The sequence below is a fragment of the Rhineura floridana genome, chromosome 4, assembly GCF_030035675.1.
Source record: "Rhineura floridana isolate rRhiFlo1 chromosome 4, rRhiFlo1.hap2, whole genome shotgun sequence".
NCBI classification, from domain to species: domain Eukaryota; kingdom Metazoa; phylum Chordata; class Lepidosauria; order Squamata; family Rhineuridae; genus Rhineura; species Rhineura floridana.
In genome coordinates, this window is record NC_084483.1 from 189,293,552 (window position 1) to 189,581,909 (window position 288,358).

General features: G+C 41.7%; 8 protein-coding genes across 29 annotated transcripts in view; 4 read left to right on the forward strand and 4 right to left on the reverse strand.

Moving 5' to 3' along the window:
- Positions 1-9,669, forward strand: part of SOS1 (SOS Ras/Rac guanine nucleotide exchange factor 1) — a 97,693-nt gene extending 88,024 nt beyond the window's left edge. Inside the window, exons 21-22 of the mRNA XM_061625577.1 lie at positions 2,593-2,711; positions 4,089-9,669. Coding sequence (XP_061481561.1) covers positions 2,593-2,711; positions 4,089-4,583 — 614 coding nt within the window. The 3' untranslated portion in view covers positions 4,584-9,669. The remainder of the gene's footprint in view (positions 1-2,592; positions 2,712-4,088) is intronic.
- A 5,765-nt stretch (positions 9,670-15,434) lies between these two features.
- ARHGEF33 (Rho guanine nucleotide exchange factor 33) lies at positions 15,435-90,351 on the reverse strand. Of its 13 annotated transcripts, none has more exons than XM_061625585.1 (17): positions 90,142-90,208; positions 85,972-86,099; positions 80,818-80,989; positions 73,801-73,850; positions 65,985-66,149; positions 64,181-64,302; positions 63,004-63,146; positions 61,089-61,133; positions 59,749-59,973; positions 56,501-56,630; positions 52,625-52,757; positions 40,018-40,101; positions 37,141-37,227; positions 36,099-36,247; positions 34,829-34,978; positions 25,344-26,097; positions 15,435-17,802 (listed from the first exon to the last, which is right to left on the reverse strand). In XM_061625585.1, exons 3-17 carry the CDS (start codon positions 80,837-80,839, stop codon positions 17,665-17,667), a joined length of 2,397 nt encoding a protein of 798 aa, XP_061481569.1. In that variant the 5' UTR covers positions 80,840-80,989; positions 85,972-86,099; positions 90,142-90,208; the 3' UTR covers positions 15,435-17,664. The 13 variants fall into 13 exon arrangements, with proteins under 13 accessions (XP_061481569.1, XP_061481571.1, XP_061481568.1 ...); XM_061625587.1 differs by lacking the exon at positions 90,142-90,208 and adding an exon at positions 87,963-88,075; XM_061625584.1 differs by lacking the exon at positions 90,142-90,208 and adding an exon at positions 87,822-88,075.
- Positions 90,352-90,682: 331 nt separating this feature from the next.
- DHX57 (DExH-box helicase 57) lies at positions 90,683-156,643 on the forward strand. Of its 4 annotated transcripts, none has more exons than XM_061625580.1 (24): positions 90,683-90,835; positions 108,928-109,155; positions 110,341-110,487; positions 115,258-115,431; positions 116,578-117,395; positions 120,869-121,047; positions 123,033-123,154; positions 125,398-125,593; positions 128,395-128,519; positions 130,395-130,528; positions 132,359-132,413; positions 134,219-134,418; positions 135,140-135,256; positions 135,669-135,765; positions 137,433-137,606; positions 139,409-139,609; positions 141,701-141,977; positions 142,294-142,389; positions 142,502-142,585; positions 144,361-144,498; positions 148,202-148,276; positions 150,018-150,152; positions 150,666-150,866; positions 155,309-156,643. In XM_061625580.1, the coding sequence occupies exons 2-24, from the start codon at positions 108,941-108,943 to the stop codon at positions 155,450-155,452; spliced, it is 4,104 nt and encodes a 1,367-aa protein (XP_061481564.1). In that variant the 5' UTR covers positions 90,683-90,835; positions 108,928-108,940; the 3' UTR covers positions 155,453-156,643. The 4 variants fall into 4 exon arrangements, with proteins under 4 accessions (XP_061481564.1, XP_061481562.1, XP_061481563.1 ...); XM_061625578.1 differs by lacking the exon at positions 90,683-90,835 and adding an exon at positions 105,019-105,118; XM_061625579.1 differs by lacking the exon at positions 90,683-90,835 and adding an exon at positions 105,118-105,190.
- On the reverse strand, positions 91,366-105,093 carry MORN2 (MORN repeat containing 2). 2 transcript variants are annotated; one of them, XM_061625606.1, is made up of 5 exons: positions 105,017-105,093; positions 103,344-103,394; positions 101,085-101,191; positions 92,444-92,580; positions 91,366-91,848 (listed from the first exon to the last, which is right to left on the reverse strand). In XM_061625606.1, the coding sequence occupies exons 1-5, from the start codon at positions 105,021-105,023 to the stop codon at positions 91,746-91,748; spliced, it is 405 nt and encodes a 134-aa protein (XP_061481590.1). In that variant the 5' UTR covers positions 105,024-105,093; the 3' UTR covers positions 91,366-91,745. The 2 variants fall into 2 exon arrangements, with proteins under 2 accessions (XP_061481590.1, XP_061481589.1); XM_061625605.1 differs by lacking the exon at positions 105,017-105,093 and adding an exon at positions 104,917-105,005.
- A 268-nt stretch (positions 156,644-156,911) lies between the features above and the next one.
- GEMIN6 (gem nuclear organelle associated protein 6) lies at positions 156,912-186,030 on the reverse strand. 3 transcript variants are annotated; one of them, XM_061625602.1, is made up of 4 exons: positions 184,379-184,637; positions 183,763-183,910; positions 160,636-160,781; positions 156,912-158,563 (listed from the first exon to the last, which is right to left on the reverse strand). In XM_061625602.1, the coding sequence occupies exons 3-4, from the start codon at positions 160,761-160,763 to the stop codon at positions 158,188-158,190; spliced, it is 504 nt and encodes a 167-aa protein (XP_061481586.1). In that variant the 5' UTR covers positions 160,764-160,781; positions 183,763-183,910; positions 184,379-184,637; the 3' UTR covers positions 156,912-158,187. The 3 variants fall into 3 exon arrangements, with proteins under 3 accessions (XP_061481586.1, XP_061481587.1, XP_061481585.1); XM_061625603.1 differs by lacking the exons at positions 183,763-183,910; positions 184,379-184,637 and adding an exon at positions 185,274-186,030; XM_061625601.1 differs by lacking the exon at positions 183,763-183,910 and having other exon boundaries at positions 184,379-184,634.
- Positions 186,031-186,107: 77 nt separating this feature from the next.
- Positions 186,108-192,723, forward strand: SRSF7 (serine and arginine rich splicing factor 7). Of its 4 annotated transcripts, none has more exons than XM_061625597.1 (9): positions 186,108-186,215; positions 187,895-188,075; positions 188,181-188,357; positions 189,214-189,288; positions 189,367-189,468; positions 190,762-190,809; positions 191,356-191,391; positions 192,053-192,094; positions 192,412-192,723. In XM_061625597.1, the coding sequence occupies exons 1-9, from the start codon at positions 186,188-186,190 to the stop codon at positions 192,464-192,466; spliced, it is 744 nt and encodes a 247-aa protein (XP_061481581.1). In that variant the 5' UTR covers positions 186,108-186,187; the 3' UTR covers positions 192,467-192,723. The 4 variants fall into 4 exon arrangements, with proteins under 4 accessions (XP_061481581.1, XP_061481582.1, XP_061481583.1 ...); XM_061625598.1 differs by having other exon boundaries at positions 190,774-190,809; XM_061625599.1 differs by lacking the exon at positions 192,053-192,094.
- Positions 192,724-195,119: 2,396 nt separating this feature from the next.
- GALM (galactose mutarotase) lies at positions 195,120-220,024 on the reverse strand. The gene is made up of 7 exons (XM_061625596.1): positions 219,655-220,024; positions 210,169-210,323; positions 202,498-202,704; positions 199,931-200,012; positions 198,215-198,356; positions 196,197-196,371; positions 195,120-195,475 (listed from the first exon to the last, which is right to left on the reverse strand). The coding sequence occupies exons 1-7, from the start codon at positions 219,842-219,844 to the stop codon at positions 195,398-195,400; spliced, it is 1,029 nt and encodes a 342-aa protein (XP_061481580.1). The 5' UTR covers positions 219,845-220,024; the 3' UTR covers positions 195,120-195,397.
- Positions 220,025-256,938: 36,914 nt separating this feature from the next.
- HNRNPLL (heterogeneous nuclear ribonucleoprotein L like) lies at positions 256,939-287,645 on the forward strand. Its single transcript, XM_061625607.1, has 13 exons — positions 256,939-257,395; positions 269,651-269,769; positions 270,257-270,494; positions 272,613-272,698; positions 275,082-275,178; positions 275,264-275,336; positions 279,555-279,626; positions 280,681-280,898; positions 281,052-281,173; positions 281,536-281,737; positions 283,866-283,923; positions 284,016-284,114; positions 286,907-287,645. The coding sequence occupies exons 1-13, from the start codon at positions 257,216-257,218 to the stop codon at positions 286,960-286,962; spliced, it is 1,620 nt and encodes a 539-aa protein (XP_061481591.1). The 5' UTR covers positions 256,939-257,215; the 3' UTR covers positions 286,963-287,645.
- Positions 287,646-288,358: the final 713 nt, after the last annotated feature.

Below are 288,358 nucleotides of genomic sequence, written 5' to 3' on the forward strand. Positions count from 1 at the left end.
TCACCCACTACAAGGATCCCTCCACCCCCTGGAGATATATCCTGGGCACGAGAGGATAGCTGCTCATCCCCCAAGGAATGGGTCCCTTCTAAGGGATCGTTTCCCTCTTCCTCAGCTGGATGCTCTTCTTCCCCGAGACCATCGTTGTCCATAATAGCAGAAGAGCTATCATCGTTGGAGTGGGACACAGCTGTAACGTCCCTGAAGGCCTCCTCCACACACCTCTCTGCCTCTCTCAGCTTTTCCAGGTCCACCACCTTGGCCTCAAGGAAATGAAGTCGTTCCCGGAGAGCCAGGAGCTCATTGCACCGAGAGCACACCCACGACTTCTGTCCAACAGGCAGATAGTCGTACATGCTGCAGGCGGTGCAAAACACTGGAAAGCCCCCACACCCCTGCTGGCTTCTTACCTGCATAGTTTTGTTTAAGGTTTATTACGTCAGTGGGTTGGAAACTGTGGTTTAGTTGAGGTCAGGGAACAGACGGGCATAGTGGGGGCCCTGCTGCCGAACTCGCTCTGCTGCTTAACTCGCCTTGACGCTTCATCAGCTGGGGCTCCCTCTAGCTCGTGGAGCAGGCTCCCTCGCTAGGGTGCTCTGACTTTATATGTGTGGCTGGTTCCTCCCAGCTACTGCTGCCAGCCAATGATGTGTTACTTGAGGCTGATGGCTATCAGCTGGGGCTTAACTCTTTAGTATTCTCTCAGGCTTCCTTCCTGAGCGAGGGGCGGGGCTGTTTAAGCTTTTGGCTGCTTTTAATCTCAGCAAGGGGCTGGACCATGCAATGTTCATTGGAACATGCAAGCCCACTCATCACTACAAGGTGATGATTCAGCAAGGGGATTTCCAACTTGACACTTGCAGCACTAAAATTGCAGCACTAAAATTGCAGCACTAAAAGCTGTATATTACATATATATAGGGCTTTATATATTAACATTAACACCTTAAATTGGTCTCAGTAGCATATAGGTAACCAGTGTAGATTCTTCCACATTGGAATCATGTGATTTCTGATGTCTATTTTCTGCACATTATAGCTTCTGAACCGTCTTCAAGTATAGCTCCATACAGAGCACATAACAATAATCCAGATGGGATGTTACCACAGCATCAGCTGCTCTTCTGGAACAGTCATAGCTGATGCACTAGCTGTAGCAAGGAATAGGCATTCCATGCCACTGAAGCAAGTTGGGTCCCCATTGACAAAAGTTAGCTTTCAGGAATAGCAAAGTACTTCCTTTTACATGTTCTGACCATTGCATCTTTGCACTAGTGGCTAGCTCTTCATGGTACAGGATAAGGCAGCAGTAGGTTTCATTGTAGTCAAAGCCATTTACCTAGGGAAGTAATGGCTTGATTTTATAAGTAGGGGAGTAGAAACTGTGTGATGCCAATCATGCTACTACAGATAATGATTAGTTTACTGAGGTGACCTAGTAGCTACAGTCACAGCTATTGTGATGCCATCGTTAAAAGCACAATAATCTGCCATTGTTGCTTCTCTGGCATCTTTCCATTTCTCCTGCTCCTATTCAGCAATCACTGAAGTAAAATTTAATCAGTTCTTGCCAGTCCATGAATATGAGGTTGCTTTGTTGAAGCATGTATTGAAATAACTATCTGTTTTATTTCATTGCCTAAGATTGTACTAAGTGCTGTTTAAAAAAAAACTTACAATTTTTGTGCAATGTCTATTAGATCAGAGGTTCCCAAATTCTGGTCTGTGAGCTTTATTCAGGTGGTCCGCAGCATGTATGTGCATTTGTGATTGAAGACGGGAGACAGCTCATCCATCACATTAAATATTCATATTAATTTTTAATTGCTTCTCTTATTTCTTATACTGTATTTATTATATTACATTTTGAATTCTATTGAGTACAATAAAATAGATAAGAAATAAAAGAAGGAATAAAAATTAATATGAATATTTAATGTGAATATTTAAAAATCATAAGAGTATCTGGCACAGTGCATGGCCATTACTACAACTGGCAGAAAAATCATTAAGTGGTCCACCAAGAACCCCATCCATTTTCAGGTGGTCTGTGGGGAAAAAAGTTTGGGAACCATTGTATTAGATAGTAAGCGATAGCAAAGGAAACACAAAATCATGCAAATTCATAGATCAGGTCTGATTACTTACAAATGACCAAGGAGAATAGACAATAATAGTCTACCCATGTTTTTTGCTCTGAGCTAGAAGCGCAGATGTTATAGTCTTAATGTGAATTTTTACCCTACACCTACGTTTGAATGTATGTAAAAGAAGCCAGCATCCAAGTGCAAATAAGGCAGGTGAATATAGCCCTCATTATTTCCATGTTTTCTGTGTGTTTTCCCAGCCGTTCAAGTCTTTTTGTGTGTTGAAGAAATGGCACTCCTGTTTTGTTGTCTTTGTGTAAAAAAAAATTGTTTTATGATTTCACAGGACCTTAGCTGGGGGGAATGTTATATTAAGTGACAAACTTTTTAAAGCAATATTTTATATGCTACATTTACTTGGTGTGTTTAGAATTTATCATTAAAGTATGAGAAAAGAAGAAAAATCCATACGAGATAGATAATGCAGGTTTCCATATATTCTCAGGGTCTGCTTCTGTGTCTTCCATAAGTTTTCCCAAAAGCTCAGATGATATTGCTGTTCCCCCTCCTATTCCTCCCCGAAGACGTCCAGAATCTGCTCCTACTGAATCCTCTCCTTCAAAGGTAGGAGGCTCCTGCTGGAAGGAAGGGCGGGATATAAATCAAATAATAAATAAATAATAAAATAAAAGGTAATTTCCCCCATTTCTCTCTGCAAGAACAGTGGGGTGAAAATATCCCATTTGTGCTTTGCCTATGGTAGAATGGAATTAAAGCAAACTCATTTATCAAGATTATAAATGTTTTTTTCCCCAGTGAGGACCTCATATAAGAATTAAAGGAAGCTAGGTTGTGAATGTGAATCTGCATTTCATTGGGTTGAGCCAGTTCTTCTGGTTTGGGGGGGGGCACACTAGTGGGGGTTCTCTTTTTCTGTTAACTGTTTAAAGCCTGTGAGGGTGGCAGTGACAACAGACTCTCAACCCAATTTTCTTTTTGTGGGGGGGGCAGAGGGGAAGGTTAGTAATTCTAGAGACTTCCACTGCCGGTCACTTGGGATTAAATATATGATTGCACTGGTGACCCAATTTGCCTCCTCCCTTCTTATTCATTTCTGCAGCTGATAGCAACGTTAGTGTAACTCGTCTTTATTCTTTAAAGGGCTCCCACCTCTTGTGCTGGAACGCCTACCTATCCAGCCAGTCTCGTTCCCTCCCCATCTCTTGCTTCTGGAAGGGTTGTGGGCAGTGATGCAGTGAAGCAATGGAGAAGAGACTGAAAATCACCTCATGCTTTTTTCTCACCTTCTCCTGTATATGGGGCCCTGGTGGAGGAGGTGAGCTTCTGTGAGGGGTCTGGCACATGAAAGACTTTAGGCCAGGGTGGCTAACCTTTTATTGGCTGAGGGTCATGATCACCCTTGACCCAAGCCTCCAGGGGCTTCATCCCAGCAGTCGATTGGCTACCCCACACTCTCTTGTGCACACCCTTACAGGCAGACAGATACACAGACCCTCAGCCCTTTCTCCTCAGCTGAGCCATGCCGATCAGCTGAGGAGGGAGAGTTGTTGCCCCCTCTCACTCAAATGATCATTCCAGTGATGGGGAGGGAGCAGTTGTGTCCTCATCAAGGCACTGGGCTCTCCACACCCCTGCACTACATTGAATTTTTTTCTTTTTGCTGCTGCCAAAATTGGTGGGTCTTTTTTTTTGGGGGGGGGGAGATTAGTTCCCAAACTGGGGATTAGCCAACCCTGCTTTAAGCTTTCTCTAATTCATATTTGAGTGGCAAACTTAAAATGAAGGAATTTTGGTCTTCTCGTGGAGGCTCCTTCTCAGAAAGATGGCAACCTGTATTAGGGAACTCTTCCACCCTTCTCTGCAGGTAGAATTTGTCAAAGCTCTTTCAACTTCTGTTGGGAAGTTCTGTCTTGGCATATTTCTTCCACAGAGTGACCCTGAAGTCTTTGAACTATGTGTTAACAATTCTTTGTATTTCAGATCTCTTCTGCACATCTGGATAGTCCACCAGCAATCCCTCCTCGGCAGCCGACATCAAAAATCTATTCACCGAGGTACTCGGTGCCAGACAGGACCTCTATCTCTGAGCCCCCAGAAAGTCCACCTGTATTGCCACCTCGAGAACCTGTGCGAACTCCTGATGTTTTCTCTAGTTCACCTCTCCATCTCCAGCCACCACCGTTAGGCAGAAAAAGTGAACTTGGCAACACTTTCTTTCCCAACAGTCCATCCCCATTTACTCCCCCTCCCCCTCAGACGCCCTCTCCTCATGTAGCACGGAGGCATTTGCCATCACCTCCTTTGATACCCCAAGATACGGACCTCCATTCTGTTGCTGGGCCACCTGTTCCTCCACGGCAAAGCACTTCTCAACCTATCCCAAAGCTTCCTCCAAAAACTTACAAAAGGGAGCCCACACATCCATCAATGCATCGCGATGGACCCCCTTTGCTGGAGAATGCCCACTCCACCTGAAGACTCCCTCCTACTAGAGAGAATGCTTTCCCTGGTGCCATGTCTGTTGCTGGCAATAGATGCACTGTACTTTGTTGGCACCAAGGAGTTGAGCTGTGTTGCTTCTAACACTAAAGACTCTACAATATGTTTGATATATGGTGTACAAAAAAATGAATCTTAATAACAGCCCCCTTATCGTGAATAAACTGTTGCTGTTTGTTAGTGTAGTATGCAGGGCACTGTTCTAAAGTCAGTGGACATCTGAATGTACCAGAAAACAGATTTGCAGATCTCTTTGGGCCAATAAACAGACATTGTGCTTTGTGTAATGTCCTGTGAAGGATTAAAAAACATAGTCCCATATTCATCTGTCCACCATGATGTAAGTACTGGGAGTGAAAATATTATGCACTTTTTAAAAAAAAGATCTCAAGCAGGGAACTTGATAGTCTTCTTCCCTTTTGTTTTGTTCCCTACTTTCAAATCATGAACTGGACTGTGAGGAAGATCTGTGGTACTGACAGCTAATGTAGAGCTAGGACATAACACCATACTGCAGGCCTGTTTACAAACTGTTAACAGTTACTAGAAATACATGGGTACCTAGGCTTCACCAAAGAGGTACTTTCCTCCTTTATGAATATTATGGTGCCAGTTCAAAAATAAATTTTTGCCAGTAAACAGAATGCCTAACTTTTTTCACCTTTAAACAAATGAGATTTAAATCTTACATGAATGACACCAGTGACACAAACTGCAAAACAGAGCTATTGTCAGAGCATAATCTGTTCCTACATTTAGAATACTGTTAAATCTAGACTCGGTTAGGTCTTCTTCATTTTAAGGTTTACTGATAACCCTCTTAATGGCTGGTAGTGCAACATCTTTGAGATTATGCCATGGAAATGCAAAAGATGATCTGCTGGCCATATTCCCTAGTTATCACCATGTTTTAACTAGTAGTAGGTAGATGAATAATCAGCACCCATAGAATTGCCTTGTAGATGCATAAATAAATCATATGTATATAGTGAATGTTGCATAAATATACTTGCAAATTGTTTTTAATTTAATTGAAATAAAAATACAGATATTTTGTCTGGCTGACATATATTAAATTATTGCATTGCTAAATGTACATTTCAGTTCAAAGCACTGAGAAGGAGACAAATGCTGTGGTACACACCTCTCTCTATCTCGTTGTTTTAGTCTTTAAATAATAAATTTAGAAGAAGTCCAAGGTTTGGCTTGTGAAAAAGGTGTGTTAGGGTGATTCAAAGTGAACATCTGTGTACTTAACATGGATCTCAAGCATGTAATACAGTACAGAATTTCAAACTCTGTTTAACCTCTTAAACTTTGGTGTCAGAAATGTTTGAAAGAAACTATGTGAATATTCTACCTTGGATTATCCATAAACCTGTGAACTGCGCTTCTGATTCTAGTACTGTGCTAGTAATGCATGCCACTTATTGAAGATATTTTAATCATTTCTACTACACTAGGATTTGTGAATAGTGCAGTATTGTATCCTTAGTTGCTAAGACTCTTATAGGATGTTTTCTCCTTGGCAAAACCAATATACATTTCGGTAATCTAGAAAGCCATGTCACTTGAACAGTGTTGGTAGAAGACTGTATCACCATGAAAGCTACTGTTCTAAGACGTTTCTATAGCACTATACAGTGCGGTCTTTTCATTTCAGGAAAAGTTCATTTAATCTACATTAAATGTATCCTTTTTAACTTTCAATACGCAGAAACAAAATAAGGGCATTCTGGGATAAAAATTTTATAATGCTAGACTGTAACAAGTGTTAAGCTGAGCCCAGTTGAGGGTTAGAAATACTTTAAAAATAGTTGAACTTAAAGGAAAGTTGGGAAACTGCCCCCTACTTAAATGCAATTGTTTTCTTTTAACACTAAAGGTAATGGCAACAGTCCTGTCCAAAAGGGCTTTAAATTACTGCAGATGATATTGCTCCCACCTGAGCCTACTAGGGGGGGAAATTCTACTAAACCTTTTGTCATTTCTCTAGGCTCTGCCTACAGATTGAAAGTTCCCTAATCAAACCACCTTTATTTTAGAAAGGAGTGGGAAGGGAAATAGAGTATGGATTTCACACTTGCTAAATCAATTTAGCATTTTTGCAAGCCACAGCATCTTGTACAGATCTATCTTTCTCTTATCTTGAATGAGGAAAAAAGTTCACTTTAATATTTCCACCAACCCCCATAGTTGCTGAGATCATCATGCTTGATGTAATCCAGATGCTTTGGTAATTAAGCTATAATATAAATAGCTTAAATAAATAAAATACTTAATCCCAGATGCCAGATTATTAAATGAATTGGTTTAAGGAACTGAGATACTAAGCCACTTGTTCCATTAGAGTCGGTTTGTAAGCTTCAGGGTCTCTTATGATGGCTGAGGTAAAATAATTAGGTCAGCAGGACTTTTAAAAAGTGCAAAATCTCTGTCTCCTGGGTGTGGTAGATTCCCAGGAATCCACTGAAGTGGACGTTATGCATGAGCAAAGTATGCATAGTTCTTCAAGCCTCTTATTTAATATAATCAACTCCCATTATGTTAAAAAGAGCTCTGTTTTTCGTTTTGAAAATGCTCTATTTTAATTAAAATTACTTTGTGCTCACCCCAAACGTCAGTTATGTAGTTCGTTGTTACTATGTGAAGGATTCTTGACATGGAATTTGATAGTCTACAAAAAGTGCCGTGCTTTGACAGAAGTAATCTTTACTGCTTGTTTCAAAATCCATCCCAAGGTGTTGCAAGAGTATTACTGATTTAAAAAATACTTTGTGACTTGGTTGGAATTCTTGGTTGAGGTTGAGGTACTAAAATTATACAAAATAGGTAATTTCTTTATTAGAACAAATATTGGTGTATGCAGGCTTCTTACACAGAGCTCTTCACCAGACAAAACAATACAAAAAAAATCCTATTTTTCATGGGACCAATATATGTTAGTGCAGGAGCACACATCCTATATTTTCCTCTAGCAAGTTTGGTATTAGAGAGGGAGAATAAGCTAACTTTTCACTCTCTGGATCTAGTGTGCCAGCAGTAGTATAATTTGAAGTAGGGGGGAAATCTGAGTCTGTCAGCAGAGTGTTGATGGCTGTGTTTTGACCTTACCAAAACTTTCATCTTAAGTGTGGCGGTTTTTGCTTAAATTGAACTCTTATGGTTATTTTTTTTCCATTTAAAATTCTGCCTTAGAATTCAGTAGGTTTTCAAATTGGTCTTCTGCGTTAAACTTAAAATTGACTGAGATCCAAACTGCTGTACACAGTGTTCTGCATGCACACACTAGGGCAGCCTTTCCCAAGTAGTGGGCCACCAGACGTTGTTGGACCACAACTCCCATCAGCCTCAGCCAGCATTGCCAATGGTCAGGAAAGATGGGAATTGTGGTCCAACAACATCTGGTGGCCCACTAGTTGGGAAACGCTGCGCTAGGGCTTTTCTAATCCTCCCCGCCCCCAGTACCACTGCAGCCCCTCCCCACTCCCTGGAAAGCTTCTCTGCAGGGTAAGTCATGGAATCAGTATCTGTGGAAAGGTTCTGCTAATGCATGGAGGACTTTTTGGTTTCCTGCTATCTTTTCTTAAAAAATAGTATATTAATAAATTCATAAAGTGTTCTCCAAATACAAATTGGCCTCACTGCTATGACAGTGACAGGTGGTAGTTAAAAGACTAACAACATCTGTTGAAGATCACCTGTGTTCAATACAGATGTAGCTGTTTAGGGTAATCTTGATTGGAACTTGGCTAAGTTCCCAAATGGTTTCTGTTGGAATGTGCCAGCTTGTTGTCTGAATGTTTTCCTGTCAGTGTGTCTTGACTATTTGCTGTTCTGTGTACAATTTTTTGTTGTTGTTATGTGCCTTCAAGTCAATGACGACTTATGGCGACCCTATGAATCGGTGACCTCCAATAGCATCTGTCAGGAACCACCCTGTTCAGATCTTGTAAGTTCAGATCTGTGGCTTCCTTTGTGAAATCAATCCATCTCTTGTTTGGCCTTCCTCTTTTTCTACTGTTTTTCCCAGCATTATTGTTGTTTCTAGTGAATCAAATCCTTGCAATTCCTGTATTTTTGGAGGTTGGAAGGGAGCCTGCTGTGATGTAAAACCTGTTTTTTATTTAACCAGGGGAAAAGATAAATAAGGCAGCTTCTTTGGATGTTTTCCCTCACAAGGCCTGATCTAGATGATGGGCTGGTGCAAGAGCTAACTCATGTACAGCTGTTTTAAATTGTGCTCTTAAACTGATCAGCGATCACTTCCATATTTCTTTCTGGGCTGTTATTTTTCACTGCTAATGAAAAGTAAATGTAGGCCTATTGCTGATGACAGGTATTAAGCCAAAAGCACTTGGGTTTTTTTGGTGAATGTTCACCATGTTTGACATTTCTTTTGTTTTTTAAAAACAAAAACCTTAAAGTGCATTTTTTCTGTCAACTGTGAGCAAATCCCCCTTTTGCCTTTAATAGTGACCTAAAATAGTGCATTAAGCAGACAATTGCTGCAAAATTGCAAATGGAGTGACCTTCATAAAACAGTCACATACCCAGGTGAAGGGGGGGGATAAATCTTGTGCCAGATGTATGCAACTTTCAGTAGCTGCCAAATGTGCCTTTAAAAAATAAAATCGGAGTTCTTTTTTTCTGAAACATGGTAGATTCTCTTGCTGGATGGTGTCTTATTTCAGGTAACATTTCTTATTTGGCCAATTTAGAAATCAAACTTTCTGTTTCTCTATGTACAGGTTTTTGATGAATTCTGATAATTTGTATATTTAAAACATACTGCCTTTTGTTTAATGGAGTGGATACTTTGCTAAATGGTTAAGAAGCTAAGGGAGTCCAATCCAGCTGTTTAAGGTTGAAGTGGCGACATCTAAACTGGCAAATCTTATGGGCCTAAGTGTGTACCTAATCATGTCTGTAGGTGAGCTTTGTATGCTATGTCTGCAATGGTATTCAGATTGCATTTAAAGTGAAAATTAATAGTGGCTGTTACTTTTTGGCATTCAAGAGATCTGTTCTTATGAAATAAATAAAAATGCCTTACATATCCTGTAAGTGTATGTGATAACTTAGGTCTGTGAGCCTACTGCATTATTTTTATTTGGTTTAATATAGTGTACTTTAGCAATCAGGGTTAGAGGTGAGCTCTTAACACAGGAAGCAAATACATATGCAGAATGAAGGGGGTGGGATTGGCTAACGTTACACCAGCCGATGCAGATCTTGACAGTATAGTTACATTCTTTAGTACATTCTTTCTCCATTTGACCTCCAACATTCTGGTAAGTAACAATGAGGTTAAACAGGTCTGCAGCAAAATTTGCCTCAGGAAAATATAAGTAATTCAGTAAAAAAAGATGCAATTAAATAATTCACAGTCTTAGCTCTGCCCTACTATTACCTGCCTTATTTTGATTACAGCAATCCTGGTTTTTCCCCAAGTAGCATGCCATTGAAAAATGCTGGTATAGCACAGTGGGGAGGAGAGCCTGGCTGGGAGTCCAGAGTCTGCGAGTTCAAATCCCCACTTTTGTCTCCTGGGCATCAAGGGCCAGCTAAAGATCACCCCCACAGTGAGTGGCTCAGGGGTTATATGCCCTGCCACCTGTGCAGCCGTGGGCAAGCTGCATAGTCCCAAGGAACCCAGTTGCCCCCCAGCTGGCAGTTGTGGACAAGGAAGGGACTGGTTTGTGCAGCTGTGACAAGCTGAGCAGGCCGTAGCCAGCTGGGGAGGACTAGCCTCAGAGGGAGGTATGACGATCCCACCTTTGGCTCCACCTGTCAGGTTCCCACCTGCTTGTGGCTACTGCCTTTCAGTAGGCACCACCTCAGGACACCACCAGTCAGGATCATCGTTTTTATTTTTTCTCACTCCGCTCTAGCACAGATCTCTCAAGATTCCACTGCTAGGCAGCACCACCAGCCACTCCCTGTAAACAATACTGCTAGAGACTTTGCCTTAGTCTCCCTATGGCTTGTTACTTTGTGTCTGGGTGCTCTTGCTGTCCACAACCCCCCTGTATCTTTATCTATAAAGCATACAATCCTGGTTGCTCTGGATACCTGACGATGTTACAATTTCTTCCTTCACCGCTGCCACCATTAGATACAGTTTCCCTTCAGTAATTACCCTGCCCTCCCTTCTGGTCTGTATATCCCCAGCCAAGGATCAGGCTTCTGGTAAACCAATAAAAGTATTTATTTGATAACACCAGGAAATAACAAGATTACTTTAGGAATGTTTAACAAGCGTATGGTTTCATATAGTGTCACTCTTATGTTTCCAGTTATATTCTGTCTAAATATCAGCCTAATAAAATCCAAACCTCCCACAGAACTCTGTCAACTCAATCCCAACTGCCTCCCACTTCAACTCCTTTCCAATCACTCTCCTCTCAACTCCCCCCTACTCAACTGTCATCCTCTCATTTATACCTTCAGCCATTCAAACCCTCAGCCAATCATCATCCAACATTCTCCCGCATTCTAGCCCATGTACTCCCCCCTCTTACTCAATTCACTTACCATATATCCCTACATAAACCCGCACTTACCATATTTACCGTTTTTAACATATAAGGACATCACATTTGCCCCCCCTTTAAATAAAAGCAAAGTATTACTCCTGTTCCCAGGAATAATACGAGTTATATAAATGTCTGTCACTCAGGGGTAGTGTCCTTTCAGTCTCTCATTTTGTTCACATGACTGCAGTATCAGCAACCTGCCTTGAATGTTCATCCGCCAGCACATTGTCGTTCCCTGTGATGAAAACGAAGTCCAATTGATATTCCTGCAGTGCCCAGGACCACCTTTGCAGCATGGTGTTGTTGTTTCTCATTGTGTTCAGCCATAGCAACACGCGATGATCTGTGATGACCGTGCGCTTCCTTCCCCACACGTAGGGACACAGCTTTCCCAGGCCCCACATGACTGCCAAACACTCTTTCTGAACCGATGAGTAGTTCCGTTCTCTCGCTGACAGTTTTCGACTCAGATATGCAATGGGATGCTTGATGCCTTCCCTCTCTTGCATCAGCACAACTCCAAGAGCCAGATCAGATGCATCTGTTGCCACTATAAACGGTTGTTCAAAGTCCAGAGCTATCAATATCGGACCCTGACACAGCGCTTGCTTCAGTTGGTCAAAAGCTTTTTGACACCTTTCATCCCATCTCACGCACTCAGCACACTTTTTCTGCGTTAACTTATGCAGTGGGGTTGCTATTTCTCCAAACCCTTTTATAAACTTTCTATAAAATCCAGCCATACCTAAAAATGCTCTCACTTGTTTCCTGATTTCCTCAAGCACTCTTCCATTCTGACTCACTCGTTTGTGTAATGAGAAAGAAATAATCAGGCTTGGCTCCTTGAAACTGCTGGGATGCTTAGGGTAAGGTACATGTTATGTCTGCACCAGGAGGCTTTTTAACCTCAGGATCTAGAGTCATTAGGATTTCTACTTCTGTAGACAGACTAGTGAAAAAATCCTTCAAGAAAAACAGGGCATCCTGATCAATATTGAGACAAAGTGGCATTAATAACACTCGTAAACAACACTCTTGTGATCTGCCCGACTCAGGACGCACATGCAACGCTTTGACTGTCAACATATTAGAATGTGCCTTTCTAAGCATTTCCTTACTACAGTAAAGGTAGAGAAATTTTTTCATCTGAGATGTAGCCAAGCGATCTCTGATCTCAAGATCTTGAACCACAAACACTTGACGAGAAACTGGTTGCTCTAACAAGTTGACCTCACACTCTGATTCGCCAGATGGATATACCTCAGGCTGGAATTTCACCCTGCTTAATTGTATTTCCATCAAGACATCTGGGTTCCTTCCTCTTCCCCCACAGACTGTATTACTCCCATGCCTCGTTGGTGTGTGAGAAGAACTCTGAGGACTAATGTAGTTTTTAGCTGAAGATGTAGGTGGTGCATTTCCAAAGTCCTTCCCCCCATAAAGGTGCCAAATGTGTGAGGTTTCTTTCACAACACAGCGCACCAATGGAATAGGAAATCTCAGTGGAGCTTTTGTTTTTACCCCACTTTTCCCCACTTTTTGGCATATGATACATGATGAACAATATTGTTTGACATCTTTAGAAATGTTTGGCCAATAATAATGTGCAGCCAGCCTTTTCTTGGTCTTTTTTATTCCAAGATTCCCTGAACAAGGAACATTATGTGCTACCTCTAGCAATCTGGATCTAAATTTGCTAGGTACAACCAATTGTTTAACTGGTTCACAGTAGTTCTCTCTCTCTCATTAGGTAACCACAGCCTATACAGTACACCATTCTCCCACACAGTTTGATCCCTCAGTTTCTGTAAAGGGGATTCTTTGTGGAAGGGCATTTTCCTTTATTATTTTCAAACTGCTATCATTTTCCAGCTCATCCCTGAACTGTTGTGTTTCTGCAGTAGAAAACATTCGTAACAAAGTTTCATTAACTCTAGGCACACTAGGGGTTGCTATGGCAACCTCAGGCTTGATTACAGGTTCCACCCTGTTTTGGTCAGCGTCAGATAAAATGGCTTCTGCTGCTTTGCCAAGTTGTCTGGTCACCACATAAATTTTTCCTTGTGCCCCCATAACATCTCTGCCCAGAATTACAGGTTCTTGTTGCTGGGCATTGATACCCACTTTATAAGTCTCCTCTTTTCCTCTCCATTTCAGTTTTATTAGGGCCATGGGAATGCTTTCTGGCTCACCTCTCACACCTTGGATTACCAACTTTTCTTGAGGTAAAATTTCTTCAGATCTTATCAAATCTGGCCTCAGTAAGGTCTGAGCAGCACCAGTGTCTAGCAAAGCCCAATATTTTGCCCCTTGCACACATACTTCTCTCAAGCTTGAGTCAAAATCTTGAACATTTGACCAGCTTATTTGACAGAATTGTATTTTCTTCGTTTCTCCCTCTCTGTTTACTTTTCACTGTTCTTCCTTGAACAGGATTACTGATGGGGTTTATATTCTTACATTGAAAACAGAGATGGCCTGCCTTACAACATTTGTAGCAGAGTTTCTCCTCCATTTTAGGAAACACAGACCCAAACTGAGGTGTCCTGTGCCCTTCTGATTTTATTGGAGGGTTTACTCTCTGTGGTGCCACATCTTTTCTGCCATTGTTATTTGGTCTTGGTTTAAAATCTCTTTGTGGTTTTCCCATCCAACCAGTTCGGTTTGAGGTAAAATGATCTGCCAGCTCTGCTGCTTCCTGCACAGATTTAGGGGAACGATCTTTCACGAGCAATTTAATTTCAGGCGGCAATTGATGGTACAACTGATCTAATATCATGAGGTTTTTCACCTCTTCCACAGACTGAGCTTTAGCACTTGTCAGCCATTTTCCAAATATGTCCATCAGTTTTGCCCCCAGCTCCACGAAAGACCTCCCTAGTCTGTATCTGGCAGTTTCTGAACAGTTTTCTAAAATAATCAGGCCCCAGTCTAAATCTTTTAAACACTGCTTCTTTGAATTCAGCATATGTCACTGGCCTGTCTGAGGGGAAATACTGATACACCTCAGCCAATTCCCCTTTAATTAAAATTGATAAATACTGCATGTATTTATCTTCAGGTAGCCCCCACATCTGAGCTGCCTTTTCAAATGTTGTGAGGTAAATTTGTGGAACTTGACCAGGCTCATACACAGCAAAGTCTTTTGGAGTGACTTTTATTTTTGTTTCATCTCTTTCTTTCCTTGTTTCATCAGAATGAAACGTCTCTTTCTAATTTTAACCTTTCCACTTGTATCTCAGCCTCCATTCTCACTCTTTCAGTATCCATTCTCATCCTTTCAGTCTCCAACATTTGCTGCTTTTCCTTCTCCTCAGCCTCCATTCTCGATCTCTGTTTCCAACACACGTTGCTTTTCCTTCTCCTCCGCCTCCATTCTCACTTTCACCATTGCAATCTCTCTATCCTTATCTTTTTCCTCAGTTCCCATCTTAACTTCTCTCTTAAAGACTCCACATAGGCAGGATTACTTAAGCACCCTTCTGGGGTCTCTTCTCTTACAGGTTCTTTGGTTTGGATTGACGTATACGTTATTAATGCCACCCTCAATTCATCCACCCCTTTACCCTCATAAGGTAAATGAAATGCTATACATTTTTCCACCAGCTCCTCTCTCTTCATCTTCATGAACTCAGCCATGCTTCTCGGAGCTCACACACTCTTTGCCATACACTCTTTGCCACACACTCACAAGTAATCTTTATTTGTTATTCCTTACAGTCACACCACTTTTTAGGGACTCTCTTTTGTTTGTATCCCACCGCTACAGCCACCACATGTGATGATCCCACCTTTGGCTCCCCCTGTCAGGTTCCCACCTGCTTGTGGCTACCGCCTTTCACTAGGCACCACCTCAGGACACCACCAGTCAGGATCATCGTTTTTATTTTTTCTCACTCCGCTCTAGCACAGATCTCTCAAGATCCCACTGCTAGGCAGCACCACCAGCCACTCCCTGTAAACAATAATGCTAGAGACTTTGCCTTAGTCTCCCTATGGCTTGTTACTTTGTGTCTGGGTGCCCTTGCTGTCCACAACCCCCCTGTATCTTTGTCTATAAAGCATACAATCCTGGGTTGCTCTGGATACTTGTCGATGTTACAATTTCTTTCTTCACCGCTGCCACCATTAGATTGTTTTCCTTCAGCCTTGGAATTACTCTGCCCTCCCTTCTGGTCCGTATATCCCCAGCCAAGGATCAGGCTTTTTGTAAACCAATAAAAGTATTTATTTGATAACACTAGGAAATAACAAGATTACTTTAGGAATGTTTAACAAGCGTATGGTTTCATATAGTGTCACTCTTATATTTCCAGTTATATATATTCTGTCCAAATATCATCAGCCTAATAAAATCCAAACCTCCCTCAGAACTCTGTCAACTCAATCCCAACTGCCTCCCACTTCAACTCCTTTCCAATCACTCTCCTCTCAACTCCCCCCAACCAACCTCTCCAACTCAACTGTCATCCTCTCATTTATACCTTCAGCCATTCAAACCCTCAGCCAATAATCATCCAACATTCCCCCACATTCTAGCCCATGTACTCCCCCCTCTTACTCAATTCACTTACCATATATCCCTATATAAACCCGCACTTACCATATTTACAGTTTTTAACATATAAGGACATCACTGGAGGCAATGGTAAACCCCCTCTGAATACCGCTTACCATGAAAACCCTATTCATAGAGTCGCCATGAGTTGGGATCGACTTGAAGGCAGTCCATTTCCATTTCCGCATGCCATTGGGTGGGCTGTAGTGCCGCCTGGCATCTGAAGGCAGTAATTAATAGGAGCCAAGACTTACCTGAAATATTTTAATACTGTACTTAACAATCTCTATGTGGAAATCCCCCCCCCCCAAGTCATGCTTTAGTTTCTTGGAGATCACAGCAGAGAATAACCATGCCTTCTAGTGGTTTCTGATATTACTTGGCAGCAGGGTAATCTAAAAGAAAAGAAGTGTTCTTGTTTCAGCCAACCATTTCCTCATACCAGGCATTCCACTCTTCCTTGCTGCCCTCTCCCCCCCCCCATGTTCACTTTTTCTTTTCAGATGGTCACTTTACATTCCCTGGCTATTAAGCATGCTCAGGCCTCACTGCATTGTGCAAATGCTTTCTCTCTCCCTACCACCACCACCCCTGCACTGCAGACCTCAGAGTTCCTAGGTGCAGGCTAATGCATGCTGACACCTCCCTCTTGTTTCTTGGTGGCCCTATATCGGCTACAATCCTATTGTGATCACATATTAACTTGGTACTTGTCAGATAGTTTTACAAACTACATTCCTAAACATCTGCATTGGATAGGAAGCCCATGGATTGTTTCCTATGTTGTTTCCTACACCCATAGACACATATACCTGTGATATACAACTGAACATTAACAGAACTATGGTTTCCTTCCAATTATATGTTTATCTGGCTGCAAACTGGAGTATAACCAAAGAAATTGAAACATGAGAAGCAGCTTTTAGGCACAAGTTCCTGGATGCTCTGTAGCATTTGTTCAAGGTAGTTGTATTCTCAAGCAATATGCTTTGTCTATTACAGCCAAGTTTTTTGAAACAAGAAATGTTTCTTGAGATACGTGCCTAGACTCTTAAGAAACCACTAAACTACTGGCATTCCTCTCCTGAATAGTCTCCACTGTTTTTAAAATAGAACTGATTCCACTGTGACACCTGCTTAAAATTTCAGATTCTAGTGTAGCACTGTTTTACATTTTTGGGAGAAAACATGGAAGATTTGAGCTTTTGGCATTCATACAATTGTATTTTTTCAAAATAACATTGCATCATTGAAACAGACTAAGTTGTAAATCAATTATTGCATGAACCATAAAGTGCCACACATACTTCCTAGGCTACTCTTAAATCTGAGCTGTCCTAGAGATGGCAGCCAGATCCATCTAAAACCATGCAACAGGTTTCCCACATGTTGCTAACTAATTACAAGTCATTAGAGGGGTGGGTACAATGGTGATCTAGGACTTGTTTGTAGGTCAAGGTTTCCCACTGCTGGACTAGATGGTTCACACACTATTCACAGCTCCATGGTGTCTACCAGAGATGGTCATCTGGTGGCCCACAAGGCATCAGTACACAGCGCCTAAAGTCTGCCCAGTTTTAATAAACATGGCAAAAGCTGTGCAATCCCACATCTCTGTGGGTTTTGTATGCAGAATGTCCTGATAACAATTTGGAAAAACTGGGGCATCATGTACATCAATCTCGTATCATGTTCTTCCAAAACTGTGAAGTGTTGCGTGAGTGGCAAAATAAGTGAAGATAAAATAACAGCTCTTGAAAACAGCAGCTGGCAATTTCTTCTTTTCTGGTGCCAAACGACTGGAATCTTTCATTGAAAAAATTTTTATACTACCAATCACCTGTCTGTGGTTTCAGCCCTTGAACTTAAACATGGCTTAAAGGAAAATCACTGGATTATATGGGGCTCAAAGCAGAGTCCAGGGGAGATGCTGAAACAGTAATCCTTTCCCTTGGAGGTGTCATTTCTTTTTGAAGAGCTTGCGGAAGGAACTACGGAAGCCCCCTCTCTGTTCTTGCCTGGGAACATGGTTGCTGAAAGATGTTTGCTCATTGTCATCCCTATGAGTGAATCTGGTGTTGTCTTCTAAATGCATCTCCTGAAATGGAAAACCAAGAGTTTTATACAGTTGTCCATGTGCCTCCCTCCCTTCCATAAATCTATGGATGACGTTTAACAAATGCAGACAGTGCATCAAGTCTTTAACTCTTATGCCTAAAAGTGGAATGACGGAGGCATCCCAGCCTGTCTATACACTTGTCCTTATTTTCACATTTGTTTTGTGGGTTTTTTAGAGTGCTTCCAAAACCTGTTTAACCAGCAGGGGCAACAGTGATGCAAAAGAAGTCTGCCTGAATTGCTTTCAGATGCTCCATTTCTTTTCCTGTTTCTCAATAAATGGAGGCTTAAACTTTCTGCTTTTCTATCATCCCCTGACCTATATATAGTACACACTCTAAACATCAGTCTCTCCAGTGGGTACTGGAGGATACCCCCCAAGTGGGCAATGTGTTCCTCCGATTGCTTGAGGCAGGAAAATGTTCTCCGTAGGAAGCACTCCAGTACCCTTCCCTCAGAGTGTCAATTTGTTTTCCTGCCTCACCTGAAGCAACCTTGCTCCTGAGCTCTTCATTGCTGTGTCTGGATTCAGTCTGCATTATGCTCAAGCATGGCCCAGAAACTGAATTAAACGGCAGGACTCCTAACAGAGCAGAGCAGAGGGAGCTACAGGGGAGATCAAGGGGAGGGCCCTAAAAATTTTTTTTTAATTACTAATTCTCCTTGTACAGCGCACCGCATACCAGTGGGACTCTCAAGTTTACCCTGAAGTAGGACAGGACAAAGCACAGGCCACTCCAAAACAAGTAGTTAGAAAGAAACAAAAGTAGAAGAGAGTATGAACAGGAAGGATACTCCAGTGGTTGTGACCTGCAAGGTGTGTGCCATGTTTTTTTCTTGCCTGAGAACAACATGGCTTACACGTGCAACAAGTGCAAGCTCGTGGCACTGTTGAAAGAAAGAGTGAGAGGCCTGGAACGGTGGGTGGCCACACTGAGGACTATAAGAGAAGATGAAGACTTCTTAGACAGAACGCTGGAACAGCAAAGAAAAGTGGAGGTGGAAGAGCAACAGCATGTGGTAGCAGAAGACGAGACTGTTTTGGAGAGGAACAATGAAGTGGAGGAAACTCCGTGGGAAAGGGTGACAGGAGCAGAAGACCTAGAAGACATCCTTCACCAGTGGAGCTATGGAACCGCTTTCAACCACTCGAGGATGAGACTGGAGGACAGCCTGTGGTGGAAGAATTACAGGAGACCCTGTGTGACAACAAGCAAGAGGCTGAAGCTCAATCAAGCAGGGACAATGAAACCATGCCCCACAACAAGATGAGAAGAGTACTAGTAGTGGGAGGCTCCCTACTACGTGGGATTGAAACCCAAGTATGCTGAGAAGATCCAAGGACTCGCCAGGTATGCTGTCTACCAGGAGGATGGATCAGAGATGTGACGGAAGGGTTGCCATCACTCATCAAGCCCACCGACAAGTATCCCTTTCTCATCCACGTAGGAACAAATGATACTGCCAAACAGAGCTATGAAGAAATCACATCAGACTTTGAAGCTCTGGGAAGGACTTTGGGGCCCAGATAGTTTTTTCATCCATCCTTCCAGTACTTAAAGAGGAGTAGAAAGGGAAAGAAAAATACTCCGTGTGAATGAATGGCTACGAAGGTGGTGCCGACATGAGAGATTTGGATTCTGGGACTACAGGCTATGGTTCCTGGAGGATGGACTGCTGGCAAGTGATGGATAGCCGCCTTCAGTTCCAGTTTGGAAAAAGGGTGGGGTATAAATAAAGATGATGATGATGATGATGATGATGATGATAATAATAATAATAATAATAATCTCACAAGGACTGGGAAGAATGTGTTTCGCCACAGCATGGAGAAGTGCATCAGGAGGGCATTAAACTGAATCCTACGGGGGAGAAAGTCTTAAACTTGATGGTAACGACTGATGAAGGCTTGTACACAGTAGCAGGAACAGAGAGATCGACTCTAATAGGGCCCAGTAACAGCTCTCAGAAAATGTAGTAAGGAAGCCAAGCCATAAATCACATGGTGTTCGATGTCTGTATACTAATGCACAGAGCATGGAAAACAAGCAGAACGAACTTGAATTCTTAATACCGGAGGGCAATTACAACTGAAACTTGGAGGGATGACTCCCATGACTGGAATACAGCAATTGAAGGATATAACTTGCAGGGGCATCACTACCAGGGTGCGGGGGGTGCGGATCGCACCCGGGTGACACCATGAGGTGGGTGACACCCAGAGCCGCACCCCCCTGCACTCCCGCTAGTGATGCCGCTGCCTACCCCTTCTGCAGAGCGCGGAGAAGGAAAGGCGGCTCCTCTCCTCGCCCGGCGTGCTTCTGCCCTCCCCCCGACTGTCAGCCCATCGGTCCGCGTCCCTCCCCTCTCCTCACAAACCACTCCACCCCCTTCTCCGCTTTCCACCCACCTCCCCTGGGTGAATTTCAGGCCTCTCCAGCTTGTTCTGTTTGTTTGTTGATCCTTTGGGGAGGGGGCCAAGAGAGGTGGAGCGCCGGGGGGAGGGAGGGAGAGGGCGGGGACTTGGGGCTTTGGAGACAGCGGTGGCTCCTCTCTTATTGCCACTGAGTTGCGCTTCTCCTCCTCAGGCTGCAGAGGCCCCCGGCACCCGGTCTGGTGCGCACCGAAAGCACGCCCCTGGGAGGCGTTAGTCACCCGCTAGTGACGCTGCTGATAACTTGTTCAAAAAGAACAGAAGGACAAAAGGGAGGTGGAGTTGAGCTATATGTTAAAAATATATATCCCTACACAGAAATACAGGAAGATGAGCTTGGTAGCTCCATCGAGAGTATCTGGATTAAAATTAATGGGGAAAGTAATAAAAGGAATGTGGTGCTTGGAGTCTACTACCAACCACCCAATCAAGGAGAAGATGGGAATGTAACTTTTGAAAAGCAAATTACCAATGTTTCCAGGAGGCGTGATGTAGTAGTAATGGGGGATTTTAACTATCCTGGGAACTCTGGGGGAAAGTGACCACACCATTCTTGAATTCTTGATTTTAACAGAAGCAAAAGCTGAGAGTAGCCATACGCACACCCTGGACTACAAGAAAGCTGATTTTAATGAACTCGGAACAATTGTAAGTATGGTTCCACGGCAAGCCACCCTAATGAGAAAAGGAATCCAAGATGGGTGGGAGTTTCTAAAAAAGGAAATTCTAAAAGCGCAGTGGCAAACAATTCCAACAAGGAAAAAAGGGGGGAAACAGCAGAAGAAGCCAATGTGACTTCACAAAAAGCTTAGAGATGACCTGAAAACAAAAAAGGACACATACAGGAAGTGGAGAGAAGGCCAGGCCACAAAGGAAGAGTACAGGCAGGTATCACAGAATTGCGGATCGTGTCAGGAAGGCTAAAGCTGAGAATGAGCTAAGGCTAGCGAGGGATGCTAAAAGCAACAAAAAAGCTTTCTTCAGGTATGTCCATAGTAAAAGACAGAGAAAAGAAATGTTGGCACAGCTACTCAATGAGGATGGCAAAATGATAACAGATGACAAACAAAAGGCAGAATGCTCACTTCCTACTTTGGCTCAGTCTTCTCCCAAAAAAGGGTCTATGACCGTCCCAGGAAACATGAAGTAGAAGGGGCAGGATTGGAACTTGAGATTGATAGACAAATGGTCAAGGAATACCTAATCACTTTGAACGAGTCCAAATCATCAGAAGGATCCGATAAACTGCACCCTAGAGTATTGAAGGAACTGGCTGTAGAACTCTCAGAACCTCTGTCTATTATCTTTGCGAAATCTTGGTGGGCTGGTGAAGTGCCAGATGACTGGAGAAGAGCTAATGTTGTCCCTAGAAATCCCTGGAACAACTGTGGAGCAGATTATAAAGCAGTCAATCCGTAAGCATCTTGAAAGCAATGCAGTGATTACTAGCAGCCAACATGGATTTATGAAGAACAAATCCTGCCAAACTAATCTTATCTCATTTTTTGATCGGGTAACATCCCTTGTAGACTGTGGGAATGCTGTGGACATAATATATCTCGACTTCAGCAAAGCTTTTGACAAAGTGCCCCATGATATCCTGATTAGCAAGCTAGCTAAATGTGGGCTGGATGGAACAACTATCAGGTGGATCCACAGTTGGCTCCAGAATCATACTCAAAGAGTGCTTATCAATGGTTCCTTCTCAAACTGGGCGGAAGTAACGAGTGGGGTACCACAGGGCTCAGTCCTGAGCCCAGCGCTCTTCAACATTTTTATTAACAACTTGGATGAGGAGATACAGAGCATGCTTATCAAATTTGCAGATGATACAGAATTGGGGGACATAGCTAATACCGTGGAAGACAGAAACAACATTCAAAGGGACCTTGATAGGCTGGAGCATTGGTCTGAAAACAACAGAATGAAATTCAACAGGGATAAATGCAAAGTTCTACACTTGGGAAAAAGAAACCAAATGCACAGTTATAAGATGGGGATACTTGGCTCAGCAATACGACATGTGAGAAGGATCTTGGAATTGTCACTGATCACAAGCTGAATATGAGCCAACAGTGCGATATGGCTGCAAAAAAGGCAAATGCTATATTAGGCTGCATTAACAGAAGTATAGTTTCCAAATCATGCGAAGTATTGTTTCCCCTCTATTCAGCACTGCTTAGGCCTCATCTTGAGTACTGTGTCCAGTTCTGGTCTCCGCACTTCAAGAAGGATGCAGACAAACTGGAACAGGTTCAGAGGAGGGCAACAAGGATGATCAGGGGACTGGAAACAACGCCCTATGAGGAGAGACTGAAAGAACTGGGCATGTTTAGCCTGGAGAAGAGAAGACTGAGGGGAGATATGATAGCACTCTTCAAATACATGAAAGGTTGCCACACAAAGGAGGGCCAGAATCTCTTCTCGATTGTTCCAGAGTGCAGGACACAGAATAATGGCCTTAAGTTGCAGGAAGCCAGATTTCAACTAAACATCAGAAAAAACTTCCTAGCTGTTAGAGCTATATGACAATGGAACCAATTACGTAGAGAGGTAGTGGGCTCTCCAACACTGGAGGCATTCAAGAGGCAGCTGGACAGCCATCTGTCGGGCATGCATTGGCTTGGATTCCTGCATTGTGCAGGGGGTTGGACTTGGTGGCCTTATGGGCCCCTTGCAACACTACTATTCTATGATTCTATGACTATGTAAATGAGGGCAGCTTTGCTCCACTTGGACTGTGGTTTCAAAGTAAGTAGGCTGCACTAGGGGTTCTTTTCTGGGAGTGGGGAGGGTTCCCGGTGCCCCCAGAGGCAGGGTAATCTAGCCATCTCCACCCCAACCAAATCCTTGGGTGCACCACTTTACTGTCTCCTGTGTAAGCAAATGGCTGTGCCTCACTCTCTATGAAAACAGGAATATGATGGGCCTAGTCTAACTTCCACTGTCAAGGCTCCTGTAGCGGTAAGTGCATGATGTGTGTCTGCTTGCAGAGCACATAACTGGCTAGGAATCCTTCCAACGCAGTGGATCCCTTCCAACGAAGAGGATCCCCATCAGCTATCAACCTATGATAATAATGGCCATTTTGCTTAGTAATATCTACCTCCATATGGGATAGAACTTGACCGATCACCAGGGAGTCAGTCAGTTGGGCTTAAACTCAAAGTGGCCTGTCCATATGCTGGACCCTGAAGCTGCTAGTCCTCAAGGCAGCCTGCTCAGAGATGGGATGACAGGATCCAGGAACCTCCACTACCCTTCCAAACTGGCAACATACAAAGCTAGACAGTTTAAAGTGTACCCCACAGGCCATGAAAGATGGAATGTTGATCTGATCCTGCCTTGTCACCTCTGTGCCCAAGTCACCAGTGCTATAGCAACTTACAACAGGCTTAATGAGATGAAGTTAGGGAAACTGTGGTGTAGGTGAGGCCCCCATCACTCTCCTGCCCCTTGTCACCATTAGGAAGACCTTTAAGTTGTCAGTGGAACAGACACATATTTCCATGAGCCTCCCCCGTCCATGACTACTCTTTCACGTGCAACTCATCAGGCAGCAGATGAAAAACATTTTAATTGGAAACAATGGCCCTGAAAAGTGAAAGGAGGCTATTTTGGACTCCAGTTGCCTCTTTGAGTGCCTCAGATGGCAGGACTGATGTGTCAGTTATGATGGGAGGTAGCAGCTCACAGATCAGCTCCAGCAAGGCAGGGTTTGCTAGACTCCAGCATTTGAACTGTACAGCAGCAACAGCTATGATTTCAATTTTGTTCCTTCTCAGTGTGCAGGAAGTTGTGTTGTTTTACACACACACACACACACACACACACACACACACAGTGGAACAACAAAGGCATTGATGGGTGAGAAAGTTAGCATTTCAAGCTGAATCTATCAAATTCACACCTTCCAAAACAAAGTGAGTACTGATAAACAGTCCTTCAAATTTTGTACTTATTTGAATTTTGCAATGCAGTTTGCCAACAAATGCTTACAAAAATGTATATGTTAGTGAAAAGTGTGCATAAAAATGAATATATGTGAAAACAATATACAAAAGAGCACTGTATTATGAGAAATTGCTTGCAAAAATGTGTATTAGTCTAAACCACCTACAAAAATGTGTTTGTTAGAGAAATGGGCACTAAAATGCTGGAGAATTTTCATGAGGATTTAAAAAAAATGCCAACTGCTGCTGAAATGTGCAGAACTGAATTTCAGATTGGAAAAAGGAGAAGCCGAGAGAACTGAAACTGACAGATCTTTCCATTCTTAGCCTGTGCTCATCCCACTGTCACATCTGTTTTGTAGCACTTCAAAAACTTGCGACACCTCTTTGCGCAGGGACAACAGAGGTGCAAGAAAAGGCGTGTGTGGCGTGGGGCCCAACGGTTATCCTACCCACTTAAAAAGCATGGCTTTGTAAGTTCTCCATAGTGTCCCTGTTAGGCAGGAAGGGAAGGGAGTTATCTCCCTTAGAGATCGGGGCAGATGCTCTTTATCATTCCACAGTAGAGCTTTTCACAGCAGACTGTGCTCTGTTCATGCTGTGCCCATAAGAAGATGGATTTCTTTTTTTGTTTTCTTCTCAGTCCATATTTCAAAACTTATGGGTTAAACAGAGCCTGCAATGAGAAACCCACCTGCGTGGAATAGGTATAATGAAAAGGAATTGAAGAAAAGGCTGAGACACAATCTTGGCGGACAAGCTGTGGGAGAGAGGAGGGGAGTGCCTTGGGTTCCTGCAGGACAAATGGCAGGATAGACCTTTTGAAAATAAATAAAACTGTGAAGTGCCCTTGCAGCTTAAGTGGCTCTGGCGCAGAGAGCAATCTAACAGCACACAGATGCCATCCACCTGCGAAAGCTCAGCAGATCCGGCCCTGCATGCTGTCAGGAGAGGAGATGACCTCAGCTGGAGCTCAAAAATGGGTACAGAAGTGCACTCAATGAATGGGGGCCTTTGGGGCACCAAGTGAGGGCACAGCCCTGACCCCCCCTCCCTTTTGCCTCCCAGATGGTGCCCCCCTTCCACATGCTTCAAACCCTGCTAGGAAGTGCCTTTGCCCTTTGCTCTCCTTACTTCCAGAAAGCTTTGCTTGTCCCCCACTCCTCTCTGGGGAGGAAAGTAGTTCCACTGGGAGCTCCTGGAGGTGGCAGAGACCCCATGGGACTGGAAACCCCGCTCAGGTTTGCTTGGCAGCCGGCTGCTGCTGCTGCTCCGGGTGCTGTACAGCCTGGTGCTGGTGATGCCTTCTGTCCCGCTGTGGGGAAACTCTTTCAATGACCGGCTCAGCTGTTTGCCTTTGCTCTGGAAAACCTCACGCTTGTAGGTGCTGCTGCTGCTGCCACCGCTGGCAGAAGCAGCACTCTTGGGGAGCGGCTGTACAGTCTGCTCTGTCCTTTCCAGCTCTGTTGTGAAATTCACAGGCCTCAAGAAGCAGATGTCAATGCTGGACTCAGAAGAAGCCAGAGAGCATGTCTCAAAGATGGTCTCCTCCTGGTAGGGGCCAGCCATGGTATATATCTCCCCTCTGTATTCAAAGTCTTCGTAATCAGGAGCAAAATTTGTGCGGTCCTGCAGAAGCTTTGTCGAGGCTCTCCGAGACTGCTCAAGGTTTCCTTTGAGGTCAGATGAGGAATCGTACTCCAAGGCTGGGAGAGCCTGCAGCGAAGCCACTAGGGCCTTCAAATCCTGTTCGCTGAACTGAGATGGAGCCAGGGAGTTCTCTGGCCTGTTGTGCCGCCTTCCATCAGTTTCCCACTCACAAGGTGGTGCTCCCTGGACACTCTCCAGCCGTTGTTGTTGGCTCTTTTCCATGTGCGACATCAAGTGCCTTAAAAGGGGGAAGGGGGAGGCAGAGGGCTAGATTACACATAACGGTAAGAAGCATTAGAGGCAAGCTGGTATGGCACCCTCCCCCCCCAGTATGTAAGTGAAGGGAGCCCCAATTTGGGGGCCAGAGCTTCCCAGATGTATTGGGAGCACCCTACTAATCAAGTAGACTTTATCTTCCCAAATGAAACCCTTGCTTATGAGGTGGATTTCGATCAATACTGAACAAGTCTGACTGCCATTTTCCCTAGACAGGGGGGTCACGTAGACAATAGAGAAAAGTGCTGTTGTAGTGAAAATGTGCCAAGGACACTGATATTGCAGGAATGAAGGGAGGATGGATGGAACAGGGGGCAGAGCATCATTGTAGCATTGTAACATAGAATAAAGCAATGTAACTGTTGCCATGATTGTGACGGAGGTAAAGGTATATAACTGTCTGTAACTAACCACCATTTTGAGGAAGAGAGTTGAGTCCTGTACTCTACTCTGGCTAAGCGCTTAGCTAAATAAACAACCTTAAAACAGGCTTTGGCTTCATTATTAAGTCTCCTCAAAAAGAACTCAGTCGTAATTCCACGACAATCTTGGTGCCAGTGGTGGGATGTGAGGATCTCCTGTCTGGGTCAACCCGAAGGGGGAAGGTCGGAGCGGCGGTTTGTGCACATTCTGAGAGGTAAGAGGACCTCATTTTGATCAAATCCTCCCGCTTAGCTCCCACCTCCAGCCCCGGGACTCCTGGACGGGCGGTAAGATTTCCAATAGTTATCGAAGCCCCTGCGTTAAGGTCCCTCCCTGGTTACATCCACACTCACAACAAAGGGTAATCAGTCCCACAGTCTCTGGTTTGAGTGTTAGGATTGGATTTTCCCCGGTTACATCCACACTCATGACAAAGGGTAAACAGTCCCACAGTCTCTGGTTTGGGTGTTAGGATAGGTTTGGAGGACGTCCTAATGAGCCATGAATGAAACTGATACTGTTCCAACTTTTTCTGTCTGCTGGGGACGCCTGGCCTTTCTAAACTGCCCTTCTCCACCGCTTGATCAGTTTCAGCTCCGGACAAAACATGGGTGGAGGTGTGTCTTGTCCTGATGAAAAAAACCCCTTGGGGTACATGTGCTGAAATTATGGTACCCGTTTGGGTCCAAAAAAACTGCTCAAATGCTGGTGAAGCTGACTCACTGGTGGAGTGAGTGCACCTCCAACCGGCCTGAGCTTCAATTCCCGGAAACGGCACTTTTGACATGGACAAGCTCACCTATTTATGGGGAAAACTGGAGAAAACAAAGCCTTGGCATATAGATTTCTGGGTTCTGTGGAAAGAGGAGGCAGAACACAGGAAACAGAAATCTATAGTAACAAGTCTTCAAGATTCTAACAAAAAGTTAAAAGCACAACTGGAGGAAAAGAAAAAGAAAACCGAGAAAGAAAAGGAACAAGAAAAAAATGCATGCCAACGCCCCTTGCTGCCTCTGTACCCAAGCTTGCTAGCCACCGCCCCTTTGCTGCCCTATAACGAGGTACCAGAAGATATTTTGGATATTTTGGGCCCCAATGGCTAGGAATGCTCAGCCTCAAGCTCGGGCAAATGCTATTTTACAGTCAGAGCAGACACCACCTCTCCCAGCTTGAGCGGGTGCCATTTTAAGCTCTGGAATACCCAAACGCTCTAAAGAGAAGAAACACCCCCCCACACCTGAACTCACTAGAGAAGAATGGCCACTGTCTCCTGAGGAATTAACATTTAAGGAGCAGTTTCCCCATCTTGTCGGTGCAAGAGTTACAAAAAGGGTTAAAAGCAAAGTTTGAAATTGTAGCTACATCCATAGACAGCCGCGCCTGCCCCATTTGCCAAATAAAGTTGAAAAAAGACAGTGATGGAGGATTTACCTCTATCCAGTTTAACCCGGAAAACTTCCCTGGGTGCTTTCCCCAAGTTCAGCCAACCGGCATGTATCTGCTTCGCCCATACCCCCCACTCCCCCATCGACTGCAGGCGGACAAATTATTTTTGTGCATGTTCCCTGGACAACTGCGGATCTCATGAACTGGTTCAGTATCTTCCCGAAACTCAGGGAGGCTCCCAATGAATTTAAAGAAAAGCTGGAAGCAATCATTAGTGTTTACAATCCAACTTGGGCTGACATGAACCAGCTGCTCTCTGGACTCCTGTCCCCAGAACAAAAAATCAGTCCTGATAGCCCAAATGGGAGTAGGAGAGGACAATGAGAGTCTTCCATGGAAGTCTGAGGATCCCAGACATACCACGCAAGCTGAGAGAATGCTCTTAGCCAATTTGCACACCCGCACCCAGCTAGTTAATAAAAGAAACAGCTAGAAGCCGAGAAATACTGCAAACCGAAAGTACAATTGCTCTGCCCTTCCCTGTTAACCCTTCCTTGGCTCCCCACTGCATTCTTGCAGCAGTAGCGTTCAAGAGGACGACCTTCAAGACAACTGGGCTCCCTATGCTCCATCACCCCTGCAGTTGTTTCCAAAGGAATAGTTTCAAAAAGGAAATTTTTTTAAGCATGCTCAACTTTTAACCTGATGTTGTCTCAATAAACTAATTTCTCCACCTCTGATGCTACCATTCCTCTTACAGTTGCTGGCCAGCCGCAGCATTTCTCTTAGACTCTTATGCTTCCAGGTCCACAGTTCATCAAGCTGACCTGTCTCATCCACCATCAGGAGAAATAGTGACTGAGTTTGAAGTAGGAGGTCAACTAGCAACCTTTTCAGCTGCTCCACTCACCTATGACCATATCTTTCTTTCCCTGGTACCAGTTCTGTCAATTTCTGTGTAAATTGCACAATACTGTTGTTGCAGCTCTGATGGGTACATTTGGATCTTCCCTTTTCTAATCCTCATGCTTGTTCCTTCTAAAGCTACAGAGGCCTTCCCTTGGAATGATGTGGGAAAGCTGCTAGCAGTGGAACCAATCGAGATTTGGTGTCCACCTGATAAACCTTACCCATCAGTAAAGCAATACACTCTCTCAGCTGAAGCAATTGAGGACATCCAGCCTGTGATTGCCTCACTGCTACAGCAAGGTATTCTTGTATGTAATGTGCTTCCCTGTAATAGGAAAAAGCTGCTTCGTAGGTTTTTGGGAGCGGCTAAATACTAGGCATTGGATCCCAAACTTTGCAGCCTATTGAATGAAAGGCAGAATGTGAGGCTTCCTTTGTGGATTTAAGAAAGGCTGTGGCCCAGACTTCTGTTATGTTAAACCTTTTTTCCTCTTTTGCCATGAGTCTCAGGGTTCTGCTGCAGAAGTACTCTGTCGACCTGGTGGCTAAAGGATACCCTCCTTGGAGTACAGCTTTGCTTGTCCAGAAGTCTGAGGACTTGGTGCAAGGACATTCCCTCACTGTGTTGGTTCCCCATTCTGTGCATTCTCTCCTGCTGCACAGAAAAACTCAGTTCCTTTCTTCTCAATGTCAACTTCCTATGGAACTGTTAGTGTTCATCTACCTCACAGCATTTCTTACCTCAGCTAGTTCACCTTGGGAGATGGATAGCTTTCCTTATTTACAAGGATATGACGACAATGGAACTATTCTGCTTACCCCACCTAACAACTCTGTGCCCCTCTCAACCCTGCTTCCCTTCCACCCTGCTTCCCTTCCACCCTGCTTCCCTTCCACCCTGCTTCCCTTCCACCCTGCTTCCCTTCCACCCCGCTTCCCTTCCACCCTGCTTCCCTTCCACCCCTTCCTTCTGATGGAGAACCTCATTCAATCTCTCCTCAAGATTGTTTGCAGGTCATTGAACATCTCTCCACCCCTCGCCCCGACCTTCGTGACGTTCCTCTGGATAACCTGATCTTATCCTTTTCACAGATGGCTCCTGCTTCAGAGATGACACAGGAGTTCTCAGAATTGGCTATGCTGTGTGCTCCCCACATGAAGTCCTAGAAACCTTTTCTCTGCCAACTCTCCAGTCTGCCCAAGCTGCAGAGCTCGTGGCTCTACAGAGAGCCTGCATTCTGGCATCCAGTTGCTTTGCTAATATCTATACAGACTCTTCTTATGCTTTCAAAACCTGTCATTTTGTGGGTCAAATTTGGTCACACAGAGGATTCTTGACTTCAGCTGGCACACAAATTTCTCATTCAGCTCTTATTTCTGCTTTACTGTCTGCTCTTCAACTTCCAAATTCTATTGCTCTCATGCACTGCTCTGCCCACACCACTGCTACTGATCCTGTTAGCGGTGGCAACCGCCTGGCGGATGCTGCTGCTCTTAGTGCACCTCCTTCTCCCCACCTTCCTTCTCAATTGATTCTCCTCCCCTCATCTGTTCCTGAACTACCAGAACTCGCTTTGCTTCAGAAAGCTGCCCCAGAGCATGAAAAAGATCTTTGGGTCCGCTTTGGCTGTCGCTTACATCCTGACTCTGTTTGGAGGGATGTCTCAGGTCGCTTTGTAGCCCCACAAGCGCTTCTTTTCCCTCTTGCTCAGGCGACTCATCACTCTTCTCACCTGAGCAAAGGGGGGATGCTATTGCAAATTTCGACTCTCTGGTTTGCTCCTAAGATTACACCTGTTCTGGCCCAAGTGGCATCCACTTGTTCAGTATGTTTAAAACACAATGCTGGCAAACCAGAACGTCCTCTTACTGGCACCACTCCATTGAGTGGCCTATGGACCATTTCAGCATGTTCAATTGGACTTCATAGAAATGCCAATATGCCAGAACTACAGATATGTATTGGTCATCATCTGTCATTTTTCTGGTTGGGTAGAAGCATTTCCATCATGACACACAGATGCTGCAGCTGTCTCCAGGGCACTGCTTAAACACATCATCCCCCGATTTGGTTACCTCTCTAATTGGATTCTGATCAAGGTACTCACTTTACAGCTAAAGTGGTACAACAGCTTTGCCATGCCTTAGACATTAACCCAGCCCAGCCCAATTACAGTATTTATTGGAGGTCACAAAAAACTTCTGGTCTACTGCACTAATCTTCCCAAAATGTTGAGAACTCTTTCCTCCCAGGTCCAGGAAGCCGCTCCTGTCCTGCTAGACGTGCCTGCTCATCGGTTCCAACCTGGCGATTGGATCCTGGTTCGTGAATTTTGGAGAAAAGATTGCCTTCAGCCTCAATGGTTGGGTCCTTTTCAGATACTCCTGACGACATTTACCTCAGTGCACATCGCTGAGAGGACAGCTTGGATACATGCATCCCATTGTCAAAAGGCCCAGCCGCCAGGCGAGAGTGAGAGAGGCCAGCTGGATCCTGACGGGACACCAGCAGGAAAGACCAAGGGAAAGGAGTCCCTTCCTAAGGACCACCATCCCTGCCATCTGAGGAGAGGCCCTCACGCTGCCAGAGGACTTCGTGAGTGACATCCTATCTATCTGGGAGAAGTTAGGACTATGAAACCGAAGAGTGTCTGAGAAGACAAGACAAATAACATCTATCCATTCTAGAGCCAATGAGGTGCAACCCCTTCGGCAGATCAGCTCCCCAGATAGACTTTGAGCTTATCGAAGTAGTACATAGCCCATTGGACTCTTTTGGACCTTCTCACACCGAGGTGGGGAGGCCAGTGACTTGCATTGCTATAGATAAGTTTGGCTTCATTGCTGTTTGCTTGCTATTTCTTATAATCACAATTATAATATGGCTCCTGCGGGAGTTAGGCTTGCTTTCCTAATATTGTATAGCCTCCTTTTTACAGGACATCCTGATTGGAGTAGGAGCATATACCTAAGGCTAATGATCGATCTCGCTAGAGGGATGAACAAGAGTACTTGCTGGATCTGTATGCATACCCCAACTTATGAAAAGGAAGGTATCCCACTGGTAGGAATACCTCTGAATGCAACTGGTCTTATCTCAGATGAGTGATGAGTCTGAAAAGTCTCGATACTACTCAGTATGTAGCCCTGTCCGGATGGACAAAAGGTGATCTTTGTTTAAAGTTCATGGGAGAAACATTCATTGGTAGCAGCCAATGTGAATGGGTCCTTCATCGAGCCAAAGGTAAATGGAGTCTCAGTAACTCCACTGGGCCAATTATGAGGAACAGGCGGAGGGTAATGGAACCATTGTGTATGGCTCTCGGGCACCAGTGGCTCTCATATTTCAATGAAACCTGTACTCAAGAAGAAGCCACCATAGCCATGCTTATGTATGCCGAGGAAGGGGTGAGACAAGATAGACTTGCTCACATCCTTCCTCCCTTAATGGGAACAACACATAGTTATTGGTGGATCTGTGGATATAAGGATTGGAAGAAATTACCCATTAACGCAAAAGGAACTTGTTATATTGGACTTCTAGCCCCTGGAATCAGGATTGTGGACACCTTTCCTAAGGGTCTGATACGAAATTATCGAAGGGTAGCCCCAAGTCATAAAATCCTGGAAGCTTATAAAGATCTTAAAGCTCCAGGTGAGTCCTGGCTACGAGGTATCTTCCCCTTTTATGGGGCAGGGGCAAACCATTTAGATATCTTAAGAATTTGTACTCTGCTGGAGAACTTCATGAATGAAACTGCTGATGCCCTTTCTATGATTAACACTGAACTTTAAAAAGTCCGACAGTTTGTCTTACAAAACCGCATAACGTTGGACTATCTTTTGACATCGCAAAGCAGAGTCTGAGGTCTTATTGGCCCAGAATGCTGCACCTACATTGTTGACAGCTCTGTAAATATCACCGGATCTATTGAGAATATTCACCTATTCGCATCTAAGGTGCATGAGGTTAAGACCTCTGGGTGGCAATGGAGTCTGGGGGATTGGTTCAGTGGCCTAAGAGGCTGGATAAAATCAATCCTCTTAGGACTATTGTTGGGTATGTTGTTCCTCTTTGCCATGTATATCTTGGTTAATTGTGTATTGTTTTGTTTAAAGAGTACCATGCAAAAGACCACCCAAATGTTAACACCGGCTGAAGTGAAACAAATGTACTTGGAATTTGATAGACAACGGATGGAGGAGAAAGAGAAGGTGTTATCTATCATGCAAATTGGGATGGGACTCGAAAGGAGTCCCATAGGGGGGAGTGAGGTGGATTTCAATCAATACTGAACAAGTCTGACTGCCATTTTCCCTAGACAGGGGGTCATGTAGACAATAGAGAATAGTGCTGTTGTAGTGAAAATGTGCCAAGGACACTGATATTGCAGGAATGAAGGGAGGACGGATGGAACAGGGGGCAGAGCATCATTGTAGCATTGTAACATAGAATAAAGCAATGTAACTGTTGCCATGATTGTGACGGAGGTAAAGGTATATAACTGTCTGTAACTAACCACCATTTTGAGGAAGAGAGTTGAGTCCTGTACTCTACTCTGGCTAAGCGCTTAGCTAAATAAACAACCTTAAAACAGGCTTTGGCTTCATTATTAAGTCTCCTCAAAAAGAACTCAGTCGTAATTCCATGACACTTACAAATAGCATGCAAACGCACTAATTTTGTTCTTAAATGTTATGGGTGATCTTCAAAGAGAGCCGTATGCTGAGTATAACTCTGAGTATCACTAACATGGGCAATCACCCTTGATCTCCAGCTCTGTCCTAAAGGCTTCTCCCTCCTGCCAAAGTCCACCTCCCTCGATGTCCCCAAGGCTCTTGGCCTTCTGCACCTCGCATCAGTCTTCCCCCCCCCAAAAAAATATTGTTAACTTGCCTTCTCTTTTAATGAATAGGTTTTCCTTGGTGCCTTTTTGGCTACCTCAGTCTGAGCTATGGCTATGAAGAGAAGTGGATACCACCATTGTTAATTATAGATTAGTCTATTTAAATGTTGTGAAGGAAATAAAAGAATAAAGAACAGAGCAATCCTAAAGCTGTCCAAAAGCTAATGGGGGAGGGGATTGTGCCACTCCCCTGTTGGAGAAGGAGGGCACTCATGCTGCTTCACCCACTGAAAGTGCCCCAAGAACAGAGCTTGGAAAAGTTACTTTTTTAAACTACAACTCCCATCAGCCCCAGCCAGCATGGCCACTGGATTGGGCTGATGGAAGTTGTAGTTCAAAAAAGTAACTTTTCCAAGCTCTGCCCAAGAAGTAGAATTCCCATCGGCAGCTGTCAAGGGCAGGATCTGCAGGGCCCGAAGTCATCGGAACACAAGAAGGTGCTTTATCCCAAGTCCATATAGCCTGTCCATCTAGCTCAGTATTGTCTACTCTGACTGACAGCAGTTCCCCTAGCATTACCTGGAGATGCTATTGGGGATCAAACCTGGGACCTTCTGCGTGCAAAGCAGATGCTCCACCACTGAGCTACAGCCCTTCCGCAGGCCCCTCTTTCCCCCACCGTCCCTATGAAATGGGTCCTCAACTACGCCAGCCCTGGAGCTGGAGTACTGAGTGCAACAGAAGAGAAGATAGAAAACAGAAGGAAGAAAGAAGGAAAGAAAAAGCTCTGCGTCTCTCGCTCACTCACTCACATACCACAACTAGCCACAGTAAACTGGCAGGACTTAGGAAGTGGGGGTAGCTCCGCCATCTGGCATAATACCTCTTACTGAAGTACAATAGGGCTCCGCTTTTCAGCGTTCCACTAATACGGCGGCTTTCAGTTAGAGTAAGGCCCCACTCATACGGTGCTTGTTCTGCTTTTATGGTGTTTTTCGGGCATCGGGCGCCATTTAATTGACAGAGTTCCGCTTTTCAGCAGGTTTCGCTTTTCAGCAGGGGTCTGGAACGTAACCTGCCGTATGAGTGGGGCCCTACTGCATTCTCTTAGGACAGCATTACACTCACATAGCTGTTGTTCCCGAAGGCGGCTGCATCGCCTCTCCAGCATAAATCCCGCTGTCACGGATGGAAGTAGCACTGAGGGTTGGAAACACGTCTTGGCTGATGCTCATGCACTGAGAGGCTAGACCTCTGTATAACTTTATGAAGGAAAATCTATTAAAATGGAGATGTAATACTACCCTAAGTTAAACAATCAAGAAGGCGCAGCTTGATCAGCTTTTAAAATAGCCTGCCTGTTATTCCTACACTAATTTCAGGAGCAGATCATTTTGTTTCAGTAATAGTTGCGCTATATCAGTTCTACAATTTTGTGCAAGCACAGCAAAAACTATGCATCAGTTTCTAACACAGAATTCAACTTGTGAGAAATTCAGCTTTCATTAAACTAGAAACAAGTTTTTAGCACTCATGACTATGAAGATACATTCAAAAGACAAAAATGTGAAGCGTTAGGGATAAGAATTAATTCAAGAAAATGTATACATAAATAAGAATAATTAAATCACAAGTTTGCTGATGAGGGCTCAGATTCTTAAGATAACAATAAAACTTTAACTGAAATTCAATATCTACTTTAAAAGAATGAAACAGCTGATTGATAGCTAGCTGGTCCCTCAATCCATTTCAAAAGGTCTTAACCATGAATCTAATTTCATACAACACTTCAGCAGTTCATATTATACTTCTTATACAGTATATGTTTCAAGCCTAAAAAAACATTCTGTCGCTTTCTAATGCTGGCATAAAAATTAATTTGCCCCATGGAAGTTAAGGCAAAGCAAGATTTGTGGTTAAACAGCTTTAAACCACTGAGAGATACAAGAGATGGATTCTTCAAGGAACCTACTCATTCTGGTGGCTGGAAGCTTGTTTACAGCCCCGACAGCAAAAAGCCACAACTTCCTCAAGGAACACACAGGCAGTGACAGGCAGTGTTAATCCCTGGTGAATCTCAGAGTGCAAGTAAACATCATGCAAAAAATAAAGCAATATAGGTTGGGGCACTTGCAAGGCAGGATGAGCAGAGGGGAGACCCACCAATTTGACCCACCCACCCAGGCCATTTCCAATTTATTTTCCTCCACTGCTGGTTTCAACATGAGAAGTAACTCCAGCTGAGGGGGAAATGGCCAGGGATGGCTGTTTGTTTACAGCAGGTAATTTATAGAGGACACAAACTCCAGCTTTTCTGAGAGCAGGACTTGGATCCCCCTACCTGCGCCTGATTAGAAATAAAAGGAAGATCAAAGCCACCCTTTGGCGCCAAACTCACGTTCTTAGCTTCTTTCGCTTCTGTATCAGTAGGTCTTCATTGCACTGGAAGAGAAGGCTATAGTGCGAGATGAAAACTCGCAGACGCTGGACACAGACAAGGAGAAGGTAGTAATCAGGGTGCTCTTGCTCTGTGTACTTCAGGATATTCTGGTGCAAAAGGAGGACAGCAGCACTGAATTGTGTTCTCTCCACCCATTGAGTAAAAGTGCGTGAAACATGGCATGTGCTTTACTCCAGGGGCCATGTCAGACTGAACAAAAGGGGTTGAAAAAGCAGCTTTGTAGCTTGGGGGTTCTCTCTCTGATTTATCTTTGTTACTAGGGGCACAAATGGCTAAGAGCAAGAACAGGTGCAAATTTAGTTTAGTTTGCATTTAAAGGCAAACCTACCAAATTTTCACTTCCCGAAAAAATATGCAAACTAAAATACAGCCATTCTTCAAAATTTGCACTTCTACAAATTTTACAAAGAATTGCAATTGCCAAGTAATGTGTGCAAAAATGCATATACTAAAGTGTGAAAATGATATATTAGTGAAGATGCACTGTATCAGGGGAAATTGCTTTGCAAAAAAATGTGTACAGTAGAAGAACTAAGTGTAACTAACATACAAAATGCATTATAGGGGAAATTGCTTGCAAAAACATGTATATTAGGCAAAAATGCATAAAAATTTGTATGAGAAATTCATGCTGAAATGCTGATTAACTTTCATGAAGACATTTTTTTAATGACAAACTGGTGTGGAAATGTGGAGAACTGAAATCAAGATAGGGAAAATAGGGGGGGGGGAAGAGAAACCAAAACTTCTCACTAGAATGCCTTCTAGCAGCTTCAGCTCATACACGAGCCAGAACCATTCCTGATAATCTGGCCACAATGGTCCATGCAAGCGTAACCTCAAGACTTGATTACTGCAATGCATTGGGTCTGCCTTTGAGATTGGTCTGAAGGCTGCAGTTAGTGCAAAATGCTTCTGTGAGTGTGCTCTCTGGAGATAGTCGTCATCAACATTTATGCTGATTATCAGCAGAGCTTACCTGTAAATGAAGCAGGTATTCAGGAATACGCTGGACAATATGAAAGAAGAATATGTAAATGTCAGCCTTAATCTCTTCCTCAATCTGCTGACAAAAGAAGAGAAAATAAAATGGGTTTTTATTGTTGTTGTTACTGCCTTCAAGTCAATTACGACTTATGGTGACCCTACGAATCAGCAACCTCCAATAGCATCTGTCATGAACCACCCTGTTCAGATCTTGTAAGTTCAGGTCTGTGGCTTCCTTTATGGAATCAATCCATCTCTTCTTTGGCCTTCCTCTTTTTCTACTCCCTTCTGTTTTTCCCACCATTATTGTCTTTTCTAGTGAAATGTCTTCTCATGATGTCTCCAAAGTATGATAACCGCAGTTTCATCATTTTAGCTTCTAGTGAGAGTTCTGGTTTAATTGGTTCTAACACCCAATTATTTGTCTTTTTCGCAGTCCATGGTATGTGCAAAGCTCTCCTCCAGCACCACATTTCAAATGAGTTTATTTTTCTCTTATCCACCTTTTTCACTGTCCAACTTTCACATCCATACATAGCGATCGGGAATACCATGGTCTGAATGATCCTGACTTTGGTGTACAGTGATATATCATTGCATTTGAGGACCTTTTCTAGTTCTCTCACAGCTGCCCTCCCCAGTCCTAGCCTTCTTCTGATTTCTTGACTATTGTCTCCATTTTGGTTAATGACTGTGCCGAGGTATTGATAATCGTTGACAAGTTCAATGTCCTCATTGTCAACTTTAAAGTTACATAAATCTTCTGTTGTCATTACTTTAGTCTTTTTGACATTCAGCTGTAGTCCTGCTTTTGTGCTTTCCTCTTTAACTTTCGTCAGCAGACATTTCAAATCTTATTATATTATTTATGGGAATTTTTATATACTGCCTTTTATGTGAATATCTCAAGGCAGTTTACAATAAAATCCATTAAAAATACAATGATAAAGATAGCAATAAACCCAGCAGCATAAAAATAGGCCACAGTCAAACAAAGTAAAGATGCTTAAGCCACTTAATTTCATTGAGCTTAAGCCCGCTTTACTCTATGACGGCTTGTGGCCCAAACGTTGGTATATTATAGGAAGTGTACACTGACATAGACTTTTGCTTATCTCAGAAGCATGACTTATAAACTGTACATCTTATTGTATATGCAAGAATGAGGGTATCAGTGCCTATTTACTGGTTCCAAATCTCTGCCCTTGAAATAACTGAAAACATATTGGGATGACATTAGACTGCTGTAATGTGTGCTGTATATGTGGTGCTGCCTGTCAAGTTGGTTCAGAATACTTCTGGTACTGGGCACTGTGATCACTTATGTAGCTCTGTTAATTGCTCTGACTCACAATTCATTCCTGGGCTCAATTCAAAGTGTTGACTCTGACCTTTTAAAGGCCAACATTGCTTGAGGCCACTGCAGAGCTTGGAAAAGTTACTTTTTTAAACTACAACTCCATCAGCCCCAGCCAGCATGGCCACTGGATTGGGCTGATGGGAGTTGTAGTTTAAAAAAATAACTTTTCCAAGCTCTGGAGACCAGGCTACCTGAAAGACTACTTATCTCCACATCTGCCTCCCTGGACACTATAGTAACTTCCAGACTGTCACTCTTTCGCAATTGCATAGGAATAAATTTAGGTTTATGCAATTAAAGTGGGTTAAAGCGCTCTGGTGCTCATGCACAACAAACACACTTCACAAAAAACCAGACTTTTTGCACTAAGAAAAGTGATGGGGAAACGCACTAGAAAGTGTGGAATAGCAGTTGATTGTCAGGAAGTCCTATAACCTCTGCACAAACCAATCAGAATGAATGTTCAATAAACAGCAAACACTGTATAACCTCCAGGCAAGCTTTGAGCAAGCAAATTAGTCTGAATGTTCCATATACAGGTCATCTGGAAGCAACCCAAGATCATCAACAGAAGGTTGCATCTGAGGTGTAGCAGGTGGTTATGAAGGAGAGGGTGTTTGTGGAATGCTCACCCCACTCTGCAACAATCCCGTCAATCCACATGCTTAACTAAGGGATTTTTTTAAGTAATAGTTCTGTGTCCAAATGGACACCCAGTCTTAGCTTTTGGACACCTAGTGAATGGATACATACCATTTAATCAATGAACCAAGACCACACATTCAGATTGGAAGCCACTGAAACACTGACTAGACGTATGAAATTTTTTTCGTGAAATTGGATAGAATCTGTAGAATATAGGGGCACATTACACAATAGCTCTTAGGGTTATTACAAACCACCAATCTTTCTGAAAAACTTAACAAAATCTCTCTCTGTGTTCACTGTGATGTCTGGTTCTCTGTATCTTCATACTTTTTTTTTTGCTACAGCAGGCTGTGGATTGTAAGCAGACGTTTTTAATTTTAATTTGCTTTTTAATTCATGTAGCTACTGGTAGGTGTATTCCCTCCCTGTTTGTTTGTGTGGTTTGTTTGGACCACTTTGACCTCAGTCAGGGCTTGTACATGGTACAGAGGCTTCCACATGAAAAGCCATTTGAATGAAAAAAACTGACACCCAATAACAATTCCTTTAAAAATGCTCTGTTCTTAACATGCCAGTTTGGTTATTGGAACTGGCTCCTAATCTTATTGCAATCATGTGCCCTGATTCAGCAATCCTTTGAGAGCTTCGGTGCCCACAGAACTTGTCTTCTTGCCAGGACTTCTTAACTTGCAGCTCTGTGCCCATGGAGCCCTTTGTGCATCTGGAGCTTCCCTTTCACTGAAGAAGGAAGCCCACCCATGCAAAAGGTTCATATGAGTCTGGATCAGAATCAACAGGACTGATATCTACACAGATAGCACAACTGGGTATGTCTATGGACTAAAACATGGCCACGCTCACCTCTTTCAGAATCACCACATGGATCAATGAGATGCACTCAGGCAAATCCCTCAAATAAGCAACGTAGTAGTCCAAAAAACTGTTCTGAAAAGCAAATAAAAATTGGTCCTTGAGAATTCTTATGTGTGTGACTGTCATGCTGGCCCACTGATTACAGTGACTGACAAATACAGACCACGGAGCAGTAATTTAAGAAAGAGATGAACTATGACAAAATTGGAACTTGACAGTCTATTTCTTTTGGAACAACAAGAATATATGGGATGAAGACTAGAGAACCTGTTCACACAAGTCATATTGTTATCTAATAGTATTATGGCATATTAGAGGTTTCACTGGCTGTGTTCAGACAACATGGTATGCCACAAACCATGGCTTACCATTAAAAAGTTGTATGCTGGTGCATGCTGCCAAATTGCTCCCATGGTGCAGTAGTGCATGGAATTCCTCCCCTAGCGTGACAGGAGCAACAAACCATGAGCCTTGCCATGATGTGATATCTCAACCAGCACTTGTGGTTCGTTATTCTCCCCAAAAAAACAATATGAAGCTGATCATGATTAATGGCTTACTGTGTAGTCTGAACATGGCCACTATCTAGCCAAGCTCTGTCATTTTGTGGACTCTGTGCTGATCATGCATGCAAGCTTTGTGCAGTGCCCACAATGTTCTCATCGGTTTTCCGGGAGAGGACACTGCAAATCGAGCTCTTAGATAAAACAGCTAAAACAGTAGGCCTTACTTTATCTGTATAGGGATTAAGGGTTCAATTAAACTGGCAACTTTCTTCACCACCCTATTGTAATTTTATTAGCGACTCCCTACCAGTGCTGGTATGTAAATTTGCTGATATTGGCTTATAAACATCGGCTGCAAGACTTTTAACAGCGTATCAGCTTAGCAGATGCCTCAGAGCTGTAAGAGAGAAGGAAACACAACTAACTTTTAGCAAGCCCCAACTAACAGATAAACTATACCAAGACTTGTTTTCCATCTGTGATTTTTGATATTTTAAGGCTTGGGCAAATAAAAGATTTAAGACATAACAGCTTGTGATTTAAAGGAGAAAACTTCACAACAGCCATAATGGTTCTAACAAGGCGGAAATGCAAAGACTTAGGTATTGTGTTGAATACCGAAGAATTGCTGTCTCATACCAGGAAGAAGCAAGCCAAAATAACGCATTATTTCAACTCTAACAAGAACGGAATTAAGATAGATGCGGTGACCGAGACAGAAGATATCTTGCAATATGACATTCCAGCAAATAGTTGGAGTATAAACAAATAGTTGGAGTACAACAATCATGCAGTGGTAAGTGCCTATACTAAGTTATACTCAGAGGCAATAAGGGCAGCAAAAAAGCAATATTTTGCTGCCACTATTAAAGCATCTATTTGCCGTCCAGCTGAGCTCTTTAAAGTTGTCCGTGGGCTATTGTCTTCTGGCCCTAGGGACTCGGTGGAATCATCTGAGGCCCGCTGTAATGAATTTGCTAGACACTTCCAGGATAAAATCTTTTGCATCCGTCGGGACTTAGACTCCAATGTTATAGCAGTTGAATCAAATGAGGTATCCAGAGCACGGCCTTGTCCTGATTCTTTGGATGAGCTTCAGTTGGTACAGCTTGAGGACGTTGACAAGGTGTTTGGATTGGTGCGTGCAACCACTTCTAAGTTGGACCCTTGCCCCTCTTGGCTAATAAAAGCTAGCAGGCATGGAACAGCCAGCTGGGCCAGGGAAGTGATATATGCCTCATTGCGAGAGGGAGTGGTCCCTAGCTGCCTGAAAGAGGCGGTGGTAAGACCACTTCTGAATAAACCGTCTTTGGACCCAGAAAATCTTAACAATTACAGGCCGGTAGCAAATGTCCCATTCCTGGGCAAGGTCCTCGAACGAGTGGTTGCCAGCCAGCTCCAGACACTCTTGGATGAAACCGATTATCTAGATCCATTTCAATCGGGTTTCAGGCCTGGTTTTGGTACAGAGACAGCCTTGGTCGCCCTGTATGATGACCTTTGTCGGGAGAAAGAGTGTGACTCTGTTGATTCTCCTTGATCTCTCAGCGGCTTTTGATACCATCGACCATGGTATCCTTCTGGGGAGACTCGCTGATTTGGGAGTTGGTGGCACTGCTTGGCAGTGGTTCCACTCCTACTTGGCGGGTCGTCTCCAGAAGGTAGTGCTTGGGGAGCACTGCTCGACACCCTGGGTACTCCAGTATGGGGTTCCACAGGGGTCAGTTTTGTCCCCCATGCTTTTTAACATCTATATGAAGCCCCTGGGTGCAGTCATCAGGAGTTTTGGAGTGCGTTGCCATCAGTATGCTGATGACACGCAGCTCTACTTCTCCTTTTCATCTTTTTCAGGTGAGGCTGTCAATGTACTGAACTGTTGCCTGGCTGCGACAATGGACTTGGATGAGAGCTAATAAACTGAGGCTTAATCCAGACAAGACCGAGATGCTGTTAGTGGGAGGTTCTCCCGACCGGATGGTGGATGTTCAACCTGTTCTGGACAGGGTTACACTCCCCCTGAAGGAGCAGGTTCGTAGTTTGGGAGTTCTTTTAGAACCTTCACTGTCACTTGGACTTCCGGGAAGGGTGACTTAGCCTGTGCCTGCTTTTGAGACGGGCTCCTGCCTCAAAAGAAGCTTATTCAGATATATCAGTCAGTTTTTTCTTTTTTTTTTGACTGATTAAACTTCTCCCGGGTAGGGAGAAACGAAGAGATTAACCTCAAAGCCTATTTTTGTTGGGACGACCAGATCTCATTAATTTATGGGACGAGGTCCAGCCGACGAAGGTGGGACGGATTTTTAACAGCAAGCTCTATCTGATAAAGCGAACGTTCACCTTATCTTCTAAGAGAGAACGCACTAACAGGCAAGCACCCTTCTTTCTATATTTTTCTTTTACTTGACTTAAATTGTTGCTGTTTAAAAGAGATTTGCCAGATTGATCAGTTTTTGACATCTCACTGGGGAGCCATAACTTCTCTCTGCTACGCACTAATTAATAGCTTATCTCTGTTTTTGTTGCAAAAAGCTGTCCTGGATTTGCATTCTAAAGATATACACAGAAGAGGGATTTCTATTCCAGATTTTTATTTTGAAAAATATTATACTGTTTTGAGACTACTCTCTTTTTGGTCTATTTTATTTTGACGAATCTGTTTCTTGACGATTGCCATTAATTGTTTCGATCCTGGGAACTGCATTTTGTTTACTTAACTATTGGAGAGATAAGGCTGTCTGCTCTGTTTATACTGTGATGTCACCAAGTTTGGAGTATTAACCCAATTGTTGCTGAAATAAGAAGTGGTTTTCCTATATTTTTCTTTTAAAATGGCAATTAAGAAAGTGGCTGAAAATCTGGAAATAACTATGTTTCAGAAAATAATGGATGAGATTGAGATAATGAAAATTGAATTGAGTAAAATGAAGCAGGAGATTAAAGATATAAGGGTCCCTGTGAGAGAGGTGACCCTGGAAGGGGTCCCTGTGAGAGAGGAGATCCCGGAGATTGGAACAGGGGTCCCTGTGAGAGAGGTGACCCTGGAGACTGGAATAGGGGTCCCTGTGAGAGAGGAGATCCCGGAGATTGGAACCAACGTGGAACAGGAACAAGATTTGGAGTCTATGGACTTTAGAAATAAAATCTATTGTTTGGAACTCAATGTTATCTCTGAAGAAATGAATGAAGATTCTAGAGATAAAGTTATCAATGGCATGGATAATCTTCTGGACTGGAATGATGTGATGGAGCCCAATATAGAGAAAATCTATGGAATTAACTGCAGCCATGTGACAATGGAAAAACTTTTAAGAGATGACCCAGTGTATTTTGAAAAAAAGAACAGAGATATGATTTTACAGCAGTATTTCAGCAACCTATTCAGAATGGATGGCAAGAAAATATTTGGGATAGAGGTAATCCCCATCAGACTCTTACTATATGACTATGGCTTTGACAGCAAGATTATTATGGAATACTGATAATGGAAGATTGGATATTGAAATTACTGGACTTAACAAGACTACTGAAGATGGAAGATGGAAAATGGAACTAATAGAGATAATAGAACAATGGCTACTGAAATTATTGAACCTAACAGATTCTGATGTGATGGATTAATTGAAATGTTTATTTTGACTATGGTTATGACAATAAGATTATCATAATTAGTAATGAGATGGATTAATCGATATGCTTATCTGGAAAAAAAATTGATAGATATATTTCTTAAAGAATTGAAACCTCTCTTTGACTTTTTGTGGAAAGAATAAAGTAATGTTTATGAGATTTGATGATTAAGTAAGATAACTACTGGAGGAAAGTGATTTTATAATATGACTTAAGAGACAGGATTGTTATATATTATAGACTTATAACTGATTTGATCTTTGACAAATGGGAAGTCAATATTTTACTCTTTATTTTTTATTTTTGTTTTTTTTTTCTTTTTTTCTTTTTGTTTAACTATTTTTGATTTTGTTTTTTGTCTTTGAATGTTTTATGATTTTGTCTTGTATGTTTTATGAAAATCTGAATAAAAATTATTGAAAAAAAAAAAAAAGAACCTTCACTGTCACTTGAAGATCAAGTAGCCTCGGTGGCATGGAGTGCCTTTTACCAACTTCGCCCCTATCTGGATAGGGATGACCTCGCTTCAGTTGTCCATGTTCTGGTAACCTCTAAACTAGATTACTGCAATGCGCTCTATGTGGGGCTGCCTTTGAAGACGGTTCGGAAACTGCAGCTCGTGCAAAATGCAGCGGCCAGATTGATAACGGGGACCAGGTGGTCCGAACATATAACACCGATTCTGGCCCGCTTGCATTGGCTGCCTATATGTTTCCGGACCCGGTTCAAGGTGCTGGTTTTAACCTATAAAGCCTTATACGGCACGGGACCACGATACCTGATGGAACGCCTCTCCCGATATGAACCTACCCGTACGCTACGCTCAGCATCGAAGGCCCTCCTCCGGGTGCCTACTCAGAGGGAGGCTCGGAGGGTGGCGACAAGAAAGAGGGCCTTCTCAGTGGCGACCCCTGAATTATGGAATAGTCTTCCTGACGAGGTACGCCTGGTGCCGACATTACTATCTTTTCGGCGCCAGGTTAAAACTTTCCTCTTTTCCCAGGCATTTTAGTATGTGGAAAAATGTTTATGTTTTTAAATTTAAATTTTAAGCTTTTAAAAAAACTGTTTTAAATATGTGTTTCATTGTATTTTATGCTGACTGTTGTGAACCGCCCAGGGAGCTTCGGCTATGGGCGGTATATAAATTTAATAAAATGAAATGAAAAATGAAATATAACTAACCTCCCTTTTTGCCCATTAAGCAATGCAGAGACTGGCTTACTAAGCATAGCCCAAGAACTTGCAGAGGCAGAGAAGGGAGGTGATTTATTGCGGTCTGTGCAAGAGATTAATCTATCTGCAATAAGCACAGATAGCTCAATGCCCCTACTTGAATAGTCAGATTGCTACGAATCCCCCATATATACAACTGTGACGAAAGACCCGGCAACTTATATGCCTAGGACAGCTATAATGAACGAAAGTTGGTGCCAGGCAGTGACTGACTCACTAACCCAAATCTCTAGATTTGTGGCTGAATCAAATATGTTGCTTACAACACTCGCTAATCTCATAGCAGAGAAGGGAACTTACTCCAGGACGGAGATAAAGAAATCAGATATAGCCACACAGACTTGCCAGAACCTATTGCTGTTAAAACACCCTTCACTGAACAATAAAAGGAAGAATAAATCTACATCCCAGCCTATTAAAAAGAGCAAAAATATTAAAACCATTAAATCCCATCGCAGATGTCACATGAGGTTTGATAAACTCTTCAGGCTGTTGGTTACTCAGAAAGTGACAGCTAAGAAAAAGAGCAGAAAGAAAAAGAAGAGTAACTTAAAATCTAAAAAACTCTCAGACCATGATCCTTACCATGTAATTCCATCTGAATCTATACAAGATCTAACAACTCTGGACGCGCAAATGGAAGAACATAACCCCCGTTCTCAAGACCCGGATACACTCCAAATGCGAAGATTAACAAAGAGTTTAAGCAATACAAGTCCTTCACCTCTTGTATAGAAGGAGACAGTTTGGAATTTAGCTTTATACAACAAAATGCTGGCTATAATAAATTACCCCAAACCGAAAGGACTATTAATGCAGAGAGAAAGGATACAACATTTTATAAATATCATAAACGAGATATCTCCTGGAGTAATTCGTCAAACAGATATTGTAAGCATTGATCATCTCTTTTATAATTACATCAAAGCAAGAGCCATGGTAACATTCCACGGAGAAGATAAGGCTAAACGTCTCTATAACAAGAGAGAATTATTTGCTGAATACAAATTAGGTATTACACGGCTTTTTGAAAACCAAGGCTCCCCTTTGAGATTAAGAGCATCTATTCCAAGCAGTATAAATGCCCAAGCTGCAGCACAACCTATATTTATTACAAGCAATGAAAAGAATGATATAATTACAGGATCCCAACAACCCACTTTGGAAGAGGGTGTTTCCCTGGTTACACAAACTATGGGGACACACCAGATACCAGCATTACATGGGATGTGATGCCCCCAGAAGCATTAGAACAGGGTTCGAGAACCCATCAGAAAGGGCGGGGAACTATTGACCTGTCAATTTTAAGTAAAAACTTCATTCCCGAGGAGCGAATGCTTTTGGAATCGTATGCCTCTCTGACACAAGAAGCCAAATCTTATATTATGAACAGCCTGGAAAATCTTATGACAGCCATAAAGAGTCTAAGTTCCACCGAGGGTCACCCTTTTTTTGATAATGACAGACCGATTATCGCGAATCAAGAAAAGAAAGAGATCATACTCACAAACACAAACTGACTAACTGCGTCAAAAGCTATCCATCAAGTAAAAATAATCTCTTGGAACATTGCTGGATGGTCCAACAAAGTCCAACTCCCGGCGTTTTTGAATAATCTTTCGCAATATGATGTCATCCTAATCCAAGAAACCTGGATGATAGAAGATCTATATTTTGATGGCTACTCAACGTTTAAATTGAATGCTGTATTAAGTAAGAGGGGAGGAAGACCCAAAGGGGGTGTTTGTATTTTTATTTCAACAAAAATTAAGGCTAGATTAACTAACTTGAAGCCTCTACATGATGTGGCTGCGGCAGTATTGTTAAACTTGCCACAAATCTCTATGCTGGTTATAAATGTTTATATCCCCCCTAGTCGTGAAAAAAGTACTATTATAAAAAAATTTAAAAAATTAGGAGCCTATTTAGATGAGTTAATAAAATGCCACCCGGAAGCCCTGCTAGTGTTAGCCGGGGATTTTAATGCCAGGATGGGTTCATCCAACCAGGCATTGTTTACCAAATTCCAATTGGAGGTTCCATTACTCGACGGCCATATTAACATCCCCATTAGACAATCTAAAGACAAGGGTATAAATCGAGCGGGGCTGAGTTTAATGGAACTCACTGAAACAAAACCTTGTGCTTTTAAATGGTCGTATGAGAGGTGATTTGGAGGGTGAGCTGACCTACTTAGCGACCAGGGGAGCCTCTATGATAGACTTGATGTTTGTCTCACAAGAGCTATTCCCTTTGGTCAATTGCTATAAGGTCAAGCTCCAACCCGAAAGTGATCATTCCCCGATAACCATGACACTTTCTTGGAATAGTGAACCCCTTTTCTTAACACAGCAAGCTTTTGACTCAAATGAGGTAATCATACATCCTGCCCGAGTAAAATGGGTACCTAAACTCGAGAAGGAGATACAAAACAGCTTAATCTTGCCTGAACTATTAGCCAAAAAAACTCAATTGCTGACAACATTTTATGACACTGAGGTATATAACTGTTTCCACCATATATTGAGCAAAATTCGGGAAGTGATGGTCAATAACAGAGCTTGGAAAAGTTACTTTTTTGAACTGCAATTCCCATCAGCCCCAGCCAGCATGGCCACTGGATTGGGCTGATGGGAGTTGTAGTTCAAAAAAGTAACTTTTCCAAGCTCTGGTAATCCCAATAAATTTAAGCCCAATCCAGGCAGTACAGTTCATAAAACAAAGCTATGGTTTGACCAGGAATGCCTAGTAAAGAAAAGACAACTTATGGCCAGTCACTTTACCTATAAAAACGCTAGGTCGCAGCAAAATTTGGACATATTCTGTGAAACAAGACGGCAATTCAAAAGCTGAATAAAAAAGAAAAAACATTTAGCTTTAAAACAATCGTGGCAAAGCCTGTTGCAGGCCTCCAAGTTAAAAAACTCGACGTTATTTTGGCAACAAATAGCTCAACAATGGCCTAACTTATCAAGAACTATTAGAAAATGTACATGGAGAATATATAATGAAAGTGAGAGAACAACTGATAAAGGAAGGATATAGTTCTCAATGGTTTGCCTATTTACAATTGTTAGAAAGATATAAAATGGACAAGAAAATGTATGGGTTTGAAATAAGTAAATCTGATTTTGAAATAGGTTTGTGTACAAATGATGAAAATACAATTGCGAAAATGTATAAACTCTTGCTGAAAATGGATGTGGAAGAAGAACAAGTAAAAGAGTGTATGGTAAAGTGGGCAAAAAATTTTGGTTATAACATACAAATGGATCAATGGGAAAATATGTGGACAAAAAGGCTTGAGATTTACATTATGCTATAATCTTAAAGAAAATTTCTATAAAATGATGTATCGTTGGTACATGACTCCAGAAAAGTTGTCAAAAATGTATAGTAATGTTTCTAACGTTTGTTGGAAATGTAAACAACAAGAAGGATCATTTTATCATATGTGGTGGCTGTGTAAAAAGGCAAAATCATTTTGGGCACAGATAGGTAGGATGATGCAAAAAATTCTAAAGATAAATATTCAGTCAAAACCAGAATTTTTTTTATTGGGTTTTATGGATAAACAAATAGAAAAGAAATATGGAAGAATAATATTATATATGATTACGGCAGCAAGATTATTATATGCACAAAAGTGGAAAATGGAATCAACACCAACAACGGAAGACTGGCTATTGAAATTAATGGACTTAGTAGAGATGGATAAATTGACATGTTTACTTAGAGAAAAATCGACAGACACATTTCTTAAGGAATGGAAGCCTCTCTTAGACTTTTTGTTGAAAGATCAAAATAAAATGATGATATTGGGATTTGACGATTAACTAAGATAGCCTATGGAGAAAAGTGATCCTGTATGTATATATTAAGGGACAGGTTTGATATATATTATATACTTATAGCTGATCTGCGACAAATCGGAAGTCAACTATTTTATTTTTTTTCTTTTGTTGTATTGTTATGTTTTTGTTGTTTGACTTTGTTTTGTTTGTCTTTTGAAAAATTTGAATAAAAATTATTAAAAAAAAAAAAATGGCCTAAACCAACGTTTAAGCTCGATTGTGCAATTGCACCCACTGAATGGGAAATTTATTATTCTAACTTATTTCAACAATCTATTATTAGTCTACTGAATTCACCTAACTTTCCAAAAGATATCCCAGTCTGGCCGCCTGTGACAATCAAAGAAGTTCTTGAACTTATAGCCAGCCTAAAACCTAATAAGGCCCCTGGCCCAGATTGTATACCTCCAGAAGTCTTCAAGACAAATGCCGAGTGGTGGGCCCCAATTCTTGCCGTACTGTTTACTACAATAAACACTACGATGCAAATCCCTGATGGTTGGGGATCCGCAATTATAATACCTATTTATAAGAAAGGTCCCCACTCAGACCCAGCCAATTATAGACCAATTAGTCTACTCAATATAATAAGTAAATTATATGCTGGTTATCTCTACGATAAACTATTAGATTGGACAAATCAAAAAGAAATACTAGCGCCAGAACAAGCAGGTTTTCGATCTGGACGCTCAACCCTCGAGCATGCGCTTGTCCTTCAGCATCTGGCATTTAAGTATAGTCGCAAAAAGGGTGGCGCCCTTTATGCTGCTTTCATAGATCTTAAATCAGCATTTGACCTAATATTAAGGACTAGACTTTGGTCTAAATTGACTGAATTAGGTACTGACAGTCGCCTATTAAGGCTGATACAGGGGCTTTATGAAAATACACATTTGCAAATTCGTTGCAATAACAAAGGGCATTTAACAAACCCAATACCAACGTTTAAAGGGGTGAAACAAGGTTGTATACTGTCGCCATTACTATTTAACATCTATATAAATACAGTAGTGGAAAGCTTGGCCCTCACTCATTCACATCCCCCTAAACTAGCTGGCTTTCCAAGACCTTGCCTCCTTTACGCGGATGATATAGTTCTTCTATCTCTAACACCTATTGGTATGAAAAGATTGCTGAGGTCATTTGCTTCCTTCTGTGAGAGGGAAGAATTAGTAATCAACTATCAAAAAACAAAGGTCCTGATCTTTACAAGGAAAAGATCCAACCATGTGTGGAGAATCAACAACTACTCCACAGAACAGGTAAAAGTTTTTAGATACCTAGGTATTCTTTTCCAAACATCTGGCTCTCAGCTAATGCATTTTAAACATTCTATTTTAAATGCTAAACGGACAACTAAGGCCCTATTAACATTTTTCTATAATAAGGGTGGTCAATCTGTCCCACCCATTATAAAAATATTTATAGCAAAGGTTATTCCCCAATTAATGTACGGAATCCAAATAAATACTGATGAGAATGTTTCAATTCTAGAATCTGTCCAAAATACGCACTTTGGGATTCTCCTTACCTCTTATTATACAGATGGGACCTGAATTAGCAGGGTCAGCAATTAAACAGCGCCTCAAGGACACTGATTTTCAGCACCACCTAATGCAAATTAAAAATCATAGATATAACCCAAAATTTTGTACTTTAATGCCATATCTTTCTATTCTAGAATTACCTAAATATAGAAGAGCGTTTTCTCTACTTAGGCTAAATATCTTGCCTTCCGCTCTCTTAGAGGGCAGATATAATAAGATCCCTTATGCTGAAAGGATGTGCCCCTGCGGAGTGGAGGAGACAGAAACTAACGACCATGTATTATTTTGATGCTCTTTTTACCGGGATCTAAGACAACAACTAATATTATCCATTTTAAAGACTATACCTGGCAGGACAGAAAGATTTTATGCAGACTATCTGCTAGGGGATTTTATACCCCAGGTTACCCTAGTTATGGCCAAATTTAATGCAGTGGCAATTTGCAGGAGAAAACTGAGTGTGCTTTGACTAGTTGTACCTTTAAAGATTTATCCATATATTTTAAATAGCTAGCTTGGGTGATCTCCATTTGTATTGTTGTTGTATGATGTTTTTATTATAACTGGTCATTGACTGTAATAAACTTCTATCTATCCCCACAACGTTCTCATCAAAATTCTGTTCCATATTATTTTTCCATTTAGCCTGGATTTACTATTTCCACAGAAAATCCAATACGTTAAAAAACAAAAACAAGTGGAAATAGCAAATATGGATTAAATTAAGGGGGAAAATATGGGATGGCATTTTGATGAGGACAATGTTGTGTGGGTGCTGCATAAAACATCTGCATGAGCAACACCAAGTCCACAATAATCACTATTGGGAAGAGCCCTTTGCCAGTCAGTCAGAGGAAGTAGCTAAAAACAGGTGGTGGCATGGTGCAGATGTTTTCAGGATTCATGGAGCTTTTCAACAAAAGATGGAAATGCGTCAAAATTAAACCTCCACCACCACCATCTCAAAAAAATCTTAAGAGCAACTGCATGAGATAATAAGGAATCCACATTTATTTGAATTAATAACCTCCACCTGTGGTATGTCTAAACATTAGCCTCTACAGTTAGAAACTTGTTTCTCTTAAAAAGTGGTTGACAAATAAGGATTGTAGTCAACTAAGTCCAACTCAAAGTAGATCCACTGAAATCAATGAACCTAAGTTAGTTAACTTCAATGGGTCTACTTTGAGTAGGACTAGCATTGAATGACCACCCTATATATATATATATATATAATTCAATACGGGATGGGAAACCTTTTTGGTTCGATGGGCCAGATCAGGATCAGCCTCGCAGTCCAAATTTGGCAGGTGGGTGGGGCCGCTCACCAGTCAGTCGCATAATGTAATTATGATGTCACATGATTGAAAGGTAGGTTATCCCACCCACCTGTCAAAATCCCTTGCATGGGATTCCCAGACAGCCAACTGGTTGTCGGCCAAGCACTTGGGAGCGGCAGCACTAGGGGCTTTGCTAGCTCTATGCTCGGCACTTCAGGGCATGCCAAGAACAGGGTTTGGGGAACGGAAAGAAGCCTGCATCTTACAGGCTTTCTCTGGCTGTGTGTGCCTATTCCCAACAGCGCAGCCAAACAGAGCAAGATTACAGCCTAAGCCTTCCCCTTCAGACATTTAAAATATACCTCACTTAGCTTAAGAAATGCTTGGCTGTGTGTACTTGAACACAGTTAATTAAATTTTTGAGCATGTTTGGGCAGGGATGGGGAACAAAGATACATATATCATTCAATCAGTTGGTACAAAATGGACCAATTACTTCAGAATAACATCTTCTCCCTCCCCCCGTATTTTTATCCCACAGGTACCTCATCATTGGTCAGCTTGAGGAAGATGTCTCCCACGATTCCCTGCTGGGGCCAGCTCAGCAGTCTTTCCTGCAGGGCCTGAAGTAAGTCGGCATGCTGCTGCACCAAGTACCGCAAAGAGTTGGGGACAAAACTGTGGCCAGAAAATAGCAAGAACAGATTCATTTTCACAGAGCCATTGGCAAACAGAAGAAAAGCACTTAAAAATACTATCCAACTGGGGAAGACCTGCTAAATATACAAAGCCTGAGGCATCAAGAAGAACTTCCGGGCACAATTGTTTGACTCAAGGATGAAGCCAGGTGGATGTGGGAGATCTGGGATCAGGTCTCCCAACTTTCAACTTCTCTTTGAAGTAGCTGGGCTGTGTCTCCAGTATTAATTGGAACAGTGGCATTGTGGGGAACATGGTATTTAATCTTGTTCCCATTCCCACACTACTTTCTCAATCTACATCCCCTCCTGAAGTGCTACTATACCTTCAGCAGAAAAAAAAAGAGTTGCAGAAAGCCTTGGGGCCATCTTGATCTGCTCGGTGCACAGATGGGTGAATTTCGGTTTCTACTTTTTCCAACTATAAATTCAGTTCTCCACATTTCCACCTCAGTATTTGATTTTTTTAAGTCCTCATGAAAATTCATCAGCATTTTAGTGCAGGTTTCTTCTAATGTACACATTTTTGCAAAACAATATCCCCTAATATAATACATTTTCAATAATGTATGCATTTTAATGCACATTTTACACTAATATATGCAGCGTTGTTCACATTACTTGGCTGGGAGAACTGCACTGCAAAATTCGAAGTGTAAATTTCAAAGGATGGCTGTGTTTTGGTTTACATAGTGTTTCAGAAAGGGCAATTTAGGTAGATTTTTCTCTAAATGCAGACTTCGTTGAATTTCTCCCCCTGCCCTAGCTCAGGGCAGGAAATCTGAGCTACAACATTCCCAACAGAGCGTTGTCCAACCTCTCCTTTAAAAGCTCCAGTGAGGAAGAGCTGACCACATCTCTAGGCAAATACCCCTTTTGGAGCAAGATACTCAACACCAATTTCAATTTCACCAATTTCAACACAAATTTCAAGCCTCCTTTCAGCACAGAGACAGCACTGGCCCTTCCAAGATTTGCACCGTCTGCCTATTTGCTACGGGGTCTAATTCAAGGTTTTGGTTCTGATTTATAGTCCTAAATAGTTTAGGAGCCGGTTGCTGGGTGAAGGGCCTTTCCCTATATTGTCCAGCCGCGTTGGAGATTGGCTGGGGAGGCCTCTTGGCAACTTGTCATTTTATGTGTGTGTGCATGTGTTAAAATTGTGGTCTGCCCTGAAATCCCTTGTGATGAAGGGCGCACTATTGTAATGAGGAATCAAAATATTGAGGATTTTTAATCTTTAATTCATCTCAGTGAACCAGAGTTTGGAAAGCTGGCAACAGCAAAGATTCCTGGGAGACAGTCCCTCTGTGACCTCTGAGTACATATCTTGCAACCCTGAAGGTATAGACTTCCTGACTCCTATGGAGATTTGGATTTGTCACCCAGTAAGAATAGGCGCTCCTTTCAAACAAAGGAAATGTTTATGATAATCTAGGCCTTCAGGAGGAAACAGAATAGCTCCTTTCAAACTAGGAGGTGTTATGCATTTCTAAGCCTTTGGAGGAGACAGGATTGCAGTCATTATCTAGGAATCCCTCAGGGAATGGTTTCTGGAAAAACAACATATTCCCTGACAGGATTATCCTAAATTCTTTCATTGTTCTTATTTATCACATCCACATCCTCCTGGAGACATTTACATTGGGTTTACTTTGGGGTCAGTTTAGTTAGGAAAAGGTATAAAACATGAGGAGTCAGAAGGGGAGGGCAGTTCCTCTTCTGGAGGGCTCCAACAACTGCTTTCCTTATCAATGCACGTTAGCATCTTTGGGACAATTTCAGAGCTATGGATTTGGGTGAGAACTTTCAAATCTGGCGCTGGTTACAAAGGGAGGAGCTTTTGCTCATTGGGTGAGATACGAAAGTCTCACTCTCTCAGCCTTAGTCTTGCAACAACTCTCCGGGAAAGGTATATGCAACTATCTGGGCCTTTTTCTTTCTTTTTTTTTCTTTCTGTGTGGGTGAGCTGAATGTAAAAGTGTTTATAGGGTTAGTCTCTTTGCTTTAGTCTATCCAGTGTTGCTGAATGAATGAATAATAGTTAGAAAGCTGCTCATTGTTAACTGTAATTGTAAACTGCAATATTTTTCCTTGTTTCTTCTCTTAATAAAACTACTCTTTATTTTACTTTCAGTGTGTGTCATTGGGTCAAGGGTAAATTTATACATGCTCTGGGGGTGACGTGTGGGTAACTCCAGCAAAAGATCCTGCTGCTCTTGCTTGATAGGGGAACTTGCATTTCTAGTGAGCTCTGCTCATGAGGAAGTTCAAGGTCCCTTCGTAACACTATTAATATAAACAAACAAACTGTTCCTTTGGTGAACTTGTGTTACCGTCAAGAGGTTTCTTCCAACGTTCAACCAAAATCTCATTTCCTGGAACTTCAGCCCATCAGATCTAGCTCTGTCCTCTCAGAAAACAGATAACAAGTGTTTGCCCTCTTCCATATGACATTATTTCAGGCAGTGGCAGCTGGTGGCTCCATGTCAGTGGGGCAGTTGAATCAGCTCCAGGTTTTAGTCCAAACTAAATCCACAATGGATTCCACTGTCCCACTGACATGGAGCCACCAGCCACCACTGCTTTCAGGTATTTAAAGAGTGCCATCTTGTCTTTGTCACCACCACCACCCATTCCGGCCCCTAGTTTTCTCTCCTCTAGGCCAAACAAACCCAGTTCCTTTACCCTTTCCTCATAGGAGTTGTTTTCCATACCCCTTCCCTGACCAACCTTTTTCCTCTGTGCCTCTTCCAAGTATGGCACCCAGAACTGGACACACCATTCCAGCTAAATTCCGACTAGAGATGGACTCCTCTGTCAGTTGTTGAAGTTTCTTATTTTTCCAGTCCTAAATTCATTTCTCAGCATTTCTGCAGCAATTTGCAAACATCATTTTCTCCTCCATCCCTAGATCTGATTAATATTAACTATTACTTCCCGTCAGGTACAGGTATCATGATCTGGGAGGGTCAGATTTGTCCATATCCGTCTCTCTCCGCTGCTAATTTTTCCTGTCTTAAGTATGGTTCTCAAAATTTTCTCATTACCTTCTGATTTTTTTTTTAAAATCCTCATGAAAATTTGTCAGCATTTTCGTATTTCTCTTAATATACACTGTTTGTATGCAACTTTACCTAATATGCATTCTTTGAGTAAATAATTTGTCCAGATACAATGCATTTTTATGTAATTTTCATAATATACACATCGATGCACACGTTTTCCTAATATATGCATTTTTTTACACATTATTTGGTTGGTGAATTGCACTGCAAAATTCAGAGAAGTCTGAATTTTGAAAGGTCGCTGTGTTTTGGTTCACATACTTTGGGGAAGTGTGAATTAGTTGAATTGCCTTTAAACGCAAACTGAAATTAATTTCTCCCCCAGGCAGGATTGATGGTTGTTTTCTCCCCAGGCTATGTGCCTCATAGTGGTCACAATGGACATGAGCAGAACATGTATAGTAGTATTGTTGAGCAGTTCCTAGGACAGGATGGGAGGCTGTTTCTGAGATGGTCTGTTTCTGAAGAAGGCAAAGAGTGCTCCTTCAACAAAAAGGGAACATGATCAGGCAAAGCAAAGGATGAGTGTATGACTTATGAAGGGAGCGGCAGAGTTGAATGGAGAGGGTAGGAAGGGCACTGGTGATCAAAAACAGGGGCTGGCACATTTAAAGGAAAACATTGCTTCATACAAGTAGGTACAATGAAAAAATACCTTCTCTCCTTGGTGTTCCTCTTCGCTTCTGGTCCTTGCAATGTGGCTTTAATTTTGAGGACGAGGGAGAGATTAACAACGTACTTCTTTTCCGACTCGAGTAAGTCCAAAGCAATATTCTGCCTTTTAGCTATGACAAAGTATAGCACAAATTATTGGTTGTTTTGAATAGGTGAATAATTATTGTGATAATTGTGCACTCATATTTGGACAAGTTGTTATTACAAGGAGAAAAATCCATGTCGCTCTGGGTTTCTGTGAGGAAGGGCGGGATATAAATAGAAAGAAAGAAAGAAAGAAAGAAAGAAAGAAAGAAAGAAAGAAAGAAAGAAAGAAAGAAAGAAAGAAAGAAAGAAAGAAAGAAAGAAAGAAAGAATTCCTTTATTATTGTAATTCTTCCAAAATAGGGAGATTTGGGTCCATTTTAACATTCAAGGCTTAGATCAGCTGTTGCCTAAACTTATCTGCAAAACAAAAGTAATGCCTACATTTGAAACAGGAATCCGGTTGATCAAGCACTGGCTTCCTGGTCTCTGCACAATTCTACTGGGAAGAAAAGAGATTTTCTAGGAGATGAACTATGATGCATCAACACATGTCAGAGAGGTGTCAAAACACTCACAAGACTCCAATTTCAAAAACTGGTAGCTTGTGATTTTACCATGTAAAGGTTATCGAGCCAATTACAATCTTGTAAAAAACACAAAAAACAATAAGAGAACAGAGAATAGATGCCTACGTAGATTTTAGCAAGAAATATAAAGGGTAAAAACTAAATGAAATGGGTACGAGATAAACACCAATCAATCTAAGAAAACTGGGACTGCCTCCAAGTCGATTCTAAATTATGGCAACCCTATGAATAGGATTTTCATGGTAAGTGGTATTCAGAGGGGGTTTACCATTGCCTTCCTCTGAGGCTGAGAGGCAGTGACTGGCCCAAGGTCACCCAGTGAACTTCATGGCTGTGTGGGGATTCGAACTCTGGTCTCCCAGGTCATAGTCCAATACTCAAACCACTACATAGGTTAAACCAATAGAATTTATGGCAGCATACACACCTTATATTTAAAGTACATTTAAAGCACATGACTTCCCAAAAAGAATACTGGGCATACTGGGTACTGTCATTTTTTAAGGGTACTGGGAATTGTAGATACGTGGGGGCTAAACTAGAGTTTCCAGGATTCTTTGGGGGACACTATGTGCTTTAAAATGCATGGTGTGTACACATTCTCAGTTTCTTCAAGAAAATATATGAATGAAGTTAGATTATTTTAAAGAGTATAAACATGAAAATAAATGGTATTGAACAGAAATGGATACTGAGTGAAACTGCATATTAAGAAATAAAAACAGAATGCTGCATACATCAATATATGCAAAAGGAGGAAGAACTCTCTAGAAACATTTTGGTTTCGGTCTACAAGACACATATTGTTATGTGCCTTCAAGTCGATTACGACTTATGGCGACCCTATGAATCAGCGACCTCCAATAACATCTGTCATGAACCACCCTGTTCAGATTTTGTAAGTTCAGCTCTGTGGCTTCCTTTATGGAATCAATCCATCTCTTGTTTGGCCTTCTTCTTTTTCTACTCCCTTCTGTTTTCCCCAGCATTATTGTATTTTCTAATGAATCATGTCTTCTCCTGATGTCTCCAAAGTATGATAACTTCAGTTTCATCATTTTAGCTTTTAGTGACAGTTCTGGTTTAATTTGTTCTAACACCCAATTATTGGTCTTTTTCGTAGTCCATGGTATGCGCAAAGCTCTCCTCCAACACCACATTTCAAATGAATTGATTTTTCTCTTATCCGCTTTTTTCACTCTCCAACTTTCACATCCATACATAGAGATTGGGAATACAATGGTCTGAATGATCCTGACTTTAGTGTTCAGTGATACATCTTTGCATTTGAGGACCTTTTCTAGTTCTTTCATAGCTACCCTCACTAGTCCTAGCCTTTTTCTGATTTCTTGACTATTGTCTCCAGTTTGGTTAATGACTGTGCCAAGGTATTGATAGTCCTTGATAAGTTCTATGTCCTTGTCACCTTTAAAGTTACATAAATCTTCTGTTGTCATTACTTTAGTCTTTTTGACATTCAGCTGTAGTCCTGCTTTTGTGCTTTCCTCTTTAACTTTCGTCAGCATTCATTTCAAATCATTACTGGTTTCTGCTAATAGTATTATATCGTCTGCATATCTTAAATTATTGATATTTCTCCCTCCAGTTTTCACACCTCCTTCATCTTGGTCCAATCCTGCTTTCCGTATGATATGTTCTGTGTATAGATTAAACAAATAGGGTGATAAAATACACCCTTGTCCCACACCCTTTCCGATTGGAAACCAATCAGTTTCTCCATATTCTGTCCTTACAGTAGCATCTTGTGCAGAGTATAGGTTGCGCATCAGGAGAATGAGATGCTGTGGCACCCCCATTTCTTTTAAAGCATTCCATAGTTTTTCATGATCTACACAGTCAAGACACAAGAAACATGAGGCTACCGCATTGCTAAAGCTAAGCAGGTCTGGCTCTGGTGAGTGCCTGGATGGAAGACCACCTAGCAACCACATGTATGCCGTCTTGGGTTCCTTGATGAAAGAAAGGCAGGATATGAATGTAGGAAAATAAATGAGTAAATAATTTTAAGAATTTATCAGTCAGGAGATCAATAGATGAGAACATTCAGAAAAGGAGAACCAGCTACTGTAAACCAGGGATGGGGAACCACAAATGCAGCCCTCCAGGGTGGGCTGGCTCTCCCCAGGCCACGCCCCTCACCAGCCCAGTTCTGCACCCTCATCCAGGGCTTTTGCCTGGCTGGAATATGCCTTTGAATTGTGATGACGTTCAGAAAGGGCAAATAATTCCAAAGGAATGTGACCACAAAATAACAGTTTCATTGCTTCTTGCACTGAAGTACAGCAGTTTGTTAGCACAAGCTAAAGACCTTAATCAGGCTGGATTTCATATGGACCCCAAGTTCAGAAGTGACTGTTAGGATTCGCAGTCTCAAGTCTTGCTTGATGATTTATTCAAATTCCTCAAGAATCTCTAGATCCAGGGGTAGCTAACCTGTGGCCCACCAGATATTGTTGGACTCCAACTCCCATCAGCCCCAGCCAGCGTGTCCAACGGTAAAGGTTGGTGGGAGTTGTAGTCTAGCCACAGCTGGAGGTCCTATGTTCCCTACCCTTGCTCTAATTTCTTTCTATCCACTATTTTTTATTCTCACCTGCAACAGAAGGGTCCTGCAGGATATTCTCCGTCGAGCGATATCTGCTTGGACCAACATCCTTCTGCCTGTCACACTGATCCTTTGAAATATGTTCATCACTCCACTCTTTCTTCTCCTTGGGCTGTTTCCACACTGTGGATGATGACTGGCCCTTTGACTGAGTATCAGCAGACGAGGAAGCTCTGAGGCTGTCTTCTGTCTCCAGGGTAGTACCTGTTAGCCCTAGGAATTAGAATAGGTTGGCAGCAGGACTGGTTATCCTTAAAGGCCATTTGGCCCATCAGGCTAGTCTCAAACCCATTGTGACAGACACCTGTGATACCAAACTGATGTGATGGGTGGAGGCTCTGAAACCAGTGTGCTCTACCTAAGCAAAATGGCTACTAGCCATGTTGGCTATGTTGTCCACCATTGGAGGCAGTACGCCTCTGTATGCAGTTGCTGGGACAGTGCTATTTTGCTCGTGTCATGCTAATGGGCTTCCCACAGGCATCTGGCTGGCCAATGGGGGAAACAGGTGTCACACCCACGCCCTTCATTTAGAGCACATGGCTTCCCCCAAGGAATCTTGGGAGCTGTAGTTTGTTAAGGGTGCTGGGAATTGTAGCTCTGTGAGGAGTAAACTACAGTTCTCAGGACTCTTTCAGGGAAGCCATGTGCTTTAAATGTATGGTGTAGATGTGACCTGGATGCTGGATTAGATAGGCCTTTCATCTGATCCAGCAGAGCTCTTCTTATGTTCTTAAAGTATATATGTGCCAGAACAGCTTTTTAAAAAAAAAAGCAAGAAAGAAAAAGGAGCAAACCTGAATGTGTCTAAGAGAAAGAGATCTGGCAGCCAAATTGTGGGAGTTTCTACTGTGCCATCTAAACTAATGGCCGCTGCCATATCTTGCCGTGGTGAATTTCACAAGTCAACGAAGGACCTTATGAAATTATCACAGCATTGTCATGATCTCCTGTTGGGAGGAAGGATGGGATATAAATCAATCAATCAATCAAATAATAGATAAATAAATAAATAAATAGGAACACAAGTGGAACATGAGGAGGGGGTGGAGTGGCAATGGTGCCTTCCTGGCAGTGAGGTGAAGGGAACTCTGGATTGGTGGTATTGGTGTCCTGCAGGTATTGCCAACCCGGAGCTCCTCCAAGTTCACCACCGCCCCGCCCTGCCCCCATCCTGGTGAATGTAGAGCTGCTGGAAGGGGGCCACTGCTGCTCTGACCCCGCCCTGCATGCACCACAGCTGATTAGGAATCTCTGCCAAACAGGGAATGTCTGCGAGCAGCACTTCATTTGGACAGAAGAAGCAAAGCTCCTCCCACTTCACCTACCTTTCAAGTTGCCTTTTCCTAGTGCCGTGGGTCTGCAGTCGGAGACTGAGCAAGAACGGGAGAGATTTTAGCTATAGTTAAAGAAAAGTCAGTCAAGCAAACTCTTCTAGAGACCTAAAATCAAAAGCCGAGGAAAGCGCTTCAAGGGTTTTTGTTTTTAAATTCAGAGCATTGGAAGAGAAAAGTAAAACAAACAAAAAACCCTAATTGATGCCATAATTGGTTGCCTCCAAATTAGACCTTTTTTAATCTGGATTTTTTGTTAACATAACGTGTTCACTCAGATTTTACAGAGAATCCAGTGTTGCTTCCAGACAGATTGCTCCTAGCGCTTACTAGCAGGGGAAGGGCCATAGCTCAGTGGCAGAGCACCTGCTTGGCATGCAGAAGGGCCCAGGTTCGGTCCCCAGCATCTCCAGGTAGGGCTGGGAGAGATTCTTGCATCAAATCCTGCAGAGCCACTGCCAGTCAGAGTAGACAACAGTGGGACTTCCACAGAAACATAAGAAGCTTCATTATACTGGCACAGAATAAGCTCAGTATTGTATGTAGCATACAATCCCCTCCCAGGCTTCAAACTGAGTTGCCCCGTCATATTTCCAACAATTATAGCACTTGCTCTATCTCTGTCTGTTCCTTTCCTTCCTTTCCCGCTCCCCAAAACCAGAGCAGCCACCACCATGCAGTGTTGTTGTTTCCTCAGTGCTCATTCTGTCTCGGGGACCGCCTCCACACTTAGCTATGAAATTGCCATTCTGTTATATTTCCTCAATAAAATTTCAGAAAAAAACTCCAATCTCATATCTGTTCCTCTTTGAGTAAGTTATGAGGGCAGTCTGCTGTATGGCTACCTAATCCAAAATTACACTGTGTTCTTGTGTATTTGGAAAATGTGCAGATTTCTAGACCAACTCTACTGGACAGTAATCCAGCAGACCCTGGGCTTCACTGGGAAATAGTTTCCATTTCAGATAAATTCCTTCTAGTCACATGTGTTCCAGAAGTCTTATTCTCTCTCATTGTGATCTGAGAGAACATCTTACCCCTTATATACCCAGTAGATCGCTGCAATTTGCTGGTGAGGGCCTCCTGCAGATACTATCTTATCAGGAGGTCCGTTCTGCATAGTAGAAAACGAACCTTTAGTGTTGTAGCACCTATGCTTTAGAAATCCCTCCTCTTAAATAGTAGACAGGCACCATCTCTGTTATCTTCTCAGCGCCTACTGAAGATCTTTCTCTTTCAACAAGCCTTCTAAGTAGAGACCTTATCCCAGTCTGGGTCTGCGCTAGAACTGTAATTTAAGATGTTTTTAAATCCGTTTTTTTCTTTTAAAGATTTTTAAAAGATGCTTTGTTTTAATATGCTTTTTAAGATGTTTTGTTTTAATGTGTTTGAAAGTCTTTTGCTTTTAAGATGTTTTAGAGTGCTTTTAGTGTTTTCTTTGCTGCCTTGGGCTCCTTCTGGGAGGAAGGGCAGGATACAAAATAAATAAATAAAGTTTGCAGGTGTGTTCAGAGCAAGCTTAGTGACAATCATTTACCTCTATGATGCACATCATTCTATTTCTAATGTAAAACACGTATTTCTCACGTTGAAATGAGGAGAGGCAGATTGGCAATCACTCAGGAGCCTAATGAACACGAACAATATTTCTTTATTGCCTCTAGACAGAAAATTAAAATGGCATCTCTTTCTCCCAGTGGTAATGCTATAATAATGAACTAAAAATTGTCAATTTGTTGCATTTTAATACTACTCTAACTGAGGTCACCTTACCTGCCCAATAGTAAAGCCAGTCCCCATGGAAGTGACAGGTTTGGAGTGGGGGGAGGAAGGAGGAGGAAGGGTTAAATGTTCTGATCTTCCCAAGCATACATGATAGAATGGGTAGAGAGTCAAATAAAATAAATACCTTTCTCATAAGTTGCATTATGCAACATCTTTACAAAATCTTCATTAATTAAAACTGGCTCTGGAAGGTTCACTGATCGAAAGGGACTTCCTTGTAGAGGTGTGGGCACTGTTTGTGACCCATGCTCCTCCTTCTGTATTCGTCTGAGGAGGAAAAAATAAAATAAAAGCAAGACAACCAGGAGCTTCCCTTGGGGGTACACCTTTGATTTAAGGTGTAAAAATACACAGAATTTAAATATAAAAACAAATAATGTCTCTCTTAGAATCATAGAGTTGGAAGGGACCTATAAGGCCACTGAGTCCAACCCCCTGCTCAATGCAGGAATCCAAATTAAAGCGTACCCAACAGCTGCCTCTTGAATGCCTCCAGTGTTGGAGAGCCCACCACCTCCCTAGGTAATTGGTTCCATTGTTGTATGGTTCTAACAGTTAGGAAGTTTTTCCTGATGTTCAGTTGAAATCTGGCTTCCTGTAACTTGAGCCCATTATTCTGTGTCCTGTACTCTGGGACTATCAAGAAGAGATCCTGGCCCTTGTTTCAAACATACAGTGGCAGTCTTATCTGGTGCATTAAAGCTAGAATTCTATCAGGAGGCCGTGAGGGGAAAACAGTGGTGTAGTCAGGGGAAAAGAACACAGGAGAGTGCAGCTTTTTCAGAGCAGGAGTGATGACACCATCTGCTAGAGCACCAGGGTAATTGCTATGGCAGTGGAATGAGGTGATCATGAGGCTTTCAGCTTGTTTGTGGCATAAAGGAGGTAAGAGAATGAGGGACATAATCAAGCAAAGGCTGGGTACTCCTTTCCTTTTTTTGGATGAGGTTCCTACTTCATGCTGACAGTTGAAATGGTAATGCTTCTTTCCAAGGCTGTTTGCATTTCTAACTAAAAGTTAAAGGTTGCATTTTGGCTGGCTGAAAATCTTTTGCTAAAGCTCAATGCATTTTACAAGCTGAATTTATTATATAAACACTATTCTGTCAGTTAACCTTAATAAATTGGACTCTTTGGGGGCATGACTGGGGGGGCTTCCATGATGAGCTCCTGCACTCCAAAATTTACCACTATCACACTGAGGGAGGGAAAAGAAAAGAAAATGTAGGCAGTGAATAGAAACCAATACTGCTATGAAGTTATCAAGGGCTTTAAATAATTTTCTGTCTTTAATCACTTACTTAGCTTTCAGCTTTCGAGATTCTTTCCGCTTCTCTTGCTGCAGCTGTTCAATCTTCTGTTGCATCTCTTCTTGCTTGGCACTGATTTCTTCAATCATGGACTTGGCATCATTGAGCTCCTCCTAATTAAAAAAAGAAATAGTAGCAACAGGAGTTGAGAAAAATATATCTTTTCCTGAAACATAGAATAGTAGAGTTGGAAGAGGCCTATGAGACCATCGAGTCCAACCCCCTGCGCAATGCAGGAATCCAAGCCAATGCATAGTCAACAGGTGGCTGTCCAGCTGCCTCTTGAAGGCCTCCAGTGTTGGAGAGCCCACCACCTCCCCAGGTAATTGGTTCCATTGTCATACTGCTCTAACAGGAAGTTGTTCCTAACGTTCAGTCAAAATCTGGCTTCCTGTAACTTGAGACATTATTCCATGTCCTGCACTCTGGGATGATCGAGAAGAGTTCCTAGCCCTCCTCTGTGTGGCAACATGCAAGTTCTTCCGCAGAGGAAATCTATAACAGAGACATGGCTAGCTGGTGACCCCCAATGAAGATAAACTTTGGGTGAGTAGTACAGAATGCAGATGCATGCAATGTTCTCAGCTATTGGTGCTGGGTGAAAAGGTGGAGCCTAAGTTAAGGTGGATCTCTCCAGATGCTGTCATCTTTTTGGCGCCAAGGAAAGACATTTTATACTTCCAGGTATTTGGGCAGTAATACTCTTCTGATTTGGGGATTACTTTAGACATTCACCTTATTGTTGGACAAGGGAGGATATTCTTGTTCTATAGTTGATCAATGTGAATGGATTATTATTATTATATTATTAATAATAATAATAATAGTTTTTTACAGTTGTCTCAAAGCGATGTACAAAGAAAGCAAAAAAAAGTTAAAAACAGAAAAGACAGCAGTTATATGTTAAAGAAAACAAAATTGACACCAATGGCAGACACTCATTTAATCAGCTGGGAAAGCCTTTTGGAACAAAAAAAGTTGTTTCCAGAAAGTGCAGATATGTTTGCTATGTATTGCATTTTTGTGTTTTACTTTTTTGTAAGCTGCTTCAAGACTCCCTTGGTTGGGGGAAGCAACAGACAAATTAAATAAATAAAGCTTCCACCAGCCGCAGCCAGCAGAGCTGTGTGGTGAGAGTTCTAGTCCATACCATCTGGAGGGCATCACGTTGGGGAAGGCTGATCTTGAACATGAGTGCCTACTATAAAAGGGGTTCTGTACGTGGGGTGTTGATTGGTTGGTTGACTGACTGATTGATTGATCAGTAGGTGCCAGTAGTGGCTGGAAAGGTGCTTTCGTTCTCTCTGAGGCTAATAACTGGTCAAACAGAAGAGTGAACCTCTGTGCAAAAGGAGGCATTTGCAAATATCTTGGAGTTCTTGCAACTCATAGACAATCCTATTAGACAGGATAGCTAGTATACACCACAGTTTGCTTCCTGTATATTTGCCCAGTCTTATGCGGGACGAAGGTTTAGGAGTCAAGGTGCTAAGGGATATATTTAGGATGACAGCAAAGCACAACACATCAGTAATAATAATCTGGAGTAACACAAAGGAGAACAAAATTGGACCAGATTGCTGCTGTTATGTTTTTATTGCTGATTACCTCTGAAGAAGAGCTTTGCATTGGCGCATCTGCTTAGCAAGAGAGCATGTATTGCTCCTAGTGTGTCTGTCTTTTACTTCTGCATGCTGTGTGAGGCAACTCACCCTCTGCTTCCAGTCCTCAAGAGGGCTTAATCGCCTCTCCTGAGCATGGGTGGTGGTGGTGGTGGTTGATGCATATTGCCTACCTTGAAACAATTTAGAGAGTTCTTCATCTCTGCCACTTTCTCTTCCATTGCACACCGGCAGCTTTGGACCTTCTCCTCGAGAGCATACTCCTCGTGCTGAATTCTCAAAAGTTCCTGCATTGCTTCAGTGAAACCAGTTTTAAGTTCAGAAGCCAGAGCCTGCAACTGAATAAGCCAGAATCAATATCAATGGCTCATGCCATAGAAAACAACATGGATTCTCCCATCCACTCACGTTACATAAGAATATATGAATCTGCTTTCATATATAGGTCCCAGTCTTCTACGTTAAACCTCAGGTTATGCTACCTGTATCTCTTGTCCCTTTGCAGTATTCTTACACTGGGATGCCCTTCTACCCTGACTTCCTTCATTGGTTTTTACATTCAAGCACCTCCTTAATTAAGACCCGCCTCTTCATCCTGGGCTCTTCCCAAACTACTCTTTTCCTTCTATTTCCCCCCCCTTTCCTTCTCTCTTCCTTTTCTTTCCTCCATAATGTGTCTTGCCTCTACCGTTAGATGTCAACCTGCATGCAGAACTATTTGAGCCTTTAATGTTTGTACACCATGGGTTAACGTTAAGTGCTTTAGAAAAAGCAATGGGTTGTATTCAGCGCAGTGTTAAGTCAGGGTCCCATCAGCCCCAGAATTACCACTAGCACAATAGGACTTCCCCCCCCTCCTCCCCTGCTCATCCCTCAAATTTCCCCAACTGTCCGGAGCAGATGCGAGGAGGGCGAGGGGCGCATGCAGGGGGAGGAGAGGGAGGGAAAGTCCCACTGCACCAGCAGTAATCTTTTTGCTGACAGGACAAGTTAACAGAATACTACCCAATTATTAAATATCCTCTTATTGCTTTTATTGGGTCCTTTTATTGGACAGAATCTTGCTTTTAAAAAAACCACTCAAAACTCTCAAGACTATAATCTGTTCATGATTAGGAGGTAAATAAAGAGTGAATGGTGTCCCCATTGAAGAAACCATGATCCTTGACAACTCATACCGTATTCCTTCCAGATGAACAGTTTAAGAAAGTGGCTGCATGTTTCCTGCTCTTTCTCTGTGACTGTGAGGACCAGAAAAACAATAGCTTTCTCCTGTATCCGCAAATCCTAATAGCAATCACTTTAGATTTCAATCAGGCCTATATCACTTGTGACCTACCAAGCCAGAGACAGCAGCCCGCCAACTACTTCCAGGATGGGGAACCTTTTTAGCCCAGTAGACCACCACCCCATGCAGGCCTAGTCTGACAGGTGGGTGGAGCCACCCACTTGTCAACCACCTGATACCACAGTGATGTCAGATGACCATTTTTGTCCACAGGGGTCTTCAGAAGCCCCTTTCAAAGTGCTACCTTGAGCAGCACTTTGAAAGAGGTTTCTGAAGATCTGACACTCGGGTTATTGTTGGTTTTCAGAAGGCCCTCTCAAAGCACTATTTTGCACAGGGTCTTCTGAAGGTCTTATATATTGTGGCCTGCCTGCATGCTTGATAACCCCCCTGTTTTGAAAGCCCCAAAGAGGCAGCAAAACAGTTTTGTTGAGTCCCTGGTTGACCAACATATATGTAGGGTTGCCATATTCCAGTTCCACAAATCCGGGCAGGCTAATTTGCATGTTATTTGCATATTATGCAAATTATTTGCATATTAATATTTGGATTGTCCAGTTGTTTTGCTTTTGTGCCTAGGAATTACCACCAAAAACTTGGGAAAGATGGGAGACATCTTTTTTTTAAAAGCAACATTTTCAGCCTTAAATGCCTAGACTCTAGTTTCCAACACTATGGAATATTTATTGATTGATTAAGAGGATTTATATCCTGCCCTTCTGCTGTTAAAAACAGAGCTCAGCACAGCTTACAAATATAATAAAAACAATAAAAATACACAATCAATATAAAAACATAATAAAAACACAAAATAGCAACAAACATAAAGTAAGCCAGGGCAGCAGTACGGTTAACCATTACATATACGATATATTTCAGAGATGTGGTGGGTGGAGAAAAACAAGAAGCCAAAATGTTAGGAAAAGGAGTCTTTCACACCACATGCTCAGTTCTAAATACTGTTGCAGCAAGTTTTACAAGTTCCTCCAGTATTCCACTGGTGCAGGCACTCAGACATTCAAAGTATCTGTATGTTTCTTAGGTTTTATAAAAGCAGAGTTTTGCTTAACTCAAAATTTCTTCTCCCTTTGATCAACCACATCTACACAGGTTCCACCTCCATACTCAAAATGAAACTGGGCCTGGAAGTGTGCAACAACCCCACACATACCTTGCTAATTAGATTACCAATGCCAGGATGTCTGTCTTATCGACTACTCTCCTGCTCCCCCGCCCCGGGCATCATGAAAGACCCAGTCCTGGGCTCAGAAAGAAAATAAATATCTGGTCCTCTTCAAAGTACTCATAAGCCTCTTGTTTTAATTAAAATAATAATTATAAATTCTTGCTCATCACAAATGGGAGTTAATTATCTTGCATATGCTGCTGTTGCTTCTATGGCTGTAACGGAGTGAGGAGGTTAAAGATAAGTGAAATGCAAATAGGAAAAAAAAACACAAAAGGCAGTAACACTTTCCTAAATGTAATACCATACCAACCACAACAAGATTCCTATGAGTAAGGCAGAAAACTCAGCATCCCACAACCAGTCAGGATTCATAACCAAAAACCCAAACTAAAAAAATCCTAGCAGCCAGTCAGCCAACGTCACAGAAATCCCCATGCAGCACAACCTGACCTGGGGACTGCAGTTAATGCAGAATGCTGCAGCACAATTGCTAACATGAGTGAGATCCTATCAGCACATTACACCTCTGCTCTGAAATCTGTATTGGTTGCTGATTTGCTACCAGGCCAAGTTCAAGCTGTGCTTTCCATGTTATGGGTGCCACACAGTACTTGTTTTGCTCTTGTAAGAAATCAGTCCTGTAAAGTGGCAGCACCTACGCTTTGGAACTCCTTGCCTATTGACATTAGGCAGATGCCTCTTTTCAGCACCTGCTAAAATCAATTTTCTTGAGGCAAGCCTCTCCAGGCATGTGGAAGGTATTGTGTTTTTAAATCTGTTTTTAACTCATTGTTGGTTTTATTATTTTGAATACTTTTAAGTATCTGTCCTTAACGCTTTTGCCAATAATTTTATTGTTTTAATTCTTTGTGTAAACTGCTTTGAGATTTTTTACAATAAAGCGGTATATAAATGTTGTAAATAAAAATACATACATGTTGGAGTCACTGTGGCCCTTGAGTCTCTTCCCACTTTTAGGAACCAAGGAAACTGCCTTATACTGATTCAGGCCATTTCGTACCATCATTTCTTAAATGCAGTACCATACCAACCACAACAAGATTCCTATGAGTAAGGCAGAAAACTAAGCATCTCACAACCAGTCAGGATTCCTAACCAAAAACCAAAAATATGATAAATGAAGAAATATTTATATAAGCATGACTATCAAATATATTTATTATTTACACAAACAGTAAAGATATTTATAGTGCAATCCTAGGTTTATTTATTCAGAAGCAAGTCCCAGTGTATTCAGTGGGGCTTACTCAAACAGGGACAGACATGCAACCTCAAGTGATAAGCAACTTAATTCACACAACCCAAAATTCTGAATCATGCCACTTTACGCTGTTTTGCAACTGTTTATACTTGTTTTTATGGTTATTGGATTTAAATGGCTTTATTTCTTGTTGTGAGCTGCCTTGGTTTCCAACCCTACCTCACAGGGTTGTTGGAAAGACTCCATACACGCACGCGCACACACTGCAGATGTATAAATACATACAGCTCATATAATAGTTTATTGTCAAACCAGTTGGTCATTGCAGAAAAATCAGTATTAGTTTAAAAAAATCAGTATTAGTTTCCTACAGAATAAAAACTGTAATACCTAAGTAAGCCCTGCCTACTTGCTTTAAAATAGGACTGGAGGGGAGCCAGAAAGAGTTAGAACACAAACACAATTCTTTTTTACATTCACTCCACAGTCCCATTGATTTTCAGCACATTCATAATCATGTCTACTCAAAAGTAAGTCCTATTGAATTCAATGGGATTTACTCTGGGCATATGGGATTGGCATTGCTTTTACAAAAGCAAATATTGGGAAAGTTTTCAAAACACTGCCCAGGATCTGACTCCTGCACACAAGAGGAAAAAACCCTGAAATGTATATACCCAATTTATGAGATTTTCAGATAAATGGGGGGGAAACCACCATTTTCTGGCATTGCAATGAGGTTTCCTAGACACTGCCTCAAACTGAAACACAACCCTGGCTTCACTGATTGGCTGCAATCCTGAACGGGCAGGGTTAAAGCTACGAAGTGCTATACAGTACTGTTTAAAGAAAGATTTAACAGTCGGGGGGGCAGCTGCCTTTTTTATGTATATCTCTAGAACTGGACCACCTAGAAACTTAATATTTTTTTAAAATTAAAGCTGAGAATCCGGGCCACCTAAGGGGCTAACCGGGCGCCAGGTGGCATACAAAGAATCTGGGTAAAACCCGGCTATCCGGGCAATATGGCAACCCTACATATATGGCTCATGGGCTGCGTTTGGTTTAACTGATTATACATTGTAAAGGCCTGGTCTGTACCATGTAATTTGTACTGTAGTTCTGTAGCCAATGGTTTCCTTGCAAGCAGGGCCAACCCTACCATTGGGGAGACTGAGACAACTGCCTTAGGTGGAGGGTGCTGGGGGGCAGCAGTGGCAGAGCTATGTGCACTGAAGGCCCATCATACACCCCCTAAGCTAGCCTGCTCCCATCAGCTGCACTAGAAGACACTGTCCTATTGCCATTGTTGAAGTAAGATTCAACTGCCAATCCAGTCAACTTCTGCACATGGAATTGCAGGGGGGGGATCTTGTTCTTTGTCTCAGGCAGCAAAATATCTTGTTCTGGCCCTGATTGCAAGGCAGGAAGCAAGACCAGAGCATTTTATATTACCATACACGTGGCCAGCCAGGGAATCTTAGCGATCTGCAGCTCTGGCAAAATGAGTCACTGAATTACAAGGGGACTAGTCCTATTACCTTTTGCAATAGCCACTTTAGCTATTGTTTTTAGAAGGTTATTGCGGATAGGCTATGGTGCCTGTTTGTAAAACTTTATGTGACAGCATGTGACAAGTGAATGAAAAAATAAAAACAAGGCAAGGGTAAAAAAACTCCGTGGTATGTAAACATTTAATGGTTACAATGGTGCTTCTATATTTTCTCTGTATTGCACTGAGGTGTTAAAGGTTAGCCAATGAAGTGCGCTACAAATGTTGTTGAATTCCAGTTCCCATTGGGCTCAGATAGTGGCCAATGGTCAGCAATGATGGGAGTTGTACTGTCACAAAATCTGGAGGGCACCATGTTGGCTATCCTTGCTCCACATTATAATTATTTTTTTCACCATTTATCAAGATCCTGGAGGTTTGATACACTCAAAGATCACACATCCCACTGCACTAAAATATGATCTTCCACAAATTAGCAAACATCTATACTCTATACACCCATCTCTATAATCTTGATGTTAGTTTGCCACATACAGAAAACAGATGCATGTAAAGTGCCACACACCCCAGATGCCTGCAGTTCAGGGTCATCTCAGTAAGCTCAAGCCAGGGAGTAAAGCCATATGATTTATTAGTGAAAAAATTAAAACACTAGTCTTAAACAAGGAGTAAAATTTTTCAATACAGGCACTGATTACATCACATTCGGGAAGCAAAATGTATTCACTTGGCCTTCCAGCATATTCCCTTCAGCAACTATCCTGTTTTTGGTAGGCAATTCAGCAGGCAAAGGCATGCCACAAGAGATTATTTTTAATTAAAAGCAGCTTTGAGAGACTACAATTTTGAGCAGAGAAATGACAGGATGGTGCTTAATCCTTTTCCTGCCATCAATGTTTCTGTCCAAAATTGGCCCTCCAATGCTCCCAGTAGCGTTTCAGTTGACATCCCTTTGGAAACCTGCAGGGGTTTACAGCTGGTGTACAAGGGGGATGATTTTTAGTGTGCACACATGCAGGACAGTTAAGCATTTCTCCCTGTCACTCCTTCACACGCACAAAAAATGCAGCCTCCCCCCTGAGTCTGCATTCCATGTGGGGCCAAAAGAAGCCCATATATATTCTTTCCTTCCTACTCAAAAATAACCTTTTCCAGGAAACCTTAGGAACAATACCTTAGACCAGTGTTCTTCAAGCTTGGGTCCCCAGATGCTGTGAGACTACAAGTCCCATCAACCCCAGCCAGCTTAGCCAATGGCCAAGGATGATGGGAGCTGAAGCCCAACAGCATCTGGGGACCCAAACCTGAAAAACAGTGCCCTAGATGAGTGGTGGCTGATCTCTGGATTCCAACTCCCATCAGCCCCAACCAGCATGGCCAACAGTCAGGGAAGATGGGAGTTGTAGTCCAGCAACATCTGGAGGTCTACAGACTCCCCAGCCCTAGACCTAATAGCCTACTGTAGCTAAGACAAAGTATGTTTAATTAAAATAACTACATATTCTTCTCCTATATAGCCTGATTCCATTTTCCTCCACTGTCACTACTGTTTCCCTGTGACTGTTTTTAGATTGTAAACCCTTTGGGATGGGGATCAGCCAAACCTGCTCTTGCAAATAGCCATTCACATAGATTGTGATGCTAAATATATGAACAATAGTGTGCTTGCATTGTGTAGTTTGACCCTCAAAGTTGTTTCACACTTCATCAGCATCTTCTGCCTTCATTGCACAAATGTAGTAATGTGAAGGGCCTTTACAGCTAATTGAAATTGACAGGATTTAAACACTTAATGGTTTCAGCAGAATTTATGTGTTCCAAACTTCTTTGGTAACACCTATACCTCCAAATCCAAGACCAATGCACACTGCAATGCAGACACAGATTCCTGCCTGTGTGATGGGAGAGCTCTGTGTAAATGTATCAGAATCCCTGCACACCTCTGAGACATTTCCGGATATCAGCAATTATGAGTCATAGATACACACGCCAAACATGCCCTGGGCTTCTTTGTGAGGAAGGGTGGGATACCAATTTAATAAATATAAAATAAAAATAAACTAATGTCAAGAGCTCATTCTCACTTACGCTAGACTCCATCAAAACAGAACCAGAATGTAATATTTATTCCAGATTATTTAACCCAAAATAAAGAGGGATTTGTTGGGCTGTTGACCCATAGGCATTACTGTCTCTAGTTGTTTTCCATAAAGCCTGCAAGTTTGGAGAAGTAACTGTTATCTCCTGGCCTGAGAGAGAGCAGACATCCAAGGCCAGCGGTTGTCATGGTAACGTGAGATAGCAACTGGGAAAGTTCTAACAGAGTCTGTAAGTTGTGTCTTCTGCATTTTGCCTCTGAACTGAGAGGTTGTCTTCTGTGTTTACCTTTGGAGAGAGATGTACCAGAAGGGGGGGGGGGTGACTGAAGAAACTCTACATGTATTTACTCTTAAGCCTGTTGGCCCTAATGTCTTAATAAAGACTCTTAACCTGATCTAATGTATCTGAGAAGTTTCTTGCTCAACTTAACTCCAAAGTAACGTATGCTGTGTCACGCAAGAACCGCCACCATCAACAGGGTTAACTATCAGAGTACTGCTGAAGTGCCTGTTCGGTATCAGACATATTTTCTGTCATTGTTAATTATTAATAGCATTAACATTTTAAACCAAGTTTCTATTTAGCTAGTCTGATTTGGGTTTTTAGCGAGAGTTATCAAAAGCCTCACGAATTCGTTAAGCACTTGGGATTATTCCAAGCATCTTGCTCATTTTTACCTGGGCAATCTGTGTTGCAGGGTTAATCACTGGCACACTTTCAGTTTCTCCTGTGGGAATAAAGAACTTCAGTCAATTAATGTGACTTATTAGGCTTGCTAAATATATAAAACGGGGGCATTGCGATTTGCAGTCCAGTTTAGGTGGAAATCTGTCTCTTTTCTGGAACACAGAATTATCATAATTCTGCACAAGCTACTGCACTGAAGTATATAAATTGTACAGTTTTGGGAAAGTGAACAGTGCCGCTATGGAAGGCTATAGCTAAACTAGTACATCATTGTAGAGCTGGCCTTGGTTTTATTAATTAGTAATCTTCTTACATTTATACCCTGCCTTTCTTTCATTAAGGAACTCAAGGCAGCATACCTGTACATGTGGTTCCCAAGTGATCTCCCATCCAGGTACTCACCAGGCCCAGACCTGCTTAGCTTCAGCAAGGTGGTGGCCTCGCAGCCTTCAGCCCATACCCTGGGATTATGTGTGGAAGCTCCAAATTGTGGTTGACATCTGGTCCAAATTATGTTTACATTTACAGACATTTCTAAATTTGCTTTATATTATTGTGTTTGGTTTATTAAGTCATAATACTCTTATAATCCATGCATTTATTTACATTTTGCTTTATATCAGATTTATTAGATCCATGAAATTCTAATGAAACCAAAGTAGGCAATCAGGTTTCACAGAGTTCCACTCTCACCCTGGTACTCTGTACCCTGTCTTATGCTTGCTTCTTGCCATTCTCTAGTCTGTTGTTTCTGCTTCAAAGAGCATATCTATTTCGCAGACTAAGGGTACAATCCTGTAACTACTTATTCAATAGCAAGTCCCATTGAGTTCAGTGGGGCTTACTTCCAGGTAATTTGGCATGCGATTGGAGCCTTAGGATTGTATCCAAGTCCTACTCAGAGTAGACCTAGTGACATTAATGAGCCTAAGTTAGTCATGTCTACTCTGACTAACATTGAATACCACCCATAATGGTTTAACAGGCATTCCCTCTGTCCAGGAGATCCAGGAAATTGTGGTTCTATGGGGTGAGGGGAGTTCTAAAAGAAGTCAGATTATCCTCACCAACCTACAATTCCCAGAATTATTGCAGAGAAGCTGTGGCAGTTAATAAAATATATGTGAGTTGAAATGTAGATCTGCCTTCCATGTGTCAGTACTTGCTTTAGGGAAAGTTGGGTAAGCATATTGGTGAGGCTTGGTAGTGATTATTATTGGGTTTGCCTTGAGTGTGCATGAAATATAATTGCATTTTACTTAGGACACTGAGACCCTGAAGTGATATAGCCTGACTTTCATTATCTTAAACCCCAGAAGGCCTGGGTTTCCTGAGGAAAACAGGGCACCTCTGTAACTGTTCGCTTATATGGTGATGCGCTCTTTCCGCCAAAGATGAAAGAGTTCCTGAGTGAGATGCAGAAGGAGGACGCAGGAAATACAGATCATTTGTTGCTCCTCTGTTGTTCTACAACATAAATTGGATTTACTGTAACCCTCAGTAGCTTTTGCTGTTTGGTCAGATCTTTCTTCCTCTCAGGGAAGGCCACCTCTGGATGGAGTTAAGATGCTAAAATTGGAAGAATATTTTCTTTAGGGGAGCCTTAGCACAGCGATGGGGAAACTCTGGCCCTCCAGATGTTGTTGGACACCAACTCTCATCTTCCCCAGCCAGCATGGCAGATAGTCAGGGATGACAGGAGTTGGAGTCTAACAACATTTGGAGGGCCGCAGGTCCTTTATCATTAGCTTGGCAGGTAGATACTGAATTTATACTCAGAACCTGAAATATCCTAAGATTTGTTTCCGAAGGAACATATTCCCATAATGCATGGCATCATACACAGATTTTACTCCAATACAAAGAGTTAATAGTTATAATTAATAATTTCCCATGTAGAGAATTTCAGAGCTGCAAACACCTTGGGAACAGAGTCTATTCATAACTGGCTACTTACAAATATACAACTGGTAAGTTTAAACAATAAATGGCTATGCCATGGAGCCCTCCAGATGTTGTTATTGGACTACAACTCCCATCAGCCCCAATCAGCATGGCCAATGGCCAGGGATGATGGGAACTGTAGTCCAATAACCTCTGGGGGGGACCATATTGGCTTCCCTTGGCCTAAGCTTTTATATTTATTATACAGCCAGAAGAGTGGCTGTACACTACAGCCAGCATGAATTTTTGACAGTCCACCATGTTGAATTGAAAATACCCCCACATGCCATTCGTCTGCTTCCCATAAGCTCATTTCAAAATAAAATATTCAAAACTTATAGTTCTGAACTCAGAAACGCTTGCTTCACAGCCCTCTGTTTTCATGGCGCTACACAAAACAGAGAAAATTCAGAGTTCAAAGTCTAAAACAAGAGGGGGGAAATTCAGACCCCTGGTGGACTTTTTTCTGTCAGTGGTCTCATAATTTGTTGAAATTAATTACAAATCAGCCATGTTCACAGAATACCTGTAATCCTGTTACTGACCTTGCCCCATACTCTGACCTTCATCTTCTGCAGTTTAAAAGTTAAAAAAGAATAACTTTTTTAAAGCTAAGGAAGTTTTCAATTCTCTGTATAAAACAGCAATAGATAACCGTGCTTCGTCATCACTTGTCCAATTCTGTTATTGCTATTGCTACTTGTTATTTATCTTCTCATTATTACAAAAAAAGTTAAGTTTTTTGTCTCCTTTCTCTCTTCTCTATTAAGAGCAATTGTAGTAGTTTCCCAGATGGGCCTCTCTTGAAACGTCATTCCACACTGGTGAGCTAGAAGCAAAAAGCTTCTTTGGGTTTTCACAGATCTACTTGTCCTTCCTAAGAGAATCTGGATCAGAAGCAGCCCTCTGAGAACACTGACCTATTTATTCATTCATTTATAACTTTTTTATACTACTTAATAACTCTCTAAGAGGTTTACATAAAGACAATAGGGTTAGGTTTTATTATTATTGTTGAGATTTGTAATGTTTTAATGTATTTGTATGTTTTTATTTTGTACGTCACCCAGAGTGGCTGGACAGCCAGCCAGATGGGCGACTAATAAATTTAATAAATAAATAAAATAAATAAAACAATAAGAATAAAGCAATATAATTTCCTAAAAAGAAGACAGAAACACAACTATGTATCAGATAAAACTGAAAAATGAACAATTTGGGTTTTTAAAAAAACAAAATCCAAAATCAGAGTCCAGAAAACTTGGATAAATATATTAGTGATTAAAAGCCATTACTTTATCTGTCTCATGGATTACCCAAGGGAGGGCATTCCAGAGGATGGCTGCTATTGCGGAGAAGGGCCACTTCCACATTGCTACTAAGTGACCATCTGTTGGTCATTCTAAGATCAGCAGAGTCTCCTGGAAATATCTTAAAGATCAGCTTTGTCTGTACTGTACTGTCTGTTAGGTACCCCTAGGTATCTAGCCTTGACGGCTCTGTCATTTCAGCGCTTCTGATCCCTGCAGTCCAGATCTGTGTCCAAGGAGCTCAGCTCACATTGGTCTTTGCTGGGCCAGAGTATTGACAAGGACCAGTTAGGACTGGGGAAGAAATTCAGTTTAAAGGTGAACCTACCTAATTTGCAAGCCGAAACATAATCATCCTTTGAAAAAATCGCACTTTCTGAATTTTGCAAAGCAGTTCTGCAGCCGGATAATGTGTACAAAAATGCATCTACTATGGTAAAGGGTGCATAAAAATGCATATATTCATGAAAATGACATATAAGAATGCATTATACCAGGAAAATTATTCTGCAAAAAATGTGAATATTAGGCAAAATTGCATACAAATATGTGTATATAAGGAAAGATTTGCTGATGAATTTTAATAACAACTTTAAAAAAATCACAAAGTGATGTGGAAATGTAGAAAACTGAATTTAAGATTGGAAAAATGTGAAAGAGAAAGAGAAATTGACAGATTCACCTATCTCTAGGAGCAGTGTAGGATTAGCAGGGGTTTAGCAATCCATACTGTTCCATTGACCCCTGGCTTTAGGTTTCCTGTTTTCTATAGGGGAAATTACCTGCCATTCCTCAAGAGACTTCCTATATTTCTGGTTGGGTGTTACAGATGGTATTTGCCCTCAGAGGACAAGACTGTGATGGGAGCAAAAGGTTAAGGCTCCTTCTACCCCCAGTCCCAATCTGGATATTCCTCACCCGCCTCTCCCATGGCTGCTATTTAAATGAGTGAACAAGATGCGAGACAAATGAGTGACTGCTGTATCACAAAAGCACAAGAAAGGCAGCATGTATTAAACTCCTGAAAAATTCCATCCTTCACTACTGATCTTATTTTTGTTTAAACACACACAAAGACAAACACACAACCCTGATAACAGAGCCGAGTAACTTCAAATGAGCACTTTCATTCCTTGGAGGACATCAATGAATTAAAAGCATCCTGAAATTAATTTCCACTTCAGATAGTACTAGGGAATAAGACTTGGGGGTGCAGAGCTATCATTTTATATAACCACTAAAAATAATATTAACACCTTCCTGCCCCCCAACCATTTCATGTGAAGCAGTTTCATTTAAATGTAGAAATAATGATCCTTTTCTGAAAGAGAAATTATACCTTCCAATGCTCTCACCTATACCAGGTGGTTAGCATTCCATCTGAAACTCTAGGTAAGACCAACAATTACAACTGTACATTGGGTATATTTTGACATTTCCACACATAGGGCTATAAAGAGCATACAGTTCTCTCTTCTGTCCCAAGATGGCGGCGCCCGTGTGGACGGCAATGGCGGCTCGGAGGCGCCTCGAGGCCTTTGTAGGGAGACTTGGCAATACTTCCTGGCATCTCTGTGCAAGGCGGGATTTCCGGACCAGTGTTGCCTACTGCAAGTAGTATCTGAGACAGGCTGACATACATTAAGAGTGAAGGAAGGAGGTGCCTCTGTGCAGCTGCTCAGCCTAGGAATTATCAGTACCAGAAACACCCCTTTCATACAGAAACCCGCTCCTGTTCCGCCTGCTCCCAGCGTTCTTTTCAGCAGTCTGATTTTTGGGGAAAACCTTTTTGTTGTTCTGGTTCAGTGACGTGAAATTGAAGACCCATGTTGAAGTGTTGCAGGTTACCCAGAGAACAGTGAGATTCTGTCCACCTCTGGTTTATTGTGTCTTGTGGCATTAGAGGGTTGAGTTGAGGGCAGGATCGTCTTCTACTATGTATTGTTTGTTATCATAATTTATATTGTTACACTGTATTTTATTGTATTGTATTTTGCTGTATTTATTGTATGTACGTCGCCTAGAGTGGCCACTGGCCAGATAGGCGACACATAAATTAAATTTATTATTATTATTATTATTCTCACAATTTTGTATCACTATTGAATATTGTCAAATAAAAGGTACTAATCTAGCCAACAGAAGTAGCACAAGGCAAATTATTTACCTCAGCTCTTCTCATTATTTTGGGACTCACCACAAATTCCCTAAACTTACTTGGGAAAAAAGACTGTCGGAGTCAAGTACAGTTGTTTTCTTCAAAATGAGGCCACAAATCCTAGGAGACATGATGGTATCACTATTTTGTGGTATGTAAAGTTATGGCCATTCTAGACATCCTCTTTACTGAATATTCATCATAACCTGCTCGTGATGGGTTGTATTCAACTAACATTTCCTCAGAATAGACCCACTGAAAATAATGGCTATGACTAACTTAGGTCTACTAATTTCAATGGGTCTACTCTGAGTGAAAGGTAATTGATATTGGGGCGGTTATATGCAATCATGTCTTCAGTACCACTTGCACCTGCAAACGCTTTGGGGTAGTTATACTGCTTCTTTTGCAACAGGCGTATGTCCCATAGTTTCCTGCTAAAATCCTGTAGCTTTTCATATCACAAATGTTCCAGGGTTGTTGTTGTTGTTATTATTATTAATCACTTGATCTCCAAGCACAACAAAACAAAACGTTTTGTTCTACTTTTGTTGCACTGCAATGAAAGAGTGGAAGGGCCATAGCTCAGTGGTAGAGCATCTGCCTTGCACGCAGAAGGCCCCAGGTTCAGACCCCGGCATCTCCTGGTAGGGCTCGGACAGACTCCCTGCCTGAAACCCTGGAGAGCTGCTGCCAATCAGTGTAGACAATACTGAGCTAGATGGGCCAGTGGGTCAGACTCTGTATAAGGCAGCTTCCTATCCTCCTAATGCAGTAGCAACATTGGGAATGCATCACAGAAGAACTACTAAAACAAAATGGGTTGCGAACAGCCCAGTATAAATTCACCACTATTTACATTGCATCAATGACAATGCAAAAAAAAAAAAAAAAAAAAGTCTGGAGGGGCCCTTATAGGATTTCAGCAGGAAGCTATGGGACATGCACCAAGTGGAAATGAAGCAACACATCTGCCCCAAAACTTCCTGCAGGCGTAAATGGTATTGGAAGTGGAATTGCGTATAAACACCCTGATACCGTCATGATCACGCAACATCACGAATGCACAATCAAAATGAAGTCTGGAGGGGCCCTTTGTGGATTTCACTGTTGAAATAGCTTCAGTGTCTAATGTATGAGGTATCTGCCTGTTTGAAGCACACCAGGGTGCTGTGTTTCTATGGGCTACACCGTGGAGCCACTGTTCCTCCTCCTCCTTCAGTGTACAGCCCTCAGTACTACTGCTTTTAAAACTAAGTTTTGTGTGCTCTCATTTGTTAGCAAGAACATTATGAATGGAATCCATCTGGTGCCTTTGTGCTTTTGATTCAGCGGAGATGTCCACTAATAGAAAAGGAGAAGCAATTCTCCCTTCCCTCTGCTCCTCCCCACATCACCTCCCACCATGTTCCAGAAGGTCCCCCAACTCTGGGGAAAAGATGCAGGTGAGAGAAACAAAAAAATCACCTCCTCTCCTCTTCTGTTAGTGGACCTTCACGGGATCAAAGGCCCTTGCATGAGTGCCATTGGATAGGGCACCAATTGGATCAACCCCTATGCCAAGATTTTAATCTCTCTTTCAAAATATATTTTACCTGCTTTTCTGTTTGAATCCATGCTTCTTAAGTAGGTTGGGTATTTTTTCCAAGTCCAGTCAAAACATCTTCAAAGACCTTATAGTGTTTGCAAAAAAACCCAAATAAAACTGTCCCATGGACTTGAAGAACTTAGCATGTGAGTTCTCTGATGAATCAGATGATCCAGCTCCTATTTTCAATTGAGGAAAAAAAGTATAATGGAGTCATTGTTCTACTTTTTGCCAGCACTGCCATGCCCTAGGATTCCCTCCCCCCCAAAAATTTATAACTTGCACTTCATTGAATATTTTGGTTTCATGGCTCCATCTATAGAACCGTTCTCCTACTATATGAAGGGCTTTTTCAAAAATAATTTTCTTGAGCTAGGTAAAGGGAACTGAACCTTTCCCAGTCAATTTGCTGATGGGGTCAGCTATCCCACCAGTTATATTATTGCCAAACGATGAGTAAAGGGGAGGCCTATGCAGCAGCAAAAGAAAAAGCAAAGTCACTTTTTGTACTCTGAACTTGGCAGAGTGCTGTACTGACCACAGAGTGGATTTGTTGGCTGCCAGCTGGCCATCCCTAGGATAGAACAGAGGTAGCTAATGTGGTGTCCCTCAAGATAGTTGGACTACAATTTCCATCATTCCAGAACCATTGGCCATGGTGGCTGGGACTGATGGGAGATGGAGTCCATCATCATCTGAAGGGTACCATGTTGGCTACGCCTGGGCCATTGCAAATAATTTGTTATTGCTATGTGCCTTCAATTCGATTACGACTTATGGCGACCCTATGAATCAGCCACCTCCAATAGCGTCTGTCGTGAACCACCCTGTTCAGATCTTGTAAGTTCAGGTCTGTGGCTTCCTTTATGGAATCAATCCATCTCTTGTTTGGCCTTCTTTTTCTACTCCCTTCTGTTTTCCCCGCATTACAGTCTTTTTTAGTGAATCATGTCCTCTAATTATGTGTCCAAAGTATGATAACTTCAGTTTCATCATTTTAGCTTCTAGTGATAGTTCTGGTTTAATTTGTTCTAACACCCAATTATTTGTCTTTTTCGCAGTTCATAGTATGTGCAAAGCTCTCCTTCAACACCACATTTCAAATGAGTTGATTTTACTCTTATTTTACGCTTTTTTCACTGTCCAACTTTCACACATACATACATAGAAATCGGGAATACCATGGTCTGAAAGATCCTGACTTTAGTGTGCAGTGATACATCTTTACATTTGAGGACCTTTTCTAGTTCTTTCATAGCTGCCCTCCCTAGTCCTAGCCTTCTTCTGATTTCTTCACTATTGTCTCCAGTTTAGTTAATGACTGTGCCAAGGTATTGATAATCCTTGACAAGTTCTATGTCCTTGTCAACTTTAAAGTTACATAAATCTTTTGTTGTCATTAGTCTTCTTGACATTCAGCTGTAGTCCTGCTTTTGTGCTTTCCTCTTTTAACTTTCATCAGCAACTGTTTCAAATAATTACTGGTTGTGCATCAGGACAATCAGATGCTGTGGCACCTCCATTTCTTTTAAAGCATTCCATAGTTTTTCATGATCTGCACAATCGAAGGCTTTGCTGTAATCTATAAAGTACACGGTGATTTTCTTCTGAAATTTCATTATTCTGTTCCATTATCCAACGTATGTTTGCGATATGATCTCTGGCACCTCTTCCCTTTCTAAATCCAGCTTGGACGTCTGGCATTTCTCGCTCCATATACGGTAAGAGCCTTTGTTGTAGAATCTTGAGCATTACTTTACTTGCATGGGATAGTAAGGCAATAGTTCGATAATTACTGCATTCCCTGGGATCCCCTTTCTTTGGAATTGAGATATATATTGAACGCTTCCAGTCTGTGGGCCATTGTTTAGTTTTCCATATTTGTTGACAATTTTTTGTCAAAATTTGGACAGATTCAGTCTCAGTAGGTTGTAGCAACTCTACTGGTATGCCATCTGTTCCTGGTGATTTGTTTCTTCCAAGTATTTTAAGAGCAGCTTTCACCTCACATAAAATTTGTTTCTTCGTAATACAGTCCCTCTGTGAATAATCTGTCATTCTTGCATTTCTTTTATAGAGTTCTTCAGTGTATTGCTTCCATCTTCCTTTCATTTTGGTCAGTCGGTGTGTTCCCATTGATTATTCAACATCCCTACCCTTGGTTTAAATTTCCCTTTCATTTCTCTAATCTTTTGGAATAGGGCTCTTGTTCTACCCTTTTTGTTGTCCTCTTCTATTTCTATACAATAACTATTGTAATAGTTATCTTTTCCCTATATACTAGTCGCTGTATTAAACATATTTCTGTCTCCTTTTGCTTTCCTCTCTTTAAGCATTTAAAGAGTTTTTCTCTCTTTTTAATGAGAGGTATTGTCTTTTTAAATTTTTCCCGATAATGTCTCTGACCTCACTCCATAGTTCTTCTGGTGTCAAGTAAGTTTAAAGCCTCAAATCTGTTCCTTATTTGATCTTTATATTCTTCTGGGATGTTATTTAAATTGTATTTTGGCATTATTATTGCTTTGTTATTCTTTTTTAGCTTTACTGTGATTTTTTATATGACCAGAGCCTGGCTGGGAGTCCAGAGTCTGTGAGTTCAAATCCCTCCTCGTGTCTCCTAGGTGTCAAGGGCCAGCTAAAGATCACCCCCACAGTGAGTGGCTCAGGGGTTACATGCCCTGTCACCTGTGCAGCCATGGGCAACCTGCGTAGTCCCAAGGAGCCCAGTCGCCCACCAGCTGGCAGTTGCATACAAGGAAGGGGCTGGCTTGTGCAGCTGTGGCAAGCTGAGCAGGCCCTAGCCAGCTGGGGAGGACTAGCCTCAGAGGGAGGCAATGGTAAACCCCCTCTGAATACCACTTACCATGAAATGCCTATTCATAGGGTCACCATAAGTCGGGATTGACTTGAAGGCAGTCCATTTCCATTTAATTTTTTCATATTCTTCTGGGATGTTATTTAAATTGTATTTTGGCATTATGATTGCTCTGTTGTTCTTCTTTAGCTTTACTCTGATTTTCGATATTACCAGTTCATTATCTGTATCGCAGTCTGCTCCTGGTCTTGTTTTCGCAGAAAGTATGGAACTTCTCCATCTTCTGCTACCAATTATATAATCCATTTGATTACTATATTGACCATTTGGTGATGTCCACGTGTACAGTTGTCTTTTTGGTTGTTCAAAAAATTTGTTTGCGAGAAACAAATTATTGGCTTCACAGAATTCGATGTTTTTCCTGTGCTTCATTTCTATCTTCTAAGCCCCATTTCCCCACAATTCCTAGTTCTTCTCTGTCTCCTAATTTTGCATTCCAGTCCCCCATGATTATCAGCACATCTTGTTTTGGTGTGTGATCAATTTCTTCCTGTACTTCTACATAAAATGTCTCCAATTCCTCCTCTTCTGCATTTGCCGTTGGAGCGTATTAATAGGTTTCCCATTAAATCTCATTGATATAACTCGCTCAGACCTTGCGTTATAGCTCTCAATTGTCCTTGAGTTATAATTGACCTTGCATTATAGCTCTTAATTGACCTTGCGTTATAGCTCTTAATGATCCTTCAACATCAACTTCGCTGGACTGGCCATGTTGTTCGAATACCTAATCACCGTCTTCCAAAGCAGCTGCTTTACTCCCAACTTAAGGATGGAAAATGGAACATCGGTGGACAGCAAAAGAGGTTTAAAGATGTTCTTAAAGCGAATCTAAAAAAATGTAACATGAACATCGACAACTGGGAAGTCTTGGCCCATGAATGTCCCAAATGGAGGTCGGCTATTATCAAAGGTGCTGTGGACTTTGAAGAAGCACGAATACAGGGCGAAAGGGACAAACAAGTGGAAGGCACATCAAACAAATCCTCATCATGACCATCTTCCATCTGGAAACCTATGTCCTCACTGTGGGAAGCTGTGTGGATCCAGAATTGGCCTCCACAGTCACTTATGGACCCACTGTTAAAGACCTTACCTTGGAAGACAATCTTACTCAGCCATGAGTGATCGCCAATGGAACTGTTTTTGCTACATCACTTCTCACTATTAAAGCAACTCTGTTTCTTCTTAATTTCTCATTCCCTGCATAAAATATTTTGTAGTTGCCCGACTAAAAATGTCCCATTCCCGTCTATTTTAATTCACTCGTGCCAAGTATTGTAATGTTGATACGTTCCATTTCTTGCTTGACAATTTCTAACTTTCCATGGTTCATGCTTCTCACATTCCATGTTCCTATTGTGTGTGTCATACATCTCCAGACTCTCCTTTCGCATCTGTGCGCATCAGCCTCTGGCCTTCCTTTTGGCTTTGACCCAGCTGCATCATTAGTCACAGTACTACTTGTCCTTTGTTCTTCCCCAGTAGCTCATTGAGTGCCTTCTGACCTGGGAGGTCTCATCTTCCAGCACTATCTCATGTTGCATTTTGGATACTCTGTTCATAGGGTTTTTGTGGTAAGAGGTATTCAGAGGTGGTGTACCATTGCCTTCCTCTGAGTTTGGTGTCTCACCTTGGACCATTACGCCTTGGGTGACCCTGCTAGGAGTCTAGCCTCTTGGTCTAGACTCCTGACAGCATTGCTGTCAGCTTCTTCAACACTCTCAAACCCCCTCACCATGTTAAGGTGTGCATCCTAGAGGGGGATTGCAAATAATATGGCACTGCAAATAAGCAGTTGCAATTAAACATCAGGATGTGTTGGTTTATATATGTAAATATTAGTAGTCAGCAAAACTTTCTAGGAGAACAAATAGACCTACATGACTTGTGACCCACTACAGCTTGACAGCTACAGTGACCTATTGCCAGATTTATTTTTTTGAGGTGTCCATGGCTACTAGGCACCTGGATTTCTGTATCTCTGTCAAATAGGACAACAAAGCAATGTCATGCTGTCCACTGTTGTCAAAAACCAATGCTGTTTTAAGTTGCATTTGGAGCAGCACGGTAAACAAATATGGGAAATAAGTCTGCATAACACTGGAGGGACTGGTTTTGAATTACTGCAATTCATTTGGAGCACCAACACTCAAGAAAGCTGACAAACTATAAACCATAGGGAGGTAGGAAAAATTCACAGAGGATGACATGGCACGTCAGACTTCAGCTTATGCTGCTTCAAACACACAGTTAAAAAGTACGAAGGATCCAGAGGAGGCTTACAAGGATCTAATTTTCTCCTTCCACTCTTCTTCCTTTGTATGCCTTATCTTTCTCATTTTGTAAGCTTGATGCAAGGGCCTCTCTCACTCTCTCTCTTAGTGTAAGCCACTTTGGGAGACAATAATTGTCTGAAAAGTGAGATAAACATACAGTAAGTAAATAAATAGCACAAATTGTGAGCTTCTAGAAGTCATTTGAGGGAAGGCTGAAGGAAATTAGTATCTTTAGCCTAGAGAAAAGATGCTTAAGGGGGAAAACACTGTCAGTTTTCAATTATTTAAAACAGGACTACATGGCTTGTGACCCACTGGGTCAAACACAGCCCGCACCAGTCATACACTGTGGCCTGCCAGGTGCTTGAAAGCTCCTCCCTGTTTATTTAGAGAGAGAAATTTGTATCCTGCCCTTCTATTGCTTAGGCACTACTCGAGGTAGCTTACAGCAATTTAAAATCACATCACAATATTCCAGTAAAAATACAACATCAAAATTACATAAAGAACATTAAAACTACAACTAAGGTAGAGACTGCAAATCAAATCAGATATAACTTTTACATCACATATGGCTCTCTCTCTCTCTCCAGATGTTGTTGGACTCCCAACTCCCATCAGCCCCAGCCATCATGGCCAATGGTCAGGGATGATGGGAGATGTTGTTCAGCAACATCTGGAGGGCCAGGGGTTCCCCATCCCTGCCTTATGCAACATAGGACATACGGAGCAGGCAAAAAGACAGTTAGAGAGGGGACTTCACGAGGGCAAGGTGTTCCTCAATATTGGTGCAGCCACAGAGAAGGCCTTCACTCTTGTCCCACCAGCCAGCTGTGCTTCCACACTAGATGCAACACAGAGAAGGGTCTCTCCTTCTGTTCTTAGGGAGCAGGGCAGGGTGGTATGGGAGGAGGCAACCCCTCAGGTATCGTGGACTAAAGCCATATAGGGCTTTAAAAGTAATCACCAACAGTTCTGGCAGCCTGAAGCAGGCAGCAGAAACAAGGAGGCTTTTGAGCCCTTGGCGTGCATAGGCTGCACTGGCGATAGGATAACAAAAAGAGAGAGAGCAATTGTATGGCATTTCCAGCTAAGGTAGGACATGAAACAAGGAGTTTTAACTTTAAAGAGGTATATTTAAATTAAAGATGGGGAAGGGGGACTGCCAAGAGCAGTAAACAAGCACAAGCTCCAGAAGAATATCAGCATCTCTTTCAATGACCTGTTGCCTCAGGTGACATGAGAATCCACTGCGGATAAACTTCCAGAAAAAAAAAAGATCCCTCTTCAGGCTGTCATGGTACATCCTATGGATTTTAACTATAGGTTGAAAGATGTTCATTGTGGCCCTAAAACTGCAAAGTCACTTAGAATTTCCGGTTCCGGTGGACGACGCAGGGTGAGCTTCTGCTCGCGTCCTTGGCTTTTATTTACCTTATGATTAATTGATTTTATCCTCATATTTTAAGACGAGTGATTTTGAGACAAACAAATGTTATACTAAGCTCACTAGCTTTCAGCTTACTGACCGGAGAATTTTCCAGTGGCTAAGTGCCAATTTTAGCCAGCGTCCTTGGAAACCCTGGAAACTATCAGTTAGTCTGATAGCTAAGAGACTTGCTGTAATTGTCCCTGAATGCTTTTAAGTTAGACAATGGTGCTAACAAGGAAGGAGAGGAAAGCCCTCGAATTCCCTCCTCCCTTAGAGAGCTTGCCTGAAAAGGGAAAGAAAAAGAGGAGACGGGGAGTGTTCCAGTTGGAATCGCCATCATCTTGGCAAGCTAAAAATCCACTTAAAGAGCCAAAGGGGCAGCTAAAAATAACGAACTTTTTTACAACTATATCACAGCAGCATACCGAAAGGGACAGCTGGCAAGCTGCAACTACCCCTTTGGACTGGTTCCTTCCTCTTAAGGCTTATTCACATAGCTCAAAGAGAGACCTTTTGGAGGTGGATTTGGCCGCCGAAATAGCACTGGCAGAAAGCCAAAACTTAACTAATTTAGGTTTTTCTGAACTTCCGATTGATAACCCTTCTCAGGAGACTACTGACTTGACGCCTGGATCCCACTTGGAGCAAAATGCCTGTATATCTAAATCTCCGATGGTAGACTCTATTCTATTAAAGGGACAGCAAAAAATTACAAAATCTTCTTTAGCTGTCCCCCGTATCCTCCCTGAAAACCTTCCTGAAAAGGTTAAAGGGCCTGAGTCACTACTTTCCACAGAATGGTCTATGCCGCTTAAAGGCTTCTCTTATAACTATAAAGGTGACTATTTAGCGAAGTCACTTAAGCCACACTATAAACTTTTGTGGTTGCATGGGGGCTAAATACATATTGAATATAATGCATGTAATGAACCCTTGTCAATGCCTTACAAAATGTAGAGAAATGGCAGGAGGAGGGGTTAATTAACTCCAAAGAAAAGGAGTAAGTAACTGCAGCAGCCTCTGACACATCTAGTTGGAAGAAACTGTGTTGATTTCTATGGCCCTTGCTTATATCATTACCATCAAAAATCTATTAAAGCACGCATTCGGAATTTAAGGGGTAGATTCTGTTCTTAGGGCATAATCCAGCCAAAGTAAATAATTGCAAGACCCACTTACTGTATTTTGGGACCCAGCAGATAGGGAAAACCTAAAGCTTCAGCATAGGAAAGGACCATAGCTCAGTGGTAAAGCAGGTACTTTGCATGTAAAGAGCCAGTGTGGCGTAGTGGTTAATGTTGGATTACAACCTGGGAGACCAGGGTTCGAATCCCTACACAACCATGAAGCTCACTGGGTGACCTTGGGCCAGTCTCTGCCTCTCAGCCTCAGAGGGAGGCAACAGTAAACCCCCTCTGAATACTGCTTACCATGAAAACCCTATTCATAGGGTCGCAATAAATTAGAATTGACTTGAAGGCAGTCCATTTCCATTTTGTATGGAAAAGGCTCAGGTTCAGATCCCAGCATCTCCAGGAAAGGTTGGGAAAGACCCCTGACTGCTATCCTGAAGATCCTCCGCCAGTCAATGTAAAATAGAGACAGGGAACCTGTGAACCTCCAGACGTTGTTGGACCACATTGCTGTTCTGGCTAGGGCTGATGGAACTGCATCTCAACAATATCTGGAGGGCCATAAGTTCCCCACCCCTGGTACAGATATTGAGCTAGATAGGCTAGTGGTCTGACCCACTCTAAAGGAATCTTCCTGTGCTTCCTGTGACTGAACACATGCGTACCTGATTTAAATTTGGATGAAAGATCATCTAGAAGCAATGTATATTATATGTTTAAAAGAGCCCATTAATTTCGATTGGAGCATTAAGCATCTGCACTCTCTCTTCCATTTAAATCAATGAGAGAAATGCTTGACTTTGGCTGAGTTGCATCTTCAGCATGCTGACCAAATAAAGAAAAAAAAAAGAAGAAAAAAAAAAGAAGACGACTGTGGAATTATTATTCAGAGGCATGAATGGTGCAATCCTATACATGTCTACTCAAAAGTAAGTCCCATTGAGTTAAATGTGACTTACTCCCGAGTATAAAACTCCAACCTAAACATGTGTGTGTGTGTGTGTGTATTTTTGTATACATTGCTAAATGTTCAAATAACAAAGGGAGATATTTTATTTCTTCCAGACTTGCCTAAATTCCTGTGTATATAAGATTTTAACAAACAAATTTACTCTTTTTGGGGAAACCTACAAGAGGCTTCCTTCTGGTTTAGTGAGAGAAAACACCAATTATATTGCACCTCTGAATAATTCTAGTTGATTTTGCAGAACGTTTTTTGTTTTTTAAATATCAAATAGGGAGTCTTTATGGATTTCTTTTCTCCAGTACCTACATTTATTATACTTTGTAACAAAACAATAAATAAAATGGCTATAAATATCACAAAGTATAGACAAAACACAGATACAGTGCAATCCTATGCATATCTACTCAGAAGTAAGCCCCACTAAGTTCAATGGGATTTACTTCCTGGTAAATGTGTATGTGACTGCAGTCTTAACGGCTTCCTAATGCATTAAAATGGATCTCTCGCTCTTAGAGAATATCATGCTGCATCGAAGTTTAGTGCTATTTCATTACCAAGAGGATGTTCACCCTTAACTTTATGTTAATATTAAAGCATACTTAAATAAGCTCTATAAAATGGCAGTACAATACATTTTTAACTTACCCCCCAGCTGTGCTAAAGCTCTTGCAGTTTCAGTACCTTCGGAATCGGGAACAATGACCATCAAAAGACAGCAGCTGGAGGAGCCTGGCGTTTTCGTTTTCGGAAGTAGGTCTATCTCATGCTAATCAGTAACTTCAAATCCAAGCATAGCTAATCTAAAGTTCTCTAATTATGCAGTCCTCAGGTCACATCCTTGCGTCCCTGTTGGTTAACACAGCTATGAATGTAATATGAAGATGACCTCTTAAAACAAAGGTGAAGTTTCTTTGGGATGCTGACTTTTTTAGGAACAATAGAAAACTTTGAGCTTAATGAAGCTTAAAGCATTGCTCTTGTAATTTTTTTTATAGGGAGCCAGCTGCAAAATGGAGAATCCATCCTGCACCAACATTTTATGCAGGGGGTCAAGGATATGACCCCAACTTAGATCAACCCTTTCAGTCAAAATCAAGGACAGTTCCATCCGATAGTGAGGCCAGGCACAGGCTGTCAAACTCAAATGGTTGGAGGCTAAATTCCAACAGCCACCAGATGCCTGGCAGGGGTAGGTGGGAGCTGCATAATTTTTCACCAAACCAAAGAAGGTGTCTTTCTCCCTTCACTTTGCATCTCTTATTTCCCCCTGGCAGACAAGGGGACTTTTGAGAAAGGTGGAACAGAGGCATTTGGTGGTTCCAAGACATCCTGCCAGAAGGTAAGTTTCCAAAGTGGAGCTATCTAGAAAAGAGAGATTGTAATTCCTTTGTTTCATTTAACACCGATAGTCTAGCATCTTTTCTGAAATAAAACCATCTGGAGTTGAAAGTGACTAGCAGGTGATAAATTGTGGAAAATCTGCAGCTGGGGCAGAATCAATTCTACTTACAGTGAAATGATGAAGAAATACTTTTTGAAAGCTTACTCTGAGTATAATTAAGGACACTGGAACTCTCTGAAGTTCCATTAGTAATTTTATTGAGTTGTTTTAAGAAACTCCCAGCTCCAGTTGCAATAGCAAACACATTATATATTTGTTAATGGCTACCAAGGCAGATCTTGCTGGTAAAAGGCATACTAATGAACCTTTAGCAGAGACTCAATGGGTAGCAAAGTCTGGAATATATTTTATGAAGAAGCTAATGCATCAGACATTGGGAATATTGTTCTAAATAAACAGTCTTTCACTGAAGTTGAGCTCCTGTTCATTAAATACATAAATATAAGCTCCACAAACTGTAAACATATAATTTATTGATTCAATTGCATTCTATGTTGGTTTCCGTGCTTTCTCTCTCTCTCTTTCAGAGTTAACCCTAATAATCTTGATCACTTCATAATTTCAATATTGGAACAGAGGACGTTGTTTACAAGTTTCTTTTTATAAAACTTTTAATTATTATTGTAACACTTGCAGTTACAGTTAAGTGAGGGGGGAAATCAAGCTAGGCAACATTCTGAAGCTTACATAAAACAAAAATCAAGTTCAATGCTTACTTATAAGCAGATATCTTTATTTTAACAAACAACAATATTCTCATCAATAAACTAAGAAATTATTTGCTGTGAAATAGCCTGGGCAAGGTAAAAACTCCATTAGACAAGCCTTTCTTCCAGAACAAAATGTCCTACATTTCCAGCTTTAGCTTCAGCCCTGGTGCTGCTGTATAATGAAATGTGCCATCCCATTCCAGGCCTTGTGTGTCTGTAAATTCTCCCTTCCCTTCTAGCCTGGAAAAAATCAAAAGCAGCACATAAAAATGAAAGCTGTAATCATTGTACTATGGTTTATGATGTGTAATCTAATGGCACTTTGAGATGTCAGTTTCCCAGTGGTGGCAATACCAAATTAGGCAGAGAAACAGGAAGTAGAGAGATACCTGTAAGATGTTTTGGAATGGCTAGTTTTGTGTAACGGAAACTATCCCACCAATCTGATTCTGTTAATTAATGTGTATTTTTTACATTTATATTATTTCTTCCCTCATAGAAATGTCACTGTAACCATATATTGCTAGTTTCAGCAAGGCTGCTTAATCATGTGCCTTTCTAACCATAGTCTTGGGATCAAGCATCGAGATCAATTGATGATTTACAGGTATGTGTCACAGGTGTCAGTCATGTTTAAAAGCACCATTATCATAAGAGTATGACAATGTCAAGAAGCAACCTCAAAATACATATTTGGAGAGAGACCACACTAAACTGCAGGGGTAGTAAGAAGCAAACTAACGTTCGCTTTTTGAACAAAGCCACGCTATGAATTAAGGATGAATATACTCCACATCAAGCCATCAAACTTGTGGTTATCGCCCTTTCAACTTACTTGTTTTCGTTGAACTGTCCACAGTACTTGGCTCCATTGGGAAATATGTAGGTTCCTATTCCATGCAACATGTTGTTCTTGAACTCACCTTCATAAACTGCACCTGAAGGATGTTCCAGCCTTCCTAAACCATTCATCTAATTTAACAAGAAGTGGAGTTGTCAGATTAGTATCCACTCCTAAAATAGTTATTCCATTTTTTAACTTTCCCTCAATTTAATGTCTTTTAAGGCTGCAATCCTATGCATACTACATTGAAAACAAGTTAAACTGGACACAGTGAGGCCTCCTTCCAAGTAATAATGTGTAAGACTGAGCTGCAAAAAAACAGCCCAATCTATGCACAGCTGGATGTGCCTAAGTCCATTTGCATGAATGGGTTCATCCTCTCCAAACTGATGTTTGTCCATTCCACATTTTTTCACCCTGTTATATCTTTGGAAAACATTTACATTGGTTTAAATATCATGGCATCTCTCAAAGAACTTTGGAACTATACTTTTATCTCATGGTGGGGAAGGCTAGCATATTGGAAGAGTGCTGCTGTGCTCAGGTCCTGCTTGTGGCTTCCCATCAACATTGGATCGGCCACTGTGAGAACAGGATGCTTGACTAGATGGACCTTTAGCCTGATCCAGCAGGCTGCTTTTATGTTCTTATACTGGAACATGCACCCCTTGTTCATCTTTGGCTTCTCAGCGCTTCTGGATGTGTGAGTATGCGTAAAACTGGGACACACCATGAGATCCCACCCCTTGTTCCTTATTGGAGCTTGTGCTTTGAGGTAAACAGAATGCCCTGTATTGAAACAGGACATCATCGACTTCCCAGGAGGATCCCTCCGCCTGTGCAGCCTCTGAGACGGGCTCCCGTCTTGGATGAAACTTTTTCAGTTTTAAATCCAGTCAGAAGGGTCTTTTTTTGACTGGGGATAATTTCTTCTGGATAAGGAAGAAACGTGAGATTTCCCACACAGCTTTGTTGTGATTGTTGGAGACTGGAATTCGTCAGAATTGTCTGTGAAAGAAGGTCTTCCAGCAGCTCGGACGGAGCGAGGATTTCTAGCTAGCTCAGCTGAATAAGTGACCCGCTTTTTTTTTAAAGAAAAACGGTCTAACAGGCAAGCATTCTCCTGTCTACGCTTATTACTTTCTTATCTATACAGCTAAAGAGATTTGTCAAAGAACCAGCAATTAAGAAAACCTGGGTGAGTCAAAACTTTCCTTCTCTTTTACTCACGGAACTAAGGGGGAAGAAAATAAAAATAGCCTATCTTTTTTATTGCAAAAAGCTGACATGGAAAATAGCATTATAAAGATTACAACGGATGAGGGTTTTCTTTTTGATTTATAAGACTTTCGTGTAATATATCTGGGACTATTTTTTCTGATCTACTTTTTTTTTGACAAATCTGCTCATTCTTTCTGCTACTAGTTATTTGGACGCTGTGAACTAAAGCTGTTTTTGCACTTCTGGGCATATAAGAGATAAGGGCTGTCTAGAGTGTGACGCCAGTTGGTTTGAAAGATTGACTCCTTTGTAACTGGATAAAGAAATAAACTGCTCTTTGCTTGGGACATTGAAAATTGAAGGAGTTTTGTTCCTTTGGCTTTAAGAATGACAATTAAGAAGATCATGGATGTACAAGAAGGGACTTTATCTTTAGACATGTTTCAGAAAATAATGAATGGGATTAACTCAATAAAACAAGAACTGAGAAATAATAGTCAAGCGTTGAGAATTGAATTTGACGAAATGAGACAGGAGCTGAAAGAAATTCAGGATTCTATGAGAAAGGAGAATAAAGATAGATCTGGAAAACCAAAAAAGGATGAAAGAGAAATTAAAGGCAAGGTTCAAACTATGGAGATTGGATTAAATATGGACATGGAAAAAGATTTGGATTTCCTGGCTGTGATGGATCCTGGAGACAAATATTACGGTTTGGAACTCAGCGCTGTCCCTGAAGGAATTGAAGAGATTGGAGATAAAGATATTATCTGTTCAAAAAAATTCCTGGACTGGAAGGATTTGATGGAACTTGAAATGGAGAAAGCTAACAGAATTAATCCCTGTTTTGTGTCAATGGAAAAATCTTCAAGAGATGTGCTAGTGTATCATGTAAAAAAGAGGAACAGAGATGCGGCTTTGCAACAATACTTCAGTGATACGTTCGGAATTGATGGCAAGAAAATATCTGTGAAAAAGGAAATTCCTATCAGACTCTTATTATATGACTATGACAGCAAGATTATTGTGCGCGTAAAGATGGAAGATGGAACCAATACGGATAATGGAAGAAGAGCGATTTGAAATTACTGGACTTAGTAGACTTGATGAGTTGGATTAATTGACATGTTTATCTAGAAAAAAAATTGATGGACTTATAGCTGAACTACGACAAATCGGAAGTCAATTTTTTATATATTTTTTCTTTTTATTGTATTAGTTATGGATTTGTGTTTTTTCTTTTTGTATTGTTTTGGTTTTGAAAATTTGAATAAAAATTAATTGAAAAGAAAAAAAAAAGGGAACAGGACATCATGGGCTAAGATTGGAGATGACACCAGAAAACCTCTAAAAGACGTAAAGCCATTCATGATGCATCAAATAAATAGTTTATCCACAAACAATAAAGGAGAATCCTTTCCAGGCCTCTGCCTTGCTACTAAACTTCCCCACAAAGCTGCTCCTGAAGGTGGTTGGAGGACCCTCCAGAGCAGAAGAGGGTATGTCACAAAGGGCTGCAATAGGTGGGGTAGGGGGGTGGGATCTGAAAACATCAGATGCCCCAACGTGTGCAAGTGTGAGTGCTTTCTGCTAAGGCAAAACCAGCATTGGATACAACCCAGGGTTTATTCTTCACTGTCATTTACAAAACACTCACATAATATAAGAACAGTGAGCAAAGTAGGCTTTACAAAAGCTGAGCTGTCAGTTCAAAACGGAATTCCATGCAAGAGCTTAGTGCTTCTGTGATCACAGTAACTCCTTATCACTACATAAAAATTAAAACAACCACTTGGGCTGCAATCCTATACATACTTACCTGGGAGTAAGCCTTATTGAACTCAGTGGAACTAGGAGTAAAGCTCAACAAAGTGAATGGAATTTATGCTCAGTAGATGTGCATAGGATTGCGCTGTTAATGTATTACTTCGAAGGATAACGCAGCTAAGCCAGAGCATGCCATTAATAAGCAATATCTTTTGTCTTTAACATATATTTAAGAATGCAATCCAAATCCAAATGTTACACATCTTGACATAATTGTATTGACCCTAGTTTCTTTAGGCAAGGAGTTTAAATTAAAGAGCTGTGGAGAAATGCTGTATATATTCACTAACAGGCAAAAAACCTTGCGGTTTAAAAACGTACCTATAGCCAACAGATATTTCTATCAAACTTTAAAAAGCAGGGATATTGGGCAGCTATAGTAAATGCACCAGGGGAGCAGGAGACCTGGCCTCCTCTCTGAGATATTGTACTGCCCTACAAATGTATCAAAATGCAAACACAATTTGGGTTGGTTTTTCACAGTCCAATCCACTTTCTGTATAGCTTGGAAGAATTTGGTGCCTGTGAGCGTATGGTGAGTGGTGGCAATACCTGCCATCTCCAAAGATGGAGAATTACATTTTGGTATGTTTGTTGGTGTTCTTACTTTGCCTCTTTTCTGTGTTACTACTGTTTCTATAGAGAATCTAACCCAGAAAATTATATTTCTCTCATTAGTCATCCTAGAAATGTGTCAAATTTATTTTTATTAATTTCAAAGCCTTTTTATTGGTCAATGCCATATGATGGTGAAGACAGCCTTTTGTGTTTCAAACTGGAGGTTATCATCTATTACTATTTTAGGCGCATTAACAGTTGAACCTGAAACTGCAGTTTGATGTAAAATCAGACTGATTACAAACTTGGCCTGCCCAAGATGCATGTTTTCAGCCTGCTATGCTTAAACTACTCCACTTAAGGAAAGGTGGGCATGGTCAATTAGAAACATACAGCACACCTAGAATTTTGCTAGAATATATTTCACCTCCCACTGTTTTATCTTGGTGCAAACTGAGACGCTCCTCATGTCCATTGGAAACTATTCTGCAGAACTGTCAGTGCCATTATCCCACAATTGTTTTTGGAGGGTTTTTTTTAGTGTTGCAAAGTGTTGCTGTACTTCACATATTCACAGAAACAGAAGCAAAAGAAAATGATTTACTATAGGAAACTTCACTAAAATTGCAAAGTAAATCAAACATATTTAAAATGACTTCTTGTTGTTATGTGCCTTCAAGTCAATTAAGACTTATGGCGACCCTATGAATCAATGACCTCCAAGAGCATCTGTCGTGAACCGCTCTGTTCAGATCTTGTAAGTTCAGGTCTGTGGCTTCCTTTATGGAATCAATCCATCTCTTGTTTGGCCTTCCCTTTTTCTACTCCCTTCTGTTTTCCCCAGCATTATTGTCTTATCTAGTGAACCAGGTCTTCTCATGATGTGTCCAAAGTATGATAACCTCGGTTTCATCATTTTAGTTTCTAGTGACAATTCTGGTTTAATTTGTTCTAACACCCAATTATTGGTCTTTTTCAGTCCATGGTATGCACAAAGCTCTCCTTCAACACCACATTTCAAATGAGTTGATTTTTCTCTTATCCGCTTTTTTCACTGTCCAACTCTCACATCCATACACAGAGATCGGGAATACCATGGTCTGAATGATCCTGACTTTGGTGTTCAGTGATACATCTTTGCATTTGAGGACCTTTTCTAGTTCTCTCATAGCTGCCCTCCCCTATCTGAACTATATAAACTGTTTTAATATTGTTGCTTTCTCCCTGCTAAAACAAGATCAGCACAGCACATCTTGTTTCTGTTCTTTGGGCTGATTGCAGGTGTTGCCACCACTCACCATATGCTCAGAGGCACATATTACCAAATTCTTCCAAGCTACACAGGAAGTGGATTGGACTGTGGAAGACCAACCCAAATTGTGTTTGCATGTTGACAAATTTGTAGAGCAGTACAATATCTCAGAGAAGTCAGGTCTCCTGCTCCCCTGGTGCATTCGCTATAGCTGCCCAATATCCCTGCTTTTTAAAGTTTGATAGAAATATCTGTTGGCTATAGGTACGTTCTTAAACCACAAGGTTTTTTTTTTGCCTATTAGTAAATTTCTCTGCTTTTTAATCCAGGAGGTAAGAAATGGGATCCTGTGCAAGTTTGCTGAGAAATGCTTATTGAGTTCAGTGGATTTGCTCCCCTGAAATCATGCTTAGGATAGGTGAAACTGACCATAGGGGATGGGAAGGGGAGGAGGGGGATGGAAGCAGGCAGGAGGGGGAGGAGGAGGGCAGGTTCGATCATTTGCATGTTTATTGAGTTCAGTGGGATTTACGCCCATGCAATCATGGCTAGGATAGGTAAAACTGACCATGGGGAGGGAGGCTTGGAGTGGGCAGGGGAGGAGGAAGAAAAAAGAGGGGAGGAGAGGAAGAAGAAGAAAGGCAGGTTTGATCATGTGCATGCTTATTGAGTTCAGTGGGATTTACTCCTGTGCAATCATGACTAGGATAGGTAAAACTAACCATGGGGGAGGAGGAGGGGAAGGGGAGAGTAGAGGGAAGGAGGAAGGGGGGAGAGAGGAGCACAAGGAGAGGGAGGGGGAAGGAGGGGATTGGAAGGGGAGGGGTGAAGGAAGGGGGAGGGAAAGGGGCAAATGGGAGGGAGGAGGAGGGGAGGGCAGGTTTGATCATTTGCATGCTTATTTTTATTTATTTATTTATATTTATTTGATTTATATCCCGCCCTTCCTCCCAGCAGGAGCCCAGGATGGCATTGAGTTATTGAGTTCAGTGGGAATTACTCCTGTGCAATCATGCTAAGGATAGGTAAAACTGAGCATGGGGGAGGAGGAGGGGAAGAAGGAGGAGGGGGAAGGAGAGGATTGGAAGGGGATGGGGGAGGGGAAGGGAGGGGTGAAGGGAGGGGAAAGAGTGATAGGAGGGGAGGGCAGGGTGGATCATTTGCATGCTTTTTAAATTCAGTGGGATTTACTCCTGTGCAATCATGCTTAGGATAGGTAAAACTGACCATGGTGGGGAGGGGGTGGGGAGAGTAGAGGGAAAGAGGAAGGAGGGGACAGGGAAGCAGGAGGAGGGGGAGGGGAAGGAGGGGATTGGAAGGGGAGGGGGAAGGGGCAAAAGGGAGGTGATGGGAGGAGGAGGGGAGGGCAGGTTTGATCATTTGAATGCTTATTGAGTTCAATGGGATTTACTCCTGTGCAATCATGGTTGAAAATGAAATGGACTGCCTTCAAGTAGATTCTGACTTATGGAGACCCTATGAATAGGGTTTTCATGGTAAGTGGTATTCCGAGGTGGTTTACCATTGCCTTCCTGTGAGGCTGAGACTGGCCCAAGGTCACCCAGTGAGCTTCATGGCTGTGTGGGGATTTGAACCCTGGTCTCCCAGGTTGTAGATCTAGGATAGGTAAAACTGACCATGGGGGAGGGGGGAGGAGGAGGGGGGGAAGGAGGGGATTGGAAGGGGATGGGGAAGGGGAAGAAAGGGCTCCTGCTGGAAGGGCAGGATATAAATTAAATAATAATAAATAAATAATAAGGAAGGGGCAAGAGGGAGGGGATAGGAATGAGGAGGAAGGGAGGGCAGGTTTGATCATTTGCATGCTTTTTGAGTTCAATGGGATTTACTCCTGTACAATTATGCTTAGGATAGGTTATACCTACCTGGGGGAGGGGCAGAGAGGGGAGGGGAGGAGATTGGATGGATGGGCACTGGGCAGAGGGGAAGCCCCTTTCCTTTCCAAAAGGAAAAGATTGTAAACAGTATCATTCTTTTTCAGTGTTTCTCTCACCTTTTTATTCTACAGCAGGCACATGTAGCCTCCCAACCAAATTTAAACCAAAGCTGTCCCTGGCCATATCCACACCAGACCTTTATTTCTCTTTAGATAGCCATGGCTTCTCCCAAAGAATCCTGAGGTGTAGTTAGTGAAGGGTGCTGAGAGTTGCTAGGAGAGGCCCTCTTTCCCTCACAGAGCTTCAATCAGAGCGGCTGACTGTTAAACCACTCTGGCCACTGAAGCTCTGCCAGGGGAATAGGAGTGTCCTCTCAGCACCCTTCACAAACTACACGTACCAGGATTCTTTGGGGGAAGCCATGACTGTCTAAAATGAAATAAAGATCTAGTGTGGGTGTGGCCCCAATTAGCCAAGCCAAGCAGCTATGAGTCTGGCTTTTAGAACACTGACAGTTGGTTCTTACTGAGCATGCCCGACATTTTCATTGAGTTCAATGTTAAATTTCTTAAATTAATTAAAAATCAGCCAGGCATTTTTTAAAACTTTTAAACTGCAGAAGATGAAGATCAGAGTATGGGGCAAGATCAGTAATAGGATTACAGGTACTCTGTGAACATGGTTGATTTTTAATTAATTTCAACAGGTTATGAGAACTCTGACAGAAAAAAGTCCAAAAGGGGTCTGGTTTTTTTCTCTATCTTTTTACTCTTTGAACTCTTGATTCTCTCTGTTTTGTGTATCACCATGAAAATTTAGAGGGTTGTTAAGCAAGCGTTTCTGAGTTCAGGACCATACGTTTTGTAAGGTTTTGTTTTGAAATGAGTTTATGGGAAGCATCAGAATGGCTTGGGGGGTATTTTCGATTTAATATTGCGGAATGCAAAAAATCCATGCTGACTATAGTATACAGCCACTCTCAAAATGCCTATTTGAGTTCTGAAGGAAAAAATATTCTATGTCCTCTGTGACTGTCAAAGTTTGGAGCCTTGTACTGTTACTATGTTGCAAGCCTATTTAGCAGTAGCAGCTTAGTGACAGATTCTGAGAGGGGAAAGAGAGGGATGAGGATTTTTTTATTGGTCTGGGTGACAGCAGACTGTGTCTTATTGGCTGGAGACTCTAGTCGGTTGGGTGTTAATTGTCAGTTAGGAAGGGTCAGTTGACATTTGACAGTTATAGAACAGGAGAAGGGAGTTGATGAGGGAGATGTGAGGAAATAAAAACTAGCAAAACAGTAAGACCAGAATATTAATACTTAGTGTGTTGTTAATATTTGCCTGGTGAAGATCAGGAAAGAACCAATGGCTGAGTTAGAGGCTGCCCTGTGTAAAGGTCTTACAGAGGAAGGTCAAACAAACAGGTTTTATAGTTGGCTAAACTGTCCAAGCAGCCAGAAGTACAACGATAAGAGCTTTGAGTTTCAGATGCAGACTGTCCCCTGTAGCTGGATTGGGTTGTGAGTGTATTTGGTTGGGGTGGAGGTTTAGGGAATTTGGCCTGAGATAAAAGCCACTTAGCGGCAGAAGCAGTGTCTCTTGAGTCTTCAGAAACTGTTATCAAGCATCTTTAAGACCCCAATGTAAGTATTCCCTTTAATAAACCAACAATCTTAGTTAAAAATTCATCCTGTCACTAGTATTTGTGTCCATCTCATGCATATGCATACTATACTAGCAACTAGGAGGTTTTGAATGAATTCTGGGTGAATTGGTGGCCGTGGAAAATTAAAATAACATGAATCCCTAAACTTGTGTTCATACAAACTGAGGCTCAAGGAACTGGTTTCCCCTACATTCGCTATGATATTTGCAGATACCTTATCATTTTTCCAGTTTCCTCGGTAAATAATTCCATCTGGAGTAGTATGAACTCCATATCCATTCCTCTCAAGAACTCCATCAGGTGTTCTTGTACAATCACCTTCTAATGAAGCAAAAGAAAAAGTAGAAGGGAAAACCCAATAAACATTAGACTAACTATTCTATTTTAATTAATATTAACCAGAAAAATTAAACATTTCCATAATCCTTCAGAATTTGGTGGCATATCATGTTATCATTTCACTAATTCCTGGCTTGCATTCAGGTTTTCCTCTCACAGCATATTCTTCCTCAAATCAAACTTACGTCTGTTTATAGGTTTTGCTAGTTTTCCTCCAACCCTCCAACAATTTAACAATTCCCAGACCACAATCATAGTATCTCTCAGAATCTGTGATAATACTATGCTACTTTCAGTGGACCCCACAGTAATTGTAATGAAACCAAAACCATCACACTTGATGTCACACAAGAAATTTCACACAATAGGGGAACACATTTAAGACACCACCATTGGCTGAATAGTCTCTCCAAAAGCACTTCTATTCTTTCCTCAAACAGAGCCTGATTACAGTTTACAGTTGAGGAGAGATCTTGGGCAAAAGCAACTTTAAAACTTCCCTGCTGTTGAGCAAGATCCTCCTCCCAATACCTAATGCTACAGAAATACATAGAAGAGTACTCACTCCAGCTGAAGGAAGCTTATTGTAGCTCCTCTTGTTTCTTTTTTATACTAGAATGCCAGTGCAGAAGTTCTTAAAATCCCCTTTTAATGATCTAGTGCAGACAGGAGCACTACACATATTTCTAAGCAATTTCTTACCTTAATTTAGGGATGAGGAACATGTAGCCCTCCAGACCAAAAACATCTGCGTGGCCACAGGTTTTCCCATCCCTAGCATAATTTTAAAAAAAACCTGACTGGATTGAAGTTTGTTTGAAGTGAATTGCTAATTGTCAGTAAGTGAAGCTACGGCTTGATTTCAGAAATCATTTAGGAAATGAGGGAAGAGTGGCCGCCAGGCTGAATTGATTATTTTAGTAGCCTGCTCAGTTATTCTAAAAGAGCACAAAAGTTGATTATCTGGTAATTCTCTTCCTGATTCAGACTGTACAGTCTATGAGCACCATGCTAATCTGCTTGGGAGAATCTGGGCCTTTTCCTACTAAATTACATAATCTAATCCTTCAACAACAACAACAAAGATTTCCCTTGACAATGTGTCTGAATTTTAACCCATTCTTAAAGACTGGCAGATTCAACCTTTTTTGAACCTGCCTGCTGATCCAGGGCTTCTTGCACATATAGGAAGGGTTGCCACCACAATTTTCTGGGCCCAGTACATAGTATATGGAGTGGGCCCCCTGCTGCACTCACCAAAGACATAAATTCCATAAAATTTGCATACACTTTGTCATATGCAAATATGTGCTCTCACTTTCAAGTGGAGGTGGAGGGCCCAAAAGTGAATCAGTGGCCAACTATGGAGATACGTGACTGACAGAATGCAAACAGGTGAGAGGAACTCTGATCCCCTTAGCAAGCTCCCCCTGTACTGTCCCAGGGCCACTCATTGCAATATTGGGGGTGGGGGAAGTCCTGGGTGCATAATTGACAGATCATGGTGCATGCCAACCTAGGAAAGACAGTGATTTTACTAGACATTCTAGGAACTTCACATCTTCCCTGTATCATAGTTTACAGCAGGGTTGGCTAACTCATGGGTTAGATACAGCTCACCAAGCCACAGGAAGTGGCCTGCCAGCTTCCACAGTTTTATTGCCCACTCTGATCTGTGCAAAGTAAGACACTGTTTCTAGCTACCTGACTTTACCGCATGCATCCTAATCCTATGCATGATTTTTTTTTTGTTATTATGTGCCTTCAAGTCGATTACGACTTATGGTGACCCTATGAATCAGTGACCTCCAAGAGCATCTGTCATGAACCACCCTGTTCAGATCTTGCAAGTTCAGGTCTGACGCTTCCTTCAATCCATCTCTTGTTTGGCCTTCCTCTTTTTCTACTCCCTTCTGTTTTTCCCAGCATTATTGTCTTTTCTAGTGAATTACGTCTTCTCATTATGTGTCCAAAGTATGATAACCTCAGTTTCATCATTTTAGTTTCTAGTGACAGTTCAGAAATAATAAACAGGTATATTCTTTGCCCTTCTGCTTTTATTGTTGATGTTATATTGTTATAGTTCAACAATAACTTAAATTAAGATGCATAAGTATATTTGACAATATTTTACCGTACTTATCTTGATTCGGAAATATAAATGATATCTTATAAACTTCAGAACCTGTTGAGAGAAAAACACTATTTTTATTGATCTTTAAAAGCAGCATTAGTTTAACAATCCAAGCCTATAAATATATTTAAAAAACTAAATGAATAACGGGCAAAGAATGAATAGCTCCAGCTATGATGACAATATATGAATGTTAAATATCCTGACATTTTAAAAAGTTGAGGTTCCCCCTCCCCTCTGCTTATGATGCTAGAACAAAGTTGTGAATCTTCTGGACTGAGGAATTCATACATTTTCTTCATTAAATTTATCTTTACATGTAGAAGGACTGACTTCTCTTTCCAGGCTTACGTTAAGGTTTTTGGAATAAGCCCTTTGCACCAAAAATGGTAAACAGGCACACACAAAATAATTAGTGCAGCCCACTCCATAGATCGGCTGAGCACACTCCACCTATTTATCTTGATAACAAAGACTTCTTTGTACCTTAAAGAACCGAACTCCTTGCTCTACCTGTTCCCTCCACTTCCCTTTCCTTGTTTATCATATTTTCTATTTTATTTTATCTGTAAGCCTGTTGGCAAGGTCTTTCTCTGGTTTTTTAGTTTTTGTTTTGTTACTTGATGCAAGCCATTTTGAGAGACAACTGTCTGAAAAGGATGATAGAAAGACCAGTGTCATCAGGCCTAGAGATGTGAAGGCCCAGAAAAAAACACAGAAAAATTGGGGGGAAATGGGGGAGTCCCCCCCAAAGTGAAACCAACCAACCAGTGGTTTCTTAATTTTCTCATTTTTTCCAGGCCTTCATATTTCTAATCAGGCCTCCTCCCCCTCAACTGTTACGTGGCAGTAGCCATTTCATCAGGCTGCCTTAGTGAGAGAGATGGGAAGCAGGGATCATTCCATCAACTTTGCTTAAAGACCAGCTCCATCAGGCACCCCCTACCCCGAAATGTTTCTATAACAACTGGTTATTATAAGACCTATTCTTTGGTGCCTGGGTGTGTTTTTCCCTCTTCACTCTGTGACCCTTTCCCCGTGTGTTGTGTTTTTTTAAGATTGGAAGCCTACAGGCAGGGGCTGTCTTATTTTAATTGATGGTATGTAAGCCACTTTGGGAGCCTTTTTGGCTAAAGAGTGGGGTGCAAATACTCCAAATAAATAAATAAGGCTGCAATCCTAACCCCGATTACCTGGGAGTAAGCCCCACTGAATTCAATGTGACTTACCTCGGAGTACACATAGCTAGGGCTGTGTTGTAAGGAGGCAAAATAAACAAATAAATCTGAGATTTTGTCTAGGTGCGTCCTATACATGTAAAGCACGCCTCTTCTCTTCTCCACCCCCCAATCGTGAGAAATGTAGTTTGTTAAGGGTGCTGGGAATTGTAGCTCTGTGAGGGGTAGAATACAGTTACCAGGATTCGTGTATGTGTGTGCTTTAAATGTATGGTGTGTAAGCAGCCAGAGAGAGAGAGAGGGAAAAACTGACGCGTTAAGGCATTGTGACCGGAGAGGGGCCCCTGAGTATATACAGAGAGGTTGGAGTCCACCTATTTTGAAACTGACAAAACCTTTTGGCGGTTTCCTCAGAAGTTCATTGATTTTTGAGGAGAAGTCCCTCTCCATCTAGGGCCACCAGTAAGGACAGTGCACGTACTAACCGCCACTCACCAGTCATGGCTTGAAAAAGGTGCGCCTGCGGTTGCTATGGTGACCGGATTCTTTCTGCCACCGGAAGCGAAAGGACACCCGAGTTTTACTTCCGGGTGGCTGGTGAGTGTTTGGTGAGGGTTGGGTTTTGTTGAAAGCTGGTTCTGACAGAGGACTGGAAGCGAATTAACCGGTGTGAGGAGGAGTTGGTTTTAATTTTTTGTTGACTTCTTTGTCAAGCGGGGGTTGTTTTTATTGTGGGGTGTCTTTAGGGGTTGTGGAGGCGTTGTGCGTATTGTGAAAGAAACAAGGAGAAACATAGGAAGCTGCCTTATACTGATTCTAGCCATTAGTCCATGTAGCTCATTATTGTCTACACTGACTGGCAGCGGCTGCCCTTCTGAGGAGGCATCATGAAGCTCGAGATGCCTTTTGAAGAAGACGTGGGACTGTGTGTGTGAAAGAGAGAGAGTGATGCGATGCGTCATAGGCTTATCTTTGAAGCTCTTTTTTAAAAAAAATATTTATTATTAACTTTATTTATTACCCGCCCTTCACCCTTAGACCCCGGACGAGTCACAGCTGTTTACACAGAGCTGGACCAATGGTCTGTCTTGCTCGATATTGTCTATATTTTTTTTTTCAATAATTTTTATTCAGATTTTCATAAAACATACAAGACAAAATCATAAAACATTCAAAGACAAAAAACAAAATCAAAAATAGTTAAACAAAAAGAAAAAAAGAAAAAGAAAAAAAAACAAAAATAAAAAATAAAGAGTAAAATATTGACTTCCCATTTGTCAAAGATCAAATCAGTTATAAGTCTATAATATATAACAATCCTGTCTCTTAAGTCATATTATAAAATCACTTTCCTCCAGTAGTTATCTTACTTAATCATCAAATCTCATAAACATTACTTTATTCTTTCCACAAAAAGTCAAAGAGAGGTTTCAATTCTTTAAGAAATATATCTATCAATTTTTTTTTCCAGATAAGCATATCGATTAATCCATCTCATTACTAATTATGATAATCTTATTGTCATAACCATAGTCAAAATAAACATTTCAATTAATCCATCACATCAGAATCTGTTAGGTTCAATAATTTCAGTAGCCATTGTTCTATTATCTCTATTAGTTCCATTTTCCATCTTCCATCTTCAGTAGTCTTGTTAAGTCCAGTAATTTCAATATCCAATCTTCCATTATCAGTATTCCATAATAATCTTGCTGTCAAAGCCATAGTCATATAGTAAGAGTCTGATGGGGATTACCTCTATCCCAAATATTTTCTTGCCATCCATTCTGAATAGGTTGCTGAAATACTGCTGTAAAATCATATCTCTGTTCTTTTTTTCAAAATACACTGGGTCATCTCTTAAAAGTTTTTCCATTGTCACATGGCTGCAGTTAATTCCATAGATTTTCTCTATATTGGGCTCCATCACATCATTCCAGTCCAGAAGATTATCCATGCCATTGATAACTTTATCTCTAGAATCTTCATTCATTTCTTCAGAGATAACATTGAGTTCCAAACAATAGATTTTATTTCTAAAGTCCATAGACTCCAAATCTTGTTCCTGTTCCACGTTGGTTCCAATCTCCGGGATCTCCTCTCTCACAGGGACCCCTATTCCAGTCTCCAGGGTCACCTCTCTCACAGGGACCCCTGTTCCAATCTCCGGGGTCTCCTCTCTCACAGGGACCCCTTCCAGGATCACCTCTCTCACAGGGACCCTTATATCTTTAATCTCCTGCTTCATTTTACTCAATTCAATTTTCATTATCTCAATCTCATCCATTATTTTCTGAAACATAGTTATTTCCAGATTTTCAGCCACTTTCTTAATTGCCATTTTAAAAGAAAAATATAGGAAAACCACTTCTTATTTCAGCAACAATTGGGTTAATACTCCAAACTTGGTGACATCACAGTATAAACAGAGCAGACAGCCTTATCTCTCCAATAGTTAAGTAAACAAAATGCAGTTCCCAGGATCGAAACAATTAATGGCAATCGTCAAGAAACAGATTCGTCAAAATAAAATAGACCAAAAAGAGAGTAGTCTCAAAACAGTATAATATTTTTCAAAATAAAAATCTGGAATAGAAATCCCTCTTCTGTGTATATCTTTAGAATGCAAATCCAGGACAGCTTTTTGCAACAAAAACAGAGATAAGCTATTAATTAGTGCGTAGCAGAGAGAAGTTATGGCTCCCCAGTGAGATGTCAAAAACTGATCAATCTGGCAAATCTCTTTTAAACAGCAACAATTTAAGTCAAGTAAAAGAAAAATATAGAAAGAAGGGTGCTTGCCTGTTAGTGCGTTCTCTCTTAGAAGATAAGGTGAACGTTCGCTTTATCAGATAGAGCTTGCTGTTAAAAATCCGTCCCACCTTCGTCGGCTGGACCTCGTCCCATAAATTAATGAGATCTGGTCGTCCCAACAAAAATAGGCTTTGAGGTTAATCTCTTCGTTTCTCCCTACCCGGGAGAAGTTTAATCAGTCAAAAAAAAAAGAAAAAACTGACTGATATATCTGAATAAGCTTCTTTTGAGGCAGGAGCCCGTCTCAAAAGCAGGCACAGGCTAAGTCACCCTTCCCGGAAGTCCGATATTGTCTATATTGACTGGCAGTGACTCTCTACGGTTTCAGGCAGAGGTGTCTCCTAGCCCTGAATGAAGATGTCGGGGAACCCGGGACTTTCTGCATGCAAGGCAGATGCTTTACCACTGAGCGATGTCCCTTCCCTTTAAAACAATAAAAACAGTTTAAAACAAATGACAATCGCAAGAGTAGGGTGGGTCCTAATACATATTTATTTATTTACTACATTTGTATACTGTCCCATAGCCAAAGCTCTCTGGGCGGTTTACAACATAAAAAATCAATATAAATTCTACATAATAAAAACAATAGTTCACATTTTAGGTAAACATAACTAAACAATAAATCTCTAAACAATATACATAACTGAACAAAATGAATCATGTACAAACCAAAAAGAAAGAATGTAACAATTATAAAATCTATCTATCAAGTGACAAAAGCCAGGGTGAAGCAATCATCTTCAGCATATGACAAAAACTGTGTACTGAAGGTGCCAGACACAACTCTTTGCGGAGCGAGTTCCCCAACTTAGGGGTTGCCACAGAGAATGCCCTCTCCTGAGCCACTGACACCCCCCCCCAGCTTTAGGGCCTAAATTGGGACCCAGACACCTGAAGGAGCACCTCTCCCTATACCAGCCTGCCCAGGTCTTAAGATCTTCAGAGGGAACTCTTTGTGTCTGGAAAATTCATTATGTGGCAACCAGCAATAGAGCCATCACTGTGATGGTGCCCTATCTATGGAATGCTGTCCCTGTGGGGGTATTCCAGTTACAATTATTTCAGTGCCGGTTCAAAGCCTATTTATTTGCCAGCCTATTTTAAATTTGATTAGTATTTTGCCTGTTGTTGTTTGTGATGAAGGGTTTTTAAAGAATTTTAACTGTATTATATTTTGATTTGATAGTTTTATTCTTTGTTTGCTCCTCTGGTATCTTTGAAGATGAAGAGCAGTTTTAAAAATTTTAATAAATAAAATGCTAGATAATAGCGGTGGATCATAGTTCTTAGGAAAAGACGTAGCTGAGTGGTAGAGTCCATGCCATGTTAAATTAATCTTTAAAGTGCCATAGATCTCCATGCTGTCTTGATTATAACATATGAAGGCTGCAATTCTATGTGCAGTTTTTTTGGGGTAAGTCTCATTAAAATTAATGGAGCTTACTTCCTATGGGTTGTGGGAGAGCGGAGATGATGCTGTGCCCCAATGTTATGTAAACAGAAGTAACAATTTCTACATGTTGATCCGGGTTGCTAAACTTCATTGCTGATAATGTGTTTTGCTGTTTGCTTGTGTTTTTCTCTTCCAGTGCAGAGGAAAAAATGAGTTCATCAGGGAAAAGAAGAGGAAGACCAAACAGAGGTGGAGGAAGAGGAGGAAAAGGAAGAGGAGGAGGAGGAGGAGGAGGAGGAGGTGGTGGCAGCAGTGGTAGACCTTCTAAAAAACACCAAGCCAGTGGCAGCAAAAAAGGATCAGACAAAATTTGGGATGATGAAGATGATTTCTGTGTGTTCAGTGGAGCAAAAGACATAGCCAGGTAAGCAAAGTGAATTTGCTGGAATCTTACATTTTGGGATATAGGGCATCTTTTAAATCTTCTTCTTGAAGTTCTTGAGGGTTAAAAAGCAAGTTTTGGGAAGGACTGTAGCTCCATGGCAGAGAACATCCTTTGCATTCAGAATGTCCCAGGCGCAATTCCTGGCATCTCCCGTTAAGAAGGATCAGGTAGCAGATAATGGGAAAGGCCACTCTCCACCGAAGACCTCAGTGAACCATTGCCAGTCAGAGTAGATAATACTGGGCTGTATGGGCAAATAGTCTGATATAGCATCAGGCAGCTTCCTGTACTCCTGTGATGAAGTGAAATGGCTTGACTAAGTGGTCAGTTATAACACTCTTGTATGTGTGTTAGAAATATTTTCACAAAGATATGCCACATGAGGCTGGCTAATAGTAAGTATAACACATTTGAGCCTCATCTACTTAGTCCTGGGTGCCACCTTCTACAGAGGGAGAGGTATGACAGAGGTACTAGTCAGAATAGCTGGAAATGCAACTCTGTTGTCAGAGACAGTATAATAACTGCCATCTTTGTGAACCAAAGGCTGCTTTCCGTAATTATTGTAGCACCAATTATCTCAAGGAAGAGACAGTATTTACCTCAGGGAGAGGGGGTGTTGTGCTAGTGCTATTGTTGCTTGTTTTGCATGGCACAACAAGATGGTTGCACCCAATTAGCTCAGATCAGAGAAGAGGGTTAAGTCAGATAATGAGTACAAATTGAATTTTTTAAGCAGATAAAGAACCTGATGTGTTTTTGGGGCGAGGGGGGTGATGATATTAAAAATCTGACTAAATAGCCCTGCACAAACATACTGTCACTTCGCACAACAGTTACTGTGCCATCTGCATTGTTTAGACTTACTGTGATCATTACAGGGCTTGTCACAGATCCTGGCTGTATTGTGAGAGTCAAACATGCTGAATCCCAATGGCTTGGCATGTCTGCTTATGAATTTCCTAGAAACGGAAGATGGGTCTTGCCAACATAACATGCTTGGGAACTTTCCTAATGCTCTTAGCTGGTCAGAAGACACAGTTACCCTATACAGCTGTCTTTGTGTTCAGCATAGCTTTAGTTAACTTACATTATGAATGCATGTGTTTATTTTCCATTACATGAATACATTTTAAAGTATTGTGCTTTTTTATTTTTGTTAAGCTCTGTTAGCAGAGATTGTGGACAAACCAGTCATGTACCCAAAACCAAGATGCCCCTGCAGACTCTGCACATGACTTCAGAGAATCAGAAGAGGGTGAAAGAACTTCTTCGTGACCTACAAGGACAAGAGCTGGCTGCTGGTTCAGAGTCAGTTTTCTAAACATAAATCATTTCTCTGTTAAGCAGATATCATGGCATGCTACAGAACTGAACATGAATACCCTTTAATTATTCTTAGATTTAATAGGCGTTAGATTTAAAGTTCAAAACTGTAACTTTATCTATAAAACAGATACATGATTTGATAGCCTTTCTGAAGAAAGAAACAAGGTGTTTACTTATCTCAGGGTGACTCAACAGTTTATATGGCAAACACAATTGTGATGGGTACACTGGTGTTTCCTACAGCAAACATGTAAATTATGGATGGCAAATGAGACCTGGGTTTCTGAAGTACCACCTGATCCATATGAGCCTGTCCTGTTGAATCCATGGAGGCCCTTCTCCAGATGCTAGAATCTGAGGTGAGGTGGGTGGGTGACAGAGCCATCTCTGTAGTGGCAGCACTGTATATGGAACCCGCTCCCTAGAAACATTTGCCTGATGGCCACTTTGGGTAGCAGACTAAAGCACTTGTTTTCACCCTTGCTTTTAATTAACAGTGAACAATGTTTTATGCTGCTGTTGAGTTTTACTAGTATAAGGTTTTATTGTTATCTCACCTGGTTTTATAATGTTTTATCATTGTGTTTTGTATTGTTTTGTTAGTTTATATTTTTTGATGTGTTAATTTTTGGAAGACACCTTGTGAGTTGTTTGCTAAGTTGAAAAGGGATATCTATATAAATACTGGTTTAGATAGAGAGTGAAGCATGTGCAATGGGAATGGTGGAAGCTGAGTTCCTTCCCACGGCAGTCCCCATCCTCCTAGAAATGTTCCACTGAGTGTTGGGGGACCCTTCTGAATCAGGTGGGCTGTAGCACAGGAACTGAGAAGGAAAGGAGGGCCCCTGAAAAATGGGCAGAGGCAACTTCAGTAAGCGGGAGCTCTAATTTTGCGGGGTCTCCCAACCCTCAGTTAGAGCATTTTGGGGAAACTACTGTGGGGAAGAATGAGTGGGGAAGTCTGCTTCTGCCTGCCCTGTTTGTTGGTCTGTGTGCGTTGTTGTGTGAAACAGCATACATTACGTTGGAGTTAAGTTGAGCAAGAAGCTTCTTCAGAGCATGTTAAGAGTCTTTATTGAAAGACATTAAGGCCAGAGGCTTAAGAGTAAATACATGTAGAGATTCTTCAGTCACCCCCCTTCTGGTACATCTCTCTCCATAGATAAACACAAAAGACAGCCTCTCAGCTCAGAGGCATAATTCAGAAGAAAAAAACAACACACAGACTCTGTTAGAACTTTCCCAGTCGCTATCAGATGGCTACCATAGCAACGGCCCTGGCAGTCCGTTCCCAGACAGGACATAGACATAACTCCCCCTTTACCACAGTTACGTCTTCACACTTGCAGGCTTCATGGAAAACTACTAGAGCCAGTAATGTCTACTGGTCACCAGCCCAACAGCTTCCCTTTTTTCCATTAAGACTGCAAAATACACAGGAAATACATCTCCATAATACATAGTCATACAGATACATTTCTACAATACCTCTTGCAATACATTTCAGTACAGTTCAGTACAGTTCAAACTTACATCTCAGTACATAGCAGTACATTTCAGAAACTCTCTGTACATTTAGCTAAAACGTTGTTCAATCAAACTTTGGTTCAACACATGTCAAATAAAGTGTCTCAGGATCCATGTCTACAACTTTATTCATGCCAGGACTTGTTATTAATCCCACAGTAAATCTGTCAGGCGGTTTGCCTAAATTCGCTCTCGTGGAGCGTCTTAAAGGAACCAGAGCCTCGGCTCTATCTGCCCCCCCATTTGTGCTTGTGCTTGGCACAACCTGCGCAGGAGCTTCCATTTCCTCAGCTTTTCGTTTCTTTGATCTGCGTTTTCCAGAAATGAGCTCATTCAAAGCATCTCTGAGAGGTATTTGTGTACCTTCCACTTTAATGTCAACATCTGGCTTAAATTGTGTTCGTGTGCCATTTGTTCCTGCAAGAAGGACTGTCTCCCTTTGATCCCAAGGCTTTTCTGAGACTTTAATGCTTCTGCTCAGAATTAACTGCTGTGTTTCTGGACACCAAACTTTGAAATATGCATTCTCTTGTGCTCTAGGTGCATGTTTGCCACGTCTCTTACCCTGTGGCTTGTAAACTCGGCTGCGATGCACTCTTTCAGGCATCAGCCTGACTGCATTACATGAATACTGTGGCTGTGTGCTTTTAACAGCTGTCTTCTTACAGCTCTGGCGGTCATTCCCTTTCCGCCCCATTAAACTCAAGGCATCAGCACACTTCACACCCATGGACATTTTAAACTGTGAATCATCAAGGCTTCCCTGCATGCACACTTGATCTCCCCTCATTACAAAACATTGGTATTTGTGGAACAAAATTGAATAATTACAACTCACCAGTTTTCTAACTGATAAAATATTATGAGCCAAGTCCGGAACGAACAAACAGTCTGTCATTATGCCAAGCTTGTCAAATTTCACCAGACCACGTGCTTTTACGGATTTCCGTGATCCATCAGCAAGTAAAACAAAGTCCTGCTCATCTGTAGACGTGTAAAACAGACTCCTGTCTTTAATTAATATATGGCTTGCTCCGCTGTCGACAATAAAGTTAATTTGTTCCAAGTCTTTAGACTTCTGTTTACAAACAAGGTTCACACTTCCCTGCTTCAAGCCTCCGTCCTTGGAGTTCCGCTTGACTGCACAATCTTTACGGAGATGCCCACGAGCCCCACTGGCAAAACAAGACTTCAGCCGCTGCTTTTCCCGCTTGTTTTCCTGTCTGCTTTCGGTAGCCTGCTCCGGTTCGGCACATTTCTCCTCCTTGCTTCTGACAGCTTCCACCGGCTGGGCTCTCTGCGCCTCCTGCCTCCGCTGCCATTCCTGGGACAAATCCTGCAACGCGTCCCAGATCTGTTTAGCCGACGGCTCATCTCTCACACGCATCAGTTGAGAATCCGATAGAGCCAAGATTATAAACGCCTGCGCCCTCTGGTCTCGACGCTTCCAGGCCGCGGTCGGTACCGCCGGGGTTTTTTCCTCAATCACGTCCCATAAATCCTCTGTTATCAGCAAAGCCCGCATCCTCGGCTTCCAGCTGCCAAAATTCTTTTCATTAAGTCGTTCCACCGGCAAGCCTCCCCCAGACAGGTTTACAGCCATGTTGCTCACCTCCGTCTGGTTCAATCAATCAAGCTGCCCTCTCTGGAACTGCGTCTGCAGTTCAGACCAGCAACTTACTCCCGTGTAATGCGCTGTGGAGAGTAACCATCCTCTGCTACCATTGTTGGTCTGTGTGCATTGTTGTGTGAAACAGCATACATTACGTTGGAGTTAAGTTGAGCAAGAAGCTTCTTCAGAGCATGTTAAGAGTCTTTATTGAAAGACATTAAGGCCAGAGGCTTAAGAGTAAATAAATGTAGAGATTCTTCGGTCACCCCCCTTCTGGTACATCTCTCTCCATAGATAAACACAAAAGACAGCCTCTCAGCTCAGAGGCATAATTCAGAAGAAAAAAACAACACACAGACTCTGTTAGAACTTTCCCAGTCGCTATCAGATGGCTACCATAGCAACGGCCCTGGCAGTCCGTTCCCAGACAGGACATAGACATAACTCCCCCTTTACCACAGTTACGTCTTCACACTTGCAGGCTTCATGGAAAACTACTAGAGACAGTAATACCTACTGGTCACCAGCCCAACACTGTTATGTGTGCATAATTCTGGATCCAACCCTTTGTAAAATATGTGCTCCTTTAAACATTCATGTGCATATGCCTGGGGTCTTGGATATACTCTCACGAACCAAAAACATGTCTGCTGCTCATACATTGTTTTTGCTGTGGGAAATGCTGGTGTACCTGCAACATTAATTTTTACTCCACAAAGTTAGAATCGCTCTAACAGAATTTTCCATCTTTATAGCACCTTTTAAGTAGGAAGAGGATCTTCTTGGTTGTGGAATTCTCTCTCCAGCAAGGTTTTGCTGGCACTTACCCTGTTATATTTACAATGCCAGGCAAAGAACATTTTGTATGCCCAGGCATTTAATCTGTGACTGGGTGGTTTAATTTGCTTCTGTGTCATCCTGTAGTTCATTTATTAGTATCTTGTTATTGTTTTTTGCTCTAGATTTTATTAGTTAAGCTGCCCTGGTAATGTTTTTGAAGGGAGAGGTACAGATTGATTAGATAAAATAATCAACAGGGGAGAGGAGCTGAACCATACCCTCCCTTACCTTTCCTTTTGCAGTCAGCCACTCGAAATCCTTCCCCCCCCCCAGTTCAGTTCCAGTACTAGTCAGCTTTGCTAGAAGAAAAGTGCCTGGGTTGATAGATTGTGGGAGGGGAAGGGTAGATCTTCCCTTAATCATGCATCCCTTTTTTATTTTAAAACCAGACCACCTTCCCCTTCTTTATACATGAATGGAGCAGGCACATGATTACACAAACATTGCTGCTGTTGTCATGTCTAATTTGATGCTAGAACAGGAATGGGGTACCTGTGGCCACACTCTCCAGATGTTGTTGGACTCTCATCAACCCTAGCAAGTATAGCCAATGATCAGGGAGCATGGGAGTTGTATTCCACCGACAACTAGAGGGTCACACCTCTAGAGGGTCCCCACACCTGCCTAAGTGGACTAAGGGTAGTGATCCTGGTTTTGTTCTGAATTATTAGACTGAATTGCCTGTGTAGTGATGCAGAATGGAGAGTCCCAGAAGTTTGCCTTATCCCTAAGACTACTACTTCCCAATAAAGTCTGTTGCTTTCTTTTTTCAGGATGCTTGCATCAGGCGAAGATGATGACGATGAACCAGATTACTTGGATGATGAGCACTCCTGGTCAGATGGCCAAGCGGTTTCTAAAACTAGCACAAATGCTTCTTCTCAACCACCTGTGAACCATATTGCAGAGACTGAAGTGTCTTCTTTTGCCGTGCACAAACTGTCCAGGTGATTACTTTCTCATAAATAAAATTGAAAATATTAATCAGTAAGTGTGATGCTGTAAACCTGCATCAATGCGGTTGCATGAAGGAGTGTGGAACATCACGTTTAATGTGGAATCCAAGAAGCTTGAGCATAATCTAGAGGATTTCAACTTTCATATATATTTTTCAAAAGAAAATTATTATGCCTGCAGACACGTTGCCAAAAAAGACAAACTTCTAGTTGAAAATTCTAACAGGTATGGTGTGAATGAGATTCTTCATTCAGTCCAACTGTCAGCCATCTCGATACTGCTCAGACCAATTTCCCTGCCCTTGCAAGTCTTTTGCCCTTCCAAATTGTTTTCCCAGGCAGTCCAACCTAGTTTCCTAGTTCCATCCTTCCATCTTCCAGCACACACTATGTAACATTATGTAAGGCAAGGAATGGGGATCCTTTTTCCACCTGAGGGCCATAATCCTGCATGGACACCCTTCCAGGGGCCACGTGCCATTGGTGGCTGTGGTCAGAGGCAAAAGTGGATGGTGCATGCAGAAACTGGAGGTTTCTACACCTAGGAAAAATAAGACGTTGCCTTGCACTGAGCCAGATCATTGGTCTATCTAGCTCAGTATTGTCTACACTGACCAGCAGCAGCTCTCCAGAGTTTTAGGCAGGATTCTCTCCCATGCTTACATGGAGACACTGTGGACTGAACCTGGAACCTTCTGCATGAAAGCAGATGCTCTACCCTACTTTCTCCACACATCTCCATCCAGGCAAGCGAAAGGCATTGTCATAGTTCAAGAGCACATTCCTGCTAGGCTCAAGCACTCAAGGAGGGTGCTAAGCAAGGCTAGCCATGGATGTGGCTGGGCTGGGGAGAGTACTGAGGATTGGACAGAGAGGCCTGGAGGACCACATTTGGCCCCCGAGCCTGAGGTTTCCTATCCCTGGTATAAAGCATACAAGAAGAGCAAATGTATACAAATGAGCCCAAGTTGTATACTTTATTCCAATTGCAGAAACCACACAGTGTACATATTTGTTTCTTGCCACAGGGTATCAGTAAGCATCCTTTAAAAGTAGTGGGGCTGTCTGCTTTTGTGCAAATGATCTTATATGTGCACCCACAATGCTTTATCCACCTCCCCTCCTTCTCCCTTCTAGGTATGGCTTTGATAGTGAGCGCTGCCGAGCTGTGTTGAAATCTTGCAATGGCAACATTGGAGCATCCCTGGAGCTCTTACTCTTGCAGTGCTTTTCAGAAAAATTTGGAGAGAGGATGCAGATCACAGAAACTGCTGCTCAGGCAAGTACCGAAGATTGTTTGGAACAAAGGCAAGAAGAGGCTTTTGCCCTCCATTCAATCTGTGGAGACAAATTTGTAGAAAGAATCCAAAACAGAGTGTGGACTTTTGCATTAAACTTGGCGTACCTGACAGAGATGCTCAGCAAGCCAAAAGAAGGGAATAGCAACACCAGTAATGCACTAAATCTAGCTTCTCTGGAAATCTGTAAACATTACCTCCGAGGAGACTGCAGGTTTGGATCAAGATGCAAGTTCAAGCATGAAACTCCAAGCAAGCAAAAAACACTTCCGAGCATTAGAGAAGATGCTCATCTTAGACTTAACGCTCCTGTGTATGAACTTGAAGTAAGATTTCCTGAGGATAACAAATACCCTTATCAGCCACCACTTGTGGCATTCTATACTACAAACGAGAAGTTGCCCTTGGCTTGTCGGTTGCACATTGCTGAATTCCTTTATGAAAAGGCCTTAATATCATCAGAGTCTAATGAACCAGTTGCTTATGCGTTTGTAACATGCTTAGAGGACGAAGCTGAAGTAACGAAATTGCTTAGTAAGACTTCTCACAGATACAGTGTTCCTCCTTTGCCTCTGACAACACCTTTGGCAAGAATGACAGATGCTGATAAACAAGAGCTTCCTGATAGCTCTCATGTTCCATATCAGATTTCAGAAGGTGCATAATATTTCATAAGTCCTTGTTGAGAGCGATATAATTGAAATGTTAGAGAGACCATGTGTGCAATTTTGAGAGCCTGGGTTCTGCTCCTAATTAATATATTTTTCTTTGTCTCCAGGTCAGAGCCCTGCATGTAACACAAGCAGGTATTCCCATTACAGTGCAGTTTGGGAATGTTTCATTATGAGAGGAGCTGGAAAGGAAAAAGGAAGACAGCTAAATACCATTTTATGCTGTGCAGTGATGGGCATGTACAGGGCCGGCCCCAGGCATGCCGGGGCCCTTGGGTACCAGCCTGCCCTGGGCCCCTCCGCTCCCTCTCTGCAGTCTGCAAAACAAGCATCTGCGGACCGCAAGACAGGAGCTTCCGCGCCCACCATCATCCCCTGCTATCCCTACGTTTCACCTACCTTTCCGTTGTTTTTTGCAGTGCGTGCAGGTTTGCCATCAATCAAGATGGCGGCCAAGGTTTCCCTAAGGGGCTGAAGCCTCTGCCACCATCTTTGTTGATGGCAGCAACACATGCGTGTAACATGCATGCGTGCCATTAGCCAAGATGGCGGCAGAGGCTTCAGCCCCTTAAGGAAACCTTGGCCGCCATCTTGATTGATGGCAAATCTGCACACCGCAAAAGACAACAGAAAAGTAGGTAAAGCGGGGGGATGGCGGTCCGCGGATGCTTCCGCTGATCGCGGAAGGAGAGTGGAGGACCCCCCATAGCTCCAGGGGCCCTTGGGCCAGTGACCCACCTGGCCACCCCTTAGAACCGGCCCTGGGCATGTATACACCTGTTTTCAGATCCTTGCCCAGTACATGGAAGACCTACCTCTTCGCCCAGGCATTTTAAAAATTTAAAAATTTGAATTTAAAATTGAAAATTTTTAATTATGTTTTATTGTGTATTGTATTTACATCCACTTGTATTTTAACCTGTTTTATTATGCTGTACACCGCCCTGGGAGCTTATTGCTATAGGGCGGTCTAAAAATGTAATAAAATAAATAAATAAATAGATAAATGTGGTTCATAGAAATACAGTTGATCCCAACAGCTCATTCTTCAGCAATAGAAATCCAGGATTTTCTCTTAGAATAGAAATATGATTGACTTGAGGTGGCCTCTTTTGCAGCCAGGAAGAAAGTGGCTTTTAAGGATGAGGGATGTCTAGACACTTTTAAAAAAAGTTTAAAACTATATCTCATGAGTTGGTGAATTGTTACAATAAAGATTACAATATTTAAAATATAAGCATTTTGATTCCAAAATACTTGACATATTTTTTTTCTCCAGTTGAGATACAGCACCAGGTTAAAATACTTTTAAGAGAATGATCTTTAGATAAATGAAAGCCTATCATATAATATACTAATAGCAAACACATCCAGGTGTTTATTCTTATGTAGTCAAAACATCACCATCCACAAAGAAGAGTAACCCTAAATCTTTAGGGAAGGAGGGTTTATTTTTCTTTATGTGTGAGCAAGTTTAAATTATTGGGGTAATCGGGGAATGAAGAATGTTGCAAGCCCAGACCAAACTGGCAACCAGTTTACATAGGTAGAGCTCGTCAGTTCTCAGATAATCTGAAGGTATACTGCAGTAGCAGATGGCATGGTGAGGCAGCAGCACTCGCCTGAACTCTGGTCAGTTGCGTTGCTGCTGCTTACTGGGAGGTTGAGAGGGAGGCAGTGGCGAGGTGAGTATGTTGCAAATGCACTGGCAGGAGCACCAGATTGGCTCTGCTGGTGCATGTGCCCCATGCTTACCTTGCCACTGCCTCCATCTCAACCTTCTAGTCAGAAGCAGCGATGCAACTGGCCAGAGTTCAGGTGAGCGCCTCCATCCCATCCTTGCTGTCCACTACATTGTATATTGGATTGCAAGCTACAAACAGTGGTATGAGCACTGAAATGCGCTCATTTGTGTGACATATTTCAGTCACACTGTTAATTCAATAGGTAATTAGAAACAGGGAAGAATAAAATACAATTAATTGGATTACTAAAATAGTTATGACATAGTTGCTATCACAAAAACAATCATACTTCCATAGAAGATAATAAGACTGGAGAAGACCAAAGACATCAAACCCATCCCCTGCTATAGTTTTCTAAAATATTTCTTATCAAGCTAGTATAGCTGTCTTCTGCCATGAGTTTTTCATTTGTATCTACATTGTGAAAGCTTGTGTGACAATAATGGCTGGCTGGTTTTTTTTAATGACGACATAGGAAGTTAGAATTAACTTCCTTACACAGGGGAAATTCTTCTAATAGAGCATTCAACAGTGTGATAGCGTTATCAGAGTTTGTGGGATTTATACCGCGCTTTTCCAATATGTGTCCTCAAGGTAGCTTACAAAATAAATCCATATAAAGCATAACAATACAGAAGAGAAAAACACCATTAAAAACATCAAAAGATGAAACACCCAATAAGCAGCAAGGTCAAAATAATAGAACAAGTAAAAAGGGTTTTATATGCCTCAGGATGTTCATGAGAACAGGAAGGATTTTGTCTGCCACCTAAAAATGCCTGCGTTAACAACAGCACTTGCCTAACTTTGTGTGGATTGTGACAGTTATCTAGTTTCCTGTTATAAGATACTAGTTCACAATGCTGTGTACAAGTGAAGCAAATTTTAAAACGGCATCATTAGGATGTTTGCAGAATGTGGGTGAATTCAAAAGGGAGTGGTTTAGACAGGTGCAGTACAAAATTATATGAGGGAAAGTGTGAGAATATTTTTGTGAGATATTTTGGTAAGGAAAAGGTCATAATTCAGTGCCAGAGAACATACGTTCCTTGGGCAAGGCCCCCAGGTACAATCTCTCATATTTCCTAGCAGAGCTGGGAAATACTCTTTGTCTGAAACCCTGGAGAGTTTCTCCTAGTCATTGTAGATAATTCTGAGCTTGATGGCCCATCAAAGGCAGCTTCCAAGGTTCCCAAAGGCAGCGTGTTACTGAACCAGTATATATGTTGCATCTAGAATTGGCACACCTGTGATGAGTGGCATACCTCATGGCTGTATCCTTCAGTATGACTCCTCATTTGAGTCTTTACAACACAGAGTCAATTTCTTCATCCCCAGACCATGTAAATGGTGCCCACTGGTAAGGGTAGGAGAACGCAATACATGATGGGCAGACGTCATGATGGGAGTTGTATCAAAGCATGCTGCCATGGGTGATGGAAAACTCACCATTGCCAAGGCATGCTGATCTCTGTGGTGAGAATCATGTGGTGGTGAAGAACTCTGGTCTTCAGATATTGTTGGGCTCTGACTCTCCTCAGACCCAGCCAGCATGGCCACTGGTCAGGGATGATGGGAGTTGTAGTACAGCAGCCTCTGGAGGGCCACAGGCTCCCATTCCTGATAATTACAAAGTTCCCTCGCCATTGCCACTTTGAAGATTGGTTGACCGATGTTTCAGAACAGTATGTTAATTTTTTTCTTTTGTTTTAAGCAACAAAGGAATGGGTGACTGAAGAGGAAGAAGACGATGTGGAAGAGCTGCAGACAGTTCATGTAGAGGAAGAGAGTTATGTGAACCTCAAAAAGAAGCTTTTGAAGAAGTACAACATGTCAGCAAAGCCGATTTGCAAAGAAAATGTTAAAATTTGCAGACAGTTCAGCATAAAGAAGGTACAGTTAGCTTTTATCATGTAAACCTTGGCAGATGGATGGAAAAGTAATTATATGTTTACTACTACTTGTTTTTTAAAAAATGATTTGCTATCTGTACATATAACAGCTGAAAAAAATTCTGATAGCAAAATCTGGAAGAGAATGTTAAACTTCTTGAAATGCAGCAGAGCTCCTACTTATCTACATTTTGCTTTTCTTGAATCCCCAGTTAGAGTTTAGAGCTTAGAGCTGTTTCCCATAATAGAATTTCATGTATCTTGGGAGAAGATCTGTACATTCACGTTCCCTATATAGTTAATGTGGAATCAATATCACATATGTCTGTTTCCCAGAGAAGACTTCTAATACAGCATAGAAAATTTACTGGAGACATTCTTAAGATTGTGTCCCTTCTGCGAGTGAGCTCTATCTAGTTAACAAGCAAACAAAAAAGTTTATATAATATCATGTGCCCCAAAATGTTCCTATAACATCCTATGGTTGGAATTCATAAAGTTAAAATGATTTGTTATATTTGTCAACATATATCTTCTTTAATATTCCCAGTTACTACTGGACCTGTTCAGATGCTGAAATTTCTTGTTTAAGTCTCCAAAGAAGGTGGTTGTAGCCCAGGCTTGTGGCTGGGCTGCAACCCAATTAAAGAAGTTTATCCTATGACTTTTAGTTGACTAATCCATTGGTGTAGATTTGCATAAATTTACATATGGGTGAAAATGATATTCCTGAGTGAAGAAGCAGAGTTTCTTTAGATAATATGCACACATGTTGAAGCAGGTATCCCTTTCAAAGAAGCATTTTTCCTATGTGAGAGAGAAGGGTGAATACCTCTTTGGAAGATGATGCTTGCCACCTATTGTTGTTGCTGTGTGCCTCCAAGTTGACTACGACTTATGGCGACCCTATGAATCAGTGACCTCCAAGAGCATCTATCATGAACCACCCTGTTCAGATCTTGTAAGTTCAGGTCTGTGGCTTCCTTTATGGAATCAATCCATCTCTTGTTTGGCCTTCCTCTTTCTCTACTCCCTTCTGTTTTTCCAAGCATTATTCTCTTTTCTAATGAATCATGTCTTCTCATGATGTGTCCAAAGTATGATAACCTCAGTTTCATCATTTTAGCTTCTAGTGATAGTTCTGGTTTAATTTGTTCTGACACCCAATTATTTGTCTTTTTTGTAGTCCATGGTATCCGCAAAGCTCTTCTCCAACACCACATTTCAAATGAGTTGATTTTTCTCTTATCAGCTTTTTTCACTGTCCAACTTTCACATCCATACATAGAGATCGGAAATACCATGGTCTGAATGCTCCTGACTTTAGTATTCAGTGATACATCTTTACATTTGAGGACCTTTTCTAGTTCTCTCACAGCTGCCCTCCCCAGTCCTAGCCTTCTTCTGATTTCTTGACTATTGTCTCCATTTTGGTTAATGATTGTGCCAAGGTATTGATAATCCTTGACAAGTTCAATGTCCTCATTGTCAACTGTAAAGTTGCATAAATCTTCTGGGTTTTCGTGGTAAGAGATATTCAGAGGTGGTTTACCATTGCCTTCCTCTGAGTTTGGATGCATCTTAGTCTGGTGTTTCAGCTTTGACCATTCCGCCTTAGGTGCCCCTGCTAGGAGTCTAGCCACTTGGTCTAGACTCCTGACGGCATTGTTCTCAGCTTCTTCAACACACTCAAACCCCCTCACCACGTTAAGGTGTGCATCCAAAGAGGAGGTTGCCACCTGTAGTTTTTATAAATTCTTAATGTTTATTTTTAGTTGATTAAAAGCTTTTTTTATTCAATTAAATGTTGCAGCTCTAACTCATAGCCAGAGTCCCGTCTACCCCATCTGAGCTCCTTGAGAAGTTATGCTTTGCAAAGTGCTTGTCTGATACTGCTGTAAATAAATTGTTGACAATATATAATTGTTGATAATAAATGGAGAGCTAATTGAAGCTGCTGCTGACCTTTGTGCATATATTTGTCAGTCTTCTAGGCACTACCAGGCCATGTTGCAAGAACGACAGAAACTTCCTGCATGGGAAGAGAGAGAAACCATTCTTGATGTGCTGAACAAATGTCAAGTACTGGTTGTGAGCGGTATGACTGGGTAAGATCTAAACTTGTCCACACACTTGAACCCTAAAGGCAAAGCTGTATGTTAACACTTACTATGTGAAAAGCAGGCCATCTCTTCTGTACACAACTCTGAAGGGTCCTTCCCTTCAGGCAAGAAAAACGAGAGGGCTTGAAGTTGATACAGGCAAGATAACTGCATGGAGTTAAGAACATAAGAAAAGCCTGCTGGATCAGGCCAATGGCCCATCTAGTCAAGCATCTGGTTTTCACAGTGGCCAACCAGTTGCCCATAGGAAGCCCACAAGCAGGACCTGAGTGCAAGAGCACTCTCCCCTTCTGTGGTTTCCAGCAACTGGTATGTGGAAGCATGCCACCTCCGAATATGGAGGCAGAGCATAGTCATTATAGCTGGTAGCCAGTGATAGTCTTATCCTGCATGAATTTGTCTAATCATCTTTTAAAGCCATCCACGTTGGTAGCCATCACTGCCTGCTGTGGGATGAATTCCATAGTTTAACTACACTGTGTGGAGAAATACTTTCTTTTGTCTGTCCTGAATCTTCCAATATTCAGCTTCATTGGATGTCCACAAGTTCTATTGTTATGAGAGAGAGAAAAGAACTTTTCTCTATCTACTTTTTCCATGCCATAACTAATTTTATACACTTCTATCATGTCTTACCTCTTACTTGCCTTTTCTCTAAACTAAAAAGCCCCAAATGCTGCAACCTTTCCTCAAAGGGAAGTCACGCCATCCCCTTGATCATTCTGCTTGCCCTTTTCTGAACCTTTTCCAGCTAATATCCTTTTGTGGTGAAGTGACTAGAGCTGTATACAGTATTCCAAACACGGCTGCACTATAGATTTGTATAACGGCATGATATCGGCAGTTTTATTTTCAGTACCTTTCCTAATGATCCGCAGCATGGAATTTGCTTTTTCCCCCTATAGCTACAACATGCTAAGCTTTTTATTCTCCTCTTCTTTATCTCTGGTTTCTGCCTCATTTAGGCTACGCTGTTCTCCCAATGCTAGGGTAGATTAGCTGAGACAAGGCAGATAACTAGAGAAAAACAACAGAAGAAGAGAAAAGCCCAGGCAATGTGCCTCCTTTCCTAGAAGTATTGGATTCAAGCCCTGACGAGGCAGAGCTGAGGAGCTTCATGTATGATAGGAGTAGCATGTGGCACAGCTCTTAATGATGCATTCTTGTCAACATGGTTACTATGAAACCACCTCTTGACATCTCATCTGATAGGAGCCATGCAAAATAGCTCATGTTTCTCTTTGAACCAGGTATTGCTCCCATGCCACTATTGAGCCTTCCTGTTCCTAGAGGTGAGAAACTGTGAGTGATGCCGTATTTGCCCAGTATATTTCTCTGCTTTCATAACTTATTGGGGCTCTGAATCCTGGCTGAGAATCAATATTGTCAAACCTAAAGAACAAAGCAAAGAACACGATGTATAGGCAGGATGCATCCCCCCCCAAGAAAATATGTACTCTTAACAGCACAAACCTATGCATGTTCACAAAAGGATCCTGCGCTGAGTTCAGTAGGATTTACTCCCAGGTAAGTTTGTGTAGGACTGTAGCCTAAAGCTCACATATGCATCCCAGCTAGAAAAATATTCAGCTTATCTGTTAAAATTATAACATCATACTTTGCCAGTTGGGGAAAAAAAACACTTTCTGTTGAAACTTGATAAATCAGATCTTGGAGTAAAACAAAGTTTTTATTCCAATTTGGAGATAAAAGAGATTTTTATACGGTTTGCCTGCTTCTTGGCTCTGGAATGGTGCAGAAAACTATAGCCTCTGGCTTAAGTTAGTTTGTAATCCTTATCAGACAATGTTGCACAAGAATTGCATTTCATGCTTTCGATTTTCTGTCATTTAAAAAAAATAAATCAGTGTTAGTCAATGGGCAGCTTTAAATTTACATTTATTTAAAGGAACTAATGGATGCAAATGGTGGGAAAGGATTTCCCCCCCTCTAAAGCAAAATATAAATCCTTTTATATTGAAGTTTTTGTTTTATTGCCGTTACATTCTATTGATTTGTAAGCTGCCTTGAGATAGGAATAGTAGAGTAAAATTTATTTATTAAAAAAAATAGCATGCAGAAGATCTATTTCCCGTGGACTACAGATTTGGAGCACGTTGGTATATGTTATGAAAGAAATTCAGGCTGTCTTCTTCAACACATCTTGATATATTGCTTGAGGGAGAGGATAATTTTCTTTTTTAATTTCATTCCTTTCCTTCATGCAGATGTGGAAAGACCACTCAGATTCCTCAGTTTATCTTGGATGCCTCCCTAGAAGGTCCTCCCAGTAAGTTAGCCAACATCATCTGCACCCAGCCTCGCAGAATCTCTGCCATTGCTGTGGCTGAACGTGTGGCCAAGGAGCGAACGGAGAGAGTTGGGGTCACAGTTGGATACCAAATTCGGCTAGAAAGCGTCATGGTTTGTTTGCTTTTGCTTTATTTTTATTCCAGTGGCGTTATGGGTGCAAGCCAATAGATACCCACATCTCATTTTTATTTCGTCGTTTGGCCTACGGCAGCAGTTAATTCCCAAATAGGCCCGTCTTGAAATTTAATTGTTGTTGCTTTCTTAGTCCAAAGAGTAGACCTTCTGTTTCTTCTAGCTGTGTGTCTGGGGAGGAGTTGAGGGACAGCGTTGCTCGGCTTCCATAAATGCTTTTAAAATAAAAAAAAACATGTTTTTAAAAAGAAAAGAAAAGAAATCAGGGTGTACTTCTCAGAAAGCTGAATTCTGTTCTGCGTATCAAATCAAAGGAGCATGCAGTGTGTTTTAGATACACAGAATACTCAGATTCCTGGTAAGTTGGCACAAACTGAATTTAAAACTAGTTGGGGGAAGGACTGTAGCTCAGTGGTAGAGCATCTGCTTCGCATGCAGAAGGTCCTGCTTCAGTCCCTGACATCTCCAGGTAGAGCTGGAACATATCTTGTCTGAAACTCTGGAGAGCTGCTGCCGGTCACTGCAGACAGTACCAAACCAGACGGACCAATCATCTGATTCAGTATAAGGTGACCTCTTATTGGGGAAGGCCCCTAGTCCAGTGGCAGAGCTTCTGCCTTGCCAGGCAGGGCTGGGAGAGACTCCCTGACTGAAATCCTAGAGAGCCGCTACCAGTCAGTGTAGGCAATACTGAGCTAGATGGACCAATGGCCTGACTTGGGATAAGGCAGTTTCCTATTTTCCTATGTTTTGGAGCGATTCACTGCTGCCAGAAATAGTCTCTCTCTTTTAGAATTTTTTTGTAAAAAGAGCATGTTTGCTGTTTTGTTATGATATTTGCCAGTTGACTTGTTGTCATTTTGCGTAGACTGACTTTTATATTAACAATTTTGAAGAAGACGCTAAGGAACATGTGAAAAAGAAAAATCAGACTAAATGCTGACTTCCGTTTTATATTGTATTTATTTTTACTTACTTTTGTTGTAATTCTTGGGATTTCTCTCGTGTATGTTTATGATTTGCAGCCTTCTTTACAAAATTAATAATAAAATAAAATAAAATGCCCCCCCAAAACCACACAATTTAAGGAAGACATGTCAATCCACCGAGACAAGAAGATCTGAAAGATGTCTCTGAAGCAGAAATAAATTTTGTATTGTGTACATTTTAAAATGGTGACATTTTAATAGATTTTTGTAGGCATTCTGAGAACTTTCTAGTTGAACAAAAGTAGAACAGAAGTACACAAGTAGAAAGAATAAATCAAATTTGTGTTAATAAACTCAACAGCTAATTCTCTGGGATTTATACAATCCCAGCTTTTCCGGAACCAAAGAGGCAGTAAGCATCCCAGCTCTGTAAAGAGCAAATCTTTCAGTGGGATTCAGGCAGCTTCCTTTATTCATCCCAAGTGCAGCTTCTGCCATTCAAAAGTTAGTTTTAGTTCACCCTGTTAATTTTCCAATAAACTGCTAGTTTTAGAATATGAAATGAGTATAAATCCTATATGAGCCTGCCCATATATTACGATCTTTTCTGGGGCCTTGCTGTGGGTCTCCCCACCCTCCCCTTCTGCCAAGAGGTGAGGTGGATGGCTACCAGGAACAGAGCCTTTTCTGTTGTGGCACCACTTCATCAGGCACCTACATAGTTGATCTACAAGCACCAGTTAAAAACTCACTTCTGCTTGCCAAGCTTTTGGGGGCGTTTAGTTGGTGACTAGTTTAGTTGGTGACAGAATGCGGCGGCACAGTTGCTTAAGGACAGCCGCCGCCGTGATCATATCACCCCAGTGCTAGAAGATCTGCACTGGTTACCAGTTGTTTACCGAGCCCAATTCAAGGTGTTGGTGTTAACCTTTAAAGCCCTACACGGTTTCAGTCCAGTTTATCTAATGGAACGCCTCCAGCATTACCAAATAGGCCGCCTGACGAGATCAGCCTCACAAGACCTTCTCTCGGTCCACCAGTTAGAACAGCTAGGCTGGTGCGGACCAGAGAGAGGGCATTCTCGATTGTGGCTCCCACCCTCTGGAACTCTCTCCCTTTCGATCTCAGACATGCTCCCTCCCTGGTAGGTTTCCGCCAAAGATTGAAAACTTGGCTGTTTCAGCGGGCATATAGGATTCCTGGGTAATTTTAGTTTTATAGCGTACAGATGTGGGTGGGTTTGATAATTAAAGACTGATGTTATAATTGTATTTATATGTGTATTTAATTTTATGTACGCCGCCTAGAGTGGCCGTTCATTCGGCCAGATAGGCGGCCTAAAAATAAAATTTTATTATTATTATTATTATTGTTTTGTTTTTAGCTGCTGCAACTGCCTGTTGTTTTTATATTATTTGTGTAATTAGATTGTTTTACTGCTCGTTGCGAGCTGTTTTTCTGCACGAGAGAGGAAGGAGAGGGTAGGCCCCACTGCTCCTTCCCAGTCCCTTAACTGTTTTTAAAGTGAAGGCGACATTCATTATTTCTGCGTTGGCCCTTGGTGTTTGCTGGACATGTTTTCTCAGACAGAGACTAAACTACTGCAAGGAATGTGTGAGGTGTCATTTGCTAACTTTCCATACTTTTGCTTCTCCTGGTCACGGGAAGGAGCAATGTGCTTTTCTGGATGCTGAATCCTCTCTCCCATGGAAATCTGAGTAAGACACTTCGATGTAATCTGGGCAATGACAGTAATGAGATAACATGAGATAGAACCTGAAGCAAGTAATTCTTGGCAGAAAAACTTATTTAGTTGACAGTGTTGTTGTCCTTTTTCCTCCTGCCTTCAAGTCCTCAGCTACCCGGTTGTTGTACTGTACTACTGGAGTGCTTCTGAGAAGACTGGAAGGAGACATGAATTTGCAGAAATTCACCCATGTTATAATTGACGAGGTTCATGAGAGGACAGAAGAAAGGTGACATTGCCTATTACTTTCAGTTCTGTTACTTATTTGTTCCAGTTTCTCTCCTGCCCTTCTTGCTAAGAAGTCGCGGTAGTCAGTATGGAATAGTTGGACAGAGTTTTGGACTGGGACCTGGGAGACTAGAGTTCCAATCCCGGATCAGCCATGAAGCTCACTGGGTGATCTTGGGCCCGTTGTTGTCTCTCAGCCTAACTACCTCACAGGGGTGTTGTGAGGATAAAATGAAGAGGGAGAAGGCCATGTACGCCACCTTGAGATCCTTGGAGGAGAGGTAGAATATAAATGTAATAAGTAAAAAATAAAATACTTGGTTTACCCCCTTTATCCTCGCAACAACACTGAGAGGTAACAATTGGTCTAAGGTTTAATCGATGAGCTTTGTGGCTGAGTGGAGACTTGAACCCAGGTCTCCCCAGTCCTAAACCAACCCGGCCTTCCCCATCCTGGTGCCCACCGCATGTTGGTCTACAACTCCAATTGTCCCTAGACAGGATGGCCAATGTATTGGCAGACATATTGTCTGAAAAGCAGTATATACATTGAATGTATAGATAAATAAAATGAAGGAAAAAACCTGGGGAAGTAAGGCAATCTGGGGAAAAAGAACGGCCTTCCCCACACCACCTAACACACTGGAGAGGAGGACTCGCTGCACCACTGGTCAGCAAGAATAGACTGGAAGGGCTGCAGAGCAAGCCAGACCCACAGCGTGCTTAACCCACGCATGGGGTCAGTCTGGTGAGAGGAAGGACTTCTCACTCTGCAGAGAAGGCAGAAGTTTATAAGGATCCTGCCTGTCTCTCCCAAAGGAAGGATCATCCCTGTCAACAGTGTCCTCCACTCCAGTCTGGCAATAAATAATTATGGGAGTCGTAATCCTAAACATCTAGAGGGCATCAGGATGGAGGAAGGGTGCTCTTAGTTACAACACAACGCTGGCTGTCTTACTTTGCTTATTTTTGAATGAATAGTCACATTATTATTTAATCCTAAATTAGATAAGGTAGGTCTATAGTATTCTCTCCATATTGGCAGGGCTGAGGCTAAAAATGAGTGCATGACCAAGACTATATTTGAACTGACAGCTTTGTAGCTCCACTCCTCCAGTCCCAGTACACTGGGTTCTATGATTCACAAAATAGTGCATGCAGTACTAATGAAAGGTTGAAACAATAGCCTGCTAAAGCTCCAGGCTTGGCTTACTAAGATTTCACCCAGAGACGAGGCTATCCCTTCAGAATATCCAAGGCACTGGGAGAAACTCCAGTAAATGCTGTGCTCCAGTCCTTCACCCATACTCTCCTTCTACCTGCTGTAACAGACTCCTCTCCGTACAGCAGACGGAACAAGTGAGTGAAGGAAGGAGTGAAACAGCAGGATGGAACACATAGTGACTACGCCCTCATCGGGCATATCAGGGTTTTTTTATAGGGAAAAGCACAGTCTCTTGGTGAGGTTCTAGTAGCCATACTAGAGGCTGATTTAATTATCTGGTGACTGATTTTGTGTTGCATGTGTGGCAATAGTTTGTACTTGCTTTTGAGAACATTTCCACATGCTCCAAAATTTGCCTTTCAGCTGCAAGGACTAGAATCTTAATGTGACTGCTATCCCTGTCAATTTCTGCAGATGAAACTTACGTGCCAAACAGAATTGCATTTTGTCCCGCCCCCTGAATTGCATTTTTTGTTATGTTTTAGCTATAGATATGTGTATTATTTTGTTTGTTATAATGAAAAAAAATGTAAATAATGGTCTTGGATAAGATTACTTGATGGACGTCATTTAGTGGTGACGTCATGGAGGGATTGGGAATTGCAAAAGAACACTAAAGAATTCCAAATATCTTCTCTGTATTTTCTCCAGTGACTTCTTGCTGCTGGTTTTGAAGGTTATAATGTCTCAGAGGCCAGACCTGCGCATTATACTGATGAGTGCTACCTTGAATGCAGAACTCTTTTCTCAGTACTTTTACTCCTGCCCTGTTGTTAACATACCAGGTGAAAAGCAGTCTCGTTTTTATTATTCATTTCTTCACAGCAAGGGTGAGGAAGCTGTGGCCCTCCAGATGTTGTTGGACTCCAAATCCATTAGCCCCATGGTCAGGAATCCAACATCTGGAGGGCTATACTTTCCTCACCCCTGCTTCACAGGTTGCATTTTTTTTGCCAGTGTTTTCTCTATAACAGTTCTTGATTGATTGATGATATTTCTTAGCAACATAGTAGTTACTAACAATGTCTGAGTTGAGGAAAGGCAAGTATATGAGTTTTAAAAATAAAATTACAGCACTGCTGGATCAGGTCGCCCTCCATTTCGTTATTGTTTCCAACAGTAGCCAACCACCGGGAAGCTCATAAGAAAAGTACTAACGCAATCCAATACACACTTACCTGTGAGTAAGCCCTGTTGAACCCAATGGAGCTTACTTCTGAGTAGACATGTACTGGATTGCAGCCTTAGGCAGTAAGTGTCCCTCCTGTTTGTTCCCAACATCATTTGTTCAGATGCAGCTTATAGAGTGAAACTTTTTTTGCAAAACATAGGAGTCGGCAAGATTTTCTGAAAGCTAGGTAGGAGGAGAAGCTTGTTCCCTGATATTTGCAGCCATCAACTGGTTGCCCATATGGTGCCAGGCTAAGTTCAAGGCTCTTGTGTTGATGTACAAAACTCTGAACAACTTGAGTCCAGAGTATCTTAACCCCTTATATCCCAGTTTGATCACTGAGATCATCCAGAGGAGTGCTGTTAGGTATTCTCTGTGCTACAGAGGTCTGACTGGCCTCCAGTAGAAGTCAGGTATTTAGTATTGCCAGTCCCATGCTGTTGAACGCTCTTCCAGCAGAGATTCGGCAGTCATCCTCGCTTTTGACTTTCAGGCATCTCTTACAAAATTGATAGTAACATTATCTTCTGGGGAAAAAATGTGTTCCATTTAATGAGCCGTCTTGGCTAAATCACTCCAAAGATTTTAATAAACGTAACATAAAAACTAAATTAAAGTAGCCTAATGTACAATATAATATTCATATATAATAATATCAATATTGACATCACATGCTCTGTCCCACATTCCCTAGGAGTTCTGTTCCATTGAAATATGGCTTGAAAAAATTCTTCTCGGGGGACAGGGCCAATCAGATCAAAATGGGCTAATACTTAATATTTGTATAGCACTTTCAGTTGTTAGAATCAATGCATGATGTAGTACCACAGATCTGGGATGGTTTTATTGTATGTTTTTGTATTGTTATTTGAATGTGACTTGCCCTGAGATGAAGGGCGGGATAAAAATAAATGGTTGTAACCCATTACAAGGTTGTATTAATATTCCCCATATTGCAACCCACTTCCACACAAATAGCTTGCCCCCCCTCTCTCTGTCACACACACACACAAACACAAACACACACACTCATTCACACTCACACTGTCTCTCTCTCTCTCACACACATACACACACGAAGTACAATCCTCCTTTAAGTTATTCTGTGCAAGCTTCATTGAAATTTCTGGGTGCTGAACAGTGGACTATGTCCCATGGGTCATATCTATGTGTTCCGCATACTATTGTCCTTAAGAGTGCCTCTGATCTGCCACCTGCAACAGCTGCCTCGCTCTTCCTCATGGTATGAGTGACTCTCCCCCAGCCCCCTTACAAAACATTCTTAAAACACATTGGACTTCTTTAGCTAGAAGAAGTGGAAGTACTGTTTGCATAGAAAAACAAAAGACTGCAGCAATGAAATAAAGATTTCATTCCTCTTACTCTGTTTTTGATAAGTTGTTTGCCTCTTCCTTTATTACTGTGTTTCTCCTCTTTCTCTTAGGTAGGGTGTTCCCTGTCAATCAGTTTTTTCTGGAAGATGCTATTGCTGTGACTCGGTAAGCCAGAAATCTCTGAAAGTAACTATGGACATTTTGCATGCCTTTTATATACATTTGGACTGTTGCTGTATATTCAGATTTAAAATATTGTTTCTTTGGGTTCTACTTTGTTTGATGCCTCAGCAGACTAATGCACTTATAGTATTTATATTCAGTATTACTGTTCTTTTCAAAGTAGGGCTTACTATCAGGGTTGTGCCGAGAATTATGGAAAGAGGGCTAAAATTTAACTCATTTTTTCATACCTGTCAACTTATCACTACTGACTGTGTTCATGCATTAATGCTAAGCCGTAAATCGTGGTTCATGACAGATGCTATTGGAGGTCACAGATTCATAGGGTTGCCATCGACTTAAAGGCACATAACAACATTGTGCAAGAACTTTGTGCTGGTACACGAAGCCCAAACTTTCCCTTTTAATGTACAGTAAGTGGGTAAACAAACCACAAAGTGTTTAGTTTAGTGTGTTGTCTGAACCCAGGATCATGGTTTGTTTTGCTCCAGCAACCCATCGCTGCTAATGATAAACCCTCCCCCATCCCTGTTGGTGCCTACAATACCAGATTTTTTTAATTAAGTGCCAGACTTTGTTACTTGAGCAGTAAAATGGCAAGATATGTAGAATATATACAGCCTCACCTAAAAGGAACATAGGACGCTGCCTTTTACAAAGTCAGATCATTGGTCCCTTTAACTCAGTGTTGCCTACACCAGTGGTTCCCAAACTTCCCCCCCCCCATGGACCACATGAAAATTGCTGAGGACCACTTAATACACTTCCTGCCTACTTAAGCAATTGCTGTGTGTTTTGCTAAATGCAGTATGATTTTTAACTGTATTTTTACAGACATGCCACGGACCACCTGAATGAAGCTGACAGAGCAGTGGTGGTCTGTGGACCACAGTTTGGGAACCCCTGGTCTATACCGACTGGCAGTGGGTCTCCATGGTTTCAGGCAGGAGTCTCTCCCAGTCCTCCCTGCAGATGCCAGAGATTAAACCTGGGACCTTTTGCATGCAAAGCATGTGTACTACCACTGAGTTACACCCCCTCCTCAAGTGCTTTGTAGCCATAAAGTGTGTCAGAAATGACACAGCCCAGTCCATAAGGTCTCAGAACCTGCTCAGAGGAACTAGCCATTTAACAAAGGAAGGACTGCATATTGCTGTTGTTGTTATGTGTCTTCAAGTCAATTTCAGCTTATAGTGACCCTATGAATCAGTGACCTCCAACAGCATCTGTTATAAACCACCCTGTTCAGATCTTGTAAGTTCAGGTCTGTGGCTTCCTTTATGGAATCAATCCATCTCTTGTTTGGCCTTCCTCTTTTTCTACTCCCTGCTGTTTTCCCCAGCATTATTGTCTTTTCTAGTGAATCATGTCTTCTTATTATGTGTCCAAAGTATGATAACCTTAGTTTCATCATTTTAGCTTCTGGTGATAGTTCTGAATTTGTTCTATCACCCAATTATTTGTCATTTTTGCAGTCCATGGTATGTGCAAAGCTCTCCTCCAACATCACATTTCAAATGAGTTGATTTTTCTCTTACCCACTTTTTTCCACTGTCCAGCTTTCACATCCATACATAGAGATCGGGAATACCATGGTCTGAATGATCCTGACTTTAGTGTTCAGTTCAGGGTCACCCAAGGCAGAATGGTCAAAGCTGAGACACCAGACTAAGATGCATCCAGACTCAGAGGAAGGCAGTGGTAAACCACCTCTGAATACCTCTTACCTTGAATACGCTATGAGCAGATTGCTTTTAGCCATGCATTATTTCTCTGCTTGTATTCAGGTATGTTTTGGAACATGGCAGTCCATATCAGCGTCGAGGAAAGCAAGATTCAGGCAAGAAAGCAAGGCACTTGAGGACTGCTGCAGAGGAAGTAGAGGAGGATCTAAAGCGTGCTGGTCTGGTACAGAATACAGTGATCGTCAAGGATTCAGTCCCAGACCAGCAACTAACATTCCAGCAGTTACTAATCCGCTATAAAGGTAATATTCTTAAATGTGCATTGGAGTTATTTATAAGAGTTTCTTTTAGGTAAGCATACTCTACATACGACCAGAAAAGCATTTGAAAACATTCCTGTTTACCCAGGCGTATGATGTCTGAAAGAGACTGTTCCTGGCAACCCAGAGATCACTGTATTGAATAATGCTTTCATCTGCAACTCTTTTTAGAATGCTTTTTTTAAAAACTGTCATGTTGATGTGTTTGCCACCCTGGGATCCTTTGTGAGGGCGGGTAGGGTTGAAGCCACTGCCCATTTCCCTCTCTTGTGTCTAATCTTCCCCCCTCCTCTCCCTCCCAAGTGTTGGAAAAGATGAGTCACCAGAGATATAACTGAAGGTAACAGAGCAATCCAGCACTAGTACAACTTCACGCCCCTCCAGCCCTTGCTACCTTTGAAGGGTGGGGTGGGGAACCTTTAGAGTTCTGAACTGGCAGTGCTGATAGCTTTTCATGCAGTGAATGCCATGGGTAGCTTGCTCTTTTTTTGCATCATGATACTGATTTGGAGAGGAATGGGAAGAGAATATCTTGAAGTGATAAGATCTGTTCACGCTGTCTGGAAAAGAAGATACTACAGTGGCCCTCCATGTTCCATCAAAGGGTTGATTCATTTATAAATGACCATAGTTTATGCTTGTTTACGAAACATACAACCTTAATGGGGCTTTTCCCTTTTGTTTTTATGTTCATTTTTTTCAGGGGTTAGCAAATCAGTATTGAAAACAATGGAAAACATGGACTTAGACAAAGTTAATCTTGAATTAATTGAGGCCTTACTGGAGTGGATTGTCAGTGGCAAACATTCGTATCCACCAGGTAACATGATGAGGAACTGTGACCTCTTTTGCAAGCTTATTCAACTCAGTTGTGCCAAGATGAGTGTTTCCTGTAATATTTAAGTTCTACTCTGCTCTTTTTCTTTTTAAAGAAAACTACCTTTTTAACATATGGTTTCAACGCACAATAGGACTTTCTTCCGAGACTCTTAGGACTCGGGTGCAGGAGAATAAAAATTCTTCCATTACTGAAAGTGGATGTCATGTTCTTAATGTAGCATGAGAAGCAGCAGAGGGAACTCTAAGAAATGAGAAAGGGCCATGAATAATGGGTGCTACACGTGGGAGCATGGGAGTGGGGATTGCTTTCAGAAGCAGAAATGAAGAATATGTCTTGAGCTGTAGAAGACATTTCTATTAATTCCATCATCTTTTTACATACTCATGTCTAGGGGCAGTTCTGATATTTTTGCCAGGCCTGGAAGAAATTAAAACCCTGTATAAGCAGTTACAGTCCAATGCACTCTTCAATAACAGGCACAGCAAACGGTAAATCAAGAATATACCTCTTTTAATCCAAAAGTTTTTAAAATAAAAAAGTAAATTGAGTAAAACGGACATTTTAATCCACTTGTACGTTAATTTAGGGTACTTATTCAAGAGTTTGTGATGATAACTTTTCTTCCTTCCAGCATCTTTTCTCTTTCTTTTCTTCCCCTAACCACCCCCTGCTCCAGTACATAGTCATTCTCAGCTAGTGCATGGAGGGTCATATATTGTGCTTCCAAGCAGAACTTGAAAGATAATACTCTTCCAACTGGGTGCTGCAGAGACACTGGTCTTAGACCCATTGATTTCTGGTAGATTTATACCCGTTTATATCTTGGCACTTCGGTTTCATCCTGTTGTTTATCAGGTTGTTGCGAGTTAAGAAAACATTGAGTTAATTCAGATGCAACGCCAAGCTATGGTTTGGTGCTACATGGACAAGTCCTATGCTCACAGACTCCCTCCTCTGTTCATCTTCTCTGGTTTCCCTCCTGTTTCTGATTTAGCAGCAAATCAGTTCAAATTGTGGCTTGCATCCACAACAGCTCACTATGGTGTGTTGCTGAATCAGAAGTGAGAGGGGAAATCTGAGCACACGGGGAAGAACACATGAGGAAGCTCATAAACACAGGACTCCATGAAGGAGTGCCAAATAATGATTTGGCATTCTGAAGTCTGAATCAACCCATTGATAAATCGCACAATGTGCTTCACATGCTCTCCTCTTCCTTCCCACCCTGGAACTGTTGGCACAGTTGAATTGCTAAAATACTGATGTGTACCAAAATGCATGTATACTACAAATAATCCCTGGTACTCTACATTTCATACAGCTTGGGTAACTGATGGTAACTTTTGACCATCAAGCAAGCACTGTGACAGCAAATAAATGTAGCAGTTATATTTCTAAGCTGGCATGCTGTTCTGTAAATCAGAATGCACAGCAAGCTATGCTGTTTCTCTATATTAAATACTAGCAGCTTGGTACCCTGGGTTGCTCAGAAATTCTAAGAAAGCAAAAAATCAGTGCAGTTTTGAAAGGTCCAGTCTGCCATCCTGATTCAAAATGTTACCCAGTTTTATTCAAAAATAAATGAAAACCTGCTCCTTGATATCAAGACCCATCATGAAAAATTGGAGTGGCTTCTGCCTTTTAAGGAAAAGACTGACCCCCAGCCGAGAGCATGTTTATAATGACAGAACTGGAGGTGTTGCTTCCAGAAGATTGCACGCATATTGATATTGTGAGGCACATGCTACAAGTAGGTCCTGCTAATGTGTGGGGTGATTGAGCCTACTTTAATGTTTGACATGACCCTTTTTAGCATGAAAGATCATAGATGCACTTCACAATGGAAACCTATGAATGATATCGAACAACATGCAAGCAGATTTACACTCTGACAATAGCCCCCCCCCCGCCTCTGCAGTACCCCCAAATTTGTCCCAAATGTTTCCATCTTTTGTGGGGGGGGGCTGCAGGGGAGCAGAGAGGAAAAGAAGTCTTGTTTCACCCATGGAAGTTTGTTCTGCTTGTAGATATACAGTGGAGGTCTCCCTTAGTTCCCCAACTCTGGTTACTGTGTGAAAAAAGTGATTTGGAGCTGCAGAAAAAAATACTCTAATTAAAAAAACCCTAAACTTGTCTTTTGATCTTTTTCTCATAGCTGTGTTGTTTATCCACTCCATTCCTCGCTTTCATGTGAGGAACAGCAGTCTGTGTTCCTTAAACCTCCTGTAGGGGTCACCAAGATCATCATATCTACAAACATTGCAGAAACCTCCATTACCATCGATGATGTGGTCTATGTGATTGATTCAGGGAAGATGAAAGAAAAGAGGTACCTGGATGATAATCAACAGCTGTGTATACTGTAGAGTGTATGTTAGAATAAAGTTAACCATTGCATATATAGGGGCTATACAAACAACACTCACTTTCCAGAAGGACCCCAAATGCTTTTTGGGGCAGAATTATGGGGACAAACATCTAAGCACGCACTGGAAGTTCTTCAAAATTAATTTATGAGACAGTTGTTGGGGCTACCACCAGGGACCCCATCTGCCCACCTCAGATCTGAGCTCGGGCTACCGTCAATAACTGCAAGAATAGACCTTTCTTATTTTAGATATTGGCGTAGACTAAATAGGATGGAGGACTCCTCTTTTACTAAACTCTGCTGGTTTGAGCAATTAAGATCTGGAGGTTGGGCAAGGCAGTGCCAGGACAAGCTCAAGGGTTACAATCTTTCCATGGGAAACCTTTTAAACTTTAGTCCTCTCGCTCTCAGGAACTGGATTTTCAACCATAATGCCGCTCAAGATAGAGCAGCCATTGCTGTTCCACGCTTTTCTCCCTGGTATCCTCAATTTAAGCGCAATCATGCAAGAGCTCATTATTTTGAGGTTCTCACCTTTCCCCAACTCAGAAAGGCATTTACAGAACTCTGGTTCCAGCAGATGCCCTCTGCATATCTCGATGGGAGATACCTTAGAATTCCAGTCACAGAACGGAACTGTATTTATGGGTATAATCAGATCGAAGATATAATCCATTACTTGTCCTCTGTATGTGGATCCTAGAGAAAAATTTCTGGCAGATATTATTTGGATATTCTGTGATCAAACGCCCCAAGAAATGGCAGTGGAACTCTTAGCTGACAAATATTTATATATCACATATTCGGTAGCCCAGTTTGCGCTGGCAGCTAAAAAGTTGAGGGCTCTCCATATTAAGAATTATGCGGTATTATAAAATTTTATTTTTAAGGCCCAAGTGCTTAGCCTTTTAACCGATGTTTATTTTAATAAGAGCTTTGACTAAGACGGGTATTTTAAGCAATATTTTGTATACATTGTTAAGGCCTTTGGCTATATACAATAAAGTTTGACTGACACTTTCCATAAGGTCTATGCACAATGAGATTTCTAGAAATCTCTTTTCGTGCTGCATGTCTCAAGCTGGGAGACATTACATTTATGCAAACATATCCTTGTCAGCATTTATCAAATTGAGACTGCAAGCTGTCAGGTAGTAAATAAGGATAATGAAGATTTTTTAATGGCACTAAGATGGGTCTTTAGGAATCTAAGAAGTATAAAAATTAGGATGCTGGGTACTTCTGTGTGACTATTTTAACATTTTTACAGCGCTATATACACTGTGTGTGTATCAGGGTGGGAAACCTTCAGCTTCTGGGCCAACTTTGGCCTGCAAGACCATTTTCCCCAAACCATGGCCACCTGCTCCACACCTGACATCATATGTGACATCAGATGTGGGGCAGGTAGAGACATGGCTGGATTGGCTGTGTAACCAAGTTCCTTGTGAGGAATTTGATTGCGCAGCTGATCCCTGCAGAAAGCAGGCGTAAAATAGGTGCCACTGATCAGCAGGATGCCTATTACAGTCAAGTCAGGGCCGGTATTGTATGTTTGCACCTTCTTGCCCCAGTTAACAATGTAGCTGCTACATTCTGCTCTAGCTGTAAGTTTCCAAACCATCTTCAAAGGCTGACCCATGTACAACGTCTTGCAGTAGTCTAACTAGGAAGTACTCGGCGTCCTGATTTTTATACCTCCCTAGATTCCCAAGCACCTATGTTAACAATCTGAACACTGTCCCGTATTTTCCTTCTTGCAGGTATGATCCAAGTAAAGGCATGGAAAGCTTGGAGAGCACGTTTGTGTCCAAAGGCAACGCCTTGCAAAGAAAAGGCCGAGCAGGCCGAGTAGCCTCTGGGGTTTGTTTTCATCTTTTCAGTAGTCATCATTACAATCACCACCTTTTAAAGCAGCAGTTACCTGAAATACAAAGAGTGCCTTTGGAACAGCTCTGTCTCAGGTAAATTGTTCTCCCGCTAGCAGCCACAGCATCCCCGATACACAACCTTTACAGATGTTTCAAATCGGTGCATCTTATAGATTGCAATTTGCCCTGACTTCCATTCTAATGTTTCCCCCCCTCCTACTTTCATGTCTATCCTTCCTTCCACCGAATGATGTCCCGCAGTCCTTTTTCTGCCTGTGAATAACCGCATGTGTTAGCTTTTAAATGTGCCCAGGCTCTGTACTTTGCTGGTCCACTTTAAGGGGGAGAATGACAGGTAGAGCCTGGGAATTACTATACAGAGCTTTCTCCCCTGTTTTTATTCTTTATTGCCTGTAACTCAAGACTTAACACAGGTAAGTAAGAACAACAACATTGATAGGAACTGTCAATCAAATCGATTTGTGTCAGTTACTTCATTGACCCAAGGAGAAGAGAGAAAAGAAACTTGTTTGGCCCATCTAGTCTGAAGCTAGATGGAAAAGAGGACTCTACCCTTTCCCGGGCGAGTGCTGTGCAGTAAATGGTCACCAGAGATGTTGGGGTTGACAAGGTGGGAGTGGTACTGTCTCTTTCCTGCTGTTTCTTTCAGGTCTCTCTCACTAACCCTTGTTATCTGCTGCGCCACAGTCTCCTGTTTGGCTTCCTCCCAGCAAAGAAGAACAACATAAGCTGCTTTATACCAAGTCAGATCATTGTTACATCTAGCTCAGTATTGGCTACACTGACTGGCAGCGGCTCTTCACGGTTTCAGACGGGAGTCTTTCCCACTCCTGCCTGGAGATGCCAGGGATTGAACCTTTGACCTTCTGCATGCAAAGCAGATGCTGTACCACTGAGCTTCCTTGAGGAGCCTTTTTTGAAGGAGGACCAGGAATGCCCCTCTCTACACCCCCCCCAGCTTCTCTGATTAAGGTGCTGCCAGCTGTCTCCCTGTTTGCTTGATTAGGGCAGGAGCAGCTCCCTCATCAGTTTTAAACAGCCCTTCTTCCCTCTCCCTGACTCATGTATAAATAAGTTAATTGTCTGACTTCCCCTGAGTGGCTCACTACAAGGGGCAGCAGACTCCAGAGCATAGCTGTGAAGGCTCCAGTTGCAGATCAAGACCCAGGGTTCCCCTTTTGGGAGGCCCCATAGCTCCGTGACAGAGCAATATGCTTTATTATTATTATTATTTGATTTATATCCCACCCTTCCTCTCAGCAGGAGCCCAGGGCGGCAAACAGAAGCCCAAAAACACTTAAAACATAAAAACAGACCTTAAAATACATTAAAACAAAACATCTTTAAAAACATTTTTAAAAAAAGCTTTAAAAACATCTTTAAAGAAGGGGTTGAAAACATTGTTAAAAAAACATATTAACAAGCTTTGCATTCGTAAGGTCCCAAGTTCAGTCCCTGGTACTTCTAGCGAAACTGATTAGGTAGTAGGGGATGGGAAAGACCCCTCTTTCTCTGAGACCCTGAAGAGCTGCTGCCAGTCAGAACACACAGGCTAGATGGGCAAATAATCTGGCCTGATCTAAGGCAGCTTCTTTTGTTCCCCAGGAAAAATCCAGGTGCCTGGCTGAAGAGCTGACATGCAATCATTCCCAAGGTCTGCTCAGTGATTAGTGAGCCCATTCATATCAGAAATTGCTTATGAATGCCACTTTCATTGTTACTGTACATGATCTAAATCAAAGCATCCATATTTCACTGATGTATTCAGTCAAGAATTTGATCCCTCCTTTAAAAAAAAAAAAGTAAAGATACTGAAATTCTGGAATGAAACCACAAGCTGATCAAATGTGCCCCTCCCTATATCTGTGGATCCCCATGTTCCTTCATAGGCCTTCCCTGGTGCCCTACCCTGCTGAAATTAGAGTTCTGTTGTCGCTAGTAGAATGGTCAGTGAAATGTGTGTAGTGCCCATGACAGTGTCTCCAGTTTGCAAGTGTGTCCGCACCAAAAAGTTTGGTGACCGTATTCGATACTGACTTTGTGTGCTCTTCAGATTCTGTGATTGCCCGTCCAGAAGGGAAGACATGAACAGAAAGTTCTTAATGGAGGGCTGCCAGTTCAGCCAAATCAGACTCAATGATTGTTTTTTCCTCTTTCTCCCAGAATTAAGATTTTGGAAATGTTCTCCACTCATAGCCTTCATTCAGTTTTATCGCGATTGATTGAGCCACCAACAGCCGAATCTCTATGTGCATCAAAGCTGCGGCTGCAGGATGTAGGAGCCTTAACTTCAGATGAAAAGCTCACACCCTTGGGGTATCATTTGGCTTCCTTGCCTGTTGATGTCAGGATTGGGAAGCTAATGCTTTTTGGCACCATTTTTCGCTGTCTGGATCCTGCACTGACAATAGCAGCAAGTAGGGCCAACAAGTCACCTTTTGTAAGTGCTGCTATTTCAATCTATGCGTAGGAATGATTCCTAAACTCTTAAAATGTGAGCCCACTTAAAAGAGAACCTATTAAATGAACAGAGTTGTTATGATTGTTGAAAGTAGTTTTAGAGAGGTTTCACTTTCCATGATGTACATCCTTTTTGTGAGGGATAAAGTGGGATAGCTCCATGCATCTTGTAGAATCTTGTACCAGATTCTCACATACTTACTGCAGAATGCATTGTATAAATCAGAACTCTGATAGACCATATTTTAATTTTAAATATGGCATCTGCATAATGGCGTGTTTTTTTATTTTAAAAGGTTTCTCCGTGGGACAAAAGAGAGGAGGCATTCCAGAAAAAGCTGGAATTTGCAATAGGAAACAGTGACTATCTGGCCCTTCTTCAAGCATATAAGGTGAGGAATAAAAACCCACCCTGTGGTTCATTTGAAAGTTATTTTAGTCATAGGCCCTCTCAACTATAAGAGATCAAATGGCAGGCTAATATTTTACATTTCCACTATTTAGGGATGGCGTCTGTCTTCAAAAGAGAGCTTTCAAGCAAGTTACAGATTTTGTAGAGAAAACTTCTTATCAGAAAGTGTTCTTCAGGTATGTAAACTTTCTTGAGTTTAAAAAGTGTCTTGACCCTCTTATCAGATACTTTTTGTTCCACATTCTACTTTCTGTTGTGCAACTTCTCTCCAACAGTATGAAAAACCTTTTATAGGCTTAAACTTTTCTATTTATCAGAAAACTGTGTACCTGCAAGACATATTTGCTTGCATTTAGGGTTTTCTCTCATTCCATTCCTTTTTGTTACTGGCAGATTAACTGCAAGATGTGGTACCCAGGTTTGGGAGTGAGATCACTGTGTTTAGCCTTAGCAGAGGCAGGCAATGTAAGAGGGAGAAACTGAACACAGGATAAGATTGGGCTGTTGGTAGACATGCTGGGTTCCAAGACAACTGCAACTGTTTCAGAAAAGTTTAGGATAATAAAGTTTAGGATGACAGAATTTAGGGAAGTGGACCAGCTACTATATTATATAATATAAAATTCCCTAGCTGCATGAGACTGCATTTTAGCTGTTAACACTATGGTTGCCAGCCACTTAATTGGATTACCCTGGCTGAAAAGTGGAGAGAGAGGGTTGATCAGCTGTAGATATAAACATGTAGCAGAGAAGATAATCTTTATATTTGCAGGAGAAGCCATAGCTGAGTGGTAGAGCACATGTTTTTGGTCCAAGGTTCAATCCCTTGCATCTCCAGGTTAAAAAAGATCAGGTAGCACATGATGGGAAAGATCTCTGCCTCAGACCCTGGAGAGCCGATGCTAATCCAATACTGGGCCAGATAGTCAGACTTCTTATAAAGCAGTTTTCCTCTGCTTTTAACTATATATGTTAGTGAGTTTTCAGATTTCCTACTTCCAGGGGAATCCTTTACATATTGCTGCCCTGGACTCTTTCTGGGAGGAACGCCGGGACATAAATTTAATAAATAAATAAATACTAAATAAATATTGACTAGTCTGAGAAACCCCTGCACATTGTAGAGGATTCTAGTTTGTGTTCTAGGGCACATTCTCAGTTCAGGTAACACATTGGCCAGGCCTCTTGAGCCTCACTGAAAAAGAAGCTTGATTCCCCACTACTCAGCTCACGGTAAGCTTTTGCTGTTCAGCCAGATTGCCCGGAACACAATTTGAAGATCACTAACCTATACTGTATATGTCTACCACACTAGTTATGGTGAGGAACTACAATGCTAAGAGCCCATCAACCATTTAATATCTCTCTATACTGTGTTTTTGTAAGATGTTACGCCATCATGTTACGCCAGCAGTGTGATGTGCTGGTGCAGTGGCAAAGCATCTAACAAAAAGAGATGCCAACATAATTGGCGATGATGAGAGGAGTGGTGGGAGGGGGCAGCAGAAGGAGGAGCGGTGGGAGTAGGAGGCAAGCAAGCAGCAGCAACAGCAAGGTAAGTGGTGGAGGTGGGGCTATGGTGAGTGCCTGGGGGATGATTAAGGGAGCTGCCTGCAGGTGGGGTGAGCATTGGTGACCCATGGAGGGGCAGGAGGATCATTGGCAACCCGTGGGAGGGGCGGAGGGAGCTTTGGTGACTATCGGGGGCAGGGGGAGCGTTGGTGACCCATGGGATGGTGTTGGCAAGCAAAGCGAGCAGGGTGGCAACCCCTAGTTTCTACATACTTATGTTTCCATGGATCTGGCCCCAACATAAGTCTTCTGTAGCTTACCACTGGTGTATGAAAATAATGGGGCCAAAAGGAGGATACCACTTGATGCAGTTCAGCAATCTTAAAGCTGTTCATTATTCAAAGGTGTCCTTTCTCTCCCCTTCCCAAATACTTCATAGGAAATGGCCAGTTTAAAAAGGCAGTTCACGGAACTGTTATCTGACATTGGATTTGTGAAAGAAGGACTCAGAGCCAGGGATATCGAGAGGAGGTGGTCTCAAGGAGGAGATGGTGTCCTAGAAGCTACAGGAGAAGAGGTAACTGGAGGGGCGATGGAGAAGGAGTTTCTCATTAATGGCCATGTAGACAATGGAGGAAGAGATTGCTTTCTTCCTGCATTAACAACTCAACTTGGCCTCTTCGCTGTCCACTGAAAAAGGTGAGCCTCTTAGTGCACAGGAAGGAAATCCAGGGAGACGGAGATGTGTGAAAGGGGGGAAGCATGTTGATGGGATGTGTATATGGCCTTGGCCCTGACCACTTTTTGGATTTGGCCCCACCCATGGCTGGCATGTGGTCCCTGAAACGTTACTCACAAGGGAATGCAGCCCTTGGGCTAAAAAAGATTATCTCCCCCCATGACTGATATCCTGCCTTTCTAGAATTTCAAGGCATCCAACAATAAAACACAATAACAGAGAAAACAAAAATGACATAAAAACAACACAGGAAAATGCCAGTTTGTGAGAAAAGACTCACTGAAATAGTGACTAATCCCATGGAAGTGAAGATGCATATTCTCATCTGTCCATTTAAATCATGGTGAAATTGGAATTGTAAAATATTTGCTCTTATTTGGGGTGTTTTTTGTTGTTTCTGAAAGAACACAGTAACAGTAGGGAAGATATACTGCTAGAGTAACACCAGGAGCCACAAGTACAAAGGGCGTCACTCAGTGGCAGAGCACATGCTTTCAAAATGCTGATCAAAATGCTCAGGGAGACCTTGAGATGAGATATGAAATTGAGGAAGCATCCAAACTAGGAAATGTGGTAGTAATGGGTGACTTCAACTACCCGGACATAGACTGGCTGCATATGTGTTCCAGTCATGACAAAGAAGCAAGGTTTCTAGATATTCTAAATGACTATTCCCTAGACCAGTTGGTCATGGAACCGACCAGAGGGACGGCAACCCTGGACTTAATCCTCAGTGGGGACCGGGACCTGGTGCGAGATGTAAGTGTTGTTTAACCGATTGGGAGCAGTGACCACAGTGCTATTAAATTAAACATACATGTAACTGGCCAATTGCCAAGAAAATCCAACACGGTCACATTTGACTTCAAAAGAGGAAACTTCACAAAAATGAGGGGATTGGTAAAAAGAAAGCTGAAAAACAAAGTCCAGAGGGTCACATCACTCGAAAATGCTTGGAAGTTGTTTAAAAACACTATATTAGAAGCTCAACTGGAGTGCATACCGCAGATCAGAAAAGGTACCGCCAGGGCCAGGAAGATGCCAGCATGGTTAACGAGCAAAGTCAAGGAAGCTCTTAGAGGCAAAAAGTCTTCCTTCAGAAAATGGAAGTCTTGTCCAAATGAAGAAAATGAAAAAGAACACAAACTCTGGCAAAAGAAATGCAAGAAGACAATAAGGGATGCTAAAAAAGAATTTGAGGAGCACATTGCTAACAACATAAAAACCAACAACAAAAAATTCTATAAATACATTCAAAGCAGGAGACCATCTAGGGAGACAATTGGACCCTTGGATGATAAGGGAGTCAAAGGTGTACTAAAGAACGATAAGGAGATTGCAGAGAAGCTAAACGAATTCTTTGCATCTGTCTTCACAGTGGAAGATATAGGGCAGATCCCTGAACCTGAACTAACATTTGCAGGAAGGGATTCTGAGGAACTGAGACAAATAGTGGTAACGAGAGAGGAAGTTCTAAGCTTAATGGACAATATAAAAACTGACAAATCACCGGGCCCGGATGGCATCCACCCGAGAGTTCTCAAAGAACTCAAAGGTGAAATTGCTGATCTGCTAACTAAAATATGTAACTTGTCCCTTGGGTCCTCCTCCGTGCCTGAGGACTGGAAAGTGGCAAATGTAACGCCAATCTTCAAAAAGGGATCCAGAGGGGATCCCGGAAATTACAGGCCAGTTAGCTTAACTTCTGTCCCTGGAAAACTGGTAGAAAGTATTAATAAAGCTAGATTAACTAAGCACATAGAAGAACAAGCCTTGCTGAAGCAGAGCCAGCATGGCTTCTGCAAGGGAAAGTCTTGTCTCAGTAACCTATTAGAATTCTTTGAGAGTGTCAACAAGCATATAGATAGAGGTGATCCAGTGGACATAGTGTACTTAGACTTTCAAAAAGCGTTTGACAAGGTACCTCACCAAAGGCTTCTGAGGAAGCTTAGCAGTCATGGAATAAGAGGAGAGGTCCTCTTGTGGATAAGGAATTGGTTAAGAAGCAGAAAGCAGAGAGTAGGAATAAATGGACAGTTCTCCCAATGGAGGGCTGTAGAAAGTGGAGTCCCTCAAGGATCGGTATTGGGACCTGTACTTTTCAACTTGTTCATTAATGACGTAGAATTAGGAGTGAGCAGTGAAGTGGCCAAGTTTGCTGATGACACTAAATTGTTCAGGGTTGTTAAAACAAAAAGGGATTGCGATGAGCTCCAAAAAGACCTCTCCAAACTGAGTGAATGGGCAGAAAAATGGCAAATGCAATTCAATATAAACAATTGTAAAATTATGCATATTGAAGCAAAAAATCTTAATTTCACATATACGCTCATGGGGTCTGAACTGGCGGTGACCGACCAGGAGAGAGACCTCGGGGTTGTAGTGGACAGCACGATGAAAATGTCGACCCAGTGTGCGGCAGCTGTGAAAAAGGCAAATTCCATGCTAGCGATAATTAGGAAAGGTATTGAAAATAAAACAGCCGATATCATCATGCCGTTGTATAAATCTATGGTGCGGCCGCATTTGGAATACTGTGTACAGTTCTGGTCGCCTCATCTCAAAAAGGATATTATAGAGTTGGAAAAGGTTCAGAAGAGGGCAACCAGAATGATCAAGGGGATGGAGCGACTCCCTTACGAGGAAAGGTTGCAGCATTTGGCGCTTTTTAGTTTAGAGAAAAGGCGGGTCAGAGGAGACATGATAGAAGTGTATAAAATTATGCATGGCATTGAGAAAGTGGATAGAGAAAAGTTCTTCTCCCTCTCTCATAATACTAGAACTCGTGGACATTCAAAGAAGCTGAATGTTGGAAGATTCAGGACAGACAAAAGGAAGTACTTCTTTACTCAGCGCATAGTTAAACTATGGAATTTGCTCCCACAAGATGCAGTAATGGCCACCAGCTTGGACGGCTTTAAAAGAAGATTAGACAAATTCATGGAGGACAGGGCTATCAATGGCTACTAGCCATGATGGCTGTGCTCTGCCACCCTAGTCAGAGGCAGCATGCTTCTGAAAACCAGTTGCCGGAAGCCTCAGGAGGGGAGAGTGTTCTTGCACTCGGGTCCTGCTTTCGGGCTTCCCCCAGGCACCTGGTTGGCCACTGTGAGAACAGGATGCTGGACTAGATGGGCCACTGGCCTGATCCAGCAGGCTCTTCTTATGTTCTTCTGTTCTTATGTACAGAAAGTCCCAGATGCAATCGGTGCCATCTGCATCTGAAAGGATCTTTGGCAGAAGAGCTTGAGAGACCTCTGCTTGAGAGACACTGCCAGCCAGAGCCAATAGTACTGAGCTAGATGGACCAATGGGCTGACTCAAGATAAGGCTGCTTCATATAGTTCTGCTTAGGGAGGGGTGTATAGGGCCCAGAACTTTCACCTCTTAACTCTGGAGTTTTTTAAACAGACACAGCGTCGTATTTTTTGAACACATCTCTGTAACCACAAGGTCTGGAAACTGCTGCCATTTTCCTGCAAACGTCTACACAGGTGGCAATTGACATCCCCTAACTTGTAATATTTTGTTTGCATCGCAGGCAAATGCAAATGCAGAGAATGTCAAGCTGATATCAGCCATGTTATGTGCTGCTCTGTATCCCAATGTAGTTCAGGTAAGAGGATAGTTCTTTTTCTTTTCTTCTTTGTGTCCATGTTGCACTTAGGTCATCTTGCACAAACCATTCATTTTACGCTGCATGCTTAAAAGCTGAGCTACTTGACATTAGCATGTTCCTCCTTAAAGGGGGAGCATTCTTTCTGTCTTTCTTTCTCTGGAAACGCTCTGCCGACTCTTCCCAGTAGCGGTAGTCACATGGGAGCTCAAGAGTAATATGCAGCTCACAAGTGGTTCAAGAAACAAATGAAAGCTAATGAAGAAGCTGCCCTAAATGCACACCTATGAAGTAAGGGAGCAACAGTTTTCTCTCTGTTTCTCCCAGTCTTCTGTACCAAAGGACCCGAGGAGGAGAAGCAGAGTGTGTGGGTGGAGGGGGAGGGTATCAGTACCAGCAGCATGAGCTGTGGAGCTGCAAAGTAGAGACGCTCTGGTTTCAGGATGCTGAGAAGGGTGGGGGAGGAACACTCATCAGACTCGCCTTCGGGGATTGCCACAACCAGAGACAAGATGCTGAGAGGCTTGGGAGTTACTCCTGGGTGGTATGTTTGTTTTGAAGAACGCTTTTGAAACACTCTGTGGCTGAGTTTTGTTCTCATAGAGTCTGTCTAAACAAGGGGTCTAAAATGCTCTATCCAGGGAGACTCAGCTAGTGCCAGCATTGTTGGTTTTTAGTTCTCCCAAGCGTTTAAAGTATTTAAAAATATATCTATTTTATCTTTTTTTTATTTGCTCTCTCTAATTAATGATTTACATTCCATATTTGGCTGTTGTAACGCTTAATCTGTGTCAACTGCCCTAGGATATCTCCTGATGAGGGGCATTTATGTAGCATAATGAGAATCCATAAGCTTAATTGTGGCTTCCTGGTTTATTTTTCCCATTTGTGCCAGGGAAGGAATGAAATGGGGGGTGATTAGGCAGTGTGCACCACCACGCTGCTCATTCCCAAGCAACCACAATAAGCCAGCAACCCTGGCTTTTTGTGGCACATGGAAGTGGCCATCGCTGCTAGTCACTTCACACTCAGCAAGATTCCCAACTTTACCAGAGTTTGAACCAGGGCTTGAAGCAAGTTTGCAAAACCTGTGGTTGATATTGGCAGTATTTGCTGCCCTGGGGATAGGGGTGGCTGGTGGCGGAATGATCTTGCCATGCAGTAGCAGTCCGCACTTGTGGATCTTCTGGTTCCAGCCAGCTCAGGGATTGTAGAGCCTGGCCGAGGGGGGAAGGGGTGATAAAAGTAGCAACAGGGAGAAGCACAGCAGATGGCATTGGGACTGCTGGGGAGACAGGAGGATATTTAGATATTGTGTTTTCCCTAAGTGCACAAAACTCTTAAAATAATCTCTGTAAACTTTACCCCAATTTGGGATAAAGGCCAATTTCCTAGATGGGGATCTGAGACCAAGAGCAATTTGATTTCCAAAAGCCATCCAGTGAGCTCATGGCTGAGCTGAGCTTCGGACTAGGATTTCAAGCACATAGCTCAGGTTCACAACCACCAAGGTGCAGATGCCAAAGGCACCCAGGCTGCCACTTTTTAATACATGATGATTCAGATGCTCTGCTACTAGGTTTAGTCTTTTCAGTATCTCCAGTGCTTTAAGGAAAATCTATCCATGCGTTGCATTGGAAGAGGGAAGCAAAAGGCTTGTACCGCTCCTTCTGTGCAACCCTATAGAATGGGAATTATTTATGAGTACTTCTATGACTATTCACTGTTGTTACTGTTTTAGGTGAAAATGCCAGAAGGGAAGTATCAGAAAACCAGTACAGGAGCAGTTAAAATGAAACCAAAAGCTGGCGAGCTGAAGTTTGTTACAAAAAAGGAGGGCTCAGTTCACATTCATCCATCCTCTGTAAACTACCAGGTGATTTTCCCCACCTCCAGTCATTAATTCTGTAACTGTTCCACCCACCCACATACACATATACAAGTTCCTTCTTAGGAGAGAGGCCTGCAAACCACTTAGCAATCCATAGTGCAGTCCTGCATCCATAAGCCTAGCTGTAAGCTATTGAACATCTGCTTGTGCACGCTATACAGAAGCTGGGAAGCAGCCTAAATTTATTCAACAGAGTTCCCATGGGATTTAATATATGGCCAACTTGCCGCATTGAAATCAATGGACCTAAGTTCAACTAAATTAGTCTGCATCCAACCCATAGGAATTTTCTGTCCTTTCTCCTTCAGCTTAAGCACCCATGTGAAGCTTGTGTAGATGCTTCAAACTTCACCTGCTCCCACAAGACTGCTGCCCCAGCAAAATATGGGGGATCTGTTGTGCATTTTATAATTGACGCGAGATATGGAGTCTGACTACTACCTCACTATTGTTATTACTTAATGTTTCACTGAAATTCTTTGGGATTCAATGTTTCAGACAAGGCACTTTGATAGCCCCTACTTGGTATATCACGAGATGATAAAAACCAGCCGGGTGTTCATTCGAGACTGCAGCATGGTGTCTGTGTACCCACTGATCTTGTTTGGAGGAGGCCATGTCAATGTGCAGCTCCAGAAGGGCAAGTTTGTCATTTCCTTGGATGATGGGTGGATTCGCTTTGTGGCAGCCTCGCACCAGGTAAGGAAAGGAGCCAGTCATCATATTCATATCTCATGGCTTGCAGCAAGGCATGCAGGAAATGGGTTATGACCCTTAACCAAATTCCTTCTTGAACCATTCAGTCCACTGGGTTAAAACACTAATTCCAATTGGCTTATAGAGTTGTGTGGGCAGCATCTGGTCTATCATGTTCCTTTGCTTCCCAAAAGAGAAATGTCAGATTGTTCTTTATGTCTGCATGGCCTTGAGGTGGTCAGCTAGTTTAAGAACCAAACATCTTTCAGGAATATAGTCAGATGCCCTCATCTCTTGGGCATCACATTTGCAGTTTAAGACTAACACATTTCTTGTGGTATTGAGGCTTTGTAAGATGCACAGTGCTATAACCTTTGTGGGTATGTATGTAAACCCTAGATACAGAGAAGAAAAAAACATTTAACTTCAATTGTTGTTGTTATGTGCCTTCAAGTCGATTATGACTTATGGCAACCCTATGAATCAGTGACCTCCAAGAGCATCTGTCATGAACCACCCTGTTCAGATCTTGTAAGTTCAGGTCTGTGGCTTCCTTTATGGAATCAATCCATCTCTTGTTTGGCCTTCCTCTTTCTCTACTCCCTTCTGTTTTTCCAAGCATTATTCTCTTTTCTAGTGAATCATGTCTTCTCATTATGTGTCCAAAGTATGATAACCTCAGTTTCATCATTTTAGCTTCTAGTGATAGTTCTGGTTTAATTTGTTCTGACACCCAATTATTTGTCTTTTTTGTAGTCCATGGTATCCGCAAAGCTCTTCTCCAACACCACATTTCAAATGAGTTGATTTTTCTCTTATCAGCTTTTTTCACTGTCCAACTTTCACATCCATACATAGAGATCGGAAATACCATGGTCTGAATGCTCCTGACTTTAGTATTCAGTGATACATCTTTACATTTGAGGACCTTTTCTAGTTCTCTCACAGCTGCCCTCCCCAGTCCTAGCCTTCTTCTGATTTCTTGACTATTGTCTCCATTTTGGTTAATGATTGTGCCAAGGTATTGATAATCCTTGACAAGTTCAATGTCCTCATTGTCAACTGTAAAGTTGCATAAATCTTCTGGGTTTTCGTGGTAAGAGATATTCAGGGTGGTTTACCATTGCCTTCCTCTGAGTTTGGATGCATCTTAGTCTGGTGTTACAGCTTTGACCATTCCGCCTTAGGTGCCCCTGCTAGGAGTCTAGCCACTTGGTCTAGACTCCTGACGGCATTGCTCTCAGCTTCTTCAACACACTCAACCCCCCTCACCATGTTAAGGTGTGCATCCAATTTGTTTAATTTGTTCTAACACCCAATTATCGGTCTTTTTCGCAGTCCATGCTATCCGCAAAGCTCTCCTCCAACATCACATTTCAAACAAGTTGATTTTTTTCACTGTCCAACTTTCACATCCATACATAGAAATCGGGAATACCATGGTCTGAATGATCCTGACTTTGGTGTTCAGTCATATAACTTTGCATCTGAAGACCTTTTCTAGTTCTCTCATAGCTGCCCTCCCCAGTCCTAGCCGCCTTCTGATTTCTTGACTATTGTCTCCATTTTGGTTGATGACTGTGCCGAGGTATTGATAATCATTGACTAGTTCAATGTCCTCATTGTCCACTTTAAAGTTACATAAATCTTCTGTTGTCATTACTTTAGTCTTCTTGACGTTCAGCTTTAGTCCTGCTTTTGTGCTTTCCTCTTTAACTTCCATCAGCATTCGTTTCAAATCATAATTGGTTTCTGCTAATAATATGGTATCGTCTGCGTATCTTAAATTATTGATGTTTCTCCCTCCAATTTTCACACCTCCTTCATCTTGGTCCAGTCCCAATTTCCACATCAATGATGTGTTCTGCATACAGATTAAACAAATAAGGTGATAAAATACACCCCTGTCTCACACCCTTTCCGATGGGGAACCAATCTGTTTCTCCATGTTCTGTCCTTACAATAGCCTCTTGTCCAGAGTATAGGTTGCACATCAGGACAATCAGATGCTGTGGCACCCCATTTTTAACTTCAATAAAGTCAAATAATTAAAGTTTGTCTCCCAGTGCTATATAGAGCACAGATGAACACAGAATCCAGTCAGATGAGAAAAATCCATCAAAGTGGTGTGGGTGTGCCTGTGCAGTCTGAAAAAAACAGTGTCTTTGGCGTTCTATTTGTCTCTCAGTTGACATTCATAAGGACATTATCGCCACCGTAGTTTTCAAACAATTCCCCCATTGAGCCTCTTTATGCGAGCAGCGTGCTAAGCCCACACAAAAAGCACAAGTGGTCTCGCTTCTATCAGAGGGAGGACAGGGAGGTCCAGAAGTTCCTTCTAATGCAATGGTGAGGAACCTGTAATCCTCAGATGTTATTGGACTCCCATTAGCCCAATAAGAACATAAGAACCTGCTGGATCAGCCAGTGGCCCATCTAGTTCAGCATCCTGTTCTCACAGTGGCCAACCCTGTGGAAAGCCCACGAGCAGAACCTGAATGCAAGAGCACCCTCCCCTCCTACAGCTACTGGCAACCAGTTTTCGGAAGCACACTGCCTCTGACTATGGTGGCAGAGCACAGCCATCATGGCTGATTAGCCTTATTTTCTATGAATTTGTCTAATCCTTAAAGCCATCCAAGTTAGTGGCCATCACTGCCTCTTGTGGGAGAGAATTCCGTAAACTATGTGCTGCATGGAGAAGTACTTTCTTTTGCCTGTCCTGAATCTTCTGACATTCAGCTTCTTTGAGCGTCTGTCCATGAGTTCTAGTGTTAAAAGAGAGGGAGAAAAGCTTTTCTCTATCAACTTTTTCCATGCCATGCATAATTTTATACATATATGTCATCTCTGATTCGCCTTTTCTCTAAACTAAAAAACCTCAAATGCTACAACCTTTCCTCACAGGGGAGTGTTTCCATCCCCTTGATTATTTCCGAACTTTTTCGTTCTTCAGTATCCATTTTGAGGTGAGGCGACCAGAACTGTACACAGTATTCCAAATGCAGTTGCACCATAGATTTATAAAACGGCATTATGATATCAGTTTTATTTTCAATACCTTTCCTAATGATGCCTAGCATGGAATTTGCATTCTTCACAGCTGCTGCACACTGGGTTGACATCTTCATCGAGCTATTCACTACAACCCCAAGGTCTTGTTCCTGTTCAGTCACTGCCAGTTCAGAACCCATGTGCATATATATCTGAAATTAAGATTTTTTGCTCCAGTATGTGCAACTTTACACTTGTTTACATGGAATTTCATTTGCCATATTACTGCCCATTCACTCAGCTTGGAGAGGTCCTTTTGGAGCTTTTCACAATTGCTTTTTATTTTAACAACCCTGAACAAATTAGTATCATCAGCAAACTTGGCCACCTCACTGCTCACCCCTAACTCTAGATTATTAACAAGTTTAAAAGCACAGGTCCCAACAGTGATCCTTGGGAGACTGCACTTTCTACAGCCCTCCATTGGGAGAACTGTCCATTTATTCCTACCCTCTGCTTCCTAACCAATTTCTGATCCACAAGAGGACCTCTCCTCTTATTCTGTGACTGCTGAACTTACTCAGTTGTCTTTGGTGCAGTACCTTATTGAAAGCTTTTTGAAAGCCTAAATATACTATGTCCATCAGATCATCTCTATCTATATGCCTGTTGACGCTCTCACAGAATTCTAATAGGTTAGTGAGACAGGACTTTCCCTTGCAGAAGCCATGCTGGCTCTGCTTCAGGACTTGTTCTTGTGCATGCTTGGATAATTGTCTTTAATAATACTTTCTACCAGTTTTCCTTGGACAGACGTTAAGCTAACAGGCCTGTAATTTCCAGGATCCTCCCCATTTCCGTTTTTAAAGATTGGTGTTACATTGACCAGTTCCTAGTCCTCGGGTATAGAGGCAGATCTGAGGGCCAAGTTACATATTTTTGTTAGATCATTAATTTCACATTTGAGTTGAGAACTCTTGGGTGGATGGCCCAAGGGGCAGGCATGATGGAGCTAGTAGTTAAGTAGCATCTGGAAAACCACAGGTTTCCTATCCCTGTAAGGATCTGCTGTTCAGAAAAGGCTATTAGCTATGATAGTCCATGTTCAGAAATGGGATTTCTCTCGTTATGAGGTGCTAGAAACTTCCTGTTTGTGAAGCATCTGGGGGGGCTGTTATTAGAAACAGAAAACCTCTGGCTAGTCTAACAAGGGAGTTCTTAGGATTAAAGCAAAGGGCTGTTTTACATATGGACGTTCCCACATGCTTTGTACTGGAGACTTTTGTACAACCAGAAGGACTTGAAGCATTTAGAATAGTAAGCCCAGATTCTAGGAAGAGTGTGAGCGTCACAAACACAGCTTGCAAATTCACACAGCTTGTAACTTGTGTCTGGACCACCCCTAAGCATCTTATATTTGGCTGTGTTTATAAGAATATTTGTGTTTTCAGGTGGCAGAACTAGTGAAAGAACTTCGCTGTGAGCTTGACCAGCTACTCCAAGATAAAGTCAAAAACCCCAGCATGGATCTGTGTACCTGCCCTCGAGGATCTCGTATCATTAGCATGATTGTAAAACTTGTGACCACACAATAGCATAGACCACTGAGAATTTGGTATAAAGTCTCATCAACAGAACAATGGCTACAGAGACCAAAGCAAAGCAGATGCGTGACAACATGGCATCGAATATTGTAGAGCTATGACTGAAAACCGAAAAAAAGGCAGTAAAAAAAACCCACTTCATGTGGAGCAACCCTAATAGATTTAATGGGATTCGAGAAATGTGTTTTTAGAATCATGATAAAAATTGATGCAAAAACTTAGAGAAGTTGGCATATTTTAAGGGAAACCTAAGCACCTCCTTTTCAGAAGCACCCTCCTGCAAAGTGAAGAGTGAGACACATCACTTTTTACTCTGATAAAAACTCTGAGATGCAGAAAATGTTCATTTGTAATGTGGATTTCTCATCACTGTTTTTGACCAATTAACTTTTTATGATAAACTGATGGTATATTGTCTTAGACCTTCTCCTAAGGGCAGGGCATGATGTCTGTCTCTTCCTATATAAAATGGATCCTCCTGTAAGCTCAGTAAACTAAAACCTATCCTTATCTCTATCAGTTCATCAGTGTAGATTGCCAAACTTCAAATGGAAGACGTTTAAACAAACTTTGCATAGATGTTTATCACAAAGTTGGCCTAGACTCTATATGAGCTGGAATATGTGTGCACACAGGGCTTTAGTTACAGCTTCCTAATGTCAATAATGGTTGTCTTATTCCTTCACAAAGTGTTAGTTCAGAGAATATCCTTGCTCTTTTACGTTTTCTGTAATAAATTTAGCTTCCTTGAGGAGACAGTGGCAGCCCTACTTTCGTAAGTGTGAAATACACCAAGAATTGTCAAAGTGAGATCTGAAAGTAATACTTTCACATCTTAGGTTATTGCTTTTCTGGCTCTGAAGGTCACAGAAATGGTTGTAGAATGCAATACAAAGAGGCTAATTTAGTACAGTCCTGCTGAAATTAATAGGATGCCCCGTGAATTTCAATAGTATTTCAACAGAAATTCCCAATAGGGCATATTTAAGGATTTTTAAAATAGAGCAGACCAGCATTTGGGAAAATGTACAATTGCTATGGCAATATTAATAAGGCTGCCAGTAACAAAAATTGATCTGTATAATTAAATAACTTTGTGTCACCTTGGGTGCCAACTGGTTGGAGACATGGTGACCAACAAGCTCTATAAATAATGATTTGTCCATTAAATTCTTAATCCTACTTTGTTTGGATTTGTCTTTGTACAAGAAATTGTTTTGCTTCAGTATCAGTGTGATGTGAGCCGTGAGTGCAAGCTCACACTTTATTCCTTATTGAAAAGTTCAACAAACTACCTGAATCTAGCTCTAACTCTGGGGATGGATTGGTGTACAGTTAAGCTACAAGGAGCCTGACTTGGGTGAGTGTTCGTTCTTATTGGCTAGTACAGTCTGCATTTAATTAAAAACCCAAAGCCAGGACACTTGATAAGAAATTACCTCCTACTCAGTTGTGTGAATCTATCTTTATTTACAGACTAGATTTCAAGTAAAAGCTTGGGCATTGACCAAAACAAAAGGTCGTAAACTACACCTCTCCTCCCACTAAGTAGTCTGCAAAAGCAGGAAAGAGGTTCCACAAAAGGAGAAAAAGCAGCATGGCAGAATAACAAGTTACTGAGCAAATTACATTCTTCACGGTTACAAGCCTTTTTCTCCAGACAAACCTCTCACTGCTTAATCCTAACTCCCTTATTTAACTCTTCTGAGGTATTCTGTCTTTCTGAGTACACTGAAATTCCTGTCAAAGCAAGTTTCAAATGGCCAAGCTGGTAAGTGAATATTGACCTCTCACCGAAACAACAAAAGTCAAATGCCTGTCTAGTTCTGATGTGGAGATTAACTCTGGTAAATAATGTCCTACATACATCTATGCAACTACATTAGTTGAACTGCCCCATGAATGTGTTACCAGGTGAAAATTCTGCTATACAGGTTTGTGTAGTAGATCTTCCCTCATGCCCTGTAACAGTTAGGAGCAGCCTTCAGCTATGTTACTTGCATGTGCATGGGCTTCATGTTCATAATTAGTACTATACCAGAGGGATCTCTTGCCATATCATATTCCAAAAAGACTGTCTTACCCTGAACACTTTTCAGGGAATGCAAAGGCATTCAGAGGGGAACAAAAAATGAGTATATCAATTTTAGGAGTTTTCAGTTTATGAAAGCCCAAGCTAGATATTAAAGTATATATATCTTAATGTCCTTGCCATTGTAATCCTTCTGCTTATTGATTATGAACTGTACTTTACAGAGGCCTTCGCTATTTTATATCAGCATGACTATTCAGAGAATTGAGCCTTCACAACTACTAATTTTATATAAAGGGACATGCCCAGGATCCCAAAAGGAGGGCGGGGGAGACGAGAACTTCAACACTTATTTTCATATAAAAATATATAAAAACAGTACAGTTGTTACACTTGTCTTTCTGCACAAAACATGCATGTAATCTAGAAACAGTTCCATCTTGACTGTCAGCTATATATACTTTCTGCCGACACTTAGGAATGCAAAAAGCCTAACCTGAGGGGGAAATTCAACAGATATTTTATAGCTCAGCCTTCTGCAACCTGATGCCCTCTAAACATTTTGGACTATAGATCCCAACAGCCCCAGCCAGCCAGCTGGGGCAGATAGGAATTGTAGTCCAAAATATCTAGAGAGCATCAGGGTGGCATAGGTTTTGCAAGTAACATCTTCCAAATACTTGAACTACATCAGTCACTGCTGAAGAGCAAGGTAGCTTTGTATTAACCCTTGGACTCTAGACAAAATGATTTCATTGGAACTGTTGCAGTCTTCTGGTCCATAAGGTGGGTTAATCGTTAACACCCCTGCAACACATAGTGTTCTCTGTGACTCTCCTTCCTCCTTTACAGGAATATGGTTTTTCTCCAACCAGTTCTTCAAGCTGTTTTTCTTTTCCTCCAGCTCCTCTTGACTGTAAGTTTGGCTTTCTCCAGGCATGAAGAGGTGGGCAAGCTGCTCTTTCACAGCATCGGTTGATTCAGACACTATTTCCACATCTTGTACTGCATGCCCCAAGATGCCTGAAATAGACACGTTTCCATTCTCAAGGAGATTTGCAAGAAGAATGCTGTAAGGAACAGGAGTTGACAACGTTTTATAAACTACAAGAGCTACAAAAAGATCAGATAAGAAATGCTATCAAATATATACTCTACCTCATCCAAACATTGCAATCCTACACGCACATTCACCATAAAATGTTCAGGTCAAGATGCAGTGAAAAAATCACATTGGAATTATACAGTCCCAAGAGTCACTGTATAGTATAGCCAGCATGGATTTTTCACATTCCGGAATGTTAAATTGAAAATACCCTCCCATGCAATTCTGATGCTTCCCATAAGCTCATTTCAAAACAAAACCTTACAAAACGTATAGTCCTGAACTCAGAAACGCTTGCTTAACAACCCTCTAAATTTTAATGGCGATACACAAAACAGTCAAAGAGAATCAAGAGTTCAAAGTGTAAAAAGAGAGAGAAAAACCAGAGTCCTGTTGGACTTTTTTCTGTAGACTTCTCATGAGTACCTGTAATCCTATTACTGACCTTGCTCCATACTCTGACCTTCATCTTCTGCAGTTTAAAAGTTAAAAAATACCCGGCTGATTTTTAATTAATTTAAGAAATTTAGCATTGAACTCAATAAGGCCGAGCATGCTCAGTAAGAACCAACTGTCAGTGTTCTAAAAGCCAGACTTGCAGCTGCTTGGCTTGCCTAACCAGGGCCACACCAACACCAGACATTCATTTCACTACAGTCATGGTTTCCCCCAAAGCATCCTGGGAAGTGTAGTTTGTGAAGGGTGCTGAGAGGAGACTCCTATTCCCCTGACAGAGCTCCAGTGGCAAGAGTGGTTTAACAGTCAGCTGCCTTGATTGTAGCTCTGTGAGGGGAACAGAGCATCTCCTAGCAACTCTCGGCACCCTTCACTAAGTACACTTCCCAGGATTCTTTGGGAGAAGCCATGACTGTCTAAATAAAGGTCTCATGTGGATGTGACCAGGGACTGCTTTGGTTTAAATTTGGGTGGGAGACTACATATTGCCTGCTGTAGAATAAAAAGGGGAGAACCCTGAAAAAGAATGACACTGTTCACAATGTTTTCCTTTTGGAAAGGAAAGAGGCTTCCCCTCTGCCCAGTGCCCACCCATCCAATCTCCTCCCCTTTCCCTTCCCTCCCAGCACTTTCCCCAAGTCAGTTTCACCTATCCTAAACACGATTGCACAGGCGTAAATCCCACTGAACTCAAAAAGCATGCAAATGATCAACCCTGCCCTCCCTTCTTCCTCCCTCCTATTCCTCCTGCCCCTTCCCGCCTGCTTCCTTCACCCCTCCCTTTCCCCTTCCCCTTCCCTTTCCAATCCCCTCCTTCCCTCTCTTCCCCCCCCCCATGGTCAGTTTTACCTATCCTCAGCATGACTAAAGGTAAATGTGACCCTGCACTTGTAATGCGAGTCGTTTCCGACTCTTAGGGTGACGTCTTGTGACGTTTACTAGGCAGACCGTATATATGGGGTGGGATTGCCATTTCCTTCCCTGGCCTTTCTTTACCCCCCAGCACAGCCCTCTTGCCCCTTCCCTCCCCCTTCCTTCCCCCTCCTGCCCCCATGGTCAATTTTACATATCCTTAGCCAGGGCTGGGGAGTTGGAGTCGTGGAGTCGAAAGCAATTTTGGGTGGAGTCGGTAGAAATGTACCAACTCCGGCTTCAAAATAAAATTAATATTTTAATTTTAATATTAATAAATTAATATACATTTGCCATTTATGAAGAACGTACCAATAAGCAACAGATATTTCTATCAAACTTTAAAAAGCAGGAAGATTGGGCAGCTATAGTGAATGCACCAGGGGAGCAGGAGACCTGACCTCCTCTTGGAGATATTGTACTGCCCTACACATTTGTCAAAATGCAAACAATTTGGGTTGGTCTTTCACAGTCCAATCCACTTCCTGTGTATGCTAAGTAATATGCATTTTTATCAGTTTTACAAATATTTTAAAGCTTTATTCTTCTAGAAATGCACTTCTCTCCCACCACCATTCTTGTTCTGATCCCCAGTCTGAAAATAAAAATTTGATTGATTTCCTCCCTCCCAGGGTATCATACTTCTGTACAGGCTGAATTCCTACTTACTTGGCAGACACTGGATCAACTGTTAAAACCCATCCTTTATACTTATGTTTCTCAGCAGCCAGAATGTTGACTTCTTTATTCACATATGTCAGCCATTCCAAAGGCGATTTCCTCTGCCACTCAGTCATATTTCCTGCTTGCTGAAGCTAACAAGAAAATGAAAATGAGTATCAGTCAGCAAAGGTTTACAGAGCTATCTTGTGCCAAGTCACAGCAAGGGCTAGACATCCCTCTCCTGTCCTGAAAAACTTAGAAACGGCACAATCCTATACCTCAGTGGTTTCCAAACTTTTTTCCTCACAGACCACTTGAAAATTGCTGAGAGTCTTGGTAAACCACTGAATGATTTCCCCCCCTGTTGTAGCAATTGGGATGATACATGATTTTTAATTGTATTTTTATTGCTTCTTTAACTTCTTTTGTATTTTATTTATTCCATAGAGCTCAAATTGTAACACAGTAACATATCAGAAATAAAATCGATGGAAATAAAATACAACATAAGAAATCTACAGATTCAAATTGTAACAATAAATTACAACATAAGAAATAAAAGAAACAATATAAAAATTAAGAATTAATATATTTAATGTGGACATGTTGTGGACTACCTGAATGAAGTTCATGGACCATTAGTGGTCCATGGACTACAGTCTGGGAACCTCTGCTATACATGGTTACACAGAAGTGAGTCCCACCATAGTCAACAGGGCTTATTTATTTATTTATTGTTTGATTTGTATCCCGCCCCTCCTCCCAGAAGGAGCCCAGGGCAGCAAACAAAAGTGCTAAAAACACATCAAAACATCACAAAAACAGACCTCAAAATACATTAAAACAAAACAACTTTAAAAACTTTTTTTTAAAAAAAAGCTTTAAAAACATCTTTAAAAAGGGATTAAAAAACATTGTTTTTAAAAAATATATTAAAAGGAATTCCAACACAAACGCAGACTGGGATATGTCTCAACTCAAAATGCTTGTTGAAAGAGGAAAGTCTTCAAAAGGCGTTGAAAAGATAACAGATGGTGCCTGCCTAATATTTAAGGGGAGGGAATTCCACAGGGTAAGTGCCGCCACACTAAAGGTCCATTTCCTATGTTGTGCACAAGGGACCTCCTGAGAAGATGGTATCTGCAGGAGGCCCTCACCTGCAGAGTGCAGTGATCGATTGGGTATATAAAGGGATAAGACGGTCTTTCCGGTATCCTGGTCCCAAGCTGTATAGGGCTTTGTACACCAAAACTCCCCCTCTAGGATGTACACCTTAACGTAGTGAGGGGGTTTGAGAGTGTTGAAGAAACTAAGAGCAATGCCGTCAGGAGTCTAGACTAAGAGGCTAGACTCCTAGCAGGGGCACCCAAGGCAGAATGGTCAAAGCTGAGATGCATCCAAACTCAGAGGAAGGCAATGGTAAACCACCTCTGAATATCTCTTACCACGAAAACCCTATGAACAGAGTATCCAAAATGCAACACGAGATAGTGCTGGAAGATGAGGCCCCCAGGTCACAAGGCACTCACCAAGCTACTGGGGAAGAACAAAGGACAAGTACGAGTAGCGCTGTGACTAATGACGCAGCTGGGTCAAAGCCAAAAGGAAGCCCAGAGGCTGATGCGCACAGATGCAAAGGGAGAGGCTGGAGTTGTACGACGCACACAATAGGCACATGGAATGTGAGAAGCATGAACTAGGGAAAGTTAGAAATTGTCAAGCAAGAAATGGAACATATCAACATTACAATACTCGGTGTGAGCAAACTAAAATGGATGGGAATGGGACATTTTCAAGCAGGCAACTACAAAATATTTTATACAGGAAATGAGAAATTAAGAAGAAATGGGGTTGCTTTAATGTGAGAAGTGATGTAGAAAGAGCAATTAGGAGCTATAACACAAGGTCTGAGCTAGTTATATCAATGAGATTAAACAGGAAACCTATCAACATAACCATCATCCAAGTCTATGCTCCAATGGCAAATGCAGAAGAAGAGGAATTGGAGAGATTTTCCATATGAGGCTGGCCATCACTGCGGGTATTGGCTCCACCTATCGTGCGAAGGCAAGAATGTTTTTTGAAGTCAAGACTAGGGGCGTCAAGCCCCTCCCACTCTCCAGTTCATTCTTGCCTTCGTACGAACAAGATTGATATCTCGTATAGCGTAGCATATAGCTAAGTTATTTGTCTTAGTTTGTGTATTTGTCTGACAGGGTGTGAAGGTTTTGTCGTTTGTGTGTACCCAAGTGCTTTCCTTCCCTCTGTCTAGTGTCTATCTCTGTTTGTTTGTAATTCCTGGGGAATTCCCTTGGGGGGGGTTCGCCCTTTCCCGGACCGTTTTTCCGGCCTTTTATTTTTTACTTGGATCTCAGAGAAACCGTGGCTGCGGCTATCTCCATTTTTACGCGGGAGATTGCGGCTGCAGCTCCCAGCTTTGTCCCCTGGTTGTTTTGTGCCTTTACGACTCACGTTTTCCCCTTGGAGGCCATTCTGTTTTCGCTGCCTTCCTGAGCTGCCGCGGCTTTTTGCTTAGCGAGTGTACTTGAAAATTCCATCCGGGAGCCTGCGGCTGCGGCTCTCACTTGGGTGATTTTTTCTGAAATTGACTTGTTTTCCAAGCTCCTGCTGTCACACCTGGACTTGTGGCTTCAGTTTTTTCACCGCGAAAGCCTCTGTAATCGGCGGCGGCGGCTGCCTTAGCGGCTATGGTGCTCCCTTTTTACGAGCCGCGATTGCACCCTTCAGACCTGGCTGTCGCACGCCCTCGAGACTGTGCTTGACAGTCTTTGGGTCAGTTCACTGTCGCTCCTCAGCGTCCGCCATTACTGTCTTCCTCCGCCATTTTGAGTGCTCCTTTTCTTGCTCCCGTCCCGGGCGCCATTTTGTTTGTCCCGTTTTTCTTCCCGCCCTTTTTGTTTAGACTTTTCTGCACTAAATAAAGGGTTTTTTTTTACCTTTAGAGGGCTTTCTCCTATGTGAATTTCAGTTAGGACTAGTTAGCTCTACAAGGGTTCATCTCTCACCTGTCCTCTACTGCTGCCTATCGCAACACTTCGCCCCCTGCAACTATTGAACGTACTTCCACTGTTTCATCAAGGCTGTGCCTGTGCAATCTATTTGTATGTACTAGGCGGCTGATACTGTGCAAGCTGTCTGAACTCCCCACTCCAGTTGCTCCTGTACAAAAGAACAACTTATTTGAACTGTACATTCTGCCCCCTCTGTGGCCATGTACCAGGGCGCCCTATATAAAACTACAACTTATTTGAACTGTACATTCTGCCCCCTCTGTGGCCGTGTACCAAACCTCAAGTCTAGTCTGCATTATACTGATGCTGTTACCATTGTACATTCTGCTCCCTCTGTGGCTGTGTACTTAGCCATCTGCCAGTGCATTCTACCCCCTCTGTGGTAGTGTACTGCGCCTGTTCGGGTCTCTACATTCTGCCCCCGCTGTGGCCGTGTACTGCACCCATAGTGAATATTATTTATTTATTTTATTTATTTATTACATTTATACCCCGCCTTTCTTTTCATGATAGAAACCCAAGGCGGCTTACATATGGTTCCCAGGCGGTCTCCCATCCAGGCATTGACCAGACCTGACCCTGCTTAGCTTCAACAGGGTGCTGGCTCATGTGCCTTCAGACCACAGCCTGGGGCTATAATATAAGATATAAGATGGCGGAACAGCCAGACATGTCTCAGACAGCCAAGCAGCAACCATCTAAGGCAACTAAGACTAAGCATGCCAAAGCACTGGCTAAGACTAAACATCTTTCCAGCCACAGCAAACCCAAGCGCCCACGCTATGCCTCTGTTCCGAACCCCACCACAACAGCCCGGGAACAGCGAATGGATATATTTCATTCCCCCGCTGCTTCTTCCGACGAGGAGGACTTTGCTGGCTTTCCTACTCAGCCAACACTTAGCCAGCCTCCTCCTGTGTTGCTGCCCAGGGCTTATCCTCCGGTTCAGCCCACTGCACTACCTACTCCGGCACAACCATCTGCCTCAACGGGGCTGCAGCTGCCTCAGGATTTTCTTTCACAACTTCAGGGATTGCTGTCATTTTTCGCTCAAATGCAGTCACCACCACAAGTTCCCGCCATACCTCAACGCACTATGGACCAACATGTATGTCATGAGGCAAACCCTTTCTGCTCCCCAAACCCCTTTGACGTGGCCAGAGGCAGATGTATTGATGACGCTTCGTATGGGGAGGAGTCAACCTTTGCTGATCATGCTGACGGAGACGAATGGAGTGACTATTCGAAACATGAGGAGGATACATCGTACCGCTTGTTTAATACCTCAGATTTTCAGCCTCTCGCACGCAGGGTAGTTAACACACTTGGCCTCCAAGCTGCGCTCTCAACAGCTACCGTTCCAGCTATTAAAGGGGCCAGGGTTCTCAAATCCCCTGCACCAACTGAGCATTACATCCTGGTGCCGGACCCCATTGCTAAACTGGCCACCGAAGAATGGTCTCATCCATTCCAAACTCGCTGCTTCTAGAACCTGGCTGACAAACTATACTCCCTAGCCCCTGACTTTACCACCAAGCTGGCCGTCCCTGGCATAGACGAGCCGATCGCTAGCCTAGTGTCGCGATCTCTCTTGCCTAGGGAAGGAGAATCCCAATTAAAGGATGCTACTGAGCGGAGATTAGACTTCACTCTCCGCAAAAATCATGAGGCCACTGCTTTCTCCATGCGAGCCTCCGCATCGGCTTCAATCTTCTCCAGGGCAGCAATGATGTGGCTGGATGAGCTTCTAGAGGACCCTAACCCTGATCCTGTCTCTCTCAGAAGGTCTCTGATAAAGTTGCGCAAGACAGCGGCGTATGTAGCTGATGCCACTTTGGATGCCACTCAACTGGGGCATGAGCCATGACGGATCAGATAGTCGCTCGACGGACACTCTGGCTTCACCACTGGCAAGCTGATTCTACGGCCAGAGTGAATCTTTCTAGGGCTCCTTACTCCAGATCTTTGCTTTTCGGTGAGGAAGCTCTAAAGGCAGTGCTGGTTGATCCCAAAGATGCTCACAAACCGGTTTTGGCCACTGTCAAGCACGTCGATCATAGACCTTTTAGGCGATTTCCCTCCTTTCGCACTAACCAGCCCTTTCGAGGAACGCGGCCAGGAGGACGAGGCCGCGATTTCCGATCCTATGACTCCAATGCCTTCAGGGGAACCTGGAACCGACGTATCCAGGGCAGAGGTCAGTACCAAGGGTGCAGAGGTACTTCATCATCCTCATATAGGGGAGGGTCTCGCCAGCGCAAACAGTACTAACGCACTTCCTGTTGGTGGCAGACTACTTATGTTTGGAGACCAGTGGCTGCGTCTGACTAAGGTCGCCTGGATCAGGGACCTTTTTTGTTCTGGCTATGCAATAGAGCCTTGGGCGACCCCACCAGACAAATTCCATCCATCCCCTTGTCCCAGGGCACCGGCCAGGCACAGCATCATGCAGACAGCTATACATCACCTCTTGGACATAGCGGCTATAGAACCAGTCCCGACAACAGAGAGGTCGGAAGGAGTGTACTCCCTCCTATTTGCTGAGCCCAAACGAGATTTGTCATGGAGGGCGGTATTGGACCTCAAGTTCGTCAACCGTTTTGTAACATACCGCAGGTTCGAAATGGAATCCCTCCACTCCATTACTGAAAGCCTGCAAGAAGGAGACTTCCTGGTTTCTATTGACCTAAAGGAAGCGTATCTCCATGTCCCCATTTGCATAGCCCACAGAAAATTCCTTCGGTTTGCTTTTGGCCCCCAGCACTTTCAATATAGAACGATGCCATTCGGCCTCTCCTCTGCTCCACGAGTTTTTACCAAAATACTCCTCACCTTAGTGGCTTACCTCCAGATGCAAGGGGTCCATCTCTACCCATATCTGGATGATATTTTAATACGGGCGAGCTCTGAGGAGCTGGCTCATCGTCATTTAATGCTCACCCTCAATGTTTTGCAGGCCTACGGCTGGCTTGTCAACTTCGACAAAAGCCATCTTCAACCGACCCAATGCCTACTTCATCTAGGGGCAATGTTGGACACCCTGCAGGCGATGGTGTTTCTGTCTCCAGATCGCATAACTGCCATCACAAACATCGCGGGGTCCTTGATGCAACAAACAACCGCAGACATCATGCTTCTAGCCAGGGCGCTCGGAATGTTCATCTCTTCCATCCATATTGTGCCATGGGCTCGAGCCCACTCTCACCACCTTCAGTGGGCTTTGTTGCCTTTTCAACAGGACATTGCCAACTCCAATCATCGCACAGTTCATCTGAGCCCCGCACTGCGCCTTTCATTCCGCTGGTGGACGAGGGTCCAACATCTCTCCAGGGGCACTCCGTTCAGAGAACCACGCAGGACTGTTGTCACCACGGATGCCAGTCTCATGGGCTGGGGAGCACACTGCAACTCCCAGTACGTTCAGGGGGTCTGGTCCACAGCAGAGCAGGCTCAGAGCATCAACTGGCTGGAGCTCAAGGCGGTCCACTTAGCTCTACTTCATTTTCAGTCTCTGTTCCCTTTGGACCATGTCCTCATTCGAACGGACAACACGTGTGTAAAGTCACATTTGAACAGACAGGGGGGCACCAGGTCCCGTCCTCTGCAGGACCTAGCTTCCATCATCTTCGTCTGGGCAGAACAACATCTTCAATCCCTAACAGCAGAGCATCTCAGAGGGATTTGGAATGTGACAGCAGACTGGCTCAGCAGACAACAGGTCTTTCCGGGCGAATGGAAACTTCATCCGACCATTTTCCATCGTCTCCAGCGTCAGTTCGGCGTCTTTTCAATCGACCTGTTTGCTTCCAGTCGCAATTACCAGCTTACCAGGTACTTTGCTCGATACCTGGACACAACAGCGGAAGCAGTGGATGCTCTGTCAATACCGTGGCCAGAGGGTCTTTTGTACGCCTTCCCTCCAATACCGCTGTTAGCCAAAACCTAGCGGAAGGCGCGGAGCGAGAGGGCACAGTTGGTTCTGATAGCACCACATTGGCCACGCCGACCGTGGTTCTCAGATCTTCTTGCAATGTCGGTGATGGATCCTTGGACTCTTCCAGTCAGGCCAGATCTTCTATCCCAGGGTCCGGTATGGCATCAGGACCCCACTTGGCTCAATCTAACAGTTTGAACGGGGACATTTGAGGTTGGCTGGCCTGTCTGACGCAGTTATTGATATTATTTTAGCCTCAAGACGACCATCTACCACCCGTATTTATCAACATACTTGGGTGGCTTTCTCCAAGTGTTGCCAGTCTCACCACTGCGATTCATCCCAGGCCACTATGCATCAGGTGCTGCAATATCTCCATAGTGGTTTTCTGATCGGAATGAGACCCAACACTCTACATCGACATGCGTCCACTCTGTCGTCCATTGTCTCAGTGTCATCCACTGGTGCCCCTATTTCCTCACATCCGTTCATTAAACGCTTCCTCAGAGGCACTGCTTTACGTTCACCGGCCGTAGTTCACCGTTTTCCCTCATGGAGTCTGTCCAAGGTTCTTCAAGCTTTACAACGCCCTCCGTTTGAACCCCTTAGGACTGTGCCTTTACGTCTACTATCCTTCAAGGTCTTGTTCCTGGTCGCCATCACTTCTGCCAGACGGGTCTTGGAACTGGGCGCATTGTCTGCTGCCCGCCATCTCTGTGTCTTTCACAAGGACTCTGTTGTGCTGAAAACTGATCCTTCCTTCCGTCCCAAGGTCAATTCAGTTTTCCATTGCAATCAGGACATTGTACTCCCTTCGTTTTGCCCGAACCCCACTCATCCTCTAGAGAAGGCTTGGCGGACTTCCGGGAAGGGTGACTTAGCCTGTGCCTGCTTTTGAGACGGGCTCCTGCCTCAAAAGAAGCTTATTCAGATATATCAGTCAGTTTTTTCTTTTTTTTTTGACTGATTAAACTTCTCCCGGGTAGGGAGAAACGAAGAGATTAACCTCAAAGCCTATTTTTGTTGGGACGACCAGATCTCATTAATTTATGGGACGAGGTCCAGCCGACGAAGGTGGGACGGATTTTCAACAGCAAGCTCTATCTGTTAAAGCGAACGTTCATCTTATCTTCTAAGAGAGAACGCACTAACAGGCAAGCACCCTTCTTTCTATATTTTTCTTTTACTTGACTTAAATTGTTGCTGTTTAAAAGAGATTTGCCAGATTGATCGGTTTTTGACATCTCACTGGGGAGCCATAACTTCTCTCTGCTACGCACTAATTAATAGCTTATCTCTGTTTTTGTTGCAAAAAGCTGTCCTGGATTTGCATTCTAAAGATATACACAGAAGAGGGATTTCTATTCCAGATTTTTATTTTGAAGAATATTATACTGTCTGAGACTACTCTCTTTTTGGTCTATTTTATTTTGACGAATCTGTTTCTTGACGACTGCCATTAATTGTTTCGATCCTGGGAACTGCATTTTGTTTACTTAACTATGGAGAGATAAGGCTGTCTGCTCTGTTTATACTGTGATGTCACCAAGTTTGGAGTATTAACCCAATTGTTGCTGAAATAAGAAGTGGTTTTCCTATATTTTTCTTTTAAAATGGCAATTAAGAAAGTGGCTGAGAATCTGGAAATAACTATGTTTCAGAAAATAATGGATGAGATTGAGATAACGAAACAAAACCTGCGACAGGGTTGTAAGGAGCTGAAAATTGAATTGAGTAAAATGACGCAGGAGATTAAAGATATAGGGGTCCCTGTGAGAGAGGTGACCCTGGAAGGGGTCCCTGTGAGAGAGGAGACCCCGGAGATTGGAACAAACGTGGAACAGGAAAAAGATTTGGAGTCTATGGACTTTAGAAATAAAATCTATTGTTTGGAGACACAGGAGATTAAAGACATAGGGGTCCTTGTGAGAGAGGAGACCCTGGAGACTGGAACAGGGGTCCCTGTGAGAGAGGAGACCCTGGAGACTGGAACAGGGGTCCCTGTGAGAGAGGAGACCCCGGAGATTGGAACAAACGTGGAACAGGAAAAAGATTTGGAGTCTATGGACTTTAGAAATAAAATCTATTGTTTGGAACTCAATGTTATCTCTGAAGAAATTAATGAAGATTCTAGAGATAAAGTTATCAATGGCATGGATAATCTTCTGGACTGGAATGATGTGATGGAGCCCAATATAGAGAAAATTTATGGAATTAACTGCAGCCATGTAACAATGGAAAAACTTTCAAGAGATGACCCAGTGTATTTTGAAAAAAAGAACAGAGATATGATTTTACAGCAGTATTTCAGCAACCTATTCAGAATGGATGGCAAGAAAATATTTGGGATAGAGGTAATTCCCATCAGACTCTTACTATATGACTATGGCTTTGACAGCAAGATTATTATGGAATACTGATAATGGAAGATTGGATACTGAAATTACTGGACTTAACAAGACTACTGAAGATGGAAGATGGAAAATGGAACTAATAGGGATAATAGAACAATGGCTACTGAAATTACTGAACCTAACAGATTCTGATGTGATGGATTAATTGAAATGTTTATTTTGACTATGGTTATGACAATAAGATTATCATAATTAGTAATGAGATGGATTAATTGATATGCTTATCTGGAAAAAAAAATTGATAGATATATTTCTTAAAGAATTGAAACCTCTCTTTGACTTTTTGTGGAAAGAATAAAGTAATGTTTATGAGATTTGATGATTAAGTAAGATAACTATTGGAGGAAAGTGATTTTATAATATGACTTAAGAGACAGGATTGTTATATATTATAGACTTATAACTGATCTGATCTTTGACAAATGGGAAGTCAATATTTTACTCTTTATTTTTTATTTTTATTTTTATTTTTATTTTTATTTTTTTTTGTTTGTTTAGCTGTTTTTGATTTTGTTTTTTGTCTTTGGATGTTTTATGATTTCGTCTTGTATGTTTTATGAAAATTTGAATAAAAATTATTGAAAAAAAAAAAAAATAGAGAAGGCTTGGCATTCGTTGGATGTTCGGAGGGCTCTCAAGACCTACCTGTCTAGGACCCAGGAGATTCGACGAACAGAGTCTCTGTTTGTATCCTTTCATCCAAGGTCTATGGGGCATAAAGTATCCAATTCTACCTTATCCCATTGGTTAAGGGCATGTATTACCTTAGCATATGAGTCCCTTAAGTTGCAAGTTCCAGCTAGTATAACAGCTCATTCTACTAGGTCAGCTGCCACTTCGGCTGCTTTTGCTACTAATGCTCCTGTTGCTGATATTTGCAGGGCTGCTGTTTGGTCTACCCCACACTCATTTATAAGGCATTATAACATAGATCGTTATGCCTCTGCCGATGCCTCTTTTGGCAGACGAGTGTTGCAACAGGTTCTTAATGTCGATTAGCATGTGGGTGGTCCCTCCCTATTATGGGCTGCTTTGGTACATTCTGCAGTGATGGCCGGCCTCATATGGAAAATGGACCATTGGTCTCACCTGAAGGGTGATTTTCATATGAGGACGGACATCACGACCCTCCCAGTTGGAGGATGTATAGACATTTTACTAAGATGTTATATATTACTGTTACGCTATTGTATTTAAAGTTACTAGTGAAGTCAAGACTGCTAGTTCTGTTATATCGCTATGTTGAGTCATGTTATTATGCATGTTATTTTCCTGCTGGCAGGCCTGTTGGCCCTGTTCTTGTATTTAGATTTTTCTCTATAGACTCGCTGCGAATGAACTGGAGAGTGGGAGGGGCTTGACGCCCCTAGTCTTGACTTCAAAAAACATTCTTGCCTTTGCACGATAGGTGGAGCCACTACCCGCAGTGATGTCCGTCCTCATATGAAAATCACCCTTCAGGTGAGACCAATGGTCCATTTTACGCAGAAGTACAGGAAGAAATTGATCACACACCAAAACAAGATTTGCTGATAATCATGGGGGATTGGAAAGCAAAAGTAGGGAACAGAGAAGAATTAGGAATTGTGGGGAAATGGGGCCAAGGAGACAGAAATGAAGCAGGAGAAAGACTTATTGAATTCTGTGAAGTCAATAATTTGTTTCTTGCAAACACATTTTTTGAACAACCGAAAAGACGACTGAATACATGGACATCACCAAAAGGTTAATATAGGAATCAAATTGATTATATAATTGGTAGCAGAAGATGAAGAAGTTCCATGCTTTCTGTGAAAACAAGACCAGGAGCAGACTGCGGTACAGATCATGGTTGTATCGAAAATCAGAGTAAAGCTAAAGAAGAACAACAAAGCAATCATAATGCCAAAATACAATGTAAATAACATCCCAGAAGCATATAAAGGTCAAATAAGGAACAGGTTTGAGACTTTAAACTTAGTTGACAGAGAACCATGGAATGATGTCAGAGACGTTATCAGGCAAGAATGGGGACTTCCGGGAAGGGTGACTTAGCCTGTGCCTGCTTTTGAGACGGGCTCCTGCCTCAAAAGAAGCTTATTCAGATATATCAGTCAGTTTTTTCTTTTTTTTTTGACTGATTAAACTTCTCCCGGGTAGGGAGAAACGAAGAGATTAACCTCAAAGCCTATTTTTGTTGGGACGACCAGATCTCATTAATTTATGGGACGAGGTCCAGCCGACGAAGGTGGGACGGATTTTCAACAGCAAGCTCTATCTGTTAAAGCGAACGTTCATCTTATCTTCTAAGAGAGAACGCACTAACAGGCAAGCACCCTTCTTTCTATATTTTTCTTTTACTTGACTTAAATTGTTGCTGTTTAAAAGAGATTTGCCAGATTGATCGGTTTTTGACATCTCACTGGGGAGCCGTAACTTCTCTCTGCTACGCACTAATTAATAGCTTATCTCTGTTTTTGTTGCAAAAAGCTGTCCTGGATTTGCATTCTAAAGATACACACAGAAGAGGGATTTCTATTCCAGATTTTTATTTTGAAAAATATTATACTGTTTTGAGACTACTCTCTTTTTGGTCTATTTTATTTTGACGAATCTGTTTCTTGACGATTGCCATTAATTGCTTCGATCCTGGGAACTGCATTTTGTTTACTTAACTATTGGAGAGATAAGGCTGTCTGCTCTGTTTATACTGTGATGTCACCAAGTTTGGAGTATTAACCCAATTGTTGCTGAAATAAGAAGTGGTTTTCCTATATTTTTCTTTTAAAATGGCAATTAAGAAAGTGGCTGAGAATCTGGAAATAACTATGTTTCAGAGAATAATGAATGAGATTGAGATAACGAAAATTGAATTGAGTAAAATGAAGCAGGAGATTAAAGATATAAGGGTCCCTGTGAGAGAGGTGACCCTGGAAGGGGTCCCTGTGAGAGAGGAGACCCCGGAGATTGGAATAGGGGTCCCTGTGAGAGAGGAGACCCTGGAGACTGGAATAGGGGTCCCTGTGAGAGAGGAGATCCCGGAGATTGGAACAAACGTGGAACAGGAACAAGATTTGGAGTCTATGGACTTTAGAAATAAAATCTATTGTTTGGAACTCAATGTTATCTCTGAAAAAATTAATGAAGACTCTAGAGATAAAGTTATCAATGGCATGGATTATCTTCTGGACTGGAATGATGTGATGGAGCCCAATATAGAGAAAATCTATGGAATTAACTGCAGCCATGTGACAATGGAAAAACTTTTAAGAGATGACCCAGTGTATTTTGAAAAAAAGAACAGAGATATGATTTTACAGCAGTATTTCAGCAACTTATTCAGAATGGATGGCAAGAAAATATTTGGGATAGAGGTAATTCCCATCAGACTCTTATTATATGACTATGGCTTTGACAGCAAGATTATTATGGAATACTGATAATGGAAGATTGGATATTGAAATTACTGGACTTAACAAGACTACTGAAGATGGAAGATGGAAAATGGAACTAATAGAGATAATAGAACAATGGCTACTGAAATTACTGAACCTAACAGATTCTGATGTGATGGATTAATTGAAATGTTTATTTTGACTATGGTTATGACAATAAGATTATCATAATTAGTAATGAGATGGATTAATCGATATGCTTATCTGGAAAAAAAAATTGATAGATATATTTCTTAAAGAATTGAAACCTCTCTTTGACTTTTTGTGGAAAGAATAAAGTAATGTTTATGAGATTTGATGATTAAGTAAGATAACTACTGGAGGAAAGTGATTTTATAATATGACTTAAGAGACAGGATTGCTATATATTATAGACTTATAACTGATTTGATCTTTGACAAATGGGAAGTCAATATTTTACTCTTTATTTTTTATTTTTGTTTTTTTTTTTTTCTTCTTTTCTTTTTTTCTTTTTGTTTAACTATTTTTGATTTTGTTTTTTGTCTTTGAATGTTTTATGATTTTGTCTTGTATGTTTTATGAAAATCTGAATAAAAATTATTGAAAAAAAAAAAAAAAAAGAGACGTTATCAGGCAAGAATGCAAAAAGACAATACCTCTAGTTAAAAAGAGAGAAAGACCTCAATGGATGACTGAAGAAACTCTTAAAATGGTTAAAGAGAGAAAAAAGCAAAAGCAAAAGGAGACAGAAACCTGGTCAGAACCCTAAATGCAACAATACAGCAACTAGTACATAGGGACAAAGAGAACTATTAGAACAGTTACTGTATAGAAATAGAAGAGGACAACAAAAAGAGTAGAACAAGAGCCGTGTTCCAAAAGATTTGAGAAATGAAAGGGAAATTTAAACCAAAAGTAGGGAGGTTGCATAAATCAACAGGGGAACACACTGACTGACCGAGATGAAACAAAAGGAAGATGGAAGCATTACACTGAAGAACTCTATAAAAGAGATGCCAGGATGACAGATTCATTCACAGAGGAACCATATGATGAAGAACCAGAAATTTTAGAATCTGAAGTGAAAGGTGCTCTTAAAATACTTGGAAGAAACAAATCACCAGGAACAGATGGCATACCAGTAGAGTTGCTACAACCTACTGAGACTGAATCTGTCCAAATTTTGACAAAAAATTGTCAACAAATATGGAAAACTAAACAATGGCCCACAGACTGGAAGCATTCAATATACATCTCAATTCCAAAGAAAGGGGATCCCAGGGAATGCAGTAATTATCGAACTATTGCCTTACTATCCCATGCAAGTAAAGTAATGCTCAAGATTCTACAACAAAGGCTCTTACCGTATATGGAGCGAGAAATGCCAGACGTCCAAGCTGGATTTAGAAAGGGAAGAGGTACCAAAGATCATATCACAAACATATGTTGGATAATGGAACGGACCATGGAATTTCAGAAGAAAATCACCCTGTGCTTTATAGATTACAGCAAAGCCATTGACTGTGTAGATCATGAAAAACGATGGAATGCTTTAAAAGAAATGGGGGTGCCCCAGCATCTGATTGTCCTGATGTGCAACCTATACTCTGGACAAGAGGCTACTGTAAGGACAGAATATGGAAAAACCGACTGGTTCCCAATCGGAAAGGGTGTGAGACAGAGGTGTATTTTATCACCCTATTTGTTTAATCTATACGCAGAACATATACAGAAAGCGGGATTAGACCAAGATGAAGGAGGTGTGAAAACTGGAGGGAGAAATATCAATAATTTAAGATATGCAGACAATACCATACTATTAGCAGAAACCAATAATGATTTGAAACAAATGCTGATGAAAGTTAAAGAGGAAAGCACAAAAGCAGGACTAAAGCTGAACATCAAGAAGACTAAAGTAATCACAACAGAAGATTTATGTAACTTTAAAGTTGACAATGAGGACATTGAACTTGTTGAGGATTATCAATACCTCGGCACAGTCATCAACCAAAATGGAGACAATAGTCAAGAAAGCAGAAGGCGGCTAGGACTAGGGAGGGTAGCTATGAGAGAACTAGAAAAGGTCCTCAAATGCAAAAATGTATCACTGAATACTAAAGTCAGGGTCATTCACACCATGGTATTTCCAATCTCTATGTATGGATGTGAAAGTTGGACTGTGAAAAAAGCGGGTAAGAGAAAAATCCTCATTTGAAATGTGGTGTTCGAGGAGAGCTCTGTGCATACCATGGACTGCGAAAAAGACAAATAATTGGGTGTTAGAACAAATTAAACCAGAACTATCACTAGAAGCTAAAATGATGAAACTGACGTTATCATATTTTGGAAACATAATGAGAAGACATGATTCATTAGAAAAGAATAATGCTGGGAATAACAGAAGGGCATAGAAAAAAAGGAAGGTCATACAAGAGATGGATTGATTCCATAAAGGAAGCCACAGTCCTGAACTTACAAGATCTGAATAGGGTGGTTCATGACAGATGCTCTTGGAGCTTGCTGATTCATAGGGTTGCAATAAGTCGTAGCTGACTTGAAGGCATATAACAGCAACACCACCAAAACTAGAACTTTGAACTTGGCCTGGTAGCACATGGGCAGCCAGTGCAATTCTTTCAGCAGCGGAGTAACATGTTGGCGATATCCTGCCCCAGTGAGCAGTCTCGCTGCCGCATTTTGCACCAGCTGCAGCTTCCAGACCAACTTCAAGGGCAGCCCACATAGAGCACATTACAATAATCCAGCCTGGAGGTTACCAGTGCATGGGCAACAGTGGTCAGGCTATCCCGGTCCAGAAACAGCCACAGCTGTCTTACCAGCTGAAGCTGGTAAAAGGCACTCCTAGCCACAGAGGTCACCTGGGCCTCTAGTGACAAAGATGGATCCAGGAGCACCCCCAGACTACAGACCTGCTCTTTCAGATGAAGTACGACCCCATCCAAAGCAGGCAACTGACCAATTATCTGAACTTGGGAACCCCAACCCACAGGGCCTCCATCTTGCTAGGATTCAGATTCAGTTTACTGGCCCTCATCCAGCCCACCACTGAGTGCAGGCAGTGGTCCAGGGCATGCACAGCCTCTCCTGATTCAGATGTTACAGAGAAATAGAGCTAGGTATTGTCAGCATACTGCTGACACCTCGCCCCAAAGCTCCTGATGACTGCTCCCAAGGGCTTCATATAGATGTTAAACAGGATGGGGAACAAGATGGTACCCTGCAGCACCCCACAGCCCAACTGCCAGGGGGCCGAACGACAGTCACCCAATGCTATTCTCTGACAGCGACCCTGGAGATAGGATTGGAACCACTGTAGAACAGTGCCTCCAATACCCATCTCACCATGTTGGCCCAGAAGGATACCATGGTCAATGGTATCAAAAGCTGCTGAGAGATCAAGTAAGAATAACAGGGTCCCACTCCCCCTGTCCTTCTCCCGATAAAGGTAATCTATCAAGGTGACCAAGGCCAATTCAGTTCCAGGCCTGAACCCAGACTGGGATGGGTCAAGACAATCTGTTTCATCCAAGAGTATCTGCAATTGCTGCGCCACAACCTTCTCAATCACCTTCCCTAAAAAGGGGGTATTTGCAACTGGTTGGTAGTTGTCACAAACCAATGGGTCCAGGGTGGTTTTTTTCAGGAGTGGTCAGATCACCGCCTCTTTCAAAGTGGCTGGAACCACTCCCTCCCATAATGTTGTGTTGACCACACACTGGATCCACTCGGTAAGCTTTAATAAGCCAAGAAGGGCAAGGGTCAAGGACACATTGCTGGCTGCATCATCGGAAGCACCTTGTCCACGTCATCAGGCCGCATCAACTGAAACCGTTTCCAAGAAGTTGCAGCAGACATGGCACTGGACACCTCATTGGGGACTACAGTAGATGTGGATGGGGCATCAAGACTGCCACAGAGGCGAGCAAAATTACCCTCAAAATGCCTTGCAAACAATTCACAGTGGGCCTCCGAAGGGTCTAAGACTCCATTTCCTGGAGTTGATGTCAACAGACCCCTGACAATATGGAAAAGCTCTACTGGACAGCTACTTGAGGATGCGATGGAGGCAGAGAAGTGGGCCTACTTCGCCACCCTCACCGCCACACAGTAGGCACAGTGATGATGTTTTACTCATACCCAATCAGCCTCACAGCACGCCACTTGCACTCTAGCCGTTGTCCAGCCTGTTTCATTGCCCTTCACTCACTGGTGTACCAAGGTGCAAACCAGGCTCCACAATGCCAGAGCGGGCGCTTGGGGGCAACCATGTAGATATCCCGACGCATCTCACTGTTCCACCATGTGACAAGTGCTTCAACGGGGTCATCTGCTCTATCTACTAAGAACTCCCCCAGGGCATTCAGGAATCCAGTAGATTCCATTAGGCTCCGGGGGAGGACCATCTTAATCTGTCCATCATCCCTGCAGGGAAGGATCGGAGCCATAAGTCTAAACTTCACCAGGAAGTGATCTGACTATGACAATGGGGTGACATCTACCACCCCTATCTCCAGACCACCCCTTCCTCCATTTGGAGCAAAAACCAAGTCAAGGGTGTGCCCTGCCCTATGTGTTGGGCCAGTGACAACTTGAGACAGCCCCATGGTTGTCATGGATGTCATGAAGTCCTGAGCCGGAACACTAGAGGCAGCCTTGGCATGGACATTGAAATCACCCAGCACTATTGTTCTGGGCTCCTCCAACACCACAGCTGAGATGGTCTCCACCAGCTCAGTCACAGAAGCTGCAGCAGGGTGGACAGTACACCAGCAGCAACCCTAGTTTACTGTCTCCTCAGCCCGACACCAGGTGCAGGCCATCACAGCCAGCTCCAAGACAGAGTGGTTTCCTGGTGACAGAGAGGGAAGTTCTGTAGACCACAGCAACTCCTCCCCCCCATCCCTGCAGCCTGTGCTGGTGTTGCACTGAGTATCCAGGTGGGCAAAGTTGGATCAGATCAACTCCTCCAAGATTACCCACTCAGGTCTTGGTAACGCACATCAGATCAGCACCTTCATCCACAATCAAATTGTGGATGAGAATGGTCTTATTGTGTACACACAGGCCAGTGGGCACAGCAGATGAGCAACAAGGAACCTGTCCATGAGGAGTGGCAGCAAGGAACAAGGTGCAGATAGCCTTGCCCTCGTCTTCTATGGTAATTCACCACATCTCCATGGCTATATTTCCCTCTACCCATGATCACTGAAATTGGGGTGGCATCACCCATGTTCCTCCATACTAAGACTCCTCCTAAACACCTAATATGGACCCAACTCGAGCCCATCAACAAAACCTACCAGAGCCAATTTTTCCAGTAGGCCTCTGCAAGAATTGGGAACAATCATACCCATTCAAACTTTTTCACACAGGGCCCATCTACTCCCCCTCCTGTCTCACACCCAGGGAGGGCCAGCCTTCTGCCAGTAACAGACTCTCACTCTGAAGACATCTGATGATGATAATGATGATGTTTCACTTGATCATGATGATGATGATGTTTCACTTTAATTACTAGTATTTTTATCCTGCTCTTCAGGCAAAAACTTTCCAAAGCTGCTTACAACGATCAAAGAGAAGACAATGTCTGTCCTCAAGCTCACAATCTAAGGGAATATGACACGGAAGGAAACAAACAAGCTCATGCTCTAATTCCATTACAGAGATCTTACAGTGAACAATACAAATTGAATAATTTGAAGACAAATGTTTCAGCAGAGCCAATGAAGAGGCCCTGTAGTCCTTTTCCCATAGCCTGATGAAATGGCTGTTGTAGATTACAGTTTTAATTTAGCTAATCTGTCAGCCATAGTATTAGTTGTATTAGTTTCACCTAAACACAAGCCTAAAGAGTATTTAGGATTGCAGCCTAACAGTGAAATCCTGTGCTTGTCTACTCAGAAATATACCCCATTGAGTTCAGTGGGGCTTTCTCCCAGAGAAGCGTATATAGAACTGTCACTTAGGAGTTTCCAAGGTATGGATTGTAGAGCCACACCCCTCCCACTCAAATTAAAATTGGAATTCACTCTCGCAAGAGATATTTATATTTTCCTTTTATACTTGCTTAAAGCTATTTTTTCCACAGACATCTCAAAGAGCTCTCTGTGAGGCGTCCTTCCCTGGCTCTCCCTGTCAGGTTCCTACCTGCTCGTGGTTACTGCCTGTCTCTAGGCACCACCAGGGACTCCACCAGTCCGGACCGCTCTCTCTTATGATTTCTCTCCCCGCTCTAGCACAGATCTCAACAGATCCCCCTGCTAGGCAACCACCAGTAACGTCCCAATACTAGTATTCCCAGAGACTCTGAATACTGGTATTGTTATTCTCTTCACCTCTGCCACCATTTGTTACAGTTCCCCTTCAGCCTTGGTCATTACCTTACCCTCCCTTCTGGTCTGTGAAACCCCAGCCAAGGATCAGGCCTTTGGTAAACCAAATTAAGTATTTATTACAGATAACAAAGCTAACAAGATTAACAATATTTCTTCTTAAGGCACATAAGCATATGGTTTTACTCAATACTAATCCGAACTCCACCTCCCTCCTTCTTCACGCTCTCCTGGCAAACAACTCTCTCAAACCCCACCAAGCAATCCACTCTTTCTCTTCTCCCCCCCAGATTCCACAATTCACCACCTCACATTCACCCAGATTTACCTGTCATCCTTTCATTTATACTGTCAGCCATTTTAAACATTCAGCCAATCATCAAGCATTCTATTGCCCATTCACCCCCTCCTCTTTCACTACTTACCATGTATACTCTAAACAACCAGCACTTACCATATATACACTAATATATAGGAACATCACACTCTCCACAAAATTAAACACAAATATATCAAACGCCAAATGGACTAATAAACTAAAAACAGGCTTACTTCTAAAGAGATCTTACCCCTTGTGTTTCTGCACAAGTCATTATTCTGTTAAAAACATCTCCTGATAGAAAGGAACAAGCCCAGACCTCTGCTTCATGAAGCAATGCCCCAGGCAATTTCTTCCAAGAGCAGTCAATTTTCCAAAATCTATTTATGATTCTAGTTATACCTAGAGAAGTGAAAGTCTGGAAAAATAAAAAACCCTGTTTTTCCAATTTGTTGAAGGGAAATTTAAAAAACTGTTTTTTATGTTTTTTCCAATTTGGGGTTTTTAACCAGGCTTGCACATCTCTAGTTATACCCAACAAAGCACTGCCTTCCCACGGTAAAGACTAACTGCAAGGAGAGAATACCAGAGCAGTAAATCAGGCAGACACAGAGGACCAGCCTCTTGTACAGGCAGCTGGTTTGGGGATCACAGCATACTTTAGTTAATTCATTTCTTAAGAGATTCTAGTAGCAAGACAACCTTCTCAAAATGATACATGTTCCCATTCAAACAAACAGAAAAACAAATGCATTAAAAACTTGTGTACAATAAAAAACAGGGAAAAAACTAAAGGTTTTCCCCCATTTTTTTTCTTCACATCTCTAGGTGGGTCCCATAAACATCTGATATTAAACATTTCCAATAAAAAGTGATTAAAAAAATAAACATCTGATACTCTCTAGCCCCGGTTGCTAGTTAGAATAATAAAACTGAAGCAGACCTCAAAGATCACCTAGTCCAACCCTCTGCCAATGCAGGAAATGAACTGCTACAGTTTCTCTGATGGATGGTCATCCAACCTCTGCTTAATAACATCTAATGAAAAAGAATCCACCATGTTCTGAAGCAGTCTATTCCAATGTCAAACAGCTTGCACCCTCAGGAAATTCTTCCTAATGTTTAGTCAAAATCCCCTTTCTCAAAATGTGAACTTAGAGCAACAGAAAACAAATTTATTCCATCCATTCAGATACTTGAAAATGGGCCATCGTATTGCCTTTTCACCGTCTCTTTTCCATTATTAGTACACATCCGGAGGGGCTATACTCCCTTACGGTTACCATGTTGGAACCCTCAAAGAGCAACAGCCATGGAAGCAGCATCTGTAGCAGGAATGGGGAACCTGTGGCCTTCCAAAGGTTGCTGGACTATAGCTCACATCATCCCTGTTCATTGGACATACTGCCTGGGAGTGATGGGAGTTGGGAGTCTACTTCTGCAGGGCCACAGATTCCCCACCCCGATCTATAGCCTATACTCACCTGTATTTTAATGTGGTTTTATTCTGTTGTACACCGCCCTGAGAGCTTGTCGCTATAGGGCGGTCTAAAAGTACAATAAATAAATAAATAAAATAAAAAAGGGAGACATTTTCCATCATAATCTCCCCCCCTTCCTATGTTACCACTGCCTTTAAAAAGAATATTACTGTATATTAACATTCCCTTTTTGTCAGTCACCTTGGAAGTCTGTTGTCAGACTAAAAGGCAGGATGTATATGTTTTAAATAAATAAATATTGCAGATTAGAGATAATTGATTTTGGATTGAAAAAGGTGAGGATTGAGCTACGGCAGCAAGTCTAAGCACACATGTGTGTGTTGGACTGCCTTCAAGTTGATCCCGACTTATGGCGACCCTATGAACAGGGTTTTCATGGTAAGCGGTATTCAGAGGGGGTTTACCATTGCCTTCCTCTGAGGTTGAGAGGCAGTGACTGGCCCAAGGTCACCCAGTGAGCTTCATGGCTTTATGGGGTTTTGAACCCTGGTCTCCCAGGTCGTAGTCCAACACCTTAACCACTACATACTTCTGAGTAAATCTTACTGAACTTTGTGGGAGTTACTTGCAAGTAAATATGCACAGGATCATATGGCATGTCTTGAACAACTAGCATTTTTCTCAGGCATCGTAACCTTCCTCCTTGAAGCAGTGAAACCAAGGCATCCAAAAATAAACCACCAGCATAGACAATGTAATGTTGCCCTGAAGAAGGCAATTCTTTGAGCACTGTGGAGGAAGGCTCATCTTATCTTAGCTTATGATATAGATAGACAGTTTTGAAACCAACAAACAGAACTTCACTCAAGCTTGCTCTGGATCCTTATAAGGATTCCGTTAATCACCTAAAAATATATGAATGTAATTGTGATTAACAAAACAGAGGTTTTTATTGTATTAACAAAATATTTCGGCTTCCGCCTTCATCAGCTGCTAACATACAAATGCTGTTACCAAGGTGGCAGCTATAGAGCTTAATGGCCTGAACCTGGAGAACAGTACCAGCACTACTAATGAAGCCCCTCTGAGCATTCCATCCTCAAAGCTCTATAACTGCCACCTCCGTAACAGCATTTGTATGTTAGCAGCAGATGAAGGCAGAAGCCGAAATGTTAGTATGAAGAGAAGTACTCCTTGTGGCGGCAAAGACTTTGGAAGTCTTCGAGCTATTGCTATAAGTTCACAGCACGGATCTTCAGCATCAATATCTTTGTTTCCATTTTGCATCAATGATTTTTCCAAATTCTTGCAGGCCTTAAGTACATCTTCAGTAGATTTTTTTGTTGATACTGTATATATCATACAGGAAGCCAAATAGGGAATTATATTGTTGTAGCTGTTGGAATCTCTCTTCAACAAATTGAATGGCCATGTCTAAGACAGCGTAGTAGAAACTTACTTTGAATTTCTGCTTTGGATCTTCTTGGACCTCATACTCAAACTGCCGTTTCTTTCTCCTTTTTTCTAACCTGTTCTGTCTCAAAGTTTGGTAGTATTTCTAGCTCCTTTGCAATCTCAGTAGCATCTATCAAAACTTGTTGAAAACCCTGATCACACCTGCAGCCCACAAGGTAATTCTTGGTCACTTGCAAATGGCTTGTAGCTGAATTTAAATCAGCTTCCTTATTTTGTAGTAGCTTGCTTGTGCTTGTCATGAGTCACATGATGTAACATATCCAGCTGTAAACAACACATGTTGCCAACTAAGAATAAGAGATTTTTTTCTTAGCCAAAAATATCACTAAATTTCAAAAATAAAAATACATACAAAAAGGATAAATAAAAAACAGAATATAGAAATTTGTCATAAGACATAATTAATTATATTCCATAGCACTGTTGTGGTATTTATCTTAAAATAAAAAATATAAATTGTCAGTTGCATTTTTACAAGGTTTAAAAAAACTAATCTGTATAAAACTGTGCCCCTCAAAGGTCAGTACTGCGCCCCTCTGAGGTCTGTGCCCTAGGCGGCTGCCTAGTTGGCCTAATGATAGCACCGGCCCTGATGGTATAATACATAAGTGAATATTTACTTATTTACCCATATCAATTTAAGCAGAAACCAAATGTAACACTAGAATACTAAAGCATACTTACCTAAGAGTAAGTGGGCCCCATCTCAGAATACACACATTTAGGATTTCACTCTACATGGAAAAATACCTAGGGATCCTTTCATACCTTATGGTAGAAGGTCCTTTACAAACACAGGAAGCTGTCTTCTACCCAAGTCTTGGTCCATCTAGCTTAGTATTATCGACACTGACTGGCAGCGGCTCTCCCGGGTTTCAGGCGAGGGGTCTCTCCCAGCCCTAACTGGAGATTGAACCTGGGATGTTCGGTAGGAAAACAGATGTTCTAGTGCACGTGCCAAACGCGTGAAAGTCTTCAAATGCTCAGTGAAGCCAGAGGGAAATAATTTTGAATCAGATGTACGTGTTACCGAGTTTCAGTTTATAAATCTAAGACGCGTTAGTTTTATATTTCCGTTAGAGACTCAAGAAATGAAAGAAGGGTTTTCGGTATCACATATAAGCATCTCCTCCACCAATTTGCCGCTCTTTGGTACTCAAGATCGGGGTATATTGTTTCTACTCCAACGAATGATCTGCTTGCATAATGATAAATGTTCTTCAGTACAGAACGAGGATATGATCGTTTTTGTTAAGGGTGTGCACTCTCAATACACAATAAAGCTAGTTTAAAATCTAGAACTCCCGCTTTAATTAACACGTCCTTGTTTCACTGTCATTATACCCACAAAAAAAGACCAGATCAATAATCACATTACACTCACCATTCAAGCAGAACTGTAGGATTACTTGTATGCCTATCGCTACAAAAGAGGAGACATTGCGCTATTTAAGTAAAATACATGTAAAGTTTTTTTTTAATTAAGTCATACGTCAAACACCTCTCGTCAGCAGAAGCTGCTCAGATAACAGTATTTAATAAGAGCGCGAGACGAGCTTCTCCTTTCATCGTCATTTCTTGGACCCAGAATGCATTGGGTTATAACTTTCCATTTCCTCCCTAGGAGAAGTACCATCCGGAAGGAGCTACTTATGTGCGTCCTTTCATTTGTGGACTATTAGTCAATTTCACGCCCTGGAGAATACTGTGCCCAGCAGGCTCATAGAATAAAATGGCGAAGTTCAAGCAGTCTTGCAGCATGTAATATTGCGTTATTGAGCTAGTTTTGCATCTCTCTTTGCTTAGGATTTTAAAAATGTGCTAAAAATTGATTCACAGGGCAATCCTCTAGGTGTCTACTCGAGAGTAACTCCTATTAAGTTCAATAGAACTTGCTCCCAGGCAAATGCATACAAGATTACAGCTTCAGTGCTAACATATTTATTCAGAATTAAGGAGTTCTGGATTCAGTGGGACTCTCCTGCTATACATAGGTTTGCAATCTTTTGAAAAGTTTGAAAGGCCGTTGTAATAATCCCATCTTGTTTGTAACCAAAATAGGACGTTTGCTCCTTTGCATTAACCGAGAAAAACATCACTCCTATAGCACGTTATACGAATTAGCCTTGCTAACCTGCAGCGTGAGAAATGGCACAAAATAGACTTCAGTAAGTCCAATTGAATTTATTGGGGTTTGCCTATGAGTAGACGCGCACAGGAATGTGCTACGGTGTTACATTTACCCTGTACTAAGCTCTATTGAACATAGCGGTACTTACATCTCAGCAAACATAGGTAGGACTGCACTATTGAAGTTCGTGGTGTAATTAGTTACAATGGATCTTTTCCCTCCACTTCAGAGAATTATCCGCACTCAAAGTGCCCTGAAGGTTCGCGAATGCACACTAATAAAAATCTGCCTTTTTTCTCAAGCCTGTTAATGTAGCGTGGTGCTCCGTTATACTGGCATCCAGGGAAAATAACTTTTATAAATAAATACTTTTTAAAGTGTGTAACACTCATCGATTTCCTAACCGACGAAATAGCAATGCTGACTTGCCCGGGAAAGGCAGCTGAATATAGAGGCTGTTCCTGATAAAACTGGAAAATCACTGCGCATGTGATGGTATGGCAATGGGCGCAAACACGTGGATTTGGGGGAACCAGCAATTCCTCTCATTTACGGAAAACAGCTTTATAGCGGCTACTGCCTTTCCATGAGCAGCAACTCGTCCGGACCCTTCACTCGTCTCTAACAACTTGCAATCCCGAAAACCTTCAGAGTGGATCAAACTTCCCTAACTTTCTCTGCCAAAAGATTAAAATCTAGAGCCTCCCCTTAAAAGTCCGTCGTTGAATTCTGGGCGCCCCAGTTAAACGTAGTTGAGCGATATGCTGTAGGCGGCTCGCTGGACTCAAACGTACTTAAGCCCGACTGACGGCCTGTATTTTAAACAGTCAGGTTACGCGGCTTTAAGCGCGTTCAAAATGGAGCCTGGCTCAACCTTTCCTCCGCTCCTGCCTTTCAGCCTAAGGTCACTATGGAAACAAAAAGATGACACTTTCCCGCCGCGTTCGCCCGCGGCGGCCTGTCGATTGTTGCGCGCATGCGCATCAACGGCGTATCCTATATAAGGACCGAGAGCCCGCATGCGCGTGGGGACGGCTGGCTTTTTTTTTTACTGGGGTAAGGATGTCGCGGTATGGCCGTTATGGTGGAGGTGAGTGCCGTGAGCAGCGGTGGAAGATGCGGGGAGAAAGATATCCCGTTTCTCCCTCCCGCCTTTTTTTTTAAAACATTTGCCTGGCCTCGCTTATTGTCGATGCCCAGCCTGCGTTTGTGTTCGTGTCACAGAGCCCGTTGAGCCGCCGCCATTTTGCGCATGCATGGTCGCCGGCTGAGCTGAAGAAAAAGCGCCGGCGCGTCGGAACTACTAAGAATAGGCGTTAAATCAACGCCGCGGGGCTGTTTGAGGGCTCTCCCCTGGCAACGTCAGGCAGGCCTAACTGGACCTGAGGAGGTTTCTTTTATTTTTTTCTCCTCTTTCCTCTTTCTTCTGACACTACTGACGCTGCGCGGGTGAGATGGAGGCGGTTCTAAAGATGGCGGCGCCCAGGATTGTGCCGCTCGCCTTGGGGAGCGGGAGGGGCGGATTGCTGAGAGAGGGGCCGACGAAGAAGCCCCGGTAGTGGCCGCCGACGAGTGTGCGTGCGGCACAGCGTGTGTGTTTCGTGGAGTCGCCGGTGGAGGGAGCGTGGCGTGCGTAAGCGAGAGGCTGCAGGTGGTGGTGGGGAGGCCGAATGGGCGGAGAAGTGGAGCAGGAGCGGCTGTGCTTCCGCTTTGGCGCGCTTTCTAGAAGCCTTGCTGCTGCTCCCGTAAAGACGCTGAAAGCCCGGGGCCTGCCCGCACCCTCCAGTCTAGGCCGCCTAATTAAGACTCGGCTGTTGCGTTTTTTCTTTTGGCTGTTGTGTGTTTTTTTTAATGCCGCTACTGTTTAAAGTATGACTGTTCAGAATGGTTAAAGTCAAGATTTCTCTAAGTGTCTTTTAATATACTAAATTACATAAATAGAAAAACTGCATAGCATACAAATCTTGATGTACATAGGGCGCTGGTACAATAGCATTCTCTTATTCCTCCCTTTTCTCTACTTACTGTCACTTTCATGTGCGGATGTAGATGCATTGATTTACGTTGTTCCATCTACAAGCTGCCATCGTGGCTCTAAAAACAAAACATCTATGGTTGCAGCAGCCCTGCTTGCTATTCGGTGTTCAGAGGATTTTTGTTTTAGAACTGTTGAACCAACACGTCTGTATATGTTACGTTTTGCTTTCTGGTTAAGTGACGCTGCATACCCACGCTGCACCTTTAAAGGACATTTTCACCCCAAAGAATTCTGGCAACTGTAGTGCCCCCTCACAGACCTACAATGTCCAGTGCTATTAACAAGCTACAGTTCCAGGATGGGGGAGGAGTGCTTTAAATGTATGGGGCTGTATTCAACATAACGCTAAGCAGATTTTTCCTTGCACAACAGAATGTTCCACTCTGCCTGCCCCTAAATCTGTTCTGGAGGTTCCCCCAACCCTGGGGCAGATTTGGGGATCAGGGAGGGGGAAATCCCATTGTCTTAGCCCAAGAACTTGGCTGTGTATCCGGCCTGAGAGATACACCTAAATTAGTGAAGAGGGGCAGGGAGTGATGAAAATGAAACTAGAATCATGCTGGAAGTATTTTATTCTGTACAGTCTGAAATTTGAGTCAAATGCCCAATGTTCTCTGAAGTGAATCTGCTAAAGATAACAGTGAAATTGACTTGTAATCTTATAGGATTTTGTGTATTATTGAAGGTAGACTTATAAGCACATACATTTTAACTTTTTTTTTTTTTTTAAGAAACCAAAGTATATGTTGGTAATCTAGGAACTGGTGCTGGTAAAGGAGAACTTGAGAGAGCATTCAGCTACTACGGACCATTGCGTACAGTATGGATTGCACGAAATCCTCCAGGATTTGCATTTGTTGAATTTGAAGACCCAAGGGATGCTGAAGATGCAGTTCGTGGTCTAGATGGAAAGTATGTATGAGTGTTAATTGGGTATCTGGCTGGGAGTTCAAATTGAATCATAGTTTTACAGTTAGGTTATTAAGTATTATCAAGTTCCATATTCTTCTATTGTAGGGTGATCTGCGGGTCTAGGGTTAGAGTGGAGCTGTCAACTGGTATGCCTCGTCGGTCTCGCTATGACAGGCCCCCAGCACGGCGGCCATTTGATCCTAATGATAGATGTTATGAATGTGGCGAAAAAGGTCATTATGCTTATGACTGTCATCGCTACAGTCGTCGGAGAAGAAGCAGGTATGTGTAGATATAAGCAGATTTTTTTAGCTGTTAATCATAGTTTTTGTTAGCAAAAAGGAAATGATGCACCATTTTTTAAATAAATGTTGTAATTATGTGGGTATATTACAGTTGTTTATATTTTGTATTAAAATGTTAATATGTTAATAATCAACCTGGTCAAAACCTTTCAGGTTTCTTCGTTTGAGTCAGTCGCCTTGATTCAGAATGTCACGAGCCTTAAGATTTCATGCTGAGGCGCCTTGCAAATCCGACAATTAAGATCCTCCTAGACCTTGAGGTGATCAGCATAAGAGGCCAGATCCCCTCGAGCCATCTACACCTAGCTTCACCTTATTCTTTAAAGGGCAGAAAATTTGAGACGGTGATCGCCGTAACAGTAAATTTGGCTTTCAATTGGGGCCCCCCTCCGGTTTAAAAAGAGGAACACCAGATTGACCACATTCCCACCTAGAAAAATCTTCTTGCGTCAATCAAGCCTCACCTGGCTCATTTGGCTGTCAGTTTGATCGTCGTTAGATTGAAGAGAACACCTAGATGCAGCGATCGGCTATAGATACTTCTAGATCGTCTAGATCTGCTAGACCTTGGGCCAAAGAGGGTCGACCTGCAAACTTGCAAGGTTTATTTTAAATACACATTACAGTGTTTTATATTATGATGTAATTCTAAAATGTTATTCAGTTTAACATCTTTTTTAGGTAGTAAAAATACTCAAGACAAATAGGCCCTGAATTTTTTCAACTGGCAAGACACTAATTTTTAATTATCTGATATTTTGGCTTCGGCAAAGGCTCACGTATTAACTGTTGAACTTGTGGTCTAATACTTGTTTTCTCTAACCTAAAACTAGGTCACGGTCCCGATCTCATTCAAGATCCAGAGGAAGGAGATATTCTCGCTCACGCAGCCGTAGTCGTGGCAGGAGGTGAGCATCAAATTGGGGCAGAGTACTGTAGTTTAACAGGTAAAGGGGGAACGATTGTAACAGCTACCTGTCATTTAGATCCAGGTCTATCTCAGCTCGGAGATCCAGATCACTCTCTCCTCGGAGATCCAGATCTATCTCGCCACGCAGATCCCGTTCAGGTTCTTTAAAGAGATCAAGGTAATTTGGCTAATTTGTCTAATACGCATGGAGCGGAATTAATTTTTCATGTTATTCCACTCTTTAGTTCAAATGAATATTCAAAGCAGCTTACAAAAAATCCAATATACAGCATTAAAAACCACAAGTTAGTGCAACAGTGGTTAAAAGTAACATTTACAAATCTTTACAAATATCCCTGAAGATAAATGCACTCTGAACTGTACACACTTTGTATGTTAGTGTATAAACATGTCCTAGATGTCCCAAAACCTCTGACCTGTGGCCTAGTTAAATATTCTGAACACCATCACATGTACAGTGCCTTGCAAAAGTAATCAGACCCCTGACCAGTGCTCTCATATTATTGAATTACAAGTGGTACATTGTAATTTTGTTCTGTATGATATTTTATTTTGAAACACTGACACTCAAAATCAATTATTGTAAGGTGACATTGGTTTTATGTTGGGAAATGTTTGTAAGAAACAAAAAACAAACATGTTGGTTGCATAAGTATTCAACCCCTGTGATGTGGAAGCTTCCTGTTGACACAGATGAAAGAAATTGATGGAGGGGAAATGCTGCAAGAGAGCCTGCTGCAGTCCACTAAAAAACTGAAGCTTGGTAGGAAATTCACTTTTCAGCTAGACAATGATCCTAAGGCCAAAGCAACCTTGGAGTGGCTCGAGAACAAGAAGGTGAATGTCCTACAGTGGACCAGTCAAAGAATCTGGTGCTCTTTGAAAATTGCACTCCACAAGCAACGTCCAACCAACCTGAACGACCTGGAGCTAATCTGCCAAGAAGAATGGGCCAAAAACCCTCCGACGCTGTGTGCAAAGTTGGTACATACCTATCCCAAAAGACTTGAAGCTGTTATTGCAGCGAAAGGTGGCTCTACCAAATATTAATGTGTGGGGGTTGAATACTTATGCAAGCAACATGTTTCAGTTTTTTGTTTCTTACAAACATTTCCCAACATAAAACCAAAGTCGCCTTACAATAATTGATTTTTAGTGTCAGTGTTTCAAAATAAAATATCACACAGAATGAAATTACAATGTACCATTTGTAATTCAGTAATATGAGAGCATTGGTCAGGGATCAGATTACTTTTGCAAGGCACTGTATCTGTGTTGATTGTGAAGTTTTCTCCAAAATGAACAAAATTATGGACTTTTGTGTATTACGGCATGTCATGGCATTAGCACACTAATGTTAGTTCTGTTCCTAATGGATCCAGACAACTGTCTCGGACCTGCATGGATGTGTTAGGAGCATAGAATTGAGTGCCTTCTTTTTAAAACATAGGTCTCGTTCCAGATCAAGATCCAGGTCCATTTCACGACCCAGAAGCAGGTAAACGTCATTGCTTTTTACAATATTAACTAGTAACTAGCTGAATCGTGTGGGAGAGCTGGTTTTCTGAATTCAAAGTACTAGCAGTCATATCCAAATGTCTCTTGCAGCGCTTTTAACTGGAAGCATCAAATGCTTGTACATAAATAGACTTTACCTTTCTTTGTGTGTTAGGGAAATTGATATAGGCTTATATTATGAACACAGCTTTACTTTGTCTACTCTGTGCATTTAAGTAGTTTGGCAGCTGTCTTTATAGCTCTGAGTATTTGGTGCAAAAATAACTAATTACAAGATAGCAGTAGTTTTTTTTATACTTTCATGGCAAAGTAGCATGTAAAACCGATGGATAGTGGCTGCAGATCGGGGGTGTCTAACCTATGGTCCAGATGTTTTTGGACTCTCCCTCAGTCAGCATGGCCAGTGGTCAGGGATGATGGGAGTTGCGTCCAACAATATCTGGAAGGCCACAGGTTTCTTTCTCTGGGTGTAGATACTATAGGTTCAGTGTGTGCTAATATAACTTAATTGATTATGTTTTAACAGCCGCTCCAAATCAAGATCACCATCTTTAAAGAGAAGGTAAGCTGATGCTCTGTAGGATGCATGTATTGTATTTTATGCAGATAAGCCAGTAATTACTTGGTTTATAACAGTTGTATATGCTGGATCTACATTAAAATAACTTTACCAGTAATTAACATTTTTCTAAAGTTTGAAATATAGAGCTTTTGTGGGCTATGTGTTCATTGCTCTTATATAACGGTTTTTAGTTTTAAAAGTCCGGTATAAGGGGAGACAGTCCACTCGAGATAGGTTAAAAATACAAAAACTGGTGTTTTTTATTGAGAATTGAGTTTGATAACTGCTACTATTCACTCTCTTGAAGGTTGAGGAAGTATGGCCATTTAGCTTAATGAAAAGTAATGGATCTTAAGCAAACCTAAAATTAAATCCAAAACTATTCTCAAAAAGGGTTTTATAATTAAGGGAGCACATTACCTGGCTATGTTAATGGACGATAAATGTAAATGGCTCAAAGGTTAAACTGATAAATTTTGTAGTTATGACTGAAGCCTTCAGTAAATCTTGGAGAAATTCTGCAGAACAATCTCTCTAGACATTGAACAGCACCAGGCTGTTACTCAGTAATAGTAGACTGTCTGAATTTTTAGTTACTCAAATGAGTATATGTGTTTAAAAGCATTTTTACTTGATTTAATCTTCAGTCTTGCTTTTTCAGTTTTGATATGAGCCATTTATATCCATTCTCCATTAACTCAGGGTAAGTATGCTTCTTGTATACTGCAAGAGAACTTGGTAATACTTCCTTTGGGAAAGGGGATGCATGCAAACTTGTAAGTTTGCTTCAATATTTAATATTAGAAGCTTATAGCATTCACTTCCAACTAACTGCCTCTTTTAAAACCACATCCAAATAATTAGGCGCTAGGATTGAAATTACTAATGTGCTATAGTTAAGTGCAGGTAGCATGGATCCCCTTGTAAGAATACTAATCCATTAATTGCCAATGCTTTTTTACTAATTTTAATATTGGGTAACTTGTAGTGACTTGATTTCTTCACCCTTTCTGTTTTTAGTCGTTCACCATCAGGAAGTCCTCGAAGGAGCGTGAGTCCTGAAAGGCTGGATTAGAATTGCAAAGAGCATGTTAGGAAGAATTTTGTTTACGTTATTTTAAGGGATTTCTTTGGTGTTATTGACAAATGTAAAGATTAGTTGTTTGAAAACCTTTTCTAGGACTAATGCAGTAAGGATCTTGGATCTTCTAGTAAAATCTGTAAAAGCTGCTACAGTAGACTATAGTGCACAATTTCCTGTATGTAATAACATCTTGTGATCTGAAAAGTGGGTCTTTTTATGGGCACATGAAATAAAATGTGTATTTCTAACTTTGCTGTAACACTATTTGCTTCTGTTAATATTTCAAGTGCATGTTAAAGGCAAATTACGAACAGCTACCTTAGTGTTGTACCCAAATACTGTGCAAGGATATTGGCTAAAAAGAATAATTGTGGCTACTACTAGCCTGCCTGAATCAAGCTTAAGTGTGACTTATTTAATGTGGTGCTTCAGACTTTCTGGGGTGTTATGACTTGCAAAGGTGTGTTAAGGAAGCTGCTTGTCTGTTTGATTCTGTAATAGTATTTACACAGCTATTCTGTTAACTTGTAAAAACAAGTTGGCTTGCTTAGCAGAATACTCTTATGCGATGTCACTGCAGGCACAATTTATCTTAAGACACTCATTCAACAATGGCCATTTTGCTTGACTTCTCTTTCTGGGATAGTGAAAAGAATGCAAGCCTTGGACTCATCTCAAGATATGTTGGATAGAAGGTAACAAATGAATTAGGCAGATCCTAATCTGTTTCAAAGCAGAATCTCTCTAACCCTGTAAAAATAGTTTGTGTCTTAGGGTTAGGGTTAGGTTACTTTTTTGGTTCTGTCATTCTTCCAACCCACATGAAAAAGTGTGCGAGCTTGAGGCCTGCTCACCTTTACTTGGGGCTAAAATTGCATCTGTGAGGGAGAACTTTGGCTATAGTTGAAAAGCAAATGGCAAAGAGTTATTTTGCCACATTGTTTTAAAGCACTGCTTTTTTAGGGGAAACAGTATGCCTTCAACTGAGAAGGGTCAACACTTTTGTTAACTAAGCATAGCAAAGTAGCAAGTGTCTAGGATTTATGCTTCAAGGATGGAAGATGTTGAAAACAAACTTCAAACATTCACCTTTATCAAACATGTCTCATCTGGAAATGCCAACTGTTCAGCTGCAGTTTCAATATTGTATAAGTTGGCTTCTAATCTAAAATTCACTTCTAAATGTAACATACTAAACATAAGGTTGGAGAGGATAAAATCTACGTCTGACAGAACACATAGATGGGAGTTCAGTAACAAAGGGCTGAAACAAGCTTTCATACCAGTAAAAGTAAATTCAGTTCTTGCTTTAAACTGTCTTAACATGGCTATATTTATGATACTAAATGAATATGCGGTTTCTAATAAAAATGCTTACCGTTTTATAATCAAGAAAGTTGCTTGCTCACTTTCACAATTGGCAATCCCCTTGACTCATAATTCATTTCAATATTGAAATTATTGTAAATTCCTTCACAAAAAACTCTTGATTATTCCCAGGATGCTAGTCCATCACATGGCTTAGTCTGCCACCTAGTGTCCAAGTACAGGAAATACACTGAATTTTTTAGGAAGTAGATTTCACTGGCTTGCAGACCCCCAGCTCATTTTCTGACCTTGTCAAAGGTGGTGGACCTCTGTCCTGGCTCCTGCATCTTGGACTGTGTAAGTTCTTACCGGCTTCTTTCTTTCTTTCCCTTGAGTTACTGCTCCTTCAACTACCCTGTCTAATTTTTCTTGCTGGGGGGGGGGGTCATTTCTTCCATGAGGGGGTTGTTTCTCCCTTTGCCCTACCTACCAGGAGCTACTTTGGGGGTTGGCCCCAAGCTGAGATAGTAGGCTTACAAGAAATTTCCAGTATATGCATAGATTTTTATCTCTAACTCCTTCAGCTACAGGCTGAAGGAACATGCATGCTAGACTACTGCAGCATTTCAGCCCTGTTTCTAAATAACAGTGAAATTTTATGAATGCCAATCTTTATGGAACCAAAACAGTCCCATACCTGCAGAAAAGAGGTTGGAACAGAGTTGGATGGACCCCAATACAGAAGAAATAAAACAGAAGTAGGGCTCCAAAACAGCCCCAATAATGAGAAAGCATGATAGTAGCTGTGGAATGCTGACGAATGGAAAATACAGTGGAGTTACTTGGAACCGTAAAAAGGAGCAATCCACACCAACATTTTGTGTACATATACTCTAATAGCAAACAGTTACTGAGCTACTTAGCATTGCAAATGGCTAATCAGCCTATTTAGAGATACTTCTAGGTATGCATAAGTAAAGAAGGGGGGATCTGCAATACAGCCCATTGAGAAGAGCATGCTCAGCAGCCATAGAACATATCCCAGGTGATGGAAGAAGGATGGGGGTTGGTTGTATTGAACAGGAGCACTCAACATTTTGTTGCAGGTCCCACTTGTAACCTAATTGTTAAAGGCATGTTTAGAGCCCTTCATATGCATTGTTGGTGACCCTTACAGCATTACTGAGTTCAAACTAATACAAGATTTTAAACTAAGACTTAACAGTTATTGCATATAGAGTCTTGTTTTAGATCTAATAAAATTGTAATATCCTAGCTGTTAGGAGATGGTATGTGTTGGGGGGGAGGGGCACAATTCAACATCCTTAGCAATAAGCAAATTTAAATGTTAATTTATTTCTTACATTTCTACCGTATGTACCAGTAAACTCTCAAGATGGCTTATAACAAGACTATTGGTAAAACGGAATAAGGTTATTCATCTGTAATCTAAAAAGCTGTGCATGGTGTCCTAAAATAGACTATGAAGACCAGCTTTGTTCTTAGCATGAGTGTACATATCATGAGAGAATCAAGACACATTTGATAGTAAAATGAGTAGTTTGGAATCTGCTTTGTAGATAGCTATAAAATTTCTTGCTTATAGGCCTTTACTTAAGCTACAGAAAACTTGAAGCAAGTTGTGGTCTTGTATTCCTCTCCTGGGTGTAGCAGGGTATCTGGGAAATGAGGCTGAAAGTATAAAAAAAGTAAAACTCAATAGTTGCACACTTTTAAAGGAGGTAGAAAAACTATCCACATCCCATTTTTTGCATTTAGAACACATAATACAGATTTGCCTACGTGACGAGGACCTTATTTTCCACCAGTGAGTTTCATTAATACCAGAGGGGAGGATAATGCCCTTCAGCCACTGCTAGGCTGCAGCTCCCATCATCCCTCACAATTGGCCATGCTGGGCTGGGATTGGTGGGAGTTGGGAGTCCAATAACTTTTAGAAGGCCACAGGTTGCTGTTTTACAACTGGGAGTCAAATACTTGTCAATGTACTGCAAAAACCTGATCTACCTTATGCACTATATACCACATGAGCTGCTGGAAGAAAGCCCACCTCTAGCTTTCTGCACACATAGTAAGCTTAAATTGCTACACATTTGGATTAAGCATTTTAGGTGCTTTAAGCTGCAATCAGCGTACCTGTTTGAAACTCCTTAGAACCAACCTATACATACAAAGAAATCTCGAAAGGGCTGTCTGATCTGAAATGAGGCAAAGCCAGGATGGCTGCACCATGTGATTTCATTGCATTTGCATGTGCACATCTGCACATAACACTCCCATTTTCTCACCGTCCTCAACATGACATCTTTGCAAGGAACCATAGAAGCTGTGCCCCAAGACAGTTTTATACAGCCTGTGTGTGTCCCTGTGCTCGCATAAAATTTATAATTACCTTGTTCACTGCATCTGGCCAGTTCTGTGTTTCAAGACAGAAGCCAGAATGTCTGGGGTACACACAGCCTCCTTTTCCCTTTAGCGTGCTGTCTAAGAAATTACCAGTGTAAAATTGAATTCCAGGCTGAGTTGTGTAAACCTCTATCATTCTGCCACTAGGGGGATGGTAGACTCTATAAAAAGATAGCAGCTGTTAATTAAATTTCTAAGAGACTGCAGTTAGACTTCAAGAAAAGAAACAAGGTCTTTGGAACTCTGCATTCCATTGTCATGTTTGGCAACAGCCAGCTCTTAACAGATGCAGCAAAACATGAGCATGTGGGTGCAAGGGAGGGCCTCTGAATTTCAAGGGAAGCCACTTGGTCACATACTAGGATGCAGTTGCCTCTTTACATAAATACTTTAATGCTTCACATGCGAGCCAAACAGACAACAAAATACTTATGGCCCCAAATAAAGTTGTAGTCACATGCAACAGTTAGTCAGGTCAAGGCACTTAATGTATTATTACAGCATACAAGCTTAACTAAGAGCACTCTTTAACAACAGTTCCACGTGTGAAATTCCCTAGAGAGCTGTGAAAACCACAGCATAATTCAAAAGAATATACTTCGGCTGATACTAACACTTCTCCCCAAGTCTTCCTGGGATAGGAAGGAATGGATGCACAAATTAGATAATTGATGCACATTCTTCCACATTGCCTATTTTAAATCCTTGTCTAGAAATTCCACAAGGGAATGTAATTTATTTAGCTAGAGTTACATCTACAAGTTTAATTTGCATGATGCCCTCTGAAAGGAGAGCCAAAACTAGTCCCATATGCACTAGAAGTGTCGTGGGACTAGCCTTCCTGCTATGGCCAAAGATTGGGGCACCTTCCAGAGTGGCATCCAATCCAGTGCAATGAGGTGCAGCAGGATGTAAAAGTTGGGGATGTTCCTGTGCACTTCAACTATACACACAGGATTCTTTGGAGTTTGGCTATCATTTTGAATGAAGTGGCGTGGAATCAATTGTTAGACAAAGCTATGGCCCTACACTGGATTGGAGAACACTCTGGAAGGCCGCGCAACAAGTGGCAACAGCTTTTCATGGAGGCTTGAGGACTAGGGCAGGATGACATTGCCTTATGAATAAATGGGGCAGAGAAACTTGCAACACAAGAGCATCAAGTTGCCTATCTTTGCTTTACTACAGTGGGGGGAAGAGATGACCCAAGGCCATTACTTCCGGTGACAGCCACATGGCAGCCATACAGCTGAGCTGGAATTATCAATAGATACCACATTTCAACAGCTGAAACAGTTTCAGTCCTGATGATTTCAGCGAACGCCTCCTCCCATACAAGCCTCCATGGCACTCAAGAGATGACGGTGGTGGTGGTGATGATGATGATGATTTATTAATTTACATACTGCTTAATGCCAAAATAGGCTTCTAAGCAGTTTACAGGATAAAAACCAAGTGTAATTACAAAAGCATTAAAATATGAATTTTCATAATTAAAAATGCACAATTAAAATACATAATAAAACAACCCCTTTAAAACATTCAAATACAAAAGATCCATAATTAAAACGGTAAGGCTCTCCTCCAAATTACATTCTCTAGGAAGACCCCACCAAATCTCCACTAAAAGCAAGGCTTTTTCTGTAGCAGCCCTGGTGCTAAGGAACTCCCAAGGGAGGTCCATACAAGCTCTGTGCTTGCTTTCTGCTGAGCCCCAAAATTATTCCAGTTGGCTTCTGGAAATTGAAATTGATTATTCCTTGTTTTATGGTAATTTCTTTTTTTTTTTGCGGGGTTAGGGTTTTAGTGTTGTGTAAATCTTTTCATTGTTTTAAAAATGTAAACCTCTATGATAATATTTTATGAACAGCAGTGTATATATACTTTTAAATAAATCAGATGAGAAGGAAGAGGATGAAACAAAATGGCTTGGTCAATATGCTGTCATAGTGGGCTTCATGGCTACCATACATAGAAAATGAAGGTATCAACCCAAATGTGTACCTTGCACAGAAGCATGTATCTTTTGTCTGTGTCAAACAAAAGTTGTGGTCAAACCCACTGAGCTGAAACTTCTTCAGGTGTTTTCCAAACTCCACTGGCTTTCTGAGGTCAAAAGATGTATCCTGCACTGAAGCAATTTCTCCTAACAGAGAAGCAAAGGAAACTGTTTACATATATGTAGCAGGTTTCATTATGGTAGTTCTTCAAGTGAAGTGGGTGGAATCAAGATGGACATTTGGAAAGGTGGTTCCTCCAAAGAGCCCACCAAACAACAATCCATGCACTGATCCATTTCATGTAGTACTCCCAAACTACAGGTAGTCTTCAAGGACATAGCCACCTTGTATTTCCAGTTTAAAAGGGAATGGGGAATCTGTGGCCCTCCCAATGCTGTTGGGCTACAACTTCCATCATTGCAGACCACTAAGACCAATGGGAGCTGGAGTCCAATCACATCTGGAGGGCCACAGGTTCCCCATGCCCACACATTAAAGGCTCTAGAGCTGGGAAAGATTATCCACTTGTCAGAGTGGATAATCCTGGGACAGATGGGACAGTGGTCTGACTCAACAAATGCAGCTTCACACATGTTAGGTATAGTTCCAGCTTCAATCCCAAATACACTTTCTAAAGTTATTTAGATCTTCATTCAAAACCGCACTCCACTTGATGTCACTAGCACTGTCCACATGAATGAAGGCAGGGTCCATTAGATTCTTTTCACCGCAGACAACATTCCAAGTCATTCTGATCACTGAGCAAGGCCAGCCCTACCATTAGTCAGAGTGACCCTGGCAATGGTGCAGCATCCTCTGCTGCACCTGAGGGCAGCAGGCTCAGGGGACACAGGTCAGGCCATGTGGCACGTATACCTCTGTCCACTCCCCACACCTCAGCATAGAGTTGACATAAGTAACACAATTCCCAATAGCTTATACCATATTCAATTTGTTAGCCATTAAAGTGCTAAGTTACCTTTGCAGGGCTTGCTATAGTTTTTTTAATAACTCGCAGAAGTGATCCTGGGGTTTTATGGCAATATTGTTATAGTTTTAGAATTGCAACCTGCCTGACTTCAAATTTGAACTAACACCCTACACTGAGCCCAATTCTATACAGCTGGCCACAGTACAGGCATACCCCGCTTAACGTCGCCTCACTATAACGTACATGCTCCATATGCCTGTATTTCTCCAGAAACGCAGCGCAGCAGCAGAGGCTTTAGCGCGTGGGGGTGGAAATAGACGCGGTTGCGCCACCGCAAATCAGCTGGGAGGCACGATCGTGATCAGCTGGGAGGTGGCAGCGCAGCAACAGAGGCTTTAGCGCGTGGGGGTGGAAATAGACGCGGTTGCGCCACCGCAAATCAGCTGGGAGGCACGATCGTGATCAGCTGGGAGGTGGCAGCGCAGCAACAGAGGCTTTAGCGCGTGGGGGTGGAAATAGACGCGGTTGCGCCACCGCAAATCAGCTGGGAGGCGCGATCGCGATCAGTTGGGAGGCGCGGCAGCGCAGCAGCAGAGGCTTTAGCACGGGGCTTTGAGGCTCCACATGAAGGAGAGGTAAAAAAAGTTTTAAAAGGTAGTGCTTCACTTTAAGGACATTTTCGGTTTACGTACTCGCTCTGGTCCCATTGAGTACGTTAATGCGAGGTATTACTGTAGCTCACTAGATCACATCTCTAGTTTCAAAAACATTAATCTAAAATTAACCAACCTGTGGGGATCTGGGTTTCATCCACTGGCAGGTAAGAATCTGCCTGTATAGTAAATTCATGGTCATAGATATTGGCTGAGCCCTGAAATATGAAACAGACGACTGTAATAGCAGGAACACAAAGATGGAATTTTACACTGCATTTATATTAAGCACAGGGCCAGTGCTGGCTGGTGCCCTCTGGGACTGGTGGGGCAGAAAGCAAACAGACCAAAAATATGTAGAGCCAGAGCCAATGAGAGGCCAAGCCTGCGGATTCTAGTTTTGTCCCCACAGAATCATAGAATAGTAGAGTTGGAAGGGGCCTATAAGGCCATCAAGTCCAACCCCCTGCACAATGCAGGAATCCAAATCAAAGCATTCCCGACAGATGGCTGTCCAGCTGCCTCTTGAATGCCTCCAGTGTCAGAGAGCCCACTACCTCTCGTGTCGTGTGACTCTAACAGTTAGGAAGTTTTTCCTGATGTTCAGTCGAAATCTGGCTTCCTGAAACTTGAGCCCATTATTCCGTGTCCTGCACTCTGGGACGATCGAGAAGAGATCCTGGCCCTCCTCTATGTGACAAACTTTCATGTACTTGAAGAGTGCTATCATATCTCCCCTCAGTCTTCTCTTCTCCCGGCTAAACATGCCCAGTTCTTTCAGTCTCTCCTCATAGGGCTTTGTTTCCAGTCTCTTGATCATCCTTGCCCTCCTCTGAAACTGTTCCATGTTCCTCTCTTTTGAATTCTACAAGGGCAACAATGAGACTAAGGTGGAAGAAGCTGGCAGGCAGTGCCACCCCCTGGACTGGTTGTAAGTAAGAAGGCATGCAGTGGGGGCTGGCTGGGGGCTGGCTGAGGTTGGCCGGACAGTGCCCTACATACCTTAATAGACCAGCCTCCACTGCATGGGGCTATATCCAATGCACATATATATATGCTCATTGTCATATAACCACCCCATAAACAAATCAGAATGAACGTTCAGTGAAGACTGGACATAGTCTAACCACCGCATAAGCTTTGTGAAAACAAATCCAGATGAATGCTGAATAAACAGGTTGTCTGTTTATTTGTTGCAGGTCCCACTTGTTCTTTTTCTAACACCAGACACCCAGACTCCCAAGAAAGGTATGAAAGTGATGGCTCTCCTGTTCTTTACCACCAGCATAGATTCTAATGGTGTGTCCCCTGTTGTTCTCGAGTGCAAGCTTCTCTGGAAACTTTGGAAACTGAAACCAGAGCCTTGCACACCTAAAGAGAAAAATCATACCTCCTAGACCAACATAGAATAACCTAGATGTGAACTCTCAATCAATGTGCAAGAGGCTTGCAGGGCTCTGCTGTATATCCCCAACCCGTCGCAAACATGTTCACATCCACAGACACACCTGGCTGTGAGCACAGTAGCTGTGTGCAGGGGCCTACACATTAATGTGCATATAGCTCCTACACACAAAGGAGAATCCTGACTGGACTAGGAACCCCCTCACATGGAGAACCTCTATGCACAGAAATCAGTGTGCACGTAAGGCCACTTGGCCACGGAGGATGTGGCCTTTGGGGGACAGGCTGTCATGACCCCACAATCCCCTCTTCTTTCAGTGTTCTAAGGAATTCAAGTAAACCCCCTCAAGAGGAGCTCTGTATAAAGGATGTCCTCTCTGATATAGAACTTGCCTTCCTTATCCATGTACTGGAAATGTCCCCACTGGATTATTGTATCATACATGGGGCTGCCCTTGCAGACAAGCTTCATCTACTGCAGAATTCAGAGGCCTTATTACCGAGAATGAGTCGAACAAAGAGCATTTACTTCTGATTCAATGCAAGAAGCCATATAATCCTTTTAAAGCTTAAATGGTCTGGGCTTTGTGTAAGTTCATTTATTTGGAATGCTGTTCCAACTACCATATAGGAAGAACCATCAGTTACCTGCTTCAGATGTCTTTGGAAGATGTATCTTTTCCCCCAGGCTTGCTCTGATCATTGAGCTGGACCCCGTCTTTTTGCGTATTACAACGCTCTGTTGCATTTTTACTGCTGTTTTATTGTCTGTTTGCAATTGTGTGTTTTTAATTGTTGTACGCTGCTTAGAGATTTTTGTTTATATAGATTAAGCAGTATAGAAATGGTCTTAAATTAAAAAAATTTTTTTTCAAAAAGTGAAGTTGTGGAGTGCCTTCTTCCAAATGTTCCTCCCCACCATTCAAGTTCAGTAGATTGAAGCCTCGCTCCACATTCCTTTATTTACAGAAGTACAATCAACTTGGGCAGAAGAGATTATAGGAGGCGAGAAGAGAAACTATTATGCTATGGACAAGGAATTTAGCAATTGATGCAAAAACTAAAAATAAAAGTTTGGTTTTTGTCACTGCCACTTGCTGAAATAAATGACACTTTTGCAGCAGAAGTGCGGGACCTATGGCCCTGCAGACGTTGTTGGACTTCATCAGCCCCAGCCAGCATGGCCAACAGTCAGGGATGATGGGAGTTGTAGTCCAGAGTCACCTGGAGAAACACAGGTTCCCCATCCCTGTTCTACAGGACATTATAGACTGGAAGAGCCAAAAGGAGCTCTCTTACCTGGCCTCCAAGGTTGAAGTATGCATGGTTTGTCAGATTGACTGGTGTGGTCTTGTTGCTTTGAGCTCTGTAACTGATTGTTAGCTCGCTATCCTTGAGAGTATATGTCACCCACACTTTCAGCTCACCAGGATATCCCTCTTCACCATCTGGACTTGCTCTGAAAAATCGTACACCATCTGGCAGCACTTCAGGGTCCCAGATAGCCTGCAATATAATTTCATTAATAATTACAAAAATCTCATTGGCTATAGTCCAGCCACTAGACTGATGTACCTACATGAACATGTGTGCCAAAATGCATGCAGCTTTTCTCTGCAACAATGAGGACTAAAAACATACAGTGCTCTATGAAATCATCTAACAGTTTCAACCTGATGAAGAACTCTAACACAGGTTCATGGAACCCTGAAGCAAATGCAAGCTCCAGTCAGACTTCCTCTTATACAGTAACTGTTGGGAGTAAAGCACCAATGCTTGTAACAAGTAACCTGAACCAGTGGGAGGTGACAGGCAAAAAGCCAACTTATTCTTCACTCACTGATTCCTTCTTTAGTAGACACTTGTTGATATGCAGATTGGTTTTCTCAAGCTTCACTTCCGTCCACTTTCTTCTTAGTGTAGTGTGTGAGCGTTAACCTCATGACTCCATAATGCCCACAAGCATGTCTGAACTCAGAATGACTTTATTTCCCAATAGTAATAAACCTTACACTTACACATTGAGAAAGTGGGTAGAGAAAAGTTCTTCTCCCTCTCTCATAATACTAGAACTCGTGGACATTCAAAGAAGCTGAATGTTGGAAGATTCAGGACAGACAAAAGGAAGTACTTCTTTACTCAGCGTATAGTTAAACTATGGAATTTGCTCCCACAAGGTGCAGTAATGGCCACCAGCTTGGATGGCTTTAAAAGAAGATTAGACAAATTCATGGAGGACAGGGCTATCAATGGCTACTAGCCATGATGGCTGTGCTCTGCCACCCTAGTCAGAGGCAGCATGCTTCTGAAAACCAGTTGCCGGAAGCCTCAGGAGGGGAGAGTGTTCTTGCACTCGGGTCCTGCTTGCGGGCTTCCCCCAGGCACCTGGTTGGCCACTGTGAGAACAGGATGCTGGACTAGATGGGCCACTGGCCTGATCCAGCAGGCTCTTCTTATGTTCTTATGTTCTTACACTTCTTTATTCTTTCAGCCACCAGTCTTCCCAGACTATTCATTTATACCAAACTCCAATAATAACTGCTATGATTATTACACAAGCAACAAGGGAATAAGGTTTTTTCTCAGCACAAAATGATAATTTGGCATTACATGTGAACAAGCAGAAGGTGTGAACATTTTCCTAAGAAAAGAGTGGGAAAACAGAAGCTTAATGGGAGCAGTCAACAAGAACAGTGTTTGTTGTTGTTATGTGCCTTCAAGTCGACTGCGACTTATGGCGACCCTATGAATCAGTGATCTCCAACAGCGTCTGTTGTGAACCATGATTTTGAAAGGTTTGGATTAGAAATTATTGTTGTCAAGATACTGGGAGATACCCATTCCCAACAGCCCAAAGACAATAATGCAGATGGAACGCCTGTGACAAAAAAGGGGCTGCACTTAAACCCATGACAATCCTTCCCGTCTGGAGCACTTCTGACCTCCTGCAAAGGCACCTTTGAGAATTTCAGGTGGTTACTGTAGCGCGCCTTCTCCTACCCTAAGGAAAAGGGAAGCAACTCTTCCACTAATGTAAAATATACACCATACACACACACATGTCCCAGGTTCAATCCCCAGCATCTCCAGGTAGGACTGGGGAAGGACTCCTTTCTGAAAACCTGGAGAGCCGCTGCCAGTCAGCATAGACAATACTGAGCGAGATGGATGATTGATCTGACCCAGCATAATGTATTTTCCTTAGTTGTATTTTTTTAACTGGGGAATGAATTGTACAAATTAATAATATGCCATCCATTTTGAAAGATAAGGAAGCTTTGACTAGAACTGGAATTAATAAGGCAAGCAAAGATAATCATGTGGCCCACCCAAATCTTAAGGAGGCAGCAAAACTTGTTCCTGATCAACAGCAAATACAAGAGATATGATCAGATGCTGACCACATTGTAGTCCGTATACATAGAAACAAATTGTGCCGAGAGTCACTTGAGCCAGCTACAGTTCTATTAAAAGCTAAAACCATCACTCAATTTAGAAACATATCCTCTCCACAAATTTGCTTGCCACAAAGCTCAGCTCAAAGCTTGGTCCTTCATCAAAACAGTTTCCTGTCCAATGAAGCTAATTGAGACTGTTACAGAAGACAGACAATACACCCAGCCTCAGATTAGTCCAACAGAGAAACTCGCATGTTGGTCCCAAGCTATGGTCAGCACTCTGCCGAAGCTAAGCAGGGTCAGGTCTGTTCAGTGATTGGGAACCATATGTAAACCACCTTGGGTTTCTATCATGAAAAGAAAGGTGGGGTATAAAGGTAATATAATAAATAATCACTAATAGGCAAAAAAACCCTTGCGGTTTAAGAATGTACCTATAGCCCACAGATATTTCTACCAAACTTTAAAAAGCAGGGAAATTGGGCAGCTATAGTGAATGCACCAGGGGAGCAGGAGACCTGCACTCCTCTCTGAGATATTGTACTGCCCTACAAAGTTGTCAAAATGCAAACACAATTTGGGTTGGTCTTTCACAGTCCAATCCACTTGCTGTGTAGCTTGGAAGAATTGGACTGTGAAAGACCAACCCAAATTGTGTTTGCATTTTGACAACTTTGTAGGGCAGTACAATATCTCAGAGAGGAGTGCAGGTCTCCTGCTCCCCTGGTGCATTCACTATAGCTGCCCAATTTCCCTGCTTTTTAAAGTTTGGTAGAAATATCTGTGGGCTATAGGTACATTCTTAAACCGCAAGGTTTTTTGCCTATTAGTGAATTTCCCTGCTTTTTAATCTGGGAGGTAAGAAATGGGATCCTGTGCAAGTTTGCTGAGAATGGATTGATCATTTGCATGTTTATTCAGTTAAGTGGGATTTACACACACACACACCAGGCAATCATGCTTAGATAGGTGAAACTGACCACAGGGGATGAGGAAGGGAGGAGGGGGAGGAGGGAGGCGTGGAAAGGCAGAGAGGAGGACTGGGATGGGAGCAGGCAGGAGGGGGAGGGGAGAAGGACAGATGTGGTCGTTTGCATGTTTATTGAGTTCAGTGGGATTTACTCCCGTGCAATCATGCTTAGGATAGATAAAACTGACTGGGGGGGGAGGGACGGAGGGCTGGAGTGGGCAGGGAAGGTGGAAGAAGGAAGAGGGGAGGGGAGGAGAAAGGGAGAGGAAAGGGGAAGGAGGGAAAAGGCAGGTCTGATCATTTGTATGATTATTGAGTTGAATTGGATATACTCCTATGCAATCATGATTAGGATAGGTAAAACTGACCAGGCTGGGCCTGCCAACCAAGACGTCTTCTGTATCTTTCACAGTTGGGCAGGGGGAAGGGACAATTCTACCTTGTGGTTTTTCCCATTACAATGTTGCAAGAACACTGGCACTTGGCTGACTTTCTCTTCTCCTAAAGATACAGGATCAGTCTCAGGCCCTGAACCTGACAACCCTACCTCCCACCCAAATGTAAAACAAAGCTGTCCCTGGCCACATCCACACCAGGCCTCTATTACACTTTGGACAATCATTATTTATTTATCTATTTATTTAGTGTATTTATATACCGCCCCATAGCCGAAGCTCTCTGGGCGGTTTACAATAACTAAAAACATTAAAAACAAATATACAAATTTAAAAACACATCTTTTAAAAACAATTTAACACAATTTATCATGGCTTCTCTCAAAGCCATGGCTCAAAGCCAATCATGGCTTCTCTCAAAGAATCCTGGGAAGTGTAGTTAGTGAAGGGTGCTGAGAGTTGCTAGGAGACGCCCTGTTTCTCTCACAGACCTTTAATCAGAGTGGCTGACTGTTAAACCATTCTCTTAGGGGAATAGAAGTCTCCTCTCGGCACCCTTCACAAACTACACTTCCCAGGATTCTTTGGGGGAAGCCATGACTGTCTCAAGTGAAATCAAGTCTGGTGTGGGTGTGGCCCTCTGATTAGCCAAGCCCAGCAGCTGTGAGGCTTTTAGAACACTGACAGTTGGTCCTTACTGAGCATCCCCCGCGTTATAATAGGCTTCCAGCCAAAATTTCTTATATTAATTAAAAATCAACCAGGCATTTTTTTTACTTTTAAACTGCAGTAGATGAGGGTCAGAGTATATTTATTTATTTATTTATTTATTATATTTCTATACCGCCCAATAGCCGAAGCTCTCTGGGCGGTTTACAGCATAAAAACATCCAGTATACAATTAAAAACATATATCAAACACATTGAAACAATATAACAAAATAACTAAACATAGTTAAACACATGGGCACGACAGACACAATCCTAAAATGTTAAGTACAAAAACGTATTAAATCAGTTAAAATATTAAGCTGTTTAAGATGTTAATGTTAAAATTACTAAAATTAAGATTGTGAGTGATAGATCTAGGTGTTAAAAATAGATATTAACAGAGCTTGGAAAAGTTACTTTTTTGAACTACAACTCCCATCAGCCCAGTCCAGTGGCCATGCTGGCTGGGGCTGATGGGAATTGTAGTTCAAAAAAGTAACTTTTCCAAGCTCTGGATATTAAAATGTTAAAATGCCTGGGAGAACAAGGGCAAGGTCAGTATTAGGATTACACGTACTCTGTGAACATGGCTGATTTTTAATGAATTTCAACAGATTATGAGAACTCGCAGAAAAAAGTCCAAAAGGGCTCTGAGTGTTTCTCTCTCTTTTTAGACTTTGAACTCTCGATTCTGACTGTTTTGTGTATCGCCATGAAAATTGACAGGGTTGTTAAGCAAGCGTTTCTGAGTTCAGAACTGTAAGTTTTGTAAGGTTTTGTTTTGAAATGAGCTTATGGGAAGTCTCAGAATGGCATGGGGGGATATTATCCATTTAACATTGCGGAATGTGAAAAATCCCCGCTGACTATAGTATACAGCCAGTCTCGTGGCTGTATAATAATAAATAAATTACTTCTCTGTACATGTATTTCTAATGGGACGTTATGGCTATTCTCAACACTCACCCTGCTAGAACACTTAAACAGGGATAAAGAACTTGTGGACCTCCAGATATTATTGGACTATTGTTCCTGTCATGTGTGACCATTGGCCATGCTGGCTGGGGCTGATGGGAGATGGAGTCCAACCACATCTGGAGGGCCACAGCTTCCCCATTACAGCACTAAAACGTGCTTTAGATTGCCAGGCTTTGCAATATCTTTGGGAGTGCCTCTTTCTCCCACTCTGGTTATGATCCCAGCAGCCTTTTAACATCAGGAAAGGAGGATCCTTTCTCAGATTCTTCCCTTTCCAGGAAGTGGGTCTTATGGGAAGTCAGACCAGGGTCTTTTCTTTGGTGGCTCCATTCACGTGGAACCTTTTATCTATAGAAACCCACCTAAATCTATCCTGTAGACATTTTGTACATAGGGGAACATCTTTTTATTTAGGTACACATTTAAATAAGCACTGAATATGGGTTTTTATATTCTGTACTTTTAGATATAGAGAGCCAGTGTGGTGTAGTGGTTAGAGTATTGGACTACAACCTGGGAGACCAGGATTCCCCACACAGCCATGAAGCTCACTGGGTGACCTTGGGCCAGTCGCTGCCTCTCAGCCTCAGAGGGAGGCAATGGTAAACCCCCTCTGAATACCGCGTACCATGAACACCCTATTCATAGGGTTGCCATAAGTGGGGATCGACTTGAAGGCAGTCCATAACAACAAACCTTTAGATATGGCAATCTTTTAGATCATGTTTATTTGGATGATTGTATTATCTGCCTTGTTTTATTGAAAGCTGCCTACACATTTCTAATTAGACATGGAAGAAATATTAAGGCTTGAGTCCAATTGGTTCCCTTGTGCAAGCACAAAGGACTTTTGAATAAGTGAAAAATGTTTGCTAACAGAGGTGAATTTCTTCCCATATGAGTCTGTTCAAGCTCCAAGATCTTTGGGGTAAGCCTGTCTCTTGGTCCGCCATCCTCACAGGCACATCTGGTAGGAACACCCACCAGATCACTGCACTCTGCAAGTGAGGGACTCCTGCAGATACCATCTTATCAGGAGGTCCGTTCCACACAACACAGGAAGCAGACCCTTTGGAATTCCCTCCCCTTAAATATTAGACAGGCGCCATCTCTGTTATCTTTTCAGTGCCTATTGAAGACCTTCCTCTTTCAACAAGCCTTTTACGTTGAGACCTTATCCCAGTCTGCGTATTGGAATGGCTTTTTAATAAGTTTTTAAACCTTTTTTTTAAAAAGATATGTTTTTAAAGCTTTTTTTAAAAAATGTTTTTAAATATGCTTTATTTTAAAGTGTTTTTAGTACTTTTGTTTGCCGCCCTGGGCTCCTACTGGGAAGGGCGGGTTATAAATAAAATAATAAATAAATAAAATAAAACACAGGAGAGGGCCTTCTTGGTGGCTGCCCCAAGGCTCTGGAACTCCCTTCTTAGGAAGGTTAGACTGACTCCCTTCTTGATGTCCTTCCACCAGCAGGTGAAAACTTTTATATTCTGACAGGCTTTTGGGAACTGACTGCAAGGGCTTTTAATAGTGTGCTATTCTACGTATCTGGCTTTTTTAATGGATACATTTCAATGGTTTTAATTCTACAGATAGTTTAAGTTTTATCTGTATTTATTTTAATTTTTGTAATTCACCTTGAGTCCAAATTTTGGGGAAAAGGTGGAATATAAATGAATAAAACAATTTTTGCCAGTTTCCACTTTCTTCTGCAGTCCCAATAGGGTACCCTCCAGAACAGATTTCCAGGGAGTGCTGAGGGGAGGAGAAATTGGCAAAAATCCCCTCCCTTCCAACTTTGTTAGCAGATGCTTCCACTGGTGCAATAGCATTAGGACAAGCAAGGGAATCTCTGGCCCAGGAAGGGTCCCAATTTGGCCACCAAGGCCTTTTTCCCAAGCCACGTCCACCTGTTACAAGACATCAGGTGTGGGGCAGGCAAAGATGCAGCAGCAAAGGAACAACTGGGAGCCTTAATGTGTGCTCCATATTGTTCCTTAGCAAGCAGGGTTTGCATTCACCATCTTTTAAATTTGGCATCAAATGCAAGCCTCACTCAGACAGCAGCCCCTTACAAAAAAACAAGCCTTGCAGTGACTACTGATCAGCAGATTGGCACCGACTGCAAGCCCTGGGGGTTCCTAACGTGGAGTTTGCGAGTGCAGGTGATCACCGCTAAAAGAGGGGCTTGCAGTCAGTGCTAAATTGAAACTCAGTGCTGACTGCAAGCCCTGCTTTCAGTAGGAATCTTCCTTCACACCCTGGCTTCACTACAAGCCAGGCTTCAGGGGAAGAAAGAAAAGAATTGAAAGTGCACTGAGAAGTTGTGCACACGCGTCTGAGCTTTCCAGAAGTATCTGGTTGGCCACTATGAGAACAGAATGCTGGATACTGGCTCTGGGTGTTTGATTGTATCCAGCAGAGCTCTTATCGTGCTTTTTTATCGTGCTTAAGTGTGGCACCATGCACTCACAATAAACACTGACATCTTTGTCCATTTGAACACCATCAGATTTACCTTGTCAAAGCCTTTTATTCCTCCATGCAAACTGTTGGGTCCGTTGTTGATGGCCAACTGATACGCCACTCCTTCCACCGCAAACTTTCCTTTGGCAATTCTATTAGCAACCCGTCCAACAACAGCTCCAAAATAGGGGTGTTTGCTGATGTACCCTAGCCAATTAAAAATGGGGTATTTAGATTTACAGCTTCTCCCATCTCCATTAAAATTAATTAGAATTGGAAGCCCATAAGGCTGTCTAGCCATGATGGTTAAGTTTACATTGTTAGAGGCAGTATGCCACTGAATACTGGTTGCTGGAAATTAGTGGAGAAAGTGCTATCACACTCAGGTCCTGCTAATTTTTTTATTCATTAAATTTATATCCTGCCCTTCTTCCCAAAGGAGCCCAGGGCAGCAATCAAAAACACTCAAAAACATCTTAAAAACAAAAGATTTTAAAACATATTAAAACAAAGCATCTTTAAAAATATATTAAAACAAAGCATCTTTAAAAATATATTAAAACAAAGCATCTTTTAAAAATATTTAAAAGAAAACAGCTTGAAAAACCATCTTAAAAAGCAATTCCAGCACAGACATAGAATAGGATAAGGTCTCTACTTAAAAGGCTTGTTGGAAGAGGAAAGCCTTTAGCAGGGGCCGAAAATATAACAGCGATGGTACCTATCTAATATTTAAGGGGAAGGAATTCCAAAGTGTAGGTGCCGCCACACTAAAGGTCCACTTCCTATGTTGTGTGGAACGGACCTCCTGATAAGATGGTATCTGCAGGAGGTCCTCACTTGCAGAGTGCAGTGATCAACTGGGTATATAAGGGGCAAGACGATCTTTCAGGTATCCTTGTCCCAAGCTGTATAGGGCTTTGTACTCCAAAACCAGCACCTTGAACTTGGCCCAGTAGTTAATGGACAGCTAGTGCAATTCTGTCAGCAACAGGGTAACATGCTGGCGATACCCTGCTCCACTGAGCAGTCACGCCACTGTATTTTACACCAGCTACAGTTTCTTGACCAACCTTGCAGGCTTCCCATAGGCATCTGGTTGTCCACTTAGAGAACAGGATCCTGGCCTAGATGGGCCTTTGGTTTGATCCAGCTTGGCTCTTCTTACTTTCTTATGTGTATTCTGTGACAGTGTGGTGTAGTGTTAGAGAAAGGCTGCCAATCTATCTGTTCCCCCACCCCACCCTGATATTATTGGGCTCCAGTTTCCATCAGCCCCAGGTCCAATTCCCTGCCATCCCACAGGATGATCTTGGTCAGTCACTCACTATCTCTCAGCCTAACTTACAAAAAAAGGGCTTATCGTGAAGATTGGAAGGATAGGGAGAGAGCTATGTACACCACCTTGGGCTCCTTGGAGAAAGGGTGGGGCAAAAACAAAATAATAACAATAGGTATTATTTTTACACTGTATTTTGAACAGCTCTGAGATTGCGCTTTATCATTTTGTGAGACAATACTGGAAAGCTGGGTGAAATGTAAACAAAGAAACAAAAAATAAACCTTAATGCAAGGTTGATGTCACTGTTAAAAAGTATTGTGCAGGTGCAAGACATTTGATCGAGAACCTTCTCTCTGAAAAATGGCCTTTTGCGTACTAATTATAAATAACTGTTCTTGGATGATCTCCAGAACAGCAATCAGTCCGTTCAAGCACTAAATTCAGGCTGAAATGTTCTAATCTGATCTCAGTTGGATTGCCTCTTGGTCAAATGAGCCAATTGGTCTCAGTTGTGTACAGTCATTGTGACAGAAGAAAACCACTTCTCTTCTGCAATGGAAAATGAAGCTGCTACAAAAGAAGGGATTGCTGGAGGAAAGGTAATCAGCGTTAGTTCAGTATCCAGCTTCCCAAAGGCTTAACGTCTAAGGCATTCAACAGCAGCTAGTTGGAGCTTATGCAACAATAGAGGCACTCAGCTCTGAGATGATCTGATCTCTGAGGAAAAACATGAAAAATGGTGATTGGTAACCACACTACCAGAAGCTGAGCGGGAGTGTGGGGGGTTACAATTTTGAGAAATGGACAGCTGACAGACATTCTTACTCTTCTCCACTGTGATGTTTCTACTTCTCTTCATGGAAGTCTACTTACAGATTGGTTTTATTATTTCATGTCTGGGAACTTGTTTATTACACAATAAGTTACTCTGATCCCTGCATTCACTTCAACCTGTTATTTTTTTACAAGCTTAAGGGACAATCAGATGTTGAAGAGAAACTAAGGGGACATCTGCACAATACATTTAAAGCTCTATGACACCACTTTAACAATCATGATTTCACCTAAAGAATCCTGGGAACTAGTCTGTTATGGACACTGAGAGTTGTTAGGAGACCCGCTATTCCCCTCACAGAGATACAATTATCAGAGTGCTTTAACAATCAATCCCTCTTCCCAGAGAACACTGAGAACTGAAGCTCAGTGAGGAGAATAGGGGTCTCCTAACAACTCCAGCACACTTCACAAACTACAGTTCCCAGGATTCTTTGGGGGAAGCCATGGCTGTTTAAAATTGTTTCATGGTGCTTTAAATGTATAGTGTGGATGTGTATAGTCTGATTGTTACCTTTGGCCCTTCCTCCAAGGAAATCAGAGAGGTCAGATGTTTTTATCCTCATGACAACCCTGGAAAGGAAGGTTGGGATAAGTGAGAGAGGTTTGCTGTGGTCACCCTACTTCACACAAGTTATCTCATGGAACCTTACCTCTCCTAATCGTTACCAGACAGATAGAGTAGAACTGATGGGAACCATTGCGTAGGAGCTGGGAGTCAGAGTCAGAGCTAGGAACAAGAGACAGTAAATCCTATTGTCATCCAGGGCAAAGTCCTAGGTGGAACAGGAAGCCCTTCCTGTTACGGAAAACCAATAGTTAGCTTTGGTGGGAAGCATTGCTCCAATACATGGGAACCCTTTGCTGCAGAGATGGCAAACTTCAGGCTCAGGGCAGCAGGAACTCTGGCCTCTCTATATGACCCTCAGAACTCTCCTCAGGTTATGCTCTGCCTCAGGCCATGCTCCTAATATCCAGGCCACCGCCACACCTCTCGCTGGGCCTGCTCTTCCCAGTCCTTGCTTGTCTAGAATGTGTCCTTGAGCTGTAGTAATTTATTTATTTTATTTATTATTAAAAGTATATCCCACCCTTTCTCCCAAAGGAGCCCAGGGCAACAAACACACAAGCGATAACAATTCAAACATCTAAAAACAATTGCAATGCAGATGCAGACTGGGAAAGATCTCAACTTAAAAGGCTTGTAGGCAGAGAAAGATCTTCATTGGGTGCCAAAAAGACAACAGAGATGATGCATGTCTCATATTTAAGGGGAGGGAATGCCAAATGGTGGGTGCCACCACACTAAAGGCTTGATTCCTATATTGTGCAGAATGGACCTCCTAATAAAGTGGTACCTACAGGAGGCCCTCACCAGCAGAGTGCTGTGATCAACTGGTTATATAAGGGATGAGATTATCTTTGTTTCTTGCTTGCTGGGGTGGAGGATGGAGAGATGTGTGGGTGTAGAAACTCTGACTTTTATGTGGCTGGAATTTAGCCTCCTGGTATGAAGGTAAGAATCATATCTGTTGCCCCACCCATTTTTACTTTTTGGGCCCGCCCACCACTGGCACACGACGCCCCCTGGATGGTTATTCATGAGGGAAGGTGGACGTCAAGCTGGGAAAGGTCCATTTCCCTTGCTTTACTGGCTAGGGAAATGCTCCAAATTCTAGATGTGCCAGCTTACCACACAGAGCAGCTATGTGCAGAGCCACGGGCTTCTGTTTTTAGACCCAGAAGCTCTCAAGACAGAGGTATGCATGCCACATTGCCTACCCTGCACCCCATAACTTCTCAGGTGTAGTGGAGGATGCTCTTCCGCCACCAGTGTTGATGGGAGAGTCAACTGTCCGTTCAGATGGCTTATGCACATGGAATGGAAGGGTGCGCCATTTTGTCCTCTGCCTCTGTTCCCAAGAGTAGGGCTGCAGACACACTAGTTGCTTCAAGAGCATCCAGGCCATTTTCTCTGGCTGCATTTTGAAATGACTCTGCCCACGGCTAGACGCATCACCCTTCCCCACTGCTGATTAGGACCACCCATAGCAAAGTGTTGGACCAACGCTATGTCTGCCTGAGCCTACAGCAAAGCATTTTCATTGGACACACCTGGAATGGCAACGGGGTTGATGGCCAATCAGTTCTGAAGTCTGTGTGACTGACTTCAAGGAAAATCGTGCTCGAGCTGCAACTTCTGAGGTTTTGCAGTAAAAGGGGGTGGAGTTTTTTTACTAGCATTGTGTGTCTCCAGCTTCAGAAAACAATGCTGGAGACGCACTGAAGCCAATAGAACCGTAAGTGCGTCTCTACCCTAGGGTTTGGGTAACTGGCACTGACTTGCCTCCCCAAAGTTGCATTGCAAGTGGCTTTGCTCTATGACAGTATGTGCACTTATGAAATGGGCTGCAACAATTTCTGAACAAAATTCTTCAGAATAATAACCCAGGGATAATGATCTCTGAAACTCAATTCTGTGTACAAAGAAAGCCTTATGGGAAAGGAGAAGTCAAGGGGAAGTAAGAATTCGACCACAGGTAACAATGTTGTCCTCTGTGTCAGTAAAGCAACGAACAAATATACCACAGGCCCACTCATTTAAAAAGTGCTAAAAGAAAAAACACCAAATTTAACAGAAAGCTGGTGTCTAGCACCCTAGACCTAGACAACTGAAGCTGATCCACTGTTATAACCACCAACACTGGGGAAAGCCCATAGCTCAGTGGTCGAATATCTGCTGTGCATGTCATGCAGGAGATTCCTGGTTCAACCCCCAGCATCTCCAGGTAGGAGTGGGAGAGATCCCTGACTGAAATCCTGGAGAGCTGCTGCCAGTCAGTGTAGACAATACTGAGCTAGATAGACCAACGGTCTGACTCAGTTTAAGGCAGCTTCCAAAGTTCCTGTGGGAAATGTTGCTACAGAGGCTCTATGGGGCCTACCTCAGGCTTAAAAGCACACACCATTTTGGGGGGCTGGGGTGTTTTGTGCTTGCACAAGCTTCTCGTTTACTCCATCGCTCAAGAGTGCGGAGCTTACCGGGAGATTCCAGTAGGCAGCTAGAATGTTTTGAAACACCAGCACTGACCTTCTGCTGTTCAACGCAGCAGGAATGAAGGAAGCACCTGAACTACCTTCACTCTCCCCTTTCTTCACTTTCCCCCCTTGATTTATTTCATAAGACTTTTATATCATAGTTTAGGCAAGGATGTTTCCCAAAGAAGCGTACAACCATATAGAATACAAATCCAAGTATAAAATGATTAAACACTGAAAATATCCATTTCCATCTAAAGTGCACAGACCAGCATACCATACATTAAAAGAAAGCTAACCTATCTAGCTCTAAAAGATAACGTGTAATTTACAAGTCTTAATTAGCCCTCAAAGGCCATTATGAAAAAGTAAGTCGGTAAGGCCTGTTTAAAATGAATGAAGATGAGGCTTGCCTGATCTCAAAGAGAATCAAATTCCATACTTAGGGGCCACTACCGAAAAAGCCCTGTTCAGCGTATCTGCCAACCTAAATGTTGGTTCATGCAGCAGAGTCCTCTTCACACATTCCCCAGAACACAAAAAATAAATGTACAAAGGAGAAATGGGATCATGAGTACTGGCCCTCCTCTCAGTAGTGCACACCTCATTGGTCCCACCTCATCACCTACATGTTCAACAGAACATCTTCAAAGGGCCACATACAGTTGTACACACATGAGCAGCCCTTTGCAGATATTTTGGAGATAAATGTACAATTGTTGGGAGCTGGGGCTAGCAGGGGGAATTATTTCAGTGGGGACAGGACTGGTAGTAAACCTCTGACTGGGCTTTACCACTTTAAACCGTGTCTGGGAGATGGCTCACGTTATTGAATGCTCCATCCAAACATTTCCCTCCACAAAGAAAGCTAGCATTGCAGGAAGAATGCTATGCTAAATCACTGCTGCATGCCTTCTAGTTTACTAGGTGCATGGATTTATTTGTTTATATACGGACCAGCATTCAGTCATGCGAGCGGCAACCTGAAGTGGTACAGTCTAGACACAAGTTTTCCACATCTTCCTGTTTGTGAAAAGTAGGCTGAAACTTTAAATATAATAATCCATATTGGATTAAAAATTAAATATGCCTGTAATTTATGCACTTTGACCACGCTGGAAGAGATTTTGCATATTTATTTAGCTGTAAACATGGTGCTCTTGCTTCCGGCCCCCTTCCCCTCCTGCTTCTCTGCTCTGCTCTCAGACCTCCCCCCCTTACAAACGTGCATTTCAAAAGGGGTCAGACAGATATGTGTATTCTTAACCCTTAAAGCAGCTATGGCCATACTACCCTGAACCAGAGCTTGAAAGTAATTCGTTACAAGTAGCGAATTACTTCTAATTCATTACTTTTTTGAGGAACGAGTGGATCCAGAGGGGATCCCGGAAATTACAGGCCAGTTAGCTTAACTTCTGTCCCTGGAAAACTGGTAGAAAGTATTATTAAAGCTAGATTAACTAAGCACATAGAAGAACAAGCCTTGCTGAAGCAGAGCCAGCATGGCTTCTGCAAGGGAAAGTCCTGTCTCAGTAACCTATTAGAATTCTTTGAGAGTGTCAACAAGCATATAGATAGAGGTGATCCAGTGGACATAGTGTACTTAGACTTTCAAAAAGCATTTGACAAGGTACCTCACCAAACACTTCTGAGGAAGCTTAGCAGTCATGGAATAAGAGGAGAGGTCCTCTTGTGGATAAGGAATTGGTTAAGAAGCAGAAAGCAGAGAGTAGGAATAAATGGACAGTTCTCCCAATGGAGGGCTGTAGAAAGTGGAGTCTCTCAAGGATCGGTATTGGGACCTGTACTTTTCAACTTTTTCATTAATGACCTAGAATTAGGAGTGAGCAGTGAAGTGGCCAAGTTTGCTGACGACACTAAATTGTTCAGGGTTGTTAAAACAAAAAGGGATTGCGAAGAGCTCCAAAAAGATCTCTCCAAACTGAGTGAATGGGTGGAAAAATGGCAAATGCAATTCAATATAAACAAGTGTAAAATTATGCATATTGGAGCAAAAAATCTTAATTTCACATATACGCTCATGGGGTCTGAACTGGCGGTGACCGACCAGGAGAGAGACCTCGGGGTTGTAGCCGACAGCATGATGAAAATGTCGACCCAGTGTGCGGCAGCTGTGAAAAAGGCAAATTCCATGCTAGCGATAATTAGGAAAGGTATTGAAAATAAAACAGCCGATATCATAATGCCGTTGTATAAATCTATGGTGCGGCCGCATTTGGAATACTGTGTACAGTTCTGGTCGCCTCATCTCAAAATGGATATTATAGAGTTGGAAAAGGTTCAGAAGAGGGCAACCAGAATGATCAAGGGGATGGAGCGACTCCCTTACGAGGAAAGGTTGCAGCATTTGGGGCTTTTTAGTTTAGAGAAAAGGCGGGTCAGAGGAGACATGATAGAAGTGTATAAAATTATGCATGGCATTGAGAAAGTGGATAGAGAAAAGTTCTTCTCCCTCTCTCATAATACTAGAACTCGTGGACATTCAAAGAAGCTGAATATTGGAAGATTCAGGACAGACAAAAGGAAGTACTTCTTTACTCAGCGCATAGTTAAACTATGGAATTTGCTCCCACAAGATGCGGTAATGGCCACCAGCTTGGATGGCTTTAAAAGAAGATTAGACAAATTCATGGAGGACCGGGCTATCAATGGCTACTAGCCGTGATGGCTGTGCTGTGCCACTCTAGTCAGAGGCAGCATGCTTCTGAAAACCAGTTGCCGGAAGCCTCAGGAGGGGAGAGTGTTCTTGCACTCGGGTCCTGCTTGCGGGCTTCCCCCAGGCACCTGGTTGGCCACTGTGAGAACAGGATGCTGGACTAGATGGGCCACTGGCCTGATCCAGCAGGCTCTTCTTATGTTCTTAATTCCTTTACATTTTGATTGTAATAGGGTAATTTTATTACTTTTGTGGAGTAATTGTAATGTTTCCAGCATTTCTTTTGGACATTACTTTGGGCGGGGGGAAGCAGGGGAAGTCTTCTGCTCCTCTGATTTGTGGATGAAAATCATGTGCCTCAAACTGGGCTTCTGTGCAGCGTTGCTCTTCCCTCATGCTCTGTGGGTGGGTAGGGGGTGACAAGAGAGGAGGTGGAGAGTGAGATAGGGTGGAGTGGAGAAAACAATTGTTTAAAAAAATGGATGGTGGTGGTGAAGAATGGCGTGGAGGGAATAAGGAGCTGGAGAGCAAGAACATGAATAAAGGAGAAGACAGCAAAGATGAAAGATGACGTGTGCGTACACGCACATGACACACAAAGTGGCCTCCACCACACTCTCTGGCTACTATGCTGCATTTGCAGTATTTTCACTTTTTTGCATCTCAGGGGAAAATGTTTGCTTGGGTGGGTGTCCCTTAGTTGGTGGCAGGGCAGGATACGGGAGGTGGTTAAGTGAGAGAGATTATGCTTGCTGGCTGGGGGGGGGTGCACTTGGTTTGATGTGCAGAGATCTGAGTAGTGGCCTCTGCACCTCCCTTACCAGTGGAGAGACCACCATTGCTATCTTAAGGATAAAAAGAATTGCTCTACTACCTCTGTATGTGTGTGTTTATTTTTAATATTGTTATAGGCTACTTAGATGTGCAGCAGCCAAGGCCAGCACCTTGTAGGCATTTTTTTAAAGTAACTGAAATGTAATTGTAGTGATTACTTTTGAGAAAAAGAAATCGGTTACTTTCAGAGCAGTTGTAATTGTAACAGTAATTACTACTTTTGTGGGCCATGTAATTGTAACTGTAATTAATTACTTTTTTAAAGTAATCTTCCAAGCTCTGCCCTGAACACGCCCGATCTTGGAATCTAACCAGTGTCAGGCCTGGTTAGTACTTGTATGGGAGACCTCCTGGGAACAATGGGTGCGATAGGCTGAGAAAGGCAATGATAAACCACCTATGAATACCTCTTACCATAAAAGCCCTATGAATATATCCAAAAGATTCATAGGTCGCCATAAATCCTAATCCATTTAAAGACATAGAAACAACAACAACAAACCCTTAAAGCAAAATCCGATGCAAGGTAAACTCCATTGAACTCACTGGCACTTCCGAGTTAACGTACACAAGATCAGCCTTTCACGTTTCACTACTTCCAAAGGAACTTTTCTGCAGGTAAGGATACTTAGATTTGTGATTAGGTGCGTGAAAAGCTTTGCTGATTTTATTATGTCCTATAGCAAAATTATGGTGCTGAACATAATTTCCGGGTTTACGCTTGATGGCTTTCCCACCGGGGTGCGCCGCTGCATATAAAGCGACCCCCCACCCAACTTGCATGACTTTTTCCAAAAATTAGAGATCGCGTTGAAATGTCACGGCGCTTCCTCCGTGGAATATGCTTTTTAAAACTGTTAATTTAAACCCACCTTCCAAATGGTCAAAGCCCAGAACAATATCTGAGAACTTCCCCTCCTTGCTTTTCGTCTCCAAGGCGGTGATTATGCAGCCTAAGGATATAATTTCCACTTTCACTGTGTCTGATTTAAGCAGGAATTTTTCCACAGTCCCTCCGCCAAGGGGCCATTCCCCGAAGTTCTTTCTCTTCACTTCTGTCATTGCTTCTCCTCGCAAACCCCCACGCTTGTTTGCAAAGGAAGAGATTCCGAAACAGACACAGAGAGAAGAATCCGAGGAACCATGTGAAATAGAACTTTGGACGCGAGGATCCGGGCAACAGTCAGGGTCACATGACACGCGCCCGATCAGCTGATGTGGGAGGGGAGCGGCGTTGCTGAAACCTGCCTCACAGTTTGTCCAAGTGTTGGCTTCTTTTCTCGCAAGGAAGCTTTGTGAACAAAATGGGGCTGGTTCCGCGTAAAGTGTGCACACTTACTTGCGAGCAAACCTACATTGAATCCAGTGGGACCTATTTCCGAGTGAACATGCATTAAGGATAGTAGTGCAGTCCAAGCCCCTCTATGTTTACTCGAAAGTCAGCTCTACTTAGGTCAGTGGGAGTTTCTTCCGAGTAAGTGTGCACGCATCAGAGACGCCAATCAAAGCATTTGCAAAATATATAATTTGAAGCCGATCCTATTATGTTTACTCGGACTCGGAAGCAAAGGCCACTGCAGTCAGTGGGGTTTACTCCTTAGTAACTGCAGCCTTTTCCTAGCAGCAATTGATTTACGACTCTCTGCAACTCACAGGATGTAAGCTTAGATATAAAACAAAGTATAGAGACGAGAGTTTGCGCATTGTATTGCAATATTCCGGTAGAATTGCACGCTCCAACTTGTTGCTTTGAGAGCCTCTTACACACTGAAGTCTAGTTTCAGGGTTTCCAAACTGGTCTGTGGACCACTAGTCATCCACCAGCTTCACTCAGGTGGTCCCCGGCATGCCCACATTAAATTAAAATTTAATTGTATTTTATTGCATATTTTATTTTTTATATTGTATTATAATTTGAATTCTATGGAATACAAATTGTAATACTATAAAATACAATGTAAGAGATAAAAGAAGCAAAAATACAATTAAAAATCATACAGCATCTCGCAGAGCACATTACAATTGCTACAACAGGCAGGAAAAATAATTAACTGGTCTGCTAAGACCATCAGCAATTTTCAAGTGGTCCCTGGGGGGGAAAAAAGTTTGGGAACCACTGGCCTAGTGTACATATGCAAGAGCAGCTGTTTTTCCTGGGAACTGAAACTAGGGGGAGGGTTTGAAAGCATGGGGTAGGACATTAGAGGTGAGATCCATCACCCTCCATCAATGTTTACTTAGGCTATATGACAGCATAGTAAAAACAATGTGTTTGTTTATGAGCATGACCATTTAATTAGAATTATTAAACTTAAAGTTAGCTACATTTGCATCCTCTGTTCTTGTTTGAAATTTCCACTCAGGAAGTTCATTTTGAGTCACTTCCCCTAGGTTCTGATCCTTTAGTTGCTAAGACTTATTAATTCATTCAAACAATTAGGCAGAAGGAAGACTTTTTCAGAAAACGTTCTAGTGATGAAGAAGTGCACTAAACTGTAGTTGCATTTGGAAACAGCCAGAAATGAATTCCTCCTTATTTTATTCAAGGAAACAGTTTCAAGATCAGGTCAAAACAATGTATTTTTTCCTGTTAGAAAGTAACACTACATCTGACAAGTTGATCTGGCGGAGTGGGGAGTGCTCAGAGAATTCAGGGGGTGTACATCCCCTCAAAGAACGTAGGAGGTTCCTTGGGCTTGTACAACTGCCAACCAGCCTTTGCTCACATAGTTCTCCAGCCTTGCTCCTGTTAAGAGTTTTTGGGAGAGAGAGAGAGATTGCAGCAGAGTGCAGAAATCCCTGGTCTGTTAAGAATGGCAGTTGAAAGAATAAAGAAATGTAAGGTTTATTACTACAAAGAGGTAAAGACTGACTAACTGAGAACAAAGACAGGTAGAGAAGGGGAGGAGCAAAGCCTGCAAAAACAACAAACACTTTAGCGGAGGAGTCAGCAGAGAGAAGAACAGGTTGCCTTCCTGTCTATTGCTCTCCACTGGGTCAGGTCACCTGTAATACGCATTGGTGCTTGACTCCCAACAGCTCCAAGTTTTTCTTCCTATCACCCTCTTCCTGCCCACCTGCTCTCCTTCCTATCTGTCACTTTTCCTTATCTGCTTGCCTGCCCTGATGCCCTTGTTCCAACCCCAATTCAGACCTGGCTTGCAACTGACTTTCCTGTGTCACTGCATCCCCTCCTTTTTTCTCCAGTTTCAATCTCAATGGGACTTCTAGTTCAGATACCAATAATCCACCTCTGCCAGTCACTGTTGCTAAGCCCTGAATGTTCTTTAAACAAAACAAAAAAATTAAGAGTACTGAAGAAAATGTTTTTGGAGGACCAATAACTTCTACATAAAATGGAAGGAGCAAGGAAGAATGAAGAACAACCCAAACACACTGAGCATTTCAAAGTGATGTTAACTATTCTACTTTTTAAAATATATATGCTATAAATAGATTGAAGGAAGGGTTGTTGGGGGGGGTTGGAAGCAGGCTTTCAGGTTATACACAGACTCTAAGGTTATGAGAGCAAAAATAAACATCAAATTTGCTAGATTGTCAGGCTGATATTTATCCAGTTGTCAAGGCTTAGTGGTTACTGCAGTTGACATGGAGATAGCCTGGTCTGAATGCAAACATGGCCATTCTGATGTCATCCATGATGTCACAAACAGAATAAGCTCAAAATCTTGACAGAGCAGAGACAGTTAACAGTTAAACTGAGACTGAGCTCTGGTAGGATGGATCTTTGGTAACAGGTGATGAATGTGCTGCATTTTACCATAGAGTAAGTGTTTTATAGTGTTATAGTTTTATAGTGTTTTGTCGATTGGGTTGTTAACTCTTAACCAGCCAACCAGTTGAGGCCAATGATCCATAGTAGCATCGACTCCCAACCCTGCCACAGATTACAGAGAAGGAGCTCCCAGGTCCCGTCGCCCCTGTACAGAGCACATGGGCCTGCGACACCCATCCACACACCCCACCTACCTCTCCCATTGCCATTAGACATTTCAGGGCATAACTGAGATCCCATCTCTACTCTCTCTCATGTTGACATATTTTCAGGCTCTGCCCTGTCTAACCATTGGAAATTGACAAAGATGTGATAAGCTCTTGGGAGCAATCATCAGGAGCTCTGGGGTGAGGTGTCAGCAGTATGCTGATGATACCCAGCTCTATTTCTTTGTAACATCTGAATCAGGAGAGGCTGTGCAAGCCCTGGACCACTACCTGGACACGGTGGACTGGATGAGGGCCAATAAACTGAATCTGAATCCTAGAAGACGGAGGCACTCTGGGTTGGTGGTGTTGACGTGTGTGCGTTGTTGCGTGAAACAGCATACATTACGTTGGAGTTAAGTTGAGCAAGAAACTTCTTCAGAGCATTAGATCATGTTAAGAGTCTTTATTAAGACATTACGGCCAAAGGCTTAAGAGTAAATACATGTAGAGTTTCTTCAGTCACCCCCCTTCTGGTACATCTCTCTCCAAAGGTAAACACAGAAGACAACCTCTCAGTTCAGAGGCAATACACAGAAGACACAGCTTAACACAGATAGCTGCTAGAACTTTTCCCAGTCTATCGTGATGGTTACCATAGCAACGGCCTTGGCAGTCCGTTCCCAGACTGGGCAAAGACATAACTCCCCCTAGTTACAGTTTTTCAGACTTGATGGAAAACAGACTCAGTGACAGTGTGGTTCAATGGTCAACAGGTGGTTCCTGAGTTCGGATAATTGGTCAGTTGCCTGCTTTGGATGGGGTCATATTCCTTCTGAAAGAGCAGGTCCGTAGTCTGGGGGTGCTCCTGGATCCATCTTTGCTGCTAGAGGCCCAGGTGACCTCCGTGGCTAGGAGTGCCTTTTACCAGCTTCGGCTGGTAAGACAGCTGCGGCCGTTTCTGGACTGGGATAGCCTAGCCACTGTTGTCCACGCACTGGTAACCTCCAGGCTGGATTATTGTAATGCGCTCTATGTGGGGCTGCCCACTATGTTGGTTCAGAAGCTGCAGCTGGTGCAAAATGCGACTGCGAGACTGCTCACTGGGGCAGGGTATCGCCAACATGTCACCCCCTGCTGAAAGAATTGCACTAGCTGCTCATTTGCTACCGGGCCAAGTTCAAGGTTCTGGTTTTGGTTTACAAAGCTCTATACAGCTCAGGACCAGGATACCTGAAAGACCATCTTACCCCTTATATACCCAGTCGATCACTGCGCTCTGCAGGTGAGAGCCTCCTGCAGATACCATCTTATCAGGAGGTTTGTTCTGCACAATATAGGAAATGGACCTTTAATGTGGCGGCACCAACCCTGTGGAATTCCCTCCTCTTGAATATTAGGCAGGCGCCATCTCTGCTATCTTTTTGGCGCCTTTTGAAGACTTTCCTCTTTCAACAGGCCTTTTAAGTTGAGACCTATCCCAGTCTGTGTCTGTGTTAGAATTGCTTGTTAATATTTTTTTTTAATGATGTTTTAACCCTTTTTAAAAAATATTTTTAAAACTTTAAAAAAATGTTTTTAATGTTGTTTTGTTTTAATGTATTTTAAGGTCTGTTTTTATGATGTATTAAAGTGTTTTTAGCGCTTCTGTTTGCCGCCTTGGGCTCCTGCTGGGAGGAAGGGCAGGATATAAATCAAATAATAAATAAATATGTGTGTTTCAGTACCACACTTTAATGTTTTGGTTAATTGGTTTTGGTTAATTAACTGTTAATTTTGCTTTGTTGACAGGCAGGCTCCTGCTCAACTAACAGTTCCACGGAACAGTTGAGTCTTGGAGAAGTCAAGAAAGATACATTATTAAAAGTTTGCTAGATTTTAGTTTTTTATATAAATGATGCTAATAATACCCAGACTGTTCCAGCAAGATATGCCAACCATATCTTGAATGCTTGATACTTCCTAACCAATAATGATGACTGAAGACAACATTTTGGATCCTGAACCGCCTGCAAAAATATACAAAAGGACAAAACTGAACAAGTTTTAAGGTATGACAGAAACATACTGTTTCCCTGACAAGGTAGTCACAATTCTTTGCTTATGTTCACTCAAAAGTCCCATTGATTTACAGCACAATCCTAACCAAGTTTACTCAAAAGTAAGTCATTGAATTCAATTAGGTTTACTCCCAGGTATGTGGCAGTAGAATTGTAATTTTACTCCCAGAAAAGTGAGAATAGGAGTGAAGCTTCATATTGGGAAGGTTTTCAAAACAGACAATGAATTAGACAAATAAACTGTCCTCTTCAACAGCTCAGGAAGATTTAAACTTGTTTGACTCCTTATAATTAGAAAAATATAACACATGGTAATGGCATCATAAGATGCATGTACACTTTTTAAATTTCTGTTCAAAAATTACTTGAAAATGTATACGCTATTTTTGCAAGTAATTAAAAAAACTCTGCATGTACACTTTTATTATAATCATAACTGCAATTGTTTAGTAAGCATGCCTACCAAGATCCTGCTGAGATCTTGTTCTAGATCTCCTTCTCAATTATTGTGAGGTATATGCACACAGAGAAAAAGGAACTGTTGCTGCTGCTGAAAGCGATAAACTTAATAAACTCGTGATGTGCAGATAAGCAGGAAAAGGTAGCTATTTTAAGGACTTGTAGTGTATTCTAGCTTTTGCCTGGAGATTAACAAATCCCTTGTCAATCACAATCTTGACTTCACTAATTCCTAAAAATTTGGAAGGGTTGGGATTTGAGCAGTTGGCTATTAGCTCATTTAACAGAAGTCACACGGATTGACATTTTGGTGCATATCTCTTGAACCAGGCCATCTAGGATCTTTTCTTTTTAAAAAAAGGAAAGGTAAGAGTCTGGAGATTAGGGTGACTCACCCGGAGACCCAGAGAGTACCCCCCAAAAATTGAATCTCTTGGTGAAAAACAGAGACCTAGCAAACCTACTCTTCAAGTGCTTGAAAGGCTGTTGCACAGAGGAGGGCCAGGATTTCTTCTCCATCATCCTAGAGTACAGGACAATGGACTCAAGTTACAGGAAACCAGGTTTCAGCTGAACTTCAGGAAAAACGTCCTAACCGTTAGAACACTACGACAATGGAACCAATTACCTAGGGAGGTGGTGGGCTCTCCAACACTGGAGGCATTCAAGAGGTAGCTGAACAGCCACCTGCTGGGTATGCTTTCAAGTTAGATTCCTGCATTGAGCAGGGGGGTTATTTATTTATTACAGTTATGTACCGCTCCATAGTTGAAACTCTCTGGATGGTTTACAGCAATTAAAAACATTAAAAACAAATATACAAATTTTAAAACACTTGATGGCTTTATAGCCCCTTTCCAACTCTACTATTCTATGATTCTATGACAATAATGTGGTTTTTTTCCTTCAAAAAGCTAAAGGTAGCTTATGCTTATGATATGTATACTGACTCATCCTAATTTTACCTTTGGTAAACAGATTTCTGCTGTTGAAAAAACCCTAAAATTTGTTTAGCTAAATGTGACAATGGGATAAAATAAATGTGTGTGTACCGCATGCAAGCAAAACCTCCCACAAATCAGTTTTCAAGTCCCTTAAAAATAAAACGATTGTCCGCCTCTAGGCCCTTGATGAAATTTGCATATTAAAATAGTAACAATGCCAGAAGCCAGCAACATCTTTTCATTCTTCCTGTCACAGCAACAGGGAAACTGACCTTTGACATATGTGCATTAAAGAACAACTGCATTTGCTTTGTTGGAAACTTGTTACTACATGTGGAAACTTTCCTTGAGGTGTTCTGCCTCGTACACGAAGCATTCAGCTAAGAATAAATCAGCATCTATGTTGTGTAGTATTAGATTATGCAATGTAATATGGCAAGGAAGTGGGGGAGACAATGGGTTATGCAGATTTTCTACCACCAAAGCCCTAACCTAACATTCAAATCTATTATTTGGTTCATTTCAAGAAAAGCTTTCATTGGATGGCTTTTGATCTAAGGAGATAACAATGAACTTATTCATGCTGTTTTCTGTCTACTCTTCTCCCTGTATGGACATGCTCTAGGTTTGAGAGCTCTAGAGAAGCCTGCACACAACAGTTTAGAGCTTATCTATACATTCAGCAAAATTGCTCTACCACTGCAAACTACAGATGGGGGTGGTATACTCTGCATTTAAAAGCTCTGTATAAGTAGAATTCTAGAATGAAATAGAATTCTGTACACAAGTAGAATATAGACTTTTGTCAGTGAGCTGCTCTTGTTTATGTGCAGGGGATTTTTGATGAGGGGGGAATTTAAAAAAAAAAGCCACCCAGTATGAAATCAGTTGGACTACTTTCAGGGTGAACATGCTGAGGATGCAAAGCTCTTTATCCCAGCTTTCCTGGAATGTTGCTATAGCTATTTGCCATGTGTGTAGGATATAGGATATAGTTTTAAGGAGAAGGGAGAAGGAAGAGATAAACCTTTTTTCTACTAGGGATGGGAGAGGAATTCAGTTCAGTTCACACTGAAAGCCAAATTTATAAAATTTGCACTTTCCAAAACTATACTAGAAGCAAAACAAAGCCATACTTCAAAATTTACACTTAGTTAAATATTGCAATGCAGTTCTCCAAACAATGTTTACAAAAATGCATATATTAGGGGATAGTGTGCACAAAATGAATATATTAGTGAAAATAACATACAAAATGCATTATATTAATGCATTAGGATAAAATTTAAAAAATGTGTAAAAAGAATGGGCAGCCTTCAAGTCGATCCCGACTTATGGCGACCCTACGAATAGGGTTTTCATGGTAAGCGGTATTCAGAGGGAGTTGACCATTGCCTTCCTCTGAGGCTGAGAGGCAGTGACTGGCCCAAGGTCATCCAGTGAGCTTCATGGCTGTTTAATGAGGATTTTTTTTTTTAAAAAATAGCAAATTACTGCAGAAATGTAGAGAACCAACTTTAAGATTAGAAAAATAAGAAACACAGAGAACCAAAACTGACAGATCATTTTATCTCTATCCTCACTTGTCCTTTGGTCCAGTTCCAGATCACCCTCCCTGCTGCTTCATTTCAAATTTTAAAAAATCCTTATGTTGTCTCAAGCAATGTGTTTAATGTATAGGGAGGCCCTGATGACTCAAAGACTTGCTGAGTGTTAATATAGAGGGGCAGTTTGACATTTGTTATACTCAAGGCCAACCCAGACTTGTCATGGGAGATGTGACTATCATCAGATCTTCCAAAACATCTTTTTCTTCGTCACAGGCAGCTACAGAGTGCCTCAGACTGGAGCTCTGGCACTAGAGAAGGGGTTAATAACCTTTTTCTCCCACTTCTTTCTGATTTAAATTTTCTTCCCCATGAAGCTGCTTTAGCTGTGGACGGATAAAAAAGACAAGTACCCAGGGCTGTGGAGTCGGAGTCGGAGTCAGAAGCAATTTTGGGTGGAGTCAGAGTCGGAGTCGGTAGAAATGTACTGACTCCAACTCTGGCTTCAAAATAAGATTAATAATTTAAATTGTTTGTTTTAATGTATTTTAAAGTCTTTTTACGATGTCTTTTTTTAAAATAATTTTTATTCAAATTTTTCAAAAGACAAAACAAAGTCAAAAAACATAACAATACAACAACAAAATTTTTTAAAAAATTAAAAAAAAACTTCCCGGAAGTGAGTGCTCAGCTGGTGACTGTCTCTGAGAGATCTCTGCCTCAGAGGAAGCTTTTTTCAGTTTAAAAGCCAGCCAAGAGGAAACTTTGACTGGCTTAAATGTTCTCCAAGGTATAGGAGAACCGATCAGATTTTCCACAGGACTTCGTTGAGCTGTCGGCTGCTGGAATTGATCAGGAAATCCCTGAGATAAGAAGGCATGCCGATCGGCTGAAGATGGAGTCAGGACTTCCAGCAAGCTGTACTGGAAAAAAGCGAAGCGTTTTTTTTTCTTCTTAAAAAAACATCCTTAACCAGCGAGCCTACTTCTGTCTAAATCTTATCATTTGGCTTAAATTACTACAATAAAAGGGATTTGTTTACGAATCAGCAACTGAGAAATCTGGGTGAGTCATACTTTTTCTCTTTTAAATATAATTAAGGAAGAAAGAAAATGTAAACAACTTATATATTTTTTTTACGACAAAAAGCTGGCCTGAATTTGGAGTTTTAAAGTTTAAAAACGGATGAGAGGTAATTATTATTTGATGGAAATATATTTTGGACTATTTTTCTCCTTGGACTATTTCTTTTTGGACGAATCTGCTGTTCGTATATGTTACTAATCGCTTGGTGTTGTGAACCAGAATTGTTTTGCATTCCTGGACGTAGATAAGAACTGTGCTGTGCTGGCCGGACTATAATAACAGGCCTGGAATATTAACTCTTTTGTTGGTGGAGGAAAAAAAAAAGGAAATAGACTGCCTCTAGGTTTTGGAACAGTGGTTAATATCAGAAATTAAAGGCTTCTTTCGAGAATGACAACTAAAAAAGCAACTAAGGCCCAGGAGCGAAGAGGTTCAATTGACCCACAGGAAGGGGCTATACCCTCAGATATGTTTCAAAAAATAATGGAAGGGATTAATGATATAAAACAGGAAATGAAAACGGAATTGATAGATATAAAAGACTATATTAAAACACAAGTGGATGAGATCAAAGGGACAATTGGGCAAATAAAGGAGGATGCAAAAAATACTAAAGAAAAGGTACAAATCTTGGAGAATAGAACAGATATATTAAATCTGGAATTAGAAAAGAACTTGGACTATATGGCTGTGACTGAAATGAGAAATAAAGAACATTGTTTGAGATTCCGTGCAATCCCTGAGGAAACAGGTGAAGACATCAGAGATAAAATTGTTAATGCTTTAGTAAAATTTCTGGATTTGAATGAAGATCGGATGAAATTTGAAATAGACAAAGTTTATAGAATTAATTCCAGATATGCAACAATGAAAAAAATTCCAAGAGATGTGCTTGTTCACTTTATAAAGAAGACGACCGGAGATATGGTATTACAACAACACTTTAAAAATACTTTTAAAATTGATGGTAAGGAAATACTGGTGATGAAAGAAATTCCTATTAGACTTTTACGTAAGAGAAAAGAATATGCTTTCTTTACAGAAAAACTTAAGCAATGCAAAATTCAATTTAGATGGGATGTTCCAGAAGGAATGATTTTTACATTCAGACAACAGAAATATAGATTGAATACTGTTCAAAAAGCAAGGGACTTCTTGAGAAAAGCTTCAAAAGACATGGAAGAAGATAAACTCAAAGATATGGATATAATTCCTGGGAAACAAAGTCAACAAGAACATGCAGAGGAGGGGAAGGAAGATGATGGATTAAAAGGAGCATCAGGCACATTTTAAAATACACGCTTAAAGATGGATTACAAATATCTAACTTGGAATATAAATGGAGCCAACATGGCGCAGAAGAGAAAGAAAGTGTTTCATTATTTGAAAAAATTAAAATTGGATATAATTTGTTTACAAGAAACTCATATTAAGAAGAAAGATTCCAAATATTTGATTTGTAAAAATTTGGGTGAAGAATTTATTTCGGCTGGACCAAAAAAAAAAAATGGAGTTGTTCTTTACATTAACCCACAATTGCTTCCTAAATTGGTATTACTGGATGATAGTGGTAGATTTGTGGGGGTTGAAATTACTTTACAGGGTACAAACATTTTGATAGTGGGTATTTATGCCCCCAATGAAGATAAAACAAGGTTTTACACAGGACTTATGGAAAAATTGTCAGAGTTTTCATATGATCATTGGTGCGTCATGGGTGATTGGAATGGGGTAATCTCACCAAAAATTGATAGACTTTCTGAAAAAAATATTAAAGAGACACAGGGTAAATTACCGAAGATTTGCTTTGAACTGATGGAACATTTATAATTGGTGGATACCTGGAGATATATAAATGATAACGCAAAGGAATTTACTTATTTTTCAGAAAGACATAAAACATTCTCGAGGATTGATATGATTTGGATGTCTAAAATTCTAGCGAAGGATATTTTTAAAATGGATATATTACCAAAAACTTTTTCGGACCACAATCCTGTGATATTAACTTAAAAAAAAAAAAATCTTGGATTTAGATGGAGACTAAATGAATCTTTATTACAGAAATGAATCTTTATTACAGAATGACAAAGTAGTACAACAATGTAAGAAGAAATTAAAAGAGTTTTTTGAACATAATTTACATAAAGGAACAAATGAAAATATCGTTTGGGATACAAGTAAGGCATTTATGAGGGGATATTTTATTAAATGTAACTCTGAATTAAAAAAAAAGAAACAACAGAAAATGCAATTAATTTTGGAAGAAATAAAACAAAAAGAGGAAGAATTGAAAAAGAATCCAACTAAAGTTTCTATTGTAAATCAAATTAAAATGTTACAGAAGCAAGTATCAATGCTGACAGTTAGAGAAATTGAAAGGAAACTAAATTTTGCTAAACAAAGGACTTTTGAATTTGCAAATAAACCAGGGAAATGGTTAGCATATAAATTAAGAAAAGAACGTCAAAAAATATTATTTTAAAGATACAAGAAGGAGATGAGACGCTGACAGATAATGTAAAAATCAAAAAGATTTTTCATCAATATTATTCAACATTGTACAAGTGTCAGGAAATTCCATCTGAAAAAATAGAAGAGTATATATCTAAACAGAATTTGCCTAAAATTACAGACTTTTGGAGACAAGCTATTAATGGCCCTATTACGTCAAGAGAGATATCTGAAGCTATAAACAAAATTAAATTAGGAAAGGCGCCAGGACCAGATGGGTTATCTGCAATGTATTATAAATGTTTGGAGGAAGAACTCTTGCTACCTTTACAGTCTACAATGAATTTTATTCTGCAAGAGGGAAAGATACCGGATAGTTGGAAAAATGCTAACATAACATTAATACCTAAAGAGGAGCAAGATTTAACTAAAACAAAAAATTATCGGCCAATATCTCTATTGAATAATGACTATAAAATTTTTACAATGATCTTGTCAGAAAGATTGAAAATAATATTGCAACAATTTATCCAGGAAGATCAATCAGGGTTTTTACCTAAAAGACAATTACGTGACAACGTCAGGAATGTCTTGAATGTGTTGGAATATTTAGAACAACGAAATGATAAACAAGCAGCTTTGATTTTTTTAGATGCTGAAAAAGCATTTGATAATTTGAATTGGAAATTTAAGTTTCAGGTTTTGGAGCAAATGGATTTTGGAGACAATTTTATAAAATGGATTAGATCGATTTATACATCTCAGAAGGCTCAGATAATTGTTAACAGAGATTTAACGGATTCATGTGAAATACAAAAGGGTACAAGACAGGGATGTCCATTATCTCCCCTTTTATTTATTCTGGTCTTAGAAGTGCTGCTTAGAGATATAAGGCAAGATAAAAGGATTTCGGGATTAAAGATAAAAAAAGAAGAATATAAATTGAGAGCATTTGCTGATGATTTGATAATTGTACTAGAAAACCCTTTGGAAGGAATTAATGTATTGATGGACAAATTAAAAGAATTTGGACCGTTAGCAGGATTTAAGATCAACAATCAAAAAACAAAGATGTTGGTGAAAAATTTAACTTTAAGGGAACAGAAAGAGTTAATGGACAAGACAGATTTTACAATAGAGAAAAAGCTGAAATATTTAGGTATCATTATGACAAATAAAAATTCAAAGTTGTTTCATAATAATTATGAAAAATTATGGACAGAGATTAAGAAAGATTTGCTAAGATGGGATAAACTACAATTGTCATTAATGGGTAGAATATCTGTGATAAAAATGAATGTATTACCGAGAATGATGTTTTTGTTTCAAACAATACCTGTAATATCCTCTGATTTACCTTTTAAACAATGGCAAAAAGATATCTCTAAATTTGTATGGCAAGGAAAAAAACCAAGAGTTAAATTTAAACCACTTCAAGATGCCAAAGAAAGAGGAGGACTGGGATTACCAAATCTGAGACTTTATTTTGCTGCCTGCTGTCTAGTCTGGATAAAGGAATGGATCTTATTGAGGAATAAAAGACTATTGGATTTGGAGGGCCATAATTTGAAGTGGGGATGGCATGGATATCTATGGTATGACAAAGTAAAAGTAAATGTAGACTTTAACAATCATTTTATGAGACGTCCTCTGTTGAAAATATGGAATAGATATAAACCAAGGTTTTATTCGAAAATACCATTATGTGTCTCAAGTCAAGAAGCGTTTTACAGAAGAGAAATGGCTGGAAAAGAGAAATGGTTAACTTATCAAGAACTATTAGAAAATGTACATGGAGAATATATAATGAAAGAGAGAGAACAACTGACAAAGGAAGGATATAGTTTTCAATGGTTTGCCTATTTACAATTGTTAGAAAGATATAAAATGGACAAGAAAATGTATGGGTTTGAAATAAGTAAATCTGATTTTGAAATAGGATTGTGTACAAATGATGAAAATATAATTGCGAAAATGTATAAACTCTTACTGAAAATGGATATGGAGGAAGAACAAGTAAAAGAGTGTATGGTAAAGTGGGCAAAAAATTTTGGTTATAACATACAAATGGATCAATGGAAAAATATGTGGAAAAAAGGCTTGAGATTTACACTATGCTATAATCTTAAAGAAAATTTCTATAAAATGATGTACCGTTGGTACATGACTCCAGAAAAGTTGTCAAAAATGTATAGTAATGTTTCTAATGTTTGTTGGAAATGTAAACAACAAGAAGGATCATTTTATCATATGTGGTGGCTGTGTAAAAAGGCAAAATCATTTTGGGCACAGATAGGTAGGAAGATGCAAAAAATTCTAAAGATAAATATTCAGTCAAAAGCAGAATTTTTTTTATTGGGTTTTATGGATAAACAAATAGAAAAGAAATATGGAAGAATAATATTATATATGATTACGGCAGCAAGATTATTATATGCACAAAAGTGGAAAATGGAATCAACACCAACAACGGAAGAATGGCTATTGAAATTAATGGACTTAGTAGAAATGGATAAATTGACATGTCTACTTAGAGAAAAATTGACAGATACATTTCTTAAGGAATGGAAGCCTCTCTTAGACTTTTTGTTGAAAGATCAAAATAAAATGATGATATTGGGATTTGACGATTAACTAAGACAGCCTATGGAGAAAAGTGATCCTGTACGTATACATTAAGGGACAGGTTTGATGTATATTATATACTTATAGCTGATCTGCGACAAATCGGAAGTCAACTATTTTATTTTTATTTTGTTGTTGTTGTATTGTTATGTTTTTTGACTTTGTTTTGTTTGTCTTTTGAAAAATTTGAATAAAAATTATTAAAAAAAAAGTCTTTTTATGATGTCTTAAAGTGTTTTTAGCATTTCTGTTTGCCGCCCTGGACTTCTGTTGGGAGGAAGGGCGGGATATAAATCAAATAATAAATTAAATAAATAAATAATATACATTTGCCATTTATGAAGGAGTCGGAGTCAGAGAGTAGAAAAATAGAGGAGTCGGAGTCAGAGTCGAAGGTTTGATGTACCGACTCCACAGCCCTTGAAGTACTTATCTTGTAGTTATTTTCTTCTTTATTAAATTTATATCCTGCCCTTCCTCCCAGAAGAAGCCCAGGTTGGCAAAACAAAAACACTAAAAACACTTTAAAACATCTTAAGAACAAAAGACTTTAAAACAAACCATCTTTAAAAACATATTAAAACAAAACATATTAAAAATATTTAAAAAAACATATTAAAAAGCAATTCCACACAGATGCAAACTAGGATAAGGTCTCTATTTAAAAGCCTTGTCGAAAGAGGAAGGTCTTCAGTAGGCATCAAAAAAATAACAGAGATGGCACCTGTCTAATATTTAATGGAGGGAATTCCAAAGGGTAGGTACCACAACACTAAAGGTCCGTTTCCTATGTTGGGTGGAAAGGATCTCCTAGTAAGATGGTATCTGCAGTAGGCCCTCACCTTCAGGGCACAGTGATCGACGGTATATACAGAATAAAATGATCTTTCAGGTATCCTGGTCCCAAACTGGATAGGGCTTTGTACACCAAAACTAGGATCTTGAACTTGGCCCGGTAGCTAGTGAGCAGCTAGTGCAATTCTTTCAGCAATGGGGTAACATGTTAGCAATAACCCGCCCCAGTGAGCAGTCACACCACTGCATTTTGCATCAGCTACAGCTTGCAGACCAACCTCAAGGGCAGCCCCACACAGACTGCATTACAGTTATCCAGCCTGGAAGTTACCAGTGCATGGACAACAGTGATCAGCTATCCTGGTCCGAAATGGCCGCAGCTGTCTTACTAACTGAAGCTAGTAAATGACATTCCTATCCCATGAAGTCACCTGGTCCTCTAGCGACAAAGATGGATCGAGGAGCACCCTCAGACTACGGACCTGCTCTTTCAGAGGGAGAATGACCCCATCCAAAGCATGCAATTGACCAATTACCAGAACTTGGGGACCACCAACTCGCAGCACCTCCATCTTGCTAGGATTTAGATTCAATTTATTGGCCCTCATCCAGCCCATCACTGAGTTCAGGCACCAGTCCAGGGCTTGCACAGCCTCTACCGATTCAGATGTTATAGAGAAACGGAGCTGGGTATCATCAATGTACTGCTGACACCTCACCCCCAAATCTCCTTATGACCACTCCCGGGGCTTCATATAGATGTTAAACAGCTTGGGGGACCAGATGAAACGCACAACTCCCAGGGGGCCAAAAGACAATCACCCAATGGTATTCTCTGAAAAAGACCCTGCAGATAGTATCAGAACCACTGTAAAACAGTGCCACTGATATCCATCTCACCAAGTCGGCTCAGAAGGATGCAGTGATCAATGGTATCAAAAGCTGCTGAGAGATCAAGTAAGAATAACAGGGTCCCACTCCCCCTGTCCTTCTCCCAATAAAGGTAATCTATCAGGGCGACCAAGGCCAATTCAGTCCCATAACCAGTCCTGAATGGGCTCCAATGGGTTTGGAATGGGTCAAGATAATCTGTTTCACCCAAGAGTACTTTCAATTGCTACGCCACAACCCCCTCAATCTCATTCCCTAAAAAGGGAGTATTTGCGACCGGGCAGTAATTGTCACAAACCAATGGGTCCAGGGTGGGCTTTTTCAGGAGCAGTCAGATCAACATCTCTTTCAGGGTGGCTGGGACTACAGATGTAGATAAGGCATCAAGACTGCTACAAAGGCAAGCAACTTCACTGTCGAAGTGCCTTGCAAACAATTCACAGTGAGCTTCCGAAGGATCTAAAACTCCATTTCCTGGAGTTGATGTTAACAGACCCTGACAATACAAAAAAACTCCATTGGACAGCTACTTAATGATGCGATGGAGGCAGAGAAGTGGGCTTTCTTTGCCACTCTCACCACTGCACAGTAGCCATGGTTATGTTTTACTCCTGCCTGATCAGCCTCATGGCACGTCTTTCTCCACTTGTGCTCAAGCCGTCATCCAGCCTGATTCATTTACCTTAGAACTTCGTCTCATTAATTTCATTGTTTTTAAAGCCCTTCTTCTACTCCATTTTTTAAATTAAAAGTTAAATATTTAACCCACTGCAAGCATGTTATGGAATTCTATTTCTTAAACACAATCTCTCACTCTCTTTGGCATGCCAGTTGCTATGGTAATTACTTCTATTTAATTCCTCAAAGTTTCTATATATTAGCAGCATGTAGGTTGCATCCAGCTAGACAGTTGTCAATGTTGTTAACAGCTCAACCAGAATTATACTCTGGTTTCTTGATATTCTAAATTGAACCCATCCAATGCATCCATCACAGGCCTAGATAACCCAGGCAAACACACACCAAAAAAGTGTCTGGCACTAAGCAGCCTAGCCCTGTAAGTTTAGCTGCCATGGTGCAAGCGAGAAGTGCAAACAACAAGGAGATGCTGTTCTGTATTTCAAAGTGCTGCTCATTCAGAATATGAGCATCAGTGTTTGAAACAGATATTAGATCAGCCTAGGAGATCAAAGTAGCATATAATGGAGAAGGCTAGACTAGAATCTCCCTTTCTAGAGTTCTAACTTTCCATAGGCAAAGGCCCTGTTTTAAGGGAACATCTCATCATGGCTATTTCCCCAATCCACATCATGAAGCGTTATGGTCCTGGGTGAGTTGTATCATAATTCTGAAAGTGTAGTTCTGCCTTGAGTCCTGGCTCAAAATAAATTCCACTTACACTTGGTTCTTCTCACATGAAAGAGAAGCAAACTAAGGTTGGCTCCATGTGTGAGGAAGCCCCTGTCATCCAGTGCTCCTCCCCAAAACCTGGGCTCCACTCAGTGGGCTTACAGCCAGTAGCATTGTGGTGGCACTGCTGCAATCTACAGCAAGCACCTGCAAGCAGCCTGCCATTTGAACATCCCCACAGGTAGGAAGCTGACATTTTGACATTCACACAGTGCCTCAGAGTGATGCTGTATCCTGAGCGATGCCAGAGTGATGCTACACTGTAGGCAGTGCTTCTTTTGTGATAGTACTCACCAGTATGGAGTACTGGCAGCACTCTTTTTGTAGCCCATCGCAACCATCTTGTGCACCCACAGCACTTTTAACAAGGTATGAGCACCAACACCTCCTTTTTAATCAAAAAAGCACTGACTCTGAGAATGTAAAAATGGCTGCTTCCTATGTGACCATTGCTGCCGCTCAGTAAATACAAACCAAGGGAGTGAAGAGAGAGAGGCCCAGTTCCAAAATCAATCCAACAAAGACTGAGCATGTTCACTGGCAGCACTGAATGCTGACTGAGGCTACAACACATGACATTTTGTTCTGGAATCAATGGAGACTACTTGTTTTTCTACATAGTCCACACACAACTGAGATCTATTGCTTATTTTTTTGCCACTAAAAAGTGCGTCATGAGAAACTGGGTTCATTCCAGAAATAAGAGATTGATTCTGCATTATTCAGAAGTGTGTACGTTTGAAAAGAGATGAAAACAAATACAGCCTGTCGTGTCTCCCCAGCACACACTCTGCCTTGAGCAGGCAGAGACACATTTTTCTTATTCACACTAGAGTATAGCAATGCTGTTTATAGGGGCTTTGACCTATTCCCCCCCCCCCGGTATCTACGCCCAGGCAACAAGAAAGCTTCAGACCACTTGTGGATACTTTATATCCTTTAAATAAAACAGCAGTGAGTTGATCTCCTATAACCTGTATTGTTTCTCCCTACCGGGTTTCTGCAGCCACCAAATATGCTTGTATTTAACTCTTGCTCTACTTGGTACATTCTTTATAGCATAGCCAAGAACCAGGTGTGTGTACAAAGAAGTAGAATTTATTCAAAGTCCATATGTCATTAAAATATATAAACAAGTATACTCAGTGTGGTTGGGTTTTTTTTTTTTATGAACTTATGGTTTCAGTGCAGTTTTTAAATACTGTGCTTCTTATAAGTTACCCAACAAACTCTCTTCAGAATATATACTTCCAACCTGCCTACCTACCAACCTGCTCCCGCTCAAACCGGTCTCCGACCTTCCCCAATCTATCACCCCAAACCCTACCAACTACTATCCCTGCTCTATCTAAAACTGTTCAACTGTCAAAAATGCTTGCACTCTCCCACAAACACACCATCTACCATTCACTCAGTCAATCTGCCTCCAGCACACCTCAGGATTCTACTTACCATATTAGTACTATTACTGCTAATACAGTTTCAATATACATAATACAGCTCCTGCTGGAAGGGCGGGATATAAAGAAAATAAATAAATAAATATGTATACATTAACTTACTCACAACAAACAACAATACATAACAGATGAAACATCACATCGGCAATCCCAGCAATGGGGGGTGTATCCATACCTGCTCAATGGCATCCAAGGTCACAGTCACCAATTCCTTCTTCATTCACCTGGGGTATGTGCAGTGAGGCAAAGGCATGGATAACCTAATCAGAGGGAGGGTTTTCAAACACATATCAAGTAACCACACTCAGCCTTCTGGATGGCAAGATCTAGACTGAAAGCAGTATGCTGAGGACAAGCACGAACTATTCTGGATTGTGAAAAAACTACATTTTTGTGCTACAATTAGGTTTGTATGTACACAGCTGGACTGTTGTGTGTGTGTGGGGGGGGTGGAGAACCAAGTGAGAGGGGAAATGGAATATTCCTAATCAGGAGTACTCTACACTGCAACGTTTTGTTGTCGGTCCCATTTGTCTAAACAAATGCACAAGTTAATGTGGCAGCATGTGGTGCTTTTCATGTGTCATACAATATTAAAAACAAACTTGAAAAACATCACCACTGGGGCAGAAATAATCAGAGATGAGACAGGGAAAAGGGATTCTTGTGAAATCAAAATAGAAGAACTAGTATTTCTGAAATTGTTGCTATCAATGTCACAATATAACATCTAACCATGTTGCAATCATTCTGATCCTAACCACAAATGATAAATTCCTTGTACTGAAGATGAGCTATCTCCATAGATGCCAGTGAGACTGAACCAAAACTTGCCTGAACTCAGATATGGATGAGGCTGGCACATTTTTAAAGCACTGGTCTCTTACAGAGCTGAATTGGATATCAATGTGCTAGAATTAAAAAGTGGCATCATTTTAATTATAACACGTCTTTGGACCTCAGCCAAACAAGTACCACTTGAATCTAGATTGTCAGTCTGGCTTTAAAAATCAAACCCCCCACCCAGATCTAAGGATGATGTGAACTGGGTCTGCAGCCTTTCAAAATGGCTAAATACTTAACAAAATGGTATGTGCTTCTTCATATAAAGTATCACTGTCACAACTGCTGCCACAGCTATTATAAATTTAATCCACTAAATAAGATGTGTGAGCAACCATACAAAGTCCCCTCCTATCTTATACTTTTAAAATAGTTACCAGTTGTGGCATAACAGGAGTTCCTTAACTCATAGGCTTTAGCATTGGCAAAGCTAGAATAGATTTCCACACACAAAATGCCCTCATTTTTAAGTTGAATAAAAGCAAGCCCTCTTTTAGACCATCTCTGAATTTGCCTAAAGCATGGGAAAGAAAATATAGCAGATATTCCCTAACATAATCCATGATTTGAAAGATCAAATCCATTTGGCCCATCTAGCAAAAGATCACTGGGTGTTGGCAACTTCCTTGGACTTTAAAAATAAGTACTTCGAAAGCATATTTGGAAGTGTCAGTGATACTGATGGGACACTTCTTAGTAAATAGGTTCAGGAGAGGCCAACTGACTGGTGGAAGTTGATGCTGTGATCACACAAGTCCCCTACAGCAAAGCATTTCCATTGGCCACACCTGGAGGGGGAACAGGTTGATCAGCTGCAAAATCTCTGTGAAGTGAATTTTTTAAAAAATGCACTCAGATTTATCCCACCAGGTTTTACAGTAAAAAGGGGCAAGGTTGAAAATGAAATTGAGGAAGCATCCAAAATGAAATTGAGGAAGCATCCAAACTAGGAAATGTGGTAGTAATGGGTGACTTCAACTACCCGGACATAGACTGGCTGCATATGTGTTCCAGTCATGACAAAGAAGCAAAGTTTCTAGATATTCTAAATGACTATTCCCTAGACCAGTTGGTCATGGAACCGACCAGAGGGACGGCAACCCTGGACTTAATCCTCAGTGGGGACCGGGACCTGGTGCGAGATGTAAGTGTTGTTGAACCGATTGGGAGCAGTGACCACAGTGCTATTAAATTAAACATACATGTAACTGGCCAATTGCCAAGAAAATCCAACACGGTCACATTTGACTTCAAAAGAGGAAACTTCACAAAAATGAGGGGATTGGTAAAAAGAAAGCTGAAAAACAAAGTCCAGAGGGTCACTGTGATGTTCCTATATTAATGTATATATGGTAAGTGTTGTTGTTTTAGAAGATACATGGTAAGTGGAGTGAAAGAGGGGGAGTGAATGGGCAGTAGAATGCAAGATGATTGGCTGAGTGTTTAAAATGGCTGAATGTATAAAAGGAAGAGTGAGAGTGGAATCTGGGGGGAGAAGAGAAAGAGGTGGATGTTGATAGGTGGATGTGGTGTGAATTTGAGAGAGTTGTTTGCCAGGAGAGCGTGAAGAAGGAGGGAGGTGGAGTTCGGATTAGTATTGAGTAAAACCATATGCTTATGTGCCTTAAGAAGAAATCTTGTTAATCTTGTTAGCTTTGTTATCTGTAATAAATACTTAATTTGGTTTACCAAAGGCCTGATCCTTGGCTGGGGTTTCACAGACCAGAAGGGAGGGTAAGGTAATGACCAAGGCTGGAGGGGAACTGTAACAAATGGTGGCAGCGGTGAAGAGAATAACAATACCAGTATTCAGAGTCTCTGGGAATACTAGTATTGGGACGTTACTGGTGGTTGCCTAGCAGGGGGATCTGTTGAGATCTGTGCTAGAGCGGGGAGAGAAATCATAAGAGAGTGGTCCGGACTGGTGGAGTCCCTGGTGGTGCCTAGTGACAGGCAGTAGCCACGCGCAGGTAGGAACCTGACAGGGAGAGCCAGGGAAGGACGCCTCACAGTCACATCACTCGAAAATGCTGGGAAGTTGTTTAAAAACACTATATTAGAAGCTCAACTGGAGTGCATACCGCAGATCAGAAAAGGTACCGCCAGGGCCAAGAAGATGCCAGCATGGTTAACGAGCAAAGTCAAGGAAGCTCTTAGAGGCAAAAAGTCTTCCTTCAGAAAATGGAAGTCTTGTCCAAATGAAGAAAATGAAAAAGAACACAAACTCTGGCAAAAGAAATGCAAGAAGACAATAAGGGATGCTAAAAAAGAATTTGAGGAGCACATTGCTAAGAACATAAAAACCAACAACAAAAAATTCTATAAATACATTCAAAGCAGGAGACCATCTAGGGAGACAATTGGACCCTTGGATGATAAGGGAGTCAAAGGTGTACTAAAGAACGATAAGGAGATTGCAGAGAAGCTAAATGAATTCTTTGCATCTGTCTTCACAGTGGAAGATATAGGACAGATCCCTGAACCTGAACTAACATTTGCAGGAAGGGATTCTGAGGAACTGAGACAAATAGTGGTAACGAGAGAGGAAGTTCTAAGCTTAATGGACAATATAAAAACTGACAAATCACCGGGCCCGGATGGCATCCACCCGAGAGTTCTCAAAGAACTCAAAGGTGAAATTGCTGATCTGCTGACTCAAATATGTAACTTGTCCCTTGGGTCCTCCTCCGTGCCTGAGGACTGGAAAGTGGCAAATGTAACGCCAATCTTCAAAAAGGGATCCAGAGGGGATCCCGGAAATTACAGGCCAGTTAGCTTAACTTCTGTCCCTGGAAAACTGGTAGAAAGTATTATTAAAGCTAGATTAACTAAGCACATAGAAGAACAAGCCTTGCTGAAGCAGAGCCAGCATGGCTTCTGCAAGGGAAAGTCCTGTCTCAGTAACCTATTAGAATTCTTGGAGAGTGTCAACAAGCATATAGATAGAGGTGATCCAGTGGACATAGTGTACTTAGACTTTCAAAAAGCGTTTGACAAGGTACCTCACCAAAGGCTTCTGAGGAAGCTTAGCAGTCATGGAATAAGAGGAGAGGTCCTCTTGTGGATAAGGAATTGGTTAAGAAGCAGAAAGCAGAGAGTAGGAATAAACGGACAGTTCTCCCAATGGAGGGCTGTAGAAAGTGGAGTCCCTCAAGGATCGGTATTGGGACCTGTACTTTTCTTTTTTTTTTTTTTTTCAATAATTTTTATTCAGATTTTCATAAAACATACAAGACAAAATCATAAAACATTCAAAGACAAAAAACAAAATCAAAAATAGTTAAACAAAAAGAAAAAAAGAAAAAAAAAAACAAAAATAAAAAATAAAGAGTAAAATATTGACTTCCCATTTGTCAAAGATCAAATCAGTTATAAGTCTATAATATATAACAATCCTGTCTCTTAAGTCATATTATAAAATCACTTTCCTCCAGTAGTTATCTTACTTAATCATCAAATCTCATAAACATTACTTTATTCTTTCCACAAAAAGTCAAAGAGAGGTTTCAATTCTTTAAGAAATATATCTATCAATTTTTTTTTCCAGATAAGCATATCGATTAATCCATCTCATTACTAATTATGATAATCTTGTTGTCATAACCATAGTCAAAATAAACATTTCAATTAATCCATCACATCAGAATCTGTTAGGTTCAGTAATTTCAGTAGCCATTGTTCTATTATCCCTATTAGTTCCATTTTCCATCTTCCATCTTCAGTAGTCTTGTTAAGTCCAGTAATTTCAGTATCCAATCTTCCATTATCAGTATTCCATAATAATCTTGCTGTCAAAGCCATAGTCATATAGTAAGAGTCTGATGGGAATTACCTCTATCCCAAATATTTTCTTGCCATCCATTCTGAATAGGTTGCTGAAATACTGCTGTAAAATCATATCTCTGTTCTTTTTTTCAAAATACACTGGGTCATCTCTTGAAAGTTTTTCCATTGTCACATGGCTGCAGTTAATTCCATAGATTTTCTCTATATTGGGCTCCATCACATCATTCCAGTCCAGAAGATTATCCATGCCATTGATAACTTTATCTCTAGAATCTTCATTAATTTCTTCAGAGATAACATTGAGTTCCAAACAATAGATTTTATTTCTAAAGTCCATAGACTCCAAATCTTGTTCCTGTTCCACGTTTGTTCCAATCTCCGGGATCTCCTCTCTCACAGGGACCCCTGTTCCAGTCTCCAGGGTCTCCTCTCTCACAGGGACCCCTGTTCCAGTCTCCAGGGTCTCCTCTCTCACAAGGACCCCTATGTCTTTAATCTCCTGTGTCTCCAAACAATAAATTTTATTTCTAAAGTCCATAGACTCCAAATCTTTTTCCTGTTCCACGTTTGTTCCAATCTCCGGGGTCTCCTCTCTCACAGGGACCCCTTCCAGGGTCACCTCTCTCACAGGGACCCCTATATCTTTAATCTCCTGCTTCATTTTACTCAATTCAATTTTCAGCTCCTTACAACCCTGTCGCAGGTTTTGTTTCGTTATCTCAATCTCATCCATTATTTTCTGAAACATAGTTATTTCCAGCTTCTCAGCCACTTTCTTAATTGCCATTTTAAAAGAAAAATATAGGAAAACCACTTCTTATTTCAGCAACAATTGGGTTAATACTCCAAACTTGGTGACATCACAGTATAAACAGAGCAGACAGCCTTATCTCTCCATGTTTAAGTAAACAAAATGCAGTTCCCAGGATCGAAACAATTAATGGCGGTCGTCAGAAAACAGATTCGTCAAAATAAAATAGACCAAAAAGAGAGTAGTCTCAGACAATATAATATTCTTCAAAATAAAAATCTGGAATAGAAATCCCTCTTCTGTGTATATCTTTAGAATGCAAATCCAGGACAGCTTTTTGCAACAAAAACAGAGATAAGCTATTAATTAGTGAGTAGCAGAGAGAAGTTATGGCTCCCCAGTGAGATGTCAAAAACCGATCAATCTGGCAAATCTCTTTTAAACAGCAACAATTTAAGTCAAGTAAAAGAAAAATATAGAAAGAAGGGTGCTTGCCTGTTAGTGCGTTCTCTCTTAGAAGATAAGATGAACGTTCGCTTTTCCAGATAGAGCTTGTTGTTAAAAATCCGTCCCACCTTCGTCGGCTGGACCTCGTCCCATAAATTAATGAGATCTGGTCGTCCCAACAAAAATAGGCTTTGAGGTTAATCTCTTCGTTTCTCCCTACCCGGGAGAAGTTTAATCAGTCAAAAAAAGAAAAAATCTGACTGATATATCTGAATAAGCTTCTTTTGAGGCAGGAGCCCGTCTCAAAAGCAGGCACAGGCTAAGTCACCCTTCCCGGAAGTCGGGACCTGTACTTTTCAACTTGTTCATTAATGACCTAGAATTAGGAGTGAGCAGTGAAGTGGCCAAGTTTGCTGACGACACTAAATTGTTCAGGGTTGTTAAAACAAAAAGGGATTGTGAAGAGCTCCAAAAAGACCTCTCCAAACTGAGTGAATGGGTGGAAAAATGGCAAATGCAATTCAATATAAACAAGTGTAAAATTATGCATATTGGAGCAAAAAATCTGAATTTCACATATACGCTCATGGGGCCTGAACTGGCGGTGACCGACCAGGAGAGAGACCTCGGGGTTGTAGTGGACAGCACGATGAAAATGTCGACCCAGTGTGCGGCAGCTGTGAAAAAGGCAAATTCCATGCTAGCGATAATTAGGAAAGGTATTGAAAATAAAACAGCCGATATCATCATGCCGTTGTATAAATCAATGGTGCGGCCGCATTTGGAATACTGTGTACAGTTCTGGTCGCCTCATCTCAAAATGGATATTATAGAGTTGGAAAAGGTTCAGAAGAGGGCAACCAGAATGATCAAGGGGATGGAGCGACTCCCTTACGAGGAAAGGTTGCAGCATTTGGGGCTTTTTAGTTTAGAGAAAAGGCGGGTCAGAGGAGACATGATAGAAGTGTATAAAATTATGCATGGCATTGAGAAAGTGGATAGAGAAAAGTTCTTCTCCCTCTCTCATAATACTAGAACTCGTGGACATTCCAAGAAGCTGAATGTTGGAAGATTCAGGACAGACAAAAGGAAGTAGTTCTTTACTCAGCGCATAGTTAAACTATGGAATTTGCTCCCACAAGATGCAGTAATGGCCACCAGCTTGGACGGCTTTAAAAGAAGATTAGACAAATTCATGGAGGACAGGGCTATCGGTGGCTACTAGCCATGATGGCTGTGCTCTGCCACCCTAGTCAGAGGCAGCATGCTTCTGAAAACCAGTTGCCGGAAGCCTCAGGAGGGGAGAGTGTTCTTGCACTCAAGTCCTGCTTGCGGGCTTTCCCCAGGCACCTGGTTGGCCACTGTGAGAACAGGATGCTGGACTAGATAGGCCACTGGCCTGATCCAGCAGGCTCTTCTTATGTTCTTATGTTCTAAGGTTTGACTGACATAATGTGTCCCCGTTTTCAGAAAAAAAAGAGGTGGAGACACACTGGAACCAGTGGAACAGTTAGTGTCTCTACCCTGAGCTGGTTATATGTTGTATACAGTACACAGCAGACATTCAAGTTGTAAATGTGCAAATGCTTCAGGACTAACTCTCCTGTGAGGTAGTGAGGCAGCTGCCTCCAGCAACAGATTTTGGAGAGCAAATTGTTAGTTGAATTTTACTTTTTTATTGTTTTTAAGGTGGCATCAATTTGCCTCAGGCAGCAAAATGTTTTGAACTGGCCCTGATGAGCTCTTTCAAGGAGTATCTTGAATCTTAATAGTAATTTGGGAAACAGATATTATAACTGGGTATATAAAACAGTTAATTACTAGATGACAGATAAATAATTTGTAAATCAAAGAATAGTAGCAATGATGCAAAAAAGAAGGGGGAAAAAGCTCAAGAAAAGTACTGCTTTGGTCTATAGTTAGTGCAATGTCCAAGGGAAAAACCAATTACATGCAGCACACATTTCAAACTCCTAGGTTAAAGTACTCTCTTGAGTCCTGTCTAGGTTTTAAGGCAATGGTAAGATGAACAGAAGTTGGCTTTTAAAAAATCCCTGCCTATACCATGAAATGGAAATGGACTGCCTTCAAGTTGATCCTGACTTATGGCAACCCTATGAATAGGGTTGTCATGGTAAGCGATATTCAGAGGGGGGTTACCACTGCCTCCTTCTGAGGCTAGTCCTCCCCAGCTGGCTAGGGCCTGCTCAGCTTGCCACAGCTGTAGAAGCCAGCTCCTTCCTCGTCCACAACTGCCAGTTGGGGGGCAGCTGGGCTCCTTGGGACTATGCAGCTTGCCCACGGCTGCACGGGTGGCAGGGCATGTAACCCCTGATCCACTCACTATGGGGTGATCTTTAGCTGGCCCTTGACACCCAGGAGACATAAGCAGGGATTTGAATTCACAGACTCTGGACTCCCAGCCAGGCTCTCCTCCCCACTGTGCTATAAGTGCACAAAACAATCTTGTGCATTCTTACATTTTTATTTTTTAATTGTGGGCTTACTTCCAGGTAAGTGTTCACAGCGTTGTAGCCTCAAGGTGTTTTTCAATATCCAAATATTATTTGAATAACCCAGGAGCACTCCAAGGCTGTGAGGGTGACTGAATCTGGTTTTATCATCTCAGTGACTGGCCAGCCAACTCTCCCATGTGATTTCACCTTCAACTAAGTTGCCTGCATGCCACCTGCAGCAAAATAGCCAAGAATTCCAGATCATGGTTAAGTATGTGAGAGAGAGTTAGAGTGGGTGTATGAATGAGTGAGATGTCATTGATTTACCACACCTTAACCTCTACAATGTATTTATTAAACTTCTATCCTGCCCTTCCTTCCAGAAGGAGCCTAGGGCAACGAACAAAGAAGAAAACACTAAAGACATCTTAAAACATCACAAAAACAAAATTATCAAAAACAGTTTAAAAATAAAACATCTTAAAAACATGTTTTTAAAAAAATCTTTAAAGCCATCTTAAAATGCAATTCCAAACCAGATGCAAACTGGGATAAGGTATAAGATATTTATTATATTTATATGCCGTCTTTCCTCCAAGGAGCTCAAAGTGGTATACATGGTTTCCCCCTCTCCATGTTATCCTCACAACAACCCTGTGAAGTAGGTTAGGCTGAGAGACAGTGACTGGCCCAAGGTCACCCAGTGAGCTTCATGGCTGAGTGGGGATTTGAAGGCAGAGAAGATGAAAACCCTAGCAAGCATCACACAGAACACTCTAAGACATTTAGGGACACACTAGACATGATGCTAAGCTATTTAGGCTCAAACTTTGCACTTATTGTGAACTCTTTTTAATGAAAAAAGCAGCTGCTGAAAGAACTTTCAGCCAGGTATCAACAGATCTATTCGAGGGCAGCCTTCCAAATAAGTGCCAGGTCCCACAGTATGTTATCAACGTATTAAAATAAATGACAAACACCACAAAGATCAAATAAGGATACAATTTGCCCTTCACAATCCTCATATTCTCTAGCTTTCCCATATGCAAAAGGAAATTGGCTCTGTAAAAAGCTGTCTTGGAACTTCCTACTGTTCAGGGAAACAGAGTGCAAGACAATGAGTTTATTATACAGTCAGTCTAATCCTATGAATGTTTACTTGAAAGTAGGTCCCACTGACTTCATTGGGATATATGCCCAAGTAAGTAAACATAAGATTGCAGCCTTAGATTTCAACTTTATAATTTAAGCTTCTGTATTAAAAATAGTCAAGCTTGTTATTAAATTGAGCCTTCATACAGCCTAATAAACAAGACACAAACCGGCTTTCTCTTGAAGAGTTTCTGGATGGGTTAGCTGAGAACAGAGACAGTGGAACTATGACAAGAACAGGAAAGGATATATATCACTTACGCATGCCTTCCGATATAGTTTGTTGGTGTCAATTAATAAGGCTGTTTTAGCTTTCTTAACTTTTTTTTCTGTTTGATCTGGCTATTGAGGCAAGTTCTGTTTGAGCAATTATGTGGTTATACATGAGCCCATGCATTTCCTTTCTAACTGGAGGGTAATGGGGCGAAACCATATGCAAAAACCAAAACCACTTGTGTAATGCAATTCAGAAAAAAAGTCTAGATACCATTAGAAACATCCCAGTTAAAATTCAAGAAGGGATCCTTCTATTACTTATTAATCTGGAGTTGCTTAAAAGATTTAAAAAAATGCTTCAGATCAAATCCCAGTGAACTGCAAACATGAACATAGGAAGCTGCCTTATATTGGATCAGCCGATTGATTCATAGTAGCTTAGTACTGATTAGCAAGGTTTCAGACAGGGGTCTCTCTCAGCCCTCCCTGGAGATGCCAGGGATTGAACCTGGGGCCTTCTACACAAGGCTTTGTTAGGAGATCAGAAGTATACATTCGGCAGCCTGAAACCTCACAATCCTTGTAGAGGCTGCTTCAGACAGAGGTTTATTGTGGAATCAGTGTTGTTCATGCATGTAAGTTTTTCAAACTGTCCCCAAAACATTGTAAACAACAAAATGCCAACCTATACTTTTTAAAATTTCATCCAGATTTCCTCTGACAGCCCAAAAACTGTTAAGTAAAAACAGCCTGTTGTACAGCAGCAGCCACTACTGGTATGGGAGCTTATTTGGACACGCACCCCAAACAGGAAAAAGCACTGTTTGTTGTGTGTGGTAATATTTCAATGAGTGGTCTCTATCTCCTCACCTCTACTTTTGTTTGCTCCTCATCTGAGTGCAACCTAGCCGTTTAGGGCTCGTCCAAACTGACCCCAATAATCCACATTTTCCATATTCGCTTTGTCATCTGACAGTTCGCACTTTGCCTGAAATTTGCTTTTTTGCGATCTGAAAAATACGCTTTTTTTGCGCCCACACACGCAGTGGGAAGACCCGTACATTCTTTTGCTTTTTCCCAGCTCCGCCTCTAACTCCACCTCCTATCAGCCAATTGGTTCGCAAAATATGATGTATGCTCCTCTCCCCCTTTGCACTGAAGCACAATAACGCTCATACACTTGAATGTAAGAGCGCGAAAGTTTGAATTTCCTGTTGGTTTGGTAGTAGTGGCTTTAATGGAGTTGACAGAGTTTTTGGCTCTTGTACAGCTCCACTTACAGCTGTTAAATTTCTGCCTTGTGCAGTTGAGGGCAGCTGGAGCCCAACAGGCGCCTGGATAGGGTCGTGTGACACCCCAGAGCCCAGGAACAGCAGGAGCCCAGCAGCACCGGAGCCATGCTGAGCTTCCTCGGCTCATGCAGGGTGGTGGTGGAGGAGGCTGCTTCACAGCAGCTGCACTGGCAAAGCTTCAGGATAGGAAGCACCACGATGTAATGAGCTCAGCACGGTGGGAGGTGGTGGTGGCGGCAGCAGCTACATTTTCCTCCCTTATGGCAACATTGTTCACAAGCGAGGGCTTGGGGGAGGGGGATCTCCATCTCCCCCCCCTGGCACCCCCTCCCACCCAGCGCCCAGCAGCCTTTCCTAGCTAGGGAACCCCACGCGGCTGCGATTAGCCGATTCTTGGGGGCTGCTGGTGGTGGTGCTGAGTCCAGGGCCTCCCTTCCCCCCTTTTGCACACACACACACGCACTGGACATATTCTCCAGGAACAATTTGTAATAGGAAGGCATGCAGGGGGAATGATGTTAGAGCTGCTAAACATCCTTTCCTCTTTCTCCGCTTTGAAGTGTTCCCTCTAATAAAAGAGAACTGCAAACCACTTATCTGACAATAATTGCTGTATTGTTGCATGCTTGCATTTGCGATATATCGCTAAACTGAATGTATGTGGTTTTGCCTTTTTGCATATTAAAATTTTCTGGAGGTAAACATGCCTGGCAATTCCACTTATTTCTCATGGAACTGCAAGCAACGACGTGTCATGTCTAGGAAGGTAGACCACCAGTCTCTATGGTTGCGGGCGCCCAAGACTCTCTAGCAAACCACTTATATGCCAATAATTCCTGTGTTTTTGTTTGCTTGCGTTTGCGATATTTTGCAAAACCAACTGTATGTTTTTCCGCCTTTATGCATATTGTAGTTTCTGGAGATACACACAGCTGGCAATTCCACTTATTTCTACAGAACGGAAAGGGGGGATATTGAGGAGCTGCTACTACTTGCTTCTTTTGTAAAGAATGGCAGGAAAGCTGAGAGTTTAATGGGGAGCACCCCTCTTCTTACAGAACCCAACTTTTCCTGGGGTGGCGCAGCAGCTTTGTGACTCTGCGTATTTGTGCACACCTGCCCAAAAGCGTTCTCCATTCAAGTTGTCCTTGTACCTTTCATTCCCCCCCCCAAAATGTCTAATAAATCGAATACCATGCAGGAATGCCGGCTGGGACCTCTGGCTCCACTGCAAGGTTCCTGACCCCCAAGCTTTTCTAGAGTGCAGTGCTCGGTGGCGGCTTCCAGCTCCTCCCCATTCTCTCTCTTGCTCTGCCTGCCTCTTGCTCTCTGCATAGGCAGCAGCAGCAGAGTCAGGGAAGAGCCACTGAGAGAGGCTTCCCAGCAGCTTCCCAACCACTTCGGGCAAAACTTGATGCTCCGTTGCCTTCACACCCCCTCCTTCTCCCTTTCCTTCCCGTGGTTGTTTGCAAAGCGCCAGCAAAGCAAGCTCCTTGCACCAACCAGCTGCACTTGAGCGAGACCAGCCAGGAAAAGGGGGGCTTTACAAACAGCCACAATTGCAGATCTCACCCGGAGCGGCCAGCCAGTTCGCAGGCTGGCTAAAAATAAATGGCTGTAGCTGGGCAGTAGAAGTTGCAGAGCCCCCGCAACACCACACCATTGCTCTGATTGGTTCAGTTTTGCTGGGCTTTCCTTGGACATTCGCGCACATGTGCAAAAGTGGAAATACATGATTGGCTGGGAACGAGGGAAGGGGTATGGGGAAATGCCCATGGACCGCCCACAGCTCTAAAGTCCGTGGTATTGCATCCAAGCGCCCATGGACCGCCCACAGCTCTAAAGTCCGTGGTATTGCATCCAAGCGCCTTACAGTACAGTGGATGATTCCCGATTTTAAAAAGCATATCGCATTTTTTGCGGTACTGCAAAAGCGGATTTAACTGCGCAAAAATGCACAAAAATGGACATCATATGGACCACCGAAAATTAATGAATGCACAAAGCGATCATATTGCATGTTATACAGTCGTCTGGATGAGCCCTGAGTTTCTGCCAAACCAAACAATAATAATGTGCCTATTTCCATCAATTGTTTCATGCTGAAGGCAATCCAGGTCAGAAGACCTATATTTCAAGATCTCAGTATATTTGGGGGATTTCCTTGTAGTCTGTAATCACAGCACATTAATCAGGCCTTTTAAAAAGTTAATTGTAATACAGAAATCTTGGGTAAGACCTCTTTCTCAGAATTTTAGTATAGCTAAACATCAGTCTTGCAAAAGGCCTCTGCATTAAACTTTTTTTAAAGCTAAATGAAAGTGGGCGTTCCCCCCATTCCGAAAGCACAAGCCTCCCTTGTGCAACATGGCAACATTTGCAACAGGGCTGGTAACATTTTCTTTCGTGTTCTTCCTGTGGAGGATTTTTGTTTGTTAAGGTGAATGTGTGCACACAGGTACACAAATGCCTGCTCATATGCCCAAAATGGGAAAAGATTCTGGATAGTGGGGGTGTAATTAATGAGGAGAGGGATCAGAACATACAGCACAGAAACATTCCATCAAGGACTGCCCGCTGGTATGGACAGAAGACGGTAGTATATCTACAAAAAGCAGAATACAAACTATGCCTGTGTGGAACTTCACATGCCACTTGCACACACAGACAAACTGGATCTAAGCAACCTGCTTGATCTGTCTACATTAGATGGCCAGCTACTGTATATCCCATCTGCCCAGAAGGAGAAAAGAGCAGGATCATCAGAGAGCTATCTTCCTGTTCAGAGCTGGTGTCAGCTCTTCACTGAGACAGCAGTGTCGGTGGGGGTGCAGGCAGGGCTGGAGATTCCTTGGTAATTGCCAGGCCGTAAGTCCTCAGCCGGCAGCTTGGCTATAAATCTGCCAGGCTAGCAAGGAGGAAGCAAGATAAGGGCAGAGGCCATTCAAAACTTACGTGCCAAGCCAGAAATCCAGAAGAGACGTCAGTGAAGGTCTGGGTCTAGTTTGCAGAGAGATCAGACTAAGTCAAGGTTCAGGGGATAGGAAGACACACAGTGGTCACGCCTGATGTTGTAGTCAGCAACAAGTTGAAGCCAAGGTTTGACTTTTAAGGAGCAGGTTTGTCAGCAGGTGTGAGCCCTCAGCGTTTTGGCCTTAAGTGGACAGGCCTGCCCCTCTTCTGCCTGACCTTCTGTTGTCTACGTTCTGCAGGTGAGGGGGGAGTATCCTGTCCACTGACTGCGTCTGGCTGAAGGGCTTCAGCTGTGTCTGGGGTGCTCTGCAGCTGAGGGGGACAAGGAGCTGGGTTCTCAGGAGTTTCCTCCATTTCTCCTTCTGGGTCTGCTGCTTCTGCGTCTGCTGCTGTTACTCCCGAGTCATCCTCATCTGATGAGTCCTCTGACGGGGCCATGACAGCTGGCATTAGAGACTGGCAATACTGAGCACCTGCTAAGACCCACATTCCTGCACAGGGGCTACTCTTGACCCCCAGAGCCTCCAGGCACTGTTGCTACTTCTCCTTGCTGTTGGTACTTCCTGTTCACCTGCCGTCTCTTAGTATGCAGCTTGTAACAAGTGTGAGGAGATAGAGCACCATGCTTTATTTGCCTTGCACTCTCCCTCTGGACAGTTGTGCAGACTGGGCCAGAAAGGAGAGGGCAAGCGAATGGTCAATGGAGACTTCAATGAGGAGAAGATTATTTATTTATTTATTTATTTAATTACATTTCTAGACCGCCCTATAGCAGAAAGCTCTCAGGGCGGTGTACAACAGTGTCAGCTCTACACTGCATCAGCAGTGTCAGGGGGGGCTGGAAATTCCTGGGTCTTTGGCAGGGAAGGAAAGTCCTTAGCCAGCAGTCGGGTTGTAAATCTGTCAGGCCTATCCGAAGCGTACTTGCCGAGTCAGAAGTCCAGAAGCGAGGTCAGTGGAGGTCCGGGATCAATTGCCAAGGAGATCAGTCAAAGAGATGCTGCAGGGAAACTAGGTCTACACAAAGCCACGCCTGACGTTGCAGTCAGCAACAAGCTGCAGCCAAGGTGTGCCTTATAAAGAGCAAGGTTGACAGCAGGTGTGAGTCCTCAGCGTTTGGGCCTTAAGGAGACAGGCCTGCCTCTCTTCTGCCTGACCTTCTGCTGTCTACGTTCTGCAGGTAAGGGGGGAGTATCCTGTTCACTGTCTGTGTCTGGCTGCAGGGACTCTGCTGTATTTGGGGTGCTCTGCAGCTGAGGGGGAGAAGGAGCTGGATTCTCAGGAGGCTCCTCCATGTCTTCTTCTGAGTCTGCTGCTCCTGAGTCTGCTGCTGTTACTCCCGAGTCATCCTCATCTGAGGAGTCCTCTGACGGGGCCATGACAGGAACAATGCTTAGAATAATAGAATCATAGAATAGTAGAGTTGGAAGGGGCCTATAAGGCCATCAAGTCCAACCCCCTGCGCAATGCAGGAATCAAAATCAAAGCATTGCCGACAGATGGCTGTCCAGCTGCCTCTTGAATGTCTCCAGTGTCGGAGAGCCCACTACCTCTCTAGGTAATTGGTTCCATTGTTGTATGGCTCTAACAGTTAGGAAGTTTTTCCTGATGTCCAGTCGAAATCTGTCTTCCTGCAACTTGAGCCCATTATTCCATGTCCTGCACTCTGGGATGATTGAGAAGAGATCCCGGCCCTCCTCTGTGTGACAACCTTTCATGTACTTGAAGTGTGCTATCATATCTCCCCTCAGTCTTCTCTTCTCCAGGGTAAACATGCCCAGTTCTTTAAGTCTTGACACAATGTTGTCTAACATTGCAAACAATTCAGATTGAATGCTCAATAAACAGGCTGTCTGGAAGTAATCCATGTGGAAGAAACACAGAGAACAGGCAATTATCCTCAGTCAAGTTTTTGTTCCTGCCTCCCTCCCCGCATCCTGAGAGCTGTACACTAAACAGCTGGACTTCTCACCTTTTTCTACCTACACCCCATTCGAACATGACAGCTACGTGAAACCTCAGTATTCAAAGGCAGTGTACCTTCGATTAAGAGATGGGGCTGAACAGAGGATGGCTTTCTTGTGTCATGCTCTGCTTGTGAGTTTCCCTAGGGGCTGACCACGGTTTGAGACAGAACCCTCAATGAGCATCAGTTTGATCTGTGAAGGCAATTCTTATATTTTTACAGTTTGCAAGACTGCAATAGCATACCACACTGAGATAAGTAACTATTACTTAAAGATGTTCAAGATTAGTGCGTTACAGCGCAATGCAAACTCAAGATCTTATGTGATTAGAAAGTTTAGATTCATCAGATCTTGGGCTTTCCTGGCTGATCTGGGCATAAGTGCTTCATCCCAGTTAAGTTGGAAATATACATGTATAAGTACCTCACCCTGGCTCAGCCAACAGAACTTAAAACTACAGTGGTGTAAGTAAAAAGGGGCGTTCCACGGGCAGGGCAGGGCAGGGCAAGGAGAGACTTACACACCTATTCCAAACTGCTCTCAGTCATATGACCTAGCAACCCGACAGAAAAAGGATGGCAAAAAGGGTGATGTAAGACAAATTCCTCCTGAATAGTGTTTGAAATAGAGGTAACATGTTGCTGTAAGTTACTCCATCTTTTTATAGGTAGGATTGCTCTGTAAGCCTCTCTTGTTACAATCTTGTGATACAGGTTAACCTGAAAAAACATTGTGACTTGCACAAAGCTGTCCAAAATGTTCCATAGTGAAACAAGAATTTGAATCTAACTTTTACATAAAAATCCAACGCTAGCCCTGGGCAATTGGGCCTCCTCTCTGGGACACCTACAGGTTCCCCCCACCTTACCAACTTAAAGCTAAGCAAGTGCATATTAAGTAGGGATAGATGAATATAGTCAATTTCAGCTTCTCACTTTTCCAATCTTAAATTCAGTTCTCCATATTTCTGTATCAGTTTGTAATTAAAAAACAATAATCCTCATGAAAATTAGTATTTTAGTATGTATTTCTCCTGATAAACAAAAATGGTATACAAAACTGTGTATATTATTTCACTAATATATGCATTTATGCACACTTTCCTCTAATATTTTATGTATTTTTATACACGTCATTTGGTTGGAGAACTACATCTCAAAATTCAGAGAAGTGTGAATTTTGAACTGTGGATCTGTTTTGGTTCAAATATTGTTTCAGGAAGGGAAAATTAGGCAGATTTATTCTTAAATGTAAACTGAATCAAATTTCTCCCCCATCCTTTGTATTAAGTGACACCTAAGATGAATTGCTCAAGTCCATTTCACCCTACTTAAAGGTAAGGCCAACCCTACGTCCTGTCTCTGTCATTTGTCAAAAATAGCAGGTAGTCATGTTGGTCCATTAGAGAATCCCAAAAGTAACAGTTGGTTAGTATGTTTATTAGGCCCTGCTAAAAGGACATAAAGAAGCAACCAGGCCTTCAAGTTCATAAAAATTGTTAATTAAGCTAAAAATGCTAAGCAAAAGGGAGAAGGGGGATGAATGGAAGACGATGTTGGTGGGCAAGATGAAAAGAACCATACACGCTTTGCAAAAACCTTAAAATGAAGTGTGGGAGGAACTGAAATTCTGTACATGCTTACTTAGAAGTAAATCTCACTGTATTCCGTGATTCTTACTCCCCCCCCCATGAATATGCATAAATTTGCAGTCTTAATTAGGTTAGGCTCTGATGCTTCTTGCAGAGATCTCAGTTTGCATCAAAGGCTACAGCGACAAAGAAGGCCTTTTAAAAACAGAGGCAGAAATGAATAATTGCTAGCGTTTGTATTTTCAAAGGTTGATCATCCAGGATTCTCTATCCCTCTAATCTAGCCTTTGGTGTAACCAGGTATTTTGTGTGGGGGGGTTGCACCTAGTCTGATCTAATTACAGTTGCAAACCTTATCTGTGCATATACCTAGACACTGAACACATGCATTATAAATCTGTATAAAAACATTTTCTCCAGTCCATTTAAAGACTTTTACGAACTGCAGTGGGGCTTTCACCCAGCAACAGCAATTTATCTCTCCCCCTCCCCATTTTGTGTGTGTGTGTTGGCACAACATTCAGCCTGACGAAGAATTAGGATAAATTCGGAAGTTTGCTCACTCCTTTGTGACCTTTCAGTTGGCCTTAATCAAGATATAGCCGCTACCGTAACTCCTAGTTTTATCCTTCTTAAAAGTGTTTCTGTAGGGCACTGCGCCGAGCCCAAACAACACCCCGTGACGATGGCGGCTAATGTTACCCGCCCCCCAAAATCAGCCCAGTGAAGACAGTCGCTTTTATGGCCGTCTCCTTCAAGACCGCTTTAGCGGGAACCATCCTTTACTACCCTATAAACCACAAATCTTCCCCTCCCAGGCATCATCGTCTAAGGCAGGCCGCGCGCCCGGTGCCCGTTGGCAGCGGTAAAGGCGAAAGCGCGCCTGAACGTGCCCCCACTCTCTCCTTTCCTCGGGCAATAAAGGATCCAGCGCCAGACGTTGGAAGGGGCGGGAGAAGTAACAGACAAAGAGGAGGGTTGCTCCAATTGTGACAGGCGTCCGAATTCTCCAGTCGCACGTTCCGGAGCCTGTGAGAAGAGTCTCCTTTAGCCAAACACGACTTCGATCCCACAAGTCGCTCCAATCGCAGGGCAGGGGCTGCACCGCCTCCTTCCCCTCTCCGTTCATGGGTATAGCTGCGGTTCTTCTCTGAGGCGAATTCCTTCGCAGCATCACCGACGGGCCCATTTCATCGGCCTTATCACCTCGCCCTATTTGTGGGTTTGTGCGCAGGTTGCGGAGCCCCACGTATATATTCCCTCCCACGTTTAGCAGAGCCGCCGCCATGTCCTCGCCGTCTTCTGGGGAACAGTACGAGGAAGAGGAGGACGGCGCCTACGAGAGCCAGGCCAAGCGGCTGAAGCCCAGCGCAGCCGCCGAGGAGGGTGAGATCGAGTATGGAGCTGAAGAGGGCGAGAGTCGCAGGGAGAAGGCTGCGCCTCGCACGGGAGGCTTCTCCGGAGGGGTAAGGCGAACCGGCGCTAAACGCCACCCTTTTATAATCCCGCCTTTCACGGGACGTGCAGGGAATGAAAGAAGGAGAGGTAGAGGCGCGCAGCCCCATCCTCAGTGTGTTTACTCGGAAGTAAGTCTCCAGCGCGACTTACTTCCAAATTGGCTAGCGTGGAATTGCAGTCTTAATACTTACAGGTCCTCCGCGACCCCACCCCAAAACACGCACGCAAACAAGATGGAAAGGAGAAGGGGATCTTACCCCCCCCCTAGTCTTTTAATTAAACAAGCATGTGAGAAGAAGACCGGGTATGTTCCAGAGGAATTAGGCCGTCATAGCGAATATCATTTTTAAAAAATATGGCATCTGATCGTGGGAGAACCTTTAGTGGGCCACAGAGACCACTTCGTCCGATGAATTTGTGCCTTTGCCACAAATTATCAATCTGTTAAGGCTGCTTGGTTGCCACAAGGCTGAGGATATGTAACTCCACGTTTCTCCCTCAAAAGATTTGTTGTGCAAAAGACGAATATTTCTTCTCACTGTCTCCTTATCTAATAAAATGATGGGGAGAGGGAGGTGTGTCTTTCCATTGTCCACTTTTCTGAAGGTTTGTTCTCACTAGTAAACCTGAATTGCATTGCATTTGTAACTCCATCTTTTTTCTCCGCCGTTTCAATAAAAGAAAAAGAGAGAGGAGAATTGTGGTTGGAAGCTGAGTATTGCAGTCCCTTTCCTCCATATATGTGCATACATTTTTGCTCTGTTTCATTAGAAGCATAAGATTTGTGCTTCGAGTGTGAGGAATGCTGACTGCCTCTCTCTTTTGCTTGCAAGGAAGTATATTGGGGTGGAGAGAGGGTACTCTGGCAGCCATCGCCTTTTCATAAAGAGCCCTGCAGCACTTGGCAGGGAGTGTATTTGTCCTCTCTGTATGTGCGTCATACCCATGAACCAAGAAAACTACACAGTAGAGAACTGGAGGGTTTTTGTCCTTTATTAATTAGCTCATCAGCAGCATATCAAACAAACCTAATGAAATTGTGGAAGACTGAGGATTCTCAAGAAAAGGCTGGACCTTTAGGGGAAACTTTCAGTACTGTGGGCTAATCCTCTGTTAGGGAAGGATAAATATATTTGAATTTTTTTTATTAGCACAGTTTTATTAATTAGTAAATAACATTGAAAGAACCTTTGTTGTTGGACATGTACTTGCCCTGATGCACAGTCTATGCTCTGGACAAGAGGCTACTGTAAGGACAGAATATGGAGAAACTGATTGGTTCCCAATCGGAAAGGGTGTGCAACAGGGGTGTATTTTATCACCCTATTTATTTAATCTATATGAAGAACATATCATACGGAAAGCAGGATTGGACCAAGAAGAAGGAGGTATGAAAACTGGACAGAGAAATATCAATATTTTAAGATATGCAGACAATACCATACTACTAGCAGAAACCTGTAATGATTTGAAATGGATGCTGGTGAAAGTTCAAGAGGAAAGCACAAAAGCAGGACTACAGCTGAATGTCAAGACTAAAGCAATGACAACAGAAGATTTATGTATCTCTAAAGTTGGCAATGAGGACATTGAACTTGTCAAGGATTATCAATACCTTGGCACAGTCATTAACCAAAATGGAGACAATAGTCAAGAAATTAGAAGAAGGCTGGGACTGGGAAGGGCAGCTATGAGAGAACTAGAAAAGGTCCTCAAATGCAAAGATGTATCACTGAACACCAAAGTCAGGATCATTCAGACCATGGTAGTCCCAATCTCTATGTTATGGGTGTGAAAGTTGGACAGTGAAAAAAAGTGGATTAGAGAAAAATCAACTCATTTGAAATGTGGTGTTGGAGGAGAGCTTTGCGGATAGCATGGACCGCGAAAAAGACAAATAATTGAGTGTTAGAACAAATTAAACCAGAACTATCACTAGAAGCTAAAATGATGAAACTGAGGTTATCATACCTTGGACACATAATGAGAAGACATGATTCACTAGAAAAGACAATAATGCAGGGAAAACCAGAAGGGAGTAGAAAAAGAGGAAGGCCAAACAAGAGATGGATTGATTCCATAAAGGAAGCCACAGACCTGAATTTACAAGATCTGAACAGGGTGGTTCACGACAGATGCTATTGGACTTCGCTGATTCATAGGATTGCCATAAGTCAAAATTGACTTGAAGGCACATAACAACAACATGGTCTGGAACACTAATTCGAATTCTGTAGATCAGTGGTTCCCAACCTTTATGAGTACTGGACCCCCTTTTTAAACTCAAAAATTTTTGTGACCCCCCCACATGCTAATTGTTGTAATTTTAGTATCTGTTAATTGAAAAAAAAACATAATGAAGTGTTTAGTAATGTCATTTTTTATTCATCTCAACAAAAAAAGACACAACATACACAAAGCAAGTGTTATGGAAAAATATTCAGTATTCAGGAGGATACAGAGTGGGAATGGAGATATATTTATCTTTTCTATTCTGTTCAGAAAGTAATCAGAAGCAAATATTAGGCTGCTTACTACAAATCAGAATGTGACATTTAATGCTCTTTGCTTTCTTGACCATCCTGATCCTTCAGCCTCTATCTCTGTTCTAGCCCACTTCTTATATGGTCATAAGCAAAGTGCAAGATTTCTCCAGAGGTTCCTCTTCACCTCCTTCACCTTCTCTCAACTTCCTGTTTCAGATGTTACAAAGAAATGTGTTTAAGGCTGCCTTGGTATCATCAGCCCACATATGTTCACTGCAAGTTCTACTTTGAACATTGCAAATGCATTCCCCAGCAGAAAACACACACACACATACACACACACAGGGAGAGAGAGAGGGAGAGGGAGAGGGAGAGAGAGGGGCTCCCAAAACACCCATACCCAGGGACTTCCACCCCCACACGCGTGCAGGTGCACAAGCATACACACAGACTCACTCACTCACCAGAACAGGTCCCTCCCCAAGTGAATCTGCTCAGATAATTACTTCTGAAACCCGCGTTCTGAAGAAGAGTGAAACCAGGCCACATTCACACCATGCATTTACTCTGCTATTATTCCACTTTTAATACTCATGGCTTCCCCTCAAAAAGCCTGGGAAGTATAGTTTATCAAGGGTGCTGACAGTTGTTAGGAGGCTCCTGTTCTCCTCAGAGAGCTACAATTCACTGAGTGGTTTAACGTTCCAACGCTTTTCTCCCAGTAAACTCTGGGAATTGTAGATCTGTGAGGGGAACGAGGGCCTTGTAACAACTCTCAGCACCCTTAAGAAGCATACTTTGGGGGAAGCCATGACTTTTTCAAGTGGAATAATAGTGGAATAAATGTACAGTATGAATGCAGGCCAAGAGTGTCCAGGTGACCAAATGATTAAGTGTTGACAGGCTCTTAAATCCATGGTATAACTGAGTTAATGAGAAGGCTGGTGCTGTTTTGCAGCTGTCAGAGATTGGACGTCTGGTTTAAGTGATGTAAGTTTCAGCCTTAAATCTGGTTCCACATCTAACTTGTTTCGATATTTTGATTTCAATGCAACAAGTGCAGAAAATCCCCTTTCACAAACATAAGTTGTAGGAAAAGGCATCAGGTACTTCAAAGCCTTATCAGAGAGTTCTGGGTACTCAGAATGAACATATAGCCATAAGTCAGACAGGTGCTTCTGTGTGAAGAGTAACTTTAAAGATTTGTCACATGCAAGTTCTATTAAGCTGTTTTGTTCTTTTGGTGTCAGGTCTGAGAGTATAGCATTATCAGCACTCACAAAGGGGTTTCTAATCCAGTCGTATCTTGACTCAGGAACAGGAAAGTAGTCACGCAGCTGTACTTGGAGGCTTTGCAGGTGTTTATTTGTGTCACATTCTACTTTATCAGATAATCGCATTTGTGATGTGATTAAGAAATCTGAAAGACATGGAAATGATTCGTACTTGGATTGATTCAGTTGACAAGACCACAGGTCTTCTATTTTATCCTGGACTTTGAACATATTTACATCCTTTCCTTGAAGACTTAAGTTGAGTCCATTTAAATGGCTGAATATATCACCTAAATATGCCAATTTTGCTAACCAAGAAAAGTAATTGAGGTGAAGCGAATACTGAGATTTTGATTCAAGCAGGAAATCCTCACTTCATCTCGCAACTCAGATTGGTGAGTCAGAACCTTCCCTCGAGAAAGCCAATGGATTTCTGTATGTAGAAGTAGTTGACGGTGATCACTGCCCATCTCCTCACACAGAGCTGCAAAAATGCTTGAATTTAGAGGGCGTGTCTTAATGAAATTAACAGTTTTCACGGAGACATCTAAAACAGTCTTGAGCTCAGGGCATTTTCTTTGTTGCTAGTGATTCCGTGTGAATGCAGCAGTGAATAAATTTTACATCTGGTGACACAGCTTTTACACAAGCGACAACAGCATTATACTGGCCTGTCATAGCACGAGCCCCATCACTACTAATTCCATCACAGTTTGACCAGTCAATATTGTTCTCCTTTATAAAGTCATTCAAAATTCTAAAAATATCATCTGAGGTTGCCCGTGTTTGCAGTGATCTGCAAAAGAGAAGGTCCTCATTAATACTTCCATCGCATTCATATCTAACAATATTGGCTAGGTTTGAAATGTCTGTGGATTCATCAAGTTGAAGAGCATAGACGTGACTATTATATATATTTTTAATCAACTGTTCCTTGACGTTCTCAGCCATCTCCCCAATTCTGCGTTGAACTGTATTATTTGATAATGAAACAGCATCCAGTTCTTTGCAAGCCTTCTCTCCCAACATTGTACTCACTATTTTCTTCGCAGCTGGTAATATTAATTGTTCTCCAATTATATGTGGCTTTCCTGCCCTTGCTATCAGAAAAGCAACTTGATAAGAGGCTTCCACTGCATTTGAATTATCAGAACTTGCCACTGTATGCTGCAGCAGTTTGCAACTTTTATTTAGATCTATGAGTTTCCTTTGAAAAATTTCCACTGGTTTTCCTGCACAATTACAGTGTTTGGTTTCTAAATGTTGCCTAAGTTGGCTGGGTTTTAAGCTTTCATTTGAGAGTATCTCAAAACAAATCACGCACAATGGTCTTTGGTCGTTTTCAGAACCAGTCCATGTAAAACCCATATTTAGAAAACTAGAACAATATTTCCGCATGTTTTGCTTGTTTTGTCTGTGCTGCAGGGTTTCACTACTTTCACGTTGTTCATTTTCTTCTTTCCTTTTCAGTCTACCTGGTTTCAGCCACCTATTCATTGTGTTTGACACCCAGCAGAGTTAGATACTGAAATTAGATAGTAAAAAATGATCTTCATTAATATTTATGCACTACTTTCTCAAGCTTGTTAAACAATTTTATATTAGTGTATTTGAAATGTGGTATTGGATGAGAGCTTTGTGCATACCATGGACTGCAAAATAGACAAATAATTGGGTGTTAGAACAAATTAAATCAGAACTATCACTAGAAGCTAGAACGATGAAACTTTGGTTATCATACTTTGGACACATCATGAGAAGACAGGATTCAATAGAAAAGACAATAATACTAGGAAAAACAGAAGGGAGTAGCACTTTATCCTTCAGTCCCTTCTCTATCTGCCTTGATTATTTAAAGTCCAATACTCAAAAGTAAAGGAAAGTTAGTCAAGACACTTTTTGGACATGAGTCTTTTACGTCTGTACCTGACTGACTTCCCTCTTTATGACATCTTGGCACTTTTCTGATTTCCAGTCGTACCTTTCCTGAAGTTGTCCTATATTCACTAAGCTTTCTTCTTTCTTATGTTTTCTATTTTCTATTCTTGCACACACGAAGACTTCACCTCTCTTCTCTCACTTCCTATCAGATTACTGGGACAAAGGAAAGAGGGGAGGAGAAGAAAGGAAAATATTAAGGGCTGGGTTTTTTCTAAAGGTTTTTCAAATAACAGGAAAGATCTCAAATAATTATCTCTCCCACTCTTTATAAAGAATCCAAAGTCATTCCCCACATAGGTTACCAGCAACTTCCCCTCCCTCTTTGCTTCTCTCATAAACACAGAAGCAGCATGTAACCCTCTGTCTCTCATCTCTCTCACCCACCCACCAGTACCCACCTACCCTCCTCTATTTTGTTTTGGCTTCTTCTCTCCCCCCCTTTCTCCTCCCCCCCCTCAGAGAAGGGATTCCTCTTACTTTTCAAGAAGCTACCCTACCAGGAGGGAAGAAGAACACATCCCTTCTGATTTTTTGAGCCCAGCGCTGCTCCCCCTTCATGAGAGAGGAGAAAAGTGTCTCTGCAAAAGCCGCTCCTGCCTCCACTCCCTTGTCCCTTTGGTTTTCTATCTGGGCTGGTTTCCTCCTGTATGCCGTGTTTGGCAGGAAAGTGTGCAATATAGGTACTCTAGAATGGGAGTGATCCAGATCGCACGTGTAGTGGCTTCCAGGCAGAAAATTACCAGATATAGAATGCATGTTGAGTAATTTTAAGCTGTGCAGCCACTATGCATGCAAGCTGAATCACTTCTATTCAAAAGAGCTTGCAGTGCACACCTTCCCACTCAGCCCAAAGCATGAATGAAGAACCTGCTCTCTAATTAGGCCTTGTTCTGTTGCTGAATTGCTCAGAGGCCTTGCTGACAAAGGCAGGAATTGGGACCCTTGCTGAGGGCGGGCCAGGCTCCTGTTGCTGTTGTGCCTGCTTCCCTCCCACCCCAGCCATGGTCGCCCTGGCCTCACCTCCAACTAAGTGGCCGCTGCCACGGCTCCTGCTGCTGTTGCGCCTGCTTCCCTCCCACTCCCTCCGAGGTCGCCCTGGCCTTCAACTAAGCAGCCACTGCCAATACTGCCAACGCAGTGCACGGACTGCCGAGTCACATCTGTCCTCGGCACACAAGCAGGGGCCAACTGGCGTGCTACAGCCAAGCCCCGCCTGGAGGGGAGGGAATAGACTCCTCCTCTGCTAAAGCTGGCTGGGAGGCCCACAGAGCAGAGCCCTACCCCCAGCGCACGCGCACTGACTGCAGTCCCCTCAGGGACTAAATTGGCAGAGGTGGGGGAGAAGCAGCTGAAGCAGCCCCAGCCTCCCGTCCCCATCCCCTCCCCCTCTGTTCAGCACTCACGGTGGTGCTGTCATGGCTAGTAGGCAGGCTCTGTCCTCCCCGCCTCCAAACTTGTGGTGGCGGCAGCAGCGGCATTTCCTCTGCAGTCTGCACTCTTGTTCGCGGCCCCCTTTTTACTGGTTTGCGACCCCCTAGGGGGCTGTGGCCCCCAGGTTGGGAATCACTGCTATAGAGCTCTACATTTCCCCATATACAACCAACACAGCACAAATAAATGGTTCAACTTCAAACATTTGTGCTGTTACTACGAAAACATAGTCCCTGAACTACTACACTGTGTTAAGCATATTATACAGGCAAGCAAGTGGCTGTATACTATAGCAAGCATGGATTTTTCGCATCCACAGTGTTAAATTGAAAATGCCCCCTATGGCATAGGGCCTATGCTATTCTGATGCTTCCCATAAGCTCATTTCAAAACAAAACCTTACAAAATTTATAGTACTGAACTCAGAATCGCTTGCTTAACACCTTCTAAATTTTCATAGCAATACACAAAACAGTCAGAGAGAATCAAGAGTTCAAAGTGTAAAAAGGGGGGGGGGAAACAGACCGCTTTGGGACTTTTTCCTCTTGGAGTTCTCATAATTTGTTGAAATTAATTAAAAATCAACCATTTTCACAGAGTAGCTGTAATCCTATTACTGACTTTGCCGCATACTCTGACCTTCATCTTCTGGAGTTTAAAAGTTTAAAAAATGCCTGTATGATTTTAAATTAATTTAAGAATTTTAGGATTGGAGTCAATGATAGGGCTGGGCATGCTCAGTAAGAACCAACTGTCAGTGTTGTAAAAGCCAGACTCACAGCTGCTTGGCTTGGCTGATCGGGGCCACACCAGACTTTGATTTCACATTAGACAGTCATGGCTTCCCCCAGAGAATACTGGGAAGTGTAGTTTATGAAGGGTGCTGAGACGAGACTCCTATTCCCCTGACAGAGCACCAGTGGCCAGAGTGGTTTAACAGTCGGCTGCTCTGATTGAAGCTCTGTGAAGAGAACAGGACATCTCATAGCAACTCTCAACACCCTTCACCAACTATACTTCCCAGGATTCTTTGGGAGAAGCCATGACTGTCTAAAGTGAAATAAAGGTCTGATGTGGATGTGGCCAGTGGGAGACGACATATGCCTGCTGCAGAATAAAAAGGTGGGGAAAATGCTGAAAAATGATACTTTTCACAATGTTTTCATTTCTTTCATTATTCATCTTAGAAATCTGTGTCAAATTTATTTTTATTAATTTCAAAGCCTATTTATGATGGTGATGACAGCTTTTTGTGTTTGAAACTGGAGGTTATACTCGTATTTCTATGTGGGGCGCATTAACAGTTGAATCTGAAACTGCAGTTTGATGTAAAATCAGACTGATTACAATATGCAGAGCTGCCCCTAGGCACCAGGAAGTGGAGCAGTTGCCCTGGGCCCTGCGCTGGGGGGGCGTGCTCGGCGATGAGAAGCTGGGCTGAAGCAGAGTTTTTTCTCTTCAGCTGTGCAGTCTTGCCAGCTGCTTCCCGCTCTTGGGGAATCTCCTGCTCTTCGGCTGCATGCCTGAGCGGGTTTTCCCCTCTCCGCTCATCAGCTGTGAAGCGGGTGTGCGTGCGGCGCTAGATAATTTTAGGCGGGAGGTTTGAATCCCCTGCCCGAGTGGCTTCCTTGTGCTGCCTGCTGCCCGCTCATCATCTGTGCAGCGCGTTTACAGGCAGCGCTTGCTGGCTTATTCTGGGCGGGAGGTTTGAAAGAGAGAAAGAATGTGGGGGGGGCAACTATGCTTTTGCCCTGGGCCCCGCACATACTAAGGACAGGCCTGACAATATGTTGCTAGTTAAGCAATGACTCCCTGTTGGAAAAACAAACTTGGCTTGCCCAAGATGCACGTTTTCAGCCTGCTATGCTTAAACTACTCCACTTAAGGAATTGTGGGCATGGTCAATTAAAAACATAGAGAGCACCTAGAATTTTGCTGGAATATATTTCACCTCCCTCTGTTTTATCTTGTGCAAACTGAGACGCTCCTCATGTCCATTGGAAACTATTCTGCAGAACAGTCAGTACCATTATTCCACAATTCTTTTTGGAGGTTTTTTTTAGCATTGCAAAGTGTTGCTCTACTTCACATATTCACAGAAACAGAAGCAAAAGATTTACTATAGGAAACTTCACTAAAATTGCAAGGTAAATCAAACATATTTAAAGTGAGCATCTGAACTATATCAACTGTTTTAATATTGTTGCTTCCTCCCTACTAAAACAAGATCAGCACAGCACATATCTTGTTTCTGTTCTTTGGACTGACTGCAAGTACTGCCACCACTCACCATATGCTCAGAGGCACATGTTACCAAATTCTTCCAAGCTACACAGGAAGTGGATTGGACTGTGAAAGACCAACTGAATTTGTGTTTGCATTTTTAGAAATGTGTAGGGCAGTACAATATCTCAGAGAGGAGGTCAGGTCTCCTGCTCCCCTTGGTGCATTCACTATAGCTGCCCAGTTTCCCTCCTTTGTAAAGTTTGATAGAAATATCTGTTGGCTGTAGGTACGTTCTTAAATCACAAGGTTTTTTTGCTTATCAGTGAATATGTAAATGCTTACTGCAGAGTCACTCATCAAGCAACAAATTATATTGTCTTATCCATCTTACGATATTGCTGCACAGTTGAACAACCCTTTGTAATATGTGTAGTAATGTCTTAACAGTTAAACCATTATATACTTCTCAATGTGCATTAATCCCTTATTACATAAAATTGTTACTGTATTAAATATGTTGGTAAAACAAAATGTGGAACTTGCAAATGGCCTTAAAAAGTTAAAAGCATAGGACACGTGTACCGAGAAGCACGTAGTCTTCAATTCATATTTTCTATAGCTCTTACTAAAGGGCTTGATTAAAACAACCCTGTTGTAATGATTAGAGGGAGATATATTTTCTTTATATGTTGATTCATGCTGCAAAGTCACCTGATCTCTGTAGCTTTCTTACTCTTTATTTCCGTTGCCAGTTGATTCATATTCAGTTTCATTGTTAATCGAGTGTGGGACCGTTGTATTTTGCACTTTATTTAGGGCTTATGCAAGATGTTAAGAAATCTGTTGTATATTAAAAGACCCAAGATCTCCCCTTCATAAAAACCTCAAGACTCCACTTCGCTCCATTATGAGTATTATAACAAAACAAAACAAAAATACTAAGGCAAATCTGTTTTAAGTACTTAATTTTAGAAATTCTTACTTGGTCTTGCATATTTCACTATTAATGAGTTATGTTCAGATGTTGAGATTTGTCTTCCCTTATTCTGGAAGGTAAGGCTGGATTTTAAGCATTTTGCTTAGTATCCTATACTGTAGAGTCCTAGCCATTATCAGCAGTTATTTCATTGAAACGTATGCCTCATGGTCCATATAACATTCCTGTGCTGTTTGGGTTACAGAGCTCATGCCTGTAGGGGTGCTCATAAACAAGAAAAGGCTTTCAGATAGAATAGAATACCAATGTTACTTTATATATAATGTATTTCAAAAAAATCAGCAGGTTATTATGTTGGAAATATGTGGCTAACTTCAGATGATTCATGCTGGATTAATATTTTGGGATATCTCCTTGGTCTGAGCAGTATAGAATGTTAAATAATCTGCTGCTACTGCCGTTACTCTAAACTTGCCAGTTATCCAAAAGGCTTCTCTTTGGGGGGTTTGTGAAAATTATGGGTCTTAACCCAAAGATCATTAATGACTGGGTTTTCCATTGTTGACTACAGGAAGTAACACACCTCATTGGGACCTATGAGAGACTTTATTTCAAGCCTAACTGCTGTGGAGGAATGATTTTTGGGGTAGATAGGTTTACAGCTGGAGAAGAAACCCTCTCCTCTCTGTGTGCTGCAATTCCTCTGACCACCATCCCAGTTCACCCATTGGAGACAAGGGGAGTGTTTTTTTCAAGTGTCAAGGGAATGTAGCCTTTGGGCTGAAAAAGATTCTGAACCCTATTCTAGTGAGTGCTTGTGGAGCAAATCATACAGTTCTTCAAAGTTAGGCTGTCTGAAATAATGTCATCTCATTAAACTTTACAGTTGTTGGTTTTGATGCTGTGTTTTTTTGTACTGTTTTGGAAGATATGCTCTCTCTGCAAGAAGACCACATCTTCTCTGATAGGTTAAAAGGAAAAGCAACCTGTCTCTTCCAGTATTGAGATTGTCCTACCTGCCATACGTGTTATTGGGATGGAATACTGGTACTATTTGAGCACCAAGAATAAAATTCAAGTTTTTTTCCTCATCTGGAAAAGTTCAAAACTCTTGCAGCTCAATCCTATAAATATCTACTTGGAAGTCCCTTTGCGGTTGATGGGGCTTATGGGGATAATGTTTGCAGCTTTACAGTACCAGACTTGCAATTAGATATGGCACATCATGCTAAACTGTGGTTTTGTGCTGTGAACCTTGGACTTGGAGGAAGAGTTTGGAAGTTTTTGCTTTCCCTTAACTGCAGTTTGTTGTTTTTTGGGACGACAAACTAGTTAACATTAACTATGGTAAATTTCATAACACAATTTCTGAAGCTGGATTGTTGAAATTAATCATAGTAATTATTAAGCACAGTTTGTAGTTTGGACAACACAGGAAGCTGCTGTTAACTGAAAGCAAAAGACTGGAGATCATATAGGCCTGATGTTCACTGTGGCTTGTGGACATTGTGCAAAACCATGGTTTTTTTAGAAAGACATGCAAATCCTGTATATACATCTTTATAGTACAATGTAGTAAATATATTTAGTCATAACTTTTAGGCAGTGACATGGTTTTCCCAGATTTTTTTCTGGAAATTTTTCTAATGCCTTATAGTGATTTACTTTAGCATGTTTATTTTACTTGTTTTTATTTTTAAAAAGTTAAACTTTGAAATTGTCAAGCTTCCCTAATTTTGCATTTTCAATTTGCATCCATTCATTGTTACCAATGAACTTATGAAACACAAATTTTTCCATGTAAAAATAAAGCATGCTGGAAAATTTTCCACCTTGCACAACTGGTTTCAGGTTTGGGTTATGGTGCGGCAAGTATAAACTTGAGAGTGCTTTGCCTTTAATCACCCATAATATTTTATTTGATATGTTGAGATCTGAAAAATAAAGTCTAATGCTTGCTTTTGCTAGGATGCAGGTGGAAGTCATCACAAAGTTTCTGTTTCTCCTGTGGTCCATGTCCGAGGGCTCTGTGAATCAGTTGTGGAGGCAGATCTTGTGGAAGCTCTTGAAAAATTTGGAACTATATGGTATGTTTACTGTATACTATATCTTGAGTGACTCATAACAAACTTTGTAAAGCATCTTTTAAAAAACCTTCTTCAAGGGCTGTACTGAACTTAAACCTAAACTTAAGCATAGGCTTCAAGCATAGAAGCACCAAACCCTTTAAAAGTATATTTAGAGGCAGATAATTGCGCTGTTCCTTTACATGTGGTGGATGTAGCCTGTACATTAGATATTTATCATTTTATCCCTGAAACTTTGCCTTTTGGATTATAATAGAAAGATATGTTATGACTGATCCCTGTCAGTCGTTTGCCTGAAAAATATGCATATCTTGGCTGTAAACTAGGCTATGGTTTACAGACCTATTCTAAATGTATTGTAGATTTCAGAGTTTGTAATAAGAATTTCTCTATCGAGCATCTTTCAAGATCAACTTTAACTTATAATTTCTAATTGATAGACTTAGATAATGAAAGCTTACTAATGATTTTGTTGTTTTTCCTGTAGTTATGTGATGATGATGCCATTTAAACGCCAGGCTTTGGTGGAATTTGAGGATATTGAAAGTGCCAAAAAATGTGTGACATTTGCAGCAGATGAGCCAGTATATATAGCAGGTCAACAAGCATTTTTCAATTACTCTACAAGCAAAAGAATTACTCGTCCAGGAAACACAGATGACCCCTCTGGTGGGAACAAAGTTCTGCTGTTGTCAATCCAGAACCCTCTATATCCAATTACAGTGGTATGTCTTACTCTTAGGCATAATATTTTCCTACAGTTTACACATGCCTGAAGAGTTCTTCCTCCTGTCTCATATCTTGCACTGATGTGCCTCAGAGGCCTGGTTTGCATATAATGCTAAGCCAAACCATAGCTCAGCACATAAGAACATAAGAAGAGCCTGTGAGATCAGGCCAGTAGTCCATCTAATCCAACATCCTGTTCACACAGTGGCCAATCAGAAGCCTGTGGAAAGCCCCCAAGTAAGACCCTGAGCGTGAGAACACTCTCCCCTCCTGCAGTTTCCAGCAACTGGTATTCATAAACATATTGCCTTCAGAAACATACTGCATGAATGAGCAAATGTGTGGTCTCCCAGAGAAGATATTTTGGCTGCTTTGCTTTTCCTTTGGTGGTTGTGCTGCTGTGCTGTGCTAAGCCATTGTTTGGCTTATCATGTCATCCAAACCTAGGCTCACGGTTTAGCGCTCTCTAGATAAACAACAAACTGTAACCAAGCTTTGTCCTATGGTTTACAGCTTGTGTCTTCTCTGGGAGGGTAAAACCAGAGCCTGGCTTCAAAAGACATGCTGAGGCGAACTGTGGCTTAGCTCAGCGACCAGAAGAAAAGCTATATATATATATAAAGCTACACTGACTAAGCTATAATTTGGCGTAGCATTACATGTGAACAGAGACATGCAGTGGCACTTTCATTTTACAATGCAAATGAAAATATCTACACAGATGCACATGTTATCCTTTATTTGTTCCATGCAAACAGACAGTTGGAGATGATACTGTTTCATTAACATAGATTTGTGCAGCATCAGAGTTACTTTGATCAGACAATTGTTTGGTTCTGTCCTAAAGTCTCTGATGAATGTTTTTGCCAATTGTTTTAGCAAACTACCAATCCATAATTGGTAGGAAAAGAGCTGGTGACGAAATTGCTTCCCTTCCCATTCGGCAACATCTCACAATACACGTTTTTACTAGGAAGTGCCAATGGCTTGTTTCTCTACATTGTTCAGACTTTACTTGTTACTGCTTTTTAATTTTTGTGCTATAGTTGTACATGCCTTAATGGATCTCATATGATGTAATATTCAGTGATTTAATCTGGATTGTTTTCTTCTGCTGAAAGCTTTTTTGCTAGAGGATAAATCTAAACATATTTAAAGTCTAGTATTTAAAAACTGGCTTCAATTTGGCTAGATTTAAAGACAGAAACTTAATACTAGTATCCTATAGACTGGTATATTTTCAGCTTGTCTCGGATCAACCGTCTTGCTTTTTAATCATGCTGACATTCTTATATAAGGCAGCCAAGTGTACGAAACATGATGTCTAGGTTCACACTGTCTTTGTGTTATGGAACCCTACCCTAGCACTTAGGTAAAATCTATATGTTTGCTGGTAATTTTAAGACCTTGGGTTTTAGTGACAATATTTGAGCCCTCCAAACTGAGCTTTTGTTCTTCCATTTTCTCCGCATACTTTGAGGTTTTTGAAATAATGATTGTTTCTCTTTTGCTTATCCCCAATTTATAGGTGGTATAAGTTCAAACTTATTTAAGGTCATGAGAATTTTGGCAATCTTAGCTAGTTTGAAGAAACATTTGAAGCATATGGAGATAAACTAAATTTAGGCTTGCTGTTTTGAATTGCTTTTGATGTTAATCTTCTGCTAGAATGTTTCTTTTTCTCACATTACTACATAGAGAAGGCAGCGAAATATTACAGGGATAAATGTGTTTTTAAAATCTGAAATATTCCATAAAATATATTTAAACAATTACAAGTAACAAACAATCCTATGTCCATCCAACCCCCTCCCTCCCTCAAAGGTATGGACACGAGAACAAGCATCTGTTGAATAGCACCAACCTGAAGTTGTTCATGTGTTAGTGGAGGAGTACAGTTCTTCTTAGATGCATAAGTTATAAATGGGTACCATATCTCCTAAAAGGGATAAATGCACTTTTTGATCTATGTGTAATATACAAGAGGCTTTATGTTGAAAAGTAAATCCAAATTACCTGTCTAAACATTGGTTGTTTTGTTTTGTGCACTAATAAAATTTTGGAAAGCATTTGTCGGATAAAGCTTCAAATGTCTGCGTATTTTCCTCCTACAGGATGTCCTGTATACGGTGTGCAACCCTGTTGGGAAAGTACAGCGTATTGTCATATTCAAGAGGAATGGAATACAAGCCATGGTTGAATATCCTTTTTATGGCTTTTTTGGTCGTTTTGTGTGAAGATTATATTGTGGGGTTCATCTAACTAAATGCTAGGGATTCCAGAGTGGCACAATAGGGGGAATTGTTCTTCTACTTGTGTCCCTCTCATTTTAATCCTGTCAGGCAAGCAGCTGTGCTAGGTAACCAGAGGGAACCATCTCTTTGCATATCATCCCCCTGGCTGAGTGAGTGTCTGCCTCCTTTATTTTTAGCAGCAGCGCAAATCCTGTCGGCCAGAGGGAGCATCCCCATTTCACTTCTGCTCGGCTCTCCTTCCAGCCATGGAAAGGATTTTGAGTGGCTATATTTGCATCAGCTGTCCATGACACCCTCTTGGTTTTCTTGTCATTTCTTAGTACAAGGCTTCCCAGTCCTTCCTACTTGAGTAGACTCATATTCATGCTGAGAGCAATATAGACTGTTCCCTATATTGTTGTTGTTATGTGACTTCAAGTCAATTATGACTTATAGCGACCCTATGAATCAGCGACCTCCAATAGCATCTGTCGTGAACCACCCTGTTCAGATCTTGTAAGTTCAAGTCTGTGGCTCCCTTTATGGAATCAATCCATCTCTTGTTTGGCCTTTTTTCTTTTTCTACTCCCTTCTGTTTTCCCCAGCATTCTTGTTTCCTCTAGTGAATTGTGTCTTCTCGTTATGTGTCCAAAGTATGGTAACCTCAGTTTCATCATTTTAGCTTCTAGTGATAGTTCTGGTTTAATTTGTTCTGACATCCAATTATTTGTCTTTTTTCGCTGTCCATGGTATGCACAAAGTTCTAATCCAACACCACATTTCAAATGAGTAGATTTTTCTCTTACCCACTTTTTTCACTGTCCAACTTTTATATCCATACATAGAGATTGGGACTACCATGGTCTGAATGATCCTGACTTTTGTGTTCAGTGAGACATATTTGCATTTGAGGACCTTTTCTAGTTCTCTCATAGCTGCCCTCCCCAGTCCTAGCCTTCTTCTGATTTCTTGACTATTGTCTCCATTTTGGTTAATGATTGTGCTGAGGTATTGATAATTTTAAAGTTACATAAATCTTCTGTTGTCATTGCTTTAGTCTTCTTGACGTTCAGCCATAGTCCTGCTTTTGTGCTTTCCTCTGTAACTTTCATTGGCATTCTTTTCAAATCTTTACTGGTTTCTGCTAGTAGTATGGTATCGTCTGCATATCTTAACTTACTGATATTTCTCTCTCCAATTTTCAAACCTCCTTCATCTTGGTCCAATCCTGCTTTCCGTATGATATGTTCTGCTTATAGATTAAACAAATAGGGTGATAAAATACACCCTTGTCCCACACCCTTTCCGATTGGGAACCAATCAGTTTCTCCATATTCTGTCCTTACAGTAGCCTCTTGTCCAGAGTATAGGTTGCCCATCAGGACAATCAGATGCTGTGGCACCCCCATTTCTTTTAAAGCATTCCATAGTTTTTCATGATCTACACAATCAAAGGCTTTGCTGTAATCTATAAGCGCAGGGTGATTTCCTTCTGAAATTCCTTGGTCTTTTGTATTATCCAGAGTATGTTTGTGATATGATCTCTGGTGCCTCTTCCCTTTCTAAATCCAGCTTGGATGTCTGGCATTTCTCACTCCATACATGGTAAGAGCCTCTGTTGTAGAATTTTGAGCATTACTTTACTTGCATGACAAGTAAATACGGCAATAGTTTGATAATTACTGCATTCCCTGGGATCTCCTTTCTTTGGAATTGGGATGTATATTGAATGCTTCCAGTCTGTGGGCCATTGTTTAGTTTTCTATATTTGTTGACAAATGTTTGTCAAAATTTGAACAGATTCAGTCTCAGTAGGTTGTAGCAACTCTATTGGTATGCCATCCCTATATGGGCAAATGGGGGTCCTCTAGATATTGTTGGGCTACTGCTCCTGTCATTCCTGATCACTGGGCATGCTGGCTATAGTTGATGGAATCCACCATCATCTGGAGGGCCACAAGTTCTTACTCGCTGATATAAATGTTAATATTTGATAATGTAAACAATTTTGTGTAGTGTTTATAGCAAGCACACAGGTCATAATCCAGTCCTGTTCTAAAGTTGAATGCATTCTGGAAATTACTTCTTTGAAAAGATATTATATGAAACACAGGATCGCTGTTGATTTCATGCTTGTTTGGCCGCCTTCATGCATCTTTCACTCGTACAGAAATAAAATGGATGTTTCTGCATGTATAACTGAATGTGAATTAAAGAGCCCCTGAATAACTTCTAGCACATATACTGTGTTCTGTTCTAAAATAGTTTGGCTTGTGGCTGCTTGTTTTGCTGTTAGGGGAGGAAGGGGGAAACACATTGATTTAAATAAAAATCCTTAACGTTACTTACGTTTGAATCAGTTCTTTGTGCCCAGAAGGCAAAAGCAGCACTCAATGGAGCAGATATATATGCAGGATGCTGTACACTAAAAATTGAATATGCAAGGGTAATGTTCATACCTTCTTAAGCTTCTAAACTCTTCTGGGAGGAAAGCAGTGATTAAGACTTGCTGTCTGTTTCTGTCTTAACAGCCAACTCGACTTAATGTCATTAGAAATGACAATGATAGTTGGGACTATACTAAACCATATCTGGGCAGACGAGGTAAGTGTTTTGGTAATTGTTCTAAATGTGCATTTAAATATATACACATATGCAGTTAGTTTGTCTAATGTGTTAGTCATTTCAAGCCAAGTATTTCTGGTGACGCTCTTGTTGCAAAAGGCATCCCGACCTGTAATCCTGGAAAAGAATAATTCAACACTAGTGCCCCCTGCTGGTTTATATTGAGCTTTTTAACAAGGAGCCCACACATGCAAGCATGTTTGCAGTACAAGGACTTGCATTTCTCCAAGCAGCTCTCACTCTTTCGAGGAGAGGACACTGATGCAGACTATTCCTTACAAACTACAAACTTGCACACTGCTTCTCCATGGAAAGGATTTTTCTCATATGTTGGACAAGGCATTAAGAAGGATAGAGGACTCCAGCAGGCTGACTCTACACTTCATCATGCACCACATCGGCATCATCAAAAGGCCCTCTGAAAAATCTCAGACTTGCAACTCACCTTGACTGCATACTGCATGCACCATCACCACAAGCATATCAAGGAGGACACTTACAATACTTCTGGTTTGCATGGTATGAATACCATGGTAGACTGTACCCATTCTAAATCAGATTGCATGTGTTTCCAACCTTATGTCCCTTTAAAATTTCAGTTGTAGTATGAAACTCCACAAAATGGAAGATCTGAATTCTTGTTTCACTCCTGTACATTGTGGTAACTTTCTTTTTTGTATGTAAGAGAAAATTGAAGTTAGGTTTTCCAGTGTAAATGTTGTCTAAAGAACTGCACTTATTGCAAGATTAATTGGAATTCAGCTGCACCCTGTCAGACAAATCCCCTCAAGCACCAATATTTGATACATGGTATAATTTGTTTAAGCATCTTTAACTGCAAAGACTAGTTGGAATGTTGTTTTCATCAGTAAAGCAACTGCATGGAAATGTAAAAAAATGCTATGTAGTTTGACTTTTGTAAATGTTCTCTGTAAACTAAATGATCTGTGTGTAATTTGCTGTAATGTACCTTTTGAAAATCTAGGCATTTATAACATGGAGTTGGGAACTAATCTTATCAAGGTAGAGTATCTTCTAAATTTTAAACATAGTGAAGGTTTCAACTTGCCTTTTAATTGATGACCAAATATTGTTTTTATTGGTAGTGCATTCGCTTGTAAAATGTACTATTTAAAACTTAGGGCTTGGACATGAGAATTAAGTGTTTGTAAAAGGTTAATAAGGGGGCTGCAGTATTGGTTGGCAGATTATCCAACCTCAGTACATTATATTAAAGCTTAAATTTTGTTTCAAACTACCAACCTGAAAAGTCACTGAGTTACCTTGGGTAATTCAACTGTTAAGTTTCTGAACTAAACAGATGCATATTCAAGCAACTGGCAGACATGCAGATCAGACAGTATTGTATCTTGTCCCAGTAAATGGGACAACTATGGGAAATGAGAAATCTTTCATTGAAGGAAAACAAACAAAACAGGTGCACCCAAGGGCATGGCAATGTCCTGTGGAATTTTTAATTTTTATTTTTAATATATTTTAAACCTTTTTTTAATGTTTTTAAAGATTTTTTGTTTTAATATGTTTTTAATGGTTGTTGTGTTTTAATATATTTTGAAGTGTTTTTATGTTTTAAAGTGTTTTTAGTGCTTTTGTTTGCAGCCCTGGGCTCCTACTGGGAGAAAGGGTGGGATATAAAATAAACAAATATTTCATCACCAAATTCCATGTCGTATCACAAACTGCTTTTGAAAGCCCTCTTAGTTTCAGAAGGGTTTGTCGTGTACGACGGGCTCCTACTGGAAGAAACATAAATGCAATTCCCCCTTGGACATGTGGTACAAGTTGAGTGGCTCTTTGTATCCAGTCCACATATTGGTTTACTTTGTCCTCAAGTTGACTGCTCCCTTGTTGCTGGACATGCACTACAGGCGGAAAAAGCTGAGTTTACCATTTAAAACTACGACTTTGTAGCAGTGTTCTTTATTGTAAGCATTCCCCTAGACCAGGGATAGAGAATCTGTGGCCTCCAGATGTTGTACTTCAGCTCTCATCAGCCCCTGCCAGCATGGCCAAACGCCAGGGATGACGAGAGAGTCCAACATCTGGAGGGCTACAGATATCTCATCCCTGCCCTAGACCAAGGAGATGAAAAGGAACATAGATGCTCCATCCGCCAAACAAGATGGCACAATTTTAGACTCTGGAAGTTAGCAGCATATAGAATCTGCTACCTGCAGCAGTCCTAAAAAGCAGCTCAGGGCATGTCTGAGACATTTCCTCTTTATGTTGTGAGCTGCATATTAACTGACAAGGAGCAGACAGCTTCTTCAGTTAGAGGTGTAACTCTTGTTGAGTTTCTTGGCATTCTTACAGGAGTGGCCTACACAAACATATCCTTGTGACGGACTACTTCACAAGCATTCTTCAAACCATTCTTCTTTCCCCTAGATATTTGGCTGTTTCTCTTCCCACCCCAACCAGTCTGCAGGATTCTGTTCTTTATAAACGAGGCTTCCATTCAGGTTTCTTCACATAAGAAAATGTGCCCAAGTTCAGTCTTTAATTGAACTTCAATAAATTTGAAACAGCGAACTTTACCTGATGGCTGTATTAATCTAATATTTTAAATATTTGCATCTGGTCCTTTTGTCAAGGCATTCAGAGTAGCTTGCTAGCCTCATAACTTGGTGAGGTATGTTTGGTTGAGAAAAGTGGCTTTGTTCAAGGAATACCCACTGAGCTTCAGAACTGGGCATTTTGAAACCTGATTTTTCAGTTCTCAGGCTCAAGACTGCCATTGTATTGTACTTTAACATTTAATATAGCTGTGCTGGCTGGTGTTTGCTACTTTGGTTGTACAAAAATCCTCTACTCTTCTGTAATTTCAGAGCTGATCCTTATGACTAATTTGTTAGATGGATAGCACTTCTATGTAGAATCAAATATGCTGAAATCCATGGAAATTGCTTCTAAATAATGGGTTTAGGTTCACGGTACCAAAATCTTCCTCTTCACATTTCCTCTCCAAATCAAGTTATTGTAAGAATATCTAATGCCTTCATTTTGAATAAATTGCTTTAATAACAATCTCAAACTATATAAATAGTTTGGATATAAATCAAATAATAAATAAATTATTAATAAATAAATAATAAATAAATAGAAAATAAAATAAATAATAAACGGGGGGGGGTTAAAATGCTGTGCATTATCCAAGCTGAACTCTTGGAGATTTCAGTTCGATAGATGTAAATGTGTGCTTAACTTTCCCACTGAACTATATACTACTTGGCTGTATGTTTCTCATTTCTCATCGCTTAGTAATAAACTGAGGTATTGGAACTTCAGATAAGCTTTTCAAATTGCTTAGTGAAAGCAAGCAGTGTAGGTTAAAGATAACTGCTGCTTGTCAAGATATCATGCAATATGTGCTTACTGTAATACTAAAAATAATTACTTTAGGTTGGTGTACTGCTTTCATCCAGTAGTGTTGACCCCTTGGTTAACTTTATTGTACAAAATGCAGCTTGTTGAAAGAACTTTTCATTGTTAAAAGTGCTTTTAATAGTGCAATTTTTCAGTATTGCAATTATAACTTAGACTGTAATAATAGTATAGTAATGTATAGTCTTCTCAGCACTCCCCCAAATCAATAGCTGTTGATGTAATTATGTATGTACACAAATATGGTAGTCTCTGTTTACTGATTATGAAACCATGCAATACAGGTTTTTGTTGGATTATGCTGAAACTTCTTGAACGAAGCCCACTTTGAAACTGGGTTGCTGTTGAAGCTAATAGTGTGATTCAGGTACTGTCCTTCGAAAGTACTGCATTTACAACTTGTTTTTATGAGAGTTATAGGTAATTCATACTCTACAGTATTGTGGGATGTTAAGAGAACTCTCCAGTCTTCTTAGGTTTAAAATGTCAAATCTTTTCAAATGCAATGTTTTCATGCCAACAATAATTTTGGTGTCCTACAGCTATGTTTTTGTGTTAGAGCATATCAACTTAAATTATTAGTTTACAGTATCTAAAGCAAAACCTTAAAGTAACTGGAAGTATCTGGATGGCCATTATTGGGAAGCATAATAAGGGACTAGATGGGCCCTTCCTCTGATCCAGTAGGACTCTTCTTAACCAGAAAACAATTTTTTTTCTTACTGATGTTCCAGTATCTTTGAGGGTTTTTTGTTTTGTTTTTATTATTTAATAATGCCTTTCTTTCTTTAGATAGAGGGAAAGGCCGTCAGAGGCAAGCTATTTTGGGAGAACATCCCTCATCATTTAGGCATGACGGCTATGGTAAGTTATATGGCGTTCTATGTATTGTTCTGAACTTCTATGGGTTATATTGGAAAACATAGTCAATACAATTGTATCTGTCTAGATTTTCTTTGTCCTCCTCTTTTTTGTTTGCAGTGCCATCTTAAGATATTTTGCAGCTTGGAGCAGAGCCTAAATCCTTCCCCCATCCCTCTAGGGTCAACTTGTTAAAAAAGTCTTGCTGCACCATTTTCCACCTTTGTCCGTCTCTTTTTGTATTAGCCATAGGCCTTACACAGGTGACTGTTAAGTCAGGTTGCCATTCTGTGAGCAACCAATATATATTTGTCAAATAGCTGTTAATTCATTTACAGCAGAAAATGAAACATTGCTTAATGCTTTACACTTCCTATGTAAATAACCTCTAAAAATTGAGTTTCAAACTTGCAGTAGCACACTTAGACCACAGTCCAACAGTTAGGTGTGCTAAAGATCACTGAAATTAATAGAGCTATTGCTGTTAAGTCTGCATATTGCTGTTATGGCAGTAGGGTTTAATCCAGTGTTAGTCATACTCAGAGTAGATCTATTGAAATAAATGGACATGAGTAACTTTAGTTAATTACTTTCATTGGGTCTGTTCTGAGTAGAATTCAGTTGGATATAACCTGTAGATTCTTTTCATTTTCTCTGTTCCTTGGATACACGGGAGAAGGGGAAATTGTATGAATTACATTTTGGTTGGTTGAATGAATCTTGTTTAGATAAACCTCTGTGTTTTAGCAGTTGATATTACATCTGTTTATGTTATGTTTATGTTAAATTTATTTGTACCCCGCCTTTTGGCCAAAAGCCTTCAAGGCAGCTTAGAAAGATACAAAAATACATCAATAAAAGCAATACAAAGCAGTGCAATTTACAAGAATTAATTAACATTAATTAAGAGAAAATGTTGCGTTGTAGCAAAACTTTAATTGCTAAGATATATTAGTAATTAGTACTAAATTGGCTGCTTTTAAAATTTGGTATCTTTATTGTTCACATTGGATCAAACTGTTCCAACCAAAGTAACTAGAGAATACTTTGTCTTTAGGATCACATGGTCCGCTGTTACCATTGCCAAGCCGATACCGAATGGCATCTCGGGATACTCCAGAGCTTGTTGCTTACCCACTGCCTCAGGCCTCATCATCTTACATGCATGGGGGGAACCCCTCAGGTTCTGTTGTCATGGTTAGTGGATTGCATCAGCAAAAGATGAACTGCTCAAGAGTCTTCAACTTGTTCTGCTTGTATGGAAATATTGAAAAGGTAAAAAAAAAAGGCTAGGCAATGTATTTAAAGAATAATGAGCAATTACTGTGAAGAGAAAATAGTGTCATGTATATTCCAACCAAATCTGCAAAATTTCCTAAGTTGTCATTCTTTATACTTTATTGTATATCTATTTTTTAAAAAATGCAGGTGAAGTTTATGAAAACTATTCCAGGCACAGCGTTAGTGGAAATGGGTGATGAATATGCTGTTGAAAGAGCAGTCACGCATCTCAATAACGTCAAATTATTTGGGAAGAGACTTAATGTTTGGTATGTGTGCATTTCATCTGAAAACTAACGCACACCTATAATGTGCAAATTGTTTAGTGCTGTAAGATACTAAAAATGCAGCTGAATAAAGTTATTTTTATAAGAATACTGTCCATATATACAAATAAACTTTTTTTTGTTATGACACTTCTGTTAAGGTAAATGCTTCTATATTTCATTGATCTCCTCTCCTCCAATAACTAGGCAAATTAATGCTTGATTCACTTCGGTAAGATGAAATTTAAATTACACCTTTCAGTTCATATTACGTTGCTGTGTTAAGTTTGCTTTGAGAATAGTATAAAAATATTCCCCTTTTTATTGCAAAAAGAGGTTCTTAAATATGTACGCTTTAATTTTAGTGTGTCCAAACAGCATTCAGTTGTTCCTAGTCAGATATTTGAGCTGGAAGATGGTACAAGCAGTTACAAAGACTTCGCAATGAGCAAGAACAATCGCTTTACCAGTGCTGGCCAAGCATCCAAGAATATCATCCAGCCACCATCTTGCGTGTTACATTACTATAATGTTCCGTTGTGTGTCACTGAAGAGACCTTTGTAAAGGTAGGAATGGAAGTTGCAAAAATCATAGCTTTTAAAGTTTAATTTAGATGTCAAATGTCAGTCTGTATTAACTCCCTTAACATAGACTCCAAATACTTTAAAAGTCTTGGATGAGGAATGGGGAACTGGATCCAGACGCTGGGCCAGATCCCTCAATCCCCCACCTTCTATGGGCCAACTTTGACAGGACCACTCACCTGTCAGTCATCATTCACAATGACAATGGGATGATACCAGTAGTATAGTGGCAAATTCAGAAGTGCAGGTCCCTTCATATTAATCACTGCCACTCCTGCCCTTTTTTTGCTGCTGGGTTGAGAGTGAGATCCTTGTTAATGCCTTCTCCCACAACAATAGATATTCCTAGGAGCCAATAAGCATGAAAGGGGAGAGTGTTAGCTACTGAAAAGAGTCTTCTCAATGGTTGACTCACCTTCTTTCACTCTGATTGGCTCCAATCAGGAAATTGGCAGGAAAGAACAAGGAAGCATGTTAGAAGACTCTTCTCAGTGGCTAATACACTCCCCTTTCAGGCTGATTGTCTCATAGGATGCTGAAGACATTGGGACCCTGCTCCCAAAAAAGTAAAGGGTCTAAGATCCTCTGAGACCCTGGATGACTACACCCCTGGATGATACCTGAAAAAGTTCAAACGGGATCACTATAACCAGTGATCAGCTGGTAGGTGGTTGCAGCAACCTCCTTTGAAGGTGAACTCCCAGTGCCAATTTGCTGATTGGAGGTGGGAGTGTTCCTTCAAAGACACTTACAATCCACTTTGTGCTGATGGAGTATTGATACATCTTGTTAAAACAGGAAATACCTGTTTTAACAAGCAGTTTCAGTGCTAACCACTTCAAAACAGAGTCCACTTGGCTGCACTAAGAAGTTCCCAGTAAGGTACTGCTCATCCCCGAGTCGCCTATCAGTGCTGATGAGCACTGACAAGGAGCCCACTTGCAAAGAAACAATAGGGAGCTCACTTTATACTCCTGATTGTCCCTTTTAGTCAGGTGTGGGGCAAGTGGGTGTGGTTTGTGAGGAATGGCCTTGTGGGTCATATTGGGACCCATGCTGGACCTAATTAGGCCTGCGGGCCAGAGTTTCCCACTATTTTCTTAGCTTGCTTGTAAGTGTATAGCATCTAACCAATCATACTATGGATTAAACTCTAAAATGTTTCATTATCTTAAGTAAAATATCTTGTAATTTTCAAAATTAAATGGACAGCATGAGGTTTCTTTCAAGAGTTGAACATGAGCACTTCAGATTTCTGGGCAGTGGAGGGACGTTTCTCTGCATGAGAGAGTTTTTAATCCATAACTCATCTTTAAAAAATTAATGGGATTCCTGTTATGCATATTGACACGTTTTTATCCCCAGTGCTCCCCTTAATACCAAACTTGCCAGTTTCTGCAACTCAGCAGCTACACTGCTTGTTGTACATCTTTTGTGAGGCCTGCCCTGTTTTCTTCAACAGCATCCACACAGGTGTAAATAATGTAGATTGATGTGTGTATCACCTACTTGCTGTTGCATAGCTGAATCACAGAATTTACACGTTTGACTTAGCAATTGCAGAAACGAACACACTATGGTGATATCTGCATAGAATCAGGAGTGGTGTATTGCACAAGGAGCACAGTGCTGACTATTCTTGATTAGAAAAGCCAATGTCCAGAACAACAGTGCTGCAGCAGATGACACAATCTTGGCTTCCTGATTTGGGATATCTAAGACATATATGTAAATCTGTGTGTTCTCCTGCCCCTACCCCTGCAAGATTTTTAATTGCACTTAGGCAAGACAACAGCAACTGGTATGGATTAAGAATGAATAAACTTCTTTTCTCTGATTAGTGATTTTAGCAGTATGTTTTTAAGATGCAATAAAGTAAAGCTCAAAGCAAGTGGATTCCCTTGGTCACTTGTAGTGGGGAGGCAAGTTTAGCCTGTCTCTTGTTTCACTGTGTGTTTCACATTTAAAACAACAAAATGAGGATATTCTGTCTTAATCTGGAGCAAGAATTGACAGTTACTGGTTGCACCTCACATGTACTAATAGTACTGTGACATCCTTTAGAATTGGATTGTTGCTATTTAGTGATCATACTTGTTTACTGTTTCAGCTCTGTGATGATCATGAAGTTCTGTCTTTTATCAAATACAAAGTATTTGATCCAAAACGTAAGTAAATATTTGCCTTTATTTAACTCTTTGAAGAAACCTAAGCTACTGATTCTGGTAAGGAGAAAACGTTTTAACTCTTGTTTTGACAGCTTCAGCCAAAACACTTTCTGGTCTGTTGGAGTGGGAGTGCAAGACAGATGCAGTGGAAGCCCTTACAGTACTTAATCACTACCAGATAAGAGTCCCTAGTAAGTCATCATATTGAAGTATTCATTAGCTTTACATTTTATCTCTCTTTATTTATTATAAACCTTTATCCAATGGATTTTATTTATTTTAAAATATTTATATACTGCCCCATTAAAATAATACCAGGATGGTGCACAGTAAAACAATTCAAAACATAATAAAAACAATCAAATATACATATCACAATTACAGTAGCCAGGCTGTGATACTAGCAGAACTACATCAATACACAGAATGCAGTTGGGCCAACTGGCCAAACTGAACTTCATATGCTCTTAAAACACAAAGCATTTCTGTTTTGCTCCTTTCAAAAGGCTTTTTCATATGGTTGAGCAAAATGGGTGGTTGAAAAAAGCAATATGTTTTCAGCTGTGTGTTTTCCTTTATACAACACTCCTAAACTCCTTATCACGCTGGACTGGTTTGCACTTAATGAAAAGTCCAACTATAGCTTAGCACAGGGATGGGGAACCTTTTTCACCCTGAGGGCTGCATTCCCTTCTGGGCAGTCTTCCAAGGGCCACACATAAGTGGTGGGTGGGACTAGAGGGAAAAGTGGGTAGAACACTCAATTCAAATTTTGCCTCTGTACAATAGGCTAATTTCTACACACACACACACTGTCTGTCCTCCATCCAGACAAGCAAGAGGCATTGTCAGAGTTCAGCGCATTCCAGCTAGGTAAACACACTTACGGTGTGAAGCAGGACCAGTGAGGGGTGTGGTCTGGGGATAGTGGGTATTGCCTGGGGAGAGTTCCGAGGGCCAAACAGATGCTTGGAGGGCCACATTTGGCCCCCAGGACTGAGGTTCCCTTCCCCTGGCTTAGCACAAATAAGCAAATGTGTGGACTTGGACAGAGGAGGTTGTGTCAACTTTGTTCCTTCCTGGTTGTTTTACTGGTGGACTGCATGAAGCCAAGCCATGGTTTGGCTTAGTATGTTGTCTGAACCAGAGTTCATTGATTAGTGTTCTCTTGAAAAAACATGAGTTGAAACCAGTGTTTGTCGTGTAGCTTACAGCTTGTCTGGCACAACCAAACCACAAGTCTGGGTTTGGATTACATGCTAAGCACAACAAAACGATTGGGGAGGAGGAAAGTGGCTGCATCTCCTTTCCAGGAACCCTCACCGTTGCTTGTTTGTGCTGAGTGGCAGTTTGGCTTAGGGTTGCATGTGAATGAGGGCACTGAAAAATCTAACTTTTAGAACAATGGAGAAAGCATGTAAATTTTTTATTTTAACAACAGTAGTATTGTTTTCTCTGAACTGAAGTAATAGTAAGAATAGCAGAGAGCTGTTTTTACAAGTTCAGAGTCTAGCATTCAAAGACCTATTCAAAAACCGGTCCATTGTTTGCTACCTAGGAAGCCACCAGTCCACCTGGAGGCTGTGTTTTGTCCTCTCAGTGCACTTTTGGCTCTAACCAACAAACAAGTGCCTTGATTTACATCCAAGTTCCAAAGCAGAAACAAAAACTGACTTTGATCCCATCTTATTTACTAAAAGATTTCCTTGATTGGGAGATGGATGATCTCACATCCCTGTGACACAGTCCATTTGGAGCCTGCTGAGTTGCAGTGGCTACAAATTGGCATGAGACTGATTACTCACATGATTGTGCAAACTGGCACATTAGATTGATTTCTCAAATGGAGAAAAGAATCTGAATAAATTAACAGTGGTTCTACTACCAACTTCAAATAGAGACAGATAAATGTGCATCATTTCATAGTGGAAACTGGAAAGTAAACTTGGCTGTCTATAGTTCATGCTGGCTTTGGTAAATAGTTTTGATTATATTCTAATATGATGGCATTCCCAACTTAGCTGGTCTTCAGTGTGGGCAAATAAGCACAGATAATAATAATCTGTAATATACATTTACTTGCTTTACTGCTACCACATCTCCCCCAGCCACCCACCCACCCATCCAAAATGTGGGAGGAATACTTTGCTCTGGGAAACAGCAGTTATGGCTGACCACCTTCTCTTTAAATTAAACAAAGCAAAACCTAAGAAGTGGCTTTGAAGAACTATTTGTAATTTTACAAGCTCTAAAGAACGATTGTTTAAGTATGTAAGGGGTGGGATGGGGGGAAATTGTGACTAAGCATTGATGAAGCGTTCTCCAAATCCAGCTCTACAGCGTCTGCCTTGTAGACAAGCATGGGGATTCGTGGCAAAACATAGCCCAGAAGGGGGATTGGCTAAATAATGCTAAATGAGCATTTGTGCACTGGAGTTATACACCAGAAGAGCATTGAGCCCTCAAATGTTAAGATCACAGTGTCATGCAGGCATAGATGGGGAATTTGTGAAGTTCATCACTAGTGCTGTCATTAATTAACCAAGCCCCTATTGGATATTACTTGTGTAACCACATTCCCTGCAGAAGTCACAATTATAATGGATGTACTATACCTGAGGAAAAAACTCTTTTCCCAGCAAGAAGATACTGCAGTTTGAATGCTCTGATAAAGTGATAACTCTGCAACAGAAGTGCAACTGTGAAGGAAGGCATGGGGGCCATGCCCTATACAATAGGAGAAACTGCCATATTTTCATAGAACTAGTTCTGTAGAAAGGATAGTGTTTTTAAACTATGGATAGGGTGTATTGGGTTTTGATGGATTACGCAAATAATACTAGAGCCTAGTATTTTCATAGCAGCTTCTCACAGTAAAGCACCTGTTAAAAGAAATCTCATTTCTCAAACTAGCAGACTGGCATAAGGAGCAAAACTATCCATAATGTCATTTGCTCTAACAGTTTTCCTTGGTATCTTGCAGATGGCTCTAACCCGTATACCTTGAAGCTTTGCTTCTCTACTTCCTCCCACTTGTAGAGCAGAGGACAGCATGTTAAGGAGCCACCTTGATTTACAAACCTGATGAAGAAACCGTATGTCGTCAGCAGGCTCTAAGTTTCCTTGTCTCACTTAAGTTCATTTTGTTTTACAATAAATGAATGTTTTTTTAAAAAACCATCTTTTATCTGTTTGTTTTGAAAAGTAGATGTCAGTGTATTACATAGAGCTTATTCACTTATGTAGCTGTTATCTACAGGTGTTTGAAGTGCCTTGTGGGTAGCATGTGCAAAAATTGTATACAGTTCCAGACCTTTAACCACAGTTTCCATACAACAATAAAATGTACACTTTCGTTTACAATGGGTATTTTCCACTTAGGTTTAAATGGCAAGTTGGATTACTATATTGGAATTTTAGCTGTAAAATTCTGGTTACTACTTGTGGTTAGAATTATATGTGCTGCAACCATTTTAAAAGGAGAACTGAATTTATAAACCCTTTTCACACTGATTTTTAGTAATGTAGCAGTATTTGATTTTTAAAGAAATACTTTACATGAGAAAATGGTTTGTTATTTTTTTGGCAGAATCCATTTAAACTTTATCTTCTCAGTGTCTTCTCAGAATAATTTCCCACTCCCATTAGCATGATGTCCTTATTGCTAATCCTAGCCTGGAACTCCTTGCAAAAAATAAACTCTCAAATGTTGAATGAATACACTTTCTCATTTGCTTTGTGTTAATAGTCTTTATTGAATGAAATTGCTTGTTGTCAAAGGTGATTTTACATTCTTTTGTGTCTGTCTTGTGTTTTTCTCTCCCTGGGAGAGTAAAACTCCCTGGGTTCTTCACACAACCCAAAATCAAATTATGGTTTACGAGGAGTGTGCAAATGTGCTGGTTCCCAGAGAGAAGCTCACATCCACTATGTGCCCCCCCAGTCCTTTTAGCTCAATGTGATGTGGCAACTTATCATATTGTCTGAACCCAGGCCTGTGTATTTGTGAGGTCCGAGTAAGCCTTGGTGTGGCTTGTCATTACATGCAAACACTGCTTCTCCCTTTTTCACATGATCCATTGCTGGAGGTGAACAGTGGAGAACAAAATTATTCTTCAAAAATGAAATTAAGACTTCTCAGTTATAGGTTATTGCTGGGGTGGGGAAAATGATTTCCAACAGCTATTTTGTAAAATGCATATTGCTCATGCTTTAAAATTGCAATAGGGGAATGCTTATTTTACTTACAAATAATTTGGAAACTAATATGGGCTTTGGATATATGTGTGAATTAATTATGACTTTTTTGCTTTCTCAATCTACTTGGAGGTCATTCCCTTGCATGAATCCTCAGCTTGATAAGGAATTGCGTTGGTGGAACCCTTCTAGAAAAACTGTTCTGCTGATCCAACTGTTGGTAGGGCTGGATGAAGTC

Excerpts from the sequence above, each read along its gene's own strand:
- ARHGEF33 (XM_061625582.1), bottom strand. The coding sequence starts at position 90,202 with ATGGTCATTGTTCCCGATTCCGAAGGTACTGAAACTGCAAGAGCTTTA. Across the intron at positions 40,102-52,624 it reads TCAAGCTGACCAATGATGAG|AACAGTTTTTTGGACTACTA; the intron begins GTACCTGTGGGA and ends TTTGCTTTTCAG. Across the intron at positions 34,979-36,098 it reads AAGCGAAAGAAGCTAAGAAC|ATTTTCCTTCATAAAGTTAT; the intron begins GTGAGTTTGGCG and ends CCATTTTAATAG.
- MORN2 (XM_061625605.1), bottom strand. The coding sequence starts at position 104,971 with ATGGAGAGGGACTTCTCCTCAAAAATCAATGAACTTCTGAGGAAACCG. Across the intron at positions 101,192-103,343 it reads TCCGAATCAAGATAAGTACG|AAGGTGATTGTACAAGAACA; the intron begins GTAAAATATTGT and ends TTGCTTCATTAG. Across the intron at positions 91,849-92,443 it reads GGACAGTTCAACGAAAACAA|GCTAGAAGGGAAGGGAGAAT; the intron begins GTAAGTTGAAAG and ends GATTTTTTCCAG.
- DHX57 (XM_061625580.1), top strand. The coding sequence starts at position 108,941 with ATGAGTTCATCAGGGAAAAGAAGAGGAAGACCAAACAGAGGTGGAGGA. Across the intron at positions 110,488-115,257 it reads GAGCTGGCTGCTGGTTCAGA|GATGCTTGCATCAGGCGAAG; the intron begins GTCAGTTTTCTA and ends TTCTTTTTTCAG. Across the intron at positions 130,529-132,358 it reads CCCTGTTGTTAACATACCAG|GTAGGGTGTTCCCTGTCAAT; the intron begins GTGAAAAGCAGT and ends TCTTTCTCTTAG.
- GEMIN6 (XM_061625601.1), bottom strand. Across the intron at positions 158,564-160,635 it reads GTTGATCCAGTGTCTGCCAA|CATTCTTCTTGCAAATCTCC; the intron begins GTAAGTAGGAAT and ends TGTTCCTTACAG.
- SRSF7 (XM_061625597.1), top strand. The coding sequence starts at position 186,188 with ATGTCGCGGTATGGCCGTTATGGTGGAG. Across the intron at positions 189,289-189,366 it reads AGCCGTAGTCGTGGCAGGAG|ATCCAGGTCTATCTCAGCTC; the intron begins GTGAGCATCAAA and ends CCTGTCATTTAG. Across the intron at positions 191,392-192,052 it reads TCACCATCTTTAAAGAGAAG|TTTTGATATGAGCCATTTAT; the intron begins GTAAGCTGATGC and ends TTGCTTTTTCAG.
- GALM (XM_061625596.1), bottom strand. The coding sequence starts at position 219,844 with ATGACAGAAGTGAAGAGAAAGAACTTCGGGGAATGGCCCCTTGGCGGA. Across the intron at positions 200,013-202,497 it reads ACTTCAACCTTGGAGGCCAG|GGCTCAGCCAATATCTATGA; the intron begins GTAAGAGAGCTC and ends TTCATATTTCAG. Across the intron at positions 196,372-198,214 it reads GATACATGCTTCTGTGCAAG|AGTCTACCATCCCCCTAGTG; the intron begins GTACACATTTGG and ends ATCTTTTTATAG.
- HNRNPLL (XM_061625607.1), top strand. The coding sequence starts at position 257,216 with ATGTCCTCGCCGTCTTCTGGGGAACAGTACGAGGAAGAGGAGGACGGC. Across the intron at positions 269,770-270,256 it reads GAAAAATTTGGAACTATATG|TTATGTGATGATGATGCCAT; the intron begins GTATGTTTACTG and ends TTTTTCCTGTAG. Across the intron at positions 283,924-284,015 it reads CAAAGTATTTGATCCAAAAC|CTTCAGCCAAAACACTTTCT; the intron begins GTAAGTAAATAT and ends TTGTTTTGACAG.